Source organism: Acipenser ruthenus, chromosome 18 (genome assembly GCF_902713425.1).
Source record: "Acipenser ruthenus chromosome 18, fAciRut3.2 maternal haplotype, whole genome shotgun sequence".
Taxonomy (NCBI): domain Eukaryota; kingdom Metazoa; phylum Chordata; class Actinopteri; order Acipenseriformes; family Acipenseridae; genus Acipenser; species Acipenser ruthenus.
The window spans coordinates 20,215,749-20,485,704 of record NC_081206.1 but is presented as its reverse complement, the minus strand read 5'-3'; the positions used below and the strand labels follow the sequence as shown (position 1 = coordinate 20,485,704).

Below are 269,956 nucleotides of genomic sequence, written 5' to 3'. Positions count from 1 at the left end.
AGGTTGATGATGGAATATATACATTGGAATTGCACAAAACCTTTGTTTAATGTTACAGGTTTTATTTAGACTGCAGATGGAACTATTACAGTGCTGTTACAGGATACATTCATTTATCTCTAATGTAATCACAGTTTCACATATAGACTGCCCTGTTGTCAGTGTCCCAAATTCTGGGACACTTTGCTGTTCTGAATTCCGCTGAGTTTATGGGATGTTCTGCTCTTACAGATGACAGCCCAGTTTCTAGGTCATGCTCAGTTTACCATAAAATGTACACCAGAATGTGAATTTATTTAAGAGTAACCCTTAGTACATGAATCAAAGTTAATGTATTTCTTTACTCTCCACAATTTCTTTTAAGAAGAAACAGAAATCTAATTTAAATGTTTTAAAAAAAAGCTTATTTCTTTATTAAAATGAAGAAACTACACTGCACTGAAATATATAGATGAAAATGCAGGTGTTTTCCTTTATTAAAGGTTAATATTAAAACACATTTTTGAGAAGGACCATGATATTCCAAGAAACCTGTCACACGCAAAAACAACAACCACAACAACAACAACAACAACAATAATGCAATAAAGGCCTATATCAGCTCTTTCACTTGTGGGTTTTAAGGGACCAGTGCCCTTCAACAACTTAACATGAATATTATTGTATTGTGTTGGTCAAATAGTTGTTATCTATTCATAGTTTAAATGTGATGTTTAAACAGTTGGACTATGCAAATACAATGGAAAAAATAAATACATTGTACAATAGTAATGATTACATCTAGTGAGAGATTACAGACATTCTTGTGCAAAGTACAAGTAATATGTAAAAATGTGCCCCTTATCCACAAACTGTATCATCCTTCCCACTTGCAAACATCTACACTGGCCATAAAAGGGTTGACTGCAAGAGTGATAGAATGACACAAGTTAATTGTATCAACCTATATGACCTACGTAATGCCCTAGATTGACACTTTGTTGTAGTTGATACTTCTAACAACCCATATGCAGTCCAGATATTGATATAATGCCACAGGTTAAATGTATCAACGTGTGCCACCTAATAACTGTCTAGATTGATACTTTGTTACAATACATACTTCTTATAGTCCACAGATGGAAATGCCTGACATTCTAAACAGCTTGACATTATAAAGAGGCTTGGTAGTTTTTGATGTATATTCCTAACAATACTACTTGCCTTCAAATGTAATAATAAAAATAAAAAAATCAAATCGATTAATAGCAATATTGACTTAATCAGCCTTTCTTTTTTTCTCCAGCAAATGATGCACAGCACAAAAGGCGATGCGCTAATTGACTAGTTCGGCGCTCTAACAGGTTCATTGCTCCGTGTCACCAGATTTACATAGTGCCCTTTTTAATTCAAATATGTAATTTGTCCCCCATATTGTTCCTTTGTACATTTTTAAAACTAGCATGACCTAGAAACTGAGCTGTCATCTGTAAGAGCAGAACATTCCAAAAACTGAGCTGAACTCATAACACCAGACTGGCCCAGAATTCAGGACGTTATCTGAAAACCAGAGTGGCCCAGAATTTGGGATGTTATCTGAAAACCAATCTCCTATCTCCTAATATGGTCATCTACCGGAAATACACAAGTAGGACCTTGTTTTAAAGGTCTGAATTTCCTCTTTCCAATGACATACTGTCTCTCACAGTGCCTGAGTAAAAAGAGTTAAAGGGTCAGGTCGCTGGTGGGATATTTAACATTGGGCAGACCCTAAAAGGTTAAACAATTAACCCTTAATCAATTAAAAATGTGGCTGTGTTAAAACAGCCACAAAACACCTTCCACAGTGTGCAGGGCCTCTGCCCTGTCACAGTAGATGCTATAGACACCCTGCCAACACAGTCTGTGCTTTATTTTGCATCTCTCATAAGAGGAGGCTAAAAGAAATTAACTTGCTTCCTGAAAATATTCAGAAGAAAAGATATAAAAAAAAACATATTTCTGAGCTGGCATACACATTTATTTGAATGCAGGAGTCTTCAGCTGTCAAAATTCTCTCATCAGTTTTCCAGCTTTACAGCTAATAAAATAAATCTTACCTAATACTAATTGCTTTGTTTTTTCATATATACAGTAAAACATGCACACATTATAAAGGTGCATTCGACTTTTTAATGAAGCTTTTAGTGATTTATTGATTGTTCTTTGCTGATACGGCAATGCTATCACTTCCGGTCAACTTCAAAAGCTCACACGAATGAATATAGTAAGCACTGAAATATGTGTAGTGTTTTTTCAGCTGTGTTGTTGGGGATAGCATTTCCCTGTGTCTGATCAAGGGCCCCAGTACTTTTGGCACAAAAACTGTTCTGCAGTTCTACCTAGCGGAGGCCAATTAGCACTGAACTGACTTATCCCTGGTGGATTGTCCAATCATACAGTAGCTGTATCTTTCACCAGTCTTATAAGTAGACACTCCACCAGTATTGTAATTTTGTATGTATTTGTAGTTATTACAAGAGTAAACAAGTATGGGAATACAAAAGGAACAGCCACTTGCAATCTTCCCTAACCTAAAGGAAAATGTAAAGATCGAGGCACAGAATTGATAGCTGTAGCAAAAAATGTAATATGAAACGATTAGGCTGTTTGGACCAGTATCTCGTCTTCTAGTCCATCAGTCTTGAGTAATTATTATTATTATTATAAATGACCTGCTCTGTGCAGGAGGCCGGGGGTTTGCAGTTTGAACATACAGTAGACTTCAAATCGTAAGCTGCTGGTCCTACAGGAAGAAAACACCAATCTGGCGCATTTCCAATCTCATTCCAGGAGTTTTTAATTGTAAACATAACATCCATCCAGTGTTTTGTCTCCTAAGGAAATTTCAATTAATCAAATTGAAAGGATATATATCTCAGAGCTGCAATTACATTCATAATGTGTTGTGGCTACTGCTATCTTAACTTGGTTTTCTTGCCAGGACCTTGAGGAAACAAGGTTGCTTGTGGAATGTGTCATGTGAAAAAGCAATCATAAGGGTTTTTTACAATCCCATATTAACATGGTTTATAGCAATGTATGTCCATGTGCAGTTGTAATCAAAAGTTTACTACCCCAATGGAAATTTCTAAAGTGTTGAAAAAAAGAATTTTAGGAAAAATCTTTTGTAGCAAATGTTTTGCTTTTGTGGATGAGGAAAAGGTTAAAAGACATAGATGTCTACAATTATTTATTTCAGCAATTTATTTACAAAAATCCAAAAATGCTAATTCAAAAGTATTCATAACCTTTGATGCTATTATAGTATTGTCTACAAGGTGCTAGAAATTTCAATATGATAATGCAGAACCTAATTCTAGAAAAGTCTAGAAAATGCTGGATTGTAGGTGAACATTCTTAGAGAGTATAAATGGGTTAGGCATAGGGTGATTGCTGTCATTACCAATAAGTCAATATGAGAAAACCTGAAGACCTTAGGCAGAACATTATTTGTTGTCATAAAGCTGGAGAAGGATACAAGATTTCCAAGCATTTGAGTATCCCAATTTCAGCTACTGACTTGTGATACTGTAACAATGCTCCCTCGGTCTGGAAGAAAGAAGATTCTTTCTGGACGTTCCAACACGACAATGATCATCAAAATCTACATCAACATGGTTAAAGAAGAATAAAATCAATGTTCTGGAATGGCCTAGTCAAAGTCCTGATCTAAATCCGATAGAGAATCTTTGGTATGAGTCGATGAAGGAAGTGTACAAGAGAAGTCCTCGGAATTTGAATGAACTGGAACAATTTTGCATTGAAGAATGGTCAAAAATCACTAAAGAATCATGCCAAAAGCTCATTGACAAATATCCTAATCATTTAAAATAGGTTATTATTGCTAAAGATGCCTCAACCAGCTATTAATTTAATTTTCCTTGTCTATTTCTTGTAACTTTTTTTCCCTCATCCACAAAAGCAAAACTTTTGCTACAAAATATTTTTCCTATAATTATTTGTTTTTGAGAAATTTCTAGAAATTCTAAATTTCCATTGGGGTATGTAAACTTTTGACTACAACTGTATGCATGTCATACTTCAAATGTTTAAGTTATAGAGAATATTAGATCATGGGGATATATGGGGGTGTCTGTCTGTCCGTACATCTGTCCCTCTGTCTGTTGCACTTACATTTTTGCATATGTCTGTAGAACTACTTATTCAATTGTCATGAAACTTGGTATTGACATTATTTATGAAACGTTATTGAGAATATCAGATCATGGGCAATTATGTGGGTGTCTGTCTGTCTGTACATTCGTCCATCTGTACATCACACTTACATATTTGCATATATTTGAAGATTTGTTCGGCAATTGTCATGAAATTTGGCATTAACATTATTTAGCATACGTTATTGAGAGTATCATCCTGGGATATATAGATATATGCCTGTCTGTTCATCCATCCGACCAGGATTCAGACCAGTGAGCTGGTCTTTGCGGAGTCTTTTGTAACCTACAAAACCAACAAAAAGCCCAATTATTTATAGAACTTTTTTGTGTTGTGTTGCTAAAAAGTACAAAAAAAAAAAAATTAGAAACACATCCATATAATTTTCTTTTGGAAACAATTATACAGTTTGTCCTGGAAGCTACACAAGTTTAGGCATGCTGTGCTTGCTTGGTATGTTTTCTTAAACTTGAGGGCCTGTGAACTTACATTAGCGAGTTTATTTAAGGATTCCATTAGACAGCATCAGATTTTTCTCAGTCTACCCATGCCTACAGCAGGAAATCACTGTTGAGAATTGATATAATCTGCTACTTGTTATTATTTTATCTCTTTCTGGTTGCCATGGAGGGGAAAAACACAACAGACAAACACCAGCAGCTGGTTGTCATAGTAACAGACCTTGGACATTGTTGTATGACTATAGTTATAGAATGGCAACAGGATGTGGCTAAAGCCTTGTTTTTTTTTAAGCTTGTGAAAGCACCTATCTGAAATTTGCAAGATATGGTTTCACTGTACTAAACTGTCATTATGATCTTTTAACACATTTGTGGAGCATTTATTTCAAGTTTTTACTCCAGTCTCTTTAATTAACACTTATTTTTTGAAAGCCGAAATACAACTAAGTAATATCATTTAACTTTGCATTCTCAAATTGCTCAAAGACTGAAGAAAATGCTTGAAATTGTGAAAGGGTACTACTGTGTCTCAATTCCAAAGGCCAGTACTTTCTCTGACATAATCCTATTACACACACCATCCTCACAGAAGACCATGCTCCCAGTTTATTATAGTACCAACCCTCCCTATTAGAAAACTATTCAAAACTGACCTTTCTACACATGCTATGCAATGTTTTGGAGACAAGCCTAACTGTCTGCTTCATAGAAGATTAGTTAAATGCCTTCAGACTTGAAGTCTGCAAGCCTTAATGAACTTCTACTACTGGCACTGATTGACTAAATGTTTTGCATCACCTAGAAGTTTAGGATTGATACATAATAATAATTTAAAAAACTATATGAACATAATTTTCTTTTATTAAACATCATGTAATCAAAGAAACTACAAAATTATATACCGAAAGCCATAATAGTAGTACAGTATTTCATGTTAGATTTCGAAATCTCACATTTTTCATTTTTTGTCAGTTTTTCATTAAGTATATTGAAAACTACGGTATGTAATTCAATATGTTAATGTAACATTATTCAGCAAGTTTCATTCAACATTCAATGAAGCAAAATTAGTTAATTCTATAGTGTGATGTAAAACTTTCGGCCATAGCTGTACATCCTCTTCAACAGGAGCTAGGGTGCTGAGTATCTCTGGGCAGTTTCCACAGGGTTCTACAGTTGTCTTTTCTCCAGTAAGATTTTCAAATGTGTATGTACTAATTGGATCCCAATGGTAGTAAACAATGCAGACAGATGTGGAGGGCAGCAGTGTGGAGTAGTGGTTAAGGCTCTGGACTCTTGACCGGAGGGTCGTGGGTTCAATCCCAGGTGGGGGACACTGCTGCTGTACCCTTGAGCAAGGTACTTTATCTAAATTGCTCCAGTAAAAACCCAACTGTATAAATGGGTAATTGTATGTAAAAATAATGTGATATCTTGGAACAATTGTAAGGGCGTCTGTTAAGAAATTAATAACAGATAACATATTGCAGTATCATGTCAATACATGTGCACGACAGTAGCGGTGCATTTTCTCATGAATCAACTGTGTCGCCATTGATATTTTTCTAATGTTTCTTATTATGCTTCTTCAGAGTAATACACCGTTATTTAATGCTAGGTATATTTTAAAACTTTAAACTATGATCCAGTGGTTCTCAAACTTTGCTCAGGGGAAAATTCTGGAAATGTCTATTTTGTAAAACAAGGAAATGTGTTGCAGTGGGAGACGTGCCTTGTGATACTTACAGACAATATACTGTTTGTGATTGGTCTGTTTCTCGGTTTTCAGTTTCTGGTCCCTATTCAAAATGGTTTTCAAAAAGAGCCCCCCCCCCCCCCCCCCCAATAAATAAATAAATAAATAAATAAATAAATAAATAAATAGTTTGACCGCTGAAGAAAGGGAAGCAGCCGATTCAGAAACCTCCTCTACAAAATGATTGAAGCATTTCATTCTCCTGCCCCATAGGAGCCTGTGCTTATTACTAATTGCTGTTTTTATTCACCAGCAATTTAGTGTAATGTCCCTGAGCAAGGGGGTAGTGAATCACAAAATTCCAGCATTTATCAAATTGATGAAAACCAGCTTCAGCCATTTCCTTGTTCATAATGATGTTAGCTAATTGAGAATTTAAATCAAAAGGAATACAGATCCTTAGCTTATGACTTACAGAGCATGGTCAAGGAACATTTCCATTCTTGTGTTTTTTAAAGCTAAGAGCCAATACAGCCTCCCTCCTGTTCCTTACATGTGCATGTACTGTATCATACATACTGTAATTACTAGGTAACTACTAAGGTATTTCTATACAATACTATTACATTTGTACAGATATGATACTGACACCTCAAGGTTCTCAAAACAACAGGTTCTCCTCAATAAAGTGTGAGTTTATAACGCGCATTGACAAAAGACATGACTGAAAGATGTGTCTAATTTTAAAAGTAAAGTAGCTTCAGGTGTTATTTTTACACTCCCCTTACTATTTAATGATATATGCAATTATTCGGCATGGTTCTGTTGAAAAGTCATGATTTGAATGGAATGAGGAAGGCTGTTTAATCCTGTTACTTAGGATACTTCAGACAAGCTCAAGGCAGCTCAAAGTCAGGTAATGGCAGCTTTAGAAAAAAAATGAATTACTCAGTATGGGAGACCACCCTTATAAAGTTTACTATGGTAAATTTGCACAGTAATTTGGGAGTTTTCCTGTGCTTTTCCTGTGGTTATACTAGACATTTACCATATACATATGTGCTGTATCACATCGCTATGGGCTTTACAATACTTACATGTGCTTTACCGTGCTTTCACAATCCTTTATTACACTTTGCTGTGCTTTTACTACCACTCAGAATGATTGAAAACACAGTAAACAACAGGAAGGAAAAAAAAACTATTAAAATGACATTTGAAGCTATTTAATCTACACTTTTTTTTTATTTATCGCACAACTGAAATATTAAGTAATGGATGAACAATGTATGATATCACAATTCACTCACCAAGAACAAAGTTAATATGCAATAAATGTGTGGCTAATTTAAAGTAGTTTACCAAATTTGCATACTAATGAACTGTACACTACAGTAGTTTTATTGACAGAAAAGGGAAACGTGACATCTAAAGAAACAGTTTTGTAACATACCACTGAAGCTGCTTTGCACAGTGCTTCAACAATTTATATAACTTTCATATATGTTGTTTTTTTTGTTTTGTTTTCAGTTTGTGGTAACATTTCATCTGTGTTTAGAGAAATGCATTGTTTGATTGCTCTTGAAAGTTGGAAAGATTTTTTCTCCAAGGGCCTATTATATTAAAACACAGCCCTTGGTGGAAGCAGTTGCGATATAGAGAGGAAGAAATACAGTCAACATTTGTAATCTGTCACATTTATATCAACACTGGTGTCCTGGCAAATTCCCAAGAGTCCCCATTCCTCCAGCTCCATAAGTCATCTGTTTCCTGATGTACATGTGGACAGTACAATGCGTGCTCCTTTGCTGCAACATCTTACACATCTTCCAGTATATTTAAGAAGGATAGATCTACTGCCAGAGGTTTGAGATTTACCAGTAGTTTGACAAAATTTATAAGCTGTATTGTGATCAAGGTTAACAGCCCTGTGACTCTACATCTTATTCTAACAAACTTCTGGAGCATTGGTTGAGTGCCATTGTGAGCCATTTAAACTACTACCTGCACAAACTTGTTTTCCTTGGAAGACACCTCTCAAAAAGTCCCATGTATTGATCTGTACTGATACAGAGCCCTTTGTGTCCATAGCTTGTTTTGAATCTCCTCCAGAACATTGAGTTATTACCTCAGTTCTTCCACAACTGCTTTGCTGGGAGCCCTGACTGTTCAAGTATTAAATAATTTTCCCACTTCTGGTATTTAGGCCAAGGCCAGGGAGCGTAGCTAGGTTACCGGGAGGTATACATCAACATTCCAAATGCAGACATGCATCAGTCTGAATAATACCCTTTCATAGTGTCAAGGAACAAAATATATGAATTAATTCTCAACAATTTACTGTAGGTTTGGAAAATAGCTTTAAAGTAAAGGGGTGGATAGTGGCTGGATTGGCTGTGTTGGTTATTGAGCTTCCACCATAGGAAATTTGAAATGTGGGGACAATCTTGAGACACTCAGTCATTTTGAGGCCAGAAAATGAGGTACTCCAAGAATAAAAAGCTATGCAAATAAATGAATGTTTACCAGAGTCGGTTTTAATTGGAGACTTTGAAAATCAATATATATATATATATATGTGTGTGTATGTGTGTGTGTGTGTGTGTGTGTGTGTGTGTGTGTGTGTGTGTGTGTGTGTGTGTGTGTGTGTGTGTGTGTGTGTAATATTCTAATAGCAAATCCTGTTTAATGTTAATGGTTACTATTTATAAATGCATTAGTAACCATTTTGGTTGGCTAGTAGTACTTAGTAGTTATTGGAGCTAAGAAAATAGTTCCATAAAGTGTCTCTACCATACACACCCATTCATAATATAGGTCTCAAATGTGCAGTTTTGAAAAAAAAATTTTTGATTGCAAACACGTATTTTTAATTTTAAAACATAATATCTGGGGCTGCAGAAGGTTATAAAGAAAGCTCTGTTTATAAGCCATGCTTTTACATCGTCTTGCACTTCCTGGGTCATTTCTAGGTTCTTTCCAGCCAGTATCCAATCACCTGCTTCCCCTATGGACTGATGCTTTCAGCCAATATCACACTTTGATCCAGAAGACACTGCTAAGTGAAAATGGCCCAGAAAGCTGAAGTGCAAACAGATGACCCAAGAATAAAGCATAGAAACTGAGATCCTCCTTTAACCCAAAATACATGTGTACTATAAAGTGTTTCTTTCAAAACTGCACATGGGTAACATGTATAGAATTATTGTGTTAGCTACACAATCATTTTGATAGTTGATGAAACTGAGATGTGATGTGTTGAACTGGATGATGGCACATACATTGTAAAAAAGTATAATTAAATTGTGATGTAAGGCTATCTGGGGCTAAAAGTGTAACTATATGGTTATATTGACATCTACATTTACTTCCACAATCCTATAACTGAACGTTAAAAGTTACAGATACATTACAGTTATTGTGTCCAGAATTGTACAGTACAATTTATTGCAGAAGGTAATGGATGCATTATTTTGGCCTCTGGTGTGACTTGTTTTAACCTGCAAGAGACTGCTGTAAATCTTTCTTTAAATATATTTTATTGAATTTAGATTATAGGTACTTGACATAGCTAGGGTTACGATAACTTGATTTTCTGAAGTATTTCCAAAAACCTTTTTTTCAAATATGATTCAGAATGGTCTCAAAGCGCACTGCTTGCATCACAGGAATCAGTAACTTTGATCTATGAGGATTTAATGAAAAAACCCTCTGGATGTTATGAAGCAGGGGAAATAAACTGTTGGCCACATCTGGTTGGAAACCCATCTGGAAAAGCGTTCTTGACTTCTCAAAAAAACATCCATACCTGCTTTTTCATTATTCTTGGAGTACATGTCACCTCTATAGATAGTTCATCCAGAACTTCAGACAATCATTGGATCTTAAATAGTAAAATAACTAATAAATACTGATGTCATGTGATTGTTTTAGGCGGCTGAGACAAGCCCGGTCTTCAATTAACATTTGAGTTATGCCCTCCAACTTTAAGGCTGTGTGGTCCAGTAGGTAAAGACACAGGCTTGTAACCAGAAGGTCCCCGGGTCAAATCCCACCTCAGCCACTGACTCATTGTGTGACCCTGAGCAAGTCACTTAACCTCCTTGTGCTCTGTCTTTCAGGTGAGACGTAGTTGTAAGTGACTGCAGCTGATGCATAGTTCACACACCCTAGTCTCTGTAAGTCGCCTTGGATAAAGACATCTGCTAAATAAACAAATAATAATAAACTGTGTACTGTACTCATCTGTACATTTCATGCAATTTCCCCCTCTCCACCTCCTCAACCACAATCCATTCCATTCTCTTCCTCGGGACGGAAAGCTGGAACCTTCCCTCCAGCCAGTCACTCTGTACCTCAGTTCAATTCTCAGCAATGAAGAGGAGAGGCCAAGTCTCCTAGGGAAAGAGAATCTAGGCCAAGAAAGTATTCAGTATTTTGTATTCAATTGGTAAATTACAATTTAAAAAAAAACGGATCTCTTTACTTGTCTTTGTGCCCCTATGAAATAAATATTGGTAGAGAGCTCCCCCCTTTGTAGTGATTTAAAAGGGAGACACTTATAACTGGTTCCGTGGTATAAAGGGCCACCTTATAAAGGAGGAGCACTTTATTAGTCAAAGAGAGCCTTTATAACATTTACCTAAGGCACAGCAAATTAAAGCATGTGAAAGCATGATAAAGCATAGGCAAACATGGGTGATGAGGAAGAAGCATAATGTTACTATTGTCAGAAAAGACAACATGGGATTTACATCATTCTGGATGACCCTATTAGTTGAATTAGAGCATCTGTTGTGCCATGCGTCCTCTTTGTATTACATTTGTAAGAGTTGCAGTATGGTGTTGAGTTTGAAATGATTGACGGTCAAAGGTCAGTCACCAATGGGTGTTTCTGGGGTCATTCACTTGAGGATAGTTGTTTAAAAGAGTTTACCTCATAATTCAGGAAGTAATTAAATCACCACTCCCACATCAAAAGGTCCATGTTTGTTGCCATGGCAGCAGCAAAGCAAACAAACAGGTGGTTTAAAAACTGCAGGCCAGAACTGTTAATATAGTTATTAAGACTTACTTGAAGTGAACTTCAGCCAATACAAACACACACCCCACTCCTAGCTGGAGTAAGCATTGATTTTAATTGATTTCACCCCCATCTATGTTCTTGTGGTCATATAAACTAGTGGCATTTAGGAACTGAACTGTCAAAATAGGATTTGCCCCCTTTTATACCCATTTCCATTGTTAATTTTCATTGCTAATGCTTACAACAAAGTTTAGAACATGTTCATTCACACAAAAGTTTTATAATTCTGGTATTTTTATTTTATAATTTTTATGCACCAAAATTGATTGGAGGGTGCATCATGTTGCCATCAGTTAAGCACAAATACTACATTGCATGGTATTGAATAATATGTGGATTTTATAAGCGATGTAGACATTGAAAATGGCCCAAGTAGAAAAACCTCACTTATCAGCAGTTCCCATTAAAAAAATACTGTGGTTTTAAGTTTCTGTCCTTGGTATAATTTAAATTTGTGTATTCTCTTGTCAAAATGCAGCTATGCGGTGTGCGTGTGCCCCACCATGGCTTGGTGACAGTGGGCTCTATACTCAAACTGTTTTCCATAAATTCGGTGTTAGCCAAGCCCGGATTAACCAATGTACACTAGGTGCACTTGCACAGGGCACCCTGCTCAAAGGGGGCCCCGGCCACTGATAATGAAAAAAAACACAATATGCATTCAAGCACCTTTCCGTTTGTCCTTCCTGCCGTAGTTTAGTTATGCACGGGAAAATAAAAACGATGGCACTTATACAGTATATCAATATTTTATTCAGAACAAGCTGAAACAGGGGGCACCCTCCTAGAGACGTCTGAAACAAAATAGGTGTGCCTGATGCTGATGCACACAGCGCTCTTTTACAAAACTCGTCGTCAGATCCAGCGACATGGCAAGTAATGAATGAAAATGTCCGAAAGTACTGGATTGATAAGGGCCCTTCCCTCTGCCAGAACCACAACGTAGATTTAAAAGCATCTGAACGGCAGTACACACAGGGCGATCAGTCTTACAGTCGCTATGTGTCAAAAGATATTTTCAGTCGAAAGTTAATAAATGGAGAAACAGTTACACGAGAGTGGCTTTTTTATTCCCCTTCAACTGCTGCTGTGTTCTGTTTTGTGTGCAAACTTTTTTCAGACAAGAAGCATGCTTTTTGCGATGGATTCAGTGATTGGGCCCATTCTACTTCCAGGATTACAGAGCACGAGAATAGCATTCACCACCAATCTGCCATGATCACTTACGTTAATCGATGTCAAGTTAATCAGAGTATTGATACTCAACTGTCACTTCAGTTTCAAAGTGAGAAACAGTACTGGCGAGAGGTGCTAAAGCGAGCTGTGGAGGTAATTACATAAAGAGGGCCCACGTTTTGTGGTGATGATGAAATAATTGGATCTGTTCATAACAGGAATTTTTCGGGAACTTTGGAGCTGATTTCCAAATTCGTAACTTCCTCGCAAGTCATACTGAGAAGTTTGGTAATGGAGGGTGTGGCAATCCATCATATATTTCCTCCACTGTGTGCGACGAGTTGGATTGCCGTGGTCAGACCTATGACAATGCTGCCAATATGTCAGGAAAATATTCTGGTTTTCAGGCACGTATTAAACAGATTAATTCTTTAGCAGATTATATGCCTTCTGCCGCGCATTCTCTGAATCTCGTTGGCAACCACATTGCCCAGTGCTGCCTGCAAACGGTGAATTTTTTTGGCTTCCTCCAACGACTCTATGCCTTTTCTGCTGGCTCAACGTACCACTGGAAGATCCTTACAGAGGGACTTAATGAAAATTTAAATAATCGTATTTTGGTACTAAAATCTCTTTCTTGCACTCCTTGTTCCTGCCACTCTAAATCCACAAAAGTCCTCGGTTACAATTACAACAATATACGAGAAGCTCTGGATAAAGTCAGTGAAGACACCACTGAATATTGTGCGACACGAACAGAAGCTCAGTTCCTGCGAGCGAAAATGGACATTCTTGAAACTGCATTCATGGCAGAGCTATGGAATTGTATCCTTCAGCGATTTCAGTCAACAAGGACCTTGGTTCTGCTGTGCAGCTCCTGGAGTCACGGGTGGTTTTGTATCACAACTCAGGGATCAGTTTGATGAAATGGAAGCATGTGCAAAGTCCAAAGCAACAACTGTATCACATGCCTACTACAGTGAAACACATCGTGAGCCAAGACGTAAACAGCAGGCAAGTGAAACCAATACACCGAATGCAGATCTGCGGGGTCATCCATGGCTAGTAACCCAGGGCTACACAAAGGAATCCCAAAATGCTGCCAAGTCTTTGGTGTTCAAAGGAGTTCCTCTGCTATAATCTAAGACATGATAAGGCAATTGATGTCTCTGTTTTTTAAAAGTTTAGCCAATAGTCTTGAAAAGCAGATGGGGTGCTTACATTCCATGTTGATCCAGTCTGACAGAAGTACAGCTGACTATGAGATGTTTATAGAGAACATTAAAATCTTGCAACCAGCAAATTGGCCTCCAAGATGCAAAACCAGATATGGTGAAGAAAAAAATTCACCAGCTTGGTAATTTATTTCAGGTAAATACTACCCAAGCATGCATAAGTATGAGGGAATATATTGCAAATGTACAACAAATGGATAATAATGCACCTGGAATTCCAGACAAACTTAAACCTCTCCTAAAAGCAATAAATACACTTGTGGTGTCAACAGCAGACTGTGAAAGGGGATTCAGCCACATGAATATTATACACAGTGGAAATCGTGCTTCTATGGAATTGGAAAGCTTGTCAACCTTACAAAATGCAAAATATCAGTTCAGCTATAGTAGTATAGTTGAACTGATATTTTCAACAAAATTATTTTATTGTTACGCATTTATATAAACAACTTACTGCAATCTCAATTGTGTTTCTTTACAAATTCCTTCATGTACCGAGATGTACCGGTCTTCAAATCAGACTACTACTTCTACTACTGGTACCATGAAGAAAAAAATAATAATACTACGAGTACAACTGTACAATTACTACGAATATATGATAAGAATAAAACTGTTGGATATATAGGGATGTTCAATAACTCTGATCTATAGATTTTACAAGTCCAACCTTTATTTTACAACAGGAGGTCAGGATGGTAACTTTTTATCAAAACAAGACCTGTGTTGTAATGGGACAGCCCATCTCTAGTATGTCCAATAGGAATGCATGTATTTATTTCCAGTCTTTTGGATCGCTTCCAAGTCGCATCTGGTATGGAATGACATTCAGCCACTTCGCTCGCTTGCGTTGCTCGTGTCCAGTGTGGATGCAGTGGGTCTGTATTTTTTGGATCCTCTCAGGAAAAGGGCTGTTGCTTCTCTATTGGGCTGCCCTGAATCAAATACAAATAGTAAAGAGAAAATACTGTTCAAAACTGGAGAAACTAAGTTGAGTCTGTTTTTGTGTACAAGCTAATACCTTTTCAGCATACAGTTATATTAGGTTTGTTTATGGTACTTGTAACAGGGCGAGGAGCCCTGTACATGTGTTTTTTATTTATTTATAGAACGGGGTACCCCTCCGCCCCTGTGCAATTTATTATTTTGTATTTGTTTTGTGGTATTATTATTATTATTGTTATCGTTATTGTTATTATTTATTTATTTATTTATAAATATGACGGCAGAACCATGTTTTGTTAGTATTTTGTATTGCTTTGCAGCGTGGATGGGAAGCCCCATCCACATTAATAACCTCGTGCAGGTGACCATCTCCCGAGTTAATTAATTGTTAATTAATTGGGAGATGGTCACCTGTATGTAAGCCTGCAGTTCTCCGTGCTCTAGGTGGGTGTACAGAGGAGAACGGGAGAACGGGAGAACGGGAAGGATCATTGACAGCATTTGCCCAGCCTGAAGTGTTTGAGATTTTGTTTTGTTTAGAACTTTTATTTTCGCTCTGTGATTTTTTTTTTGTTAATTTTATTTATTTTGGTTTGTTAATAATAAACGGCGCTGCAGCGCCTTTGCACCGCAGTGTTTTTGAGTTTGTTTTTCTTCCTGCATTCTGGTCTTACGTCACCGCTTAGCCATCCTGTCACAGTACTGTGCAATCTGCTGCACCCCAATGATATCCCTTCATGCCAGTCTTTCTGATTACAGCATCCCTGCCCCTGGGGAATCATCTTGTACAGTCATGTTTAATACAGGGAACCAGCCCTTGCTGGAATGATCAAATATTTACTTCAAGCCAAAGCCCTTATGACGTCATAGTTTAATTACTACCTTAAAATGGTTTGGTTCTAGACAAAAGACAAGCGGATGAATTACTCAGTTCCCTTGTTCTACATCTGCATGCACGTCAGTAAAAGCTTGCCTCACCCTGTCTGCAGGCGTTTCTACAACAGAAGATAATAAAACATCAAAGGAGGCTTTATGTGTCTTTTTCAAGTGTATCTTGGAAAAAAAGTAAGCTCATTTGCTGGTTCAAACAAGATACTTGAAGCATCAGTGATGCTCTTTGAATTGAACAGTAAGTACTGCTTGCTTGGTGTTTTGCAAAGTGCGTGGCTGGAGGTGGTTTCATATTATATTGTATTATGCAGTATAATGGCAGAATGGAGGACAGTAAACCTTCCCTGCAGCTGCTGAGACAGGCCCTGCTCGAGTTTGGTTTTGAATTATTTTGGTCATTTTTACTGTATGTTGCAAAAAGTCTCAATATTTTAGTAATAATAATACACAGCGGTCCTGATATCACTGTCGTTCCTTTGAATGAAGGTTCTTGCGTTTCAATTGACTTAATAACTTAATTAATAAATAAATGTGGTAACCAAACAGAAGTTAATTTGTACCATTGCAGCAGCCCATGTCCACTGCCCTTGGTATATAATCATTGTAATGATGTTATAATACCACAGCTGTACTACTGAAGATTATTCACTAAAGGATCTTTTAGGCTTCTCTGGTTGTTCATTAGTTTCACATTTTTTAAATATGCAGTACTTTACAGAACACAGAAAAGTATTCAATCAATCAATCTTTATTTTATATAGTGCCTTTCATAGTGGACCACCATCACAAAGTACTTTACAAGATGCAGTAACAACAAGAAAATCCATAATACTTTAAATACAGAGAAATGCATAATACATGATATATAGTAAAGAACAATGCATAATACATGAAATACTGAAAAATGCATAATACATGATATAGAAGCATAATACATGAAATAGTAGCAACAACACAGCAGCTAATAGCAGATATCAGGCTTAAAGAGCATGGAAAGCAAGAGAGAACAGGTGGGTCTTGAGAGTTGATTTAAGCGAGCGACTGTGGGAGCTTGCACAGTTTGCATTCAACATTTTCTTTGGTCCCAAACAGCAGAGGGGTTTCGAGAAATTTCTTTCAATACAGCTTATGCTATACAACGCTTTGCTGTTGAGATGGTGAATAAAGAAATTTGCCTCTGGTTAACACAAGCTGGAGACGGGAGGGACGGACCGTGCTTAGTTTTTTTTTTAATTAAAATTTAGTGTTAGCGTATATTTTGTATGTTTCAAACATATTCTACCATAGCACTTCTCTTACACGGTCTTGTACACTAGGTATTCAGTACATATTTTACTGAAGCACTACAACTGCTATAGGGTCCCCCCCTCCCCAGTGCTTTGGATAATATACCCTGCTACAGAGTTGCTACGTATAACGATTTGGTTGGATTTTAATACAATAACTTTTGTTTAAGTAATATGCATTATACAAATAAAAAGATCGAATTGTGCATGTGAGTGATATTTAACGTATGCCTTATGGTATTCACACATTGTCAAACGATTTGACAACAGAAAAAAATAATAATAATAAATACATTGCGTGAATGGCGTCTGACGAATCTTTGAAGGTTTAAAACAATCTTCGAATTCCTGGCTACCGAACAAGCCTTCGTTCTGATCTGATGAGGAAACTGATCCTGCTCTGTTCCATTGTCCATAGGTCTTGCCAGCCATCTCATCCATTCTCCCTGCTTGGCCTGGGAAATGGCTTTTGCACACCTCATCCTATCCTCCTGCTTTTGCACCTCATTGACTACCAGCTTCCTCCTTTGAGCTGGGGTTGCCTTGTGCCATATAGGAGGAGCTGAACTGAGACCAAGACCCCCTCTTCCATGCTAAACTTGCTCCATAATATCACCGATTCGAAGGGCAGCCTTTGCATCTTCCATGGCTTTCTTTGCCAACAACTTTCTTCCAGTTTTCAACACAGGTGCTGCCTCCCTCCCTTATTAACTGATTAAAGCTTCCAGCTTCTCAGCTATTGTCAAAGAATCCTCGTACACAGTCAGTGGCCACAGCAGCCTTGGCAGTAGACCAAACCGAAAGCACCAGAGTTTCAGTTTGCCTGGTAAAGTGCTGCTGTCTATGCTGTCTATAGTTATCAAAGCGTTTCTTTGTTTGACTAACTAATCGCACGAATAAGGTTTATGGACCCCAATTACATAATTTGTATTCACTATTATTAGATACTATAGATCATCTTTATCAGTACTGATGTTTAAAATGGGCTGTCACTGGCTGTTTGTTTAATAACAGGGGGATTAATTAGAGGCTAAGGCACAGTTGGGTATTAGGCTTAATTGATAAATGTGCCTTGCATGCTACACTTCAGGTACTCTAGAATTGTGTTTTGTTTGGTTTTATAGGCATTCATTGCCAACTAGCCCTGCGGTGCATGTCTATGTTGTTTAATTGATGTGCATAGTAGGATTGGCAGAGCTCCAGGTTTGCTGGCTCTGGCTCAGGTAGCTCAGCTCCAGCTCCAGGCTGGCTCTACAGCTGAAAGAGACCCCCTGCTCCAGCTCCAGGCTGGCTCTACCGCTGAAAGAGACCCCCTGCTCCAGCTCCTCGCTGGCTCTACAGCTGAAAGAGACCCCCTGCTCCAGCTCCAGGCTGGCTCTACCGCTGAAAGAGACCCCCTGCTCCAGCTCCTCGCTGGCTCTACAGCTGAAAGAGACCCCCTGCTCCAGCTCCTGGCTGGCTCTACAGCTGAAAGAGACCCCCTGCTCCAGCTCCTCGCTGGCTCTACAGCTGAAAGAGACCCCCTGCTCCAGCTCCTGGCTGGCTCTACAGCTGAAAGAGACCCCCTGCTCCAGCTCCTCGCTGGCTCTACCGCTGAAAGAGACCCCCTGCTCCAGCTCCTCGCTGGCTCTACAGCTGAAAGAGACCCCCTGCTCCAGCTCCTGGCTGGCTCTACAGCTGAAAGAGACCCCCTGCTCCAGCTCCTCGCTGGCTCTACAGCTGAAAGAGACCCCCTGCTCCAGCTCCTGGCTGGCTCTACCGCTGAAAGAGACCCCCTGCTCCAGCTCCTGGCTGGCTCTACAGCTGAAAGAGACCCCCTGCTCCAGCTCCTGGCTGGCTCTACAGCTGAAAGAGACCCCCTGCTCCAGCTCCTCGCTGGCTCCAGCAACCCCTGCTCCGGCTCCGGAGCCCCTCAGCCAAAAAATAGTGCAAACAAGGATGGTATTATTATTTATAAAGTTTTTTTTTAATTGATGTTGCTTGGCTACAAATATTCCAAGATGATTAAATGTGTTTTTGAGTAAAAGAGATAAGAATATAGAACTCAGGTTTTAAAGCTTCAATGTTTTATTTCCTTGTGCAAGTTTTTTAGGTACCTGTTTGACGAAATCAACATATTTACAACATAAAAAACATCTGTTTAACCGTTCAAACATAAAGTAGAAAATAGTATAATACATAAAGAGAAACAAAAAACAGTGACATATATTTCTGTTAAAAGTTAGGGGTAAGTAAAATATTAAATATTAGCGAAAGGAACATATTTATATGAGATTATTAATTGGAAATATTAACACAACATATTAAACATAAACATTATTTACATTTAGTTTGACCTATTATTTTTGTACACTTGTGTGTTCAATTATGGTGCTTTCTAGCAGTTACTCCCTTTGTCTGACACTGAGTGACTTTTTCCAGTTTCCCCTTCCTCAGTCCTTACTCAAGGATAGGTTATGGTTTATAAGAATCATTTTTTCAACATTTGCAAAATTCGTAATTAGGTCCCCTGCTTTGGAGAACAGTCTTTCATTTTCCACTGACGTTGCAGGGACACAAAAGAAACAATGTGACAGCTGTGCCAACAAAGGCAGTGAATCTTTGCAATTATCCCAATAAGCCAAAGGGCAGCAGTCCAAAGGCTCCCTCTTCTTTGCTGCATACACAGCTTATTTTTGCTCATTGTCGAAGAGACCGTGGATCAAGGAGGGTTGATCTCTGACAAGGTCTTTCTCTAAGCTTGATAACCTTGTTGAGATTTGACTCAAAGATAGTCTTTCACTTTCAAGCCAGATTCAGATTTAGTTTCAAGCTTTCCAAGTTCTCTGCAAATTCCAACCACTGTAGGGACAATGAAAGATGCAGTTGGATACTTTGCTCCAGAGATAGTTGTGGTGGCTTCCTGGAATGGCTTGAGCATCTCACACACTTCTTCTAGGAGTGTCTTATGTTCAGCAGTAATGTTTAGTGCTGGTCTCTTCAGTTTCACAGCTGCAATCTCAAATTGTTCTGCTTGCTGGGCCACTTTTTCAATCATTGGCAAGCTTGAGTTCCATCTTGTAACACAGTCCCTTTAAATTTTCTGTGGTTCAGATCCAGTTTCAGTCAGATACACCTTAGCATAAGCATGCCAAGCACTTGGAGACATCTTAAAAAGGGTAGCTATGGACCGACATCTTCCAGTCAATGAAGATATTTTTTTCTTACTGAAACTTGCTTTCCTTCCCTAGGAAAAATAATTTGCTGTAAGCAGAGGTGTGAGCTGTGTGCCAAACAAGAGCGGCGTACAACACTGTCAGTGACAGCACATACCACTTGCTTTAAGTTAAAGGAGTCCAGCACATTCTGCACAGAGGAGGCAATTCCCAGTACGGGACTCAACAAAGTGGCATGTCATTGCAAGAAACTGCTTCTGATTTTTGGTAAAGGTCCAGAGATCAAAAGTAATGGCAGCATGTGATATAGACAACAGTTATGTTTTAAAATACCCACAATGCCTGAGTATGCATTGCTCAACAATGTTCCGGAAACTGTTTATCTTGAGGTATCCTGGACAAAGCAGTTCAGGACCTTTCTGAAAAGATTAAAGTTCCAGTCAAACACTTTCTACAAAATCTCTTATGCAAAATGAAAGTTAGAAAATTATCCTTTAAAAACAATGCTTCAATATGATACTTAGAATAGTTTTATGCAATATAACTATGCTTAACAATAACTGAATTACTATTGCAAAGCTTTGTAAATTTTATTTTAAAATGTTAAATGTGATGATAAAATATTCAATAACTGTCTAGTTCTATCCTTCTAAAGAAAACAAAAGAGATAGTAAACTTTTGAAAAATCTTAAGTAATATGTAACTTGTATCCTCTTTATATTGACAAACACAGTGTTGTGTTGTATTTTTCAGTTGGTTTACTTTTACTAATGAACAATGTTTAGAGTCAGATTTCATTCCTTTTAAAGATTTTTAAAATGTAATAAAAACTTGAATATGCTTTTATATTAAGTTTCTATACAGTATTGTGTGAAAAAAACAGTTACGTGCAGTTTTGCATAGCCTAACACAACTCAAAGTCACAGATGGGTGTCTGAGCTAAACGGCAAAAGACAGGAAATAAGCAGAGATAGTGTGAGATGGGGGAGGTAACTGAGACAAGATGGATGCGCCCTGCTAGGTACAACGTGGTATGCAACCCCACTTTCCCCTACAGAGGCAGCAGTGTGGAGTAGTGGTTAGGGCTCTTGACTGGAGGGTTGTGGGTTCAATCCCAGGTGGGGGACACTGCTACTGTACCCCTGAGCAAGGTACTTTACCTAGATTACTCCAGTAAAAACCCAACTGTATAAATGGGTAATTGTATGTAAAAAATAATGTGATATCTTGTATCAATTGTAAGTTGCCCTGGATACGGGTGTCTGCTAAGCAATAAATAATAATGCCCAATGATAGAGTGGAAACCCCTATCATTGGACAGAAGTAAGACAAATGGGAGTGGAGTGAACAATTGTTTACAAAGATACAAATATCAAACATCGTCATCTCTTTCGAATTGACTCAATGGAGTGCTTTCTAATACAAACATATTTACTGAGGCCTGGCCCAAAGTCAGTTTAAATCATGTGCTTATATGACTGTATGGTATACTTTTCTTGTATAGAAAGTGTTTTTGAATCAAAAAACATTTGTCAGCTTAATTTCTTTCACTACAGTTTTTGTTCTGATGACATTTTCAAACTCCCAAAAGGCATTCCAAAAATATATTTTAGCTGAAGTTGCAGTATCCAGCAGAAGTTGTACACAACGATGGAGGTAAGCTTTTCTGTATACCTGCAACGTTACTGTACATCACTACTACCGAGAATCATCTGTTTACATGCATTTAGATTAACGTATTCACCGAAAAAGAAAGGCAGAAATCCTGAGCAGTACTGTACTGCGACTGCTTTACTTGCAAAGAAACAAAAAACGACAACTTCCATGTTCCAAAAGTCCACTGAAAATCGTGGAGCACGAAACACGTTACATTTTGACCTGACAGAGGCGTTTGTTTGCGCAAATACCCCTATTGAAAAATTGGACAACCGAAAGTTACCTAAATTCTTCAGACTGAGTGTAGGAAGTGGTGGAGTGTTTCCTTCATCAGCCCAGCTGAGTGAGACATGAATACTTACCTAAAAGACGTTGCCAGTATCACAAGCAGCAGATTGTGGAATTGGTAAAACAGTCTGGTTGCTTGTCAGTGGTAGCTGACGAGTCGACTGATGCATAAAATCAGTATTGGTTACATATTGTATTTGTTTTGCAAGACCTAAATGGTGAACATACATCTGACATAAAACTTAAATCACTCCTTGCAGATACACTTTACCTACAGGCTGTTAATTACAAAACCGGGTGCGTTCACGGAGATTATTCTGCGCAGATTGACCAATTTATCAATAAAATCGGTCAGATTCTGCGCAGAATGATCTCCATGAACGCACCCACTGTTTCACAAGCTGTTGTAAAGTGCTTGAATAACTCTGATGATGCCAGTGCATTTATCTCTATATTTGATGTTTAAAAAAAAAATCTGTACACATAATTTAGCTATAAAATAGTTCCGTGCACATTCCGCTTAATACAATAGTAGTTTACCCGTTTTATAAAGAAAATGTCCGCGATCATCACAGGATCACATTAAACGTGGTTGAAAACTGCATATTATTATATTAAATTATGTATATGTATTGTGGGCTACAGTTTAATTCAGTGGAAAATGTGCAAATGCAAAACACGTTCTATCAGTTAATAAAGGCGTATTTACTTTTTTTTCCTTCTATACTAGATTTATAACTTTCTCTATAGTGCTATTGTGGATTTGGCACTGGATCAAAATCAGTAAAGATTATTTTTTTATTAAATTATTTTTATTTTATTTTATTCATATAAAACTTAATTCTTAATTCACCGTACTGATTCGCATTCAAGAAAGACACTGAAGTTTCAGTGGAATCTAATTGCAGATCATAGGGGCTGTGCAGGAGAGCTCTTTACTGACTCGCGGTTACTTTGACTTCCTTCCTCTGATTGAAATAAGAGGTTGGGTCATAATTTCTAAGCAAGTTTACACTGTTATTGGTATTTTCGGCTTCGTTTTTTACGGGGTCGTGTGCAGAATAAGCCTCTCCCTTGTTTCCTCTCGTGTGCAAAATACTTCTGTACTATAAATAAGAGAGAACTGGTCATTTGTAATTTACAGTTCGGCTTGTGAGGCGTGGCTTTTAAGACAGGTGACAGCATCATTGCTACTGTAGTGCTACAAAGAGGAATTACCTGCACACATACAAACAATTTGCAAATATGCCCAAGTGTCCAAAATGCGATAAGGAAGTCTATTTTGGTAAGACAAAGGTTTATTTTTTTTGTTTTCCTTTTAGCATTTAAACTAGTATTTAAAAATGATGAAGTATGTGTTGTGTAGTGTTTAGTAGCATGCTTATCTCAAGCACCGTTAAGTTAACCTTTAATATAAGATATACTCCACATATAACGAACTAATGTTTATACTTTTTTTATATCAATAAATATACATAATATAGGATATAAGCAGAACTCTACACACTATATAGTTAAATATTGTTTCTGAGTCGATTTATTGGAATTTGATTTTTTTTTATGTTTACCTCGTTATGTATTTCAAAATGTCTTTGTTTTTATGGCTTTATATTATCCTGCTATTCGTGGTTTTGTTTTCAATACAGGTAATTGGTGTACAGTATTTGTAAAACATGATGGGCTTTATACAGCATGCATAGGACTGTTGTTTATCATCAAAACTTCAAAGAATCTTTGCAACAGTACAGAGCACGTTTCTGGAATGTGCATTATGCATTTCATTAAACCACTGCTTCAGACTTCTGAAAATTATTTTGTCAGATTTTAAAAATAAGTAAGCTGTTCTTTATTTCATTGTGATTAAAATGACAAGCACAAGCTATTTGCTTTTGCATAAGTTCAAACACAAGTTAACATAAAACATGATGACCCTTGTACCTGCCATGAACTGGTTTAGATTTGTGTCCAGCTTGCTTATAATGTGTAGTGCAATCTCCGGCTGTACGAAATACATTTAGCCCATACTGTACTTTCCTAACCCTGATTTCCTCTTTTTTGTGCATTTGCGTTTGTACTTTTATTTATTTTTTTAACAGAAATTGAGTATTGGCTAATCTTTAAGTGCCAACGCCTTTTTTTGTGTACTTTGGATTTAAACTGCGTATGTTTATTTTACTGTTATTTATATTGCATTTCTATCGTAATAAGACAGTACAGGACAGGTAGAGCATGTATGCAGCTTGTTTTTGTGACAGAGTTATTTTTTCAAATTATTCAAGTTAGGTTTTTATGGCATGTTTTTTTTTTCTATTTTTCATTGAATCTTATTATTCAAAATACATTCCTATATTATGTTCATAGCTGAATAAAATCTGTTCCCCGTTACCAAAAACAAAAATAAAATCATTATGTTAACTCACATCCTTTAGCTGCAAACATTGCTGTGTGTGTGTGTGGTAGCACAGCAGGTTAAACAGGGACTGCAAAGTTCACAACATAGACAGCTCTGTTCTCCAGGGAATATAACTGAGAGGAAATGGGCTAATTTGAAAGATAAACAGAAGCTCTTGAGGATAATTGCTTGATAATCCTCCTAATATCCCCTCAAGATCCTTGTAGAATTCAGAACATTCTTGCTTTATTGGGCCACATACGTTTCAGTTTTCAGACAGTAGTTTTGCTTTTTTTATTTTTACTTTGAAGATAAAACATCTTAGTCATAATAAACCTAACTTTGTGATGATTAACCTGATCCTTATTTTGGTTTAAAAATTACTCTATATATTAAAGTGTAATTACATACTTATTGTTATTGTTTTGTAAATTGGTCCACTTAAAAGCATTAGCAATCAAGGCTGGATAAGATCTATTGAATGTTCAAAGCCCCAACTACATGTTTGCAGATGCTGACTATAGAGTGAGTGCCATGTTTTTTTTTTTTTTTTTTAATCAGGTAGACTTACAGCTTCAAACACCACAATGTTTATATTATCCTCCGCAATTTGATCCAACAGCAAAAAATTAAAATATAAACAATAGCAAAGCTTTCGGAATTACAAAAATGATAATTAATTATCATTGTTTTAATGTTAGCTGCTTCTGTCCTCAACTGAAGCGTTACGAGTCTACTATTTGTCAAATGTAAACTAGTGGGTTTTCTGTTGCTGTTTTGGAATTGTTTTTCATTTGCATAACTTGCGTTACTAGGGTGAACATTGTTGTTTAAATAACAGATGGACACCTACACGCTCCTAGTGCGCACTCAAAAAGGAGAAGTGGTCTTCAGAAGAGAACTTCTGGTTGAATCATTTTAAAATCCAGTAACTAAATAAGTCTATTTCATTTGTGGCAAGGTATTAAACCTATTCATCTGAAAATTAAGTTGTGTGTGACATCTGTGGGTCAAAAGTTGAAAACATTTGAGGCACCAATTATGACATCTGGCACTCACTCAGCCTGTGCTTAGAATGCTTTAATCATTCTCCTCAAGATGCTAATGAAACACGACTTCCTTTCAGTTTACTTTAAGCCATGAAACTAGGGCTCATGGAAGTGGATGTATTGCAAAGCATGGGTGATTGAAGCCTCATTAATGTAAAAGCACCATCATTCCACTGCCCTGACATTGACACTCCACCCAACCCCAAGGGAGAGTGAACTCTTTTGTAGGAATAAGGGAGTTCCATAGTTCATATACTGTATCTCTTTACTAAGGAGTTTTATCAATATGCAAGTGTATCTTATGATTTTTTTCTAACTTGATGTGCACACCTTACCCTAGCACTATAGACACAGAAACGGGTATGTAAAATCTTACCACACAGGCAGGAAGTGACAAAACAATAAATTAGTAACACATTGAAAACATGTTCAATAAACAGTGTAAAGAAAAGGTGAGCAACTGTTTAACTAGCAAATACAAAGTGACGCCCAAGGCAAAGTTTGAAGTAATTCTAAGTTTTGCTGCAGTCCTCACAAAAGCTGTACCCTGAAATTATCTTCATTAGAGGCCATTTTAAATAATATAAACAAACACAGTGGTTGAAGATTGATAGCACTCATATCTAGAAAGGGTGTGTGGCAATTCAGATTTCTTCCAAAGATACTGCAGATTGTTTTATGGATGTGTGTGCCTCATAATGGCATATGTCAAACCCCTACCTGTATACTACATTTATTTTGGAAAAACTTAGCCTTAGGATCCCCACACATTCCCCTTACTAAAGACCTTATCAAATTCCCAGCAAACCAGAGAAACCACTCCCTGTATCAAACCACCAAAGCAGACACCGTTATCACTTAAGATCAGTGGCTAGCTCCATATGCATTTATTTTTGAATTCTCAGACAATAATATGCATACACAAATTGCAATGAGCAAATATATGTCAGTAGAATACATCCTGTGATTTTAACAGTAGAGTTTAGAATTTTGTAATTGCCAACAGAAATGCTTTCCTGAGCCGATAAGTAGGTTTTTATAGCTGATTTTTTTTTTTGACATTATAATCTGCAAAGGGTTCTTGAGGGATAGTCCCTGGAACTCAATTCCAAAAGGTTTTGGGAATCGATTCTGTTAAATTTTTCAAAATTAGAACTTGAAGACTTATTTATATAGTTTGGCCTTTGCAATTGCCCAGGCCTCTATCTCTTAATTTTATTAGTGTAGTTTTTTTTACTCAATATCTACAGTGCTCTGAGGTGTATCTCACACAAGAAGAGCTTTATAAGTCTAGGTATTTTTTTTAAATTATTGTTGTTGCCAAGCTTCACAATAATTTAGATGATACTTTTCATTTGGAAAGCTAACTTTGGGGGTGGCATGAATAATCAAATGTGTGGGAGTGTTGCAGATAAAATATTGTGTATTTTATTTGTAATCTATATTTTTATTTTGTGTTTAATCGTACAGCTGAGAAAGTCACCTCCCTTGGCAAAGACTGGCACAGACCTTGTTTAAAATGTGAGAAATGCAACAAGACCCTGTCATCTGGCTCCCATGCAGAGGTAAGATTTGTACAGGTTTGTAAACTAACACTGGGGGTGATGTTTCAATGTCTCAGTGCATCAGATCATTTGATTAATCACTGATGGTCAGCCTGTGTACTCACACTAGCATGCACCCCACTCAAGGTCTTATCTGAAATGTTTTAGTGTGTGTAGTTTTGACAAGCAATATGAATAAAGACGCCTATTTACAAAGCTTTAACCAATGAGTATTCTTAAGTGTTTTTTTTCAAAGTCTACTTCTACAAATAAAATGATTTTCAGACCACCATTCACAAATGTTGTTGGCTTTTTGACAAAACTCTAGAACATTTTCATGAATGATAACTCATGTTAAAGCTTTGTGAATATGGTCCTTTGTTTCAGGAGATAATTGACCAAAATAAAGAACTGATTAGTAGTAAGGTGCAGTCTTCATGAAGCCTTGGATTAAGAAACAGTTTTCACACACCTATAAACATTTAACATCTGTGATAATGAATCTTGAGTTATGGTGTAGTTCACTGGTCAACTTCACTTTCCAGTTTTTGCTGATACTTTTTATTTCTGTAGAATATGCTAACGTGCAACCTGTTATCAATTCTACTGTATAGTTCTTATTGTAGACTTCTTGTTGAAACGTCTGTCAATGAATTGTATTTCTTTTAGTGTTGCTAAATCTAATCTACCACCATTGAGTGTTTCATAGTTATGGATGAAAGACATGCATAGTTGGCCAAAAATGTACTTTTGCCTTTGCAGCGAGAGGGAAAACCTTACTGTCACAGACCATGTTATGCTACCCTGTTTGGACCTAAAGGTTGGTTGTTTTTTATTCTCTTAAAATTATGGAAGGGAAGATATTAAACATTAAACCCAATGCAGTATCCATTGCAAGTGTCAGGTGTTTTGAGCCAAATGCTGCAACATTTTACTGAAACTTGCTGCCCTTAAAACATGCAGGATGGAAGTGTCTGGAAGTTATTTGCTTCTGATTATGGTTTGAATGGAAGGATTCCTGTAGTAATGTGGCAATAAGGCTAGGAAAGTGTGCCACCATTAATGAATCACCCTATGTGATACAAATGACCATGCAGTCATCCTTTTCCACTGTGTCACTAACTTCAGATTATAACCAGGACAGGTGGCAAGCTATATATAGACATGGTTTAATCTACTGCTGTCTGATCCTCTGTTATCACACATAGTGATAGTGATATGATGGGCCATGCTCTCATGCCACATACTGTAATCCTTTTCACACACAATATTCCTTAAGTTCGTAATTCATTATTCACATCTACATAATGCACACTTCTAGATAATAATGCTCCTTGTTGCCTTCAAAATAAGCACTACGTTTTAACCCTGTAAACCATTACTTTTTTTGTCAACTATTTTTTTATATATAAATAGCCTACCTTTTTTTCTAAATGTAGCCAATAAAATATTTAAGTTTAATTAAAAAAAAAAAAAAAAAAAAAAAACTAAAGGTATTTCAAATCAGCATTTGGTAGTTGCCTTCAAACTGACTGGACCATATGTCATCAGTTTATTTCTTATTTTAGTCACTGAATTTTCCCTTATAGGCATGTAGATCTCTGTCTGATATATAATATATACGTATCTTGTTGTGCTGCAATCTCAGAATGTATTGTCTAAACATGAAAGAAGCATCTAAATTCTCAATTTTCTTTTCTTCCTTTTCTTCATAGGGTTTGGACATGGAGGAACTGAAAGCCACACCTTCAAATAAATTAGAGTTAAGGTGAATGCTTTGTACCATTGGCAGTGATTTTAAGGGTGTACATTCTAAACCACAAATAAAAAACAAAACAAAAAGAACAATAGTGATTCATGCTAAAAATTACCAACAACAATTACTGTACAAGAATTATACAGTGCCTCAGGTTCTGATGCATGTTTGGAAATTGCGTAAGTTACGCTGTGTTTTCATAGGCTTATCTTTTACCAACATACTGTAACATAACATATGTAGAACAATATAAGAACACTAGTATTTTGCAACATAACCACAGTACTACAATGATCTGTTTCTTCATTTTAACCTACTTCAAGAATCCCTCTGCATTGGGCCACATATTAAATAAATTGTAAAATAAATAAATACAAATATACCAACACAGGCATTTCCAAGAATAAAAGGCATTCTTTTATAAATAAAGCAACTATGGCATAGATTATTAAATTACTTGGGTATAACTGGAAAGTGTTATCCTATGCACAGTATGAATCACATGTATTAAACAGTTGTACAGTATTTGTATGCCTACAATATATATATATATATATATATATATATATATATATATATATATATATATATATATATATATATATATATATATATTTCTTTCAGTGTATCAGTAATGTAGTTGTCATGTCATATACCAATCTAGCAACCATCTGGCACACATTTATACAGTGAAACTATTAAATCAATCCTTTAAAAGGAGGGATGAATGCATGCCGAAGGCTTGCATGCAGACGTGTTTATATTTGTATGCACGTTTCATGCACAGTTAAACCACAAATGTAGCAAACACCTTGCATAAATGTCATATGACTGATTAATTTGTTATGCAAATAGAATGACATGTATTGGGGAATGGAAAACTCACTATTCCTGTTGCAAATCAGTTTAAGTCATGATAGGCAATACAGCAGCCCATGGTGGCTGTATTACTTACTGAATCCTTGAAGTTCAACTGATAGAGGATATGTGTACAGTTCGCTATTAATTCTGTATTTGTCTTTCTTTTGTCTAGGTCATACACATAAACCAGCACTGGTAGAAAGAAGGCAACACGCAGCCATCATTTTATTTACTTCTTTAAATATGTTAGCTGCACAATTGGGTTGAAATGTTTGCATTAAAGGTTCTGTTTTTAAAAACTGCTCTATTTTCTTTTTAACCAGATATCAGTGTGCTAAAGGGAGGGAGAATGGTCCATACCAAGCACACAGCATCACTTACAAGTATTGACCACACATTTTGTCTGTAGGTCCAGTATGTTGTATGCTGATTTTAAAAAGCACCCGAAAACAAAACCAGACACATATGGAATACATTCCACCCTACAAAGACACCCACAGGCAGTGTTTGTGTGCATTGAAAGAACATACCGTACAATGATCACTTTATCAAACTTGTTTTGAAGCATGAAATATAAGTAAACTAAGCACCACAATCAGCATTTGTGCCAGAATAATTGTTTGTTTGTTTTTTTATTGTTTTGGAATACACACGCAATGCTTAAAAAGGGGATTTTTTTTTCCTGAATCACAAAATATAAGAGCTGCCCATTTGACCTAAGGGTGCGGTTTGTTTAGACAAAGACAACTTGCTCCAGACAGGTGCTAGCAGTTCTGTTTGGTATTGCGTGCAAAGAAAGGAAAACAAGTTCCAATGTGTTTTGCATTTGGCATAATGACTATAATTTAAGGCGCTCACAATGGAACCTTGTTTTTTAGTTAGAATCTTGCTTTTCCCACATTGTAATCAAAGGATCGTCAGGTTGGTCCATAACATAACAAAGGAATGTGTCCCTCTCCAACCTGGTAGTAAGATCAAATGATCAGCATTGAGTCTTGAATATGTTCACAGATCACAGGATAGGGCTGATTGTACCTTCCATATGATACATGTTTATAGCAGCCTTCAGGCATTCAAAAACACACTACAAACCATAAAGCTCATCACAACTAGTGGATAAAGGGGTTTTAGTCTGGCTTTTTTAAATGTCATGCTTCAAAATATAGGTTTCCAGTGCAGCAGTCGAACTAAAAACTCTTTAATTACCAACATCCACAAAACTGACTGGATATCTACTTTACTATTAGAGAATGTCCAAGTGTTGCAACTAAGGCCAGCCTATGACCAATGTGTCACCATTTCTGAATCCCAGACAATAATCCCATTAGAGGTAAAGGTCAGAAAACTGTGTTTTTTGGCCTCGCACCCTGAATAATTATCAGTGTTTAAAAACAACAAAGTGTCTAGTTAATAATGTTTTTTTTTATAACTATTTGTAAACATACAAAAAATGAGTCACACCTCACTCACTCAACATGCTCTCCAGGTGCATTTATAATATAGCAGGCCCAGTCACATCAATTAGACCTAACTGGATTAACCATTTGACTAGTGCAGGTAATAAGAAAAAGTGAATCAAACACTCAGGTTTCTCTGCAAAACAATGGAAACTGGAGGTCACTTTTTTATCCTGATTTCTTAAATAAATGCCTTTAACTGTTGTTATTATTTCTAAAATGATACACCAAAAATGGTTGCTAACATTTCCTATTTTTAGAAATACTAACATTCAATGTATTCAATCAATTCATTTTGCAGTTTAGATTAAACCACTAATAATGTTATTATGTTAAAAAAAACAACTAAAGACTGATTAAACTGTAAGAAGCTCTTTTGATAACTTCTCACAGTATAAATGACCCCGGTGACTGATGTCAGCACAGCTTTAAGTGCTAAACCTGACGACACAAACCGCAGAGTTTCAGTTTTTCTATAATTATTATTATTTGTTTAATGTAAACCCCTAAGCTCTGAGGGTTTCCATTTCTTTCTTTTGTTATTTTTTTAAAAACTGGAACAACCATAAATATAAAACTGTTCAGCAGCCTCTCCCTGCGGGAGTTCCAGACCTGCCATGGTGCTTTGGACGTCATGGTAACGGGCCACAACACAGGTCAACATATTGACAGCTGTCCTGCAACTGTGGCATACTACAAAGCTCTATTGTCTGCATGCATTTTTCACCTTCAGCAACCAAAAATATGAGAAGCTAGCCACTGAAGGGATAACTACAGTTTGCTTCAGATTGGAAATCCTTAAAATATCTGCCCATCCTGAAAATATGAGGCCTCGGTTTTTTCTTTTTTTCTGAATTCAGTGTGGTGTGAGCCTCTATATCACTGCCTCTTAACTATTTGCAGGAAATTTAAAATGCCACAATGTTGTATTGTGCACATTTAAGTTAGCGATAAATGGATGGCACACACGTAAAAGGGGGGCATTTAAAAATATGTGTGGTATGTAGAATTTATTTCTGCCTTCCACTTGTTTTAGGTGATAACATTTTAGATGGATTTGCCATTGACAAAGCCCCACAATGTAGTACTAAGTATTTTAGAATGCATGTTTCTGATGAAGCTTTAAGCAGAGAGGGTGTGAATAGAATATGTAGTTGCATATTTGCTGGCGTTGAAAGATCTTTAGAAACAACTGTGGCACTGCTTAGGAGGGGTGTGAAATTAAATCTCTGAGATTAAAACAGATTAATCAAATGATATGCCAAACATTAATGCGAGTCAGAGTTGCTTTATTAAAAACAAATGACGTGTTTCGAAAAAACATCTGATCCAAGAATTGGATTAACTTTAACTTCCTAGAGATTTTGATAAATTACTGTACTCCCTTATAGAGTAAGTCAAGAACACATTTTTGCATTGTGAAAAGGTCTAGTTTCCAGATTAGTTAGCCACCCTCCAGGAATTGACTTTAGCCATTTTAAAACTTAAATAGGGTATTAGAAGAAACCTTTAAATAAGTTAAACCTTTTCACTTTGCCAAACAATGCTCCAGTCAGATCACAACCACAACTTGGTACAGCCAGGACTCAAACCTTTGCTCCACTGACTGCATGACTCATCCTGCATTCTATATAGCAATGCCTTTACTAGGTGAGCCCTTGATTTTTGTGGGGCTCTACATCACAGATAAAGATAATTGGAACAGCTGTCATAGAAGTCATAATGCCCCAGGCAACTTACAACATAGTCTAGAAATTATAAAAACCAAGCAAGAGAACAGTAAAGCTATACTTTTTACACACATATTGCAGTTCAGGAGTTTTGAGGTCTAAAATACCATGGCCTGATATGGTTTTGTCTATAGAAATGTACACAGCTATTATAAATATGTGGAAATTGATTTACACTGACAAAGGGTTATTCAAATGAGTGGGGAATTGAATGAAAACAAGCCAGGAGTTCAATGATGATAGAATGCAAACCCTTTGCTGTTTGTGACCTTTGTCCATGTAACAACCGAGATGATGTTATTTTCACAAACAGGACAACCAGAGAGTGCAGTCAAACAAGTGTCATGCTTCTAAGCCCTAAATGCAAATGTCAGATTATGCAATTCAAATATATACATTTTTTTCAATTTATTTTTGCCTGTCAAAGTCGAGTGTTAAAATATCAATTCCTTGGTAATTTTACCTGGATTGTGAAATTGTTCCACCCTTTCAACACTAACTGTTATTACCCATCTAGCTGCTTATCTTATTGAGTGACGTGATTAGCAGTTTATAATATGCTTTCACATGTTTGTTTTAACATGATTTTCTGCATATGTTTGAACCAGGATACCAGGATGAATAAAGCCTGGTAATTATACCAGTTAGAAATGCTAGGGTGCTTGCTACACATAAGGAAACATAGTTTCAAAAACCCTGGTTAACACCCTGATTTGAATGGTGAGGTTTATAATGAAAGTACTGTGCTATGCAGTGTTATTTATAATAAAAGGGGCCACACACCAGCAAATACTTACAGCAGAATCCAAATTTCTTTCAAGCATTACCGTGTGTATGTTGGCTTGGCACGCAGTTTTGTAACTCTACAAAATACGTTTATCAGGAGACTGCTAAATTAGCCATAGCCCTCACAGACAGCGGGATGAGATGGGCAAATAATTCTGGCGCTAATGTTTTCAGTGCAACCTACCTAGTTGTTAGGTACTGAGTGATGGCAACAGGACCTGTGAGGAATCTCAACCACAATGCTGCACAACCAGCCAAGTAAAATACAGGTGGTCAATTTGCCTGGTGAGAAGGACTCTGACAATATAGAAGTACTCTGAGAATTTAGCATCTTCTGTTTAAATATTTCCCTAACCTAATCTTATGAATAGTTAAAATAATTAGCATTTCCTTTCTCTAAACTTAGGGACAACTAATATATAAATATTTCAATTTCTTCATCCTTGATGTAAATCATTTTCTAATAGAGATAGTGTCTACTGTGTGCCATGACCCTGACTTGTTAGCCCTTTCGTTTTTGTCTCGGGATAAATAATTCCTTTCGCAGTCAACTACCAGATGTTAGAGTCATCATTGATGGAAAATCATACTTAAAAATATAGATTTCATTAATACTGCAAAGTACAATGTTCCTTTTTTTTCGAAGATTTTCACTCACTTTATGAATTAATTTGTGTAGAGACACATAACAATGTTAACTGTCTGTTTGTACATGCACACTTTCAGGCTGTACATATTTATGACATGGCATCATGCTGGTTGCTTTAACCACAAGGCTACAAAGACTTTGCATGATCACTACAGTCTTTGTTATAATGCAGGGCAAACTTATATTGTACAGCTTAAATAAATAAAATGCAAATGATTAACCCTTAAGCATTTGTCACCTTGAATTATTGTATTGTTTTACATGTGTATAGTTTAACCCCCCCTCCCCCCAAATAAATAAATAAATAAATAAATAAAAAGCCTTTGAATATTCACCTTTTGTTGGAAAACTGTCACTTACTTAAAAGTTTTAAAGTCTTACCTTCTAAACACTTAGACACTCTCTCAGCCAATCAGGCTCTGAGTGCTTATTATGTTCTATAGTAGTTAACGACTGTTCTGAAAGGAAGTTGGCTGTAACTTGTCACATCTGGGCTGTCTTTGAGATGTAATTGTTTCAGTTAATGCTTGTGTGTTCAAGTATGAATTACCAATTAAGGATAGGCAGAATTTGTGCAATGATGTAAAATAGTTTCATTTATTTTGTATTGGTTGTCATGGTTTGTTTGGTTTTTTGACAGTTTTATTTTAGTCGTTTCTTAAAATGAGTAATGCAGGAAGTGAAACACAGTAAGCTTCAGGGTGCAGTATTGCAAAATTCAGCAAAGGGGAAAGCATTTCTTAAAAACAAAGAATGTTCCAGAGGAAACTGTGGCTTCTCCTTTAAGTTACGAACGCAACTCCTTCACACCAAACTTCCCCAAATTATCTTACAGAATTTTTTTTTTTTTAAATGTCATTGAAAACAATTTAAAATGCTAACTCATTTACCTCTTAAGCACTACTTTATGACTACCCCACCCTTCCCTTTGTGTTTATTTCTCAGCTTGTTTTTATGCTGATATTTCAATTACACCTCTCAGCACTTTCCTATGTTGTAGTACAAAAGTCATTCTACTAGTTTGGCTTGCAAGCAGACTATGTAACCTACAGCAAGGGTATCAGGATGTTGCAGTTTATCTGTAGCATTATAGATAGCATAATATTGGAAATATTATAAAGTATTGGTTATCACTCCTTTAATTTCCCTGAAGAAACAATAGCAGACCAGTGTGGTTCCGTTCTGCCATGAATCATACCATTGTAACAATCTTTGTTACTATCTTGGTACAGAATAATTACTTTGCCATTGTAATGCCACTACAGTGCTGATGAAGATCACTTGCAAAGGGTTACCAAAAAGTGACCCCCATCAAGTGGTGCTGGCTGCTGTCCGGTAAGAGCTTAAAAAAAAAAAAAAAAAAAAAAAACTCGTCCAGTTGTGATGTACTGCTGTATATACTAGAAGGTATACATTTTTATCTCCTAGCTCAAATCCTATCTCAAGAAGGTACTATACAACAGCTATATAACATATCCACATCCCCCTATATAAACAGAAGTAGCATTACAGGTACCTCCCATTTAGTTAGAGATGCATACAAAATGCACTAGAAAAACTGTTGAAGTAACAAAGCTAATGAACAACATACTGAATTCATTTAGCAGCCTAAATCTCTCAGTTTTGTTTAAGCGTTTAAAGAATTGCTAAACATTTAAAGTAGTAGTTAACTATACTGAAGGCTTAACACAGCCTTTGAAAGACCTTTGCAATGTACAGTACCATGGTAAAAGCATTTTCAAACCGCAGGAAATGTGCGGTGTGTTTTTCAGTGTTTACTGTAACCTGTGCTACAGTTGGTTTAGTCTCACTCCCTTTTTTGAAGTGAAGTGCAGCATACCTGCGTGTTTTCCTCAGCACATTTATCTTAACCTGCATGACTGTGTTGATGTTGGCAGAGGCTTGCTTGTTCCAGTGCCTGGTTTCATTGTAGCTCCCTTATCTCCGTAATGTTGCCAAGGACATTGTGTGTTTATATTTAAAGAAAAAAAAAATGGTATGTGAGTGAGGCCTCAATTAGAAATGAAATAAATGATTGGTATTATGCCTTTTACATTATGACTTTTATATTTCAATTAAAACTTTTTATACAAAATGATACACATTTTAACATGCAATTAATTCTGTCTTGAACCCCAAATTATTATTTTTATTATTTTTTTGAGAAAATGGAAGGGGGTTACCAAGAAAAAAAAAACAAAAACACAAAATGAGAACCAAATAACCAAATAAAGTAATAAAATCAGTGACTGTTGAGCACTTTTTTGTATTTCTCATTTTTGTCCCATTCACATGGAATTTTCTCTTTAAAAAAACAAAAAAGTTTTTTATACTACGGCTTGTCATCCTTATCAAACTAAGTAGCCATTTCCATAGTCCTAGTAATGTGAAGGAGCCTGTTTCCTGGTAACCTGTTCACAATACAGTTTGAACAGTTCTGTGTTTTTGGACAAAGCCAAGGGATACTGTGGAGGAGTAAATAATAACCCTTTTTATGAATAATAAATATACAGCAATAAATCTCAAGAATATTTCATTAAAACATGTGGAAAAAAATATTTCGGTGCCCAGGAATCTTGTGTTTCATCAGTATGATGACGAATGGCCGTGCATCCCAATATTTGGTCATAATAAGCCTCTGCCAACATATTCATGGCATAAAACTGTAACCACTCAATGCATAAAAGCTGCTTATAAAACAGCAAGACTAAGAGGAGCAATCTCATTGGCTAACAAGTGTTCCAATCTGTGTCACCATACCACCACAGCTTGGAACTTTCATAACCTCTATATCTGATTCATTTTACAACCAATCACAATGGGAGGGGTGGGTTAATAACACACTCCAGGGTCTTGAAATATGGTCCAAAGTCCACAGACCTAGACTGGTTCACTTGGCTTCACCTCATGTCGAACACCACCTGAGGCATGCCTGTTATGTGTTATTGCTTTTATATCCCTGCCACAAAGACAAGGCAGCAGTTATGGTACTACAGAAGAGGCAGCCCAATATTTAGACATTTTGATATTTGTCTATTTCTTTCTTTCTCTCCTTCAACCTGTAAAAGTTTATCACGCTTTTCCTACATGCTTGAACTATACCTTTACCATACTTCTCTATGGTTTATTGTGCATGTCTATGTGTTGCCATGGTTTCTCTATGTTTATTGCTGTGTTTACTACTTGCTTTGCTTTTACCATGGTATATTTTGATAGGGTGTTTTGCTTTCTTTCACAAGGGCTGATATTCTGATCAATGTTATGTTAGCTGTTACAGCACAAAAGCTAAAGCTTCTTGAGAGAAGGACATTCCACAAACCTGCCCCTCCTTTAAAAGCGTATCAAATTAGCACATGTCAGAAATGTTCGGAGCCATCAGTTCAGAAGCTTGCCGCGAGACATTTCCATTTGCTACCTACATCTCTGTATAAAAGATGACTTCAGATCCTGCCTAGGAAATTTCCATTTTAAAAGTACTCATTATTAGGAGTATGTATAAAAATGAACAGGTAGTTCAATGAAATGTTTTATGAAAGGGTATAAAAACACAAGTTAAGGTAGAATAAGTAAGGCCTACAAAATATTTCTCTCACCTAAATTCATGTCATTTGGTTTCCAAATGTTGTGTTTATTGTTTTGTTTTCTGTTTTTCATTACATCCCTAAATCTTTTGTTTTTTATTGAGCATGGATCATAGCAATATTTTCTCTACCAAAAACCATTAAAACATGCTTCTAGTTAGGAAAGGCATTCTGTTTCATAAATGTGAGGCTAAATGTAAGAGATTGAGACTGGTTGATTATTAGTCTCACCTTCAACACCTGTGAGAGCTTCCCTGTAATGAAAAAAAAGTAACCAGATGATAATCTGTTATGCAAACTGTTCCCTTTGTATTGACATAGTAGGTTGATAATAGAGCTTTGCATAAAACTTCCAGTGACATTAACACTGCTGGCCTACGACTGGTTTATGTCCAAGCAATTTCTTTTTGAATCATTTTAAAACCCTGTACAGAATCATGAATCACTCTCAAACTCTCAAATGCTATGTTTAAATGAGCTAGCCCTTAAAGCCACTTCTTTGTAGAACATTTGAGACCTGGTGGTGAATGTAATAGGTTTCTTTCAAACCCTTCCTGGCTTGTACTGTGCTCTATAATTGACTCTTCAGCCAGTTGGAGAATAAGTAACAGCATGTCCTGCAATAAAACCTAATACTGGCTCTTCTGAAATGGATATGTCTGATTATTCTAATATTTTTACAAGCAGTCGAGTCCCGGCCTGTCTGGCAGATTATAGACCCACTGAAGATGGTACATTAGCTTTGGGTGTAAACATGGTGCACAGGTGTGATAGTTATCATACCATTGTTATTTATTTCTTAGCTGATGCCCTTATCCAGGGCGACTTACAATTGTTACAAGATATCACATTATTTTTACATACAATTACCTATTTATACAGTTGAGTTTTAACTGGAGCAATCTAGGTAAATTACCTTGCTCAAGTGTACAGCAGCAGTGTCCCCCACCTGGGATTGAACCAACGGCCCTCCGGTCAAGAGTCCAGAGCCCCAACCACTACTCCACACTGCTGCCCTCACATTAATGTTACTTTACACTTCCACTAACAAAATTGCAGCACTTCCTTTCAAGCGTCTAATATTGCAATGACACTATGACACTGACATTTATGGTTTTTCATTCACTGCGCGAGCATTTCGGAGCAACCCACGGAACCTGTGAAATATAATTAGGGCTTAGAAGACAGTTACATCATTTGACCACCTGTTGGTAGTCCCAAACTTCATTAAAACAAACAGTAGTTATATTATTTGGACACCAATTGCGCTGAGTGCTATACAGACATGCCCAAATATATATTATATATTACAGACTATCAGTCATGGTAACCCCCTTCCATAATTACAACATAGTGTAGTGAACCTGTACTGATACGATACCATGATACTGTAATACATTTACCAGTTAGTCAACCCAGGAGAAAAAGCATTTCAGGAAAATATATACTCATGCATTACACAAAGTGGATGTAGATTTTTTATTGTGATACCTTAAAGATGATAAATCATAAGAAAAGCAAAAAAAAAAAAATTCTCCACATTCTTTCTGTCATACTGGTACAATAACAACATGCTATACAATAGGTGAAGGTGTGGTGCATTCCTATCTAAGTATCCAATAAATCTCAATCTGGCCCCTTGGCAACAATATGAATATGTTTTGGCGGATCAGGGTTCTGGCTGTCCTGTCATAGCCTGTTTCTGAAGCTATGTGTGATGTGATGTCTACATTGATTGAATCTGAGTTGGTACCAGAACCTAGTCGGTTTCTTCTAATCCATTGTTGATTAATTGGGCCTAAAAAATGCTAAAAAGTGCAACTGTGGAATTGTATCCCTCAGCATCCCACTCAAAGTGGGAACAGTCTCTCATCATCCAACATCATCCTAAAATATATTAATGGAGGCTACATAACACTGTATAGTGCATAATCCTTCATAATCCATTGATAAACAAAAGAATATGCATGTAAGTGCTCATAACATTGTATTACTGTACTATAAATATGCTCCAAATATGGTTCACATGTCAATCAATCAATGAATGTTTAATTAAAGTTAGAAAAATAAAAGCCAAGCAATCAATAATCAAATAATTAATAAATTGTTTAATCAATAGTGGCTTATTATAACACAGTAATAATAATAAAAAAGCTTTGTTTTAAGCATCATTAGAAAGGTATGGTTTTTGTATTTGAAAGTCCTTTTTAAGGGAGTCCAACTTTAAATGACATCATATCTTTGAATATCACCGTAGCTCATAAAGAAACAAAGATTTACAGTTTTGTCCTCAGAAAATATGTAATAACTTTAACCGCACTTGGACTAATGCTATTACTGTACTTGTAGGAAAAGGAATGGGTATCAAGAACGGCCTGGCAAAACTACCTACCAATATTTTCTCTTAATAATTTGTCCTGAAATAAAAGTTGGCATGTCTGTTTGATGCTTCTAAATCATAAGAGAATGTGCCAACCTACTGAATATAAAAAAAAAAAAAAAAATCATCTGGAATTCAATGTAATTTACCAGACACGTATGTACTTATCCACATGGAAACAAAGCTGTGAGAATGACATATCTCTTTATTCATTATTATTTATTTATATTTCATGCAGAGAGGTAGGCAGAGGATTTCTATGATGAATAACTGTTAGCTGCCTCTCGTGGTGACCACTTTTCCTTGCTTTTCCATTGCTGAACAATGTCTTGGAGCAGTCTACCAACATGACTGTCCTCACCACTGTGGCTCCTGCTTGAAGTGCACCCACTATCGCGCCTCTTTTTAATACTGTTAGCTCCCATAGCTGTAGGGATCATATACAGTATCACATTACATGATCAACCTAACTTGCATCTGTATTTCAAGACGAATTCAGTGAGGTAGACAGGACCTAAAAGAAGTGGCCAGACATACCAGGTATCTATAATATCTGTTACATATAAGCTGGAATTGTGTCACATACATTTAAATATGGTCACTTACAGTAAGAGGAAAAACTCAGCATGAATTAACAATTGATTTAAACCCCCCAAAAATGTAATTATAAAATGATAAATAATTACAAAAACGTGCTCCACCCCAATATAAGGCGTATGTCCTATTACTGTCTCTATGCGTTATCTTTAGACTGATGTCTTACATAGATTTTTTACTTTTCATTTGAAACAAAAAGTGGATCTGTATTTCATTTATGTAATTGAAAATCCATGGCACTTATTATTTATGGGTCCTAGTTTCTCACTCTACATTTGACAAGCACTAAGATTATTAAATACATCTGGATTATGTCTCGTATACACAGATGGCATGCATTTAAAAATAGTCCCATAACTGCAGATTGGGGGAACTGCAGTTCATATGGTAAAGAGCTTAGGTTTCTGAAGTTAAATCAAACTTTCCTCTAATGCTCGATAAAAGAGTAAGTAGCAAAAATATAACGTTATATGTCCCCACATGTTGCTACAACTGTTTAAATAACGTTCCTGTAATTTTTCTTTTCATTGTTAATATCCTGACAGCTTTTACACTTATAACTTTAAAGTCTGTTTCAAAGTTATTTTCAAAATGGCAGCTCTGTTGTTACTCTTTAAGCTATATGGTTTTAGAAAATATATTATTTTCTTTCATGAGTTATTTCACTCCGTATTTTGTTTAAATATCCACTAGGGGGGTATTTCAGACAGGGGGTTACAATACCACCTGCGGTTACAGACTGGGACTCCACTGTAAAAAACATTGGCTATCTGACTACTGCAACAGTAACTGTATGCTTCAACAAGGGCTTTAAAAACAACAGCTGCTGGTATTTTGTACCATGCTGCATAAAAAGAACATCATGTATTTCCTGTTAATGCCTGCTTGGGACACTTTAGCAGTCCTTTCTTTATGATTTCCGAAAGCTCCTCTACTTGATTGTTTAAAAAATGCAGTCCATGAATATTCCCATTCAAAGCCAATTCAGAAAATAAAACGCCAGCACTAGCAGCCATTTTTCTCAAGCAGAGTTTATGTAAACTGGATTTTATTTGTTATATTTGGCATAGTTATATTGGAGGGAACATTCATATCTGGCATATAAAGAAGTATAACTGAACAGAAACCCCCACCCACTTCCTTTAAAAACTGGCCAAGTCTAAACAGTTTCAATCAATAGCGAAAAGGAGGATTAAAAAACCATGAGCCTGTTGTTGTGAAATTAGAACTTTACTGGGTGAGCCAAAGCAGAAACTCTGTCAATTCTCTGTACCACGTTATTTGATTCGGATACCATGTAGCATTTATAACACTGTAAAAACATGTGCATAATCTTTCATACTTTAAAAACCCACATAAAATATAGGTATTAATACAAAAAATTGCCAAATGTTTTGTCATAACATTTTCTATTACAATGCTACAAAATTGTATTAATGAATAATAGTTTTCTGTAAATACAGTGTAAGTGTTAATGGTTGAGTCACAGACATACATTTGAAATGCTGAATTTTCAATGACACTGAATTTGGTTTGTAAAAAATGTTGTGTATTATGAAGCTTTATGAAGGTGTTATGAATGCTACATATTGTCTGATTCAAATAAATAACTGACAACTGCGAATGAAAAAATACAGTGAAAGTGCAGTAAATTGGTACAAACATCATTAGAGCAATGGAAGAGCAGTTTAAATAAACTGCACCTTTAGTGTGTTTTCCCTAAACTAGTGGTTGTCAACCTTTTCTGGGCTGTGGACACACTTGGTGTTCAGGACTTAATGTAGGACTTTCCCTATCAACCACTACCAGCAAGTAACCAGAAATCCATATTGATACCACAAACTATACAAGTATGGTGATCACCTGATAAAGAACCACACGATGTGCAGGGTGGGACATGCAGTCAGGGGAGCGAAAGTTTGCATCCTGGATATGCAAAGTGTTCACTAGCGATTCCAAAGGGAGCATTGGCTCTGACGGGTCAGGCAGGCATTCCGGTAGCCACCTCGCTGCGTTACAGCAGCCCCTAATGGCTTGACATCCGTTGAGCTCACCTGCAGGACTGACCTCAGTCTTTCAAGGACCGGGAGCTCACCACCATCCACTGTGAGGCTGCTGGGTATAAAGAGGTAATTGGCTTGGCGTGGAATCAGGGGACCCCCATTGACCAGCTCTGCTGAGGCTGTGAGGAGGGAACATAATTGGACATTCTTAATTGGGGAGAAAAAGGGAGGGGGGGAATTGGTCACCCGAAAAATGAAATGCTATTACTGGTGCCTTTGTTACGAATACAATATTTTATATGGTGTGGCCCCATCATTTTGGTACAATTGGGTTAAAATGACTAAATAAGTCATTTTGATAGATGTTGATGAACATGTGTTGTTTTAAATTGTATTATTATTTTTTTGGTATTGAATGATACATCATTTTTTTTATTAATCTTAGCAAAACTTTTCCTTGCTCATATTTTACTTTATATAAAGTAGCTTATCAGGTTTCTTCCAGATTTTTGGCAAAATATCCCTTCATTCTCAGCTTACTGGTGCACACCCACGATTTATGAAATATTGGCAGGGCATAATATTTTAGGGTTGTAAATTGATATTTGGAGGTTGTATCAATTTCTTCAGTTACAGAGTTTTTTTTTTATATTGCGACCATATGGTAAGAACCGATTAGTGTTTTTTAAAGTTAGTCAAAGCTTACAAAGGTTCAACCAATTCCATTATATATGGATTCTCCATTTTTGATTAAAGATAAATAACAAACTGCTTTCAGGCTGCAGGTTGTTTTATTAGATACTGTACGGAATGGTTAACGCAGGAAATGAGCTTCCACTTAGTATCCTTAAGTAATAAAAGCTGGAAACTGCCACAGCACAGTGTACAGTTATAATTCTATAGCATAATGGTATAATTCTAGAGCAGATCTGTGGAGAGTAAACCAGCCCTCCAAGCCCCGAGCCTTGTTAAATAAGTAATACCTGGACATGGGGCTGCGGTGATACTGGAGTGTTTCCAAAGTAATGTTCTCATTTGTCTTTGTCTTATAGCCATACCTCATCGTAGATCAAGATGAAATTCCACACTGCTGTCCCATATCTAGCACTGCCCACCTAAACTCACACTCTTTGAAGGTTGCACTGTGTTGTTGGCCAGCTTGTTAAAGTGATGGATGGATTCCCACTGAAGCATCCTTCTCTGAAAGCCAAGTTGATCTGCCCAGGCTCTCTTACCTAAGCCCTCTGTCTCACCGTATCTCTTGTTCTAGTGCTGTGATGAAAACCACTAGGTATGCCATTGGAATATCATAAGAAACCCTAACAGAACTACCGGATCAGAACCAGTAATGGCAACACGGTCTGCTAATGGTTCTATTTCTTCAGGGTAATACACTGGTATTATAATGGTATCCCAACCCAATGGTAGCTTTCTTGTATAGGGTTTATATTAGAACTGTTTTTGGTATAACTAACTGCCTCTGAACGAATAGTACCACAGCAGCAAAGTTTTCATATTTTGAGTGATAACACAATGGTAAGAACCAATACACATTGGTAATCTATTGCATGATCATGTAACAATTATCTCTATGGACATTTAAATACGCCACATCATTTGTAAAAAAAAAAAAAAGAAGAAGAATCAATATATCATAGGACCACTCATTGTTAGTGGTAATTGACCATGTTTAAAATCAACTAAAACACAGAGTGAACGAACTAGCCATCAAAGACAAACAACACATTACTCCAAAACAATAGAATCACTGTCAGTCCCTGCATTGTCTGATCCAGAGATGTATGTAAACTACTGGTCTTACTGTGATGTTTAGGAGAAACAAGAATTGTATTTGGAAATGGAAACTCATGGTAATGAACATTAGGCATATAACTATTGCATGTTCTGCTAAGTAAAACCAAATGATCCCATTTTGAAAACATAGTTGTGAATTAAGTGAATGGTAATGTTGAGCAGAATTTAGGCCCAGCGACAAAAAAAACCATTACAGTACAGTATATCAGGTGACATATAGATGGATATATTTCTGACAATATGAACCTTTAAAAAACATCGTATTCTTGTTTATTCTAGAGGAAGCAACACCCATGTAGACCTAGTCAGAGTTTAAAAGCATAATTTTACTGATACTTGTTTTGGCAACTCTGTTATATCTTCTTTCCAAGTACAACTGGGAGTTGTTCAGAGACACAGACTGTTCCAATTTGCTTTTAAAACCAGGGAGTGGATGTGTACAAATATATATTTCTAGGCCTGCATGAAAAAGGTGGGTGACTCCCTTGAAATGTGATAGAAATTATAGGCCTGCTAATTATACATGATTGAGATAAGATCTGGGCCTGCATAATATTATGCAGTGCTGTTGCTAAGGTTATAACCCTCTCTTGTGTTGAAGCATGGAAGTGCAAGCAATGCAGCCCTATTTACATCCCAGCTACTAGCTACAACAGCTCTGGAGCCAGGTCTGTTTCAAGACAAATAAATATAAGATGTTTAAGGCTTGCTGGCCTACCTAAATGAGAGCAGAGCAGTTTTTCTGGCTCAACCATTCTTCTTACCCCCAAACAAACACAGAAGGGTGACCTGGAAGACAGCAGCAGTGTACAGCTATGGCAAAAAAGTTTTGCATCACCTAGTATTTTAGGATTGAGACATACTTTAAAAAAACAAAAAAAAAACTATATTAACATAATTTAGATCTTTCATTTAACATCATGTAATCAAAGAACCTACAAAATGATATCGCAAAAGTCTACCAGAAGCCATAATAGTAGTACAGTATTTCATGTTAGATTCTGAAATGTCACATTTTTCAATGTTTGTTTTTTGTCAAGTGTATGGAAAACTACAAAGCGGTATGTAATTCAATAACTTAACGTAGCATTATTCAGCAGGTTTCATTAGATTTTATGAAGAAAAATGTGTTAATTCTATAGGGTGATGCAAAACCTTTGGCCATAGCTGTACATCCAGGCCTGGAGCTCACAAGTTTAAATTGGGGCCTAAATCATAGACAGAATGGCCTGTACAAATTCAGTTGTTTGTTATCCAAGATACCAGATGGTATCCATCTAAAAAGAGATATTTAAATCAAAGACAATGATCCTTACAGACATATCGTGCAACTATAATGGGTGGACATAAGGAGTGACATTTTTAGTTGCTGCACAAACCTAAATGGGCTATTAAAATTCAGTATAAAAAATCAAGCTTGCAGTTTATGGAACCGTTTTCAACTGTTTAGAGTGGGTTTATTAATGTTTAACCTAAGGAAAAAAAACCCTACCCCAGAAACAACACATTCACATCACCACAGAGATAAAATAAAATAAAACCATACACTTACATTTGCATTATTAAAACCGTCAGATAGTGAAGTACACTCAAACTCGGCCAAGAATTTAGATAAGACACAGCTCATTGCCAGTAGCATTTCAAACCTAGGTGAAACCTGCTTTAAATTTGTAATGCAGTAGCTCAGAAGGTAAGTCAGTTGTCTGCCAGAGACATCGTACAGAAAAAATGCATGCAATGCAAAGTTCTCTTCAACTTCACATAAATGCTTGCCCTGAACAGTCAGAAAGATTTGAAAAATGTTAGCATTATTTACTGTGCTTTCACAGTGTTCTTCAATAATATATCGCAATACATTTTGCTATGCAAAACATGAAAATGTAACAACTGTGGTACCACTCTATGACTGATACTGCTGTAGCTGCCCTTGCATAACCACTGCCCCTTAGTACAGAAGGCAATAGATTATTATTTATTATTATTATTATTAATATTATTATTACTATTTGTTTATTTAGCAGATGCCTTTATCCAAGGCGACTTACAGAATCTAGGGTTTGTGAACTGTGCATCAGCTGCAGTCACTTACAACAAAGTCTCACCCAAAAGACGGAGCACAAGGAGGTTAAGTGGCTGCACAGTCCTATTGACTTGTTTTCAGCTCTTAAACCGTTGCAGATTTCAACTTAACTCTAAAATGCTACAAATAACTTGAAATATGCAAATTTGTAAGAGCTGAAAACAATTAAAAATATCTAATTAAGCTAATTATTAGTTCAATTAAGGGATTAGTTAAGTAATTCAGAGTTCAGTTGGAATATAAACCAGAAGACACAGGGGTCCCAGAGGACCAGGGTTGAAAACCACAGCTCTATATATAGTTTTTTTTGGATCCCCTTTGCTGCTCAGAGCACTATTCACATTTAGTATGGGTTTCAGCCCTAAGTCTTTACCAAAAGCTCAATTGAACTGTGAACAAGTACCAGAAGTAAAAGGCAGCCAGACAGAAATATAGATACTTTATGAGACCAAAGTCCATGCTGAGCAATTCCTTAGGAAATACTGCCATCTTGTGGTTCTTACTTGAATTTGTTCTCAGGGCAAAATCATTTGAAGCATTTGACAACAGAGTTAATCAATTAGATGATCTGAACAGGGCATTTACATTACAAGATGTAGGCCAGACATATTAGCTTATGAATCAGGGATTTGCTTGAATAAACAGGTTATAGATGTAAGTTTTATAACCCACTAACTAAAACAAACTAATCAAGCACACACTTTGTGCTTGAATGCAAGCTCTTTTGATAAAATTGGATGATTAATACATACTTACATTTTTAAGTCAACTGTGAGTCCCTTCACAAGGCCACTGGGGTCAATACGTGAGCCGGTCTGACGCATGACTTAATTTATGCAAATAGAACCACCAAGTTGTATTCTGTAATATAAAAAACTCGGTTTCAAATACAAAATAGGTAATTGTTTGCCTTTGTCCTCCTTGTGGAATGCAGGGATATTACACCAGGCTTCTTGTGAAGGTTGTCCCACAAAGGACCAGCTTGTAGCCAATCACGTCTCCGCCTATGACCTATGCACCCAGCTGTTCATCTTGAATTATTAATGTTAGGAGATCTAAAAGTGCATTTCCAAAAGCATGAGGCAGAAATAAAATATTAGCAAAATGTACATGAACAAAGTATGCCTTTAATTCTTTATGAATAGAGGTCTTTGTTATTTGATTTACATACCAGATTGCAGGCCTTTCTGGTAGATGATGAACAAGTTGATGACCATGAATAAATATCAACAGCATGTACAGAATAGTATAGCTTAAGAACTTGCAATTAAATGTTAATTCACAACTTGAGAAGCAATTCTCCAGTATGTAAAAGCGTAACATACAGACTGATGGATGAACGGAAAGACACCTCCCTATATCCTCAGAATCTGCTATTATTAACTTATGCTAAATAATGTCAATGCCAAGTTTCATGACAAGTATAGAAGCAGCTCTCCAGATAGATGGAAGAAAGTGAAGTTGTTACATACAGCCGCCTCCCCTAAATCCCCATTGCAGGGATTTCCTTCCCAGAACGGGATATTAAAATACCAATATTTCATAATGTATCCTTAAATAGGTTTAGATTTAACAGCCTCTCCATTTTGGTGTTAATTGAGCTAAATCTGTCTCAGGAGCCCTTCATTAAACAGCTCTGTTTAGTAAAATATCGGTTTTACTTCCATAAGGAAACAAATAACTCCAAAACATTAAGCGGCTTTACAAGAGCTGTCAGAGACGGCTTACTGTCCATCTGGCATGTTTACAGTCAAAGAATTAACATGGAGCCAGAGTGTGGTGGACTTATTCTGCTTTAGACGTAGATGCGTATGTATGCGCCTCCGCTATCTCAGCTGTGCCAGCTTACAAAATGTGGTGCATAATGGTCATTTCCAGACACATTAACACATGAACAAATTGTACTTTAAAGTAATTCTGAGACATGGCTAGGGAAACAATCTATCATTCATTTTCAGGTAAAAGAAAAACCATTAGGAAAAGACAGGCAGATAAAATTTTTTGCTAATGCCTTCAACCAGTGTAAAACTATTTAAAAGAAAATATATGGCAGGTTCATCTGACATTGGTGGTTGAATAAACATCAAGAGCAATATATTTTCTGATTTTTAATAGAAAGTGTTTTTTGTTTAAAACACAAGTGAAACAAATCAAAAATATTGAAACAAATAAGTTACACTGTAATAAATGCACTGACAAATAACTTCCCCTCTTCTACGTCAACATTAGTGTATCTTTGCTTCTTATCAAAACAATATATAAAACGTGAATAATATAGATTTATATATAACTTTCTGTGTTCAAATCCCTCACAACTGTACAGGAAGCAAGCGCAAGCTTAGCGTTCATTATTATTATTTTTTGTGTGTATATATATATATATATTACAGCGTACAAAAATGTTGTCACAGCGCCATTTGGCGATCTGAAATGTTAAATCTTTAGTCGTTACAAATACAAAAACAGACAGTAAGGCAGTTTCTTTTTTTTTTTTTTTTTTTTTAAATGGCTCTGTGTTTCAATAAAGGGAGTTTGCAGGGGGGTGGTGCTGGGCATCTTTTCCAAAAGGCACCCATGGAGACAAACACACTGTGCATAGACATTAGGCAAGAACAGAAAATACTTTGTGCCGTTTCATTTGGCTCTGACCCTCGCCCACTGCAGCTGACCTAAATTCCGGGAATTATAAATAAATAGGGGATGATTTAAGGAAACTCCTGTTTAGGTTACTATAGAAATTAACCTATAATAGGCTAGTGGGGTTAGAGCTGTACAGTGGAGAGCCCTAGAAAACAGATCTATACTAGAAAGGCATGCTTTTATAAAAAGCTCTTATATTGGGTCATTAAATTTATAATTTATAATTTATTATTATATATATATATATATATATATATATATATATATATATATATATATATATATATAAATTATAAATCTGTCTGGCCTGCAACAATTCAGCTGTAGCATTACACATGGATTGCTAGAGATTTTTTTTTTTTAATTAACAAATATTTTCTATCTACTGTAAATGCAATATGAAAATCATAAAATGATTAGAAAATAGTTTCTTTACACATTTTTAATGTACAAAATGATGTGACCGCCTAGATGAATGTTTGGTTCATAATTATATGTGCACCTCTACAGATGTCCTATTCTGCATCATTCACAACCATTTTTTTCTGGGAGCAGGCATAGACAGAGGGGTAATAACGAGCAAATGTGGACTTTAAGCTGGGGTTCCTAACACGCAGTGGGGATAAAGGAATCCTTGTTACAAATACTAAACGTTTTGAACATATGCACATGAGATACGTGACCCTGTTACTGATACAAATCCAGGGAGACTTAAGAAGTGCTGCCAAATCATACAACAGCTACAGTGGTTAAAAGTAGGCCAATGAGGCTACAATGGGCCACACTTCATTGTCACCTACATAATTAAAATAAGTTTAAAATTTCTGATCAATGTTTGCATATTAAAGCCAAATAAATTCCACAGTATTTTATAATTAAGGCATATTACGTTGTTTTCAGTGGTAAGGAGAGGCCTTTATTAAGCTTCACTGGTCAGTGGGCCCGAAGCCTTACTAAATTAAGAAGGTACTTGGTAAAGCCAAAGTGAGCTTCCAGGATGTCTTGCCAACAATGTCTATATAATTAACCTTTTAGTACATAGTTGTGAATTTGTCTTTGTGTGTTGTCCTTGTTTGGGTTATTTTATTTTGTTCTGTGAAATTAGGCTACTCACTGTCCTTTATATTGCACAGCCTACCTTTCTCATTATACTCCCTGACCCATTTTTATAAAACAAACAAAAACAGCCATCTGTTAGAAAAATAGCCGCTTGCTTGATTTATACAATAATAATTATAACAATAATAACAACAATATTAATAATAATTAATAAGAACAGCAATAAAATTATTGATTATAAAACAACATTTAGAACTTGATTGTCTTATATAGAAAAAAGCATTAAAAACAGCCAAGGCATTGATAGTGGAAAAAAGGGAACAAACTGCACTTTGCAGTACTTAATCATTTTCTTTGTTTTGAAATCTGCAATGAAGTTTCTGATGAAAGCAAAAAACAAACAAAAAAAACTCTGCCCAGAAAAATTAGTTCTGCTCAGTCCGGTTTCTGAAACAAATGGGAAAAATAAAACACAGGGATGACACTGGCAAAGACTGACCAACACCTGAGGTGGCAATCCTCGAACCAGCACCCGCTCTTTCCGATGAAGGAGGCGATGTCTCCACGCCAAAGTCAGACCACTGTGCCAAGGACTGGACATCTGAGTGAAGTGGCACAGGAGGGGGTAATCCTTTCCTTGCTTGGAAATACATTTGTCTTTGATAGGGTTTGTGCATGTTACGAAGACAGACAGATGAAGCTGTAAATTTAAGGCTGAACTGCAAAGTCTGTGGTGTGCTTTCTGATATTAGTGACCAACTGTAAAATTTGAGAGAACAGGTTGAAAGAAGTAGTAGTGACTAAATTATTTACCCCCCCTCAAAACCTGGGCACAAATACTGTAAAAGTTTGGGATAGATAAATGAACAAAGAAAGTATCCAGCTGATAACCCCTAAAATGGGGGTGGGGGCGGGGAGTGTGCTTCCTTTGTGAGGAAACGAGAAAAATCACGTTAGGTCCAGTGTCTCTGTGTTTTTTTTTTTTCTCCCCCAAAAGGTTACGCTACACACTGCTATCCTTTTCTTGTCTGGTTTCCCAGGTTACAGGTGACACCTTCCCCCTCAGTGCCAGTCTTTATCGTCCTTATCCTCCCCCTCCTCCTCGGAATCCGCATTGCTGCTGCTGCTACTGCTGATGCTGCTGCTGCTGCTGCTGCTGCTATCATCCTCTTGTGCGCCGTTTCTTTGAGCTGCCTCTGCTCTGGCCACTGCTGCTTTCTCCTCCTCCTCTGCTATTTTCTGCCTCAACGCGGCCGCCTTCTTCTCCTGCTCCGAGTGGCTCTTCATGTGGGCGCTGCGGCTCTTCACCTTGTAGAACACCCTGGGAAATGAGAGCAATCGTTAATAACATTCCAGGCACTGAAGGCAAAACTCATCTACATAATATTTAGATAAGCTAGGCTATTGTTACAGCCACTAACTGCTTTTCAGCCTCCCACTAGAACTGACAAGCATGAAAGGGTATGGAGTTAGCCCTCTAGCCCCAGAAACACAGCACAGCAAGGAGTATTTAACTCCAGGACACCCACCTGCCACATTTTTTGCACGGAAAGATGCTGTCCTGGTCCTGCACTTGGTTGACGGCCCCTGTCTTTCTCTTGTCTGTGGGGGGCGGGTCTGCGCGTGGTTTGGGAAGTGGAGGTGGCAGCCTCGTTCTGGGGGGTGGTTCCTTTTTCTTCTCCATGCTCAGCACCTCCGGACTCCTCATGACCAGGACTTCACTAGCCTGAAGAAAATTAATGAAATGCTTTGAACTTATTCAGCACTGTAGACCATGTAGGTAATATCCACTCAGAAATGACAGTTCACTATTGCAGTACAGGACAGGTCTCTGGGTATATTCCTTTCGTTTTGTTACTTTAAGGTTTAATAACAATTCTTACTTCCTAAAAGCTTTTTTCCCCCAGACTATTTAGTTTTATGTTGTAACACAGTAGGTTCATTTTCTGCTGAACCCACCTGAGCCCTAAGCTCACATTCTATGTGGCACATTGAAAACTATGTGGGTAAAGCTTGGCTGAGTTGAAGTGAAAACAAAGACGAGTGGGATATTTCTTTTATAGTTACTATTTCTTTACAGTAGAGGGCAGTATTCACTAGGAAAGAAAAGAGCCAAGCTAATGGTTTTTACAAATACAGTCTTATAGCTCATACAGAGAGGTCTTATCTTTTTTTACTCACATTTTCATTAGCCGGTAGTGTATGCGTTACCCTTGCAAGGGTTGAGTCCTGCATACTGTTTGCTGGGTCCTCCCACTGCTTGCTGTTGACTTCCTCTTCCTGTCTAGGAGTTTCCCTCGAAGTGGGACCATATCGCTGGGAGCTCTGTGGGACAAACATGACAAGGTTTTTACTATTAATATTTAACTTTAGCTATATAGGCAACATACATATACCCCACCACAGATTTAAATAACACATTACAGGTAACAATTGGTCACTATAACTACATTCTGAGTATGTGGAATAGCTTCACATCAACGTCCTTGCAAATTCGACTTACATCCTTCAGTTAAAGTTTCATTCATTGGGTGTTTTGGACGCTTCCTTTCTATTCCTCCCTCAACAGGGATCCTGTTCTCTTTATTGAGAGATGGTATACAGTCTGTCTATTTCTAACAACTTGAACTAAGAAAACCAGTGAACACATACAGACTTTTTAAAAGTCTTTAAGGTGCTTTGATATGTTAGATCAACAAATATGTCTTTATATTAGTAAGCATCAGTGCCATCTAGCACACAGCAGTGTATTTATTCCCAGCAAAACTAAAGGAAGCTTGTTTGCTAATTGGTAGATCGCTAAAAGATGCTGGCTCTTACTTCAATAAAGAAACTTTGGCTGACCTAACCTAGATTATATATATATATCCTGAACTCAGGTGAAACACAGTATTTGAGGAATTACAACTAAAACTGCAAGCATCATAAACCGATAAGGGGAATGTAATAAAAAATAAAATCTGAAGCAACTTATCTGAAAGGCCTACAGGTTTGGAGTAGATTTGTGAACGTTCAAGACAGCTATCATGTTCACCATGTAGAGTGTGACAGAGACACTTTCAGTGCATAAGGGTCCACCATAAAAACAAAAACTGTCCAAAACGAACCTTCACATTGATTTCAGCATCATCCTGTGTGTCTCTTCCATCCAGGACATCCGAGTCCCCGAAAATGAGCGTCCCATTCCGGCCAATCTTCACCTGCTTCTTATAGGTGTAGTAAAACTCCACACACTGCACCACTGTCTTAGTCCTCACCTGGGCAACAAAGAATTGCCATTAAAAGTCTCGCATGTTGTTTGATAGCACAGTCTTGAGATTAAAAAAGACTGAGAGTCATCAGTATCACAAGTGTCCCTCTGTGTCCAAGTATGATGGAACAGGAATACTAGGTATTAACATGGGTCATAAAGAGAATCTGTATTTTTTGACTGACTCTACCCCTTAAAGGAATTATCCTAAACCACACTTACCAGCTTCTGCACCAGGAAGAAATCCTTCTTATAAGCCGAGATTCCATTATTGAAATTCCACTTCTCTGAAGATGTCCACTTGTCTGACCCTAACAAGAGGGGGATCACAATTAATCTAACTGGACTGTTCTGTGTAAGGACAACTGTCCTGAAGAGACAGTGTCAATCTATTATATTTGCAACTGCCTGCAATTATGCAAGGTGTCTTTAGTGCCAGCTCCTTAAAGGTGTTGTCATTGTATAGACTAAGGTGAGACTAACAATCTAATTATTCTTCTGTTAAGAATTAAACCTGTGTTGCCCTTCAAATACATTCAAATATAATTGTACTTTAATGTAGATTTAATAAGGTTGCATTCTATTTTTCTATGAATTTATTCAACATGTGGACAACAACTTCACTTTTTAGTTTAAACTAAACTCTGCTGTGGCACCAAATCAGAAACCTCTTAGGTAAACTTTCCCCTGTGATAGTCATCTCACAGCTTTCACAAAGCTTTCATCTATAGGCTGACTTTTATCCCAACCTTGGAACTACAGTGAACGAAAGTAATTTCAGTCTGTTATCTGTGAGGGGTCTAAGTCAAATTAGCTTTTGTGTCCTGGAGGACAGTAATCTATATCACAGAGCCACCAATAAGTTCCTGACAAGCCAATGGCTGCATTGGCACAGAAGCTAAACTAGCCTGTGATCCTTTTAAAGATTTGATTTATGCTAGACAGGGTCAAGGCATCCAGTGCGCTTGAGGATAAGATCACACTGCGTCTGCCTGAGCTGTGTGTGTCTGTAAATACACAAAGACCATCATGCCACTAATTAGGCATTTCTCCTCTGCACAAAATGTTCATTAAGTAATCATTTCAACGTATAGTACCTGCATAGTGATAGTCTGCAAGAGGGTGGTTCTTCTGGAAAATTGGCTTCTTTAGCAGCAGCAGCGCCAGGGCTCCCTAAACAACAACAAAATATTCATGATCGGGGCCTGGCGACACTGGGAAACTGCTTTCAAAGTCCCACAAGAGAAATATGAACCAAAACACACACAACTTCTTCAAAATAGACTTTTCTTTTTTGGTATTTTTCAAAAATCTTTTGACACCTGCTTGTGCAGAACACTAGCATTACAAATATGTCTTTGTAAACTAGACAGCACTCTCTCAAGAATAACCTGGAATGGATTACTATGACCTATTTTTCAGTTGAATAAAAAACTACTGGCCTTAGACTTCCCATGGAAACAATAGATGTCCACAGTTACGTCCAACACTAAGTGCTCTAGTCACAAGCTGACTGGCCGGTGTCGAAAGCCACAGCAAGGGACTTCTCCCTGGCACAATCCTGGTTGGCTAAAACAACTGTGATTCTAAAGGAGAGTTGTACACTATTTATCATGCATTTCAATTTAAAGCACCGAGAGAGGATGTGCATAGCTTAGTGGGGATGTGCTTTGCCTAATAAGGGCTTAACCCATATAGACTCAAGGAAACAGGCCACCAGGTTTGTAGACTATCACATAAAACAAAAACATGGGTAGATTTAATAAACCTTTTTGTCTGCTGCATTAAGTCGGTCTACAATCTGTAGGATAAAAAACAGATTATGGTAGATTTGTACTGGAAGTGGAAGTGTTGTAATAAAAAAATAAAAAGCGTGCTACTATAACATGGGGAAGCAGGCAGTAATATTTTAGAGCAGGCTGGACCCAAAACAGAACACTGCTTATCAATGTCTGTGTATGAATTATGAGGAGTTTTTTTTTTTTTCTTTTACTAGTTTTGTAACGAGTCTCCTCACACTGGCATTTAGTTCCCAGCATGCGCTTCACCCCTTCTGCATTCCAGTCAAAGTATGCACTTCTTCATACAAGGAGTGAGGAGTTTGAAAACATACAGACTTTTGCCAAACCAAACAGATTCTGACAGAGTGCCACTTGTTTAGAGGTTCATTAAAACAGTGTACAGCACATTCTGAGGTCAAAATACCATCAAGGAAATGCGAACGGTTTTTGCTACGAGGTTAGATACTTGATTACGCTACAATTTTAAAGGACAAAGAGTATTTAGGAAGCTATCCCATTTCACTGCACTATACAATTAGGTTTGTGTGTGTTTAAAATCAGCTAGTGCCTATGAGAATATCCTAATATGTTGAACTCTCAAGAACGGATTCATACTGGTACTGAAAAGTCAGTTGCTGGCGCACATTGCTCACCAGGATGTCCCCTTTAGCCTCGTGCAGACAGTGCAGAGCCAGCTCCTGATTGGTCCCGCCTCCACAAAGCGCACTGGAGCAGGCCAGGCTCATCAAGCTCCTCACTGTGAAGAGAGGAAAGAACACGGGCAGAACCGTCAGAGTATGCACACTGGAACACTGCGCTGCTTCTTTCAACATTCTGATTGGAAAATCTTTCATTTTTATAAGGATAAATAAAGTACTATATTGCAGTAAATAAATGGACTCTGTGCCCCACCCCAAGTACAAATATTTCCATACATTGCTGTTAATACATTACATATAAAAAACAAGTGACAAGGAAGCAACCTTCACAAGGATTTGCATCTTGTTTTGTCTTTTTAGCATTGAGTTTGTTCTGCTTGGTATTTTTTTGCAGGGTTTTTCCTTACTGGTGTCCTGGTGCGATTGCTTGGTCTCCAGCTCTTGCAGGGGTTTCCAGACCAAGTCTGCCTTGTGCTCATCCTGCTGTGCCTGCAACCGCTCCTTCAGCTCTGGGATGTCTGCCTGGTACCGATGGCCTATGTTTATCCGTCTGGGGACAAAAAATAAAATAAATAATTATAGAAGGCCAAGATCATGCATTATCCCCAAAGCCAAAGATATTTTTTAAGCAGTAGACAATGTAAAGTATCGGGATTAGATTTTCAAACAAAACATAAATGATGTACTCAAGCACTAAGTGCAAACAGGCTGAGTGAAATGGAGCTATTTATTTTGTAATAACGCTGGAATGAATGAGGGCAGCAGTGTGGAGTAGTGGTTAGGGCTTTGGACTAGACCGGAGGGTTGTGGATTCAATCTCAGGTGGAGGACACTGTTACCCTTGAGCAAGGTACTTTACCTAGATTGCTCCAGTAAAAACTCAACTGTATAAATGGGTAATTGTATGTAAAAATAATGTGGTATCTTGTAACAATTGTAAGTCGCCCTGGATAAGGGCATCTGCTAAGAAATAAATAATAATAATTATAATGAATAAACAGGGCAAGCAATAAACATGGCAAAGCCAGTGGAGTAGCAATAGAGTAACATTCAGAACATTGTCCCCCCAAAGAAATACCTGCTCCTTAAAGAGGAAGTCATTTTGAATTAAAAATGTTTTTACTGTTCTCTTACATTTTCATAATGTCATAATGTAGGCTAGTTAAGTGGCTTATATTAGTATACACCTACTCCACTGCCACAATAAAGCATAATAAAAGTGCTTTCTGGTTGTAGCCAGTGCATTCAGCCAGTTACTTTACAAATTAATTGAATCAATTACTGCTAGAAACACATATATTTTTTCAAATAATGAATAATGATTTTATTTCCATTACTCAAGCAATTATATATATTTTTTGTAAAAGCACTGATAATCTGTGCAAAAAACGTTGCAATTTAGTTTGTTCAATGAATAAAAGACACTTACGGCTCTATGCTGACGGGGGTGGCATCACCCATAAGAGGAAGGACAGGAGGAGTGATTTCGGAACTGTCTGTAAACATAAAACAACCACAGACTTAGGAGAGCCGTCAATGGCATTGCGCATAACCCAGGAGCACCAACGAACTCCAACACACTGTCCTGTAAAACTACATACTAAGAGGCTGTGGTACAAGTGTTGAAATACAACTCCGCTTCATGAACATATTCTGAAGTATAAAATACAAGCAAAACTTTCAAAGGAGGGCCAGTAGCAATAATACTAGTGCCAATAAGACATTTTATTTTTAAAACCTTGGTTAGCACTTCTTTAAATGCCTGCTGTTTGTATTGTACTGTGCACTGCGCAACACAGCAGTGCACCACTTGCAGAAATGTATGACATCTCATTTTGAGTTTCTTAGGGGAATAAACACATAAATAAAAATGGTGGATGGAGATGGAAACATGTTTCCAGTATTAAAAGTAGGGATGGATATGTAGAAATATTTAAAAGAAACTACTGTAGTACCATTTTTTGACTAACTATTGTTACAGATAAAACAAAAGTTTTCAAAATATTCAAAAAACTGTTTCAGTTCATTTGTCAATACTCGTCAAATAACTCATGAGTTAAAGCTATTTTGGAAATTACTATCAATGTATTGAACATCTTGTCTCTTCTAAGTACTCAAGAATGATCTATACACACTATCCTTCCAAATATTGGTCATATATCACAATGCTGTCCCAGTTTGAGATGGAGGGTAGTGTACAGAGCAGTTGGACACTTTACTCAGCAAACACACACACACTTCGAAGGTGGAGGTACCAGATAATGTGCAACCATAACGATTCATAAAGTGCTGTAGCCAAAAACTGCTTACAATTATAAAATGTATTGGAATCCTCATACCAACAGTGATGGACTTTATGTGGGATCAGGTGGACAGATACAGGACTTGCTAGAATACTGTTTTCTGCGAATGGATAAGTAACAGAAATGGAAGCACCGCAGTGGCCAACTGACGTTTTATAAATCGCATAATAAAGTAAACCCAAATAGGAGTAGGAGAAGGGCTGCTTACTGGATCTGAGCAGGCTGCGTGTGACAGACTTGGGGGTGGCAGGAGTGGGAGCTGGGAGGCTGTTGGAAGTGGCAGAGGAGCGGATGGTGCTGAAGTAGAGTCCGGAGCCCTCCCGCACAGGGCTGAGAATGGGCGGGGGAGTGTAAGGGGGCATGCTAAAGGGGTTGTCAGCCAGCCGCACAGGAGAGCGCAGGTGGCTCTGGTAGGGGGTGATGGTGGAGTAGACGGGCGGAGGTATGAAGGTGCCCGGCTTGGGAGGGGGGATGAAGAGGGGTTCCGGCCGAGGGCGTCGCTTTGACTTGACGCATGCTTTTGCTTCCTCCTCATTTGTTCCTTCTTCATCCTGGTAAAAAATGTAAAAAATAGTTTATCTAACTATATGTACAGTTTTTTTTTTTAGTTTTTTTATTAAAAGAATCATTTTGTAATATACTGTCCCAAGTCTGTAACTTAACTGTTGAACAGTTCTGGAACCCAATGGTAAAGGTCCTTCCAAGCCTGTAACTCATTGGTCCCATTGTGGAACGGACTGTGGAAACCATTGTGGAGGCAGGTAGAGAATGTAATCTTTCTTAGTACGCTTCGGGTACATTTTTTTTCAGTTTTTTTTATTTCTGTTATAAGAATAGTATGAAAGAATTTATAAATAAAAAGATAAATGTAGACAGCAACATTTCATGCCATAGTACATTGGTAAAACAAATGTTAAATTTACAAATCAAGAAGCTAAAGATCTCTGAAGCCACTATGAACAGCAGGCCTTGACTACCAAGATCCTCAGCTTTTGGACATACTCCAGTCATTTTCTAGCGCATGAACCCAACCTCACACATTCAGATCGAATGAATTGCCAGCGTTGTACGGGTGAAGGGCTGGTGTGAAGTAATATTTGTTATGTTATGCACGGCTGAGGTGTGGCTTTCATTTAGTTCTGAGAGAACAAAAGGTGTTGAAAAAGAAGAAATGCAAAGCCTTATTTTGGCTTTGAAACCAGGTTTAATCATCACAGATTTTAACACAGACAATATTAGGAATGCAACGTGACTAACTTTCCAGAAAATGTTATTGTGTAATTCCCAGATATAGGTACATTTCTCTTGTTGCTTTGAAACAGGGACACTAAGTGCAGCAACATTTTTCCAGAAAACTGGTTTCGCCTGGAGGAAATGGCTCACCTGGTTTGTGCTCTCTGAGAGAGAATTGCGAAGGGATCTCCGGCGGGTGACGATGACAGAGGCCTTCTGTTCGAGCGGCGCTCTATCCAGGGGCCCTGCTCTCTGGCTCCATCCCTCCCCCTCTGCCTGCTCCCTGCTGGGGGATAGTCGGTCCACTCGCCTCACAGGCACGGACACCGGTATCACCAGCGGGACCAGACCCTCCTCCCGCAGACGCTTGGCACTGACCGAGTCTCCCTCTGCTGGGGCCTTCTCCTCAGCCCCCTGCAAACAACAACAACAGAAAGATAAGGGATTGTGTCTTAAAGGGCCACTTGGTATGGGAATGAAACATCAAAGATATCTTAACTGATGTATTGTTGTTTAGTTTCACTCTGTATAGTTTTCCATTTCATTCATCACATCCTCAATATGGCTCTCAAAACAAACATGCAAGTGCATCAGGTACAATGGAGTTTAATAATTAATCTGTCAACCTACAACATTCTGCCCCTAGCACATGTAAGAAATAACATGGTATTGTGTTATGTCTTACATAGGGCCAGGTTATTGGGTTTACTCCAAGGGCTATTATTTGGAGTCTACCCAGTCAACAACAAAGCACACCCAGGGCATAATCGAAGGGGTAAGTCATAACAGAATGAATGGTTTTTAAACATAAAATTGATACGTGAAATAGATCTGTATCATCAAGGTTAAAACAATGTGGCAGTGAAAAGTTTCAATTCTACTAGGCACCACCTTTAATGGAACTTTATTGAGAAAAATCTGACAATACAGTAGTGTAGCAACTAACTATAAATACAAGTGTGTGGTCTGTGTCATTGATATACTGCAACCAGGGGTTAAAACGATGTGGCAGTGTAAGAGTTTACTGGACAATGCCAGTAATGGAACTTAATTAAGAAAGTCAATGAATACAGCTGGGTACCAAACAATACCTCAAAAGAGACTGCAGAAACTTAAAGTTACATGCCCTAAATATGGCTGCCACATTAGGTCAGAGGTCAATGTCTTGGTCAGCTATGACTTTATTAATGGTGCAAGACAGTTTTGATCTGTTCAGGATTGCTGATTTTTTCAGTTTCCAGTAAAACCGAATTGAAGGTTAACAAACCAATAAAACAGAATCCCTCAAAAGAACAGGAAATGCGATTGTATCATTCACAGAAATACAGAAGCAATAAAATATTAGATATTACACTGCACTAAGCATTACAGATTTTTCATGCATTGTCTAATCGCGGTCTGTTGTAAGTAGATTTTGCCCAAGGAGTTTTAAAGTTGCAAGATACTAGTACAGTAGCTGCAGTAGTGGCAGATTTGGAAATACATACAGATCCCCCCCCCCCCCCCCCCACTCACAGAGATGCTTGATGATAACATTGTGTAATAATTGAATGCTTAAACTACTATTATCTTTATCATAGTTGTTATTTTGGACTTCTGGACCCACTATGATAAGGAAGCACCTATGTACAAAGATAATACTAAAATATGTAATTGTGGCAGGGCCCTGCACATGTAAATAATGTATTGTTGTGTAGATGTATAGTTTAAAAAATATTGAAAGTAAGTGTGTACTAGATATGGCGGGTTTTGCAGTTGTAAAAAAAGTTGAAAAGTTTTTAATTTAAGTTTGGCAGGGACAGGGTTAAACCCATCTCTGCCAAATTCATGTGCGGAATGTGGCTGGAGCTTAATTGGCTAAGTGATGATCAATTAAGACCAGCCACATGGTATAAAAAAGGAGCTGGAAAGCCAGTTCTTCTGGTTCTAATTCCAGTAAGCGTGCAGCCTCACAACTGTGTGGAGAACCAGGGTGAGTGAACTGTGTAGGGATTCATTTAGGGGATTTAGATCCCACAACAGTTTATTTTAGTGTGTCAGAGCGCAGGTTCCGGAGCAGGACCGCCCTTTTAGTGGGAGCAGCGCTAAGCCAGTGGTTTGGCAAGCTTTTGTTTTTAGCTGTTTTCTCACTGTTTTGTTTTGCGTTTTTGGAGCTATTACTTTGATTACATTGTGTATGTCCTCCTACACTAGGGCTATCATTGCTGGTACCCTAGTGGCAGCCACCTGTCACTGCAATTCTGTGTATTTGAATAAAACCTGGACGCCTGAGTGGCGTTGTCAACTGCATCCCTCTGTCTCTCTCATCATTCTGCGACACCCACAATAGAAGTAGCAGGTACTAAGACCCCCTGTTAGTCATATACTGAAGAAAAAATAAAAAATAATCACAATGACCTACAACCTCAGAGTTTACATGTAACATGTGACCAAGTAGAAATGTATCCTGATTTGGTTAATTGTGCAATTGAATGTCCTTATCATTCTGAGAAACACATAGGAAGTTGCTGTGACTTGGTGAATGTGCAGTGTCTAAATTGCTTGTGTTTGTACATATCCTACAACATGAATGATTGGCCTGGGAAATTCCAAAGTAAGTTAATTTAGCTTTTGTTAAATGTTCACTTTTTTAATGAATGATTTTGCATGGCTATGTAAAAGGGCAGTAACATGAAGTGTTACTTACCTGTGTGCATTTTTAGTCTGTGGCACCAACTCCATTTCACAATATGACTCATCTATTCTTATACTGTTGGTTCTAAGCCAAGCTGTGATGATTTTCTGACTTTTCTTTTTTAAAGCAATTGTAGCTTCAACAAAATAATTCCTAATTTTTTCCACACCCCATGCATATGTTTTCTTCATATAGGTCTCAAATGGGAAGTTTTACAAAACATAAAACTAGCCATGATTTCAGATATGGTACTTTCATGTGCATTCACCTGAAGAGTGTAATTCTCATCCCCCTTCAAGGCCTTCTTTCCCTCGGTAACCAATCTAATAACTGAAATGCTTTTCAGCCAGTACAATACTTTGACCCTGAAGACACTGCTGAGGTGAAATGACCTAAGAAGTGCAAGTACAACTGTTTTCCTTGAAAGCACAGCAGAGAGCTGTCTTTAACCTAGTGTGTTACCAGATGTCATGTTTAAAAATGAAAATACATGTACTTTCATATGCAATTTCAGGCCTGTATAGTAACCGGAAGTTCACAACAGGAAGGATTTCTGAAATCATTTTGTTAGCTACAACTCCATTCTGAAATCAAATGAATAATCTCATTTACTATACATACTGTAAATGTACTGTATCACCAGTGCCTTGCTTGAATAGATATATTGACAGTGTAAAATATACCATGTCAAATTCATCTAGATTTCCAAAATTATATAAAACACACACTGGAATTTACATAAAATCCTGTTATACAATTTTGTATTGGTCCTACGTTTACTTGCTTGTTCGATGAACTCCCATTTAAAATGTGCTCAAATTAGCTCTTCATCATTGCAGCAAGCCTCTGCTACAACGGAGTTCAGAATGCTGCAAGCTTTTGATTGTAAGGATGCATACGCGTAGGAGTTGAAGTCTGTTTCTATAGAGTCATAACTGAAATTGGATAAGATTTGCAGAGTTTGAAGTTGCCTGCTTCTTTGGGTGCTCCACAAACCACTGCATTCCCTAGTTCATCTCAATTATGAGTTTCATAAAGAACAGTACATATTTTTACACTTGATAGCACTAATCTCCTTATTATCATCATATACTCTTGCACATTTCTGCAGGTGACAGAGGGTCTAGCTCCGCAGACACATTTTTCAAACAATTACGATAGTTGCAGAGAAGAGGGATGCAACGCTTACGATTTTCCCAATCCGAAATCAAACTGAAAAGGACATTTGCATAAAATTTCAAACCGAACGATACCGACAAAAGATAAAATCGAAGTGTTGGCAGGCTCAGCACTAAGCCGGCAGCACTTTCGGAAGCTCATCGCATACTTTGCTGCATATAGACGGTTAATACAGTAATCCACTGTGTGTCTGCAAGTCACAAACGGTTAGGGTGTATATCCGCCATGATCAAGCTCTTCAGCAACGTCACCCACATGTACAGAGCTAATGCAAAATGGCTACAGGAAAGCAAGAGCGAGTTGTGTGTACAATGTGTACGTAAACCTGTGCATTTTGCTACTGTGGAAATTACCTGACACTAATGTAAGAGTATACATCACTTTGGCAGGGCAGGAGCCCTGAGCATGAAGAGGGTTTTTTATGTAAATGTATATTGCAAATAGTGTGTATTTATTGTAATTAATTAATGAAGTACCTGACACTCCTGGGAGAGCCTGTCTGCTGTGTGTGATTAATCAGCAGGTAGGTGTGTTCCAGCGGGGCGTCAGGTATAAAAAGGTTCTATTTATTCACCTCAGGGCTGCTGCAAAGCCAGCTAAAGAAACTAAAATTCGCCAATGTGTGTGCGTGTGTTTGCAAGTTAGAGAGAGAGAACCAGAACCAGGGTTGAATACCAAAGAGTGAGTAAACAAGTCCAAACAGCCAATAGCCGGTTAGATCCCACCAAAGTTTTCGTACACTGTGTTGTATGTACTCTGTGCGCTACCATTGCTAGTAGTGTCACGTGAGCTGTTCAGTGTGTGGATATGTAAATAAATCCTGTTCACCTGCAGGGCACATCAACTTCAACCTCCGTCTCAATCTCCTACCTGTAACTCAGCAGCGAATGCACGCACTCACATGGCAGACGACTACTCTGTCATAAGCACTAATACCCTACATCTTTCTAAACAAGGGGTTTAGGAGAGCTCCCTAATAAAAGCTGAATCTCAAAACCATAATTGTGTAAATATAGTAATTGTTACAGTTCTGTATAATGGTATTTAAAACAGGATTCATTTATCCGACTTTTTACATATGCGCCCTTACTCTGATCCCACCGCAGTCAGATACGCTACGGACTACTGTATTACCATCCCTTAATAATTTGAACACAGTAACATTAAATCAAAAGTTGAGACATGACTTACCCGATTGATTCTGACAGCCCTCAGTAAGGATAACCGTGGCTTCATTCTTAGTCTGGGTGTTCAAATGTCTAAGGCCATTTTCTTTTCAGATTTCAAAAATTGTTTGTTAATGAAAGGTGCTGGTGCTAGTACTAGCAGTCCTACGTACTCTAACTTAAACCACTTGTTTAAAAAAAAAATGCATCCGAAGAAGTGAAAAGCTGAAGCTGAAAGTTTTTGAACTAACAAAAAAAAATTAAAGAAAATTATTGAGTCTATCACATCTGTTAAATTACTCTGTGTAGACCTAATAAATGTAATAATGATGCTAAACTAACTTAACAGCCAAATGCAAAAGTACTAAAAGAAAATAAACTGTTTGAGGTCCCAAACCACTGTGAAACTGGAATAAGCAGTAAACTAGGCGAAGCTACAAAACAAGTAAAAAAGTAGTCGCTCCGCCTCTTCTTCTAACTTGGCAGGACCTCTCGATAACCTGCTTATCCCTAGCGCCCCCTGTTTGTTAAACTGGTAACATTTTTCATGAAACACCATTAGAGCTAAGATTTAACACAAGATTTAAACTAAATGCAGGGGGTATTTTTTGATCCACCTAACATTGCTGCAGTGAAATGAGGTTCTTTGAAAATCAGGTGTATACATTTTAGAGTGAATGTACTAAAATCCACCCCCGTTTAGATAATTAATATAGGAATGAAAGACAATTCTTAAAACATGTGACAAAATATAAATAGGACACACCTTTACCAACAAATGGTTGGACAGACTGACGGTATTCGTCATTGCACTGACTTGCATTATTCTCTGGATGCGAGCCAAAAAGGCAGGCACACACAAGTTAGTTCCTATGTTGACACCCACCACTTGAGTACAGAAAGAACTAAAACGTGAAGCTTGTGAGAGACAAGTTCTGCCAGTTTTAGCAGGGCACTGGCACGGGGAGCCCTGGTAATCTGATACTTTTTTTTTTTCTGAAATGCTTTTAAAGCATTCACTCTGGTCTTAAATGCACAATATACTCCTGGTAAGGCATGCACTTTTAATAAAGGCATGATTGATAAAAACACAAACATTTTGCCAATTAAGTAGAAACTCTGTACACAGAACACAGGTGTCCGTTTCTTTGGTTTCTCACCCATTATTCTAGTGCAGGTGCTCCTGTAGATTACCTTTAACTCTTATAAAACTGCACACCTGTGAAACAGGCCTAATAAAGAAAAAGGGGAGTCTATTTAAAAACAGCAAGCACACCGGTAAACTAATCTAATATATAAATACGCATAGCAAAGCTCGTTTTCATTTTTCAGCACACGAAACAACTACCCAAGACTGGCAGTCTTTCTGTAAACTTACTAGATAGAAGTTGATACACCATGCATTCTGTCAACACTAACAACATTGGTGCTTTAACAGTGCTATGATGAACATGGATTCAAATGAATATTCACGTACTATTTCATTTTTAATGAGGAACTGGTATTTTTGTGAACAAAAACAAAGCATTCCTGAAGGTATGGGGCAGGGCGCCTCTGATATAATAGTTTGTAAAAAGGAACTAAAAAGGATAAACAAGCAGTGGTTATAAAATCATAGATGCACTGTACAGTGAACACAATCTCTTTACAAATGTGCATTGGAAACTTAAGTTCCGTATTACAGACTTCCTGCATTAAGAGAACAGCGAACCTTACCACAAGACAGAAGACAATTTATACTGCATTATTACTTTTGCAGTAAATAGTTGTGTTTATGTGTAGGCTACACTATAGTAACTTAGTGTATTAACTTGTATTAAAATGAATTGCAGAAAGCTAACTGAACTATGCCCTGAGGAAAGGTATGTGCAATCCTTGTTCTTTGGTTTAGGTACAATAGTGAGTACACTATATATGACTTCGTAAGAAACATGCTACTGTAAATAGGATGTGTTCATGCCTCTGAAGGCTCATGGACAGAACACACAGCTTTCTAGCACCATTTGTGGCACCAGCAATGGACTTGCCTTTTTAGTAACAGCATAAACAAATAGATTTATCATAAAAATCACCTGTTCTGCATTCCACATGCCCGATTATGTTTCAAACTATTCATTCTGTATTTTCCCCATACAATTCAGAGACCACGGAAATGAATCACTGTTACGTTTCTGATAATGCAGGAAGTATACACAAATGGGTTAATTTTTTAATGTGCAATAACTATAGCCAAACATGTAAAGTATACAGCAGTCAGATATCATGGGCTGGTTTAAAGCAGTGAACCTTGGAGAATGGGGATTGAATGCAAAGCTACAGGAAGCACTTGCACATATGCTGCACCTTAAGCAAATATAATACCATTTAAAAAAGTAAGTAAAAGTTATTTTAGTAAAGAAACTGAATTAAAGACAAACTTCATACTCTAAAGGCCTCAGAGCAAGCATTTAGTGTACTCCTGTAGGATTCCCTTACAATTAGCACTTTTTCAATAAATTGTATTCCTCACACACACACACACACACACACACACACACACACACACATCAGCTGTTGTTATGGCTGTGGCACAGCCAAGTGCCAACCAGGAGTTTACTTTCAATAGGATTTATAGAACTGTGAGAATCAATTTGTGGGTAGTATTTTATTTTAGTATAGATAGTACAGGTTAAGTGCCCTGTGATCTTACAGCACTTAAAAGCAGGTGTTCTGGAACTGTGCTTGTTGCCTCAACAGCTACTACGGTTTATTCTCCTAAAGGCATGGGATTAGATTGAGATCACAGGTGAAAATGTTAAATTTGTTTTTAAGAGCTTGGAACATTCAAAGAATTAAAGATGGGTTAACGTGTGAATTCACAATTTATCCAAAACAGAATACAAAACCGAATGTACCGGGCTCATATAATATGCGACAACATTTTAAGAAAAAAAAAAAAAACTATTCTCATATCTAGTAATAAAAAATAAAATAAAAAACATGAGACATTACGCACCTACAGTATATACCAAATATTACAGATCAAGAAATGGAAATTAATAGTTTAATGAAAACTGTATTAGGGGTAATTAAGACCTAGATATTATAAGTTAAGCAAATTAGGTCTTAGTATCATGGCAAAATATATTGTCAAGTTTAATCAAAATTGGACAAATGGTTTTACTGATATATGCAACAAATGTAAAGTGTGACGTGGGATTTAATTCCCATCTATTGGACTTTGGTGAACGTTTAAGGTATTGTCATGCCCATCACGGATTTGGTGTAATAGAAATGGTTTCAGCATAAATCCAGTAATGCTGTATCTATACTGTGCCCGTTTGTTCATTGATAACTAGGCAGTAACACAGGAGAACTACTCATGCCAGCAACCTCATACTGTATCTTACAATTTTTGTAAAACCTTTAACCAACAGCTGCTGTTTATGAAGTATTCTGTTTGTGCATATTTATGATCTACCCTATTCCTCTTGGTTTCAAAATGAAATTCCAAACATTTTCAAGTACAGATCTGTGCTTTAGTGCTTTATAAGGCCAGGAGACTGGACAAGAAACAACTGGTATGAGCTAACACAGTATAACAGGTAAACAGAAAGGTGGGACAGAAAAATAAACAAAAATAGCAAAGAAAGAAAGAAAAAATGTCACCTTTACTGCTGGAGGAGGAATGGACTCCATCTCAGAAGCTTTCTGGGCCAATGTGTGCAGATTAGCCTCCTGGGAAACCCTTCTCTTTCTCCTTGTACTCTGGATGACTCCCGTGAGAGCTCCTGTGGCGTCTTCTGTCTTGGGAGCCACTTTTGCCTCGAGAGCCCCATTTTGGGCAGCAGCAGCAGTACTGGAAGCCTGAGAACCGGGGGCTGGCTTGCTCCACGGGATCAGGAACAGATTCCCTGGCTGCTCTCCCTGGAAGGCTGCTGCTGGAGGGGCGCTCTCCTTGGAGAGCCGCCGAGACCTCCTGGGCTGAGGGTGGTGGTGGGCAGCTAGCTCTGTCTGCTGGGAGCCTCCTAGATACATCTGGATTTCAGGGTTTAAGCTGCTTTGTTGGAACTGGCCTGGGGGCCCTTGTTGGTGGGACTGAGATCCTAAAGACTGGGACGTTAGCTGCTGCTGCTGCTGAAGGTGATTCTGGTAGAAACTTTCCATTATTTGTTGATTCTGTTGTTGTTGCAATTGTTGTTGTTGCATTATTTGTTCTTGCTGTTGCTGTTGAAGCTGGTGTTGTGTTTTAGGCTGACCACCAAAGCCCATGTTGGAAACAGTTCTGTTAGGCTGGAAGACCTGAAAGTAACCAGGTGGCAGCTGTTGCTTCTGTTGCCCGAAAGCCAGCTGAAAAGGCTGCAGGACCACCGCTGGTTGTGGGGGTGCTGCCCCTTGCTTCTGCCCATGACGGAAGGCCTGAATCTGGGCTTGCTGCCTGGCCAAGGCCTGCTGCTGCTGCTGCTGCTCCCATTCCACATTCCTGTTTTGAGCAGTCTCCCGGTAGGCCTCAGCTGCAGGGTTTTGAGTCTGTTTCTCCTGCCCTCTTTTGGGCTGCTGTTGAGGTTCTTGGCCTAGTTTGGAGTAAACCTGACTGCCATAACCAGGGACGTTCATATCCAAGTTGTTGCCCACATAGACAGAATAGTTCTGTCCCCAAACTCCGGGGACACCCCCTTGAGGCCAGTTAGCGTTGCCTTGCTCCGGAATCCCCCATTTCATAGGGACCGTCTGCTGGTAGTGCCCCCGAGCCCGGTCCCCCTTTTCTGGGCTAAATATCACAGAGGAGAGGTACCTCGGGGCTTCCGAACCGGATAGGGTTTCTCCATCGCTTTGGGTTGGTTCTTGAACCTGAGTCCCCAGGCTGTAATAAGGCACCTCCAGGGGTTGTGGGGGCTGTGGGCCACTCTGCTCATTGAAGAATGAGATGCGCTTGCCTGTCCTCTTGGCTGTTGCTTTTTGTTGGGGCGTCAGGTTCATGGCGAGAAAACACACACTAACAAAAACTTAAATTTAAGTCCTCACAACAAAATCCTCAATATTTGTGACCAACAGTATAAAAATGGCCTGATAAATTAAGGAAATCCACAGGCTGTCCTCCCCACCCCAGGACCAAAGAAGGTAGGATCAAAAAAGAGGATGAAGTACAGATGGTAAAGGATTCAACAACCCCCTTTCAGACTTCTGTGGGGCTCCATAGCCACTTTGTGGTTGAGGGACTGAGACCTCTGGCGTCAGTCACGCCCTCCATTCATCAATTTGAACCTGAAAAAAAATAAAGCATGAAAAAGGAGGTTAATCTGCAGTTAAGATTACAGCAGTGGTGGTCTCCTGTCTTGCATTAATGTTACTGTATGGTTTGTATACTGTACTGAAATGTCAAATGGTTTGAGAAAATACATAATCAAATAATATTTAACAAAAAATCCTAATGTTACCAAATGATTTACAGTAACGCTTTAAGCTTGTATTACATCAAAACAAACAATACTGTTTCAGTTATTAAAATGCGAGTCAGTTCAATATATTCCTGATTCTGCTGGAATATAGAGCTGTCTGTTTTTTAATTCTCTCTCTGTTTATATGTGTTATATATGAAACAAACATATTACTTCGTCACTGTTCTTTTGTAATTTCTATACTGTAGATATGACACTCAATGTGCTACTGGAGGTCCTTAGCAAGTTTCATTACAATACAAAAAGCAGTTCTCCAAACGGACAAAACCCCTCCATTTACCCCGAGATTACGATACATTCAATACAGAAAGTTATTTGTAAGTCTTGTCGCAGAAATACGGTACTGCCAGCATAGGCATCCTCCGTACACGAAGTTCTCTAGAGGGCACATTACAGTACATACATACAGACTCCACCACTATATCACTAGGGATATGCATGCAGCTGGGGATATTAACTACTGAACCACAATTAATTTAAGCTCCTCCAGGAAAGAGCTGCTGTGTTCCTGATACAATTGGCTGAATGAAGATCAAAATGTAGAAACAAATAAACAGAAAACGTAATTCTCAGGTCGTAGCTGTAGTATTAGTTGTGGCACTCTAACAATAGTATATGTACAATACATCTTAACAATATACTGTTACCACTTGAGACTTTCATAATATTTACTGGTTTAGTAGTGGGCATTCCCCGTTTTCCCACCGCACTATACCCGTGCCATCGTACTTGTCTTATTTCACGTTCTATTGGCATTCTAATGCATACTGCTAGAGAAACAGTCACAGAAGGCTGACACAAAAAACACTGAAATCTGATTCCGGTTCTAATCAGTTGCTTTGCAAACCACAAACCATCCTCTTCTAGATCAGTCATATTCTACTTGCAAGGTCAGGCCAATTATGTATTGCAGTGTCACACAATAAAACCCTTAACGGGCATATGCACGCATTTAAATCACACATACATGCAGTACGTGCAGCAGAAACACGCATATAAAACAGATACACGCATGCATGCAGCTATAAACTTCTGTCGTGTTATGCATACTGTAGCCACACTTGACAGCTACATTTGTTTACCTGTACACAAACGCACGCAAGCAAGCTTGCACATACAAATCTCAAAATAGCTGGCCTCTAGTAGCCCTGTCGGATAATGCAAGCAATAAACACAAATGCTCGGCTGTCAGATTACATACATGTACAGTGATCTTTCGGCGTTGCATAAGACTACCCAGTCCAAATATTGAAGGAAAAATCGTGAGGTAGCTGACAGTGTTACGTCTTGTACAAGGGACTTTCCCAAATATGACTTATGTAAAAAGTACTATCCTGTACTTGTAACGGAATATGTTCCCCGCCTCACGGACAGAAAATACAAACAAAAAACGCTGCTAAAATTCAGAATTTAAATGCACCGTATTATTTAAAATAGTAGATTTGATCGTGCACTCAATCTCAGTGGTAAACCTCTTTGGATAAAAAAGGCCCAATTTTATAACTACTAATTAGGGAAGTTTGTTGCAACCCTGTGACACACAGGAGAGAATAATGTGGAATAATATACCATGTTGAATAGCAATCAATTTCAACCCTGATGATCTAATCTCGAATGAGTGTCAGCTTCTGATGAAAGAACAGGAGGCTGTAGCAATTAGCAAATTAACAAACAAGAGACATATGCATTATTTTATTAAATATTCCCCAGTTCCTATAACCAGTCAGCTCAGCGCTACTGTGAGATCCCTTTGTTGCAAAGGGATTATCTTGTTACAAAGTACTGTAATGTAAATCGCAAGACCCTGCAGCAACTGTGCAATGAAGCGCGTGGTGTGTGCAATCATGGCGTTTAGTTTACAGTTGCACTCTAGCGCTCCGTCCTTTAAAACACAGAAGCAACAGAAGTACAAAACATGCAAGACATTCGATAATCAAATTATGCTTGCAATGTACACAACTGACCTCCAGATCCTGTTACGTGGCAAATGTCAGGGGCAACGGTTCTTGCAACTTTGCTTCCACGTCTAACTGCTTTATCAAATGCTAAATAATAGCAAAGGGAAGGTTTGAAATCAATATGAGATCTTCATTATTTGTACGCCTCCCTTCTTCTGCCTCCCTGTGAACTGCACTAAAAAGCACTCCACGAATCCACTTTGTAATCCAAAGATGACTGCATACATTGCCAACGTTGACTCATGGTTTGGTGACGTCACACATTTTTTTTTAAAGATAAAAGATCCTTATGCGCCTTGCAAATCGGCAGCGAAAGAAAGAAGTAAAAAAAAAAGTAGGTTAGCTTGCTTCGGCGTTGCATGTTACTGCCTCTAGATTGCACAACGGTGAAACCAGCTCTGCAACTTCCCCTATGTACACACACACACACACTCTCTCTCTCTCTCTCTCTCTCTATCTCTCTCTCTCTCTCTCAAAGTCTTGTGATCCATCGCAGTCTGATCGCCACACCTACTTCCACAACCATATAAGGCGCATCCCATCCATGTGGACGCCTGTAAATTACAGTGTAGTATCCTTTCCGGGAAATTCCACAGTCCATGGTGCCACCGGTGGTGTTACGCTTTGAAAAAAGGTGCGGGGTTTGCATTTTTAAAGCGGTGCACACACCCTGTTTTGTAAGTTGAATTCCTCATCAAACATAAATACAGCACAATAATCCTACAGTAAATGACAATATATAGCTAAGTTTTATTTCTGAAAAAAAAATACAAGCTGGATACTATTCAAAACATGCGACATTAATTTACTGATAAGAGACTGTAATGCAATAACCTACTAAGAAACAGCTTACTTACCTATACTGGAATCCTCCAACATTCTCAGAACTTTTAGCTGTAGAGACACAAACTTTATCATTGTGCCACTCAGGGGTGAAATTCTGCCGGTACTCAGTACCGGGACTTATTTTGATGCCGGTACTGGGTACCAGGATTTATTTAATCTTCTTATAATCACTGCCTGTTGATTGGCCGAGCTTTCAGATTTCATTTTGGCATGAGTCACAAATCTCTACCCATTTCGCTTTGTGTCAGTGGCCTCTATACTCAAAAGTGTCGGTACCAAAATTTCTTAATAAGGGACGTTTAAGGAAGGTTTAAGGAATATTTGCAATACACAAATACCCCTTCCCACACTCCAACTATTTAAAAGACAAAAATACTGCAGGTTTTTGCAATACCGACTTTTGACAAAATTCTGACGGTTTTGCTTGTTATCGCCTCATTAACTGGTCATTTAGGAGTTTGAAGTGATACACAAACGTTTTAGTAATGTTTAAGGAGACTTCATTTTAGCCTAGAGGTGCGCATGACATGCGTGCCTCTATTCTATCTAAGATAAACAACATGTGGAATGAAATGACAACTCTTCCTCTGCTGACTTACAGATTGTGTGAATCGGTTTTTGTTTGCTTTTTCCTGGGAGGAACATCATCTGCCTGTTACTCCCTGTCAATTATACATTTTCTTTTCACTGATTGAATCCTAAATTGACTGATTGTACCGACGGATTTAAGATGAATGTGTGCTCACCGAATTCCCTTATTTTAGGGGATTTTGTTTGTGTATTGCTTCGATTTTCCGATAAAGTGCTAAAAAAAAATTGTTTGGTAAAATGTTTACCACAACACTGAAATACTGACACTTTTGAGTATAGAGGCCAGTGTTCATTCGTTGATCAATGAGAGAAGACCTTAGCAGTGCAACGTGAAAACAGCAGTATGGAGTCATTTTGATTATTATGAAGTCATAATTATTTTCTTTCGTGCGGCGGAAAAACTATATTAAATATTCAAAACGAACACTGCTGCACATGAATTTGAAGGCAAAAAGCCACATCAGTGTTCTCCATAAATTACACAGTTGATAAATATTAGAAATAATTATCATAACGCATTTTGCCTTGCACCGACTGACCACATTGCCAGAATTTGCATGAATGTTTCTAAAATGGCAAGTGATGTGTGGGACAGTAGGGATTAACATTAAATAAAACAGGATCAAAGTGCTGCTTCAGATTTTGGTAAGCGAGTCAGAATCGTGATACGGGATGTGCTTCACACTTTTCAAACACAGGCCCAGCTTGCAAGGTACATGTTAAGTATAGTGATCAATGTTTTATTTTGTTGTGATCCTGGTATTTTCTGTTATGAGGACTGTAATAAACAAAAACCAAAAACGGTGAGGTGTTTTTTTCTTTGTACAATACCCCCATTTCTTTATTTAAGTTAAACATGAGTTTTCACTTTTTTGAAAAAAAAGGAATAAGTAAACCACAGTAATGATATTACTTTATGAAAATGTCTCTTTTACCACTTTGTTTACTGTACAGAAACCATAATACCAGGGATACTTTTTTTTTTTTTTTTTTTAAAGTCTACTTTTATACTGTTTCTGCCTGGAAAATATTTTTATGGAATAGATCACAGTAATTAATCTATGCAGAAACACAACCGAGCAACACACAGAATATATTAAGTAAAAAAAATACATGAAAGAAACAGGCATATATGTTCTAATCCAAGACTATTATTGTAGCATGGCCAGGTCCTGTTGTAGGGGAGTACCCAGGGTCTGAAAAGCATAAAGATGATTGCTGAGAATACTATGGAGATTAAAATGGTCTAGTCAAGTACATCATTAGTAGTAGTATTGCCTGTTACATAAAAAATTTGAGGGGTATTTTAGTCCCGATTGTGCATTGTTTGACTTAGACCTTTTTGTATCATTTTTCCATAGCACAGTTGTTGTTTTTTTTATACCATTTTTTATAACATCCCTTTTTTAGGATATCTTGAAAAAACTCCCTCTCTACAGCAGTTACTGCATAGTGTAATATTTCTTAATGCTTGTCATTTAAGGTTTAACTGAAGTGTTATATTACAGTACATGACAGAGATACAATGGATAAAGAAGATACAATGCTTTCAGTATTTTCAGCTTCCTTGTTTATGGTGAATTGGTTAATTAATCAGTTATTTTTAAGGCTTATTTTGTATTCATAAATGTATCATGTACCGATATGTATACATTTTTAAAGTATTTATTAATTGGCACTCAAACTGTCTCCATTTTTCAAATGTTTACACCTGGCTGTGTATGAGTACCTGCACTTGTTTGTTGAGAATTTCACCCCTGGTGCCACTAAACCAATATAGGCATCCTCAAGCTAACAGCTGCTGGGGACTTTAAAAAATACCAAATTCAACAATTGACCAGAAAGCAAAACATAAAAACACACATTAAAACAGCAATTACCCATCAAATGGTATTTTGCCCTACTGATTTTAGAGGCTGGTGTTTTCAACCTGGGGTTCAAATATATACCTACTGCTTAAACGTTAATTAGTAGCCTTTTTGTTAATAAATACAACACAAAATACTTGCCTGTCTTGCTTGATGTGTTGTGTTATTTGCAACCTTCAAACCATTTAATCCACCACCAGAAAAAATAACCTTTAACAGATCATTCGCATGCTTCTCTTGCATAAAATGGTCAAGCTACACGAAATCCTAGTCAGCAGTTTATCTTAACCTACTGTGACATCTTTTGTGAGTGTTCACGCCAATTGGTAAGGCTATTTGCAAAACAATGGGGGAAGCTGTTTAGTGTTGTTTATAGGTAGGTTGCAGTGGTTCAGTGGTGTTGAGTACAGTGAATATTACTTGCAGCCGATAATGTAGGAGATATTCCAGTAGCTAGGTTGAACTGTGTAGTTTCAGTCAGGCCAATACTGGTCCAGGCCCTTGCAGCTTTTTTACAGTTGGAGCAGTGGACCTCGTGTCTCCACATTTTTTCCACAAAAAGCCACATTATGTTTATTTGTGTGTCTGCAAACAGACACTTCTCTATCTGCATGTAAATCATTGCTGTATATTTGAATTTATTATTATTATTAGTAGTAGTAGTCCTAGTCGTATGTATATCTTAGCTGACGCCCTTACCCAGGGCGACTTACAGTTGAATACAAAAAATACATATCAAGAATGACAGTACATTTAAAGAGCAAAATACAATTTTGTGAAAAAATGACGCTATGTATTTACTTGGTGCATCTCCTAAACTTGAATGTTCATATTAACGCAGTACGCATGGAAAAGTACAAGTCTGTTTCCTGTTTCCTTTTTTTTTTAGTATGATCTCCTACACTGGCTCTGACCGCACAGAAGTACCACAGTGCGAAATCCTCACCTCAGTTCTATTCAACAATATAAAAAGTCTTTCAAGTTACAATCTATGAGATTAATGATTTAAAACTGCACGGCGGTACGTTTTTGCAAGCATCCAATACCGCTTAAGCAAACTATCCAATTGATTCATAACCACTGTAACCTAGACTGCTTTCTGCTGCACAACGAACTTAAACAATTTTGCAAACACACAATACAGTACTGCTCACTGCTTAAAAAAAAAAAAAAAAATAGCGACGCCAAAACGGCCTTTAATTCAAATCAGCCGAACCTGCACGACACCACGTAAAAAATGACAGAACTCGGTCTAGGTCGATCGCTGGATGCATAGAAACGAAACCATGAGACAGACACAAGTAGTACTAGAACTGCATCTCCACCCTTGGCTCACGCATACATTGCTATTTCCTCTTTTCTCAATGTACACTCATGTTTGCAAACAATTGAACATACTCGACTGCACTCTGACACAGGGAGAGAACCACGAGGGACAGTTTTTTGTTGGCTGTGATATGTATTTCTTGTCTGTCGCTTGTTTTGCAAAGAAAGTAAAATCAGCTGCTCTTGTCAATTACGCAGTACACTAATCGAACCCCTCCACGTAACAAAAAGCAACACACTGCCCGAAAGATCACGCACAACATTTAACGTGAAATAAACATTGCATTGCAGTTTCCAACAGATATCTCGCTCAAGAATGTTAACACACTACCTTAATTTCCACCTCTGGTCGACGAAAAGTTTACTCCACGAAGTTTTCTACAAACAATAAAACTTTCTTTTTTTTCTGGAGTCGTCACTTCCTAGTGTGTCTGCCCATGCAATCCAGTGTGTGAATATTGAACTGTAAGTTAACCACACCTCTGACGTCAAGATTCAGGGGGATTTTCTTTCTTATTTGTCTTTGCTATCATTTTTTTCCCGCATTTCTAATTCTAACTTTACTGCGCGCACTGAATTTTCTTTATTTACTCCTGCCAGAAAATGCAAACAGCAGCTAGTGGACTTATATTTTTACTTGGCGTCATTTCTTTACACGAGCGTTTATATCCATTAAAAAACTGCTTGTAAAAACATAGCCACAGAGAAGATTTCCTCCTGTACAAATATATTCTGTCCTAAGTACTTTAATAAACTGCAGTATAGTGTGTTTTTGTTCTCAGAATGTTTGCGTGCATGTATAAATAATGCTCTATATATTATTTGTATACAGGGGGAAGTCAAATGGTCCTAATCTGGTTTCGGTTAGGTTTTAGGTAAATTTTATCTCGGTTTGGTGCAAATGGGAGTACAGCAGATATCATTTGCAAAATGTGTTGGGGGAGTACCTCCACGGGGATTATAATATGTGTTCGAAGTGGGTCCACAATGGGGGGTTTCCAATACATAGCGGAGGTTTTTTTTTTTTTCAAATGGATAGGCTATCTATCCTGAAAAAGGTGAGGGATGTTGCACTGTAAACTAACATTTTAAAGCAGCAGGATTTACGACATGGTATAGATGGACTTCTCCAAAGCAAAATGCTGCCTGCAACGAGCCTGCATCCAGTGTTTAGAAGCAGTCTTTGGAGACAAGCGGACGTGTGTCTAGGAAGGGCTGTAATTACATGCAAGTCCTGACCTGACTCTTAAATAGCTTTTTTTTATATAAGGCGGTAGCTGTTACACGATGTCCATTTACATATTTTTGTAAATGCTTTTTGTTTGTTTATTGTTTTTGTTACGCTTTTTTTTAAAAACACAATTATTTAATACAAATGATAATGAGGATGGTAATTGTACAACAATATTATCAAGAAACAGTCGGTCACTTTGTGCTGTAGTTGAGGCAAAACTGTTTACTGACACTGTCGAGTCAATAAACTTAGCAGGTGGAGGTGGCACCAAGTTATGGACAATGATTGTCACCATGGTTTGTAAAGGACACTGTAGCAGGAACCATAGCCACGTTTTATTGCAATAAAAAATATGGGCTGCATTACAAACATTAGAACACAACATGTAGCAGAAGGCAGCCTTTTCATTGGGCCAGGCTTGTTTTTTTTTTCTTCCAACGCAGCAATGGAGAATGACTAACTGACTTTATCATCCACATCAGGAAACAGTGAGAACGTGAATAGCATTAACGGCGTGGAATCAGCAGACTACGGGGAAGCTGAGAGAGAAAACCACTGTATGCAGGCAAGTCTCACGCATTCAGCGTGACTGGGACTAACACATTAGCATGTTATCTCATTCTCTCACGCATTCCTAAACTTATCTCACGCATTATGAGGTAAAAAAACAAAACAAAAAACAAACAAAAAAAATCTATCTATCTATCTATCTAAGTTTAGACCCTCAGGAATAAGAATGAAGAAGCCTGCTCTGCGGAGCTGCTGCAAAATATGAAGAAAAAAAAAAGAAATCACTATTTTAATGATGTCAACATTTTTGTAAAAAATATATATATATATATATATACTGAAAATCAATAAAAAAATAAGTCTTATTTTTGCGAGCAAATAAGTTTTCTTTGATTTCAACTTTGTTTTAAATCACAGATATACATGGTTTACAAGACGTGTCAATAAAAAAATAAAATTACATCAACTTGTATACTAACTAGAACACTTTTTAGGCCTTTTCCAATGTTTAGCCATTAGAGCTCTTCATAACTTCATAAATTCTTCTTTAAAACACTATAGATGTGCTTGTTTTGAATAGCAAGCATTTGTAAAGACATTTTTAACTAGAAATGGTAGCTTTTGTGAACAAAAACAAAGCATACCCGGTAGCATAATCCAAAGGTTGTTGCTGGTTTAAAAATGAAATATTTCACTGTTCATGCACCTAATTCAATTTACTTCTATTCTATATAGCTTTATAATGTAACTTAATATATTAAGTTATGAGCATTTATTTTTTATTGTATATCTCACATTGTGTGCAATTCTGAGTTCTGGTTGCTAAATATAATCAGAGATAACACTATCCCATATCATTGCAGTAGTTCCTTTCTATAAATTATTATAAATTAAAGATAATTCCCATTAATTTCTTTTAAAAATAAAGAGGCTTTATTTGTTACTTTGTTATTTTCATGCCTCAGTAGACAGGGACATATGTGTAGGTTATTTGAATCTGATTATTCAGTCACTATTGCTCTTGTACTGTAGATTGTGCTCCAATGAGATTCGACCACACATCTGAATTTCCTGCACATAAACATGCAACAGTGCATTTCATGTTGGCCTTCGCGCAATCACAGCTAGTAAGGCATTTGCTTACTAGACATAAACAGCTTTTTGGTTTGCATCCTTTGGCTTTGCATCTTTCAGCAACATGACAGGGGTTAGTTTTCCATTGATAATAGTTCGCCCATAAGATGTTGGATCAGAGTAATGAGGAAAAGGTTTGTGACCCTGTTTGCTTACAGCTATCCAATTAAGACTATGCAGCAGGTGTAATGAAAATCCTCTGTAGGTGTCAGATTTAAAACAAAGTTGAAATTAAATTTTGACATTATTATTATTATTATTATTATTATTATTATTATTATTATTATTATTATTATTATTATTATTATTATTTTGTAGTAGTTGTAGTAATTATTTGTATCATATTAATAACATGCATGTGAAAATATTATCACATTAAGTGTTTCCTATACAATATTAAGCAGTGTGCATTTTAAAATAAACTGGATCGATTAAAAACCTGGACCGCTGGGTGTCCCCAAGAGCCAGAAACGAGAGGCCCTGCCTTAAGCAATGACAGCACACCAGCTGGAAAGTCTCACTCTTTGGCCTGGAAATCTTTCTCAATGGGATAGTCAGCACTTGGCATCTCTGACGTGCATGCCACATGGGATTTAGCTTCTGTCTGGGGTATACGATGTCTAACCAATATATTATGCTTAAATATTTACTTATTTCTCGTATATGTCCTGTTTTTTTTAACGTGGTATTCAAGTAACAAAACATAGCTGTTGTGCGTTGCCACACTTCTGTATTAGATCACAACTGCAATACCTGTACAAACCACCCAGCTGACGCGCATATGACATTGTGGAATGCTGGCCTTGGTACAGCTGAAGAGCGCCCTAAAGCAGGCCTCTGACAGAGCTGGAAAAGCAGCACGCAGAAAACATTTCCGCGTCTTGCGAAAATGACACAGATTTGAAAAGTGGTATTGAATTCCCGTCCAGGTAGGAGGTTTTCACTTGCTTAGTTAGCTAAAGTCAAGTTTTGATTAAAATATGACGTACACAGTAGTATCTGCAGACGTACAATGTCGATATGGCATCAGTATTATTTATCCCAGCAGAAAAAACAAACAAACAAACAAAAAAATGTAAATATTACTAGATAAAAAAAAAAAAAAAAAAAATCCATTGAATTGTGAAGTGGCTTGTTTTCCCAAATTGAAGCAGTATTTGTATAACCTTTGTGGAGCACACGCGGTATATTTGCCTTCACCTATCGCGATTTAAAAAACAAACAAAAACAAAAAAAGAAACAAAACAACAGCATAACCAGTTCAATAAAAGTGCTTCTCCAGTCCCCGCCGGCTATAACTTGTCCCAGAGTGTATTGGTCGGTTATATATTAAAAAAAAAAAAAAATCCAATGTCACACTTTATGTATTGTTATTCATTCAGTGCAGTTTTTTTTTTTTTTTTTTTATCAATGTGTCTCAACATGTGTGTTTTTTTTAAAGGGAAAAATGGGGAACCTGTTCCAGAAAATTTCCGAGTTGAGGAGGCATGCTTGCCAGCTGACCTTAACCCAGGACATGTGCAGGTTAGAACGCTTTACCTCTCTGTGGATCCCTACATGGTCAGTATAGATAGTTTGCTTCAAATTACACTTAATTAATTTTACTGTTCCTTACCTTTTATGACATTTAAAATCATTCCAGATGGTTGTTTTACTGAAATACTGTGCTTTTTTTTGTGACAAGTTTGTGCATAACAGATGTGTTAACTGCCTGCTGTGGTTGTAGAAGCACCATCTAGTGTTCTTTTGTATTACTGGCATACATATCAGAGTACTAGGTGGTGCTGGCACTTACGAATATGAAGACGCTACGGCTGACCTAGCTATGTTACATACCCTATGTTTATGGTAGGCAAGTAGAAACGAGAAACGCAGTGCTGGTTAACACAAAAAAATATTAAAATGTATTTTAAATCTTTAAGCAAAGCTGCAGTTTCCAGTGGTGAAAACAATAGAGATCGGGTAGCAGCATTCAGCCCTGTTTCATATTCCATCTGTGGCCAGCTGTGTTAAAACAATTGTGTTGGCAGATGGTTTAAGCTGATATGAAGTAATCTTCTTATAGAAGCTGGTAACCCTCAGAACTATTCATTTGCAGTATAAGTGAACGGGGAAGGCATTTTCAACAAGCAAGGAGTCGACAAAGTGTCCAATAAACATTCACGACAGCAGTAAGAAACCGCTGGTTTTAGAAAAAATGTTGTTTAACAATTACACTGACTGGCTATTTGAATTGTAGGACCGTTCCATGACATTTTAAATATGTTACATTGGTTGAGTCATCAATATCAAACTACTGGCAAACCCAAGACTTTTTGATCTGCGACTGTATTATGATAGACTTTTATGTAGGGGCCCAGTATCTTAAAATGTAACATTTGTTTTGTAGCACAGGAAAATTCTACAGTAGTTGCAGGAAACAACAAACGTTCTGAACATTTCTGTAAACTAGTCATTATATATTTTGTATTAGATAATACTGCTATACATTCTCTCCAGCTGTTTGTGAAGTTGCGCTCTAGCTGGTTAGCGGTGAAGAGTATGCAGATTTAACGGTAAAGCTACATGCATCACACAATCATGTTCAATTTTACACTACATATAACTATTTAAAACTGTATACACTCCTTGTTGTCTTTTTATGCTTAGTCTGGACTTGTTGCAAGTAGGTGGTTATACATTCTTAAAACTTAGTTCACCTTAAAGGTAAATACCTTTTTAAATATGTAAAATAATGATCCCACTACAGACATAATTATGAAAGCACTTGTAGAAACAAGGAGGAGGAGAACATACTGTATAACCTGTAATAGCCAGAAAAACAACAACATTGTATTTGTTTCACAGCGCTGCCAAATGAATGAGGACACAGGAACTGACTACCTGTCACCATGGCAACTGTCTGAAGTTGTGGAAGGAGGAGGTGTTGGGATAGTGGAGGACAGCAGGCACGATTCATTCACAGAGGGAGACACTGTGGCCTCCTTTTCTTGGCTGTGGCAAACCCAGGCAGTTTTGGAGGGGAAACTACTACAGAAGGTTCAATAAAAGTTACCAGTTTTTAGAAGTCCATGGCAAAATTGATGTTTATCTGTGGTTGAATTGATTTAGCTAATTCCAATCCCCACTTCCTAACAAGTGAATGTTGAAAAAGACCTGAACATCCCCTTCCCTAGCCTGATGGGCTTCCCTATACATTCTGCTAAAACAATGTCTCTCCTTTATAATCTGCTTATGGTAGATACTGTGGCTAGGCACACTTGAGTACAGCCACCCCCAATAAGAGTGCAAAGCATATGGGCTGTTAAACAGATTATCTTATCTTAGATTTTACATAAATTACAACAGGATAACACCAAGCAACTGAAAGCAATAAAACTGTGGAAGACCACTTGAAGAAATTAACATGGTAATTAATAGATATCAGTAACATAGTAATAGATGCCAGTGTATGCTGGTTCAAACCATTGTAATATATCTGGATCTGTATGTCAAGCTATGAGAACGTTCCCACTGTGGTACAATGGTTCAGAACATTGTAGCTGCTAACTATTTAAATTTAATTTGGTAAGGGCATGAATATAGTGTGACTCAAACTGGTGATCCTTAGTTTTTATCGAAATGTGTTACTCATATAGACAGATTGAAAACACGGCCATGAGCAGCTTAGTATGAGTCTGAAAATTATTTTAGTTCATTTCAAGAGAAACTCTCTTTTATACTTCAACCTTTTTTCAAATAAAATACATCGATTTTTATTCCTGTTTAATTTTTTTTGTTGTTTGTTCGTGTTTACCTTCCTCTTTTGTAATGTTTATACTGTGAATAGCCTAATTAAAGAGAGCTTGTTAACTTAAAAATAAGAGATTTTTTAATGAATTTTTAAACAGTTTTCATACACTTTTCAGTGGTGTATAATTGAAATTTTCGTTGTATATGCCACAGAAAAAAAGGAAATGTCCTCATGTTTCAGCTGGACCCCCAGTTGGTAGATGGGCGCCACTCCTATTTTTTGGGTGCAGTGGGCATGCCTGGGCTTACAGCACTACTGGGAGTAAGAGAGAAAGGTCACGTGACTCCAGGAGCCAATCAGACCATGGTTGTCAGAGGTGCTGCTGGAGCCTGTGGTTCCCTGGCCGGTCAGGTAAAAAGGATTCCTTATTTATCTATTTTTAAATATACAGAGGACTGAGTGGTTTCCTGAAGAGTTAAAGGCATGTGCTAGGCAGATAAAATTGCACGTCTGAGTGAAGACCTATGGTAAATCTGGCCCTTTTAGTCTAACCCTTCTTCAATAAATGTTTGCTAGGGCCGTTTAATATTATTTACATTCTAAAGTACTTGCCACTTTACTTTTCTCCATTTCTTTGCTCCTCCTCTCAGATCGGCAGGTTGGATGGCTGCTCCAAGGTGGTGGGAATCTGTGGCTCTGATGAGAAGTGTCAGGTCCTGGTGTCAGACCTCGGGTTCAATAGCGCTATCAACTACAAACGGCAGGATGTGGCTGCCAGGCTTAGGGAGAGCTGTCCAACAGGAGTGGATGTTTACTTTGACAATATTGGTGGATCGATCAGCGACACTGTGATAGCACAGGTAAAAAGAAACTGCTTCATGGTAACAATTGTAAAAAAAAAAGAAAAAAAAAATATAAACACTTTGTCTCGCAGAGTCCCAATTCAAATCGGTTAGATTTCGTCCTACAGCTGATCGAAACAATTTTCAGGCTAAATGTTTATTCAGTATCACTATACTGTTGTACTACTAATACTACAGAAAACCATTTGGTAACTTACAGCGACCTCAGAAAGACTGCTTCGGATTACACCGTCTAAATTACTTGTGTAACAGCTGAAGGATATTACAAGCCGTCTTTGTGGGCTGCTTTATAAAGCTGCAGTTTGTCATAAGGTCGGACTCTTGGCATCACAAAGAGCTTTTATAGTATTACGGGAGTACACATTTAAATAAGTGCTTCCCAAATGTGCTGACTGGAGTGTGTTTGATTGACTGCCCTGAAGAGTTATTCCGTGCTGTTCTCTAGATGACTGAAGGTGGTCATGTGATCCTATGCGGTCAGATCTCTCAGTACAACAAGGACGTGCCCTACCCCCCTCCATTGCCCGCCAGCACACAGGAAGTGCTTCACACCGAGCACATCACCAGGTACATCATACAACCCTACGATACAGTAGCCTGGTACCTTTAGAACACAGACTGGGTTGTCCGTCATTGCAGTGAGATGCAGTAGTATACAGGTTGGTTCAAAATGTGTTCTTTGCTTGTGCTTTATAGGTCGGTTTGTAATATGTAAATACATCCTTGTACGAAACCACTTCCTTTGCTGTAGCACAGTTTTACTTTAATGGTCTAGCTGCATTCAGGCTGAAATGAAGGTTGAATATTTTTTTAACACAGTAAAAAGCAGCCTTTATTTATCCTTTTTTTCTACAGGGAGAGGTTTACAGTGTTGAATTACACAGAGAAACATGAAGCAGGGCTGCTACAGCTGAGCCAGTGGGTCAGAGAAGGGAAGCTGAAGGTACGAAATGTTGGACCACAACATGTCTGCATTGAACCACACTCATCTTAGCGCACTAATGTGTTAATTCAACACACTGCATAGGCCTAAAGAAGTCTGCTGTTATCATTTCTTTAGGTCTTGGAGACTGTGGTGAAAGGGTTGGATAACATGGGTGGTAAGTAAGGGTTTTGAGCTCTGAACGTAGTTAGATAAATACTTCTACTTTATTAGTCTTCCCTTTTGGGCTTCTAATTTAAATGGACAATTCAATGTGCCAGGGCAGGCCTCTCTTACCTCTAGTCTATTTCTTCTTTAGTTATCTGGGGATATTTGTGTCAATCTATGTATTTAGTTGACTCAAGTTCATTCAAAACAATGCAAATGAAACTGCACTAAACGCAATTTTAAAGTACCATTTATTTTGTGTAAAAAGTAAAAAGAATATATATTAGTCAATGAAAAACAAACTGAGCTTTAATTGGGTATACCATCAATGGTAGCAAGAATTGTAGAAGAAAGACCATTTATCATTCTCATTCATTTAATTCTGTTTCTTTGCAGTGGCTTTCCACTCCATGATGAAAGGGGGTAATGTGGGGAAGCAGATAGTGCAGGTGTCTGAGTAATGCGGCAGCACCCCCTTGTGGTGATGTGGAGACGGTTCATCTGACCAATGTGATTATCATGATCCCTAGTATGGTCCAGATTTGTGAATCTTTTCTGCAAAATACAGAGCCCCAGTGCCTTTCAGGTGGATGGTATTATTATCTGAATAATGCCAATTTGTTTCCTATACTCTCTGTCATTGTCACTTCCAATTTGCTTTATCTGCCTGGTAGTCTCACTTCCTATCCCTTTTTGCATTTAGCGTCAGTCTCATCTAATCAAGATGCTTTTTATTGTCTCTTCGTTTTCACTCCTACTCCCTCCACTCTCACCGGACTAAAATTTCATTTTTAATATATTTTGGCCTAAAAACATTTAAATCATCTATACATGAATACTTAATAAACGAAACAGTACTGCAGTACAAGTTTATAATATATTTTATTTAGCAAATGACACACTGCTTCTGACTCTAACACATTAAATATTAATCCGAAAAAACAGAAACATGCTTGTGTACTAGTTTGGATCACCTTTTTAATTCTCCTAAATTAATGCCTGTTTATTGTATTAGCACTATGGATGAGGGCATAAGAGGGTTGCTAAATGCTCTGTGCTATAATGGCACCAGTCTGAAAAATTGGCTTGCATTTGCTGTTGGCTTCCCCTGAAGTCTAATCATCTGGCCCTGTTTCCGCTAGTTGAAGGATTATATATAGATCATGGTTACTGTACCTGTAATTGTTGATACTGTTCTCACACTAGTTAATTCATAATAATTAACATAACATTCTAACACACAATTTAAAAAACAACCTGTACCAAGCTTTTAAAATTTCTTACCTGTTAATCACTTATCCCTTGTATTTCATAGATGCAGACATTTATTTCAAAGACAGTACCTGCTACTTCCTGGTACCTATCACTTCATTTGCTGTGGTTGAAGATCACTCCAGTGGTCTCACTGCAGTCAGACCATGTGACCCATTGCAAGGTATCAGGATGCAGCAGTTTATCAAGTGTTGTATATTAGCATTGTCTGAATTAGTCCAAATAAATAAATTATGTGACGATCCAAATCTGGGTTGGTTAAGTAGATACAACTTGCACTTTGCTATTTCTGAAACCAATCCATATTCTAATAACAAATCATTATTTATATAAAAAAATGAGTATTTTATCAGTTTTGTTGGTGGCAAGTGTAAACCATGATGAGTTAACATTGTCAAACTGAATGCATTATTAAAACCTGTGACCAGTAACCAACTCCCACTGTGAATGATGCCGATAGGCTTGTTGCCAATAAGCTACAGCCACACCAGCACTGCATTACCAGCCTATGACACAACATTAAATACAAGTTTATGGTGCTGCCACATGTCCTTTGTAATGGGTATGGCAGTGACAGTTTTTTTTTTTTTATTGAATTCAAGCCCATGTAATATCGTGATAGACCAATGAGGAAACATGTCTAAAACACTAAACCATTTGGTTGGGTCCATGGCTTGTCTTTAATGCATTGAAAGTTTGTAACACTAAATATGACAATATGAATATTCTGCTTGAAAAGGAATGCATTTCAAAACACCACCGAACACAAATTAAAAAAAAAAAATGTTTTAATTAAATTCAGATTCACAGCACTGCATAACCTCACAGTTTAAAATACACACAGTGCAGAGTATTAATTAAAAAGAAAACATTCCTTTAACATCCTTATCAGTGAGGGGACCATGCCTTTAGTATAACAGCTGGGCTGAGCCAAGGCACTAGAAGCAAGAGTACCAGACATTACCTAGCAGCATCTGGTTACTCAAGCCCTTCCTAACCAAGTTATTATTTATATTATCTACAGCAGCAGAAAGAAGAATACATAGAAGAGAGGTGCAACATGACACTCAGAGGGGAAATAGTAGGGACAGTGAAATTGTTTAAACATACATGTGTACCAATATACAGGAGGCAGAGACAGTAAATGGCGAGCGAGCATTATAAGTCAGTAGATGTTTGCTTATAGTTGGATTACCTTATTGTTATATACGTTGAATCATTCTTTTCATTTTGAAATTTATATATTTTTATATATATATATATATATATGTAATATTATATTCACTTTCAGTAAATACCCACAGTTGTCTTTAATGTTGGGGAGGAAATTCCTTTTTTAGGGTCCAATGCACACTTTGTGGTAAACATCAGCATTCGGGTATAATCCTGCAATTTGCTGTATTTTCACTCTCTAAAAGTACAGTAATGCCTGTTCAGAAGGCTTGGCACCAAAGATATCCCACTGAACAGTTTACTGCTGGGGCAAACATTGTTATTTAAAACAATTCTCCCTATAAGACTATTTGTCAAAGTAATTATGCAATAATATACAAAATACATTTTTATCTGGTTATTTAATATAACACATTCTACTGTATGGCAGTGTTTTTCTTGATAGCAGTACACTGCTATAATGTACAGCTATGGCCAAACGTTTTGCATCACTTAGAATTTTAGGATTGAGAAAAAAAAAGAAAAAAAATCTATCTATATATATCCAATACTTTCTGTTGTTGTTTTGCGTGCTACAAACTCTGAAAAAGGGATTTAAATGACTGCTAGTAAACTATAATGCAACCACGTTAAAGTAAACTCTTATTTGGTATTTACGATGAATAAGGGTATGATTGTCACGGAGGTCACGAAAATCGTGAATTTGAACAAGTCAGTGAAATCTTGGAAATTGATGTAAAAACACATTTGGTTAGGCACTGCATTTATTTCCTTTAAAATACAAATATGCGAGTGGCGTGTATTGTTTGGTTCTGTATGCACACAACATTTACGTGTAGCTCTGTATGTCAACGAATGAGATTTGTATTAGCTGAGCGAGCATGTAGATGAACAGATCGTATGTTACTGTAAACTCTCGGTTGTGATCTTCACATAGATAAACCGCTTGTTAATTTATTATTTTAAACAAAGTGGGCTTGCATCTTTAAAAAATATTAATGAAATTCCTTGAAACTTTTTTCATACAATGTAGCTAGTGTACCCAAGTAGTCAGTTGACAATAAACACTTGCTTTCTCTAAAACTAAACATTGCTAGAACAAAATACTTCAGATTGCCGTTGAAGATCTTTTTTTATTTCCTGCAAACTGTAGATAAAAACGAGAGGTTTATCTGTTTCTGGACTTTTTTCAGATCTTTGTGATGCCCCGTTTCTTGCTGCCTGTGTGATTTGGCCGGTAAAATGTCTGTGTGGCCAGTGGACTTTTCGATCCACTAGCCATGGTGGCTAGTGCATGGAAAAGTTAGTTTCAAGTCCTGTAACATTATTCAGCAGGTTTCATTCAACTTTATGAAGCAAAATTAGTTAATTCTATAAGGTGATGCAAAACTTTTGGCCATAGCTGTATATTGTTTTTCGGACAAAGATTGATATTCAAACATTGAAAAATCAGGTTCGTTTCAGCACTAGTTATAGTTCTTGTTGTGCAAGGCCAGAAGAAAAGTGAAACTGAAAACCAGAGTGATTTGGCAAGTTATAGGTATGCAGCACTTTTAAATACAATTATAATTAAATATAAAAAAGTTCATTTATATTGTACAGTCCTTCACTTTCCAGATTTCATTAAATCATAGCAGCTCCTACATATGCAGTTTCATTGTAAGGGTACGCTGTGCTAGTAGCAGAAACAGGTCAGGTCACCTTGCCATGTTACGCCAAGTCCTGATATCTATACCTTTCCACCAGTTTCTCACCAGTCCTCACCTCTAACCACCAAGTCCAAAATGCCTCCCAGTCCTCTTAACTGCAGTCTACTTTCCTGTCCTCCACGCTAAACACAAAATGACTGCATTGCCACCAGGCCCCATATTTAGCTGGCCAGTCTTCAAGTCATCTAATTAAATCCACAATTATGCATAGGGTTTCTGATTTTAGGGTTAAACCCGATGTTACCCCAAAATTGTTAATATAAAAAAAAAAATCCCCACAATTTAATAATACCTTATATCCTCAAATTAATCCACCCTTGAATAAACGCTGCACTCCGTTATCAGTTTTGTAATAGACACCACCCTCGAATAAACGGTCCACTCAACAAAAAACAAATAGAGGAAACAGATTTGCAAAAGGTTGTGACCCTCAAACCGTGCTACTTCCAATAAACGCCACCGCTGAAAAGAAGGTCGCCATCCTTGACCCGTGCTACTTCCAAACCGTGTAACTCCATAAATATGTAAAGCCTTTTATTATGCGTTTTTCACAAAAAAAAAAAAAAAAAGTTTTGGCACAAATATCAAATTCCACTAACAATAAATACTTTGTATATTGCAACAGGTTGCCAACATTTGTAGAGCAAAATAGGTTTTATGGGTGTGATTCGCCAAATATTTTGGTCGCAAATATTTATGGCTTTACAGCAAGTGCCAACCTTGAATAAAAGCAGCAGCTGTTTTAGGCAGTTTTACACAGATGAGTTTATTTTAATTTGAAGAGATACGGTAAGTGTAAAATAAAAGTTTGGTGTTTTATTTGCTAACAGTTTGTTTTTTTTTAATTGATACAAACTCAAATTCTTGTGTGTGATTAAAAAAGCCTGATTTAAGCCCATTTTTAAAAAGAAACTTAATGTGTAAAATTGTCGTAAATATGCAGTACGACACACAACCACCACAAAGTAGCATACTGTTGTGCTTACAGGCACATTTGGTCTCAAACATATCACCTGTTGGGCCTCAAAGATTTCACAATTCCCAGATCAGCATGATTCCCTGTAAATCACATAATTCCACATGTGCTACAAATTCTCATATATAAAACACAATAAAAAACAGGGTCTTCTTTATCATTCCTGTAGAGTCAGGAGTCCAGCGAACACAAATCCAGAAAAAGTGGCTCTTCCATTACAAATTGAAATATGTGCGTCTTGTAAGATTGAGAATTAAATTGACAGACAAAATCTATCAAGATGGCTGGCTGCGCTTGATGAATTGCTGGAGACGTGGAGGGTGGCAGGTCCAGGCATATCGGATCAGCAGGAGCCCCAAAACAAGGGCCCATGTGCGCAGGGGGGACAGCAGGCAGGCGGTGGTTCCGTAGGTCTCCAGCAGAAAGTTGCAGGAGTATGCCTGCCAGAGTAAGAGTGCCAACATGACCACGTTCACCATCAACGTCCGCACCCTACCCGCCCTCCGGAAATGAGTTCGGAAACAGTTCCCCTGGCAACGCAGATACATGCTCCAGCAGAGGTAGCAGGTCAGAGGGATGTTAAAGAAGACTAACTAGGATGGAAAACAAACTCACTTTTAGATTAGTTTGTTCACCATACTAGATTGTTATTTTTTTTGCAATCAGGGTGAAACCAGTGAGCCAGATTCAAATCATACGTCTGCTACCGACTGTTGCCTGGTTACCTACTTACAGTACAGTTAGAAAAAGACTCAAAATCTCTTCCTGGACAATGCAGTGGAATAAGCAAGCAATAGGGCTTTATAGTTCATACAAAAAACATTTAAAGAAAACTGACTTAAAACCATACAAATATAACACTTACTGGAATATTGTTTTATGCTACTCATAAGGAATGACTTTCTTTGGAAGTTATTTTGTCATTCCTCATTATTTGTTTCATAAAACAGATAACTTCTACTTAAAACAAAACAAACAAAAAAAACCTAAAAGTACAGTTTTATACGGTAATCACAACTGATTTCCTGGTGACTGCATTACTGGACTGCCATGCGTACATTTGATCAGAAAACATTTTGTTGATTGCCTAGCACTTTAAACACCAGGTTCTAATTGATTTACACTGACTGCATCACAGTATTTAACCTTGGACCCCTTAACTTACTCACCTGTAGTACACCCACTACAAACGTAAAGCTTCCTTCAAGCAAGTGTCCTTCAATAAACACCCCGAAAGCAAAACAGGCCCCACTGTGGCCGTCAATCATCTCTCCAATGAACCAGGGACCTGAAATGGAAGAACATTCAATCCCAGCCAAGTTGTTTATTTATACAATTACACAATAAGCAGTACATGCCAAAGGTGTTTCTTCATTTAAAAAACCAGCAATGACATTATTAAACAGCTATAGCCATAACCCATATTATCCTAGTATAAATCATCATACCTTTATTAAATATAGTGCTTTCATAATACAAACATAAATTATAACAACAAATGAAAACATTTCTAACTTATTTTAAAGAACTGCAAAACAATATACAATATATAACTTTTGATACTATTTCCTGGTCAGCCCTTTTCACTTTCTATTAAGTCTTTCTTTGGTTTCCGCCCAAAATGAAAATACATTTGCCAGTTAGACCTTGATGTTAAAATGATAGTCTATTATGAATGAACTACTGTACTTACACATGTGAACACTATCAACAAAACGTGTTACACTACAATTTTTTTTTTTCTAATATCAGAAGTTTAAGAAAACTAAATCTTTGTAATGAGGTGAAGGAGATCCAGCTTGTGCATGGTTGTCTAACACTCTTATCACAGCTATTTTATAATGGGGAGATGCAAGGGTAAAATAAAGAAGCATGTGCACTGATGTTCTGATTCACTTCAGCAATCTCCCTGCCATTGAATTCCAAGGTTATAGAGTTGTATTTAATCTCACCAAAGGCAGTGCAGAGAGTGAAGAGCAGGCTGGAGTAGTACAATGTGTTGGTTTTACAAAAAAGGTGTAGAGACAGCCTTGCCTGGGAGACAAACCCTGAGGAATCTAAAAAACAAACAAAAACAACACAAGATAGGAATTCATTCAGGAGATAGGATATAATGTACAAGGAAAAATACTCTGATAGAACAATGTAGATTTATCCATAAATTTAAAACACTAATGCTAGAACTTAAGGCAAACAATTGTTTTGACAAGAACTGAGAATTGTCTTCAGTAGTTTGAATTGAAAATGCATTTTTGTTATTTGGTAGTTGAAGTTTTGACATGCTACGTAAGACAGTAAAAGTTTAAGCATTTAACAGTAAACAAAAATAAAACCCTAAATGGCACAGTATTTATCCAAAATGATACTGAAATGTTTTGAGCGAGTCTTTCATTGATTTTTAATACATTGTAATTGAATACTGTATGTATAACTTTACATATTCACAACAGGGTCAGGCTAAAGAGTTTCCAAATCACATTCATCTCATTGCAAACATAAGCATGACATGTGTTTGTGGTGTTATGTGCAAAATGCTGCTAGTGGTTTGAGTTCAGCTGAAGATTGAGGAAACGAGCATTTGGAAAACTATGTTCCATATTTCCATACATTTCTGTCACGTTTCATTTTTCATTTGTTGCAATATGGCATAGCAAAAGCAGAAAACACAACAGTTACACTGCAAAGTTAAATGTGAAATGTAACCAGCACAGCTACTTGCGTTGCGCTTTTCAATGTGTAGTCCGGAAACTATTAACAACTTACTCAGAACAACAACATGGCAGTATTAAAAAAATGACTGTTCCTCTTAAAACTGTTGTGTACCTTAATGTCATTTCTTTTAGTATTCCTATAAAGGGGGGCTTTTTCACAAACACACAGCACACTATGTAGCCAGGTTATCCATAAACACAGAGTAAGGACCCCACTCCTGTACAGAGAGCTGAGAGAGAACCTGTCCTTACCTTTTAGTGCAGGTGGTCCCAGGTAACGAAAGGTAACAATCAAACCTAGGTTAACCAGTACCAGGAACACAAAGGTGACTCTAGCCTAAATACAAACAGAAGCATAACATAAATTCTATGGCACAGGGATTACTTATTACAGGATGGATATCTTGCTCATTTAGTCCTGTAAAACTAAAGCAGGACTGAAAGAGAACTTCAGACCCTGTGTCAATATGTCTTCGCAACAAGTAAGGTTTATCTGCTCTTGGGTTTACACTACAGTGCTTATTTCAGACAGAAAGACAGACTCTGCCTCTGGCTTCTCTTGACTGACTCATCTATTTTTTAAAAGAATACAAGACCGTTTTACCAAGGTCTTTTACTTAATGAGGTTTGCAAAATTTTTGTGAAAGAAAAAAATGAAATCAATAAAAATCATTACTCACACTTCATAGTTATGTGACTTTGCCCACTCACCTAAAATAGTTAATAATCTGGACATTTTACATGGTAAGTTACTGTGGTAAAAGACAGAGAGGCTCTTACCAGGATGTAGTGGTCAGTCAGGAGGATGAAGGACTGCAGGAACCCAAAGCCCAGAGACACATCCTTTTCCAGGGTGAATTCATGGTGTCTCACTGTTGACCTGCCAGCAGCATCCTAGGAAAGAGGGAGGATAGGGGGCACGACAAAGACTGTTCTGGAAATCCTAGAAAGCAGGGCAGGGGATACTTTATTGTATAATTTTATTTACATTACTGCACCATTACAAGCAACTTGGATCCTTCAGTCTTACATTTCCAGACGTGAAGGAGGTTTTTACAATCTTGCCCCGACTTGCATTAAACTGTGTTTACCTCAACTTTGACCTCAATGTTGTGAAGTCCTTTCGTATATCTCATAGGGTTCCATTTAAGGGTGAAAAGAGGTCCTTTCACAGGCCGTGCTTCCCCCAAGAGCTTCCCATCAATATGCACATAGACAGCAGTGATCTGGGCTACCGAGAAGGCTAGAATCCTGCCAGGTTTAAAGTTACAGAAAGTGTCACATACATGTGATGAAGTTACACACAGAACGAACTTTCAGGAAAATGTAAAATTACAGGTACCCGCTGGGAGATAATCAAATGTAAATTATATTATAGCTAGTAGTGCTGCACGAACAAATTTTTCTGATTGATCTCTCCACAGAAACCAGGTGCTGATAATCAGGTGAGGGCAACTGATGTTGATTAGGCTGAGTTACCATTCCAAGTGAAGAAACTTTTGCTGCTTTTCTTGAGACTGTGGAGAACAGCAACCAAAGCTGTTTCTTAATTTGTTTTACTTGGAATGGTAAATTAGCTCAATCAACAGCGATCACCTTATTGTGAGAACCTGATTTAAGTGGAATAATCAAATAATTGGTTTGTGCAGCTCTAATAGCTAGCTAGCGGACTAAACTAATTTGATTCCGATACATGCTGTAAACATCAAGTTTTACACCTCAAGTTAAGTAGTTCTCTCTCTTATATGTTCGTAAAACTGTAAATGTGACAATTCTGTGTGTAACATATGGCAGGAACCTCCCCATATCCACATATTCTTTAAGTAAGTTTCACACTTGAATCAGCCATGTTCTGGATGTGAGGCTGCTTTTTAAACAGCAGGTACCTGATGTGCGTGGAGCTCTGGATCCTTCCTAGGGGCTCGACCGCTGGGTTGGTATATTTTGCTGCCTTGGGATTGGTGATCAGGACAGCCGGCCACTCTTCAAAACTCAGGTCTGAGAAGCTCAGGAGGTCATGATCAAACGCCAGGACACGAAATCTATGAGCATCAACACAATCATGCTCCATTGACATTTACATTGAGGATGAAATGAATCACATTGTCCGATAAATCTGATAGTTTTATGATAAGCTCCCATGTATTAAAGGAGTAATAACCAAGGCTTTAAAACAATCTCACCTTTAACTATAACAACTTTCTTGCCTAAAAAATGTTCTGCAAAATCTGGGAAGTACATTTTCATTGAAATGGGTGGTCCATTTATCCTGTCCACAGCATTGCAGGTTCACTCCCTGTGCAGCATTATTTAATGTTACCCCCACCCCCCTCAAGTTTTAATGAATAAAATGTACTGATCATTTGTGCTGCACTTCTGTCGCATTGCGCTTCAATAGGTCACATGAAGAACAGCAGCGGCACTGAAAACATGCGAGTCACAGAGAAAGCAAATGATTATTTAGGCTGCTACAGTACAAGACCTACAGACGTGCTCAAATTTGTTGGTACCCCTCCACAAAAAACAAAGAATGCACAATTTTCTCTGAAATAACTTGAAACTGACAAAAGTAATTGGCATCCACCATTGTTTATTCCATATTTAATAGAAATCAGACTTTGCTTTTGATTTTTTATTCAACATAATATTGTAAATAAGAAAACAAATGAAAATGGCATGGACAAAAATGATGGGACCCTTAACCTAATATTTTGTTGCACAACCTTTAGAGGCAATAACTGCAATCAAACGTTTTCTGTAGCTCTCAATGAGACTTCTGCACCTGTTAACAAGTAGTTTGGCCCACTCTTCCTGAGCAAACTGCTCCAGCTGTCTCAGGTTTGATGGGTGCCTTCTCCAGACTGCAAGTTTCAGCTCTTTCCATAGATGTTCAATAGGATTCAGATCAGGACTCATAGAAGGCCACTTCAGAATAGTCCAATGTTTTGTTCTTATCCATTCTTGGGTGCTTTTAGCTGTGTGTTTTGGGTCATTATCCTGTTGGAGGACCCATGACCTGCGACTGAGACAGAGCTTTCTGACACTGGGCAGTACGTTTCGCTCCAGAATGCCTTGATAGTCTTGAGATTTCATTGTGCCCTGCACAGATTCAAGGCACCCTGTGCCAGGCGCAGCAAAGCAGCCCCAAAACATAACCGAGCCTCCTCCATGTTTCACTGTAGATATGGTGTTCTTTTCTTTGAAAGCTTCATTTTTTCGTCTGTGAACATAGAGCTGATGTGACTTGCCAAAAAGCTCCAGTTTTGACTCATCTTCTCCAAAGGACATTCTCCCAGAAGGATTGTGGCTTGTCAATATGCATTTTAACAAATTCCAGTCTGGCTTTATGTTTTTCTTTCAGTGGAGTCCTCCTGGGTCTTCTTCCATGGAGCCCACTTTCGCTCAAAAAGTGATGGATGGTGCGATCAGAAACTGACGTACCTTCACCTTGGAGTTCAGCTTGTATCTCTTTGGCAGTTATCCTTTTTTTCTTTTTCTACCATTCGCACTATCCTTCTGTTCAATCTGGGGTCGATTTTCCTCTTGCGGCCGCGCCCAGGGAGGTTGGCTACAGTTCCACGGACCTTAAACTTCTTAATAATATTTGCAACTGTTGTCACAGGAACATCAAGCTGCTTGGAGATGGTCTTGTAGCCTTTACCTTTACCATGCTTGTCTATTATTTTCTTTCTGATCTCCTCAGACAACTCTCTCCTTTGCTTTCTCTGGTCCATGTTCAGTGTGGTGCACACAATGATACCAAACAGCACAGCGACTACTTTTCTCCATTTAAATAGGCTGAATGACTGATTACAAAATTGGAGACATGTGTGATACTAATTAAAGAAACTAATTAGTTTGAAATATCACTATAATCCAATTATTTATTATCTTTTCTAAGGGGTACCAACAAATGTGTCCAGGCCATTTTAGAATGTCTTTGTAGAATAAGCAATAATTCATCTCTTTTCACAGCTTCTTTGCTTTATTCTATGACATACCAAAGGCATGCAAGTATACATGATAAAATAGCTTTTAATTTAATCACTTTTCAGGAGGAATGAAGCATTATTTCAATGTGCTGTAAGGGTACCAACAAATCTGAGCACGTCTGTATGTGCAGCTAAACAAGTTTCATGTTTCTGGTGGGGTCCTAATATCTGTTACACAGAGGAAATTGGTCTCACCTTCTGCTGTCCTTCCAATCAGCGAGCTCTAGCTCCAGAGTACCCTGTGGATGGCGGCTGTGCAGCACTGGCATCAGCCCTCCAAGAGTGTGCAGGTGCCCACACAGGTAAGCCACTGCTGAGATGGGAGGGCAATACGAGAAGGTGTTAAGTCTGAGGAGACTTACTTTGATACACCACCACCAAGATTACGGCACAGAATTATTCTACTGCATTGCCCAATTGATGAATGACTTAAAACCATGTGAAGAATATTTAAAACAGTGATTGTGCTGAAAAAGGCGCATGTCCTGCTTGGTAGCGCCTGCAGTTCCACCAGTTGAGAGTTGGGGACTCTATAGTGTTTCTTTTTTTTTTCCAATTCAAGAGTGGGTGAAATCATAAAATGTGCTCATAATATCTTAATTTTTACAGTTATAAAAACATTTTAATGTTTGTGTACATAGGGTGAGAAAATGTTTCTATAGTTTGAAGTGGACCTAATTAAGCTGACAGAAAAACCTGGAATGCTGCTATGCAATCTTCAGGTATTGAGAGGCTGAAACTGATTTGATTGCAAAAGCCTGTGCATGCTATGATAAATGCTGTGATAAATGCAAGGTTACACCAAATTTTAATAAAGTGCGTCAGTACTTATAATCTAGGCTTTTCTTTAATAAACAGATTTTTATATCAGACTAATAGTTAAAAAATATTAATTGTCATTGAAAGTATTAATTTGACTAGTAGCAGTACATTCAGACATTTAAATTATAAATAGTGTATCTTAACCCATAACGTGTTCTACTGGGCTCTACTGTATCTGGGGATAGGTAGGTTGAAAGTGTGTATAGAAATGTGTGTGTGTGTGAACACACTGTATGCTTACCTCATTATTTGCCGTATCCCTGGGAACAGGGAGATAATGGTGGATGTTGTATAATGGCCAAACCAAATAGACTGGTTACTATTAAGGCTCTTGGACTCTAGAATTGACAGCTCGTCGTTTCGAGTCTGAAACAGAACAAAAACCCTTCATTGTTTTATAAAATCACAACTTGCTGCTTAATTTTGGACAGAAAATGAGTAGACAAATCAGTCCTGACCTGAATGTGTGATGGGAATTCACCTTCGATTTACGATTTATTTATAAAAAATATGAAAAAATACAACTCTGAACAACACAGGATAAAGCACATGTATTGTTTGTTGTAGAGACTGCAGGGTGTTCTGTAACACTTTCAATCCTAACTATATAAAGCCTGATTAAAAACAGCTTCTACCTGGTCTAAAATGCCAAAGAAATTAAACGGTCTCTTGGGTCCAGGGGTGGGGGTGGCATCAACACAGATGAAAGAGTAACTCCCAAAGGGAGTTTGATGAATGTAGTGGAAGGAGCCCTCTTTCTTGGTGGCTGAATATTTCCTGCAAATCCAATACAGACAGACATACTGCAGGTATTCAACACAGCAGACCAGGTAACCAAGCCCTGTCATGGGTAATCAACAAATCATTTTTATATGATTTATTTCCATGAAACTATTTAATTAGGTATAGTATGGTTTAATTTGTTCATTTTTAGTGCAAACAGTTCAGATCACCTCGGCTAGGATCAAATTTATGCATTAAAAATATTTATTATTTTGTGTATTTCAGCCCCACGGTAAGCATATATTTAAAAGTTATCTGGTTGTACTATAATACAGTATATTAAAAAAAACTAAATGTCAGTGTATACAGTAAGTTTTACTTCTGTGATTAGGCGAACTAAAAAAATGCTTTACCTGTAATAATTGTTGACACTTTCAAGAGATATTATATTGAAGGCATCTAAAAAATGACAAAACATGTTACATTGGTATTGAAGTAAGGAATAAACCGAGTACAGTTCAGGGAAGCATTGTTTATAGAACTCCATACCAAGCAAGGTTAATAAGCTTAAGGAACACATCTTCAAATTATTCACATTAACCATATCTGGGGGGCAGGGGTGTTACAAAAACAACAAACACAAAAACTGCAACTTCAACACTCTGCTTCTCTGACATGGAGTTGAGAGAGAGCCGTGTGATGGCTAGTTTTTAATTTGTAGGTGGCCTAAAAGTAGCAATCCAATATGAAATCATTGGCTGTGCTGAGATTTAAACCTGACTGTCAGACCATAACTTAAACCAACAGACCACTGCTCCAAACTGAGGAGAGTGATATTTGTAACAGAAACAACCTTTGGGGACACAAGGCAATACCACGATTACCCAAATATTTCAAATGACACAGGCCTTCCTATTTCCCTGTTACAAAAAAGCATTGATTATTGAGTCAACACTTAATCAGTCATGTAGGTCACAAAGGTTTACAGGTTAGGAAACTTCCCCCTGAATGCATTACGTTTTCACTGGCCGCCATTTTGGATCAACGTGCACTGCCCTTGAGGCACTGGGGTTAGGAGAGAGGTGTAGCCTGCATTACCGTGGTTCCCCCTTATGTCTATCCACTTGGTTCTTTCCAGCACCCTCGACCTCTTCAGGATGTTGTGGTAGGCCTGCCATTCCACCTCATACTGCTGGGATCCAATCTTTCTTGACGTCTTTGCGTCTGTCAGGTCCCCTGATGAGGAAAAAAACAGAGAGCCATAAAAGCAAAAAAACAAACAAACAAACTGCTTCAGTATTTTTGTGCTTATTAATACATTTATACACTCACACAATTTGTTTTTGCATTTTGGCTTGCCATACTGTGGAGCTCCATGAGATGTGGCTCAAGAGCTATTAGTTGGAAAGCACTCACCAAGCTTGTTTAAAGGGATCTCTGACATCATTGACACATGGGTTCGAGAAAACCCCCTTGGTTTACATTCTTTCAGGCTACCCCGAATTTGCCTTATGAGCAACAGTGTGGAGTAGTGGTTAGGGCTCTGGACTCCAGACCGGAGGGTCATGGGTTCAATCCCCAGTGGGGGACACTGCTGTTGTACCCTTGAGCAAGGTACTTTACCTAAAATTGCTCCAGTAAAAACCCAACTGTATAAATGGGTAATTGTATGTAAAAAAAATAAATAATGTGATATCTTGTAACAATTGTAAGTCGCCCTGGATAAGGGCGTCTGCTAAGAAATAAATAATAATAATAATAATAATAATAATAATAATAATAATAATAATTATTATGAGGTGGTAGCCACTATCTACAAGACAAACATTAACGGCTGGTTTCACAGACCCTGATTAGCTCTAATCTTGAGCCCCTTTCACACTGGCATGCTCTACCTGGTCCGGACCCTAACTGGGTCGCGTCCCAGTGTCATGCGGGTTGGCTACGTGATTTCACACCGCTTTTTGAAGAAACAGGGTCGACCTGGGTGATACAAGCAAGTACACAATGCGCGTACGCAATGCCCCAGAAGCAGCAACGTTCACAGGACCACCTTTTTATCTGTTCAGTTTCTCTGGATTGAATCATCGGCCCAAATGTAGATTAGAGCATATATTTCTTCATCTCTGCTGCAATCTGGCTCATGGTGTATCTCAATTAACAGAAATATGGCTAAACAGAATAAACAGAAACGTTCCTTGCGGAAGTGAAACCTTCACGCAGGCGTGGCTGTTTGTTATTTCGTCCACTTAAGAACGCCCATCATGCATTTTATCTCGCTAGACCCGGGTCCGACCTAGGTATGTTGTTTCACACTACGCAGGATTGTGACCCGGGTAGCCAGAACCCAGGTCAGGAGCACCATGCGAAAGAGGCTTTGGACTACTCTGTGTTAATTTAGGTAAGATAATCCCAGATTACAATAATCAGGGTTTGTGAAACTATCCTTAAGACTCCCACTGCATAGCAGTTTGAGTTTAAGAAACACATGAGAATGTTTCTTACATACATATAAAAGGAGGAGCTGGGCAACAACTCGTCAGCTCATTATGTCAGAGCAGTACTTTGTGCTTTTAGTGTTGGTAGTCTCATTGTGACACCAACAGCTTGGCTTTTTATTTATTGCATCTGTTTAATTGACAATCTATTTTTAATAAACTATCCAGGTGAATGAAAGCATTTGCAACACTAACAGAGTAAGACTTGTAAACAGGGGTGCCTTGAATCTAGTCCAAGTATAGTACCAGATATCATGTTTTAAAATGAAAACATGCTACTTTAAAAAGTGCACATTTAAGACCTATATAGTGAATGGAAGTGCGTAACGGGTAAGATTTATATAGTTAGCTACTACTAACACACCTTACAACGCACCTGTTACCAGAACAAGGGCTGGTTTAATGACATCTATAGTTTCCGAGCAAAATTCCTCAAAGTCGGTAATTCTCCTGGGGTCTTGAAAGCGGCTGATGTGTATGTCTGACACCTGTTTAAAAAGAAACAGAATAGGTACGATTCACACATTCATTGTGATTAGCACCACTAAAGTGGCTGCCACAGCTGTGCGTGGAGAATCCACCCTGTGCCATCGCAAAAAGCTTTTAGCAGCACAGGAATCAATCAATCAATATTTATTTTATAAAGCGCCTTTCATAGCAGACCACCATCACAAAGCGCTTTACAAGATAGTGAGGAACAATGCATAATACTAATACATTAAATACAGTGAAATACAGGGCATAGTACATTAAATACAACAGTAAAATAAACAATGCAAATACGATAAATATAGGCATAACACATTAAATAAAAGGCTACGACGTTAATTCTAAATATTGGGGATGCGTGTGTCAAGCAGAATTATACGAATAAATGGAGTGAAAGCCCTGAAATAGCAATTTTGACAACAGATAATAAGAGTTATCAGACTTAGCAAGCATTAAAAGCAAGAGAGAACAAGTGGGTCTTGAGAGTTTATTTGAAGCGAGCGATTGTGGGAGCTGCACACACTAAAGCTGGGAGAGAGTTCCAGAGAGTTGGGGCCATGAAGCTAAAGAGCGCGCTCCAAGTGTGGTGCACTTTTGCTTGGGTATAACAATCAGACTGCATGACATTTTTTGCACTTCATGGATATGGGACAAACGTCCATTGGTATTTTTACAAAATTAATAATGTACTAGTTGTACCCGGAAATGACGAGGGCAGGCGTGTATGGGTGCGTTGTTAAATTCATCTGTGCTCTGCATCGCTGAGTCGGAAGTGATCACTTGGTGTTCATCGGTGTGGGGAATTTAACAGTTTGGTGAATCAACATAGCTGATAATAATAATAGAAAGGTTGCTGCTGCGGCATGCAAGGCTGTGGTTGACCTGTGCGAGCTGAAAGCTTATTGGGACTAAGGTTTAGTTATCTTTAACCGACTAATTAGGAGCTAGCTTGTTGTTACATTAAAATGTAGAAAGCAGCTAGCCTGCAACTGTACATATTTATAAATATGAATATATTAATGGATACACTTTCAAATACAGTTCGCCCACTTTTAGCAACTTTCTGTTCTCTCTCATATCAAATTCTTGTACGTCACCAGCTCAGTCGGCTACTCTGGATAAGTTGGCAAATGTGATATTGTTGATCAATATGTTTATTAATGTTATTATATACTTATTAAAAATACACAACTGCATACCCATTTTGAAAAGATTTGGGCGTCTCTGAATCTACAATTACATAATAATATCTCGACCGTACAAGACAAACTTCCACAGTGGGAGCGGTCATTTTGGTTTTGCTGCAGTTCACCGACTCTCCCCGGTGAACCTGCAGCTTCAGCTGTGACACACCGGTGAATTTAACATCAGTTCGTTGAACAATTCCTGGTGAATTTAACAACGTGAATCTGCTTTACATCGGTGCATGCAGCGGTGAATTTAACAACGCACCCTATACTGTGCCACAAGCACAGCCCTAACCCCCACAAACTCACGAGTAAAAATCGCTTCGCCACATTGCTCTCGTTTTATCCAATAATAAACAGAATGCATTCATATCGACCACTGTACAATGTTGCATACTATCTTAGGTGTGTATTTCAATAGATATCAATATTTGTCAATCCTTTCAACTTGAAAAAAAAAACCCCCCAAAAAACAGGGTAAATCTATACAAGATCTTATATGTAGATTTACCTGCACAAACCAAAATATGTTATCCATCTCCGCACCAGGATATGGGTGGGTGTTGTAAAAGATATCCCCATGATGATTCCTATCATTGGAATTGCTGTTAATGCTTCTTTTGGGGTGCTTTGCGGTGTTGTAGTTTTCCAGAACCAAGGCGATCACCAAACCTGCGACCACCAACCCAATGAAGATCTTGAGCATTTTGACTGACAGACAGGAGAGGGCGCGAAAAGGGTGAACCACAGGTAACTTGAAGCCTAGAAAACGTTTCAATTAATTGGGCATTCCCGTTTCCCTGAACAAATCAAGCATAACAAAAAGAATAGGACAGACTCCCATAATTCTGTGGGAATTTTAAATCACAGGCGCCATTATTGGAGCCCATTAGTGTGTAGATGTCACACGGAAAATATATGATAAAATGCAAATATATAATTATATATATTTGTAGGCTATATTATATGATATATTATCGTGCATATATTTGTAAATTAATACTAAAAATCATAATCCTACACAACTCGAATGTTTCTCTACTTACTAAAAAAAAAAAAGAAAAAAAGATGTCTACTTCTTCAAGACACTTCAACGACTGTTTAATCTTGCCACACTGCCGCAAAACGTCGCAAAGTGTCTCCCTTACTGCAGTCAGTAGTAATCGTTTGGTAGCGCAAAGTACGGTAGTGCGAAAGATGGCGGAAGGTGAAGAAACAGCTGTTCGGCTGCTGAGGATGGTAAGTGAAGCTGGTTTTGCATTTTTTTTTAAATGTACAAACTAGTTTCATCTGCATCGTTTTCACTACGAGAACTTAATAGTCGTGTAACGGTGTGGTGTTATTTTGTGGTACGCGTTAGAAAGTGGTACACACTCTGATCATCCCAATGTGATTGTTTATTTATGTACGGAGGGGTTTTGTCAAACTTGCCGTGTGTGATCAATTATGAAATGATTTATTAAATGACTTATTGAAGTTTCCTTTTTATTTATACAAGTAAACATTACTTGTTCAACCCTCTTTAGCTGTCAAATAAGTAATAGCTATAGCTTCTAATATTAATACTGTATACTATAAATGTTTTTGACCAAGTTCGTATATTCTGCAAAATAGATAAACCTTTCTGTTTTTCACGCCAAACAATTTTTCTTTTCATATGAAAAACATTACACTGCCTTGTTTTTCAACCCTTTTGAGAGGTTTTTTTTTTCTTTTTCTTTAATGTTTTATGATTCTGCTTCAATCCTGTCGACTGACATTGGTTGTCAATAAAATTGAAATAGCTGTGGTACTACGGTGGGGGACAGTATCAGTAATAATTAAGAAAATGTCATATATATTACATTTAAATGTTTTATATTTGTGTCTCGTTCTAAGTCGTATTGTAATTTATCAATTAATCGTTGTTCAGTAAAACAGTTAGCACAGTTTTAATCGCTGAAGAGCTTCCAATTCAAATGGAAACGATTGTGTTTCTCTGTGTTTATACGATGCTGAAGTTGGGTTCTTATTCGCATTCCAGCTTCTTATTCGCGTCCCGCAAATGTAACACACATTGAATAAGTAACTGGGGTATTTCAGGGGTTAAATCGCTTTGGGCCACTTACTGCAAAGTTGATTCTCTGAGGGGACGTGATCCATATGTATTCTTCCCTGTCTAACAATTTGTTTTCCTTTTTTTTAATCTTGTCTGATAATCCATTTTTAAGAAATGCAACCTATTTCAACCAACTGAGTTCAATGCCTTTCCCATTTAAGAATACTGCTGTGCAAAAGTCTTAGATATGTTGCATTTTTCTACTCTGATGCGTTATGAGCATCACCAATTTACTCGAAGCCTCCACTAGTGTTTTCTAGGAGAAACATTGAGTGAAATAGCTCACATCACTCGATTTTCAAGGTGTTGTATCTGAAGCATAATCAACAAGTACAGAAAATCTGTAATTGACAAACCCAGGACTGGAAGACCCAAAAAGCTGTCTAACAAGGATGAGCAATACTTTAAGATAATATTTTAATCAAAACTTTACATGACTTTGCATAGCACTTAGATTTGCATTACCTTTAGTGAATACAACTATATTGTCATTTTTCCAAACAGTATATTATAGGTAGCTTACCCTTTCCCTTTCGACAGCGACAACTCCAGCTGATAATTGTGTTGAATATATATATATATAATATCTCTTTCATACATGTATGTGGATTTATTATTAATTGACTTGCTGCCCTCATCGCAACCACGATATGTAGAATATCTCTTTCATACATGTATAGGCCTAATCAATCTACCTACCATGTCAGAACCAAAAATGCGTCGCATACTGGAGTGCTCAGAGAAGCGTTTCACCCACGTGTATTTGCTTACACTTATATAGTACATTACTAAGGCCCTACCCATTTCATGGACGTGAAAAACGTGACACGGACCGTGAAATTCTTTCTTCACCGTGAAAATTGTCTAATTTTGTGTACTTTTACCCAGCGCTTCAAAAAGCAACATTACAGAATGACTACACTAGGATAACTTCTGATAAAGCTCAAAGCTGGTTATTTTCAGATTTTTCTTCCCATTACTGCAGTACCTCTACTAATGATTTCCATTACACGAGAGTAGCTGTTAAACTTCATGCTGATTTGAACTCGGCTCTTGCCAAGATAAGCACCAACTAAGACATAGCTTTACAGTAAACTAATGTGATCCATCTGTGTCTCCATCCAGACCTGCCGATTTAGTTACAATGCTCCAAACAATTTAAGAGATATTCTGAGATTTAATAAAGGATCCCTCAATCCTACAAGTATCTAGTCTGTAGTAGAGAATGTGGGGCAGGTGAGTAATTAATAAGAAATGGTGGTGCTGTCTCAGTACAGGGCATTGTGGGATTGCCATGTTCATATAATCTTCATGACAAATGTTTTCATGGAATGGCCCACCTGGTCCCAGTGGATTAATAAATTAATGTAGTTGAACCTGTCGCCTTTCAGCAGTGGCAGGACTCTCCGGTCTGTGGTCCTGAGCTGTACCGCTACCTAGCGGAGCAGGTGCCCCGGATCTACTGCACGAGTGAGAAGACGGGACTATCCGAGGAGGAGGAGGAGATGGTGGGGACCACCTTGCTGCGGCCCCTGGAGTGGTATCTGTTTGGAGAGGACCCCCAGCTCGGCCTGGAGAAGCTGCAACAGGGCAGCGGCTCCTCTCAGCTCTGTGGCAGAGTCTTCAAGGAGGGAGAGACCACTTACACTTGCAGGTGAGTCACCCTGGGGATCTGTTAAATTGAAGTATAGGGTAGTTCAAGTGGGGAAGGTGTTGATACATAAACCAAATGTGATGGACAAAAGGGTTCCAGAGTATCATGTGTGAAAAAAAGAGCTCTTGCCCACGTGATGAGCATAAACATCATTGACATAAGGGGTTGATCACCTTCCCTTGGTCTACTTGACAGGAATGACTGTAAAAGGGTGCTGTACTCTTCAAGAAGTGTTTAGACTATGAGCATTCTAGCTTATTAAATCCATCTCGGGTGTTGACAGTAAGTGTCACATTGCAGTCTAATCCAACACCTCTACATAATGGCATTCTGTATAATTCTGCATCATTTTTGGGTCCAGACCAAATCCTTATTGAATTGAATGGTTTCATACCCTCTAAAATCTGGAACCTTTCCATTCTGGCAAGATTTTTAAGTCTCTTCTACTTAAAATCAGTGTAAATCTGACTACTTCATGTAATTTTTCTTTTCTATGTTTAAAACTAGTATAAAAAACTAAATCAAAAGCAAGGTGTTGCATATATACTTGCATGTCCCACAGGCGCCATTCTCAATTTTGCAGTTGTTAAATAACTGCAAATAAATGTGTAAATGTCCACACTACAAGCTATCTCTTGAAAGAAAATAGGCAGGTTATCAAAAAAGCTGAATGTTTACCAAAATCAACACAAAAAGAGGTACTGTAAGTGAAAAATTCAAAAACGCAAGGCAAACCGCCTACCGCCTACTTAAAAGCAAAACTGAAAACCTGAATGCCAGCAGAAAGTGCTTGAATCCATTATGCAGGTACAGTACGAACAGGTGAACATCTTTCTGTGGGAATGGTTTAAACAGGCTTCTTCTAATAACAGGTAAAGATTTTGCTGAGGCATTATATTGTTTTATTATACTGTGTATGTACGGTAATAAAGTTGTTTTTGTAAAGCGTTGAAATAATTTTGTCATTTGACCTCTTTTATATACAGTATTAAGTTTTTTACAGTAACTCTGTAATCCAGCACACTGTCTAATCCGGCACAATTTCAGTCCCTAGCGACATCGGATTGTGCAGGTTTTACTGCATAAGGAGTTTGCGATATCGTACAACAATTGTTTGATAATTCCTTGTCATCCTTCCAATTGGATATGCAGTCTTATTTAACATTAATTTATATGTCCTGGATGAAAGCCATTCAAGTTTTAATCGGTCTGTATCATCGTGTACATTCTAATATATGTAAAAACTAGATGGTTTTCTGGTTTTCCATTGCTGCATGTGCAGTGTGTATTTAAAGCTTGGTGCAATTCCCCATAGTCACTTCAACAAACAGAAGCAGCTGGTAAAGAAGCTTAGAGAAGCCACTTTTTTAACATTACCTGGTGTCATTAATAAGCTTGTGTCCTGTTTATTGTCTTTTAAATTAGACATTTCATCTAATATTTTCTTAGGACAAAGCATTTGGCTGTCCTCTAAATAAGAGACTGATGACTAGTATTACAGTTTGTTACACTTATTGACTAATGACAAGCCCATGATATTTTTGATTATAGAACTAATACACTACAACAGTTTGGTCATCAAAATGGACTTGATAGTAGTTGATATTAACTACATGTTTATGAATAACCCTTTTGTTTTTGGACACTGGGGAAATATTTGTGAGTAAACAGTTCTAACTGCACTCTCCTGTCTTATATTACAGGGACTGTGCTATTGATCCCACATGTGTGCTTTGCATGGACTGTTTTCAAAACAGTGTTCATAGGAACCATCGCTACAAGGTAAGATTGCTGTCCATGGTGCGGCCAATTCTTCTTGTGGCTTTAATTGGTATTAAATATATAGCAAAATAAACATGTCTGTGTTACTGTAAATATTTTGTCTGTTATACTCCAGGAATGATTTTTACTCTTTATTCGTTCTGTATTCAGCCTGGTCCTCTAATGGAGTACATATGCTTAGTGAAATCTTTGCTTTTAAATGGCGTCATTCCAAAACACTAACTGTACCTAGTCTCTCCCTGGATTTTCTCATTTCCTGCACTCATGACTCAGGTCAGTCATCGCTGCTACTACAACTATTAATACCTCATAAACCATTTTGGCTTGCAACTTAATGTTTGGGTCACAGATGTGCTCATTGGTGCACAGTTACATTACTGGTGTTGTCCAGCAAAAATATAACCTTTTCACTGTCACATTATTTAAATCAGTGGACACCCTAATCCTATCAATGATATAGATCTATTTCATATATCCATTTTACAAACCATTGGCTCTGATATGACAATACACTTGGATTATGCCCCCAGGGATTTTGTTCCCAAACACGCCCTTCAGTTAATTTTGTTTCTAATTAATTTTCTTGTATTGTAGTGTTGCTTTGTTTTAGATTTTTACTTTTTTTCATCTTCAATAATTGGATATACTTTTTATTTAGTTTGTGTTTTAAGCTGTGGCACAGGAATGGTTCTGCTCACTATCATCGTATTGAATAATTAAATATGCTAAATAAAAATAATTGATAAAAAAAAAGAAACTTGACGGAGTAGAGAACTACTAAAGAACCAATTGAATGGAAAGGGTTAAAGCCTGGCACATTGTAATCATTTATGCATTCAATGTTGTCTAATGAATCCTAAAAACTCTTTGGATCCCCCCTTGTGATTGACTCCCTCACTAAAAGCACTTGTGTTTTATTTCCTCCCCTAGATGCATTCGTCTTCTGGGGGCGGTTTCTGTGACTGTGGTGATATGGAGGCCTGGAAAACAGGGCCGTCATGTAAGAAACACGAACCTGGAGCAGAAGGAGATACGGACATGGTGAGAGAGTAGAGGAAATGGGGGACGTGTGTGAGTACATATATATGCAAACATATTCTCCAACCCCGGGCTTCAGCTGTATTTTTCTCTTGGGTAAACATATGAGACCCGTTGCTCTCTTTTATACTTCAAGGGAACAGACTATTTATTCTCTGGGAAAATGCTGACACGTAAACAACATCTGAAAGTGATTGAGATCCAGAAAGCTGTGGAAGAAAAAAGGCCAAGAAAAACTGGGCTGTGAGTAAGTCCAGCCAACTTTTGGTTGTGGCGTCAAATTAACTGGTTAGTGACCCATGTAGGTAGCTTCCCGGTAAGACATGATAACTAGGAATCATTACTGTGTAATCACAGAAATGAACGCATGTGCGTATACTTGAGTATACACTGTTTTCTGGGGAGCATGTTCTTGCTCCTTTGGTTTCTTGTATTAGCCAGTGCCCCCATAGCTGAAAATAAGTGCAAGACGTGATCAAATTAGGTGATTTTCTGATAGATATTCACTTTTTTCTTTTTCACACAATTTTCTAAAATGAGTACATGTGCTTTAGTTGCAGAGTTATCAGCATAACAACATACGTTCTTATTTGCTTAATTATAAGGTATAATCCAGTATTTCTCCTCGGGTCTGTCCAGAATATACTATTATACCAGGTTGCAGCTGCTTTCATAAAATTGTCTGGGCTTTCAGAGTCACTACAACAGGACCTCAGTTTTACATCTCATCCGAAGGACCCCTATACCAAACATCCTTACCTACTGAGAATGCACTTCACCAGCTGCTGCCCTTTGTGCTTTTCCTCTTACTAAATACATCAGTCAGCCACTCAAGATATGATCTCCAGAGCGCCCATTTAGCAAACATCTAACCTGTTTACCCCAGAGAGAGGGAAGCTTGTCTATGTGCCTTCTTTCCATAAACTGCAGGTGTCTCTTTTGAATTGAACCAGACTGCTCTCCATCTCTCACTAATCTCATTGCCACGCTAAGGTCAGAGCGCTAATAAGCACTAATAAGTATTGAAAGGGTCACGCAATAAGACAGGCAAAGCTTTTAATGTATTTATCTTTGTTTTCTTGTGTTAAAATATGTTTGTGTGTATAATGTATCTAAACACAAGTACACAAATTGTATATGCTTCCAGATTTGTTTAACCTTTTTCAGAAACTTATAGCTAATTAGCTTTAATTGACTTAATCCTACTAGGATCATCAAGCGGTAATGCCTAGTGGTTAAAGAAAATATTAGTAATAATACATTAGATCGAGTTTTAAACATACTGGTAGACTTCAGCATTTGAAGGCACACTTAATGTCTTGACTGAAATGGGACTCTCTGTTCACTTTTCCTGGTCAACAGTAAAAACAGTATTCTGACTCTAGGGATGCAATGAATGTATCTTCCTCTTCCCAGTGGTGTTTGGGGGATGCGTGCTTGGAGAAAGTACATGTACAGCCTCTCCCATTTCTTATCTGTGTATACTACCAGGTCATGGCTCAAAGACAGAACATAATACCTACATGTAGACTCAAATCACCTGTTGACCATGTGGTAGCCTTGCATGCCAGTAATGCTTATCTCAAATATATTTGTATACAGAACAGAAACTGAACTGCACTTTGTTTTACCCCAAGCTCTCTGACACAGAACACACAGGGAAATAGTTTTCCTGGAAGTAGAGAGGAAGTGTGATAAAATGGTTATTACTACATTCTTGGGATTTCTTTGGCATCCTGCCAAGAGAACTAGTATATACACTGGTATGAAAACCAGATGTTTTTTTTTTCCATTGAAAACTTTTTTTGAAAGTTATTTTTGTCTTGATATTACTTGTAGGTATCCATGCAAAACATACAACAGGATTATAATAACATAATTTCTTTTGCTCTTGTAAGTAGGAATTGATGGAAACTCACAACCATTTTGTAATCAATACTGTATATAAAAATTAGAAGTAAAAGGCATTAAAAAAATTATGGGGAAAAAATGTGGTTGAAGATGCCATGCAGTTTATCAAATAGTAATAAACAAAACTGTGAAGTCACGGTTTTTGTCATTGGCAATAATCTACAGTTAAAACTAGGGCTGTAACAAAGGGTACATTTTGGCCTTAGAAGGTTCAGAACACATTACTGAACAAAGGTTCGAACCTTTGATGGTACTCATTTTGCATAATTTACTGGTGGCGTCACCATAGCTACTAGTTTTATATTTGATTGAAAATCCTAATATCTTAAAGGTAATCTATATAAATGGAATAAAACATTCATATATATATATATATATATATATATATATATATATATATATATATATATATATATATATAGAACAGTAATCATGTTTTTATAATTAATTTAAAAAAAATACACGTTTATGTAATCGATGCTGCTTGTGATATATACAGTAAGCTTGCATTGCAGCAGCACCTTATTGCAGCCAATTAAAAGAACTGCAGTTGACTTATGCAAAACAAAGCTTTATTTAAGTCACTTTTTTCCCATTATCTGGTACAGTTTGCTCCACAGCCATGGAACTTCTCAAGCAACACTTATTTGGCACTACTTCCATGTAAGGCTGCAAAAATATGTTTTAATAGTTTAGACATTTACACAGTGCTGTTCTCGTACAATGGTGCTCCCTTGTAGGTTGTGATGGGTTGTGTTTGTCTGCGGTGCAGGGAGCAGAGAGCCAGCTGGAGGACGGCCTGATGGAGAGAGCACGAATGCTGTTCCAGGTGCTGTTCAAATATACTGTTGACATGCTGGTGTGGGAGGAGGGACAGGAGCTGCCTGCCGAGCTGCAGCCCAGGTACACTGAAACATGCTTCATCCCGCAACCTGTTTTATTAGTATTATTACTGGATCCCCTTTATTGTGTTAAAAAGTCCTTTGGTTCTTAATGTGCTGTTGCTTGACCATTGGAGTGAGGTTCAACTGCACATTTGAAGTGATTAAGTATCAGGAAGCAGAAGCACTTTTTCTTTTGAAATATCTGCAAATCGAAGTATACAAAATCTATAGGGTTCCCATTTTATTTTATTTTTTTAAACGCAATTTGAAATTGAACACATACAACACTGCAAAATATAGGCATGACCACTAGCATTTAAAATTCAGAGGAGGTGTTTAATTCTTTTTCTCTATTTAGGCATATTAAGCTTTAAGACCGCAAGACATACAGGTTGTAACCCACATTTTAACAAATAACATTTAAAAGTAAACACCGACAAGTGGGGCACTGCGGTACGGTATTTGGTAGTGTCAAAACACTTCTGAACGTTGCGTTTTGTTCATTGCAGTTTAACATTTTCGTAGATCTCAGAACGACCTCTTGGAAGACTACATTTTGTAAAAACTGAAACAAAGTGACTGTGTACAAACACAGGTAAACAGATTAATTTTTTTCCCCCAATGCTGGATGTCCAGAGAGTTTTATTTTGTGTTTCTCATTCTGCCGTGTAGTGTGAAAGAAGACACTTATTACTGTGTGCTGTACAATGATGAACACCATTCCTATGACCATGTGATCTACACCCTCCAGAGGTCAGTTCAGTGTGACCTGGGGGAGGCACAGACCCATACCAACCTCATAGACAAAGAGGTGAGTGAGCAAGCAGAGGGGTGACACAGCAAGCTGTGCAGGACCTCTGTGCTAGCAAAACAAGGCTTGGTTTGTAGAGCTACTGTGATTAGAAAGTGCATGTGTTAGTAAAAACCTCCAGAATCTTGAAACTCATTTTAAAAAAAACAACTTCAATTTCAAGCAGTCTAATGCAACCTAGTTCAAAATATTTTACAACAGTTTTGTCAATGTATCATACCATAAGTATCCACAGCAGCGGTCATTACTTGTAGATAATAATTGATCTTGTCTTTCGTGAAGTGCTCTTGACTTCAGATCTGGTCAGTTTTCTAGCATGTCATGACAGTAATGCTTAATGTGGCCCTTACAGGTTTAACAACATTCTAGCAGGGAGTGTATGGAGGTTTTATTGCTGTGCTCTTATTCATGTGAGCAGACCCCAGAGCATGCAAAATTCCACTCAAGCCACACTTCAATAAATACATATTACCTTTCCTCCAGGGTCGCAGAGCTGTGAAAAGGGGGACTTTGCAGGCCTGTCAGGAGGCAAAACAAGCCATCCAGGTGAGTAAAAATATAAATTAAAAACTTTGATCTTACTGAACCTGTTTTTGTCTGTATGATCTCAATTATAATTTGTGTTGTATAGTTCAATAGCATCGAAAAGACTGTTAAATGTCTGTTTATCCCTGATTTACTTGGGCTGTTCTGATGCTTTTCGGGTGGGAATTGCAGCTGCCTCTAGAGTAAGATTCAGGACTTGTCATGTGGTGCAGAGAATATGAACACCTGGTTTCTGCCCTTTTCTTTACAGTCCAATTCAGAACACATCTCCCTGCAGCCTCTGCGAGTGGAGATTCTGCACTCCGCTGTCATGGCTCACCAGAGCTTTGCCCTGCGTCTTGGGACCTGGTTCCAGCAAGTTGTCAACTATTCAGGTCTGCTCTGTTTTGAAGATGAATTTGTCTATTTATAACCAAGTTATTTTTTTTTCCTATATTGGTGAAGTCCCATTGTAATCTAAAATCTCTAAGTAATCCCTCCAGTGATTGTATAAGAATATGCGTACTTCATAGTCCCTTGAATAAAAATATTGCATCATTTGATTTTATTCTTTAGGATAATCTTGGAGGGTTCTGAGTAATGCACAGAGGGTTTTTTATGGATTCAAAATACATAACTGTACAAGTGGTCTTCAAATGCACTACTAAGGCCTTATTCCAGCTCCTGCAGTAGGATATAGCAAAACATGAAGTTCTCCCTCCGATTAACGCTTCATCAAATAAACTTTTTCAAAAAACATCCCTATTATAACTAATTAAATAATTTCAGTGTCTAATACAGAAGAAAAGTAATTTGAACAAGCAGCCTGCCATGTTGAGTGGATTTCTGTTTCCTAGATCACTTTACTGATCTACAATGTTTAGGTCTTTCACTTTGATTTTCTATCTGTCTATCTATCTATCTGTCTATCTATCTGTCTATATGTCTATCTATCTATATTCTGTTTGTCAGTATTTCAACTCTTCTCTCTCTTATACTTGAACTTGTTCTGTGATTTTATGTCTATATATCTATTACCACCTTGTCAGAATGAAATGTTTCTTTCCTCTCTGGTTCCCAGTTGGCTTTCGGCAGGTGTTCTGTCAAGTGTCCCTGCAGGCAGCACTGGACCCTGAGCTGCACTGTCTGATCAGCAGGCTCATGCTGTGTGATGCTAAACTATATAAAGGTTAGTATTAATTGGGTCTTTTAACTCAGGTTAAATCCTGAATCAAATAATGGACAACACTATGAGGTTACATAGGGGTCCCAAATGACAGCAGCAAAGGGGAAAGTTACCACGAAGGGCCGATGGAAAAGGGTCTCTTAACGAGGCGTGACAACCAAGGATTTAAAATCTGTATTAGCATAGCATGGGAAAACGTAGCCTCCCTTTGTGATGACATTCATTTGCTTCTTTACTAGTTTTTTTTTTTTTTTCTTAATTAGGGATGCGTATTTTTGAAGTCCTGTGCTACAGATAATATTGTACTTTGCAATACCTATGCACTTCCTGTGTTGTAGGTCACATGGTCTGATTGCATTGTCTCAAGAAAGTATGATTAGAACGGTTTTATAACTTGGAGATTTATTCCTGCAGGAGCACGAAAGATTGTTCACGACTTGATTGTCTGCAGTTTGCTGATGGAAACTGAATATAAGCGTCTGTTTGCTATTGAGTTTGCCAAGGTGAGTGGGACCCTTCAAATATAAATGCTACATATTTAAGTTCTTGATTTTAACACTATTAACCTATTTTCCTAAACAGGATCCCACAAGCACCTACTTCATAGTATACATGAGGTGGAACTTTTGTTTGTACTGTGAGTTATAAAATCCCTCATTTCATATTTCCACAGAACTACAAGCAGCTCCAGGAAGACTTTATAAATGACGACCATGAGAGAAGTATTTCGGTGACAGCTCTGTCTGTCCAGATCTTTACCGTCCCCACGCTGGTAGGAGTGATAGTATTTCAGTCTATTTCTATGTACCCCTATATCTTTTTAATTAATTACCCCTGTATTGTGACCTTTCTCAACAACCTCAAACCTTTGTGTGTGTTTTCTGGAAATTAACTAGCTTCATTTACAATAATGTTCTGCAATGTCACATTTAGAGCTGTACAATACACCACAATATCAAGGTGCCACCCATTTCTCCCACGATACGATGTAACTTCATTTTGGTTAGTTTCATCCTCCCTGTGACAAGGTACTCGTTTCACGTGTGTGGGTAACCGCCGATATGCAAGACAGAGACATGGGGGTTGGTGTTGAAACGCCGCTCATGCTCAGGATTTATTAACACAAAGGAACAGAAAGTAAACAAACGGGTCATGTGACGCTACCAACAATGGTAATGCACAGAGGACACATACAGTAGACTAGAAAAGGCAAATTAAAACACAGTACAAAAACTACAAATAAAAGGTTCCACACAGGGCGAGCGGTAGCCTTATTGAACGAGGCGTCCCGCTCCAGGAACCTGCTACACTATGTAACCCTCGCTATACATTACTTGGGATCAATATCCCCTAAACTAACTAACTTATGAATTGGTATTAATACGACGACTCCTGCTTCTTCATACGGCCTTGGCTGGGCATTGCCTTCACAAGTACCGTGTTGCAGTTTCAGGGTTGCGTAGCTGTAGTTCCTCATGTGCAGAGCAATCGCCCTGCTACACTCCCCCATGCACTTTCATTTTCTAAATCTGTCATCTCCCTGTATCTCTTACTTTTGCTCATTTTGTCTCTGTGCCATTGTCTCTCTTTGCTTTCCCATTGACATTGCCCTCCTTCTCTGCAGGCCAGGCAGCTGATTGAGGAGGGGAACGTGGTCAAGGTGATTATTGACACTGTGATGGAGATGCTGTCTGAGCACCTGGATGACAATAACCGCTTCCACTTTCAGGGGTACAACTCTGAGAGGTTTTTCAGGATACAGGTGGTCTTCCACGATCTGAAGTAAGTGGACTTCTTTTAGAAGAGAACAAAGAAAACAGTACAAGCTTCTAAAAGGTTTCCATTTAAAGAACTACAAAGAACAATGATTGTTCAGATTTTTTGTTATTAAACTGAAAAAAAAAATACATTGTGTAGAACAGCTTCATATATCGGCAGCTTGTCCCATATTGTGTCTACCTTGCTTCTAGTGTCTGGAATCATGGGAGAATCAGAATTGCTCAGCAAGCTGTTGTTGTGTCTCCTTAGGTACATTCTGATGAGTAAGCCAACCATCTGGACTGAGAGACTCCGGCAACAGTTCCTGGAAGGTTTGAGAGCGTTTCTGGGAATGCTAAAATGCATGCAGGTAGGGACCTTCCTCCCAGTCTCCAAATTGCTTTTACTTTGATTTAAATGTTATTTACAGAGGATCTCAGCATGTTAACCTATTGTTATTAGTTTGGAGAGAGTGAGTCTCATGGCATTTACCAACAAAGTTGTTATAAACCAGGAAAGGGAAGTTCTTTCAGGGATTATTCTATTAGGAAACCCTAATTAATGACAGCCCCGGGTATTTTTAAACTGCAAGTAGCTTGAAATATCCTTACCTGGCATTGAACTTGACTTTGGAGAACTACCTAGCACTGAACAAACTTGCTCATTCTATTCAAACCCTGCCACAATGTGACCTTTCAACTCTATGGACCCAACCTACTCTATATAGGCAGGACCAGCCAAGTTTGTCACATGATTTGAATAGAATGAGGAGGTCTGTTCAGTAATAAGCAATTAGAATTTCTGACAAGCTCACAGACAGGGTAAAGACAGATATTAAATAAAATACTAAACTCAATATTGGATCAGCAGAAGCTAAAACCAATCCCAAACATCATAAAAGTCAAGGGAGGTGAGGACCTTTGCTGCTTGAGTACTGTACAGTTGCCTGTGAACTCTTATAGCATTGCTACAACAGCACCCAAGAAAGACACAAACCTGTTTCTGCTTTACAGAACTAGGACAGATGCCATTTTTGAACATCTTATTTTGGGTTAGAAAAGATCTGACCTAGGGGTTCCATGTGTTTCAGGGGATGGAAGAAGTAAAGAGGCAGTTTGGGCAGCACATAGAGGTGGAGCCGGAATGGGAAGCAGGCTTTTCCATTCAGATCCAGCTGAGACACACCCTCTCCATGTTCCAGGACTGGTGCACAGCTGACGTGAGTAACCACCAGTGCCACCAAACATGCATATCCACCCCATTCATACCCCGCTGTTTGCTGAATTTACTCTTACTCAGAGAACAGCACAATTTATGTCAATATCTTGCTTTCTCTGATAAGATAAAAGTAGCTCATTTTGCATTTAATTGCTTGACAATACAGGGTATTGAAAACTACATATTGATATCTAAGGGAAATCCTAGAACAACCATTATCATTAACCATTATCCTGTGTTTGTTCAGTAGTTACAAATAAGATGTAACTACTGAACAAACACAGCTTCCCTTTTAAAATAAAACTAGAATGATTCAAGGCAGACTTTTAAACTGGTCACTGTGACAGACACTAAATTGCTGTTTTGTTAGAGCTAGATATTGTAGCGTTTTGTGTAATTGAGAAAGCATATTGAGATCTCCAGCTAAAAGTGAATTAAATCTGGACTTTTGGTTGCAGATTCGTCACGTATCCCTCCAGAAAAGTTTAAACACATTGAAGACTTGATCTATATCGAGAACAAATCCATCTATACTGTTCTAACTGTATAATACTTGTCTAACTATTTCTGCAGGAAGAGCTGCTGTTGCAGGGCTACAAGGAATGCTACAACACTTTGATGTCCTGTACTAATCAGCCATTCAAGAGTGAAGAAATAGACACCCACATGTGTAACCATGTTCTGCGCTGCAAACCATACAAAGTGTCCCAGGATCCTGTTAGCATCCACCTCCCAATCTCCAGGCTTCTGGCTGGTGAGTGCCACCTGTAACACTCAATTCCAGATTTACAGGAACTACACGATAAATCAGCGTTAATTTTTTTTTTTAGTAGACCTCAATATTCTGGTATTTTGTATGACCTGTATTGGGTTGTTTGGCTTACCCTCTTGCCAAGGACACTGCTGGATCAGTATACTTCTACATCACATTCAATGTATTAAAATAGAATCTCTTGTATAGTGATATATTTATATTATGAGGACTTAAGCTGTCCACACACCGGACATGATGTGTTTTGTCCTGCGATAACATGGTACTTTCGCTGCTGCACTACATTTCACTCCACTGGTGACAGGCGCGTGCGTTATGCAGCTAATAAAAATGTAGAATACATAATGCTAATCAAAATACTTATTTCAGTAAAGATACATTTAATCATACACACCAGCTATATCCAGTTCCCTGGAAATGGACTGCTAGATGTTCTTTATAGTTTTTGTGTCCTTTTATTGTACAGCTCCGGTTATTTCTTCTGCCATTGTTTACTAAAGGCGCGCAAGAGAAGCTGTTCTTCATTGGTCAGTTGCCTAGCTGCGACGCTAGAATATCGCAATTTACGACATTCACTTGTCACACGGTATCCGGTGTGTAGAGGCCTTTACTCTACAACTTTAAAGGAAGCATATAATAAACACAAGGTCATGCATCAAAACCAGAATATACAGCAGAATATATTGGTCTATATACAATATGTTTATCCATGCCTTTCATGTTGGTGTTTTGTATATTTATGTATCTTATTGAAATTAGTGTGCATGTGTTAAGATACTCTGTAAGTAACATTGAAATCAAACTGAAAGGTATTCAGTGTCTGGGGGTTCCAGGTTTGATCATATATTCTGCTGTTGTTTGCAGGTCTATATGTCCATCTTTGCAGAAGCGGTGCCATCAATAGATTGCATGAGTACCTGCCTGCGGTGAGTACCCTGTTAGGTGTTTAAGTTGCTACCAAGACAGACTCTGCTGATCTTCATTAATGCCAGCCACAGCCTGTGCAGTATACCGATGATGATTTCCATCTTCCCTTTCTTCACACTGTATCTCACAGACTTAGATGGAGGTAATTGTCAAACTTAACACCTGGAAGTGGGGCATGCAAATTGAGATCTTTCTTGAAACTAGTATGGTACCATAAATCGTTTTAAACAAATAAAAACATGAAAAACATATTCGCAAAAACATATGCTTCTTACCAGTTCTTCGTGGACAAACTGCCCTCTTCTCCCAGAAGGTCGTTTTATATCCGTGTGTAATGACACCAATCCCACACGATAGTATAAAGGGAAATGACGCGGAAGGGTCAGATGTCCTGTATTTTTACTTGTTTCGTAAGGCTAGGAATCGTGGACATAGTAGTAGTTATGTTTATTATTGCAATATTCTTTTTTTTCTAAATCGAATTTCCTGCTGAAAGTATACCCACTTGCATTCTGTGGTGGTCCGTCTAAGCATTTGGGGTGCAGAAGAGACAATGGCCATTTATTTGCTGTGCAAGCCCTCATATTATCTATTGGAGGAGAATCTTTTGCCAGCGGTTTTCTGCTTTTGCACACTGCTATATTTACCCAGAGAGTATAGCTGTACTCCATGGAAACCCCCATACTTCCAGTTAGCAGCATGGCTGCTGAAAGGCACAAATTCTCAGAATCAGGCATTGCCGAAACAGTAACTGAAGTTCTACTGGCAGCAAAGAAGAAACCTACCCACGAATGCTATTCTACAAAATGGTCAGAATTTGTGACTTTCTATATCTTTCTGTTTCTATATTGCTGCTGGGATTTCTGGAATTCCTGAGACACCTGATTCTGGGCACTATTGATCTACATCTCTAGGACCAAATCCCTTCGGAATAGTGGTCAGCTGTTCATCTCATTTGCCCCTCTCCTTAAAGGCAGACCAGTGACAAAACAGCCGATAGCAGCATGGCTTAAGGACTGTATCAAGCTCTGTTACGAACTTGAAGGAAGCCTGCTAGTGAAGCACATTAAGGCTCATTCTCTCGGGTGTGGCTACTTCCTGGGCAAATATTAGGACTGTTCCTATTGCCGAAACGCTAACTTGGATGTTTCCATCTCTCACCAGTTTGCTCACACGGTTTTATCCACTGTAGGGGATAAATGTTAAACAGCATTCACATTTCTCCTTTTCACCTCCCTTTCTTTTTATTCTTTGGTATACGGGGGGTTCCATTGTTTTATGAAGTCCACAAAGAACTGGTAAGAAGACAGAAATTACCTGTAAATGGGTTTCTTCCAGTTCAGAGTGGACTCCAAACCTGTCTTCCCACCCACCTTCACCCGTGGGTTTTGGTGTATAGATAAAATACAGGACATCTGACCCTTCTGCGTCATTTCCCTTTATACTATCGGGTGGGATTGGTGTCATGACGCATGGATATAAAAGACCTCCTGGGAGAAGAGTGCGGTTTGTCCATGTGTTTCCTAGCCCGACAGCAGAAAGGTTTCATTTTTGTGTGTAGTCTACCCCAAACTGGAAGAAACCCAATTACAGGTAAATTCCGTCCTTTTTTTTGTGGGAAGTCTACATTGTGAATGGAAATATGGAATTTCTAATTAGCTGTACAATATATAAACGTTTGCCGAGATTGTTAATGTAATAAATAATGAACAATGTGTTTGATTTTCAGGGCTGTGACATTGCCTACATGGTGGAGTACCCACTGCGCTGTTTGGTGCTGGCAGCACAGGTAGCAGCTGAGATGTGGCGGCGAAATGGACTGTCTCTTGTTAGCCAGGTAGGATACAAAGGGACTGATAAACAGTCATAAAATACATTGCAAACCTGAGCATTTATTATAACATTCTATTTGTACTACTGTGAATAGTGGCCTTAAGGATTACTATTTTTATACCATTAAGACTAAACCTACCATGATTTTGGTAGTTTGTGAGAATAATGTACATATATACAACTTTGAAATCTTTGCCTTTCAGGTGTACTACTACCAGGATGTAAAGTGCAGAGATGAAATGTTCGATAAGGACATCATTATGCTACAGGTATATTTTATATTTAAATGGATTCCAAAGTGACTTGACCAGTTCAGGGATTTGCAATGGGGAAAAAGTATGTGGCATAAAGCAAATAAAACTTGGGGTCATATTCAACAGCAAGCTCCTCCACAAGCAGCCAACAGTTAAATGTGTTTATTACTGTCCACAGATTGCTGCTTCTAAAATGGACCCCAACCATTTTATGATACTAATTCTACAGCGGTTTGAGCTGTTTGAGTTTTTCAACCGGAGTACTGTCAGCAGAGATAAGGTGAGTATTAGAGCCAAGTGAAGTGCTTTACATTTTACTAACTTCAGCATATGTTTGGTAATAATTTATGTGTATAGGCTAATTTTTTAACATTCAATGGGCTACTTTTTTACTGACAGACTTCACATACACACACATACAACCCACACGGCGAGATAATCATGTGGTCTGCGTATTTGAGTGAGAAAGTGGTATGTGAAGTGCATTTCTCTTCATCCTAAAGTGCATTTTCCCTTCTCATGTAGGAACTTGTCAAGCAGTTAAACCGGTTGACAGAGGAAATGCTCCATCTTCTAATCATTATTTTAGGTAAGCCCAATATCTGTTTAATTCCATGTCTTCGAATTCATGTATTAAAAAAAAATATATATATATATATATATATATATATATATATATATATATATATATATATATATATATTACTCCCGTTTGTACTCATTGTGAGATGTTGTATTGAAATATTACCAACTCAAAACCTAAATTCCGTGAATCAACAGCATCTAGAGCAAATTTAACTTCAAAACCAATGATGATACTGGCAAAGGCTCAGTTAAAACAGAATTTACAATTGAGTGTTTAAGCCTATGGATGAATCACCTTCTGCTCTTTACTGCCCCCTGTTGTAGGTGAAAGATACATCCCTGGGATCAGCAATGTGACAAAGGAGGATGTGACAATGAGAGAAGTGATCCATCTGCTCTGCATTGAGTCCATGGCACACAGTGGCCTGGTCAAAGCCTTGCCTGACAATGTGAGACCCTTGTGTTTTATCCCTACTTCTTTTGAACCTATTTATTAGCAAGGACCACAATTTCAAGTTGTGTGGTTCAGAGGAAACCACACAGTTTATTTGTTTTATAAATAGAATATCACACCCTACTGAGCTTTAATATAGAAAAAAATGCAAATTCTGAATGGTCTGCCATAATCTGTTATGCACTTGTTCTGGTTTAGTTATTTTTCCATGACAACTTCAATAGGGTTGCTATCCTCTACTTAATAGTGGAACAAAAGCTTAGTAATTTATTTTTATATTGTAATAATTAATTACATGGCTAATTTAAAATTGAGAAGGCTTTTTAAATGAAATGAAAATGTACTCACTGTGTTATGTTCTCATGGAAATAACAGCAGGTTGCACTATTCTCTTTCCCATAACAGGAAAACAATGAAACTGGCCTGGAAAATGTCATCCAGAAAGTAGCAACATTTAAGTAAGGATTTTTAGTTTCCATTGCAAATCAACTTATTTTGTTTTGAGATATTTGTTACACAATATATAGATTATATTAACATTCCTTGTAGAGTCTTTACTAATATTCTTATTCACCCTGCATACCTCCTATGTAAAGCAAAATAAATGCTCCCTTTCATCTTGTACCTGTCTGTTTGTCAGACCATGCATTCAGGGTGTGATCATTAATTTGATTTCTTGTCTAGGAAACCTGGTGTCTCTGGGCATGGTGTATATGAACTGAAGAAGGAATGTTTAAAGGAGTTTAACCCTTTCTTCTACCACTACTCCAAATCCCAGCACAGCAAGGTAACTTTAAAATCATCAATTGACAGACAGGCCAGTATGCAGAATTTCCTCTAATAATACTGGGCATGGTCAGTAACCAGTTAAAGTAGCTGTTATAGGGATCCTTGCACCAAAATGAATAGTATTCTGAACAAGAAGCTTATAGGAATTTTAATCCATATTTGTATATATTTTTGCACTAACATCACCCCTGAGATCCCTCTTAAAAAAAGCATTGATTTGTTATTGTTATTTTTATTTTTGAATGCAACACAATAGATTCAAAGTTGCAGCCTCTTCCTGGTATCATAGGTCACTTTTACTCTATTGGTAAGAAAAGAACCAAAAGATCCTCAGTACTACATACTACAATGTTAAAATTGCTAATGCTACTACCGGTAAGAATAGATAATTGTGTTTTAAACCCTTACTCGATCGACACCCCCTTAAAATAACTAAAAGCCAATACATTCTTATTGTAAATCTTACATTGAAATGCAAATCTGTATTTTATTTTTGAGGAACTGTTTTTAGCTTTTATAATGCTTTGCCTTCGATTTTCCTGGTTGCTGGAATTATGGGCCAGTCATATAGTTATGAGTGTGGAAGGGTGTTCTAATGGTCTTGCAACTAGGTTACAAGCAAGAGCATTATGCTGCTCTTTAATGAATGCACTGGTGGGGTGTTTTGCCACTTGTTGGCCGCATGGTTAGTGTCCTTTGTCGTGCTGTGGCCCCTGTAGGGTTTTACTGAGTATGCACAGTTGTCTCCCTCCTTTGTCTAAATTGGAATAGAGGTTAATATGCTTTTTTAAATTCAATTCCAGGCAGAAGATGCACAAAAGAAGAGAAGAAAGCTGGAGAACAGTGGCAAAGGTATGAAATAAAAAGTTGTCCCAAGTTCAAGCTCCCTATTATGTGGGATGTAATTGGATAAAATGATCATTGAGGATGACTATTTTATTAATAGACAAAAGTCACATTCAAGATCCATGACTGTAGGGAGCTGTGCTTACCGATAAATCTCAATATTTAACCATAGAGATGTATTGTTTCAGTTTGCAAATACACGGGGAATCAATTCAACTGTATCACAGGGAGATGTTTCCAGCCTTTTGCATTTTTCATATTCAGACTAGTGACACTCAGTTGCATAGGGAATTAGTAGCCTGTTAGGAAAAAAACTTCTGCTTGTGGTGTCCCTTTTTTTCCTCCCTTATTTATTTTATTTATTTATTTATTTATTTATTTCTCCAGCTCTACCTCCTCCAGAACCACCCGAATTCTTTCCTGCCTTTGCGAACATTGTGAATGTGTTGAACTGTGACGTTTTGATCCATGTGCTCCGAACAGTGCTGCGGAGAGCAGTGGAAACCTCAGGGAAGCTGTGGACTGAAGCCATGATTCAGAGGGTATGAAACGACTTTGAGGTGCTTTGCTAGATGTGCACATGCAAGAAATGTAGTTTCAAACTCCCTAAGGTTACCCCTCTAACGTCAGTGCCATTCCATTAAAATGGTATGTTAGGATTTTTGAGGTGAATTGGGGTCTATTGTTATACACAGAAGTCTGATCATGAAAATGTCTTGCCCGTAGTGTGATATTGATGACTTATCAAATGTATCAAACCATACATGGTTGTGTGAAGAATATAGACCTTTACTATTGCAGGCGTTAATACATTTAGTTATTATATTTGACATGTGTCTTCTCATTCCATTTGGTTTATTCTAGAGCACTTAATATACATTGCCTGGCCACTTTATTTGGACCCTTCCCTAAAGATCGTTTTGGGCCACCATTTGTTCTAATCACAGCCTTAACATGACTTGGTAGACCCCACAAGATGCTGAAAGGTGTCTCGAGGGATGATCATCCATTCAATCATTAATATTTCATGCAATCGAGAGAGAGGCAAAGGATTGTGATGGAGAATGCATTGTACAAGTTCATTACAAACATGCACAATTAGATTGAGATCTGGAATTGTGGTACCCATGAAAGATGCCTGAATCTTATCTCATTGAAAGAAGCCATTTTGTTTTCTCCCACTTTAACAGGTGCTCCATCTGATTGGTCAAGGGTTGCTAGAGGAAAAGCAACAGTTGGAGGCAAACAGGGAAGAAGTAGCCTTTGACTTCAGCCTCAAAGCAAGAAGTATGTTGTTTTTTTTGGGGGTTTTTTTGTGCCAGTTCATTCACTTTGGAAATAATTTTTTGTTTTCAAAGAGCAGTCTTGTGTGAAAACCTTTGCAGTGTGTAATTTGTGCAAGATTAGAGTTGTTTGTTTTGTTTCTAGGAATTGAACACGGCAAGTCTCTCCTGACTTTCTTAGAAAAGCTGAAATTAGTCCCTCCTTTGGAGGCGCAGAAGGACATGATCACCTGGACGTTGCAGGTAGAAGCCAGAGCCCATTTCTTATTCTAACTGGCTGCCCGTTAACCCTATTTATGTTCATAGGCCTTATTCAGTGTTTATTTTTTAGGTTTTTATATATATATATACAGTACTGTGTAAAAGTTTTAGGCAGGTGTGAAAAAATGCTGTAAAGTAAGAATGCTTTCAAAAATAGACATGTTAATAGATTATATTTATCAATTAACTAAATGCAAAGTGAGGGTACAGAAGAAAAATCTAAATCAAATCCATATTTGGTGTGACCACCCTTTGCCTTCAAAACAGCATCAATTCTTCTAGGTTCACTTGCATAAGTCAGGGATTTTGTAGGCATATAGTCAGGTGTATGATTAAACAATTATACCAAACAGGTGCTAATGATCATCAATTCAATACGTAGTTTGAAACACAATCATTAACAGAAACAGCTGTGTAGGAGGAATAAAACTGGGTGAGGAACAGCCAAACTCCGCTAACAAGGTGAGGTTGCTGAAGACAGTTTACTGTCAAAAGTCATACACCATGGCAAGACTGAGCACAGCAACAAGACACAAGGTAGTTATACTGCATCAGCAAGGTCTCTCCCAGGCAGAAATTTCAAGGCAGACAGGGGTTTCCAGATGTGCTGTCCAAGCTCTTTTGAAGAAGCACAAAGAAACGGGCAACGTTGAGGACCGTAGACGCAGTGGTCGGCCAAGGAAACTTACTGCAGCAGATGAAAGACACATCATGCTACTTCCCTTTGCAATCGGAAGATGTCCAGCAGTGCCATCAGCTCAGAATTGGCAGAAAACAGTGGGACCCTGGTACACCCATCTTCTGTCCGGAGAAGTGTGGTCAGAAGTGGCCTTCATGGAAGATTTGCGGCCAAAAAGCCATACCTCTGACGTGGAAACAAGGCCAAGCGACTCAACTATGCACGAAAACACAGGAACTGGGGTGCAGAAAAATGGCAGCAGGTGCTCTGGACTGATGAGTCAAAATTTGAAATATTTGGCTGTAGCAGAAGGCAGTTTGTTCGCCGAAGGGCTGGAGAGCAGTACACGAATGAGTGTCTGCAGGCAACAGTGAAGCATGGTGGAGGTTCCTTGCAAGTTTGGGGCTGCATTTCTGCAAATGAAGTTGGGGATTTGGTCAGAATTAATGGTCTCCTCAATGCTGAGAAGTACAGGCAGATACTTATCCATCATGCAATACCATCAGGGAGGCATCTGATTGGTCCCAAATTTATTCTGCAGCATGACAACGACCCCAAACATACAGCAAAAGTCATTAAGAACTATCTTCAGCGTAAAGAACAAGGATTCCTGGAAGTGATGGTATGGCCCCCACAGAGCCCTGATCTCAACATCATCGAGGTCTGTCTGGGATTACATGAAGAGAGAGAAGCAACTGAGGCTGCCTAAATCCACAGAAGAACTGTGGTTAGTTCTCCAAGATGTTTGGGCCAACCTACCTGCCGAGTTCCTTCAAAAACCATGTGCAAGTGTACCTAGAAGAATTGATGCTGTTTTGAAGGCAAAGGGTGGTCACACCAAATATTGATTTGATGTAGATTTTTCTTCTGTTCACTCACTTTGCATTTTGTTAATTGATAAATATAAACTATTAACATGTCTATTTTTGAAAGCATTCTTACTTGATAGCATTTTTTCAAACCTGCCTAAAACTTTTGCACAGTACTGTTTACATACCCCAATAGAAATTTATAATTTCTAGAAATTTTTCAAAACAAAATTATGTGAAAAATCTTTTTGTAGCTTTTGTGTTTTGCTTTTGTGGATGAGAAAAAAAGTTACAAGAAATATTTATTTCAGCATTTTTTTTTTTTGCAGAAATGCTAATTCAAAAGTATTCATACCTTGACAAGGAAAATGAAATTAATAGCTAGTTGAGGCACATTTAGCAATAATAACCTCTTTTGAACAATTAGGATATTTGTCAATGAGCTTTTGGCATGATTCTTTAGTGATTTTTGACCAATTTTCAACGCAAAATTGTTCCAGTTCATTCAAATTCCAGCCTTCTTCGGCTCATACCAAAGATTCTCAATCGGATTTAGATCAGGACTTTGACTAGGCCATTCCAGATACTTGATTTTATTCTTCTTTAACCATTCTAAAGTAGATTTTGATGTGTGCGTTGGATTGTTGTCGTGTTGGAATGTCCAGTTGCGCTTTAAACCAAGTTTTGTAGTGGAGGGTTTCAGGTGACTGGACAATATCTTTTAGTATGCTATGGAATCCATTTTATCATGTGTTGGAACTAAATTTTCTGTGCCAGTAGAGGAAGAACAGCCCCATAGGAGGATATTGCCACCTCCATGCTTGACAGTAGGTATGGTGTTCTTTTCTTTGTACGCCTCAACAGAGTTTCTCCAAATGTAACGACTGTCAGCGTGACCAAATAGCTCGATTTTTGTTTCATCACTCCACAAAACCTTTGACCGAACTCATATCCATCATTCAAATGCTGTTTTGCAAACTTTTAAGCGATTGTCCTTGTGACATTTTCCTTGGACTGCGACCATTGAGACCTTCACCATCCAACACTCGACCTCTGGTTGAAATGGAAACCCCAGCCCCACTTGCAGCCAAGTCACTTTGAATATCTTTGGCAGTCATTCTCAGATTGTTACTAACCTTCCTCACAATTCTACTTGTTCTTGGTGCTTCTTGGAACCTTCTTTCTTCCAAACCGAGGGAGCATTGTGACACTACTGTGAGTCTTGTACTTCTTGATAATAGAAACAATAGTTGAAATTGGGATACGCAAATGCTTGGAAACCTTTTGTATCCTTCTCCAGCTCTGACAATAAATCAGGTCTTCAGGTAGCTCTTTACATTTTCCCATATTGACTTATTGGTAATGACAGAAGTCATTCTATGCCTAACCCTTTTATACTCCCTAAGAGTGTTCACCTACAATCCAGCATTTTCTCGACTTTTCTAGAATTTGGTTCTGCAATTTGGTTATGTTGAAATTTATAGCACCTTGTAGACAATAATATCATAGCATCAAAGGGTATGAATACTTTTGAAATTAGCATTTTTGCCAAAGGATTGCTGAAATAAATAATTGTAGACATCTATTTCTTGTAACTTTTTTTTCCTCATCCACAAAAGCAAAACTTTTGCTACAATAGATTTTTCCAAAAATTATTTTGAGACATTTTCGAGAAACTCTAAATTTCCATTGGGGTATGTAAACTTTTGACTACAACTATGTGTGAGATTTATATATATATATATATATATATATATATATATATATATATATATATATATATATATATATATATATATATATATATATATATATACACATTTGAGTGGCAATGAATGAATGATGATGATTGCAGTTGAAGATGATTTGTGAACTGTGAAGGGCGCTCAGGGCCTGATGACTGTGGTGGGCACTCAGGGCCCGAGTGAAAGATAAATTTAGCCAGCCTCGTCCGTGGGTGCCCGATGGCTACCTGCGCGAGGCCGGCTGGAAATACAGGAACAGTTACATGCATCCCAGTGCTGCATATAGAAAGTGGCTATGGGCCACCTCCCCCCAGGACGAGGGACGCTGCCAGGTGGTGGCTGGGGAGGATGGAGGCCGAAACAAAAAGAAGTGACATGAAAGAATAACAGACAGAGCTTTTATGCGCTTGCTGATGACGTATTGGTTAGGGGCGGATTCTCATTTGCAGAAAAGCAACCAAGTTTACAATTCTTTTTCTTTTGTAGATGTTTGAAATAGTGAAGTGTCTCCGGGAGAAATCAAGCCCAACTGCAACTGCAGCAATGAGTATTGAAACCACCGACCCAGGGGAGGTAATTTATATATATAGTCGAGATACCACACCCAGGGGATTGAAATAGACATGTGAATTAAGGAAGGATCCTTTATGGTTCAAGCCCAGTAATGCCAAAATGACATTTTAGTTTTATTCATAGATCCTGAAAAAGCTTGATTTTGAAATGTCAGAAAAATATATATGCATGTCTACAGAAAAACTCTTTACAGTACATCCCAGAATTTCCTATATTAAAGAGAGAATTTTCCACAGCCTGTGTGGTTTACACCACTGCCCCTGTTGCTTTCAGAAAGAACCTTGGGTAAAACACTGATTTGTCATGGTTTTTTTTTTCTTTGCTGCAGAGCATTCAGGACAAGGAGAAAGCAGAAAGGAAGAGGAAGGCAGAAGCTGCTAAGCGGCATCGACAGAAAATCATGGCCCAGATGTCTGCCATGCAAAAAAACTTCATAGAGTCTCACAAGATGCTGTATGAGAGCACACCCCAGGCCCAGGGGCCAGGAGAGCCTTTTGTACCTGAGGACAGGTGAGAGCCCTGCAGAAACTGACTGTAGTGCTGACCAACATACAGGACTGTCATCCACCAGGAGAAACTAACAAAGACCTATGTCTTGGAAGAGTATACTAAACCATTGCAGTTTATTGAAACAAATGGTTATGATATTTCAGCAGTCTTTTAGTCCGTGCAGTTGTTTCGCAGTGTCCCTTACTTTATCTTTTGCCATTGTATGAAGTGAATGCTGCTTCTAAAATGTACAGTGAAGTATTACAACTGAAGATAACTCAATGTAGCCTCGGCATCTACAGGGTGTAAGTCAAGCATCATAGACATCATTTTAAAATATTAGTTGTCTCTTTTTTGTTTCTTGTGAAATTTCTTTAAGCAAAGAGGAATGACTTCAGATCATTTTGATGTGGGGCAAATAGTCAACTGTTAATAAAACAGAGAACATTGGCATAAAATATGATATTGCCTGTGATAACTGACTAATGGAGCATGCTGTATATTGTACCCACTCTTGCACAGTAGTTTTCACCATGCTGTGTTGTTTACAATGCATTCAGCTTGTTTGAACACACTTTGACACGCTGTACCACAGAAAACCTTATGACGGGAAACTTGTTTTTGTGTCCCTGGCAGCTCTGCAATGATCCTGGGAGAATCCAGAGTGGCTCTGGGCCCGAAACGTGGTTCTGGAGTTGTGGAAAGAGAAGCTCTGACCTGCATCCTGTGCCAGGAAGAACAGGAGGTCCGAGCAGACAGCACGGCCATGGTTCTGACTGCCTGTGTACAGAGATCTGCTGTACTGACCCAGTGCAGGGGCAAAGTTTTACCCAACACAGGTCAGGAGTGGAAGATTACACTGAAAACAAAAACACGCTAAATTCTTTTATTTATGAGAATGAGTGAGGGACACGTATACAAATTACACTAGAGCTGTTTACATAAAAATAGTTGATTTATAACACTGATTTAACTGAGTTATTCAGTCCACATATTGGCAGCAATAATAGTTAACACACATTGGAATATTTATATTAAATAAGGAATACAAGATAAAATCAACATTCAAATCTCAGCTTCAATTTTCTCCTAATATGGTCTGGATTTAGTTCCATCATTTTAATAGTTACTAAATTGACCTCAAAGTTATTGCATGGTGAGTGAGTACATGCTGTGCTTTTTGCGATATCATTTAAAATGGAGCAACGTTTCTGGCACTATTCTTTTCCATTGTAGACTTGCATTCATGCCCAGTATGGGCATTTTGAAAAAACGTGAATGCATATTATAGGGCTGTTACACATGAGGATCACAAATGAAGCCTAAAGTAAACAACAGAGTTGAAGGTAACAGTACAGAATCTTTGAGTACCAAAAAGTTTCAATTTTAAAAATGTTACCTTTGAGAAAACAACAAAATCTTTACATTCTGCATTGAAATTACAAGGATTCCAATTTTTTTTTTGTGCGTGTTTTTTGTGTTATATATTTTTTAGAAACCTTCGAACCTCTGTTTATGCACCCGGATCTGGCCTGTGGTACACACACAGGAAGCTGTGGACATGTCATGCATGCCCCCTGCTGGCAAAAGTAAGTCCTACATGAACTTGTTAAAAATAAGCACTTTTACCTTTCAGACAGTGGATATAACTGGATATAAGGTTTGCTCATGAAAGTCATCAATTATTCACACATTAACTTTTAGTTCATTCTAAGACTGAGATGTTAACTTTTAGTTCATTCTAAGACTGAGATGTTCTGAAATATTCTCTTTTTATTTGCCACATTAATTCTTCTTTCTACATTATAGACATAACCCTTTCATGCACACAGCTGTTTAAATGTCTTTACAGCACCATATGAGAACATGTGCATGGAAGGGTTAAATATACTTGTGTACTGAGACCACAGAAACCAGTACTACTTGGCATAATTCCTACGCTAGTGTACCTTGAGTCCAAGGGCTCTGTATATAATATGTAATATTCTGCAATTTCACATTACATTGTATTACTTGTATATAAAGAAAACTGAAAGTGCTTTATTATACCAGTAAATATTCATTTTAAAAAGGTAATTAAGTAAAGGAAGATATTTAAAGACATTTTGAAAAGGTTTAGTTTTTTAATTTATTGTTTTTTTACACGTTTTGATTGGTGGATATGGAATGTCACTTGATGACCGAGACTTCTTCCATGGCCACTACAATACCTGGTAGCTCACTGCAGCCGAGCATGTTTGGGATGAAAAATGGCTGGATGGCGGATAGGGAATAATTGTGAAACCTATAAAAAGACTTCTTGTTTCTGCACTGGCTTAAGATATGGTTCACATTCTACCTGTGTCTATTGGAGAGTGGTATGATATCTCTTTGTATGTCTCCTTGTGGCAAAGTGGTAAGTGGTAGCAAGTGTATAGCAGGTGCAGTGTGGATACCGTAATTCCAAGAATCACACAGACAACAAAGTACGGGTGAAAATGTTTTAATGGTTTATAATCCAATGGTCTGATTACCTGCCAGTAAATAATAAAGAGCTGGCAATACACAACAATGTGTATTGCGCAGTATTGAAACAAAGGGTTGCAGTCCCGCAAATGAAAAACACGGTACAGAACACACACAATTAGACACACACGATCACTGTTCCAAAGTGAGTGCTCTCAGTGCTTGTGGTGAAGTACTATATAATACGTGCTTTTAGTGAAACGTGCTGATAACAATGTTTATTCGTGACGGTAGTGTGTGATCCGGTTTCGTGCTGGCCCTTGGCGACAGCTCCGGATTTGTGTTTAGCCGTCTGGTGATAACAAACACAGACAATTACTAAACAGACAAACAAACAAAACACTCACGAATTCTTTTCTTTTAATTATTTTGGGCAATCTCCCGGTCCTTCCAGTTTCCTCGTCAAAACCCAAGCGAAGGAAAAGATTTACAATTCTCCAGCCCCTTTTATGCGATTATGCATGACCCCTTGGTAAACGATTACAGCTGACTCTATTGCCTGCAGCTGCTACCTCGTTTACCTTCCAGGTCAATACATTCTCGCACTGGAGTCTCGTCTTTTTCCAGGCTGATTGACTTCCCGACCCAGGGAATGAACTGTCAGGACAACCTGCCCAAAGCCTTTCCCTTTCGCTACTTTGTATCCTCACAGGTCGAGAGGGAGACTTATGACCAGAACTCGTTATATTTCCGTCACACTCCTCCATGTTAAATCCTGTGTTGTCTTGTTTCCAGGTATTTTGAGGCAGTTCAGAACACCACCAGGAACCGCCTTCATGCAGAGCTGATCTTTGACTTGGAGAATGGAGAGTACCTGTGTCCCCTCTGCAAATCCCTTTGCAACACAGTCATCCCTCTCATTCCCCTGCAGCCACTCAAACTCAACTAGTAGGTACTCTGGCGATGTGCATGCAAACACATGATTGTTCTAGTGGGGGGAGAGATTCTACTTAAACGGAGAGGTTTTACTGTGTTCCGGCTTATAACAAGAATGCAAGGGCAACTCTGGCTCTTCCAGACCAACCTTAACTTATCTATGCATGTCACATGTTAGCATCTTATTTTATCTAGAAAAACGCTTATCCAGTTATAATGGTTAGGACATCTGAATCTGGTGATTATAAGGTGATTATCTGCCGGTCTTTACATACACGTGGTATTTACAGCTGTGGTCGGGGATGTACTGTACTTTTTGTTCACGTTCTTGTTTTCCTTTTACAGCGATAATGCAGAGTTAGTGGGACAGCTTCTGACATTCCCCCGATGGCTGGAGATTGTCTTGGCCAGGATAAAAGGGCTAAAGGCCACATCACAAGCCAACGGTCAGTTTACACCAAAATGAGTGGAGCACCCCTGATGACTAACCTACATTGAAAGGGTTAAAAACTGGGAATACAACACAGAAAATACACATTGTGTTTCTTTTAGCCACCTTCATTTTGCTTGCTGTTAGAACAGTTAATTGTTGGATAGTAATGAGTAGAACAGCTGTGAATATCACCTACGTCCCCTTTCAAGCTTTGCTCTGCACTGATCCTTGTTAAGATATATTCATATTTTTACATTCAGGGTATTTGTAGTGAAAGTTATAGACTTAAGATTTTGGTATGTGTGAATTATTTCTTCTGGTTATATAACACACTTGGAAAAATAACTCTACTACACTAAGTGATGTAAAATCCATTCCATAAGAATTCCGAATTCTGCTACTGACACCGTACTGTGATGTGCCTGTACGGTTTGAAAAAGTTTCTAAATGTATCTGACTAGACAATGGAGGAACAAACCGTCCTTTAAAATAATAAATATACTGTAAGTATCAATATAAAACTTATTGTAGAAATAGGTTACTGGCTGGAAATTTGTGTTGACCTTTTATAACTTCTCTTCTGTGTGCTCTTGTATAGTAATTCCTCATATTTCTAGACAGTAACCTCCATTTAAGTATTTTATTTAATACCTGATGCATTTAAAAAGTGTGTTCATATTTAAAAAGCACAGTAAATCCAATAAAAAAAAAAACCCTAGTTCAATAACTCTGTTTCAATTCTTTTAATTTGTAGACGACAGTCATGAAATGGCAGAAAATCCATTTTTTATGGAAAGTCCTGCAGATTTTAGATCTATCCTGAGTTTTGGAGTCCAAGCAACGTAAGTACCAATTGTAGGAGGTGGGTAAGGATTCTGTTTCCCTGGACATTTTTCATCAGTCTGTCTGGAGCCAGTTTTGATTAAATACTGGCAATTGGAATGTTAGTAAGTTTCATGAATTCTCATCAAGATGATCAGATTTTATAATTGCACTGATGAAAGCACTAGTTTGATTCATAAGTTGTACTTCAGAATTAATGAATAAGCTTTTGAATTTAGATAATGTCAAATTTACATAAGAAATATACGAATGAGAGAAGGCCATTCGGCCCATTTAAGCTTGTCTGGTTCCTAGTAGGCTGATTGATCTCCATACTTTGTCAAGTTAGGTCTTAAAGGATCCAAGTGATTCTGCCTCAACAGCATGACTAGGTAGCCCACTCCATGCAACTACCCGTTGCTTTGGAACTTGTAACAAAATTCTAATCATGTTCCTGTTAGTTTAAATTAGGGTGTCTAGAAATTTTTTTAATATACCTTGGCATCTAAAATACTCCAACAAATCTACACAAGTATAACTCTTAGCAGCGCCCAACACTTAAACTAATGCCAACACACAAAACTTTCCATAGCCACAAACATTTCAGGGTATCTTGGTTTTATCTTCAGTCAACCACAGTTGTAAAGGTTTTAATAACTGGAAGTACAGGTCATCTTCCTGGCAGTGAAAGTGATTAAATGAATCCCTGTGTCAGTGCAGTTCAGTGCTCATTGGTGCTAAACAGAGAAGCTGGTGTCTGAGTCACTGACATCCAAAGTCATTCTGGGCACCTCACCAGGACATCACCGGTGTGTCATCATACAAGTCTTGCTGCATTGTTTTAGATTCGTCATTGACTTTAATCAAACTTTTCTCCTTTAGAGCACGATACTCGGAGAGCATCAATGAGATGCTTGTTGTGTGTGCTACAGCTGCCTACAGGGTGGGGTTAAAGGTCGATCCAAACGAGACAGACCCCAGAGTCCCACTCATGTCATGGAACACATGTGCCTTCACTATCCAGGCAATAGGTGAGACATCCATGTTTTTTTAATCTTCCAGTAGATATTACCTTATTTTATTTTTCCTTACTTGAATAAAAAAATGCCTAAATAACTCCCCCCCCAAACAGAAAATATGCTTGAAGAGGAGGGGAAACCTCTATTTGGATCTCTGCAGAATAGACAGGTAATGTGAACTCTTGACCTATAAGAAATACTCTTATATGCAAGGCTGTAGGTTGTGCTGCTTTTCTAGTCCAGTAAACTGTCATCAACATTTCTTGTCAAGGCTGTAAATACAAAACTAGAGCTGTCAGTATCATGAAAAAGTTGACCATAGACGCATGTAAAATGCATACAGACAGACGAACATATTCATGTTCCCTCTGAGTCTGATACATTCATTTGAATTGTTCTAAAGAAAGTATTTATCTGAGTTTCATCACAATTGAAAAAGCTGTTCTATAGATGTCTGTTAATGAAACTGACATACAGATGGACCGACACATAGCCTCAGTATATACTGCCAGAATCAGATACTATCAATTTCCAGGAGAAAAAACAATATTCATTCATACATACATACATACGTGCAGAGGATAATAATAATGTAAACCCACTCCTGATGACCTACTCAATATAAAGACCAGCTCACTGTTATTTCCTGTATTTCCTGTCAGTAACTTTAATTGGAAACAAATCTCTATTTATTCTCTAGTTTGCTCCCTTTTGATGCCTGTAATTAAGGGATTTCACTGTTGTATATAATTCATTAATTGTGTTCAGGTTTTCCAAGACATTTTAGTCAAATGTAAGAAACACTTGTAGAACTGTACCAATGAATAACTCTTATTATTACTTTCCTATTTAATTGCAGCATGCTGGACTGAAGGCACTGGTGCAGTTTGCTGCAGCTCAGAGACTTACCTCCTCACAAGCTGTAGTTCAGAAGCACTTCACTCATCTACTCTCAGGTGCTGTACTGTATTGCCGTTTAGCCATTCAAGCAGTTTTTGTTTTTTAAAAAATGACCGTCTTGAGCCCAGATTTCCTTTAGAAATAAAACTAGCATCAGATCTCCAAGGTATCTAGTCACTTGACATGAGGTATTTTATTTATGGTACACACAGAGCTTTAAACCAGTCAACTATGTACAATTTAAATTCAAGCACAAAGTTTAATATTCAGAAACAGCAACACCACTGCTGAGTATTTGGTATACACAGCAGTAAGCATATTTATGTATATGATATTAGAAAGGTTCAGTTTTGTACTACAGTGTTATCTGATGGACGCTTTTAAGGGTGACGATTCCTGGATAGATTATGTAAATTCCCGCCTGCCTCATTTGTCCCATTAAACCTGAACAAGTGAAGCTAGGTTAAGTAGACAAATATTTTGTCTAGCTTAATAATTGTATAGGGATGTTCCTTTCATCAAGATTAGTATCCTTTCTGTAATTACATTGATGTGAATAGGATGCAGTTGATTTTAATAGGGAAAAACATTTGTGCCTTAATACAAGAATTAAATTAAGTGGCTTAAATGGACGACATGTGGTATTATGATGGCTCAGGCTCAGTAACTTACAGAATGATGTTGTAGTCTGGTGACGGTCACCTTTTTTCTGAGAGAATTAAGCTGCTGGAAGCAGTCCTGCATACAGCATTAAACATGATGTCATCTTAAAAGTCCCAATGAAGTAATCAGTGCATTAAAGTTCAATCAATTATGTTCACGCCCGATGAAGCTTTTCAGCGTGGATATGTGCAATCTGATTATTTAACTTTAAGATTTATAGGATAGCTTATTAGCCCTGTTTAAACATGTGTAATTTCCCCCTCCCCAGGTTTGATACCTGATTTAAATGTTGATGGGACATCTTCAATCCTAGATATTGATCTGTTTCATCTTTTGGCAAGTATTATTATTTAATTTATTATTTTAAGTCTTTTTTACAGGCTACTACTATATATGCTGTTTCTTCTAACCTAGGAAACTGGAATGGGTAAAAAACAAAAGCACTTCTCTTGCATAAAGCTTTTGGGGATTCTTTGTTCTATTAGTTAATAAGTTGTGTGTAGAGTGTATTATTGCATACTCTTGCAGTGTAACATTTTGAACCAAAGAGGGATGCTCAATAGTGGCGTATCTTCAAAGCGGAACTAAATAAAACAGTATTTCAAATCCTTTGTTACTACACTTTTTAACTCCATTTTCATACCAAGAATCAAAACAGGTTTGAGATTTACATGCTAGTTTTTACTGTCTGGTAAAATCTGAATTGGTTATTTAAAATTTAAATAAATAATTCACAACCTTTCTGATAGTGATAGAAATAAGCCTGGGTGTGTTTAACAAGGTAGCACTTGTATTCACGCTGTATTGAAAAGCATCTTTGGTTATACTTCCTATCCCAGAGCCATTGTGAGATTTTTACCTGCATGGGAATCTATGTAACTAGCTGTCTCACAGCTGTCCATCCAAACCATGCATCATGCAGTCTGTGTACTATCTGGTCTTATTACTACGCATTGTGGCTTTGTTGAACCAAAGTCGTCCCTATCATCTACTCCACAGTCTACTATCTAAGGCCTATTCTTTATCTCTCTACCTGTCCACTCTAATTTATATATCCTATTAAATCTATCAGTCATGTAATGTATTAGTTTACCCAGGTATGCTGTAGGTGACTGTCTGCCCCTTTTATCTCTCTACTCCTCTTTTTTTATTTATTTTTTTAAATCTGAAGAGGAATGGCACAAACTCATTTGCACCCTGTTTTTGTGTATGTGTCTCAGGTGGGCCTGGTGCTTGCGATTCCAGCACTCTACCAGGAGGAGGCGGTGGACCTGCAGCCTTCTCCCATCAGCTCAGCCTACAACCACCTCTACATCGTCCAGCTGGTCACCATGGCACACGTGGTACAGATCCTCCTCTCTTCTGATGGTAAGTTTTAAAATCGAATGAGTTGCTGATACAGTCCTGAGCACTCCATCAGGCTCGCTAAAATCTAAATACCTCCTTTGATACATTTCATTCTAGCCCGACTTAGTCTTTCCTGTTCATTTGAAACCTCAGTTTTACACCTTGTTCTTGGCTGATAGAGGTCACTGTCACTTTTTTAGGATTTTAGGCATCAGCTGTATGCATGTGTGTAATTTTTCTATTATGTTTTTTTTTTAATGATTTATAGATCCCCCAGGGATGCTGGGAGAAGAAGAGGGGGAGGAATACAGATCAGCAACAGAGCTGTACCAGACCCTAGTACAGTGTACAGAGGGGTGAGTGTAAATAGAAAGGATGGTTCATTTGGGCAGGGTGGCATTGTAGACTTAATATATCAGGATGTAAAACTATAAAACGCAAACTACAGTAAGTGCAGAAGTATATAGCAGTCGTTGTAAATGATGTCTCCTGATTTTGTTTGTGCAGGCTCAGTGGTGATGTTCCAGGCTGGTGTCTGACAGACAGAGTAAGGAGAGGGGTGGCCCAATTCCTCCGCTGTGCCGGCCTTTTCTTCAGCTGCCTTACTGGAGTTCCCCCACCCGAGGTGCTATCAAGTAATGAAGGTACAGCAACTCCTATCTTTCTAAGACTATTACTAGTCTTCAGTACTGAAGTTGGCCCCCCTAATAGTCCCAGGCTATTTTGTTTCACAGCGTATTATGGAAAGAGCTGAATAGACTTGTTTCCACTAAGAACCAAAACAGATAGGAGGATTAACAGCTGTCTTACAATGTTTAGTCTGACAGAAGGACTTAGTTATGCACCTCATGTTTAATATTGGCTTTACGGATTATAAAATCTATGTGCTGATTGAAGTGCAAATGAAGATCTGACTAAATCCAATTTCATTTAACCTTTTTCTTGATATTGTGACCTTTTAGGCGAGTTTAGAAAGGTTCACAGTCAGTTTGTGTGAACAGCAATGTAATACCCCTCCTTTTTGTTATCTGCCTTTTAAAATTTGGTTTGAATAGAGATAACAGTTGCTAGTAAACCAATTAAGGAAAAAATGGCTCTAAAATTGGCCCAAGAGACGAATTAACCAGTGTATGTGCAGAGTGAATGTTTTTCAAAAGCGAATGGTTTGCATGGTATATCTCTATGTATGAACATATAGTATGTGGGTGTGGACATCTGAGCATAATTATTTGGCATGTTGCTGATGATGTGCCATGTCCCTGTGTTGCAGTTTCTCTCGAAGGACAGTTGGAGGCGCTGTGCAGTTACTTGGCTCTGCCCACTAACCTCTTCCAGCTCTTCCAAGACCACAAGGACACTGTAATTCCATTATTGCACAGGTACCATGTTATGCCTCTACTCTTCCCAGTGTTGCTGGGAAGTGCAGTGTCTTTACTATATGTCTTTATCATATTTATCGCACACAAAAGTTCATAGTTTTTGTTCATTCTGAATTTGCTACCGTGTTTCCAGGTGGTGTGGCAATCCAGCAGTTTCAACAGCTCTAAATGATACAAGTTCAGTGATCCGGTGAGTGAAGATCTATCATACCCTACCCAGTGAAAAAACAATATATATTAAGAGATATCCTCTTGGATGCATTTCATTTAATTGTATTATTTTTATTGCTATTTTAATATGTTCCATAGCACATGTAGACAAAATAATAAAGTTAAACACTGCTATTAAGTCATATAGAATCTTAAGTTATTTAAACATACTATTCTGTTGACGTACCGTTTTGGGGAGGTGGTGGCAACACAAAACCAGGTCAGACGTTGCAAAATTGGCTTGCTTATTTTAGTTTAACCAGACCAGGAAAATTATGCTTGTAAAGGAACTTAGCCAGGCCAAAGGGTGTAATGTCTCGTCTGTTTTCCAAGCAATCTCATGAGATATTTATTGTAAATAATAAAATCTAATTGTAAATGTGCCAAATACATATTTTACATCGCAAGCAAAATAACTTTTAATTAAGACAGACTATGGATTTGGTGAATAAGAAAAAAACAGCTTCTTTCTATTCAGGTATCCAAGGAAACGGAACAAGTTGGTAGAACTTCCAGAGGATTACAGCTGCCTTCTCAACCAGGCCTGTCACTTCAAGTAAGTGTCTGTCCTGATCTGGTAGCAGGTAGTGAGGGCTGGTAGCTGCATAGCTGGTACATAGGGCAGTAGTGTGTATTTATATAACACAGTAATAGTTGGATGTCAGTGGTTGGAATGTACATTTATAGGGTAGAATGTAGTGAGCTGACATTCAGTTGTAGTGCAGAACATTATGGGGTCCATTTTAATAAGATAAACAGTAGTGGATCTAAATACTTTTGATTGCATTTCAACATAGATCACTTTCCACTTCCACTAAGTGATGAATATAGAGAGGTCAGTGCAGGGATGGAAAAAAACACCTATTGCATATCAGTTTGATTCATTCGTGGTTTCACTATGAGTTTTTAATAAGACACACCTGAGCTTGTTACCTATACACTGGGGCTAATCAAGCACATATTAAAACCTGGAATGGAGTCTTATTTCCATCCTTGTTAATATAGAACCCCTGGGGAAAAACAGAAGCAGGTTTATTAGTTAAAATATCTGCTTCTGTTTAGATCAGTACATCAGGTCAATAGGTTTGAGCATACTGGACAATTGTATAAAAAGGTATTATTAAATACTGAAGACCAAGACCTCTAAAACAAATAGCCTTAATAGTGATTCAATACCAACATATAGTACGTTAATTTCAGACCTGTGTACAGGTAAATGAAGGATAATTCTACCCAAAACAGAAGACCAGTGAACTAATACTAAAACAACAAAATATATACAGTACATTTTAGTATATCTACTCCTCTTCCATTATTCAGGATCATTGAAATTGTGACTCTCATGTACTCTGTGTTGTGCAGGTGCCCCAGGTCAGCAGATGACGAAAGGAAGCACCCCACCCTGTGCCTGTTCTGTGGGGCCATGCTGTGCTCCAATAGCATATGCTGCCAGGAGACTGTGGATAGGGAGGTGGTGGGAGCCTGCGCGGCACACTCAGTCAACTGTGGAGCTGGCGTGGGAATGTTCCTCAGGTAGGCATGGAGCAAGCTAGAGTGGTTCTTTCTTATTGCAATTACTCAAATATTGTGTGTTCATTGTTTATTAACATGCTTTGACTACGAGGTCAGAAGATGCTCTTCGGTTCTAGTTGTCAGTTATATAGGTTAGATTAGGCAAAGTGTCTTTTAATATTAGAAAGCACCAGCACCCGCTAATACACACTAGGCTGTTGCCAGCAAAACAAAAGGAAACTTGATACAAAATTGCAGATAAGGAGATTTTACTACCTTGGCTTATATTTAAAGCACCTTAGCACAGACTCAACAAAAAAATGTAAAAAAGCATTTGCAATAAGAACCACTCTAGCAAACATCATAAAAAGGTGACTGAAAAGTAATGACATTTAAAGCTACTCACTTTTTATTTAATTTATGTAAACTCAAGAGATAGTGAACTCTAAATTAATTCAATATTTTATTTATATTCTGTTAATTAACTGTTTATTTGAGGACATTCTGTATTCCTTACTAAATGGGGATCAGCAGTGTAGTTTAATTACATGATTTCTGAATGTTGCTTTTCATTTTTCATTGATTGAGCTGGACCCTAGATTGTGCTTGAGAATTTCTGTTTAATTTAACAGATCGACATAGCAGCCCTAACTTTGTGAATCCTACAGTGCAGTCTAACCTTGAGCACCCATTCACATCTATACCAGAAATGGCTTCCTAGCTTATCTACTCTTAAAATATTACTGTCTGTTGTGCTTTTACAGAAATAATATTCTGTAACACTTTATGAACAGCAGATCATTTGACAATGTATAATCTGCTTATGTTACAACAGTGACTAGTAAAGCTTGAGGCACATTTATTTTGTAGCTAATGACTCAAGCCTGTTGATTATTTAACCATCCTTTTATCAGCAGTATTTGCATGTTGCAGCATTCAATGGTAATCCAGCATATCAGATAACAATTGGCTTCGAATAGTAGCCTTTCTCCTTTGGATTCCAGACTTTATAACCAAATTGTAAAACCCTGGCTGTTGCTAATATACAGTGTATGATTTATACTCTTGATTTCCCTCCGCAGAATCCGGGAGTGTGAGGTGGTACTAATGGGCAGTAAGACCAGAGGCTGCATGTACCCAGCGCCTTACCTTGATGACTATGGTGAAACAGACCCTCAACTAAGGTACGAGTAATTGGGTATTAGTTTAGTTTCAGTATTGATCTAATTTCTTATTTATGAGATCTCCTACAAATGAGATTGCGAATGAAGATTCAAGCTGAATGACTTATACCCTTTTTGGGATTAATACAGTAATGAAAGCTAACTAAAACTACACTCAGTAGGCTTCCTACAGTCAGAACGAGTTCAGATGAGCACTGCAAAGCAGTATCTTCATTGCACACACTTGTTGTTAATACTTCTGTGAACATACAGCCCAAGGCACTTAGTTTCTGGTACTTATACTGATCCTGTACCTGGTTTTGAGTTGCTTTTGAGCTTGTCTAGATAACCTTAGGTTCTGAGACTGAACAGCTGCCTTCCTTCCTGCCAGCCCCACAGACAGAAGGTGGGGCTGGGAAGAGTTAAAAGGTCACATTGTCACATGATTTGATTGGAATATTCAGTCTTGACCCTTAGAATACTCCAGACAAGGTTAAAGCAAGTTCAAATCCAGGTAAAGGCAGATTTAGCAAAAAAAGTATGATTCCTAACACCATAAAATAGTAAGAGAAATTGAAAAAATCAATTACAATGAAATTTGCTCTCATTACCTGAATTGTTTGTGAATGAATCGTGCTTACAGTGGCAGACACTTTGCAATTTGCACAATAGTACATTGCGTATTGGTAACAGAGCTCTGTATTTGTTTTACAGGCGAGGTAACCCCCTACATCTTTCTCCTGAGCGGTACAAGAAACTTTACCAACTTTGGCAGCAGCATTGCATCATGGAAGAAATCGCTCGCAGCCTGGAAGTAGTCAACGTCATGTTTGCTTTTGACTGGCAGATGCTCTAAGGAGAAATGCCAATTTGGCAGTGCTGAAGACCCCTTAAGCTTCACCCTTCCACACATTAAAATCAATTTTAGGAATGTTGGCTACTGGTTGCAGCCTTCAGGACGAACCGGCTGTCAAAAGGCTGTGGCTGCCAAGGGAGAGAAGGAAAGTACAAAAACCCAGGCTGCTTTTTTGTCAGTTTGCGTAAATTGAATTAGTTTGGAGGCTTCAATCAGGGGAAGTGGGGACGAGTGGCAGCAGTTTCACTGAAAGCTGAAATGTCATGGTTAAAAAATAGTGTGTGTCTCTGTGTGTGTGTGTGTGTGTGTGTGTATATATATATATGTATATATTAAGGTTGATTAGAAACTATGTTTACCACATTACCACACCATATCATTGATGTGGTAAACTTGCTTTCTAATCACCCTGAATATATTTACCTGCTTTTCAATTGAAATACTTCACTTCTCCCCAAGGGTTGCACAAAAATGACTGTACAAACATACAGAATGACTGAATGATGCTGTTGCACAATGTGAACCCTTACAAAACTGTTGCAGCAAAGAGATATTTCCCCTGTAAGTGTTCACAGGCATAATTATTAGTCCATTCGGAACTTTTTCATTCTGATGTTTAAAGACGTACCATAGTAAAATCTTTGTACTGCAGTGCTTCCAACTGTCTTAGCACTTGCAAAATGTAGTCAAAAACATGCAGGAAAGTGCTTGCTAACAAAAATCTGTTGTGTGCTGTCTGTATATATCAGAATACACTTTTCTATCTATCTTTTAAAATGGATCCTCTTCACAGAAATAATGTACTGAAGTCTTTAACTTCCATAGATCTTGCACAAAGTATGGTTACCATGGTATCTGTATTAATTCACTAAATTAGTAATACAATCATACAGGTCTAAGGGAACTTGAATGATAATTTAAGAGAAATCTCAATGCATATAGATATGTAGTGATAGAATTGATAGAAATATGTTTTAATTGCATTCACTCTTAAAGGACTAACTGCAGTTCTTTGCATTTAACACTGACTTCAAGGTGCCTTGAATATGTGTTCACAATTAAAGTTAAGGTGTTTGCAATAAATAAACAAATGCCTCCTTTGAGATCTCCTTCATAAGACAATTCCACCCTCCACACTGTTCAGTACATACCTAAAATGGGAATTGGGAATGAGTAGCCCTGGTGAGTGTTCATGATACTTTCAGCTTTTAATGTACCATACATTTTATTTCTCATTTATTGTGTTTTTTTTTTCTTTAGTTTTCCTTTGTGTTTTAATTTTTATTTTATCCGTAATGTTCAGATACTCAGGAAATGTGTACAATATGGTAATCTTTCTTGAATAAAGTACTGTTTGCTGCAAATTATACTTTTAGAGAAAGGAGAAAGAAGGATCTTAAAATGTGCATTTTGTTTTTGCTTAGAGCCCAACGGCTACATTCTGTTTTAATCAAACAATCACCACTTGGCATTTATTGGTTATGTAATGTTTTAATGAAATCAGTGGTTCTCAGCCTTTTGTTAGTACTGACTATACAAATTGCAATACGTTTAGGGGAACTCTGCCCCCTTACACACACAAGGTAGTGCATAGCACACATTTACAGACTTCAAAATAACATTTTACTTAGTTTGCTTTAAACATTTAAAATATGCTGGGAACAGAGCAACACGTATATTAATTTTGAAACTGGGCATCTGCAAACTGCTTGGGAACGTGGTGACCTGTTTTTTCCTATGGTGGGTTTTTGAAATACCCTATGTAATCATTCTTATAACTATATATGCTTAATTTGTATTGATCTGCTGTTAAAATACACCATTCTTGTTTGAATAATTAAAAAATAGCCTTTGATCACTTGCACTTTCCACTTTTGATTTACATGTGCTTCTTTCTCATTGCTGATTGCTCATTTATTAAGCACTCCTTTAAGACACAAATAATAGAAAAAATTAACATGCAACAGACTGGGAACCGCTGATACAAATGACATATAAAATAAAGACTTTATCTTGTATAAAAAGTGTCTGTTTTATTGACATAGTTCAAAGGTGTAGTTCTAGGTCTTGCCATTCATAAATACCACCACACTTTAACTGTAAATTAATCATTCCCCCTGGACACGGGGGTGGGGGGTGGTAAGGAGTCTCCAAAATATTAGATTTCGGTTCTATGTGGGTGTTAAAGTATAAAAGGTGAAGTCTCTTGTTGGTCATGTTTATCTTTCCTGTATTCTGCTCCACTGGTTAATTACCTTTTTTTATATCTTGGTACTTCCCTTTACATTTTCTGTTTACACATTTGTACAGCGAAGAGTAGGTTTCTTCTCTTTCCCAGAATCCTACTGGAAAATGACAAAGGGCCCACCTCTAAATATGTCTGTAATTAAATATGTATCCCAAACCGGGACCAACCACCGCACAAATTTGAGACGTGGAAGTTAAAGTAGTCGATTTAACTTCTGTTTTTATGGCATAGCATCGTAAAACATGATTGAGAAGGTTGTTTGAGCTCCACAGTGCTTGTTTGAGGTGGTTCAAATGTTTCTGCAGCAGTTTGACTTACTTTTCCTCTATAATAATTTTATCTAATAAACCAATGGTTTAATCTTTAACAAGATAATGCTGCTAGGCATTTAACGCTATATGCAAACAAAAGTACATTAACATTATAATGAAGATTTTTGTTTTTGTTTTAATGCAATGTGGACGTTTGTAAATTTCTTTACTGCCTTGTAATCGGATGTTCGCTGTAAGACAGATTGGAAGTGATGTATGCAGTGAAAATCACGTTTAAGTCCGGATTAGTTGCCACTGTGCCTTTCGCCAGGAGATTCTAGTGCTTTTATGCCCTGTGTATCTCTCTCAATTAATGGCAAGGTAACTAGAAGCATTATCCCAATCCATTAGGAAATGAAAGTGGACTGACGAAGGAGCACCAATCATAATTGCTTGAGTGCTCTCGTATAGAGGAAGTTGCGCCTGTCATTCAGTCTGCTGTATGAGGAGTCTCATGCTAGGCTTGCGCTCCACCAGTAAAACACATTTCTTACAGCTTCAAACATTGTGATTTTCAGTTAAAGGTAAATAAACACATTTAAATATATTTTAGTAACAGATATCAGCAATAGACTCTATTACCACCTTTTTTTCACCTTACAGTATTTATACCGGTAGATTCCAGTTATTCAAAGGATCTCTGATATTTACAGCAAATACAAAATACATGTAGAGTGTTTACCAATACCATATATGGGAAGATCCAGCTGTTTTTACAATTGTTTTTACAGTGGATGTTATAAAAATACAACAGCTGGAATACATCAACATCATTCCTTAGTTTCAGATAAATTTTCAAACATGGGTTGGATTTTAGCACAGCTCAAACTGTATATATTCAACAGTACAAAGCTTTTTCTTAGCCATATTAGATGGAGTGTGTGATACACTTGAAAGTTTTATCAAGCTGAAAATATCTCAACAGCAGTTCAGAAATACAGAATATTTTCAGACTGAAATCACAATTTGCTTTACCAGTCTCCATTCTGTTGAACAATGTCCAACATTGTGTTTTAGCTTGGTGTAAGGGACAATGGTGCCAGACAATTAATAAGAAATCTACATTATAAGATATTAAAGAGTTGGAGCAGACTATATCAATTAATATATCCTAAAAAATATGCCAAGGTCTCAAGGTTTTAATTTTACTATAGGGGTGTTAGTTTATATTGTTAAACTAAAATATTGGGAATGTTTGGAGCCAATCAGGAAAAAAAAAAAACTCATAAGAAGCCTAGCAACATGTATTTGTTTATAAAACAGTTTGCATACAGCATGTAATATTATATAGAAAAGACTGGAAAAATAATGAATGTGAAATAAATTGACCTACCCTGTACACTAGGCTAACACTGTATTTAAAATGGTTAGAATACATTCTAAATGTTTCACACTTGACTAACCTTCAAAAGTCTATTAACACCCCACCACTAATTACAATGCCACACAGCAGAGCTGTAGACAAGTAGACTCTTTTCTATGAAGGGCATGCTGTCAACTAGCAATTGACATACATATTTAGTTTTACAGATACTGTAATATTCAAGCCCAGAAAAGGCTTTATTTACTCTCCCCCTTTAATTGCCTCTTCAATTAAAAAAAAAAAAAAAATCCTGCATGGTCCTGTTGTTTGCAACATGATCTACTGATAAGGTGTAGAGAGTGTATATGCTTTTAACAAGAATACGCATTATAACATCAAATACCTGAAAACATTATTAAACGATGTGCTGCTCGGGATGTGTTCGGTTTGGTGGAACTACTGCAGTGAAAATCACCAGCGAGAATAAAGCATTAGAGACCCAATGAAGAGAACCCTGCTGAGCTGCCAAAAAGTAGGCTAGCTTGTGCTATACAAACACAAAAAAGTTTGTGTAATGAAACTAATGAAATCTGTGTTAGGATTTCTATGCAATTTGTATTTATATCTTCTATGGTGATTATATGCTTTCCAATTGAGTTCGCTTTTAACCATAGTTACAGCTGGGACAGGGTATAGCTGAGGCACAAGGAGATCAAGTTGTGTCACGCACTGTACTCTGAACCCCATCTCCTGGGTCAACCTCTGCTAGACCAAACTCTCTAAAAAACCTGAATACCGTACATTGAATACAAAAAACACAGGGTAGTGATAAAGTTATTATGCAAACTTTTTACAGCTGTCCAATGAAGCCTGACAGGTGAAGGTCACTCCTGAGGTTATCCAATAATGTTGCTTGATCATTTCATTGATGAAATGCTTTGGATATTAAAGTTTCTGAAGAAGGAGCTTTTGTAACAAAACTAAGAAATCCAGTCCAAATTGAAAAGCAGCGTGGCAGCATTTCCTAAAGGGGAAAAGGACTAATTATGGTCAAGTAACACTCTGTTGGGCCTGTGTGTCCCAAACACTGGAAGGAAGACCTGGAGGACCCTTAGGGCTCAATTTTGGTGAAGGCAAAAAAAAGGCAATGTGCAAACTCAAGAGCGTCTGTGTTGCGTCCTGCCATATCCCTCATATTATAATTTTGAACAGAGCAAAGCACGATTTGGTTAGCGCCTGTCAATCTATGGAAAGTGGGAAGCAGAAATGGTTAACAAATCAAAAGAAACTGACTTTGCCTTTAATGTGGAATACTTCTTACTACATGTTTTCTGTGATTTTTTTGATAATAAAATAAGCATGAATTATTTCCATTATTAACACTTTCCAATAAAACTTTTTAATTTTATTTCCTATGCCACATTGCTAATCGGTAAAAACCTTGCCAAACTAGTTTCTTAATTTCTTAATGTATTGCCTGTTCAGTAGCTTCCCTGCAATAGTGTTTGCTCTTTGAAAAGACTTGATTAAGAAACCTTTGCCCAGTTCAAAAATGAGGCCACTCCTCAAATGTTTGTCCGATGCCTGGCAGTAGCACAGGCGTAGAAAACCGCTCGTTTGCACCCACCAAGCGCCCATAATCAGGTGCTAATGACCTGTGATCAAAATTGGGCCCTTAGTGTTCATACAGAACCTTCAACTCTGGGGTTGGCTGGCAGTGGGGATTTGTTTAGGAGGCACATTGTCAGGCCCATAGTCTGCAGTTGGAACGTCCATGTTGGGGTCCTCGTTCCCTGAGATGGCGTTGATCTGGTTGGACTTTCCCAGGTTCTTGATGATGTTTAAGTTGGACCGGGCTGTCTCCACAAAGCTGTTCTCCAGCAGCCAGCCGTCTGATTCAGAGTCAGGGTCTCCCTGTCGCAGCACGTTCTCCATGGCCGTCTGGAGGTACCGCACCCCTGTCAGGACCGAGAGCTGTGAGGAGACAAATGGGGGGCTAGTGAGGGACAGCCCAATAGGATATTATTGAGGGATGCCCACAGGGCGGCAAAATGGGGGAAAGGTGAAACAAAATGAGGTTTACATCTATATCAAACATATATTCAAACTGTTAAGAGCTTGCAAAAACATTTTGATGACATTCAATTTTGTTGTTCTGAAGCATCCAATGCCATGGTGAAGTGGTGATATTTTCAAATAATAGCTTTTCTAGAAACCACATTGACCTTTTGAAATGTTCCCACTGAATATTGCTGCATATAAACTGTGGGGGCCAACAGGGGACAAATAGGGGTTAACGCAGATAGAGCTGAGAAGAGATAAACTGTGTTCGTGACAGGAGAGGAGAGAAGAGAAGGATTTAACTGAGGATTATAGATTATAGAGAGTGCATGAATAAATACACTAATTAGGAGAGTGGAGAAGAAGTACTGTCTGTAGTACTCATACACATACACTCATATCTGTGGTATACCTATTTAGATTATACAACAATTTTGATTGAAACAATACATTAAACTGTGCTTGTAGCAATGCTTTCTGACCTGGAGGGGGAAATTGTCACCATCCCTTCAATGGCTTATTTTCTGTCATAAGCCAACCAACTGCTTTCCCTATTGATTGACATGCTTTCAGTCAGTAAGTTGCTTTGACCCAGAAGACACTGTTGAGGAGAAATGACCCAGGAAGAGCAAGTGTAACAGATCTCACTAGAGTACAACATTATGAAATGCAAATATCACAGTTTCACATTCAAAATGGATTTGAAATAGATAGCGACATAAATCTTTTGACTACCAAGTATATGCAAATAACTTATGAAATGCAAATAATTCATCACCTCACTGAAACAAAGTATATTTTAATCAAATATTTTGCTAAATAATACATTTTTGACACTAAAATGAATCCAGAAATCACTATGAATTGCGTCATGAACAGGAAAAACAGCATCCATGTTTGTTGTGGGCACTTTTATATCTCATCTGAAAGAAGACTGAACTTCAACATGGTACGCTGGAGCTCTGATAGCTGGAGTGTGTTCTTGTAACCCCACAGGTTGATAAGAAAGTGTGACCTTTTTGCCTCAGAGTCAGTGAGCTACCATTACTTCTGAACCACTAACCCAGCTGTGGTATGATTCAGTGGTGTTGTATTACTGCTTCTACTTCATTCCATTCTGTAGCCAACTAAATATTTTTCAACATAAATAATATTACCTACAGCCTGTTGTACCAGTGTTTCATAGTTTTGGTCCCTGAATCTATACCATTGCCTCTGGTCTACAAATAGACTTATATCTACAACATTCAATGCATCCTATTTGTGGTATAGGAATAACCTTCCTAACTTAAAACACTCAATCTGAGATAAAACTAACAAAAAACAAATCTACATCAGTGTTCCAGTGTGATCACACTTAGAGTTTACTTTTGTTATTGTGCAGAACCATTGCATTCCCTCTGTATAGACACAGAAGTAATCAGAACCTACCTCGAAGAGCCATATGATGAGGACGGTAAAACCGATGGACTGCATGATCTGAGTGTAGTACTCGAGCAGGGCCTTCCGACAGCCCTTCCGCCACACGTTGAGCTCCTCGCTCTGGAAGTCGTAGTTGAAGTGTGCTGAGTTGTTGGTGAGCTGGTTTTGGATACAGGGCCGTGGGGAGTTGATGTTACAGCAGCTGAATGGAACACCGTCCATCAGGTACTTTCCATCAACGTTGCTCTTCAGTCGGCTGAGAACAAGGTGAAAGCAATGACAATCTACTGAACAGGCTTTTGTTTGAGCACAGATGCTACGTAGGCCTCAAGAAGAAAACAAAAGCCTTATCAACACTTAAAAATGAATTAATTAGAGTGCCAATTGTTTTATCCCAGTTTTTCTTCGTAATTTTGAATTCTTTTTTAATTAAATGTATTTTAGGCAGAAGTACAAACCATAAATTTGAATATCTAGACACCCAAACTGAACACATTATTGAATACAAAGCATTATGCTAGAGAACAGTACAGACAGTTACTTGGCTTCTACGTATGTAAGGATCTTATAAACAGGACAATTGTGTTGGCTGGTAAATGTCTGCAGGGTTCCTACCCCATGTAAGCTTACACAGGAAGGATTCTCTAGTTGGATATTAAACAGTGGTAACACGACCTGAACTGAATTTCCCGACCAGCTAATCCATTTGATACAAGGGCCATAAGCTTATCACAGTGCTTTCTATGCTAATTTGAAGAAACCAAATAATAAATCAACTAAGTACAGGTAGAGTCTTTGGTAATGTTTTAATACAAATACATTTTAATACAGGGAGGAATTCAGGCCACAATCATAGCAGAAGATTAACAAGAAGTATACTCACTCTTGGACCTCCTTGTTGGACATATCCAGGTACCTTATACTGATCCACTGGATCTCAAACCAGTCTCGGAAGCCATTATTCCCACAGCACTGAAACTCAATCTGCAGCATATCGATGGTCCTCTTCAGGAAGCACCTTCCAGGAGTGTCTGTGTCTTTGTAGAACTTGAGGGCTTCCTTCAAGCCTAGGTACAGGGACTCCTCCAACTCATTCCTCATGGTGTAGCACATCAGAGCCCCCACCAGGATGCAAAACGTGAAAAAGAAGGTGCAGATGATATAGGGCAGCATGAACAGTTTCCAGCGGTGGAACTTGTTGGTGTCCGAGCAGTCATAGCAGATCTTGCCACCCAGGAAGTTAATCCCACAGGCGATGACCCCCACTGCAATCAGCATGTTGGGGACCGAATGGACCTCCTGGTTGGCCATCAGTTCATTTAGTTTCCGGATCTCGATCTTCAGGAACAGACCCAGGCTGAAGAGGATGATTCCCGTGACAACAGAAATCCAGTTAAGTATCCATAATACCTGGGCTAGCTTGTCCCGCTTGTTCTTTGTGAATTTGACTTTTAGGACGGCCATTTTCTTCAATGGGAACAAGGAAAGGGAGGGGTGGGGGGCAGTAGTGAGCCAGGGGGAGGGGGGAGGGGATATGATCTATTTTCTAGAGCGCATCATAAGAAGCTTATGAGGTATTTTTATATATCCAGAACAACTGTAACCTTGGTTTCAAATGGAGTCCTATTGAACAGAAAAACAGAATATGTAATGTATTAAAAAAGGTACAGTGGGTCAATTAACTTATCTTCGTTTCCTATCTTCCTACCTGAATCTGTCTACCTAGGATGATTTTCATATATTTGTATAGTGGTGGTTACATCTCACCCCATCTTTCTAAGCTGCAATGGTATTTATTTTCAATATCATTTTGAATAAAATAGTCCCACTGCTATCATTACAAAAAATTACAACACATTCAGCAGTTAAAGATATTTTTTCATGAAGAAACTGCTCCAAAAAGTTTCTTATTAACTTTGGTATGCTAGAGAAAAACACAACAAACTTCAGCAAGCCTTTTAATAAGACCAACCCTGAAGATAAATATAAGTAAATACATTACCTTTATTTTTGAATGATGGCCATGGTCAACCAAAGCTCAGATTCTGGAATATTTCCTTGTGGATAGAGGTATATTTTACTGATAATCATCCTTTAAAATGCCAGTGGAGCAGGACTTGAATCTTTAGGGTGTCAGAGAGCGAGAGAGAGACAATGGGTGCTTGGAAATGGTGCCCATGCCCCTACTGCAACCCCTCCAGCTAATCCCCTTACCATTAATCAGCACTAATGGATTTAAATAAATGCCTTCTACTGTAGCTAAATCCCAGAGCAACAGACAGTCCTCAGTGACAGGATAGTAATACAGGTAATTCTGTGTCGGTTATATATTATAAGTACTGTATCTCATAACAACTATTGTAAATATAGGTAGTTGAGGCAGTCACAGAAAATTAGTGAGTCAGGAACAATGAGAATTAAGCATGCCCAACAATGTTGCCTCTTGAGAAAAATATCTTTGGAGGAAGTTAGAAGCTGCTTTCTAAGGTTCTGTCTATAACGAGGCTTACAGAGATTGAGATGAACTCGTGAATGCAGCTGTTTTTTTTCCCCCATGTTTCTTAATTGAATGTTTAGTTACCGCCATGGCCACTAGGGGTCCTCTGTCAGAAAATGGCATGGAACCCAATCTGTATAACTTTCCCTGTGGGTGGGATACCACAGTGCTTCATTACTGACATCTAGTGTCTGTTGTAAAATACAAAAAAGAAATGGTGCATGGCAGATGCACCTTCAGGTTTTACAATTGGTATGGTACTTTATTGAAATACGGGGTAACACATGCACACTTGTACCCAGAGCTTGACATGAATAAAAAGTAAAATGTTTTTTTTTGGTCAGGTTTTAGTCTAATTCTTGGACATAGTGCTTTAGATTGCTTGGCCTGAGTGACCAATGTAGATGTTGCTACTCCTCACGTACTTGTGGTCATGGTGGTAACTAAATATTTCATTTAAAAATATTTGAAAATTAATATAGATTCTACAGAGTTTAAACAAATATAAAGCTTTAGTTAATCTCAATATCTACTATTACGCTGAGTTTGATGAAGATCTGTTTTCATTGTCTATGTTTTGCTTCTTAAACAAGTATGACAATAACATACACATCTCGCCACAGATGTAAATTCAAAACTAGAACTACCAGTATGATGAAAAATGTGATGATCATGACATATCAAATTCGGATTAAACATTACATTGGAGAGACACCTCATATCCACAGACTCTGATACTCTCAATAATTTAAGTTAAATAACGTTAATATCAAGTTTCATGACAATTGTTTCAGCAGTTCTCTAGCTATATACACTAATATAATTGTGACATGCAGATGGACGAATGTATAGACAGACGGACATGGCCCTGAGAATAGTTTAATCTATACTCTATTCCTGAATGGTCTATACTATCCCTCTACAGCACAAGTACATGTCCACATCACAGCCAGATTACTGGATTATGAGAATCCAAAGAAGATTTTCTCCATTGTAACACACAGCTTCGACATGCCTGAATCCAGCCAGCAAATCCTACTGTGAAAGGCCTCTGTGTGACCTCCAGAAAACATTTTTGAACAAACCTCCAAACCCCTTTACACTTTTAATGACTGTTTTACAAGGATTTAGGATGTGATGACTATTGGATTTAACTATAATGATTTGCCAAGAAACATGTTAAAGATTTAAGCACCAAAGACTTCTAAACTGTAGGCTAAGGTAAGTTAATTTATTACAGTACTTTGGAGTTAGTAGTGTACGTTTAGCATAAATTAAATGTGTGTTAGCAATAACGAAAGGGAAACTCCAGCAAATCTTGGCAAAGTTATCAAAGCTAACTGTCAGTTAGTACAAGTGGTCTTGTGATGTGTTATTGCCAGTGGCCATCGGATAGAAAAGAACTAATCTGAAGTAACACTTATTCAACAGATTGTCTACCAGGCTACCAGTATTGTGTATTGAGGTAGGGGTGAAGTCATGGGAATATACAGGTGAACTGTGCTGCTATTGCTCTTGCAGTATATGGCTCTAGTGTATTACAGATATTATTAGTACACCAGAATATGCTGGATTTCAGTAGAAGGTTTAAAGAGGATCTAAAGAGGGATGTCCTTTTACTTTTTAATCCTACGAGATTCAGATGGTCCTTCAACTTTTTCTAGTTTCCAGAAAATTGACCAGTGCGTTGACTGAATTACTTTTTATGTGGGTTCTACAGTAGAACTTACTGGTGCTTACTGGGGAATGACACTGGCCTCTGTTCATGCCGACTTGTGATTGATGCAGCTCCTGGACCTAGCAAAAAAAAAAAAAAAAAAAAAAGTGATGTAATAAATTCAGGCTTCACACAGAAGTCTCCATTTGTCTACACCACAATCTGCCTTGAATGGCATTGCAGCAGGGACATTATGATACATGTCAGTGTAAAATAAAAGAATAAACTGTGCTGGTTAGGAATAAGAATTGGAGACAAATGTTCTTCATCCAGAAAATATAACCACACAGTGCATTAATCCATTTTCCATTTCCAGTTACTGTAGGCAATTATTAAATGGTGAATTTTTCCAGCATCCCACAATGGTAACACTTAAGAGAGGAATGTTATGCAAATTATGTATTTACTGTACATAGTTAATAGAGTATTAATACATGTATGAGTACAACCACACTGTTTCGTTTATAATTGACTTCTAATTGCTTTGTATACCCGCTGTGGAAACACTAAGTGACTGGTACAAGGGAATTGCAAAACTGACTAATAACAAGAGTCACGTAACAATTACTAGTAATTATGAGTGTCTGTAAAATTGTATTGCAGCTGTAATTAAGTACTACATTACCAGCTGATCCATTTGAAGCAAACAAATGGCTGAGCATGTATTTGTAAAATGATTACCTTCATTATATCATTTGATTTAAAGATTTACCACAAATGCCTTAGACAGCAGTACAGGTAAAACCACTCATCACCTGACAGCTGCTTAGTTGCATAACAGCTTTGAGGCTTTAGAAATTGAAATTGCAGGTTGCTGCATTACAACAATAGTGTTTCTGGATCATTGATTTTACTTTTGTCACAGTGTGCTTACCAATGCTGTAAAATCCATATTCTTTATTAACTTTATTCATGTGATACACATGTTTTTGTTGTTTCTAATTTGTATATTTGAATTGATATTATTATTATTATTATTATTATTATTATTATTATTATTATTATTATTATTATTAATAAATTAATCTTATTTTACAATATATACCGTAATAGTCTGTGACATGGCCTGGAATGAAAGTGTCTTCAGAAATATCTGTTAATTGACTATAGAAATATTTGAGGCACAATGTTTGATACAACAGAGGCTAATTTAACTGCATGTGTACAACACAGGCTTACAATTGACAGTTAAACATTTCAGAGACTCAATTATTTAATTGTTGTTCTTTCATTACAAGATGTTGCCTTCCACGAAGGCCATTACACACCAACCCTTTTCTGAAGGCATATTCCATGGCTATCCAAGGAGCAAACCACAAGTCAAGGGGACATTTTCAAAAGGTAATAAATGTGCTTTCTACTTCAATTGTATATGCTTTGTCAAATTACTTGTCAAGGTGATAGTCTGGCCATTCTATTAGGAACTGAGCTCCTTGATTACTATGAAGAGCGAAAAAATGCCATAGTTTATTAGTCTGCACTTGCACCCTACTTTCAAGACAATAATGCACTTGTCCAGCATGCCACAATTGCTACATATAAAATATAAAATATTAATAACTGATTGGACAGGGAGATAGTAGTTACTGTGCAAAAAGTTGCACTTAATAATATAAATAATCTTAGATTATCTTTGCTGATTAGGCAGCTTTACATTCTGTCTTGTCAGTTTATGTTTTTACAAATGTTTAGTCTTTTCTCAACTGGTCCTGCTTCCTGAAACACATTGCCCTGTTTGTTAACTGTACGTTTTCTTCTCTCTGTGTAAATACAACAGTGTTTCCATTTGCAAGCTGGGTGACCAGCGGGGCCATGCTGGAAGTCATAAGTTTGTTAACTGGGAAGTGCCTTTCACGGCACCACTTTGGAGATGATAAGATAGTCGGTCAGGTCAAAGATTTTATGTGGGAGAAGCGCTGGTGTCTGCTAGTTGAGCTGCAGGATTCGTCTGGATTTTTCTATCTGTGCTGCTACTGTCTGGGCACATCAAGAGTCGTGAGAGCCATCTCCCTTCCCTCAAAGGTAAGAACAACAAATTACTAATGACACAGTCCTCTTCTCTCTACTTAAGGTAATCTGTTTCTGCTTGAATTGTCTACAACTCATTTCAGATCTCCTGAGCTCTTCTTACTGCTTAGCTCCCCACCTCTGCTGTTGCCTCTGCCTTCTGTACTTTCACACACAGTCCATGTAGCCTGAGGCAGTACACAAGATTAGGCCACAACTTTCTGTTTATTCTTTTTCACTCGGTTTGATTTCCCCCATTGGAACTGAGACTATACTCTATATGTAAAAATTATATACCCTTGAAGGGTTTAGTATACTGGAATTTGATACTACAGACTGTATCTGTTTAGTGCTTTCATTTGCATTTTCCATTAGAAATACTAAATCTGCGGAGGGGGAGGTGTTGCCACCAAAACAAAATGGGGGACTCCACATGCTAGCCTATTTCTTTCCCATTATCTTAGGTGAAATGTATGGAAGTAATGGGTGACAAATGGTTCAAAGATACTGGACATCTTCACACAACCTTGACATGCTTTGCTGGTGTTGCAGTACTGGGAACAGACCAAGGGGACATTCTGCTGCTGGATTTAGCTTTAGCTGATAAAAAACACTACAGGACTGAGAAGGAAGCTGCTGGTAAGATTCATAGTACAATGTTATTGTCAGGTAGTCAAGTTTAGGGTTCTAAAATGAATTGAGCATTTCAGGGGTGTTGAACGCCCCTTTCTGCTCTATTAAACGTTTTATGAACACATACTGTAAACCCTACTTGAGAAGCATCATTGCAGTGCCAAAAAGATAAATCCATAACACTTCTATGGTAGTTGTTGGCTAGAGCGTCCTCTATGAATTGTGGTGGTAGTGTTAGAAACATGCCATCCATCACCTGCCAAGTTTCACTACTGTCTGCAGTGAATTGTTTTCTGACCAAATCTGCAGGTGTTGACTGTATATCTGAAATGTTATTTATTCCATTTATTTCTCACTATTAATAATTATCTACTTGCTGTTACTATGTTCATCAACTGTATTTAATTTCTAATGCTGTATATCAATTTACAGAGTACAAGCTGCTGGCTGGTTTTGATACAGGCTATGAAGCTGAACTGAAAGAAGCACAGCTACAGGAGATACATGTGTTCGGCTGCACATCCAAGCAGGGGCTTGGGCCACGTCTCAAGCCTTTATCACACATACTAACCAATTAGTAGTTGGCTACTCAACGGGGATCCTGCAGTTTTGGAACCTGCTGCACCTCCACATGGAGTAGGTGTCCATTTAGTGTTTTGGTGGCTCTGACAATGGCTGGGTAGCTTCCAGGCAGAAGGTCATGTAGGCTCAAATATGTCCAGAGGATAGCTTGGAAATGCAGCCTTTGCCAGCTCCAGTTAATTGCAGTTTGAGACCAAGTACTCATGCAAACCATGTATATGGTTAACTTCTTTGATCTTTCCTTAATAATTCTGTGATTTAAATGAATAATGTGGATTTATCTAAGAAACCAGCATACATTTCAAGTAGACTAAGCAATCCAGCCCAAAATAAAACCCCAAAACACATTTAAAAATGACTTCATACACAAAACCATTTGTTCGGTTTATAATATTAATATTATTCGTAGTGTTTTCTACTTGTAGATAATTGTGCTTGTCTTTTACCGACTGTCACTTAGCAGGTAATAACTGGCAAATCATTTAATTATGCTTAATCATTTTATTAATAGTAGGATAATACATTTAAAAGGGATAGATCTACAACAAGCTGCTTCCAAAGATATCCTTCCCTTTTTTCAATGAATTGAAACCTTGCTAGACTATCCAGGGGGACATTTAGCAAGGAACATTTTGTTGTAGCACTAATGGAATGAATCCATGACAACAGGGTTAACACCCTGAGGAAAATATGTAGTTCAGAGTTCAAATCATATTTGCAGATCTTAAAAACCCGAGAACAGAATGACACCCATGCTACATTTTGATGTCAGCAGACTGTTAAAAAAAGATGTAGATGTAGATGTATAGTGTTGAATGTGTTGGGTTTCAAGATGTATACCTTTCTTATTTAGCAAATGTCATCTGTTTTTTAGTCTTATGAGCATTTAGCTTGGGGTGAGAGGAAGACAATGAAATATAACTTAAAACTGTATTATATTCTCTGGCACAGGTTCCAAATTCAAATGCAATCAGAACTGTCTCCAATAGACGCTTTGCAGTTTCAAGAATCTTCAAGCTCTAACATACCTCGATGCTTTCTTTGGGTGATTTCATCCCAGCCATGCAGGTACATTTTATTACATGCATTGTCTGGCTGCTGTGGTACAGCTTGGCTTGGCATGTTTTTGTGAAGGGACAGCTATTCTGTGTATTTTTGGCCTCACAGATACCTCTGTTATCACTCTGTTTGCCATGCGGTAATAATGGGGACATTTAAAAAAAATGCAATTACAAGAAAGAGGGTTGGGGAAACGTACAGTTCATTTTCAGTACTGTTAAAGTCATTAGTGCAGGTACCTGCTTTTTAGAGGTATCTTGTCTTTAGGTTTAGTTGCTTAAAAGGTAGGTCTAGAACTGAAGTTTTTATGATAGCTAATCAGAGAAATAACTTATAAACTAATTTCCGCCATTAACTTTCTTTAGTATTTTAAATCCTGTTAACATGGGAAAACCGGACATAGTACAGTTTCAATAAATACTGTCACAAAGACTCCCATTCGCACACAGCAAAGCCTCCTGTGGGAAAGAAATGTAACACTTATTTATGCTTTGTGTATCTCCAGAGAAGGAGCCACAATCAAGATTAACCTTCTAGAGCTGTTATTTCGTGAGTACAGTGCTTCGGCTCAGGTCCATTATCACGTAAGTTTAATCAAAATATCACTTTTTTTAATAATAACAAGTAGAATCCCCTGCCATGCCTGTAAATTCAGAATTAGGGCTCTCAGAATAATGAAAAGCTTGATGACCATGACGTGTATCAACAGAATGTACAGAATAATATACAATAAGAATTAGCAATGATATGTTTAATAACAATTATGCTAAATAATGTTTGTGATTAATGCCACTCTTCCCCACATGCACATGAAATTCACAACTTATTTTGTGATAAACTTTGTTTGGGTGAATCTGAAACGTCTAGTTATCAGATTGACTAATGATCAAATACAGGTCTTCAGTTCACTGACTGGAAGTATGAATATACTTCCAGTTCCAACTATCTGATTAAATAAAGGATTTAAAACCCACATACATGTACTATACTGTATATTTCACACCGGCTGACTGAAAACGTGTTTGTTATAACCTGTTGTAATGCATTATCACCACAAGATGGCAGGCTTTTACCACTGCCCCAGTCTCATTTCATTAGCTCTTCCAGTAACTGGTGTAATACATTTTCCTAGGATTTTCTCAGCTGTCAAGTGTATCACACACAGCAGTTGTGCGATGGAGTCGAACCCAATCCCTCGGCATCCTACTGTCGCCTTCTCAGCTGCCACACCATCAGGGCTTGTCAACCAAACCATTTATCAAGCTCTCTGTTACAACACAGAGGTAAACCACTTCATTATTTAAACATCCTGAGAGTCTAAATACAACAAACAAACAAGAAGCTTACAACAAGAGGCTGAACACATTCAGCACAGAATAATGTATTAATTAGAATTTTTGGATTAAAGTAAATATTAACCAGCAGTGATATTAAGCTCTCCTATACAGTACAACCCCCTATTTGAAACCTTCTGTTGGGGTGTCAATACAATACAATACAATACAATACAATACAATACAAGTTAGACTTGTATGACGCCTTCATGTAATGAAACTCCCCAAGGCGCTACACAAAACATTATTACAGTTAAATAATACAAATGAAAAACAAAACAGGTTGACAACAAACAAATGAACATTAAGCTAAAGTGAAGCCACCTCTGAGGTAGAACATAACAGCCAATGTCAAAAAATTATTGATATAGTAAATTAAAACCCCACATATTTTGGTGTATCATTTTTTTAGGTATTGCACGTTGTCTGGACCTGGGTAACCTTGCTGTTTTTACATGGGAAGTAAAAAAGGTGGAGCTGGCAACCTTCATAGCTGTGTTTAATCTTAGCCAGTTACAGGAGGACAGACCAGAACCACTACGGTAAGGGATCATTCATTCATTAACATTGTGATGAATGTGATTCTTGATTTTAAATGTATATGTACCAGTTTTTTATTTTAGCCGTCTTAGCATACTTTCAGTAATGATGTAAACATTCGCAATATTATTTCACAGTGTAAGTGGAACATTACTGATATTCCAATATTGTCTTTCAGGTCAAACAGTGAGCTGGAAAACTGCCAGCATTTGAAAGTCTGGAGTTCTGGGAACAGAGACACTCCAGTACTGGATATCGTTGTCTATAAAAACTTCCTTTGTCACATATTTACATAGCCGGATGCAGACATGAACATTGGGAACCAACTTGGTCTCCTTGTATTAAGTTAGTTACTTTTAGATTTCTTATTTCTATATTTTTGTTTTGCTTCAGAATGTTCCCTAACTCATGATCTCTAGTGCTGCTGTTAGTTTTGGCCAGAACCAAACTTTATTAGCACACTTGTATGTTTTAGTAACAACTCTTCCCACATATTCTATCACAGAAACCATTTAAACTACAGACGTCCCCTCCACAGGGTTTATGAAATAGAAACTCATTGCCAGTGACCATAACAGCGGACCCAGGTAGACGAGGATTAGTTGCTGGTAATAATAAGACTTCAAAGAAAGAATATGCCTTGACATCCAAGTCATGTTCAATTCTGGGTACCACGTAACTCCACAACAGTAATTTTATAACGATTCTACCAAACTGACAACAACATTTAAGATACATACTTCATATTTGCAGGGTGATATTTAGACTATGTGTGAGACTTAATCAATTATTACTCAAGTTTACCTATCAGTCTGTGAAAATAATGGATGTCGTCGACAGTGGTGAACACCTTTGAGGTTCAACTGAGTCCACTTTACAGGACCCAAGCACATAAAACCTTTCCATTGTCTCTGAAATTAACATAGTATGCCACTGAGGTGAACCAAAATGCACATATCTGTTTAGAGTTGGCAAAGAGAACCTGGTATCAGTATTAAACAGTTCTTCATAAAACAAGCTTCTTTTTACAGATGCAGCCACCTTGTTTGTGCACGGATTTGAAATTCACGGGCTCCCAGCATACCACTCAGAGGTTAGTATTTTATTCTTATTATTACATTTTTACAATATGTTTGCCGTTTTAATTTAGGGCCTATGTAATAGGGCTAAGGCTGTGCGTGAACCAGACATCTTTTACAAAGATTTATAAGTCTTGAGTTGCTTGTTTTTTATAATCCTAAAACAGTGTTGAACATTTTCATGAATAATAAAGTATATTTCATTCAGAAAAACACAATTTTGTACAATGTCAGCCCATAGATGGTGATCTTTAATATAGTCTCTGGGACTTCTCTGTGGTTTCAGCCCCTTACTATAAAGGGTTTTAGCATGGAAGGATCGCTGGGATATCTGAGTAAGCTCATTGAATACTCTGAGAATCAAGCCACAGTGCATGTGTGTCCACAGGTGAGCATTCTCAAGCTAATGAAACAGGCCAAGACTAATCTGTGTCTAGCTATTACTTAGAGATAGGTTTGCGCTTCCTAGATCATTTGACCTGCAGAGTGATATTCCCCCTTCTTCTTCAACATCTTCTTTCCTGTCATTAACCAACCAGCTGCTTCCAATATTGATGGACATGCTTAGCAGACATTGCCATGCTTTGACCCTTAAGACAGTGCTTAGGTGAAATGACCTAGGAAGTGCTAGTGTAACAGCCTACCTAAAAGTAAAGCATGCAAATTGATATCTTTGTTTAATCTGGTATAGTATCTATATATAGTTTTTTTTTTTTTAATAAATATATTTTATTTTTGCATAACAAATAAGAGACATTGTGAGAAATTTCAACAGGAATAAAAAGCTATGTTTTTGTTTTTATCTTTAACAAAAAATGTCCTTAATTTTGAGAAGGCAAATAATATCTAACCATATTGTACTGATAATTTAAGCGTACGCTTCATTAATGAGTTTGTAGTTGCAGTTATTCAAATACTGTGGATTTTCTAAGTCGGACTTAAGTTGCCTATGATTTCAAGATTCTATATATATATATATATATATATATATATATATATATATATATATATATATAGCTAATTTGAAACAAGTTTCCTTTAGTTCTGCAGACAATAAACGACTGTGCAGGACATGTTACTGGCACTATAAAGACACTTCAGCTTATCTGGCCTATATTATAATGTCTATGGCACACAATTGTATCAGCACTTACATCATCTTGTACTTGCACTTAACTGCTCCACACTTTGCTGTACTTCTCTGTAATGTGATGTTTTGCAATAACTGTAAGTCACTTTGATTAAGGGCATCTGCTAAGAAATAAATAATAATAATATGACAGGCAACTATAACTAAAGAGAAGTTGCTTAACCCCTTATCAAAGCGCCTTAATACACACACACATACACACACACACACACACACACACGCACACACGCACACACGCACACACACACTAAGAATGATTTCAACCATCATGAAAAGGAACAGAATAAATTAAATGTAATTTAAGCAAATTGCTGTTTAAGATTCATTGTGAACCATCACGTGTTGGACCATGCATGCAAGTATCTGACACATTGATTTGCAGGATGACGTACTGGAGTATCTGCTGACACAAGCACTGACAAATAACAACATTAGGATCATTATTAGATGGATGAGGAAGCTCTCGACAGAAGGCAAGTGAACTGCTCTGAAAACACTCAGTACGGGTTCTTCAGGGGCACACATTACACATCACTGATATGTAGGAAGAAGTCTTTACTTCTATTGCTAAGGCCAATTTTGAAGACAATTAAATAAATACTTAAATTGAATTTACACAACACTTGGAGAATTTAAAAGTACTTGAAATGAATACCATTCCTACAGTTTAGATAGCATACCTGAACAGGAGTGAATCCGTCATGCTACTAATATGTTTTAGAGGTGTGGTATATGATGGTGTGTCCAATAAAAAAACTATAGTAGACAGACTGTAACAAGAAAGCAATATATTGTAACAGTATCCCTTCATTTTGCAGCTTTTCCAAGCTTTTCCCATGGTTTTACTATGCATTTGTATAATTTATTATGGTTTGCAAGGTTTTTAATATGCTTTACCATACCTCTCTGGGCTTTACAATGTAATGCTTAACCATGCTTTCACTATGCTTTATTACACTTGGTATGGGAACATTTAAGAGGGATGTAGTTTGAAATGTTATTTATTCTTTCACCTTTCCTTAGCCTTTTTATGTTGTTTGTAATTACGTTGAGTGTTTCTTGGGCTTGTTCATCTAATATTTAGTTATTATCATTTTTCTCTCTTCCTGTCTTTACCTGTCTGTTTGCGGTTTGAAAATGTCTAACTGCCCAGAACTCAATCCAGTCAAATACTGGGCACAGTGGCTTGTCCCACATATCAAATAAAATCAAATCAAAATTTATTTATACAGTGCCCTTCATACAGATGTATCTCAAAGCACTTTACAGGACAAAAACAGTCACATTTATAAAAAAACAAAACAAACAAACATGTCTGATTGAAAAAAGTTTAAGAAATATAAAATGTAAACACCAGTGACTAAATTAAAATATATATATATATATAATTCAGATAAAATACAAACAGATACAGCAATAAATACTAATCATCATATAATCACTTCCTCTCTAGTAGAGTTGGTTGGTGTGTCAGAGTTGAAAGGTCACATTGTCACTCTGATTGAATGGAACGAGGAAATCTGTTCACTGCTACCCAGTTTGAAATAGACAACCTCAAGGCTGAAAATGGAATAACTAACTGAATATGAAGAATAGCCTGGAGAATATTGATGCATTTGTCATTTAAATTACCTTTAAAAAAATGTATATTATGTTTTAGTTCAAATCAAATCTGTGTTTGAATTTCTTAGACTGCACTGTACGCACTGTACTCTCCTGGGTTCAGAAGATAGTAGACAATGGCAAGAAACAGCTTCTTACACTATTTAAGTATCAAGTTCAGAAAATATATAAAATATATACAGAATATTTAATGTACTACCTGTTTAATATCCTTGTATGGTGTTCGGTATGCTTCTCTATTACTGTTCAATATTGTTATTTATCAAGTTTACAGTCATTTTTCAACCTACTTCTATAAAAGACCAAAAGCAACATTTTCTGAATATAGGTCATTTTAGAAATGACCACTAGGGATGTGCAACTGTAATTTCTTCCCTCGTCTACAACTGTGATTGTGGTAAAACGTTCCCTTAAGCTATTGATAGTTAAAAGTTTGACTCGTTTCTGTAGACCATTAATATTTTCTCTAGGCAGTTTTGTGTTCAGCTACTACTACTACACATTGGCTATAGTAGAGTAACATAATCCAAGCAGCAGTTCAACACTTTGCATTGTAAGACGTGAAGGACAATCTCACATATACCTGCTTGTTTCAGGCTTTAATTCCTGCCAAGGACACTGGATGTACATGGATGAAAAGTCCTTGGATCTAATGGGTCACGTTCTGCAGGTTCTGAGAAACATTGTGATAATAATTGGGGTACTGAGGCATCAACCACAGTGCACGAGTCAACAAGGTAAAGTGATAAAACACAAATTCCAGCAATATTTAAAAGAGAAGCTTAATGTCCTCCCAGAATAAGCAACATCTCTGACCAGAGTCCGTCGCATTGACTTTTGGCCAGCTCTCTGCTCAATGAGAAGTAGGAGATTATTGACCAGTCGGCTAAATACATTTTCTGTGTAATTTAAAAAAGAAAATAGCTAATTGATCCCCGATCCACATCCAAGGATCCAAATAAATCAGCAGCAACAACTTGGTTTGGAAGCCCCACCATTCTCTGTGTAAAAAAAAACACCTTCTACTCTATGCCCTGAACCTCCACCTAACTTCCAATTTTGTCTTCTGGTCCTGATTTTATCTGAATAGATTCAGTTCAGTTGAGTCAAACTGCCTTTCAATAAACTCTCCTCGAGGCTGTGACTTATTTTTAGTCATTTTGAAGCTTCCCCTTTACCTTTGTATATTTTATGTGTGTTTATACTCAAAACCATAGATAAGGGAAGCATCGATTGCAGCAAAAACAATGTAGTCCTGATCTTTTAAATATAGTTCATATTTAATTGTGGTTGACATGTTCCCCTTGGCTTCAATTTTAGATCAAGTACATTTGGACCAGGAATATAGAGTGATTAAACAACATATACTGTTTGCACGTGTGGTACACTGGTGCTACCTCACTGTCCTTCTTCCAGAATCATCTGGTAATTATCCTGGTTTCTTTTTTGTTGTTGTTGTTATGCTGATATTGCTATACAGATAGTTAGGTAACATAAAAGACATTGAGTGACCCCATTGTTGTATGGTTGGGTCACTGCAGGCAAATCGAGTGTTTAAATACAATTGTGAGTTGTTTATTTTCAGACCTATGTGAAACCGTTAGAATATCTCAGCTGTGGAGTGAGATGCAGCAATCCTACACCGAGGATCAACAGAAGTTGCCATGGTAGCTAAGTCATTATTATTTTTCTGGTTTGTGCATAATGTAAATCTATGTCTGTTCCAATTCTAAGGCGGTGAATTGGTATAACTTTATTTTATACCAGATACAGAAATGCTTTTAAAATCTCAAACAAGTCAATACCAGTGGCAGATAGGAACAAGGCAATGTTTTTTAAAAGGTACCTAAAGCTAGAATTCTTGCAGTGGTTTGACCAACATCCTTTTATTTCAAAAGCCTAGTGCACGTTGTATTTTATATATTTTCAGTTATTTATGGCTAATGCTAATCACATATTTAGGAACACTTGGAAAGATACTGGTTTGCTGATCCATGGTATTGTGTCTCATATCAACGGGCAGTATGGCAACATCTGGAGTCAACATGACAGGCAATATGACTGATATCCACCACCAAGCTTTCAGGTACAGCTGTACAACAGTATCTGTTCCTCTCAATGCAAATTACAGGTATCATAATAAAGGAGGCTCATAAATTCAGTCTGGTTCAGGTTTTTACTTTGTGCACACCCTACTGTAAAATTGACTTGTCTGGTGATGATCAGCATTTCTGGCTTCTTTTTCTGTCAGCATGTGAATCAAAACCACATAAATCCTGGTTCTTGCAGAACATATACAGAAAGCTGAATAGCTAAAAACAAGCAAGACCATTTCACATGCTGTACAATATTGATATTGATAAAAAAAGATGGTTGTCTAAAAGAACACAAATATCTTCATAGATGTTTTCTACTGTTTTATTCACAGGCTGTCTTGAAGCTATTCCTGATTCCTCGTGTAGACACATGAATCTCTTGTATCCTTTTTATTGAAAACAAGGAGTGCTCACCATCAAACCTGAGGTCATAAAAGGCCCAAGTTTAGGCCCAAAATGTAACATGTAAATGTTTCTTTTCAAATTATTACTGATCCCACTTCCATTGTGCTAAGAATCTTTTTGTTTTTCTTTTATTTTAATTGAGGATATGCATATTCTTCAAAACAAAGCTCAAGATAAACTGTTGCATCCTGGCTAGAGGCTGCTAGGTCTGGTTATTTGTTACCAGGACGCAGCAGCAACTTTTTCTCTCCAGTGCTGTCTTTGAAAAATACGTTGAAGTATATTGAAGTATAGATATGAGCAAAGAGACTTTCAACAGAAAAAAGGGGGGCAGGTGATAATATTGCTTGTGCTAATAAGAGGTAGGAAATACATATTAAAGCATGAATAACACTCTGATAATGTATTTTATGTTAAGGCAACTTTGAAGTGCGAAAGGAGTGAATGGAAGTCAGAAGCACTTAAAAGCTGTAAAGCTAATGGGATTTATAGCTAGTGTCGCAAATGTTATATTCCTTATGAGCCTTTGACAGTTTCTTTATTTTCTGCTGGATGTAACACATTTTCTCCCTCTTGAGAGAGATTTTGAAGTCATTTTCAGTAGCCTTTAATGTGCCACCCAGCTTTTGTCAATGTATCAAAGGATTCTGGCTCCTGGATCACAAAAACATTACAGTAAGATTCCACTTTTATTTGGTCGCAAATATTTATGTCTTTACATGTCTAAAAAGAGAAAATGTTGATGTATTTAACTTACCAACCAAAACTGCTCTCTGCTAAAATTGTAACAGAGGGTTTGAGACGATAAGTTTGAAGGCAGCACAGCTGTAAAAATAATGCTCAGACTTATGAAAAAGGAAAATATACCGCTAATAATATTAAAATTAAAGTTTTTTTAAACCAACATTATATAAGTCGTCCTCGTGTCCACCCCTCTGATGTTATGAGTCCTCCAGTTTGAAAACCACAATCCTGTTGCAATACATTACCTTCTGGTTCACCTTGTTCAACCCACCTACCAAGCAGGAGAACATCATTCTTGTTGTTAAGCCAATTGCTTTCACTCCTCAAACCTAATTAACGGACATTACCAAGCTATTGAACTTTGGAGGTGAGGCCCAGTCTGGACAGTTTTTGCCTGAGCCTCACCAGTAGGGGTCACAAAGCAAAGTGAGGTGAACAATTCTTATATGATTTTCCTTTCTATACCAGGGGAAGCGCAAAAGCTAATACAGCACTTCCTGCGGTCTCCCAGCCCAGATCGGCGACTAACCCTAGACTCCAACAGTACTGTTATTAGCCGAGGATCCCTAACTGTTATGTTTGTAATCAAAACCTCACATGCAGAAAACAACACTCATCACTTCCCTAACATTAACAGAATGTTTCATAAAAACATAGAACATAAGAAAGTTTACAAACGAGAGAAGGCCATTTGGCCCATCTTGCTCTTTTGGTTCTTAGTAGCTGATTGATCCCAGAATCTCATCAAGCAGCTTCTTGAAGGATCCCAGGGTGTCAGCTTCAGCAACATTACTGGGGAGTTGGTTCCACAATTCTCTGTGTAAAAAAGTGCCTCCTATTTTCATGAATGATGCAGTTTGCAGTGGATTTGCTTCTGCACCCAGGGACCATGAGACCCTGGCTGATTTAGCAGCATACCTGGATTATCAAAGCTTTGCTTAGGGATGGAGATCCTTGTGCTGCACTTCAATACATTAACTGGAAGAAACCAGCCATTGAGAAACCAGAGGACCTCAAATTATATATAACTGTATTTCTCCACAACAGGTAAATTAATTGCCAGATTTTGCTTAACCCTGGGTTAAAGAACAGTGGTGTATAATGCTAGAAGCACAACTAAGAGTGTTAGAGCTTAGTAAAATATATACAGTACGGTAGAACACAAGCATGCATGGGAAATCCCGTGTAAGAACCTTTAGCACAGACATGCTCTATTACTCTACTTTGATATTCTGCTGCTGTTTTCTTTACTGTTACTTTAATAGTTTTTTTTGTCATAATAATATCTTATTTGTTTTTAATTGGTAATTTGTCAGGATGTTATCAAAAGAAAATGTGTATACTGTACATATATAGTAAAATGTATAATATAGTGTTCCAAAAACACCTGGTGTCGACTCAAAACAACAACGTTCCCCTAAAAAGTAAGTGATGTTGTTTCACGCATTTGTGAAAATAGCTCTACAAAGTTCAAGCCCTCATATTATAAAATGATTTATTTATAATTAGCTTACAAAGAACTGCATTCCTTACCTTATTGTACATTCTTACATTGGTTCACCTTGCTTTAGATGTGTGACAGAAGCTTGGAAACTACTGATACAAGAATCAAGCGAAGAGTTGAGAGACGGCCTAGTCCAGCTCTTCCTTCAAAGCTGTGTTGAGTTGGGACTCTTAAAGGAGCTGCTGGCTTTCACCCTAACACTGGACCAGGTTTTTATGGTTTTTAAGGTTTTTTTTTAATCTTGTTTAATGATCACATGTCCCTACATTCTCTCTAAATTAATGGAATAAAAATAAATACAAGTAAAGCCACCATTTTATATTCACTGTTAAAAATGCCTCATATAGAAATGTTTTTAAAAAGTTTTACCTGGGGACTTGTCCATTTTACTGCAATTTTAACAGTGTAATTATACCTGAATAAAAAACCCTTTTAAATGTCCATATTTTAAGGAAACAAAGCAGCAATATGCAGTAGAAATTACCAGAATGAAGGAAATGTGTACTGTCACTCCAGAAATGCCTTCTCCAGAAATCTGTATTCAGAAGCTACTGTGCCCCAGAGGTAAGCCTTAGAATTATTATTTGGAGGTCAATTATTTCTTTTAAATGAAAAGAAACCATCAGATGCCCCAATCACACCTGCAAATACATTGTCTATGCAAACAAAGTGACTTTCTCATTATTAGGATTAGTACTCTCTCTGTCTCACCCATCTGTCTGCGTGTCCTACTTACATTTTATCCAATTTTCATTAAACTACACATTTTCCTTTCTTATTCTGTACTATTCTGTATGTACTGCTGGTATACATCATTGTCATAAATGTTTTCGTCATACTGACGGCTCTAATTGTGAATTTACAGCCATTAATGACTGACAATGCATTTCTTTCCATCCAGGGCACAAACCAAGGCCTTTTTCCGCCTGTCTGTACAGTGCTAGTTCCAGTTCCAGTGAAGCACTTTCTCTTGAAGGATTTCTTGCTTTGCTAACTGAATCAGTGGTAGATCTACAGCAGACACCCTCTTGTAGCAGGTACCACTTATATGCTTTTATAATAACAGTACATTGATGAAAAAGCCAACACCAGGTCATTTACTGGGTGATAATGGAACAGACCTGAAATAATGCAGCAAAGAACAGTATCATGTGTTGCTATATATTTTAAGGTCCGTTATCAAACTGCATGAATGCATTTTTTAGAAAACGGCTGTAAATCTGAATTAAATAGAAAGTGCCTTTTTGGTGTTGCTCAACTACCACTGCATACATAGACCCATTTGGTTACATTGGTATATAATTCTGAAAATGTAAAATAAGAAAAATGGAAATATTCTTAAAATAATTCATGAATCTGAATAGGTCCGATATCTGAATTTTGTCTGAAAATTAACTTGTTATTCAAATGACAAGCTTTCCTTATACTGGTACTTAAAATATATGCTATCTCCTTTCAGGCAGACAAGGAATGCAGTGTGGCCAGATCTTGTGGAAAGGCAAGAGGATGAAACCCAAATGCAGTGCCTGTCTCTCTCTACCCAAGCACTGAGACAAATCACTCCAAGTCCAACAGCGACAGACCTTAGCAGCAGGTTTAATTCAGAAACAAGTGAACAGGAGGAAGCTACTGATGAAACACACCCTACAGAGGTAAATAGAAACTGATACACCATTCCTTAAGTAGTAAATAAACAAGGAACATATTTAAAGACAAAGTAGCTTCATATGTTTTGTTAAGTCTGTCTTCAGGTGATATTCTAGTTCTAGTTTCCTGCCATAGACATATTTAATAAAGGCTAGATCAACAAAATTGTTAATAAGCAACAGCACCTTCTGGTTAAAAACAAACAAACAAACAAACAAAAAAAACACAATACTTTAGTAATTGTAATAACAATTGCATATATCATAAAAGATTAAAATAAAGGTACAAAAATTATTTAATTCTGAAGCTATTTACTATTTTAAATGGTTGTAGCAGACACAATAATTGAATTAATCTTACATTTAAAGCACTTGTATTTGTTATATATGTCTGAAATGTTATAGCAAACACACATTTTTCTATTAAATGTACTATACTGGAAGAATTTGTTTCTGGTAGTCTTCCTTTGTACTTTATTTCCATCCAGCTGTTTTGTCTTTTTACTACCTTGAAATAAAACAAGCTAACATAGCTTTCAGGAGACACTTCAACACATATTGTTATCAGTGAATAGTGGGCAACGGATAGTAGTAAATCCTACACTGTTTATACCTGCTCCAAGCATATTTATTGTATTGATAAATCAATGTGTTGGTTCTTCCTTTCTTTCTTCCTCTGCATACTTGTACATAGCGGCTGTCTGCCAGTGGCGTGGAGACCCCTCTCTGAGGCATACATACCTCTTGTATGGTTGATTTGCCAAATGTTTGACCTCCGCTAGGTTGGTAAGTTGTTCTTCCAAAGTAGTGACCTGACTCCTGAGCTCCTGAGGTGTAAAATATAAAAACATTTGGTGCATGTGGATTCTCCTTTCGAGGGCTCGTTCAGGTTGATCCATATTTTGCAAGCTATGCATTTCACCAGTATTGGTTCCAATTATTATAATAAAAACAAATTGCAAGTTGTGTTTCTGTGGTGATTCCCTTTGATGGAGTCCCCCAGACTGATTCCATTTAATCTTACTGCCCTTCAGTCGTAGCGACCGCCAGTCATCATATCATATAACAATCATATACAAATTGTAACAGATATGTAATTACAGTGCAGTAAACATATCTGTGTTTTAGAAATTGAGCTCTGTGAAAGAATATGAGCTGCTTAGCCAATTGGGAACAATTCTTTTCTTTGTCTCATTCTAAAAATGCTTTATCAGTTAGAACTGGAAACTGAACATTATGGTCTGGAGTGTATTTCAGTGAGAATTGTCACCATAAACCCACCATTGCACCTTCCTTAATGACGTTTGCTCTTAGCTTGTAAGATCTCCTTAGTACTTTCCAGGAGATCGGCTGATATTTCATGATTATTCTTGAAAACTCCATGGACATTCATAACTGAAAGAACATGTGCACCAAGTAGATCATGACATTTTAATTGTTCTAGTGTTCACATTAGGGAGCTTGCTAAGTTCATGCTTTTTCTTTTGCAGAAAGGACAGGATAAGGGGCCCTACTGCATAACACCTTCCATTTCCAAAGAAAGCCCTGAAGTAAGCAATGGAGTTTGCAGCTTGCAGGTTTCTTTGGAGAGCTCTGACTCAGTGCTGGACAGTGACTCCATCTTCACGAGTGAGTGTATACCTGAAATTGAACCAGGTGATGATCTGGAGAGTGTGAATGAAATAGCAGAAGATTACCAGAAGCTCTTGGGATGCCCTGACCTGCTTTTAACCATTGACTGCACTACAAGTTCAAGTGTCTTGAACAGCCTCGATAAGGACACCCAACAAGAAATGATCTGTAAGTAAGCATGGAAAGATACAGTAGGAAACTGCTTAAAGAGTAATGATACTCACTGTCATTCTGAATTGTGATATTTGCAACTACTCAAATACAGTGCTGTGTTTAAAGAAAAAAAAATTATAATGTCTGTGTTAGGTGCTTTAAAGCAGATCTAGTTGACCTTACAGGTTTCAGTGTCAGGCAACTAGAACTCATAGTCAAAGCACCTTAACCCAGTATTTGAATAATTGCAATAAGAATGAAAGCAAACATCTAAAAAGGTTAAGGGGGCTATTAGTTGGGGATTTTATATGAATATGTATGAACTCTGTATACTGCTGCACAGTAGCAGTTTAAAAGAAGTTCACAAAAACAGGAAGCTCAATATAAAAGGTTATGTTTTTTTCAGAAATATATTGTCTATACGTGCATGCAGTCCTGGTCTCAAACAGATGAATACATCAACAATAAATACAGTATACAATCAATTCACGCTCATTCTAATACACCAGAAGCTGTTTCACTACCGTAACCTTGGAAAAGCATCATTTGTGACATTTCATTATTATTTTTGAATGTATTTTACTAGGGAGTGCTCTTGAGCAGACTTGAGATGGACTCTGAGCAGACTTGCACAATAGTCTGCAATCAGCTGGCAACAGGAGGGGGAGCTACAGACTTGGCTATGGATATGACTTAGATGGGGAAAGGTAAGACTGAGATTGGATTTTATGCACAGCCCCAAATTACATTCTCCTGAGAGGAGCTGTGCCCCATATGATATGAAAAAAAAAAACGTTTTAGAAAGCTTTAACACATTATTTAGCTTTGGAGAATACAAAAACACCAAAAAGGTGTAAGTGGCCAGAAAGCTTCCAAGAGATTTCAAAATCTAACATGAAATACTGAACTAATGTTATGGCTTCTGGTAGTTTTGCAATATAATTTTCTAATTTCTTTGATTAATTGATGTTAAATAAAATACTGAAATTATGTTCATATAGTTTTTTTTTTTTTTTTGTAATTATTATTTCTCAATCCTAAAATTCTAGATGATGCAAAATATGTGGCCATAGCTGTATGTTGCATACTCTTATAAGCTTTATCTTAACAATATATTTATCTTGAGACCTCTTGTCATGTCTCATACATAGATATATGACCGTCACAAGCACTGGTGTGTTTCTTTTCTAGGTGGTTGAACGTAATGAACTTGCATCCTCAGTTTTATAGCAATGAAGATAACCAGAGAACATTTCTTACCTGCGATAGCCCAGTGGATAATGGCATCTTTCTTTCCTCAGCAAAAGGTATTTACATGCAAAGTATACCTTTTATATTTGGAAAGTACTTTATAATTACACTGATTTAAAGGTGGAACAGACCCTTAGCTACATGGTAAGTGAATTCCTAGTCATTCACCTAACAGTCCTATCCAATCACCAATGTGCTAATGCATTGTGGAATCTTTCGAAGTGTAAATTAACACATAAAGTGTACATGGTTTCAAATGCCATAGTCTCACAGTGAAGTAGTGGTAGTAATGCTAAAGCTAATGCTAATGTTAATAATATACATTGATGTACACACAGTTAATAAGTTCAAATGTTGTGTGTTCTTCTTAATATCTGAAGTGCAAATGGATTACAAGTCTGCACATGGAGGGAATACGAGAGTGATTGGGGAAGGGTCAGAGGATCCTATGGACACTGTTGCATTAGAGGAGAAAACTGAGAATGTTTCGTTTTCCCAAGATACGCTTTCAAGCTGCAGCTGCTCTTCACAGTCATTTCTTGAGCTGGAGCCTCTGCAGGTAAACCAGGGAACATTGCTGTCCTTCAAGAAGCTGCAGACAGGTGGCAGCTGCTGGGGTGTATGCCATTCTGTGCACTGTTGCTATGCCATTTCCTTAAGTATATGTTTTTTTATACTGTAGTCATACTCAATTTAATACTACATCTGAAAAGATAACTTTTAAGTTTAATTAGACACATTTTTTTTGGCTTATGTTATCGTATGGTTTTCATCCATAAAATGAACCACAACAATCCCTCTATAAATACATTTCCATTTTTTGTTGTTCAGTTCTCATGCCCTCTACATACATACTATATTTAAAATAATTGATATGGTTTGTTTGCTAAAGATGCAATCTTTTTTTATTTCATTGTGCTAAATAGAGAGCAAAAGATTTCACAAGTCAAGAAGACATCACAGAGGGGCACAGGAAGGAGATCCCTGAAGTAGTTGACCAACCAGAAATCCTCACTTACTGTGCGTTCACTGAAAACATGCTGAGGTACTTTTCAGATTGCCTGGAAAGGAAAAACCAGGAAGATAATAAAGATGAAAACATACCAGAATTAAAAGAAAGAGAAGGTCTTCTTTCATTAAGTGGTGAACATTTCCAAAAGGAAAAGGAGCCTAAACAGAAAGGCTCAGCATGGTACAAAACAACTTTTACATCACAGAATACTTCCCTCTGTATTCCTCCACACAAAACTGCTCGACCAAAGAACCCACAACTTGCAAAAGGAAACCCTCCCCGAGTACCTCAACACATTCCCTCCAAAGCAGTGATGGGCAGTGAAGGTGGAAAGCCACAGAAAAAAGAACCAATATGCTTCAAGACAACGTCAGGCAGACTGGGCCCCTGGAAGTTGGGTAGTTGGTGGAAACAAGCATTAGAAACTAGACGAGCATCAACGGGTCTCCTTCCAGATATTGAAATGGTTTCTAGTGCACCATACGGTAATAATATTTCACTCTACCCTTCCTGTCATCATGCTAGCTTCACTAACATTTGCAAGTAGATTATGTTGAACTGTATGAATTTTACAAGTGCTTGCTTTTCAGATTTAAGCATTGTTAATTTTAAACCAGGACCCTCAATTCCCTCCTAACTTATCCAGAATACATTTTTCTCTTGTTTTTTAAAGAGACATCTTGCGTGTGATTGTAGTGGATAATATTAATGAAAGTGGTTGAAGTTAGCAAAATAATTCCATAAATCTTACCTGCCAGACATTCTCTGTATAGTTTTCAAATGTGCAGTTTTGAAGAAACACATGTTATAGCAACCATGCATTTTATTTAAAAATATACATATATAGATCTGAAGCTTTTTTGTACTATCAGGTAGTCTTGCATTTCCTCTTCAAGAAATGCTTTCATGTCATTAACCATCCAGCCCCTATAGACTGACATGCTTTGGATCCAGTATCATGCTTTGACCCTGAGGTGAAATTACCTGTACAAAAACTGAAAAGCAAACACAGTTTTCCTAACTTGTTACTTTATGGTACAACACTTATGGTACAACACAGATGTAAACAAACTGGAAAAGCAACAAGGTGTGCTTTCTGATGAAGCCAGAAGGCTAGACGAGACCCAAATTGTTCCAAATTACACTACTAAGAAAATGACAAACTTGATCTAAGGAAAGTAATTCCGGATTTAATTTTAGGTTAAAACATACACATTTTGTCATAGATTGTACTTATTACATAAAAATAATGAACATTCATGCAGTTCATAGAGTATATTGTAGCATGCAGTTAAATATTCATGGAGACTGAGACTCTTCCATGAGAACTGTGTGTTGTTCAGTTCCATTCCGTTTCTGCGCAGGTATTACTGCTACACATTTTCTTGGCACTTGCAAATGCCTGTTAGACACTTTAAAGTTGTGTTGCTGAAGGCACAATTTGATATGAAGTGTTAATTATATTTAACAATTCAGTTACTATTGCATTAAATACTGTAGGTATGGTAGTCTATACATTGCATGTAACCTTATCAGAAACAATTTTAGTTAGTCCTTCCTTTATTCTTTTTTTTTTAAACATGTACAACCTTTATTCTTTTCCTAATTAAATCTAATTGCATTCCATGCCTGGGAACCAACAGAAAGGGTATCATTATTGAAATATCTCGTTTAAACAACATCTGTACTCATAGGCCTGAAGGAAACATTTTTCGCAATTATCCCAACATTTGTAAGGGTAAACAGCTTTGCAGGCAGTTTCTATAAAACAGATTAGAGTTTATGCCACAGGTATAGATCAGTATGCGAAACCTATTTCTGAAAAGGTTAAAGTCCTCAATGCAATGTTATATTATTGTTTCTATTAATATTGAACATGGTGTTTTGTTATTGAAAACTAGGGCTGCACAAAATTAGAAAAATACAAATACCAAATACAATCTGTTTTTATTGCTGGATGTGAAATGTGGCTAATATTTTTTATATTTAATTATTTATGTTTTTCAACTTCTATTAGACTCCTGGGTATTTTTAAATGAGCTCTTGCACCCATCATATTAATTTGGTCTTAAAGTAAAATTATGTTTATTTCCAGTGAGGTATATAGTTCACAGACAACAGTAAATTACCAATGAGTTTAATGAAGTGTTTTGACAGTAAAATGTTAGAGAGAGAGATAACTTGGCAATAAAGAAGATTTCTCATCTTCCATTTTGAATCTAATTTACCCCATCACATAACAAAAGAAACCAGCATGAATATTATTAAGGTATTCACAAATAAAACATTTAGAAAACAATACTGTATAAAATATTGACCTCATCTCTCACTAGATGGCATTATCAAGTACAATGGCTCTGAAACAAGTTCTCAAATGTTTTTGCTCAAAAGCCTCTTTCAAAGGAGATTCAGTCTCCAACTGAACACTATGAAAATCACCCAAACACTGTACTGTGTAAACAATACAATGGGGTGGGGGAGATGTCTGTCACTACACAGTCACTAAATATAATTTTCTGTAGATACCTGTGTTCTCAGACCCCAATTTGTGTATCAGTACTCTAGAAAGTGAGTTCTCAGTACACTCATTTCTCACCCCTATTACCTGTAAAATTGAATTAAGCTGTTTTTATTTTCACTTTCAGTGTAAATGGGCCCTGACTGCCATATAACATCAGTTTGCTGTAATAGATTTCAGAGCAATTTAGGGACAATGAAATAATTCTTCCTTTCTGGGCAAGGCAAACTCAAACTACACATATTCCCCTTTAGAAGATGAATGGCCACCATTACCTCTGGAGACCATATCAACTTCTTGAGTCCATGCCAAAGCTGTCATTGCTGCAGAATGGGGGCCAGCTTGCCACTTGTGATAATGGGAATTAATGAGGATTACATACAGGTTTGGCATTATTACAAACTGTCGATGTACCACTATTGGTCCAAACTAATCAAGTTAATTAAATCCTAAATGCTGTAGATAACCAAGTTAAACTTAGCAGAGGGCTGGACAAGAGCTGTGCAAAAAAAAAACAGATGGTAGGAGGCACCTTTTTTCCGTTTTTTTCCACTACCATCTCTGGAGACATTGCAAGACTGAGATCCTGTCCTTACATCCAGAACTGATTACTACAATGCTCTGCGTGCAGGTATTCCAGCTGATACAATATATTATGTATATAATAAGTTTTCACAAAAACAAAATCAGATCAGCAGATTTCCATCTTGGCCTCTCTTCATTGGCTGCCAGTGCATTATAGAATTCATTTTATGATTATTTACATGACCTAGAAGGGTTCAAATGCAATGGCACCACCCCAATTAAATCATTTTTGCTGCCTTACAGCACTCTCCGTGCCAGTTCTGTCAGTTGACTTTTGATTATCCTGGTTGGACGGTTATGATAGCAGTCACTGATACTTATATAGTGTGAGAACTTCGGATGAAAGTTGCGATATCAATGGAAACTTATTGTAATAAATGCTTAGTTTACCAGGAAAGGTTTTACGGGCTAATTATTAGATTATTGTGGTCCTCAGTGGGTCACCTGGTAAAAACATGCCACTAGGAGGCCAGGTGAAGACTTCCCAGGCTGGCATCTACCTCCAGGTTACAGTAACCTCACCACAGCGAGTGATTGGGAATTGTGTTGCAGTGGTAAGTCAATAATTGAATTGTGCATCTCAAATTGGGTACAAAAATGTATCAAAAAATGTATAATTTAAAAGATACTGCCCTATAGCTAGTGTGTGCAGGCAAGGGATGTGTCACAATGATCGAGATGGTCTCTTCTCATTCCCAACAACTCTTACAGTACGCTCTTATTCCGATTCAAGACCCAAGGCAGACATCAAACTTTCAACTGCAGGGGTACAAATCAAAACATTAACGTTTGATGTCTTGGATTTAAAGAAAAAAAAAACAGTGGAGTAGAGGGTGTGTAGATCCAATTTGCATTTGTGTCAAAGTGCTGCAGGAATAATTCAGATAACTGTCACCAGACCTTATGAGGAACTTTGAGCTTCTCTGTATTACAGAGTTGCCTTTCCCAGTTATGGACATGTACTGCAGTTGGAAGTAGGAAGGTCTGCGGTTTATAAAATGTGATACTTTTGAGTTACCCATAATCTCTCAATCTAAGACTCAGTGGAGGTTTGAGGGGTTATACAGTTCATTGGATAACTGGCCATTAATGGCCTTAAAGAAACCAACACTTTTTTAATAGTTTGCTTATAACAAAATAAATAGATAGATAACTCTAAGGATATTTTCTTAAACCCAAACTGTACTGCTGGCCTTTTCTTCTTTATAATAACTCTCCCAGGAGGTAAGGTTCATTGTAGCTGCCAGTTTCATGTATATTGATGAAGTGTCTTATTAAGCAAGGCTGTATTAATATGGATGAAGAAACGTACTAGCCACTAGGAATGCTAATCACATTGGTTACTGGAAGCAATAATTGCATGGCGTTCATACAACTCTGCATTCCATAGCTAAGGTGGGCTCAATTACAGCCCATTGTGCAATAATGTGATGGAGCTGAAAGAGATGGTCATATAGCTGAATTTTGATGACATTATTGTACTTGAAAATAGCTCATACTGATATGTTGAAGGGCATGGGAACAGTGATGCTTAAAGCTCCCAGATGAAGTGGATATATGATTAGAGAGCTTACAAATAAATGGTAAAGACAACTTTACATGTCATTGTGTGGAACTGCTTTATCCATCTTGAATGTGTTATATTATATTTAGAGCTTCTGATTTTCAGTTTTAACTGATAAAAAAACGATACAACACCCCCGATACAAAAAAAAGGAATCAGTGTATAGTCAATAAACACTGGAAAATACTAGAAAAACAGTGGAAATGGTTACTCAGTTTACTTTGACCACCCCTTTCCCATTAAAAACAAACCAAAGAAAAACTACCTTTCCCAGTGCAGTTGGGCAATGTCTCTCCTTATTGACTATCATTGATTCGTTCGGAATACTCCCACACCAACTACTGAGTGGCAGCACATTCTTACATTTCTATTGGAGACTCTGCTTGCAAGATTTTAAATTAGATTATAATTAGGAATGGAGGTTTGTTCACAGGATTTAATGCTGTGTTACAGTTAAGATACAGAGGATTTAAAACAGAATTGAAAATTGTGGTGAAATATAAAAAGAAATGCCTACACACAAAAACCCCTGAAGAATGTGCCCGTGACCATAGGGATTTCATTGTGGAAGACAGCAAAGGAAAGAAGGTATAACTTAAGTGTCCATGTGCTATCGAGTTACTACTATACATATTTTGACACGAAAAAACACCCAAGCATTTTGGAAAGTAACCGAAAACAATAATTTCATGCAGTATATAAAAAGCAAAAAACCCGAAAAAAAAAAAAACGAAATATATGAAACTCGAAAAAAGTTAAAAAAAAAAAAAAAAGCACCGACAAATGAAATTAATAAAAACTGAAAAACAGAAGCCTGAATTATATTTAATATTTAATATGATTTTTTTCATTTAATGCAGCGAAGTCAGATAGACCTTTTTTTTTTTTTTACATTCCAATACTTTTCTCAAGGATATACAATTAAATTGCAGGATGTTAAAGTTGCTTATTTATATGCTGGCTTAAGAGAAGCAAACCTCCACGATTTAAAGGTTTGGTAGCTAACAAAATAATTCCACAAACCCTTCCTGTCATGTACTAATATTATTTTCATTTTAAAATACGACACTGCTGAGGTGACAAATGACTTAGGAAGTGAAACAGTAACAGACTTCCTAAAAATAAGTTAAGCTAAACGAGAACATCCTTAGTGTAGTACCAGATTTCATGTTTAAAAATGTAAAATGTATGTTTGCTATAAAGTGTTTCTTTCATAATTGGACATTTGAGACCTATAGCCCAGAGAGCATAATTATGGTAAATTAGTAACCGGTACAACTACTATATTTACATTTTGAGTGAAAATGTAAATATGCATCAGGCTTTGCGCAGCAGCTGCTCAGCAGCTCAGCTTGGCATCCAGCATATGTCACACTTGTTTAATTCTGTAAACCTGCAGTGACCGCTTCCTTGACTTCCTGGCATCTGTTACCTGGAGAGTTTGGAAGCCTTGTACTGACACTTCTCTTAGTCACCAATGGCTGAAGATATATTGCATTATTTATACCCAGATCAATTTAAACTTGGGGTGTCCAATCACAGTCCTGGAGGGCCACCACTCAAGGTTTAACAGGTAAAATTAGACAAGGCACTACTTCACAGTCTGGATGGTGGTTTAATTGGTTCAATTAAACAATTTAGATCTGGGTTAGAACAAGACCAGGACTAGACTGGAAAGGCCAACTTTGGCCACCCCTAATTTAAACAGACCAATACATTTTTAATAAGCTAACTGCAGCAATTATATTTCTTCACACACAGCTTCCTCAACCACTTGCAAGGTATCTTACAAAGCTATAGGAAACCACAAGATCCTTATACACATTATCTGCACAATAATCTAAAGAAGTTGGAACAAAACTACATTAGGGAATAAAATGTTTATCTGCTTGTATAAAACTAGCAAAAAAACTACTGAGAACAAACATTTAGGTGCTTATCCTGAGTTTGATAGTTTTAAAATGTTACCATATATATTTTTTATTTTATTACTCTCAGAAAAAATATTCTTTGCACTGCAGAACAGTGTGTTTAAAATGATGGGTAAGGTTGTACGGTCAACAAGCTGTCCAGCATTATTAAAGTCTTTGGACAGCAAAAGTGCATAATAAAAAGCCATCTGGATGACAGCCAGCCTGTTGCTGTCATCTCAATAACGCAGCTGTATGTCAAATGTGAGTCAGGTGCAGAGCCCAGCCTCCAGGTGCGTTGAGTCTCATCTGCTTCAGGAAGGGGCATTTATCAGGTTCTGTCATATTCCATAACTAATGAGGAGGCCCTCTTTTTTTATTATAGTTTAATGGGACCACTGGTATAGTCTCAGCAGATGTCATGCAATTTAAAATGCAAATCACAAATGAGTTTCCTCTTGATTTTGATAGTAGAAACACTATTTTTTATTAGCAAATATATTTCATAATCTCTTAACTCACCAAATTGTTGCTGTAGATTTATTTTATATATCAACAAATAGTAGGGTCAAGACAGAAAAATAATTATGGTCAGACCTTGCAGGAATTGGAAACTTCCAGGTTCAGACATTTTAATAGGTTTCTGTAGGTAAAAATAGGTAAAGCATCCTGCTTTCTTTCATCTCTTGTCTGTGGTTCATTAAAGGGGTACTTTTATATAATTTATATTTCCCTACTATTTAGTGTCTTACCTGTTTAAAATCCTAATATGTATGTTCTTGATGAAGCTCTATTGTTTTCTGTTTAAGATATTATTTGACATGCTTACTAACTATTCCAGCAAAAAATTCATCCAGTAAAAACCAAAATGTTTAGGCTTCTACCTTCATCAGTACAGTATGTTTCCGAATTGTGCCTTCATCAGTGTACTAAGATGACACAACTATAGAGAATCATACAGACCACTCATACTAGGATATTAAACAGATAAGAAATGGAATAATAGGACAATGTATATAAATTATCCCTTTAAGCAAGAGGAGACCCAGCTAGTTAGAGATATGAGACATAACCAACCAGGAAGTTTCACCTGTTTTAGATAACGGGGATAAGATGATGAAGAGACGATCCTAGACTTTTTGCCTCCCTTACCCCTGACTCGGTGACTCACCCTGCACACCACACCTCTGTGCCTTTACAAGGTGAGCCTCTCAGTAGTCCAAAATGAGACATTCATTGATCTAGGTGGTGACATTTGGAAGGTGGTATACTAAGGAACCCCGTAACTAGCTGAAGGCGCCAATAGCAAAAACGTTTTCTATGCATGTTCTTGGAAAAAATGACACAAATCTATTTCATTTTGCAATATAAGGAACTGCAAATTCAGCAACTTTTCCAAATTAGTTCAAATACAATCAAGAGTTGTTCTTGCGCAGCTAATAAAAGATCATCAGCGCTGAAAATTAAAAATATGAAACAATTGCTGCAGGATGCATTACAAATAGGTTTAGTGGGGCTGTAATTTTCAAACAATATCCTAATTTAACTAAAGCAAGCCATTATACCTCTACTAAACCAAAAATCTGATAATATTTTCAGATCATTTAATTAACATTGTATGTCTTTTAATACAACCTTGCTTTATGGCCATCCCAGTGTAAAGACCATTTCTCAATTAGGACTTTTTTTTATGATTTACTATTGACGTAGAAGTAACCTTCAATATTAGGTCACCCTTGTATTCAATATTAAGGCCACCATCTGCAGTCTAAAAATGATCAAACATCTGTTAAATTTGCATTTTAGACATATATTTAATTTGAAAATGTTAATGTAACAAGAAGTTACTCATTTTATTTGTATATACTAAAAACAGTCAATTTTGTTTGCATATAAGATATAAAATAAAAACAATCTAGAATGGTATTTAATCAATAAAGTGTTAAATACATTGTCTAAACTAAGAATTTGTAAATAATCCAGTTACATGAATTTGTTACAAAAAAATCTATGTCCCTTAGTACCAGGTCCACCCCCCTTCTAAGGCCACATTCACAGGGAGTGAATCTACAGTGATGTGCAGGATAAATGGGGTTCACACAATTCAGAATGAACATAAAAAAATAAAGTTGTTACGGTAATGAGAGTATGGTTATTACCTTTGATATTTAAATTTGTAATACTGCAAATGAGTCCTGTTTTACACTCTGGAGTGCTTTAAGGACCTTTAATGATTCAGTGAGGTGAACCCTTCCTGTGACTTCAAGCAGGCGGTATTTCTCTTCTGCCCATTAAGTAGCCCTTAAATCCATTTCGACCTCTATAGCCTTTCATAGAACAGTGCTTTTTATAATGCTCAGTGAGCACGTCATCCTCCATCTGAACGTACAACGTGTTTAGGTTTGTACTGTCAGTGGAAGAATTACATTTTTTTTAAATGTATGTAATGAACTGCCTTGGAGAAGTCCCCATATTGCCCTTCTAGCAGGTCTCAAGCCTGCCTTTTAGAGCAAGCGAGGGAGCAGTTCCATCTCCCTGCCCGTCCGATCCCTAACATCTCTCTTTGAAGCTGCCTTCAAAACCGCAAAGGTGCGCTATGTCGATATTGCCAACACTGTCAATAAACACATTTCATTTGTGAACTAAACTTGGTTCAAGCCCAGGCTTCCAGAAAAGGACTTGCACGCACCTGCTTTTCTGAGCATCAGGATCTAAAAAACAAATAGTGAAAGCAGCAGTCAAATGATTGATTGCGTCACAATAATAATCACTGTATGATCATCCTGCTGTTTAACAGCTGTGTAACTGTTAAGTGTCTACATGTGTAATAGCTGATCGTTTATCTTCTCTGAAAAGAGCTTGGAGGTAGGGGAGCTCTGTACAAACCCTTCATTATAATTATAGCATTAATATTAAACGGTATTTTCTCTTCTTTTTAGCCAAAAAGATTCCCCATGCTACAGGAAGACAGCACCCCCACCATCATGGAATTTTCTCCCAGTCTGCTCCGAAACAAAGAGCCGAAAAGAGTGAAGGGAGGCAGGTAATGACAAGACCGTCATCATTTCATTCATATGATATATAAATCTTTTTTAAAACTAAACTGGTTGTGCCGCCATTTTAAAGTTGGTTTGAAGCATGTATCATTTGGTACTGCACATTAAATACAGCTTTCATACACAGGTCCTCTTTCTTATAAAGTACTGTATTAAGAAATAAAGTAGGCATATCAGAAGGTAGTGCTGTGCAAATAAGCTGAATATTCAACTCTGCAGTATTGAACACCTAAAACAACTAGCTGCTAGTTAATGTTTGCTGGAGCAAAGACATATCAGTTTGAGATGGACACAATTGTCTACTATGCAGAAAAGACTGAGGATAGAGTGAAGAGCTGTATTTTAATTTTAAAGTTACATGATCATAATTGGACAAAAGTCAATGTACTGCAAAACAGATACAGTACTTTGTGACAATCCTGAAATAAGTCTTCAAATACAACTTCTGACAAAGGCAATATTAATTTTTTTTTTTTTTTGTGTTATACCAAAACTGTATTGGTATATTTCATAGGCTGTCACTCCATATGCAAAGTACAGCCCTTTGTATAGAATCTATTAAAATGCAGGACAACTATTATTAAAGTGTGTTCATTGTGCAAACCAGCAGGAGGCTCAGGCACTGCCGTAGGTAATGCAAACAGTAATTAATCAAACAGGACTGGAAGTAATTATGAACAGGGCATATCTGTTAATAAATAAGTCCCAAACCATGTGTTATTGAAAATGAAGGTTGCTAGGTTGAGATATGAACATTTTAACTTTCATGATATGAATACTGAGTGTGTTTATACTGAATTTTATATACAACGCAGGTAGTGTAATATATAATTATGCAAACATCAGTATCTGTGGGATTAAAATGAGTTTTTAAAATGGCATTGAACACTTTTTTTTTTTTTTAAAGCTTATAAATTAAACATATCGCCGCTGATGTAGTCTGGTGTAGCATTACCCTGTGGATATTTCCTTTTGTAAAGTAAAGCTCTAGGGATCTAATATCCTGATTATATTTTGCATCTTTTAATATTAACCATTCAAGGTGTAGTGTCCTGTATGGTTTGGAAAATAGTTTGTTACACTAGGATTTCATATTGAAATATAATTTCCTGTAAAATGTAAAAGTATATCAAACACCATTTTGAAAACAATGTTGAAAGTGGTAGCACAAGTTGCCTATTGGCAGCACACGTTATGTAAGTGCAAGCAGGTGGTGGGATGGAGGAATATTGTATCCTTACAGATAAAACTAACTTGGGGAATGCAATCAAACAAATATTACCTATTAACCTCTAAACTGGTTAACCACTGCCAAATGCCTACAGTAGGTTGTAACAGCTTCTTATAAAAGTACCATATCAATGTGGCTGTCTCTGGGGCCTTAAGGACCTTAAGGATTAAACAAAAAAAAAAAAAACAGGCATTGAAAAATTTAAATAAATAAATAAATAAATAGGCAAAAGTGTATTGTCTGTATATTGTAGAATTCAGGCTTGTACCATCAGATGGCAGCATTGTCCAATGGATGACAAATATTGACAAACCTTTTATGGCTTTTTCTCACAAACAATGTGCATGTGCAATGGGCTGTTAACTTGGCAGTTGACAGACACGATACCCTTTACTTACTAAAATTGTATACATCATGTGTGTAAATCAACAGAAGTATCCAGCATCATCCAGTATAGTAGATGGACTCTGGCATAGAATAAACCATGTTCAAATTCAACTATTACCAAAGATAATAAAGAAGATATGGTCCCTTAACATTCTTTACCCCTCTTCTCTATTCAGATTTTCTATACATATCTATTATCGTATTTTGTTTCTTCTTTTTGTCTGATGAAGATCATTTCATATGTCATCTGAATTCCCACATCAGACTCAATGGAATGTTAGTAACAACTTATCAAATAACTTGAGAGACTGATTATGGTGTCTTATAAAACTTTTAATTCTACCATATGATAACAAGAACAATAACTATACATACAACTTCGAAGTCTTTGCCACTTCTTTCCAATCAGCTACTCACTAAACATTGGCCTCAGTAAATCAGAATACCACAGACAATTAATATCGATCTCTAACACAAGCTTAACTCATCCAGTCGTTGCAGTAATAACCATAAGAGGCTCACACTGCCCTGTTCATGTGTTATTGGACCTGCTTGCATATGTACTTATATAGACAATGGAAGACTCTTCCACACACAATGGAAGACTTATTTTTATTGACAATTCCATTATAGAACTCAAAGTTGCAGTCAAAAATGTTAGCTAAAGCTTCCCCTGTAGGCTTTATGATGCTGCCTGCAGAATTATTCATAATTGAGTTTTAACCTTAATACAAAGCTTTGCTTAGTCAATGAAAATGGCTTTATATACAAACAATATTGTAAATGTATTCATATTGTCTTTACAGCTAAAATGATCATTTGTGTAGCTGTTGTTGCTATGGGTATTTGTGTGGAGCTATGATGCCTACTTTAGACCAGACTTAATAGAAGCTTATTGAACCTTGGAAGGCTACTCAGATTGTGTGCAAACAAGTGCCACAAATACACTTGGGGCATTTAATTTCAGATTTTTCATTATGTCAAAGTAGAAAAAGAAATGAGGTATTTTATTTTGTTTGGAGTCTGTGTGCTGGCTCTTTGAGCAACATGGGATAAATATATATAATTAAAATATCAATAGAAACAGATGAAAGCAGTTCATCTGACCTGGATGTATATAGATATTTTGTTGGGACATGCTTTTGAGATGACAGGAGAAATTAATGACAACTATTAGAGCCATTTAATCAATGACATTTCCCAAGATGCCTCTTTCCCAGGCCCCACAAGCAAGATTAATTGCACAGGATATTTCAATCCCCAAATAATATCAAAACAATGAATTATGTGTCTGGGTCTGTCTCTGTGTGTGCTCTTTTTCAAATGGGTAAAGAAGAACTGGTTCTTAAGAAAGGATATTGTAAAGTCTATATCCACAAGACCGGAAAGTACCACGGTTGCCATGGTTTCTCACAGGGCAAGAGTGGGGCCAAAGCGAAAAGACCATGAAGTCATAGAAAGGACTATCAAAACTTGTCTCTTTATAAAACAATTAATTGAAAGACTATGTGAGAGCGTCTTGGTTTACTGGATGGACATTGAGTTTGAATCCACAAAGTTATTTTATTTTAACCCAAATTACTACCCAATTAAATTTATTTTAATGTAGTACGATTGAAATGTTGCTCTAAATTAAGATTACATTGAACATAGAGAGTTTTGTGGTAAAATACTTTAAAACAAACTTGAAAAATAACAAAATAATTATTGAATTATCACGTCTGTTAATAATGGGTAGGTGTTAAATAAAACTGTCTTAGTTAGCTAAGACTAATGGTCTTTGTCAGCACTCTGAGAGGCTGTTTCAGGGGTGAAGAACTCTGGTCTCCCCACGGGGCAGACCCTTCAGAGTGGATGCTCATTGGTAGGTCAAGCGTGAGGAAGTTCACAACATTGCAGCTGCGTGTGCCTTCCCATCTCCATCGCAAACAGATGACTTCAGGCCAGCCCTCAAACATGAGTAGGCATGTTTTTTACCCTGTCCTCACTACCTGTATAAATGCACAAGCAGCACACGTTGAAACCACGTGATTGCCATTCACAGTTATGTTTTGGTTTCACATTATGGTTACATGTTATTTAGGTGATATGAATAGGGCATTAGTGTAATATATTAAAATATATTGATAATTATTGACTGCTGAGGATCTTTCAGCCAATCAATCGGTTTCCTCTGCTGTATTCCACGACACATCAACCGTACCGTTAAGTGTGGCAAAACTAACTAGGAAAAATGACACAACACACACAGTTAGAATATATTGTATGGCTATAAATTAGAATATATTTTTTTTATCCCTCAGTATTGTAAAAATGCTTCTGCAAAATATACTATTCTCATTGAAAATACCATCATTGCCGAAGGTTCAAAGTTTACAATGTAACATTGTTTTTGTGTGAACTGTTAATATTTTTGAATTCTTGTTCTACAGTATTTAGATATTAAATTTGATCTTTAATGTATTCATTTTATTTATACATTGGCACTTTTGGCAGTATTGTATTCCATTAGTCTTTAATAAAGATAGTAGAGTTTACGGAGTGTCTAAATGTGTTATTTTACAACCTGCTAGTCAGTTCTTGGTTGATTCTAAAAAAAAAACAACAATTTGAATTTCATTTGAGCTGCTCAAGTCCTGTTTTTAAAATGTGCATTGCCATTCAGTGATATTATTTTACATTTGTATTCCACAATTCAAATTTTCCATGATTACATTTTCTAACCCATAATCCAATTTCAGTGCAAAATAATTTGATTAAATTAAAACAAATGCATAAGAGGACTGAGTTTGTATGCAACTTTTATATGTGCTTATATAACTTTTTACTTATATATACTTATATATACCAAGTGTGAATGGGTCCTAAGCTTTACATTTTCTGTACCACTCTTATACTGTTCAGATTCCCATTTACTCCCTCAGAAGTTCATAGTGAGTCACTGAACTGCCAAACTGTATACATTCCCCATGCCTTAATATACCACATAAAAAGTGTCTCATTCATATTTAACACCCCTGAGTAATTATTTATGACTGTTAAATATTTAAAAAGCAGAAACTCCTCTCACATTTTAAAATAAGGGTGTGAAAATATTCTTATTGCTCAGCTTACTTTCTTATTTACATTTTTTAAATTAATATATTTTTTGCTTTGTATAACGGTTGATGTTTTTTAACACAGTCTATTTTGTTAGCCATAAACTAGCGCATAAAATATTAAGGTCCCATCAATACAGGACACTTCTGCCCTTCTCCGCTTCCCAGTCAGCATTCATTGACTGCCAAGGGAGTATATTACATTTTCTTTTTATTTGAGCTGAATAACTTGACACACTTTTTCATTTGGCATACTTTTTTGCTCCCAAAGAGCTCCCTTAGGATCCCCAGTACACAGACCACATCAACATTATTTGAAGGTAGAAACAGTTTAAAACTTCGGTCAGCACTGCAGCCCAACATGCCAAATGCAGACAGCATTAAAGTTGCTGTTAGGGTACGTCCTTTTAACCAGGTAAGAACACATTATCTTTATTTTCACTTTTTTTTTTTTGCTGCAGGTTACTGTCTGTCAGCCTGTATATAGATAGGTTTCTGCAGAATCCTTCCCCCTGTTTTTGTAGTATTCTCAGCTCATGGGTTTTCGTGTTGTACAGTATTCTTTTATCAAAAAAAATTCACTGTATAGACACTATTAACAATCTGAACTCAGAAGAACTGAACTGAGTTGGTCCATTTCTCTGGAGAAGTAAAGATTCTAGACAATAGGCTAAATGGATGTTCCAGTACTGTGTATCAAATGCAGGCATAAGAAAACGTAATAATAATAATGACTTGAATCTCTGTTGATCAATTGTCTCTGACAAAGACAGCTGGGTTTCTAAGTAAGTGTGGCAGTTTAACATTTTTCACACGGCTATTTTAGTATTGGTATGCATTTGTCCTGACTTATATAAATAATGTGCAGTACCAATTGTTTGAATTCCGATCAATCCCGCAGGCATATAGATCAAACTGAGCAATCCACTATATTTTAGATTAGATATTTAGGGCTCATTATATTAATTGGTCTGTTACACAGGTTGGACACCAAAACTGCTAGATAATGGTTAGGCAAAATATCTGCTGGTGTTCACATTACGTTCACATTACGACACATTTGTTTTTACCTGGGGGTACATTGGATGAAGAAAGAGGGTTGGTGAAACTGTTTGTAAAGTACTGTAACGCATTGAAGTCCAGTTAACAGGACGTACCTAATGGCATTGAGTCTGTCGTTTGTAATAGCTGCTGTCAGAAGCTGCCTGCTATTAGCAACTTGAAATAATGGAAACCAGTAAAAGAGCTGCCTTTGCAAAAAGGTGCTGACAAGCAGCATTTATCAAATTACCAGCCTCCCTCTCATCTTTAACAAAACCGTTTGAAAGAACATCAGCTAAACAATGACTTCTTACATATAAGTTAGATAGAATTTATCTTTAAAGTATCTTTTAAAGCTGTGTCTTCTTCATTGCATGATATGGGCTAATTTCGCTTGTAGCAATGGATGTATATGTGTATGCCTTTAGATTTGAACTTACACTCTAATAAAAAAACAGAGAAAGACAAGACAGCTGTTTCAGTAAAAGTCTTACTTTTAAACAGTTTTTGATTTTTTTATTGAAAGACTCACTGTCAGTAACTGATACTTTCTTTCTATTACACCGTGACACTGTGCTGGACTGGCATTTTCACTCTTAAAAAAGCATGCCACATTATTTCCACAACATATTTTTAATTGCATGCTGCACAGTGCTACTGTATGTCAGCAATGTGTATTGTCAGCCTCCTTTGGTAGCTGATTCTGACATGGCAGAGTAGTGTAAGTGTGCCAGGGCAACATCAAAATAAAATATTTTCCACAGTAAAGTATAAAACATATGCTGAGAAAATCAACATAAGAAAAACAAGACCAGTGACAATAAGAAAAATAAGAGATGTAACAAAATGGATTTGAATCTTGAGTTTACATTCTACTAAGCTACCATATGCACAGTATACTTGAAACTGCCACCTGTTTCCAGATTGTCTACCTGCTCTCACCTCTATTCTAAACTAATACTGTACTGCCGTTGATTTCTCTTGTATGCTATGCAAGAGGGAGAAAGTTCTGCAATGCAAGTGCATTGTCTCCATGCTGGGCAGCAGTACTCAGGTCACAGACCCCAAAAACCTCAACAGCAGGAAGAGTTTTCATTTTGACCATTGCTATTGGTCCCATGATGAGTATACCGAGAATGAACAAGGAGTCCACATTTCTGATGGTCATCACAGCAGATATGCTGATCAGGTTAGTGAATGCACCCAGACAGTCCAGCTTTATAATCAAAGTCAATGTTTAATTGAGGACTACACATTGTACAATGGTATTTAAAAATGAGCAAGATGATGTACCGGTGTACTGTAATAATGGTCAACCAACCAGGCGTCTTGTCCATACCTTGTAATTATTCCACGAAAAGTACTTACAATGGTTGGTAAAACAAATTACAAAATAAAAAAAGATTAGCTTTGGTGCATTGACACTTTTTTTTGTTCTGTTGGGATCCATTTACATTCCCCAAAGGCTGTCACTTCATTATGCAAGTCATCACTTTTGATATTGGTAATTTATGCAAAGTTAGATGCAGAAACACCAGTAGTCTGTAAGGTGTTGGATATTGTGACTAAAATATTTTGCAACTGGGAGATGCAGATTTTATATATTACAGAATACACCTCTGAGAGGGATAAAAAAACATAAGAAACACCTGTGATTTATAGTAGGCACTACACAGAATGATATATTATAACCTACTATTTCCTCATATTATATGTTGCTGTTTCTGTTAATCCTCCCAGGCTAAGGTCTTCAATGACCTTGGCAGAACCATTCTGGAGAATGTGTGGAGAGGATTCAATGCCACCCTGTTTGCTTATGGGCAGACTGGATCTGGAAAAAGCTACACCATGACAGGCTATGGGCAAAACAAGGGCCTGGTGTCCATGATTTGTGAGGAGCTGTTCAGGGGGATCAGAGAGAAGCAGAGCCCTGAGAGACAGTTTCACGTGAGTGTCTCTCACCCCTTCACATTGTCTTGCCAGTAGGCCTCTGAGGTCATGGACATTAGTATTCCTTTTTACTCTGTGTACAGAACCACAAAGTGATGCTTTATATCCTTTTATCCATCTATAACTTCAAAAGATACAAACCTATTAAGAAATTACAGGTTGGTTTGAATTAATCTCTGTACAGCCACAAACAGATGGTTGATGCAATCCAGGGTGATTTCCCAGTGCTGTAAAAATGCATCCCCAAAGTCAAGTAAACAAGCACGTCAGCTAGTACCATCAATGGTATACTCTATCCGAGATGCTTGTTTAACAGTCGTTAAAGTTTATTATAAGTTTAGCCTCATATCCCATTACATGTGTGCTCCATCATTCTGTTGATGTTTCTGATTAGATCATTATTTACTAGATACAGTGTATTCTTTAACAAGGAAAAAACAAAGCACTTTTTATATGAATACCTACAGAATTAGAGGATGCATACAGTGTACTTATTGATAACAGCTCCCCCACCCCCAATATAGTTTGATGCACGCTGTAGTTATTGCATGATAATTGGTGAATGGTTGTTTTTTTATTTTAAACATGACTGACTTTTTCTTCCCTTCCTTTTTAGGTCTATTTCAGCATGTTTGAGATTTATAATGAGCAGGTACTGTGTGCACAGTAAAATGTTCTCATCTTCACTTCCAGACACAATTCACAAAATACATCAGCTTGTAAATAATTCTGTTTATAAAATACTGTGCTGTATGTAATACAGTACATAATGACCCCTGATTCCCTATGTTGGCTACTTCGTACAATATCTTTTTAATGATGGTAGTATTCAAGCAGCCTTTGTTCCATTGCTTACTAACTCCCTCGTTTGACTGCCAGCTCATGAGTTCTCACTACCAGCTGTCATGTGAATTCAGTGCTGGGATTTTAAACTCCACAAGCTTTCTGTCATATACTAAGCATTATGATTTGGAAACCAGTACATTTTAGAAAACATATTTAGAAAAATCATAATGTTTTTTGTGTGGTGTATGACATCTCTGAAGCACTTGTTTATTATTCTCCTATTACAAACCCCATCCTATTTTTCTACTGTACATAAGACACCATTTCTTGATTATGGAATGAATCTTCATTTTAATTAATTCCAATAATATATATATTTTTTATATAATATATATAAAGTTGAAGGGTCTTATTTTTTAAAGTGTTTCCTCCAATCTTTAATTAACTTTTTTGACAGGAGAAAAAATAATGTTGGGATTATAAAATGAAAATGAAAAACAAAACACCATCAGAGTGCTTAAGAACTTGGATTATATTACTTAATTGTTTTGTTCTAGTTTTGTAAAATTACGTTTGACCTCTTTAAAAAACATAACAGTTAATTAAAAACTGGAGTAAATGCACTGAAAAGCAACTATGTAGTTTCAAACAACATTTATCGTTCGCCCATCCCACTCTCCCCTTACATTTAATTGAGCTTTTCCCAGATAGTGCTGGCTCTTTCTAAGTTGTCATTTGAAGCTATGTACTGCTTACTCTGGTGTGCAGCCTTCAATGAGAGTGCACTTGCTTTGAAGGTTCAAGACCTGTTATCTAAAGTTCGAAAGCCTGGTGGTCTGCGGGTTCGAGAAGGCAGGAAAGGATTTTACGTTGAATGCCTCAAAGCAGTGTCTTGTGACAGCTATGAGAAACTGGAGGCCCTGTTGCGGGAAGGCATACGAAACAGAAGCACGGCTGCTACCAATATGAATGCAACAAGCAGCAGGTCCCATATGGTGATCAATCTGCGCTTTAAACAGGTAAGGCAGCTATCTGTACATTTTGATACAGGGATAGCCCTTGAACATTCAATTTCCAAAGAGGACATGTTCATATGCCAAGAAAGTGAGATTACTGTTAATAAGGGTTTAGCTGTCGGCTACAGCACGGGATGAATGCCATTGGTCAGTGTAAAAATTTACGTCGTTAACACTGTGAAAATGTGTTATTTTAATGCGAGGCCTGACCTAAATGTAAGGGAGTGAAAATCCATGTGCAGAATGTGGTCAGGTTAAATTGGTTAATTGATTGCCTATTTAACCTTGCCTGTTTCTACTCTGAGTGTTCTTTTATATATGTGATTAAATCAGCAAACAATTAACCTATTTTTATTCCACTCTAATAAGGTCAGGCCTCCCATTCAAACAACACATTTTCACATGTTTTACTACATTTATGACGTGCAGGGCCTTGGCCTATGACCAAGGCATGTCACAATACAGTATTTCCACTAGCTTTTGTAATAGTTAGTGTTCTCAGTGCATAAGGGTCCACCATTAGTTTACTGATCTCAATATGCCTGTTGGCTGTTTCATCAACATACATCTTACACAGCAGAATTTATTTTTTACGTTTGCATTTCATTTGATTAATGACAATTTGTTCACACTTCCTTACTGCATTGAATCTAATGGATATATATCATAAGAAACTGTCAAGTAGACAGAGGTTTCTGCTAGTGCCTTCTTCACAGTACTGATTTAAGAACTGTTTAATAAGTACACTTCTTATTAATCATCATCCAATGATTTATCAAGAGAGCATTGCTATGGTTTCTACAGTACATGCATGTGGCATTGAGCCAAACAAATTTCATTAATGGCGCCAACATCAAAGAACAACATTCAAAAAGTAAACATTTTAATTTCTTTGGCTGCAGAATTTCAACATGAATAAGAAGGACGGTAAGAGAATGTTAAAGATAATTAATTAAAATGCCATTTGAAGCTACATACAGTACCTACTAATGTCCATAAAACAGATATGAATAACATTATATTCACAAAGCTTGGAAGTTAATCAATAAAGTATTAGACGTTCAGTTCTATTTCTGGTAAGATTTAAACATGTTCTAATTGCTATCCATTCTTATACACATTCACAAGGAAGCTAACAGAGAGAGCTATTATATCTGTGGCGTGCCCTTTGTAAAGTCAAAATCCATTTTATGACTTCATGCACAATTGCTAAGATCAATCTATGTGCTGATAAAAATCATGCCAAAGCGCTGTGTCGACACAACAAAACTAGGAATAAATCATTCCCTGGACAAAAGACTCTTTGGTTTACAAAATGTGATGGTTACAAATGGTGCCCCATAGTTTGTAAACTACAGTTATAATTACTTGTCTCGAGCCTTAACAAAACTCTATCTATAACTATAATATATAACTGCAAGTCTATGAGCATTTCTGTAATGCAAGACAGCAAGGAGAAATGCCTCTGACCTTGCTAATAGTTTTTTTTTCTTCTTTTGCCTTTGGTTCAATAATTAAGGCTGGTTTTGTGTTTATCCACTCATGAGTCCTCCTATACTCCGTCCATAAAGTTAATGCTTTATTGTTTATTGCCACTACCCTTATAGTGCATTGTAGCATTCGCATTCTTTTGACTCTATTCTAGAAGTGTTATTTTCAGTTCTGGGCTTTATTACATGTTAACATGAGTGTTCAGTGCTTGTATTTCTGTATCTGGAAGATTGATTGAATAGTGTCATAAAATACGGAGATAATGTTTGTTATAAAGTGGTGCTGTATTTTTTAAATCTATATTGCACCTTTACTGTTTCTTATCCTTAAAACAAAACTACCAAGATAAAAAACTATAAAGTTAAAATATGTTTGATGGATATTTAATAGCTGAAGCAGATGCTAAATTGTATCAAACTTCAGAGAAAGAAAAATAATAAAGCAAACAGACTCAAACTCAAAAATCACCTTACTACAATGTCTAAACAACTACTTCCTGTCGCAGGGGCATTATGGGTACCCAAGTGTAAAAAGCTAAACTAAAAGTAAGTATATATTTTTAAAACTATAAATGGTGTACTCTATTGCTCCAGTGAGTTGCCCAGTGTTTGCTATTTCTGTTCAGGAAATATTACTGCAGACAAGAGGTAACATTACATTAAAAAAAGGTTAAGTAGATTCAATAGCAAATTGGCTTGACACAGTTATCTGTGCTTTTAAAATATGAAGGATCAACTGTGCTTCCCCATTGTCTATTTTTAAGCTAAGGCAATGGCTGGTCCAACTTGGCTGAAGCCTGGGTAATAATCTCATAGATATACAATCATTAAATGACATTTCCAGTTAAAAGCTTGGACATTTCTAGCATTCAACCTATTCAAACACAGGAACTGAAGAACATAACATTGATTTGCTTATTACTTTACTGTCTGTCCCCTGCCTGCTCTCCATACAAATATCAAATCAAAGAACATATCCTATGAACTTTTGGGGAAGCCATGCAACACACTGCTGTTGTAGATTCTGACCCATGTGAGATGTGGCTCTATAATTGTTCGTAAGGAGCCCAAAGATTTTTAGAATGTTTGATCATTGGTTTGCTCCCAGCCTCCCCACCTGTTACATTTTGTGCCAAAGTAAATTGCAGTGAGGCTATTAGCTTGCCTTTTGATGCTTGTTAGCTGTATCACATGTTTTCAGTTTAGCAGTGGACAGAAATGACCGTGCCCCTAAAAAGATAACAAGACTATGATTGTTGGACGATGGTCAGTCAGGTAAAAACAGAAGTCACATAATAAAGCAGTTGCCAGGCTAATTTGGCAATTGATTATCCAGTTTAACCTGACCCCATTTTCACATGTTTTTTGGCCTAGGGATAAGGACTTTAAATACCGTTGCTACTGTACCTCTACTGAAGTCCTGCACTGGCAATACGTCCTCTATATCTCATGTCACACCCCCTGTCATGCTTTAATAATTAATTATTCTATGAGCTTAGCCAATACTTGGTGTGTTAAAGGGTTAACTACAGGTATAAGAGATTAAACTTCCACCACAATAGACTAGGTAAGCTCTTAGAGAAGTGTGGAAGTCATAACATTTCAGAAGTGAGTTAGCACAGATTTTCCATTTAAATAGGTGGAACGCTTCCTATAAAATGACTCCAGTGAAAAGCTTTGCACAAAGTGGATGATTGATTATCACTGCAGCTCTGCATGCCTAATCTCTCACCCAGGTTTTAACCAAAGAGCATTGCCTGAAACAGTCTGAGATTGATCTAGTGGATTTGGCTGGCAGTGAGAAACAGAGGAGTTCAGGAAGCACATCAGACAGATTCAACGAAGCAAGAGCAATCAACCTTAGCCTCACCACACTGGGAAATGTGATCAGGTAACATGGGGCCATGCTGCCTTAATGCAGTATAGAAAACAAATAACATTTACATTTTCCCCCACTTAGTAGCTGCAACTGTCAAAAGTAGTAAATGTGGATGAGAATTATACAGTTTATCAGCCGTTTATTTTACATACCATTGACCCTACTAATAATGCTCTACTATTCTTTCACTCTACTTTATCATCCATAGCTTCAACAAGGTAAAACTTTATGAAACTACACTGATGAAGGCATAGCTGAAATGTTTTGTCTATTAATCAACGTGACCTGTGGTAGTTTCTTAATGTTTTATTTCTCTCTTAATGGTTCTGCAAAGTGTATTTATTTTGTTATATAGTTAAGCTTATAATACATAAGTCATGAGTTTTTACTATTTGTCTAAAGCTACAGTCAAACCTACTACTATTTATCTGTTTATCCATGGGCTCCAGGAGTATCTACCCATAAACCTTATACTGTATGACTTTGCTCATAGCTACTCTTTAGTTGCTCTTGTCTTTGAGCATCTCGTGGAATGTCCTGGGTTTGCACTGTGTAGGATTGGGGATATATATAATTAAGCTATATTTTTTTTTTTTTTTTTTAAAGCAACAAAAAATTTAAGTTACTTTTTAAATTATTTTCTTTTTGAGAAAAAACTAAGTTTACAATGTAGCTGAGATATTGAAATATTTTTTTTATTTTATAGATGAAATTGGTAGTTATAGAATAAATAGGGTGTACAAAAATAAATCATGATCTCATCCCATGCACAGTATTTGGTTTCCAGTTCTTATTTTGTTAATGTGTCCGTTGTAAAAGTCTGGGAATTGTTTAAAGTAACCGTGACTCTTATATACATTTTGCTTCCAGGCATGCATTGCCTAAGAAAAGAAAACCATTTAGTAGATTTGTTTTCATTAGTTGTTTGTGTTATTTCCATGATTTTAAGTTACAGCATCACTCTATTCTCTTTAGTGCTTTGTCAGACAAGGCTGTGGGCAAAAAGATCCATCACATCCCATACAGGAACTCAACTCTCACCAGGCTACTCCGCACAGCGCTGGGGGGAAACAGCAAAACCGTGATGGTGAGGAAATACAAGCAGATGTGTTTGATACCCTACAGTGTCCTGAAGTAACATAAACAGTAGAATGCTTTACCACTTGCCTTCCGAGAGGTTACATTTTTTTTTTTTAAATGCATTGATTTGCCAGAGAAAAAGTCATAAAGCAGTGAAAATGTTCTTGCAATAGTTGACCATGAGATATGGTTGGAGCCTTTTGATGTCAATAGTATATCTACTGGTGCTCCACAACAGGTGTGACATACTGTATACCATTCTCTTTCTCTGTTATCTACTGTTGCTACTTGGTAAGTTCAATTGATTTATTTTAAAGTTTAAACTTTGGGTGCAATCAGCAACCAATGATTGTTATCAATTATTACAATAATGAATGCATTGAGAATAGGTCCCTGTTTTCCCTTGATCGAAAGCAAGAGGTATAAAAATGTGGGGCTCCAAATAGGGCAACAGGGCGAAATGAATGTTAGTCATTTACATACAATACAAAAAAAATCTTCACACAGCCAAAAAGCTGCCTTGCAACGCACTCTACTGACAAGAATCTAAAATGGGGCAGAAGACGATTTTTGCTTTGTTCAGCACAAAAAAGTATATCTGTACATATATTAATTCTGAAACTTGTGACGACTATTATGCTTCATGTTTAATTAGCATTCATCTGTAGCTTTTAAGTGCAAATAAGTGAAGACAGTGCCTAGAAAAGTTTCCATCTACTGCTTTCATTATCTCATTTTGTTAGACAAAAAAAGTCTTCAGAATAGAATGTCTACTTCCATAGAATCCTAAGTGATTAAAAAAAAAAAGGAAAAACTGACAGTTGCTGTGGGGTAAAATGTTTTAGGTTAGTGTAAGAAAAATACACTATACACTCAAGAGCTTGGTCGAATGTAGACTAATCCCTCCTGGTTTGGAGAAAATGTTCTGAAACTTGCAGGAGCTGATCTGTGTCATTCAAGATTAGAGATTAGATATCCCCAATTTACTAAACCCACTCTACCTCTGTATACAAAATGCTGCTGATTACTACTGTTATAGGCTAAGAATTGCTGGTAAACTAATGTAAACTTGTATTTTTTTCTAGATTGCTACAGTAAGCCCTGCACATATCAATTATGAAGAGACTTTGTCAGCTTTACGTTATGCAGAAAGGTATATTGTGTGGGTGTGCATATTTACTTGTACAGTTTATTTATTATGTTTTTATCTAAATAGAAACCAAGACTAAGGATGTATTAGAGTACTGCAAATACTAAGGATATAAACAGCTATAGTATAATGACAGTACTGGAGGGACAGCCTAAATGCCATCAGCTTCAGAATTCTTTGTGTAACATCCTGAGGTGGGTGGTTTGGCTGGTGTGGAGTGTTCTTCCATTCAGTTAAAATAAAAAGCAGTGAGAAAAATGAGTTTTAAACCTGATTTCCTTGTTCAATCCTCTTTGAAACATAATTACAAAACAAGCAACTTTAATAAAAATATAACTGTTGTGTTTTGTGTGTGTGTGTGTGTGTGTGTGTGTGTGTGTGTGTGTGTGTGTGTGTTTGCATTAAGTAACTGTAGTTATTATTTTTTGTTATTTAGTTATTTTAAAAACAGTGGCCCCAGGTGGGGGAAGGATTTAACCATTTATGTAGGACAATGTAAATAATACTATCTAATTAGAATTCATTCTTTGCAGGAATCAAAAACATTACCTTATAAACCAAATAATTCAGCTAAATACAGTTTTGTATGGTCTGTTTTTCAGCTAGGTCTCTAGTCTGTGATTTATCTGCGACATACTGGTAATCCATCATACTGTATCAACCAACTTGTAAAAAAAGTCCCATTATATTGGAATAAATGCTTTTTGGCTCACCCTTGCAGCATTTGTTTAGTGGTACCGGATATTACAGGCCTCTAAAGATTCCATTACAGTGAAGCAGGAGTCAATCTTTCTAATGCCGGCCATCTGGCTACATGCAGCAATGAGTTCTAAAAATTTTTGCTACAGGTTGTGCAGAAGTTGTATACACCAGCCTTAGCAATATATGTATTCTGTTTATACTACTATATAAAAAAATGCTTCTTTCCTTTCAAATCCCATTTCATTAATCTGTAGGCTACATAAAAATATGCCATCTGTCTAAGTCAATCCTGCAATAGTTTCTCTGAAGAAAAAGTTTTTTTTCAAGCATAGATAGCAGCAGAAGAATTTATGAAGAAATAAGGGGTGTTTTATGCAAGCCATACAGATTCCATAAACATTGTTGCTATACAGTATTTATCACGTTGCACTGTACAGTATATACACAGACTGGTCCTAAAAATAGAGATGCTACACAAGATGACAGTCAAGAATAATTATGGGAGCTAAATCCAGCTTTGTTGTGCCAGCTCCCATTGTGACCCGTCAGCCTTTTGTACAGAGTTTCTGTGGGGTAAAATGCTTTGAGTGTCTTTGAGAATGAAAACAACCCAGAACAAAGCAAGCCACAGGGATTCACTTAGCATGCCCCCACCCCCACATTCAACAAAACTCTCTTGCTGGCCAGGGATTCCTCCAAGGTCCATGCCAGAAACTTGTTCCTAAATTACGGGGACAAGCATGACTGGTCGCCCCTAAAATGAGTCAAGTAGTTGTGGTGGGGAGCATTTAATCTGTATTAGTCACATAGGCAGGGAAGAGAAAATGTAGAATTAGTCAAGTTAGAAAACAGGATTAAGAAGTCGGTGAGTATAATGTGTTAAATGTTAACTGTACTTGAGGTGTGTATTTGTGATGATTTCTTTAAGTGGGAATTATTTTCTGGTGCAGTGCTGTTTTTTTTTTTTTATCAGTGTTATCTTTAATTTTAATAATGCTGTTCTTTGGCATTACAAACCGTATCCTCAGAGAACGCACAAAACAGCACTCTTAAAATGACCCAAAGATGTATAAAAAAAAAGCTGCACATTTTTTTTTCAGAGCAAAGAGCATTATGAACAAAGCTGTAATAAATGTGAGTGCTACAGAGAGGCTTCTCAGAGATCTTAAAGAAGAGAATAGCAGGCTGCAGGCAAGAATCACAGACATTGAAACAGCAGGAGCAGTTGAAGAGAGAGGTTGGTGCAGAGGACAGTGCGTTTCAAAAAAGTTCAAATCAATTCTAGTAACTTCTGTGACAGATTTGAAGGCCTTAGGCACATCTATTGTACAAAATACTTATAAACTATACTGGAGAAATAAAACAACGTTATTATTAATAATAATAATAATAATAATAATAATAATAATAATAATAATAATAATAATAATAATAATCTGGAACATTTGATTGTTTAATTCAGAGACTCTAAGGAGGCTGATTTTGGAGAATGAAATCCAGTTAAGAGAGATACAGAAGTCCTGGCAGCAGAAACTGGAGGACGCAAAGAGGGAGTGGGAGCAGCAGTACAGCACCCTGGCATTGGTAACAGTTACTGTAAGGGTATTTAAAATTCTAATAGTCTTTACAGTTTGAACAAAGCAAATGCACACAAGACATGCTGTATATGTAGTTTTTAAACTTTATAAAGGAGTGATAACCAAGGCTTTTTTGCACACACATTTTTACTACAGTGTACATTTTGTTATGGACCAGTGCAATACAATAGACTCAGCATTCTGTCGCTTCCTGATACTGAATCCCTTCCTGTGTTGTAGGTCACTCCAATGATCTAACTGCAATCAGGCTACAGGAAGTGATTAAGAACTATAAACAAATAGTGCTGTATCTAAATCTACACCCAGCAAAGAATTAAAAGATTTTAACAGGAGGTCATTGATGGTAATGTTAATAAAATACAATTTGAACATCAGGGGCGGTGGACAAGTGCAGTGGATGTAAAGGTGTTTATGCATTTCAGGAAGAAGAGCTAAAGGCTACCCTCCCTTATTTGGTCAATGTCAGTGAAGATCCCCAGCTGTCTGGAGTTCTGCGGAAATTCATTAAAACTGGTAAGGGACAGAGTAGGATGAAGTCTCTCATTGCGGGTTTAGGTTATCAGATTACTTGGCTATTTCTTAATTTATAAATGTGTTGTGTTGAATTGGATACAACTCAATGTATCCTTAAGAGAAAGTATCACAAGCAATAGCAAAGTGAGCTTCCCTACATTTCCTACAAACATGACTCAAGAATATCCTGAAGGGACCAGCCTCTTTATGAAGCAATGCAGTCTTTATGCCCATCCAATCCCTTTTTGAGTCTGCCAAACCCTCCACTTGTGCCTAATTGTTGTCATTTTGTGGACAGCGGCCTGTTGTCCACTGAGAGTTAAACTGAGACCGCCCAGTAGATTTTTCTGGTGGCCTGAGCTGGAAGGAACATTTAAAAATGTAATAAGACAGTCCCAAGTGGCTCACCAGATAAAGGCACAACAGTGCAGTGTGCGAAACTGCCAGGGACTGTTTCTACTCACTGCACGACAGTGGAGCCTACTTACTAGGCGCCTGGCAAGTTCAAGTAGAAACCTTCAGGATCTTCCAGGGGCTGGTAGCTTGCTCACGAGATTCTAGGTGCAAAGAGGCAACTGACTTGGGATAGGAAGAAGCCCACTGACCTTCCGTTGTCCTGAACTGTTGTGGGGGGTTGCTACGATGAGTGAACATAATTGAACATACTAAATTGGGGGAAATAATTGGGTTAAGTTAAATTTAAAAAATAACATATACACAGAGTTCTTTAATTACTTTCACAGTTCAATTAATATACATTACAGAAGTATAGAAGAAGAAAGAGGGAGATGATATTTAAAGGGTTTTCTGTGATGATATCAGAGAGCCTGCAGTGATCTGTGTGCCATTTCATTTTCTTTCCATTGCCATTTCACACCTCATAATAGGCTATTCATGAAAATGTCATATTTCTTACCTTCACAAATGCTTTGATTTATAAATGAACATAAAGGCAGCTGTTCAAGGAATGTCTGAATCGGGAAACCCATATTAAATAGTTTCCATATCTGTACAGCAGAGTACAGTACAGAGTGACTAAAACTGTATGCTTTGATTTCATTAACAACATATCTATTGAATTCTATTGATCAGAGCTATGGACTGTGCATTGCTCATTGTTTCAGTGAAAGGGAAATACAACTGGAAATAAAAGTTATTTCTTACCAGAGTAGTCGCTGGTATGTTCACAAAAAATAATTGCAAAGGTCTTTCAAAATAGTCTTGAAATGATGTGAAAATTAATTAGCATTGTGTAGTCCTCGACAGAGGTTTACTGTGGAACTGGATTCAGAAAAGAATATGCAGCAGTGCAATTATATAATAGGGACACATTTACTGTAAAAAGCAGATTACAGAATTTGCAGAACAAATTGTTACACTGCTCAGTTTTACAGAATTTTTGTAAAGAGTTCTCAGTTGTCTTTAATACTTTTCACATTTGATAAACTTGTTTTATTTACTTGAAAAAGATCAAACTCCATGTATTTTATTTCAGTTGAAATGGCCTGCTTGCTTTTCAGAAAACTGAAAACCTCAGACATACCAGAGGAACATCATAGTAATAATATAAAGCATTGTGAATCCATGATCAAATGTGGCAATGGCAAAGCATGGCAAAAGCAAGGTGCATAGTTTTAAAATAGCATGCCAAACACATCTGTAAGAGTACACCAGGTAGTGTCCTCAAGGTACTCACTCAGTAAGCAATAAACTGAGCCCCCATTCCTCGGTTTTAACCAGGATTGTACACTGCCTATAGTACAATGATTGCATTGCAATGACACATAGACTTCAGCGAAGAATAAAACCTACTGCCTTGAATACATGCGCATTTTACTTCCAAAGCATTTCAAACTATCTGTCTTCATTATTGTTTTCCACATTCCATTTGTCTGACACTGTCAAAGGCAGATCCCGCAGCTGGAAGTTGGCAGGTTAAGAGGTACGTCAAAGAGGAAAATAGACTAACATTTGTGATGTTGAAAAGCACATCATCATTTTTCCTTGTTTGTATTATAGGCATTACGTCTGTAGGAAGGATAGCCAGCTCTGAGGAGGATATTGTGATGAAAGGCCTAGGGTAAGTAAAAAATTCAAGAGCCTGACAGGGAGTTCTCAATCTTGTCTGGTTACGCTATACATAAGATTAGAACTAAAATAAAAAAGAATGACAATGTTAAAAAAAAAAAAAAAACATTATGCATTTCTGCCATTTCTTTCCTTTTGCAAGAACTCTATCTCCCAGAGGCCACTGCAACGTCGCTGTACTTTGACTCTAGCAGCAGTGTGGAGTAGTGGTTAGGGGCTCTGGGCTCTTGACCGGAGGGTCGTGGGTTCAATCCCCAGTGGGGGCAACACTGCTGTAGTACCCTTGAGCAAGGTACTTTACCTAGATTGCTCCAGTAAAAACCCAACTGTATAAATGGGTAATTGTATGTAAAAATAATGTAATATCTGTATGATGTATAATGTGATATCTTGTAACAATTGTAAGTCGCCCTGGATAAGGGCGTCTGCTAAGAAATAAATAATAATAATAATAACCAATCACTGCTTTTCCTATCAGTTACGTTTGTTAGTTATTTTACAGTGGAAAAGCTGGCAAGTAGATTAAATATATGCAAGGAGCACTTACCAATTGCTACAAAAAACATGCTTATAAGAAATCAGAAGAATGTTTACCATAATGTTTAAGTCTTTCATTGAGGAAAATACAAATCCCATAAAATTATATTTTGTGGAATTATTTTGTTTGCAGTATGGCCCTATAGTTTTTTTAAAAAAAATCTTATTATGATGTTTGCAGTCATTCTTATTGTTCAAATACTTTATTTGTTAAGATTTACCATCTGATTAATGTGTACTGTTTCCATTACAGTATTCTAGATAAACACGCAGTGCTAATGAACTGTGATGATAAAGTAACTATGGAACCCCAGAAGGGTGCAAGGATTCTGGTAAACGGAGTGCCGCTACTGACCAGGTCTCAGCTAAAGCATCTAGTAAGTGTCCCAGATATCTTCCCTTCAGGATGGTACTAAGGGTTTTTCCCAATGGCACAATCTTACAAAAGCTGAGCAGGAAAAGCTGAATAGCCAGTATGCTGCAGAAATATTCCATTGGGACTGTTAGTGACCAGAACGTCATTTCAACTTCATTGTTCATGTAGAATTTTGCAGAAGTTCTCATTATGTGTTGCAAAATATATTTTACTTTACAGGAATAATGTAAGAGGTCATTTATACAATTGATGTTACAAAACTTTAAATAATTTATATATGTTCATGTAAAACTGTATGTGTGAATATTGTAACCCAGTATTATCCATCTATAAATTATTATTTGTTTATTTAGCAGACGCCTTTATCCAAGGCGACTTACAGAGACTTGGGTGTGTGAACTGTGCATCAGCTGCAGAGTCACTTACAACTATGTCTCACCAGAAAGACGGAGCACAAGGAGGTTAAGTGACTTGCTCAGGGTCACACAATGAGTCAGTGGCTGAGGTGGGATTTGAACCAGGGACCTCCTGGTTACAAGCCCTTTTCTTTAACCACTGGATCACACAGCCTCCTCCCTATAAATATATGCAAAGTGTGATATACATACAGGCACCCACTGTAATGCACCCTCAGCTGGTCATAGTAATACAATGAATAACTGTACAACAGACTTGGAGTCCCATAATCCATAGTTGTCTTGCGCAACAAACCCTCTACACTCATGCAAAATCATAATGTATTGGAAGAACTCAGTCTTGAGCCATTAGCTGTCAAATAATTTTTTAAAAAATTGAAAAGAAAGACAAAAAAAAGAATCCTGTGGTTGTAGAGTTACCCCATGGACACAATCAACTGGTCCATAAAGGGTTAATTCCAACTTCAGCTGTGGTAGCACATTGACTGATGACATCATTAGGGTGAAGTACATGATAATGGATCAATTTGAAAAAGCTACAATGAGGCGCAAATCAGACAAGTTCACTTACAGACCTTCCAGCAGCTAGAATTGATTATATGCCAGCATGATCACATCGATGAGGACAAATAGGTCAAATCAGTCCCTTTAATGCAGAGACAGACACACACAGACATACACACACACAGAGAACACTCCAACACAGCATTTGTTTGTAGGGTTTAAGTGCTTATAGTACACCCATAAAGTACCACTGATGCCTACAATCTGAAATTTAAAGTAATCAGTATCTTGCATCCTTAAAATACAAGCCATCAAGAGGGTGATTTTTTGACAATAATTTTACATCTAATTGGTTTTAGGATTATAATCAGTGTTTGTGACCAAATCCCTTCAATTAGATTAATGGCAATGTAGTGGATGTGTACTATGGGCAAGGGTAGGGCAACTAAAGTAGTATCAGCCATTGATAGAATGGTACCGCAACATTTTCATATATAGGCATACCAATGGTATTAGAATGGTATGAACCAATGCACGCTGATAAGGCCTTATCAGGACTGTGCAATATTTGTTAAAAATCCATTGCGTTGCTAATGCTTGTTATGCTACAGTCAGCTAAGGGTTCGGCCGGGACACCTTTGTAAACGAGATGGCATCTTCTCAAAGGGACTAGCCGAGTAAAATAATTTACACTATAGATCTATTAAAAGTCATTGTGTGGGTTTTTTGGGTGTTTTAGAGGAATGGTTTGGAAAAAAAATTCTTAAACATAATAAATAATCTGCAATGGGCACAGTAAACGTTTACCTGTGAAAAAAAGTATTTTAGGAAAATATAAATTCATAACATAACATAAAAAAATCTATTCTTTCTGTTTAACATTTTATTTTCAGTATCCAGTTATTTTCTCCTGTTTTCTAATTATGTTCCCTCCCCGAAGTTACTCCCCATCTCAGAACTGAAGGTCAGTGGGCCAATCACATCTTCAAACCCAGGTGCTCGACAGCCGATGTCAGATCACAGGGGCATCTAGCCCGTAGGGGCTACCGTAGAGCAGCAAGGCAAATTTACAAAACTGTGTTTCTTGTTGTTCTCCAACAAACAGGACAGAATTATATTTGGATCCTGTGTGTTCTATCTATACGTGGGTTTTCCTCAAGAACGCAGCGAAAAAGATAAAATCCACAAGTATGGAAAGGATTTTTTCCTGTCAGAAATTGCCTCAGACAGAGAATTTGCTCAGCTACATCTAGGTAAGTAAAGTACCATTTGTTGTTCTGATTTCATTAACATGCATTTAAAACTACAAATCGTAACCACTGAATCAAAATTCACACGTCTTAAAGAAGCACTAACCAAGATTTTAAAATACATTTTCCTGCCTGCACCAAAAATAACGGATCCCTCTTTATTTCTGTTGAGGATCTTTTGGTTACGCTTCAGAATGTAGATATCTGAAAGACAATGCAGTCATTGAAAAGTTGTTTCTGTTTTCTGGATTCCACTCACTTCATGTTAGCGTCACTGTAAACTACTCTAATCAGTGCAGCTTGCTCACAATGATTACTGGGTTACTGTACACACTGAGTGAGACTTTTCAAATATCACCTTCTGCAGCCATTATCATGTCCTATCTGACTTCTGTTTTTATTCCGACCACAGAGGTTCTCAAACTGGTGTCTTCAAAGGCTGCCGAGGGTGTCCCCAAGACTTCTATTTTGTTATATATAATTTATAATATATTGTACAGAAAAATAATGTTATATTCTTTCATCTACAAAAAAAACACTGCTACAGTACAGTTTCTTTCTAGTTTGTGGCTTGTCTTTTCCTCAGTTTTCAGTTTGGTTTCCTTATTCAATTTGAGTTTTTAAAGAACAAAATAACAACTCAAGCGTGCTTAAGACACCTTAAATTATTACTACAGTACTTTGTTGTTCTTGTTTTGTAAAATTAATTGGTGTTTTCTCCATTGGAAGTAAATGCTTCGAGCAAATATACCTTGGTTACTGGTCGGGCAGCCCCCTATCAGATCTACAAACTGCAATAAACCTTTGCTTCTCTCCATTTTACGGTCAACTACTTTGCATAATGTGTCTACTTTTTTCTCCATAAAGTCTTCAAAAGCCTGGTGAACGCCATCAATTCATTCCCTTACTTTTTATATTGCTCTCTATAAACTGCTTTTTATATTTTTTATTTATAGAAGAGTCATCCCAGTATATTGTTGAGGGATTTTTAAAACAGACCATTCTATGTGCATTGTCTGATAACCCTTACTGCGTTATGCCATTATATGTATAATGATGAACAACCAGTATATCTAATGGACATATGCCAGGGTTACTATGACACTTTTATCCCATTGAAATGCAGGGTTTTATCACAGATTAAGAGCTTGAATTTTAAAAGTGATGTGCTTTCTTGATGTACACCAACATTAACCACAATAAATCTGTCCCACTCATAAACCTGCCTGTTTGGACAGATGCCATGTCTAGTTTCTCTATAAATGTTAAACATGCTGACATTTTGCAGGCATTTCTGACAAGCAGAAAGAAAACATAGACCCAAACCTGACAAGAGTGTTCCATGACTTCACCGCCCTGGTGCCTGTGGTCATGCAAGCTAACCAAATAAGCCAAGAACTTGGAAAAGTAAGATGAAAGACAAAAAACACAGATAACATAGCATGAAAAATGGATAAACAATGTTGGAAAAAACTGTAAACCTGAGTAAAGATCAGTATCAGAAGTTTAAAGAACACAACTGGCCAGGAATAATCTTTTAATTTAAATGGTAAACGTCAGCTCCTGTGAAAATATATAATTTGCTTTGTAAAACTTTTTTTTTTTATTTGAGGTTTATTTGACGTCTCTAAACTTTATTTTCTTCCTGAATGCACAAATGTCATGGGCAATGGTGCTGTACTGGGCAGTGGTAACACAATTTGTAGAATGGTAGCACAGTCTTAAAATATTTTGGCATAGCGATAATATCAAAATGGTATGGGCCAACAATATATTCTACAAGTAATCTATTGCAGTACCATCAGTACCAGTGTGTTGCTGTAGGGGGCAGCAAATTGGTAACTCCTATGAAAAGTAAATGCATGTCAACGGATTGGCTTGAGAGTTGTTTGTTCTGATTGCCCACTACTACAGTCCTCAGTGAAACATAACTCAGTGATTGTTGTGTTACAAGATGTTATACAGGTAACACAGAACATATTGCCCTTTGCTAAAAGAGCAACTTTAATGGTTCTTTCTATCTTAAAATGTCTGTCTGTTTCAGAATATTTCCTTTGAGCTGGAAATAAAGCACCTGGCTTTTATGGATGCCAGTGGAGGAGAGCTAGATAAGGAAGTGATTGTGAGGGTGAGAAACACCAATAATCAGGTAATTCTGCTATCAGCAAATTAAACCCTGATGAACCACTGTAAATGGTTCCTGAATGATCAAAAAATGTAATTTAGAAGTTCCCTCAATCTTATTTAAGTTTAGTTTTATAATAGTACCCTGTGGATGGATAGCGTTGCAGTCAAGGCTGGTTACCAGCAGCAATAGCAAACGCAAGAGTCAGCAGAGGCAGCTATGCGCTGTGGAGCACACTTATTTTACAAAGCAAAAATATGAAACAAAGAAATCACCCGAGAACAAGCTGTCACAGTGATTGACGCAACCTGCTGCTCTTGCATGCTGAAATGCTGTTTCCCAGCTCCGTTTTAATATGTGCTCAAGCTAAATTGGCAATTAAATAACCAACTAAGACTGACCACATTCTCACATGTCTCAAGTTCCCCTCCAATTAGGTCAGACTAAACAGTCCAGCCACCTTCCCACATGGCTAACTTGTCAGTCTTTTGTTGAGTTAACTGGACACTGCAGGGAAATCCTTGTCTAAACCCCTGTGGTATTTTTCAAACTATGTAGGGTCATAAATAAAGGGACAATGAATGTCAAAGTCTTAATCATGATGAAAACAGTACCTCCCATTCATGAAGTGTAATCTACATATTAAGATATTGGTCATATTGTAACTTTAGTAGATTATTACATCCCTAAAAAGGATTTAAAAATGCTGTGCCTAACAGACCACACAGCTGAGTCATACTGCATGTCATTCTAGATGACATAAAAGCAGTGAGGTTGACTTTGATAGACGTTTTACGCAATACCTACCCCAAGGACAACACTGTAAAATAATTGCTTCAACAATAAGAAAATCACAGTTATCAAATCCATTGGCAACCCTCTTTGTCAGCTGATTAGTGGAGGAGTCAGGTAATTGGGCCTACACTCAAGAAATGTGTCATTATTTCATAGGACCAAGGCAACAATGTCTTTTAAAAAAAGTCAAAAATCAATATGTAGTTCTTTGAAAGAAATATGGGTTTTCTTTTTAAAGGTATGGGTTTGGTCAAAGGAGAGGTTTGCTGAATGCATGCTTTTAATGGAAGATATGTATAAAAGAGACTCTCAAGAGAACTTACAGCATGATTTCTTCAAGGACCCAGTAGAGAACATCCACCTGGGGAGGTAAGACAAGCTTTCTTACTTCCAGCAGATCAGTAGCATGAAGAAATTGAAAACTTGACCGAATAGCACCATAAAACAGGAAGATGATACAGGTTATAAAGTGGTGCTATATGTTTGATCGAATTTACCCCCCAAGAACCTGTTAACTGCTCTATAAACACAAGCTGTCAAATTTCTCGGTTTCAAAAAAGAGGGGCTTCAAATACTGGCTACTTCCCTAAGGGAGATAGCCAGTAAAATATAAACTTTTAAATGAATACCACAGAATGTATTTAAAACAAATTCATTTGCAGTAGATAATATTATGACACATGGTTACTCTTAACCATAACATATGGTATTTCATATAGAAAACAAAATAAATACACAAATAAATCATTTGTACCTAGTACAACAGGGCATGTTATAAGAAAAGAAAAGCGAGTTTATCTTACCAGATTTTCTGAAGAACAGAAAGTATTCTAAAGAAAGGGTGATTCTTACCCAGTTGTAATGTTGCAATGTCAATCGGAAATATCTCTGAGCTGGTAATGTTAATGTCAGCTCCTTGCAGAACTGCACAAGCATATGCAGTAATTCTGCATTTGGTTAAAAAACTAAAAACCTTGATTATCATACATTACATAATGGCTTTAAAAGAAATAAACTAACAAAGGTACAGAACAAAAACCTCCTGCTTTGGCTTCTTGAACTTTTACCTTTAGATTTTTAAAGCTACTAACTAAACTTTGGCATGTGTTTTGCATGCAGAACTAATAAAGAAACTACCCGTTGCATTAAAAACAACCCTAGCCAGTGCAATTACCTGTTAAAGTAAAGCACACCTGAGAATTCAGCATGGCATGATTTTCTTCTTTGTTTTTTAGTGCTCAAGTGTGGCTTGAATCCTTGGCCTACTGTATGAGGTATGAAGAGCAAGTCGATGCCAGCAATTCTCAGGGTGATGAAGAGGCGATTGTCCATGTTAAACTACTGCCCTGTAATGCTGATGGAGTGTAAGCTTGTTTTTTTTTTTTTAACTTATCAGTGTTTCTTAGTCAATCATATACCCAATTCTTAATATGTTATACTATATATATATATATAAGCAAACATTCATATTAGTATTCATATTGGCTGTTTTCTATAAAAGAGCTGCTGCAATGCAGTGTAGCCATTATATATAGAAAGTATTCTATTTTATGACACTACGACTATGGTTTGTGCAGGCTTGTTGCCAAAAGAGTATAAAACTAGATTAATAGTTACATTAACTGTATGTTGCATGCCGAATAAAAAAAAAAAACCTGTCTGACAAGAATAATATATTCTCATGAAAATAATTCAAGCACATCTTATTATCAGCACATTAAACACGTGTTCTGAAATAAAGTAATATCCTCTTAATTACTGCATTCTGAGGTATGATTCCACTCCAATCACAATGGAAAACTATATGCCTCAAAACAGTAAATGAAAAGTTTTGAAAATGTCTTGAAAGCAAGGAAAGATAACACCGTCCGTGCCCAATTTTTCACAGTGAGAAAATTACCCATGTCATACATTTGCCCACTGTGGAAAATATTTACTCTAAAGGAGGAAATAAAAAAAAAAATAGCATATATACATCTGCTTTTAGCATTAACACAGACAGACCTGCCCATTGCAAAATGAAGATCAAAGTCGAACTTGCTCCTATCAATACAAATTCCCTGGTACAATGTTTTGTGCATGAATGGTTTGTGCCTAATGGAAGTTCCATATTCAGTTTATTTCATACAAACCAAATGGTCTGGATTTGCATAATGTCTTTGCACTGGAGGTTTTGACCTAGTGTGTGCTGTTGTGTAGTGATCATGTGTTCATTGCTTAGGTAAATCATGTTTGTATGGATATGGAGGTCAGGATGTAGACAGGTGCATCTAGTATTAGGGGTCCACTGAATACTGGAGTAAGAGATGCTATGATGTGATTTTATACACAATATACATTAAACTGCCACTCATGATTTGTGTTCGTCTTGCTTTATTTAGAAACTAGGTCTGTACCACAGCTTTCATCCTTTAGTCTGACATACTGTATATGGTACAGCTATTACATTTAATGATGAAACATCCAGTCAAATATTTTAAAAGCCATGATGTAAACAAAAAGGTCATCAGGTTTCGACTTTGTTTATTCTGTGTTGTTTTTTAACGTTAGGACATTTGGTTGTAGGATGTCCAAAATGTTTAGTTTAAATCAAATGGTAAAGGCCATGTGTTAGCATGATAAATCATACGCCGAAACAGAGACACAAAGATATCTTGGTATTAGGATTGCCAAAACTCTCCATCATCTATATTTTAATTAAACGCAGTTTATAATTTATTTAGATTGCTTATAACATGATACATCTTATTAAAACACATAGCAGTATGGAGTGATTGGCCAAAAAACTGTAGATCTTCTAGTATACACTGTATGCATGTGGTCACATTACGTGTCATGTCATGATCCACTAGACTTATAAAAGCTGTGTGAGAGTTGTGCGAAGCTAATCTGCAACAATCACGGGAAAGCAGAATGATCTCTGTCACTACACACATGATAGTGCAGCCAACTCGTCCATTAATGTAGTGGCTGCATTATTGACCAACGTGCCTATCAAGACAGTCCCCCTTGTGTTCCAGGAATGTTTGTTGAAAACTAAAAAAGGCCAGCATTGGAACAATATTTTTTCTAATAAACAATAAGTGCTCTTCAGCCATTCTTGGCTTTGTGGCCCGCGGATCCTCCTGCATGTCTGTTTCATGTCTCCTCAGCCCGCTGGGGGAGGAAGCCGCTGTTGTTGATCTGGAGGATCTCCTGGGTAGACGGATGGACTTTCAGGTGCAGATTAGTCAGTGTTTGGGAGTGAAATGGATTAAAGAACAAAACAGCAGGGGCATTCAGATCGGGTGAGGATTTACTTTTATCTGTAAACCAACGAGGATATCATAAAGAGCCTGGGGCATCTGAGGCAATGGGCCAATTAGTTCAGATATGAAGAACATATTGTTTTGATGTTTGTCATCAGGCATTACCTAATCTATGACATAGAGGGCTTAAAATCCCTTTAAATCCTGGTTTCTTGAGAAATGTAAAGAAACTAGGACTTCAAAACGGTATTGTATTAAGCGGCAAGCATTAAAGATTTGATTTTTAAGGATTTACTTTTCTTTTTGTTTCAAGTATAAAATGTATAAAATAGCAACACCAAACATAAAGGCCAGAGCTTTCTGCACATCAAGGTCAGAAGTCAGAGAAATGTTATGATAAAATGTCTTGACACACCAGTCTCACTCATTGTATTTTGGGGGGTTTATTTATCATGACTTTCTCCCTGTCAAAGAAATGTTGATATCGGAATGTCATTATTTTTTAGTCCTATATCTGCATGGATATATAGTTGTAATAAAACTCTCTGCCGGGCACTGATTCATGACAAAACTGTCTTGCTCTGGCAGCATGAAGAAAATCACTCCAGATAGGCTCTTTATTACTCTGCCACAATCTATAAATTATTGGAGAAGTGAAGAACATGGGAAAAAAAACCTGTGATACTCTACCCAGAACCAAGAAATTAAAGGGATTTAGAAATTAAGCAAAATGGTGGTTCAGGCAGGGAACTCACTTTTAATCGTAGAACAAACTGTGTAAACAATACTTCCAACTATCGGCAGTGAAGAGATTTAAATCTTACCGCAATCCATTACATCCCTCCTGTGTGCCACAGTTCGTCTCCTCCTGCTCCCCAGCCTCCCCTTGCTGTTTGGCTTTGTCTAACGGAGAAGGCAGCTATCCTGCCCCCCTGCCCATGGCTTTCCTATGGTCAGCCTCTCCACTTATCTGTAAGCTCATTTATGGACAGGTGTACCTCAAAAGGCCAAAGAATGTAGTGTACAAATATTGTAATAGTGTTGTCTAGTCTAAGCTTTAATAAATAATCAGAGAAATTAGATTTCTGAATGAACTGGACTAAAAAGTGAAATTTAATAATTGTGTTACATGGAGGTAATAAATATCATAATAAAGGGGGGTACAAAACTAAAACAGGTCCACCACGAGAAACATCTTGGCGTTTTAGTAGACAAGAGTTGCGTCGCACAGTGAAGAACTTATCTGAAGCAGCAGAGAGGAGCAGCAACTGGCTGTGGTTGAGACGGAAAGATTCTGGCTGGGGACAGGTAAGTAAGCTGGGCTGAGTTGAGTGGGGGACGGAGGGGGGTGATGCTGGGACGCCAGAATCACCGTCGAGCCCTCTTGAGGTGTCGTGGGCTAGTCGACGAAACACTGAGGATGGAAGGTGCCCACTTGAAAACCCCAGAGATGTACCCTACTTAGCTCAATCCAGACGGTTGTCATGCTGATGCGCTGGGGAGGCCGCACTTTGGTTGATCCCCGGAGCCAGCATCGCAGCCGTTGTGTGTGCTGATGCGCCAGGGAGGCAAAATAAGCTGATCCCTGGAGCCAGCATTACACTTCAGCCATTAACACCAGACAGAAGGATATCTACATCATCATATGGAAGGAAACGTAAATGGATGGAGACGCATATGGATCACATTAGTTTACTGTAAAGCTACGTCTTAGTTGGTGCTTATCTTGGCGAGAGCCGAGTTCAAATCAGCATGAAGTTTTAACATCTACTCTCGTGTAATGGAAATCGTAGACTAGTCACCATCAACAACCAGACAATGTAGGGAGGCAATGAAAAAGGCAAACAGAATGCTGAGTTACGTAGGTAGGTTGAGGGTTAAAAGGTATGAGTTATAAAAATAGGTTGAGAGAACTGGCTTAATTTAGAACCAAAAAATGGTTAAGGAAGACTGTCAAGGAGTTAAGGTTAACCTTCGTAAATATTTTAACAGCAGCACAGAGACCATGGCCAGAAGACACACTTGGAAATTGAGCAGAGGCAGACTTAGAACAGAGGGTAGGAGACACTTTTTGCACAGAGAGCGATGAGTGTATGGAATGTGTTACCAAGCCACGTTGTTGCTGCCTAGAACTGACTAGACAAAGTTCTGGGATCAATCAACTGCTAGGAACCGGATGGACTAAATGTCCTTTTCTCATCCGTAACTTTTATTATGTTATGTAAAAGTAGAAAGTTCATTAATGTATGGTACATTTCCGTTGTTAAAATTGGACACCAGCAATGTCACAGTTTGTTGGCACAATTCCTAAACATCATAGGTTCCTAGTTTGAACAACCAGCTCACATTACATTTTTGTTATTTTGTAATCTGCAGATTTCAGATATATGAGCTCCCTATTGTGTTTTACACAAACAGCAGCTGGGGAAATATTAACCCGACATTAGCCTACTCTGTGCACGTCACCATCCAGCATGTCACCATGGACTTTCTAAACTACTTGAAAACTCATGCCATCATACTGGAGCTCTTTGGACTCCAAGGTCAGTGTACTTTTTTATATATATTTCTGAGGAGCTATGCAAGCACTGTGTTTTAAACATGCCTGTGTGAAATTATATCCTATTAGACTATACACTATCTATAGTGCTCAGTGTATTTTAAATGTATAAATCATTGCGTTGAAATAACACTAATGTGTTTTGGATAGGCTACACATTACATTATTAACAAAAATATAAATCTGTACAGTAAGCGTATACAGTATACAGTAGTAAAATCTTAGCCTATAGGCTACCGGTATGGTAACACAAAATAAATCATGATGCTAAAATAAAATATTATTTTAAATTGAAACTAAATGATTTTAGCGTTTGTATTATTATTATTATTATTATTATTATTATTATTATTATTATTATTATTATTAACATGGCAGCCTAGACACAAAGTAGATCATGGTACCACATTGACAAGTTATGATACTTACAGGAGGACAGTCAATTCTTGTTAATATGAATTATAAAGGACCAGCAACACATTTTGCATTATACCACTAATTCGTATTATCATTAATAGCCTATAAGCCAAATATATACTGTCTGTTTTTATTTCAGTTAGTCAGTGGTGCAGTGCTAAATTGTGCACAATTACAAACCACCTGCACATTAATAGAATAGGTGTGTTTCCTATTCCTATACAGATGCTCAGAATGAGCTGGCAGGGTTAGTGGCACATGTGTGCAGTCTATTGCTCCCAACATGTTGGGGAAACCAGAAATGTCATAAAAATTTGTTTTCAAGGCTTGTAAGTACACCCTGCATTGAGCACAACTGGCAACGCACGAGAAAAAAGCGTACTGGGAAATGCCAGCAACAATTGCGACTGTTTAAAACATGCTGCGACTGTTTAAAATATGTTAACAAACTGATGCAATAGTCGCAATTGCCTGCAGCTTTCATACATCTCGTTGTAGTATTTGAGAACCCTCATTTGCACTATCATCACCCCTTTTTGCGAATTTATGCAGGAACACCCATAATTACATAGTCATCAAAGGTTGAACCACAAAGAAAAACTGCTGCCGCAAAGCATTCCCTAAAAAGTCGCAAATAACACTGTGCTTGTCTAGCGAATTTCATCCAAGACTTCCAACTTGTTTGAGATGATTTTGTGACACTTTAATAAACCTACCCCTATGTCTTACCTTTCTACTATTCTTTTAAGGTGAAATAATTTTGATTTCACTAAATTCCTTAGAAATGCGTCATCTCTGCTGTGAATTGTAGAATTGTAGTCATGGGCAAGATGTGATCTTTCATTAAACCTGACAAAGAAAATACATTTCCCAGTTTGCACAGTGATAGTTTAAAACCAATGATATCTGATACTATAATAGGTTAAATAATGTTCAAAATTTCACCCCAGCAGTGTCTTCAGGATAAATGCACTGCTAAAAGCATGTCACACTGAAACAACTGACATAACCTGAAGAGCAGGCTTTAGATATGGCATCATCCACTCATCCTGATACTAAAGCACATCTAAAACCAAAAGAACAAGAAAGACATGAAAGAATATTGATGAAAAAACACCCCAAACAAGTAAATTAGCACAGTTCTAGAGCTGTCAAAATGTCATTGTTGTTTGATATTACTTTTTACACTGCATGTTTTCAATTTTCTGTTGTTGCTTATGCTGTTTTTGTTGACACAGAGGGCTGTCCTGAAATGGAGACTTCATATGCTGACATCCAGCTTTCTAATGAGGGGACTGTTTTGCTGGACATGTGCTACCAGGACTCCCAGCAATCATGCACATCAACGGTATATAGTTGCTCTTTGCTTTTTGTTATTTGGTGTTTCTGACAATGATAAATCGCATTTTTGAGATTGTAAGAGCCTGGAAAAGCACAGTGAAGCATTGCAAAAAGAAGTTAAGGTATGCATGTTTCCACTAATAATTTATTAAATTTAGATTGTTTGGCTTATCCCTTGTCTATTAATACACAGATTTACCATAGAGTGCGTCAGTAATTTATTTGGATAATCTACTACTATACCTACTCAGTTCTAGACCACCCATTTATTTTCTTAGGATGGTAGGGGCATCCCCGTGGCAAGGTGGTGGTCTTTGGTGTATGTCAGAAAAAATGTTTTTGTTCCTTCATACATTTTAGGATTCTGGCAATGACTTCTCAGAACTTCATGAAAGACTCTTACACTTGGAATTAGAATGCGACAAGTTGAGAGAAGAAAACCGGGTCTTGAAGACTGAAAACTTTGAAATGAGAGGGGAAATGGAAGAGCGAGCTAGACAGGGTCCAATTCCAGGTAGGTTTAGTGGTCAAAACAAGGAATCAGCCAAGAGCAATCCTAGGAGTTGTATGCTTTCAAGTACATTTGTTTATCAATGTTTTATGTATTATTTTATAAAGTGGAATGATTATAGTGTTTTCCCATGTATTTGGGTGTAGTTTGCTCTGAAGACTTGTATCACGGTTCCTATGCCATGTGTCTTTAAAGCTTTAGGCCATGGGCACATATGTATATTTTTAAGGTTGAGGGCATGATCATTTTCTATCTTTTAATAAGCTTCTTATTCCAAAATGCAGAATAAAATGACGTTAAAATACAGATATAAGAAATAGCACAAAAGCAGAGATCGAGTGAGGATTGTATTGGATAGCGGGGCACAAAATTATTATTTGATTATTCAGATTGAACTCTCCACTGAAACCAGGTTCTGACCACCAGGTGAGGGTCATTGTTGTTGATTGATCTAATTTACCATTCAAAATGAAACAAGTGAAGAAACAGCTGCTTGGATTTGTGATGATTGCTGTACACAGGAAATCCAAGCAGCTGTTTCTTCACTTGTTTCATTTTCTGTGAAGGATAGCAATCATCACAACTCCAAACAGCTGTCTCTTCAGTTGTTTTACTTGGAATGGTAAATTAGTCCAATTAACATGAATTACCCTCACCTGTGGGCAGCTTATACGAATAATCGGTTTGTGCAGCTCGAGTATTTGATTTACTTCCCCTACCAATACATCAGCATTGTAGAATCACAGAATATGTTAGCTGCCAAGGCACAGCTTTGAGGACCATATACTGTACCCTTTTTTGCAGTACTTTAGTATAAAGGAATAGCTTTATTAATCTTCACACAACTCCATCTGTTTCTTTGCCACAGATACTACCTCTATCTCAGAGAAATTATCTAACGACAGACTGAGCGGACGATCTGCCTTTCCAAATTTTGATGCCGAGTTCGCCAAAGCACTAAAGAGGTTTTATTTTGGAATGAACGGAGTAAAAGGAAAACTAAATCATCTGAAGGAGATACGACCTTTGGTAATTTCAAACAGATTTTCTCTTCCCTTAGTCCTGATGTTATGTGATAAAGCAGAAGAAAAAAAATGCAATAACAATCTAGTGATGTATTTTTTAAACACACATATCCTGGGGCCAGAAAAACCTTGACATGCAGTTGTCTACAGAAAATACGTTGACATGCAGCATCTGGAGTACAACATGCAGCCGTCTCTCTTAGCAGATATCCCTATAAGGCAGAGGAGTTTGTCAATGTTAAGCATTATATTATAGAGGATATACACTACCCTTCTACGTGTTGGAAGGGACTGATGCATAAATGGTTTTTGGTGGAGAATTTGTTTTACTAATACTTGCTTAATAAATATCGTGATATCCCTAATCAGAAAATAGTATTCAAGACTTTAATGAACATGTTGTCTCACAAGTACAATGGCAATTCAAATTTAAAATGACTGGGAGAGATATTGTTTTGGTCTCCCATTGTTTTCTATGAAGGTAACCGGCATTACAACCTTCTTTAGGGAAAAGGTTGAAGTAATGGTACTATTTTAATTGGTTTATTTTACTTTCTGTCCCCAGGATGAATATAACATTCGTTCCTTGCAGTATTTTGTTGATGAGAGAATTGAGCTGATTAAGGAGTTTGGGGGAGACCTTGAGGGTTGTGTTGGGAAAATGAAAAGTGACGTGGAGAAGATAATCCAGAAAAAGAAAGAGATTCACCTCGCACTTTCAGCAAAATAGATTTTACATGCTAGATTGGGCAAGCAAATACTGTAGATCAGAGATCTACTGGAGAGCTACGGGGTCTGATTTTTGTTTCAACAGAGCTTTCAATTACTTAATTAAACCAATTATTGATTTACTTAGTTAAGATTAACATGTGTTCCAGATCTTTAGCCACTGATGATGTAAAGACACCTATAACGTGCCTCACAGCACACCAGGGCGTGCGGTAAGAACTGTCTTACCAGGCACCCTGTCGTGGGTTATTTCTTACTAGAATAATGCATGAATTCTGTAAAAAGTACTATAACGTAATGTAATAAGTATATTGATCTGTAGCAGAATTTGTATATATTTAGCATAACATACTTTTTTAATGCGAAGTGATATTAACTGTAATATGTATATGTAGAACTGCTGGTGTGATATTAATATATCCAATTTGATTAATATATCAATGCATTTTTTTCTGTGCTTGAACTCATGGTAATGGTGGTAGGGATGATGATGATTATTATGATGATGATTATTGTTATTATTATCATTGATGAAGAAACATATGAGTTAGCAGAGTGCGTTATTTTATGAAGAAGACATTAGCCGAAATATTTGTCAACTGTACTTAACTTTCTTTCTAGTTTTTAATTGAGAAACAATTCCCTTACAAGCTCTAAAATTGATGCTGGACTACAGCCATGTATTTCTAGGTCTTTTTTTTTTTTTTAAATCTTTGTTCTGCTTTAAACAAAATGGAATACAACCACACATGTCCAGATCTCATTCTTGAATAGATTGTATTGCTTGTGTGACACTGGCCAAAAAAGGTGACCTGCTATTGGGCTGTAACTTACTGAATAGTTGAGAATGCTTAAACTCTCTAATTTTCTCAGCCAGTCATGTATAAAAATACTATAGAGCAAGTACAGCCAACAGAGTTAAAAACAAGTGACTTACTATGAAGATATTTAAAATGACAGATTGGGTTATGGATTACTCTACATTAACTTGAAGGAAGAACTATATACCATAAATTACTTTTTTCATCCTTGTTAGTGATTCACATTCCATAATAAGCCTTTCATGGCTGACTGAATTCATTGGGTTGACAAGGTAAGTAAATCTGACAGAGCCAGTCATGTTTTTGTATCCAGCTTATTCGTATGAGCCGCTTTTCATAGTAATATTAGAAATAATTCCATGCATCATTTTCCCTTAAAATGATTCCCCTAATATTAGTATACACTATTATGTAGTAGTTGCAATCAGAGCATGTTAAACAGTATATTAATTTTTAAACCTGATCAAATAAGTGTAGCCCATAAGATTACAATATCCAGTATCCAGCCCTCAAATACCTGCACTTAGGACTACATTTAAAAGCATAGGGATTTCTAAATGGAAAGGGATTCTATTCAGCAAAGAAATCACACTAATAAGTGGTGGAGTTAAAGTGTTATTGGTGCTAATAAAGGTTACATAGTAAAAAGAAGTTTTATTAACACACATTTTTCCTACAGTTTTTTTTAAACATGTTTAAAATGTGTCCTGCTTAGGTCTTTGTGTGTTTAGAAAAATGTTTTTATTAGTTTGATACCACCAATAATTAAATATGTTTTGAGAATAGGAGCTGTTCCACACTAAATTGACACTTATCTTATTGGTCTGGATAATTAAATAGTATTGATTTGAAGTTTCAAACTCAGAGCCACTCCATTTGTAAACCTATTTTCTATGAATAGGATACACATCTTATCAACATTTGTAGCTATGTTTCAATATTACCTCATCCTGCAAAATCCATCTCTAGTTTTGTTTTAATTAATATATTTCATTTTATTTGTATACATTTTTGTATACTTTATCTGTAGATTACAGTTATTGGAAAGGACTAGGCTTGAAATATAATGAAGAGGCTGTGATATGATACTATATTTTATGATTAAGTTTTTATGATTAAGTTAAGTTTAGATGTATATGGTTGATAAAGCATTTAGAAACGCAAAACATGCAATAAGGTAATTGGTCATTTTTGTATATGAAAGTCAGATAGGAAAACAGTTGCTGTTGACTGGAAAAATGAAAACATAAATTAACCTGCATTCATCTACAAATAGAAAAAGCGTGGCGCTGTCCAAGGTGCTGAAATGGCACCACTGCTTGAAGTTTGTATGCAACATACGGCTGCAACATAAATGATAATTCAAGTCAGGTTTTAATTGCATTATATATATATATATATATATATATATATATATATATATATATATATATATATATATATATATATATATATACTGTATATATATATATATATATATATATATATATATAGAGAGAGAGAGAGAGAGAGAGAGAGAGAGAGAGAGAGAGAGAGAGAGAGAGAGAGAGAATTATGTTTACATTATGTATTTAATACTTGTTGTAAACGTCTTTGTGGAAGAATGCACACGTTTTTGGAAAGGTTAAGTGAGTATATCTGGTAATGTAATATTCAAACTCAATATATTTACTTATGCTGTGGTTATAAACAGTATTCAGATTTATAATGAAACATACAAAATAGTGCTTATAATATTAGCACGAAACAAAAGTCATATATAAAAAATAGACTATATTTAATGCACTTAACAGAATAAATAATACTGATTGAAATACACCCGTGATACAGTTGCACATGTCATTACTGCTAGTCATCACATAGTTCTACATTACCAGTTACTTTCTGTATGGTTTACTTTATGCGTCAGTGTGTCAGTGCACACTGCGCAACTGCCGTTTCTCTAGGCACTGAAAAAGAGAACAAAAATGGCTCTCGATAATTTTCTCTTTGCCCAGTGTATACTTTATTTTTTGGCTTTTCTCTTTGGGTTTATCGCCGTAGTTCCGTTATCTGAAAACGGTGATGATTTCCAAGGGAAATGTCTGCTATTTACTCGGGGGATGTGGCAGAACGAGAACATCACAGTGGAGAAACAGAGGTTTATTGTAGAGGAATGGGGGCCAGAATCTGCTTGTCGTTTCAGCACTTTCGTTGGGATAGTGTCCCTCATTGTATCTGCAGTACAGGCGTGGAGAATACTATTCTACCTCTGCAAGGGTCACGATGAGTGAGTTTTTACTGGGTTTATATCACACTTTTGTTTTTTTCTATCAATGGTGTGTAATTAATGTAATTAGAGAAACAATTGTGTGTCGTTGCGTGCATTGTAAAAATCACTATAAAAAACGCATTTCCCAACAAAATATACATTTTTTAAAAATAATAATTTTACTATTCCTGACGCAAATCAATGTTTAGATATATTTATTAGATTTCCAAGATTGTATGTGAAATACTACGTGTATATTTAATACATTTAAAAATAAATAAATACATAAATAAATAACAGTGTTTTTCTTTCCACACTTAGATATTTTAAGTTGGGCATATAGGAGCACATTTTATTCATTTTGCGTGTCTAAGGGACAAAAACCAACATAATCACAGTTTATGTAACTGCTCCACCCAGAATCAACGCCCTGAGTGGGTTCTGATGAATATCTAACCAGCAAATTGGTAGACATTAAATATACATGCATACGTTTCAGAAACGATTAATGGATGTAATTTATAAAGACTTGATGAACAGGGAGACATTTTAGCTTTGGCTTTCAAAAGACAGATTTCGTCTCAATTAATCATGCGTGTTGTACTGTAGAGAAATCAAAACACAACGAGGGCCTTGACAGATTTCACTATGAGTAGTCATTCATACTATTATAACAAAATGTGATATTTGGGAATATAGTACAATTAAATAGATGAATCTGAAAAGTGCAATATGACCTATTGCTCAGATACATAGGTTTTGCTAAGGTACATTAACTTCTAATACTATGTTATTCCTTATTGTATCCATGGATTTCAGGGTTCTCTATTCTCTGAATGGTTGTCCAAATAGAAAATGAAGGAGGGAGGGATGTGGTGGGCAGCTATCTTTCATTAGCATCGTCATCACAGTAGCTGCAAGTGTAGCTGAATTGAATCAGGTCTGTGGGAAAGGTCATGGTACTTCTGCTGTACACTTCCGTTATCTGTATAGATATAACCCTTTTAATGCAAAACTATATATTTAGGGATGTTTAATATACATCCTGTACCAGAACACATCTTAAATAATTTGAAATTGAATAAGGTTCTTATCTTATCAACAATGTTTACTTAGTTTTGCTAAGATTTTAGTCTTGAGTCTTCAAGTCATGAATGCTATTTAATTAACCTAAAAAAGTAGGAGCATGTAGACTTACCTCACAGTGTTAAATTTGCAAGCAGGTTTCAGTGGGGAAGGAGTCCAACTATTTTTGACGAATACAAACAAAGTGGTCTGTAAACTGAAATGAAATGAAGATGAATATTATTCCTTACAGTACATTAGTCAAATTATCCTTGGGTGTGTCAATTATACTGCTTCTGTAATTGTAGTAAAGGTCACAAAAGGCTCATTCACTTTTCAGATCAACCTAAAAATATATTTTTTTAATCGGTACACCAAGCACCCACCAAACGCATGTATGGAGGGTTCACATAATCTCACATCACAAGAATCATTACATTAAATATAGATTAAATAAAGACATGCTCAGTAGGATCCACGATGTATGACATGATTGTGCTCTGCATGCAATCCAAAGGGTCTGTTTGTGGCTAGAGGTCGATAAGTTTGGAAAAGTTAAATTCAAAGTTAAATTCAAGGCACTTGTTCACCATGTACAGACATACAAATGGTCCACACTGAATGAGAAATATAAAAACCTGAATCTTAGTGGTTATAAAATTACATTCCTCCCACACAGCTCACACAGCTTTGAAACACATGCAATTTCTAATCGACTTAGTAAGAAAGCCAAAGGAGATGTTCTGGTTCTCTGATTTGTGAAATAGGCATGTTGGTGACCATTGCTCTGACAGATCTGCTTGACAGTGCAGTTAATTATGTTGGTCCCTTGCTCTTCTGTGCAGTGTCAAGTCTTTTACATCTGCCCAAAGAAGAATAATTACTGATACAGCTGTTGTTGTGCTTTTCAATGAGTCTAACCTCTAATCTTTCTGTAATTACAGCTCCTTCTTTTATGCCTTCGTAAATCTGCTGGCGAGTTCCTTTGTGGTTTTTGTCATCTTTGTTGCCAGCACAATTGTCAGCGTGGGATTTAACATGTGGTGCGATGCCATCACTGAAAATGGAAGCATGCCAAACAGGTCTGTAGCTTTTCTTCACTTTGCTGGTGTCAATCTCATTAAAGATTCAATGCAGTGACTATACTTTGAGGTCCCATGACAAGTAATTTGTTGGACCCAATACGTAGCTGAAATGCCCTACCTGCTGCTGTCAAAACAAATGGTTTTAGTTTTATTAAAAAAATTGCCAATATACTTGCTTGACCTGGTTGAAAATATGTATTGATTTGTTATTGTGTTAGCTGAGATCATGTGTGCATGCAGATTGCAGCTATTCAGCCAAAATTAAATGGGGACCAGTGATAACATTACTAGTGCTAATAATGACATTAACAATACAATCTTGGTTCACTTGTTTAATGATAACCAAAACATGATTTAATCATATCATTTTTCTCAGTGATGGTACATTATTGAATTGCAATCACAGATCTGATAGCCATGGGCAGATTATGACTTTAGGAGAAATTGTGGAAACAGGATCACTTCTCTCAGTGAGATTCCCTATCAATGTTAGGATGTCCTCAATTTAGATTTTGTTCATGATGAGTAATATTCACTGGAGGATCCAGATTTTGAGTCACAATAAAGATTATAAAGTACATTATAATTGAAAGATTATAAAGTACATTATAAGTAAAGCATTATAAAGTACAATATAAACAGAAACCTCATGTGACCAAATGGCAGAACTGACACAGGCATGTAAAACATGCAGAAACCCAATCATTTTAAAGAGTAACCTGGTATGGTCATGAAATATAGCTTTCAGAAGGATGCCTTTAAATGTGTCTTTAAATTGTCACTCACACCTGAAATGAGACGTCTGAGGTCTTGAAACCTAGTGATTTTATATGTGGGCTACCATGTTTAGCTACATTCAAAAAGTGCTGCATTAATATGGTCATTTTTAACAACACTATAGAGTTCATAATTCTCACAACATTGTTGAAAACCGGAGAAAATGGAGGTTAGACTGGTTTCCATTGAGCTTGGATTTGTGCTTCTATCAAGGTGCTTGTTAGCAAAAGCGTTAGCTGTTAGCTCCCTGTTACTTCTATTTTTAGCCATACAGCAAAATTAGTTAATTCTTAACACATGCCCTTCTGCTGTGAGTACTGAGTAACTGTAGGCATCTAGCCTCTTTATACCTGAACAGCCTCTTGGTGGCAAACAGTGCATCACAGAGTGTCTCTCTCATAGACATCTTTCCTTTACATACCATCCTCCACAGTTTTAACAATGCTCTGCCAATGCTGCATGAATTATTAATCACTCTGTGTGTGTGTGTGTGTGTGTGTGTGTGTGTGTCTATATATATATATATATATATATATATATATATATATATATATATATATATATATATATATATATATAAAGTTAGAACAGTGAGTTATCACTTTTCATGGCAATTCCAGGTCCATAATTGACTCATAATACAAACTTGATCTAATGTTTATGATTCCATAAGTTAGTGTTCTAAAACACGTCATGTGCTGTAGGGCAGTTTCACTGCAATGGTATAACTACAACCAGACCATATGACCTATTGCACAGGAAGTGATTAGGCACCAGGAAGCAGCAGTACTGTAACAAAGTCAACAAAGAACTAGTTAACAAAGCTTACCATCCACAACTTCAAACAGAATGAACACTAGAAGATGTGGTTGAATGTCATCTTAGAACAGGGAAATCACTCGGATGCTGTATTTTTGATTGTATTTGAAGGTGTGATGGAGTGAAGAGGCTCCATCGATGTGTAGTCCTGCCTCCTGATTTTAGACGCTAGCCTAGCTGATGGAGAACATGCTCTTCTATCATAAGAGGGACGGCAGCGGCCATCTTGGTGAAGGGTGACCCAGCACTTCCTGAAGCTCTCTAGGCAGCTCTCTTTAAGAGTGGCAGATTTGAACTGAATTAGTTTAGACTGCTGCTGCCCCAATTTGATACAGCTAAACTGGAGGCAGGTCTATAGGAAGATCATTGGCCTTTGTTCTCCAGTTTTATTTATTTTTTTTGTTTAGAGGAAACCTGGACTGTGCTAGAAGAGGGCTAACACCTGGGTTTTGTACCTTGGACATCTGTCTCTGAATACTTTGCACACACTCCAGGTTGTCCGTAGGTCACTCTTCCACAGAAGGGTCTATGGATGATAGTTGATAACTCGTTTATAATATTTCCCTCTTTGTTACAGCTGTGAGGAGCTGCAGGATACTGATTTGGAACTACATTTGGACAACTCCTCCTTTTATGACCAGTTTGCCATTGCACAGGTTGGTTGGCTGTACTAAACAATTGTATACACTGTCAGATAACAGGGTAGCATGAAAACTCTTGCTTTTTTATATTCAATGCACAAACTGTCTTGTGTTACTGCTTAAATGCATTCCACTCCAATTCCAGTACCAGCTAGAAAATCAATTACTGATTTAGTGCGAAAATTTACAAAATGGTACTCCTAGTCCCAGTCTTCTTATAATGAAAAATGGGTTTAAAAACAATACCTTAGCAAATTAGTAAAATCTTAGTATCTAACTTGTCCTAAAATTTTAACTCCTTACCAGCTCGCTGTAAAGAGCTTCTGATATATTTGCCCATAATGACAACTTACTGCTGAACCTATTAAGCACAATATCACCATTTCATATACATATGTCTCGTCTGTGTTCAGTGTACTGATCAGCCACTTCATAACCATATTGTATTAGAACTATTTTTGCATTTTTCATACTGTGTTTGGAGATCAATAGCCTCAATTCGCTTGTAGTAGGCCTACATGCACAAGTACAGTATTACTTTTTGATTATAGTACCCTATTAGTTTGTCATTTAAGTTACCTTTTCGGTGTCTTTATATTCAGTGTGGACAATTACATCAGGACTGTACCTGTAGTGTTCTTTGTTTAGTCTGTTGGTTGCTGTTTGGTTTGACTTGAGAGGGTCTACTGAATTCTGTCAAGGTATCCTCAAACACTTTTGAACGTATATCAGACAACAAATCAAAATGTGAGATTTTCATCAGCTATGATCCAATAATTATTCAGTAGTTCAGGACAAACCTCACAACACAGACATTTGAGTTTAAAGAAAAATGTTATTGATGATTATGTGATGTATGAAAGAAACAATTTGGCATCAAACCTGCTTGGTTTGAGGGTCCACCACCTGGCTGTCTGGACAAGGCAGGTGACCCCCATAATAGATTGTACCTAGAAAAGCTACTGAGGTGGAGATGGGGAGGCAGATGGATACAAAATTAATCTAAGAGAGGGGGGGAGTTACATGGGTATTTATATGTTTTTGATAGGTTACATTGAGATGATGAAATGTGTAGTGGCCGTCCCACCTCCTGAACTTTAGTTAACTTCATATCATTAAGTTTATTGTGACCTGTTAGTTTATGTGGCTGTACAGTATGTCTGATGCAGTCTGTAACACATTAGTCCCTGATTCTGAAATCATACATTTAAAAGCTTATCATCTTCATTTTTTCTGAGTTCCAAGTTCACTCACTGCATCACTTATTATGTTTTTTAACCTTTTTTTAAGTTTGGACTGTGGGCTGCCTGGCTGACGTGGCTGGGAATCACTATCCTTTCTTTCCTAAAAGTCTACCACAATTACCGACAGGAAGACCTGCTGGACAGCCTGATCCATGAGAAGGAGCTTCTGCTGGGGAGGTCTTCCAGACGGGGATCAGATCTGGATGACAAGAGTGGCATGATCTAATGTCCACCTCTTTGGAGTTCCATGTTATTTGCATACTTCCTTTGAATTGCCTGTGGTTCTCCCTGCCATAGTTACTTAGATATTTGAGCACAATTAGGTCTATTCCAGGCTGGTTTTGGGTGTAATCTGATCCTTGTGGGGTATATCTATAACACTATAATACCATTGAACCTCAGCAGAACCATTAGCTGGCCACATAATTGCCAACAATGGCAAGAGATTGGGAGAACGTTGATAATGATAAGGTACTATGGTACCACACTGATTACAATTGTCTACTCGTTCATACCATTTGGATGTATGTCAGTATGGATACTATGTTACCATTACCCCTTAGTACAAAACCATTGCATTGCCATTGTAGATCATTTTGTAAGGAAGTGCATTTTTAGAGACAGAAAATACTGTCTTATTTGAGCATGGCTCTGCAGTGAGAGCAGCTTTCAGTCTCCATCACACCTTTGTTGCTCCGAGACAAATGTCGCTGAAAGTACCATGCTAAGAACTCAGTTTTCACATGGGAATGGATGGAAGTCATTCATCACTAAACAAATTATTAGAAAAAAAAAGTTTTAATGCCTGCGCATGGTTTCACAGACGCTGATTAACACTGATCTTGGACAACCCAATTTAACCTTTACTCACTTATCCCATGACTGACTCGGTCATTGAGGATTCAGTTTTTCATTTACCTCCACTTCAGGTGGTCTTTAGTAGCTTGGAGAAGCTCTTACTGCGATTTCCCTATATAGGTGCTCTGGTCACATGGCAAACCACTTCAGCTTCCGCCTCTTTACTGCTGCTAGTAGATGCCTGTGGGATCTAATTATTGTAGTTACTTCTTTAATAGAGCTGTTAGTTTTATGTGCAGAATATGCTATCAGTAGGAAGCTTCTGATACATCTGAAGTCAAAGGCTTCAGTTCTTAATTCTCTTCTTGCTGTTAGAGTCCAGGTTTTTCATCCGTGCAGGTCTGTTGAGAACACAATCGTTCTAAGAAGTTTTATCTTGGATGTACTTGAGATGTTCTTGTCTTTCCAGATTCTGTCAAGTTTTGCAAGTGCTGCTTACAGTCATAAACAAAAATACATTTCAAGAATCACAGTACAAGTAATAATACAATTAAGAGCAAGATAAAAATACAATGACTTTGGTTTTAGCAAGTACAAGAATATGACAAAATACGATTCAATAACAGAGCAGATAACAGTGTCAGTGATAGTTACATCAGTATATAATTAAATACAAAATACTACAGATTAAATAACACTTGTGACAGATTACAGTACTCTAAAGTACATGATTAAATGCAGTAAAATAGGGGGCAGATAAGAGCAAGTAAAGTACATTTAGGAAGAGTGATAAGTGTCCAGAGGGAAAAAAGAGGAGTTCTACATGTGCTGTCTGAAGAGGTGAGTCTTGAGGAGGCGTCGGAAGGTGGTCAGGGACTGGGCAGTCCTGACATCTGTAGGAAGGTCATTCCACCACTACGGAGCGAGGGTGGAGAAGGAGTGGGCTCTGGAGGCAATAATATAATATAATTAAGGAAAAGGTTGAACAGGCATGGCAACAGGAGACATCCATGTCTTACCTCTTGTTTTGCAGAACCAGTTACTCAGTGTGTCACCAGCAAGATATTCACTCTGCATTGTTGTAGATGGCTCCAATGGTTGTTATTATTCTTTTGCTAATGTTAAGCTTCTTCATCACCATCGATAGTGCGTCTTGCCATACATGATCACATGCTTTATTGAAATCTATGAAGTTGTGATGTAGTTCCTGTTGGTGTTATATGTGTTTTTCATTCAGTATTCTCAAGTTGAAGATTGCTTCTTCTAGTTCTGAAAGCTGCTTTTTCTTCTGCAAGTAATGCTTCTAAATGAGGCTTAGCAGAACTTTGCTTGGGTGACTGATCAGCTGATAGTGCGGTGGCTTTTGTACTGGTGAAGGTTCCCTTTCTTGGACATTGGAATCACAGTAGATCGTGCCTATAGGGTTAGCCACCTCCCTGACTTCCAGGTAGTGTTTCATATTTTGTGAAGTATGTCAATGGTGACATCTCCCCCATTTTTCAGCAGTTCTGCAGGTATGCTGTCTATTCATGCTGATTCACCAATTTTCGTACTGCTTCTTCAACTTTTTCTCTGAGTATGGACAAATCCTTAGGTAAGTTCATAATCATTGCTAATCTGGGTCTGTGAAACCAGACCTTAATATAAAAAGTGGTACAGTTTAAAAGGTGTACATAAATGATAGCTAGGGTATGGGAGTGCATTATATACTCTGGATATCCAAACAATTTGAAACAGTTGACCATTGAACTTAATGCCAGCGAAGGCAATGGAAATGGAAGTTTGTAAACAACAAAACTCTATAAAAAGGCATCATAGTTGGCTGGACCTTACGTGCAATACATGCCATCCTTTCTGTGTTACATTCTTTAGTTGCCAAACATTTTGCATGCTGTGTGCTTTAATGGAAGCAATGTTATATATATACAAATTTGAGAGTGGAGTGTGTTCATGCCTACTTCCATTAGCATTGCACGCACTCATTGTTAATTAGTTTTGTCTCATGTATTGCATAGATTTGAGCAGTTTAGAAACCTAATGCTTTGCTTTGATAGATTATTGTTATGGATTTCAGCCTGCTTCGCTAATGCTATCACCTTAAACCTGTGTTTTCCTACTAGGTGATGTCCTATAACATTCTTAAAAAAATCTAGATAAGTGTGGCTTACTTAAAACAGTGTTATAGGAGGCTGTGTGGTCCAGTGGTTAAAGAAAAGGGCTTATAACCAGAAGGTCTCCGGTTCAAATCCCACCTCAGCCACTGACTCATCGTGTGACTCTGAGCAAGTCACTTGACCTCCTTGTGCTCCGTCTTTCGGGTGAGATGTATTTGTAAGTGACTCTGCAGCTGATGCATAGTTCACACACCCTAGTCTCTGTAAGTCGCCTTGGATAAAGGTGTCTGCTAAATAAACAAATAATAATAATAAAGTGTTACTCACTTGTAATATATAAATATTTTAACAGTCTCTTCTAATTGCTTTAATATTAGTGTAGTCAGCCAAATGATTAGGATTGTTTCACAAAAAAGGAAACTCATCTTGAATCTGGCTTTCCTAGCATGTTGACGTCCAAGTGGCTTTCAAAGCACGTTCGTCAGATGCTTCCACTGCCTTCTTGTGCATACTAACAATGGAGACATGCCAGCAATCCTTGAATTATTACGTTTCAGTCACCAGTTTTATTTTGTGGTATTTTTTTTTATTAGACATCGTACATCTAACCCAACTTTCCATAAGCCTCAATGCTCTTTCCTTAACTCAAGGCACCAAGTCTTTAGCCTATTATTATTAATTTCTTAGCAGGCACCCTTATCCAGGGTGACTTACAATTGTATCGCATTATTTTTTATATACAATTACCCATTTATACAGTTTTTACTGGAGCAATCTAGGTAAAGTACCTTGCTCAAGGGTACAGCAGCAGTGTCCTCCACCTAGGATTGAACCCACAACCCTGTGGTCAAGAACCACTACTCCACACTGCTGCAGGCTACATTCCAAAAAGAATCCATCAAAGGATTCACACTTCTCTACTAGTGGAAAGAGACCATTATGTACTGCATGAATGATGTTTTCCTGAGATTTCTTGAATCACTTCAGAGCTCAATTTACTGTTGACTCAGGAGTTATTCAGACTCTTCAGACACCATTAGCCTTTCTCTAACCCTATCTTTTAAAATAAGAATAAAAAAAAAAAATGTAAAGGCACTTCTATTAAAAGTGACAATTGTGTACATTGTAATAACATGCACAAGTATGCACTTTAAAAGACCAATAGACCTTGTTAAACTTGCTGCGGATTTTGTGTTTCTAACTGTTGAGCACAAGTGTAGGTACTGAAGTGTTCTTTCAATGTGTGTACTGTACTTTTATCCATGGGAACAGCTGTTGCATTGTATTGCTTAAACCTATTTAAAGCAAGGCTTCCAAATATTGTGCTGTTAACAGTATTAATTGCAACACAGTATGGAAAGGTAATTTGTAATGGATGATTAAAAGTGTTTTGTGTCTTCTTATTGCTCTCTAATTAAAAGCATAGATATGAATTTCTATTGTTGTTGGCATAATATGTCAGTGTTCTGGTTCAGACCTTACTGTCTCCCCAGGTCTACCACACACATACTATTATGGGGGCTGTACTGGGAAGCAGTCTGTTATTTCAAGGCTCATCAGTAAAAATGTTTTAATTGTTTATTATTAACATGGGACCAAATATTCAAATGTCTTGCGTGTGTCGCAAGGGGAGTTAAATAAAATGTTGTTCCTGTTATTAAGCAGTAGTATAATAGGAAGCAGTGGTATTTAAAAATAACAGAAGCCAGTTTTCACTTCAGTGAAGTAGGCTACAATATTTGTTTTCATTAAAAACTTGTTGAAGCTTGTTGCGTTCTACTCATTTAATCAAACCAAGTAGTGTAAGAATTTGCTTGTATCATTCAAGACGTTTTTCAAATCAAGTAAGCTTATTTCATTTATTTAATGTATAAAAAACTACAGTACAGTCACAGTCCTTCTTTCACAACCTTTATGGCACCTAAATGGTAAAGTAATTAAATGTCCCTGGCAGTGGACTGTCTCTGTTTAGCACACGCAAGAACTTGCAGAATAGATAAAATTGTGTTGAGAATTGTAAGAAAACACATTTGAGAGCAAAACATTTAATGACATTTTTAACTTGCATAGCTGAAGAGGTGCTGGGGCTATGCCTTGTCAAGTTTTATACCTTGATGGTTATATACCTCGAGAGAGTTGCGGTTGATTTCCTGTGTTAATTTATGTTAATTTATTAATTTCCGCAGTGCTGTGATAATTGCAGTTTCTTCACAACTATTTTAGATTTCACTCACTTGCAATTTTACGCAAAACATTCGCAACGCAAGCAGAGTTGCGAGAAAGATGCGAAAATTTGCAAGACCTTTGACTGTGTGCCCCATGAACTTTCTACATTAGAAAACATGGGAATCTAAATTAACCAGCTACATCGTTACTGACATTTTTTAATTATTGAATGACATTTACCTTAAGGGTACCTCAGAGTTAGAAAGGTGTATTTACCTAACCTAACAGTAATTATAAATTATAAAAAAATAAAAAAAAAAACTCCTGCAATTCCTAATAAACAAAAAAGTTTGTTAAAACAATTAATCACTTTTGACAGATGAACATTTATGAGCAAGAGATATAACCTGGATACAAAAAAGTGGTTTAAAAACAGATAACTGATAAATTAACAGATACATTGAAGATATATATATATATATATATATATATATATATATATATATATATATATATATATATATATATATATATATATATATATCAAATATAAGTAGTAAGAATGCATTTCAACAGAATCTGAAACTCAGAAGCAGACTAGATCTTATTTTCTGACATTTTTCATTCTAAATCATAATTTTATGCAGATGCAAATCCATTATTTGTTTATAGTATACAAAGACAAATAAAACAATTACATTTGGTTGTTTAATAGTGTAAAAGCCTCTCAAGCTTATACAATTTGGTGGTAGTGTCTTACAAACATAATTCCACAAATCTTACCAGTCACTATAGGTGCAGTTTTGAAAGAAACACATGTTATAGTAAATACATTTTTTTTTATAACAGGTACTACAGCTATGGTCAAAAGTTTTGCATCACCCTATAGAATGAACTAATTTTGCTTCATAAAATCAATGGAAACCTGCTGAATAACGTTACGTTAACATATTGAATTACATATTGCTTTGTAGTTTTCCATATTCTTAATGAAAAACAATGAAAAAATGTGACTGCCACAAGGATGGCTGTAGTGGTGACGTCAGACCCGGAACAGAAACATGCAGAGTGAATATGAGGTGAAGCCGAGTCGCAATGGCTGCGCTCAGAATTTATTAAAGAATAAACGGACAGTGAAACAAATAAACAGACTTTTAACAAAACACAAAACAAAAGGGCACAAGGGCCAAAACAAATAGACAAACAAAAGGTGGACGAACACTAAACAAACAAGTATCGTGCTGGTCTTCAAGCACGCAATTGTTTATTTCTATTTTAGATTTTACCTCCTCTGTCTCACTCTCGTTCTCCACTCACGAACACCCAACCCCATGTGTGTGAAAACTGGCTCTATATATACAGCTGTGCTGGGATTCAATTACTAAGCACGTGAACTAATTTGCACTCCCCGTGCTCACATACTATTACATACTTTATCTGCAGGTGAAGTGATTGCGCAATCCCTGTGCCTAAATACAGCTATATATTTGAAATCACTCGTACTACACAGCCCCATTATATCCCATGCACCAATACATACACACCAACAATAAAACACCACATAAAACATAAAATAACTCACAGGGTAGAGGCACCCCGCCACAGTGACATTTCAAAATGTAACATGAAATACTGTACTACTATTATGGCTTCCGGTAGACTTTTGCGATACAGTTTTGTAGTTTCTTTGAGTACATGATTTTAAATAACAGATTATTATGTTCTGTAGCAATGTGGCCACGCCCTTGTGCGTAATTTGTTTATATGTTACATGTGGTGTGTTAATGTTGGTGTATAGTCATCGGTACATGGGATATAAATGGGTGTGTGCAGCACGACTATTTAAATTGTAGATTTGTATTTAGGCACGAGGATGGCGCAAATCACTTCACGTGCTGGTTAAAATGTAATGTGTGGTCACGGGAGTACACAATTAATTCACGTACAGTTGTATCGAGATTCCAATTGAATGATTGACTAGCAATCGAGTCTCGGTACAACTGCATAAAAGCAGCATGTTTTCACTCACTCGGGGTTGGGTGTGTTCGGTGAGTGGAGAACGGGTGTGGAGAGAAGGAAAGTATAGTTGTTTAAACTCACCGTGTTTGTCTGTATAGTCCGTTTTGTTTGTCTCTTTATTTTGGCGTAAGTGCCGTGTCCTGTTTTGTGTTACAACCTTTTTATTTTCTGTTCTGTCTGTTAATTATTAAATGCTGAGCGCGATCACAGGCTCAGCTTCACCAAAACCCCAAGTCTCTGTTGTTTATTTCCTGTTTCTGGTCTGTCGTCACCCACTACAGCCGTCTTTGTGACAGTTCAATAACTTAAGTTATGTCTCAATCCTAAAATTCTAGGTGATGCAAAACTTGTTTCGGCTTCACCTCCTATGTTATATCACCTTAACTCAGTGTCAAAGCATGTTACTGGCTGCAAAGCAGAAGAAACTGGTTGGTTAATGACTGGAAAGAAGGCATTGAAGTAGTAGAGACAATTTCACTCTCCAGATCAAATGACCAAGGAGGTATGCACAACGACACAAGTAACACAGAGATTTCATTAACCTAGTGTAGCACTAGATGTCTTAAAATAAAACAAAACTGTTTCTTTAAAAACCACACCTCTTGAGACTGACTGATAACAGATATTTAGTGCATGGAAGTCTATAACAGGTAAGATTTATGGATTTGAATAGAATCAGCAATCAGGTGCTCACTCTATGATCTCACACCAGGTTCACACCTTCTTCAAATTGGTTGGTGAGCAAATACTGAAGATGAGCCTTCTACCTAAAGCCTTCTCTACTGCAGTCTGCACCCACTGACCATGAGGTCCTTCTGCTCAGCTGATAAAGACAATCAATAACTGAATGCTAGAAAACAAGTTTGGATGCCTTTCTCACTGGAAAAACAAACATAATAAATCACCAAAAATATTTACATTGCCATGGTTACCACATTATGATTCTAGTACCATTTACACTGTGTATTATACTAGTGAAAATTAAGAAATGCTTTTTTTTTGACCAGATTTCTGAAACAGCAGAAGAATTTCAAAATGTCCTGAAACATAAATTAAGTTGTTTCCTTCCTGAAGCCTGGCTTTATTTGAAAAGCCAGAGACAAGCAGCGTGGAAAGTCTCACATTTCATTTTTTCACGCTCTTGCTGTCATTGCCTTGTGAGCCACATCCAACAACTCCAGAGGATTTGCTTCATCTGAAGAAAAGAGACAATTAACATTGACTCCAATTCTTCGCACACTTTCAAATGTCTCCTCTTGTCAGTGCAGTACAGTAAGACTCCCAGCACAGACAGTAAAACGAAGATGCAAGCCAGCAGGGCAAAGTGCGTTCTATTGGTCGATTGGTCATAAGCTGAAAGGAAATGAATGCCAATAAATAAGCAAGAATAATACTATTAACATCAGAAGCTTATACAGTGTTCCCCCAGTACTCCATGTCTGGGAAACAGTTGTGGCTAATGGAAGTAATCGCTATCACTATTATATAGTCTAAATAGCACATCAATTACATTGGGTATGCATCTGTTAGAAAACACCAAATCAGCCCACTCCATGAAGGGTCGTGTTGGAAGAAACAGGGCTTGAAATACAGCATAGCAGTCTTAAGTGCAGCTTTCTTAATTATCATTGTCATTGAAAAGAACAATACTTTTCAAGAAGCTCCTTCTATTTTGTTGCCAAAACAACAAGAGCTCCCAGCAATATGTTTACATAAACCCCACAGGTAAAAGTATAAAAAAACAAAGTCAAATAGACACATATTTCAGCTAGTGCCTTCCTCAGTGTAATAATTAGGAACTGTATGTGGTTATATTTTGATGTCAGTTAGGGAGTGTTGGCTGATCCTTGTGAGAGCTATATGTAAACAGCACCAACATTGTGATTAGTCTGCTAATGGTGGGTGATCAGGAGAGGGTAAGAGGTGTGAGGTATGTGGAAAAAACATACAGAATCTTACAAAAGGAACTTTAGGAAAGAAAAGACAACTCCTAAAAATACATACAGTTATAAAACAGTACAATGAAGAAGGCACTGGCTGAAACATGTGTCTACTTGACTCATTCTGATTGAGTGTTGTGAAGTTATGAATGAAGAACAACACACTCCAGTTAACTCTGTGAGACTAATCACTGTGGACTACAAATGCACACAAGACATGATGTAGCCAAAGCAAAAGAAAAAAAGAGCTGAAAAAGATACTTGTAATGGGGTACAAATAACCAACAGACAAAAACAGCTCAAATGCAGAAAATATAAGATTCATTCCTCCCTGGAGAATGAGCAACGAATGAAAATCTAAAACAAACCAATTGTCAAGGGAGTGCTGGAATTCAAAACACAAAACATAAACTTGTTTTTTATGAGATGCACATTGTCAGGGTGGGTTTAATAAAGCGTGTCCTGTTTTTATTAGATATCTGAGGTGTTGGCTATTACGACTTTCAATTGAACAGCTTTACATTAGTCAGTTTTAGTGTTTGTATAATGAGCTAATCAAAGGGGTAAATAATAGAGTGACATATCACATTTAAGGCCTTAAAAAAACAGCACAGCAGGGAATGGTTATTTCAAGTCTTCTTGCCACTTGTGAGCCAGAGAGGGATGCAACAGATTCTCTTACATACGTGAATAGTTGAATTGTGCTCTTCAAGCTCTTCTGTAGCAAGGTTTAAGGGAGGTTAGGAAACTTGTGTGACCGAGTAATTGTTTCACAAGCTTCCAGCCGAACCAAAAAGGTGGCCACAAAACCCTGCCTTGAGCTTGCATGACATTCCTATAACCCTTTTGTTAGCCTCAGAAAGCAAAATAGAATGTTCTCTTTGACATAAAGAGATTATTTGTAATATATTAAAAATACATTTGTATTCTTAATAATGCCACTTGTTAAGTTTTCTTTTGAAGCACATCTTGAGAAGCAGACTGTTTTGGGGCATTTAGCTAACTTAAGATGAGATGGTTTGCTTGGTAAAGCATGCTGGCATACTTGTACTATACAAGTGAATGTGTACATATTGTGCTTGTATAGTATGCTAAAAATGACATAACGGTTAGTGGTGAGATAAATTAGTACTGTAATGCTACTCTACATATTTAGACTATCAATTCCACTTACCTAGTAAACAATCATAGTAAGGAATGTCTGAAATTAAGATAAATAAAGGAATTTTAACACTTGCAAGCATCCATAGAATGCATTTCATGCATCTTCAAAATATGAATGCATGTTTAATATTTCAAGACAAACAGACATATTTTCATGACTGTGCAAAGCTGGTTGTTAGTACATTCTGACAGTACAATAATAAGTGCATATTCAAAAACTGAAAATACTTTGTAATAAATGACTTCCACTAATCAAAAGGTACTGCTATTATTCTGTAGAAGAGAGACCAAATTCTCCCACTCAGAAAACATAAAAAATGACCTGGCAGTTTAATAAAAGCTAAGTTTTTAAATCTTCCCACAATGTTTTTAGGCAAGTGAGAAAAATCTACAGTATATTGTTGAATGTTGAACATATACAGTACAGTATGGTACCGTACTAAGCATAATAGACTACAGTGCTCTCTCTTTAAATACTCTAGTTGGGAGCCATACGGTAAATAAAATAATGTTCTATTTGCATTCCGTCTGGTAACGAGAATGCAAGTGCAAGCTAAATGGCATTATGGAGACAATGGGAGCTTTGACAATACCACTTCACCATTAGTTTTGGTGCTATAAAGGGTGCTCTGTTGCGTGGAGCTACTGTATTGTAATTGGAACAGAAATATTAAAACAGAAGAAAACAAATTAAGTACAAGGCTAATTTAGTTGATTAATAAGCATCCTCTTAAAAACACCAACTCTACTCAATACACACTTTTAACACTGACTGTACAAGCTGTGTTCTACTTTGTAGGTTAAAATAATGAAAGCAAAGGTATTTTCAACATGTGAATACTTTGAACAAGTTATTTAACTAAGAAATGTGACTGAAGACTACACACAGCTCTTAACACTTCAAATGCCAAGACCTCTGGTGAACACACTCATCGCAACTCTTAACACTTCAAATGCTAAGACCTCTGGTGAACACACTCATCGCAACTCTTAACACTTCAAATGCTAAGACCTCTGGTGAACACACTCATACATACCATGTACAATGACCTCAGGCTCCCTGAACCGGACTCTTCGGTCTGACTTCTTTCTGTGCGTGAACTTGTTCTCAGAGCAGCTGAAGCTTGACCTCTTCCGCAGTATAGAGGTAAGACACTTACATGTTGTGACCTGCTAAAGGATGGACAATCAGTTCCTACTTACTATTGAGCTTTATACATGGCTTACCTCAGCAAGAAACTACAGAAAGATGTCCTAGGATAATTAATACAATAGTTTCAGTGTCTTTTACTGAGAAATAAATAAAATGGGTATATAGTAATTATTAGTATATTAGATAAGTTTACTGGTCTGCTTTTATGAGTGGTGTTATCTTTGTGTACTTCTAGGGCATCATGCAGTTCTGAGTTCAGTGATCTTCCCTATAACTGTCTACAGGTCAGCAGTGTTTGCAATAACACCTTTTATTTAAAAGCATCAGAAACAAACATTCTTATTTAAAAACAGACTACTATATAACGTACACATATACTGTACATAGACAGTAGTTTAAATCTTTATTTTTTAATTTTTATTTAGAATGTTTCCTAACCGTAAGAATTCCCTACACAGCTCAGGAGAACTGAAGGTTCAGTGGGCGTCCTCCGATCCCATGACTGAGCCTACTTCCTCTTTTACACCCAGAAATTAATAGCAGATGTCGGCAAGCTACCGGCGGACAAAGGTCAAACCTGTAGCTGTCCGCCTGAGCTCACAAGGTGCCTGGCCAGTCAGGTCCCCAGCAACGTGATGAGGAGAAACAGTCCCTGTGGGTTTTGCCTGCCTAACCCACAGAAGCGTCAGAGCCAATGCGAAAAGTGGAGACCTTGCACAGCTGAGACATAAACCTGTGCCCCCCTGACTGTGTGACTTACCCTGCACACCAGTTGAGAGACTCTGGAACCCCCAGTAGCTTAAATCTTAGTGTAAGATACCTTCTCTTTACTGTTTGTTGGGGAAAGCAGCAGATCCTTCTTATGCAGTCTCCTCCCGTCTGGGCAGACCTCTGTCTTTGCTAAAGGCACCCCATTTAAAACTTCACTGAATGAGTCGGCAGGTGAGAAAGTCTTCGACAGCGCAGAGGTGTACTGTCCTATTGTATCTGAGGAAGCAAAGGATATCATCAATCTACAGTAAACTTTTATTTTGAAAACTGTAATCAAGATGAAACCAAGAATGAGAATGGCTGCATTAGCATATTGCATTAGCAATGGGTCATAATTTAGATGAATGTAAGATAGATAGAATTTTTTATATATAGGAGCAGGCTGAAAAGGGACTTCAAGTCAGTCCTGTTTGGTTCCAATGGCAACAGACCAAGATCAAATCAGTTTGAATGGAGACCAAGTTATGTCCAAATTGTTCCAATGGTGGTGGTTGAAAAACCAAGGACAGCTGTCAATTAAACATGCTATCGTGATAATAGCAAAAGTAGGAATGATACCAGAAAACATACTAGTCGATCTTTGACCTTTGTGTAACTGTTTGGACCATAGACTTCAAATGGGACTGGTGGCAGCCCGTTTGATATTATGTTTTTTTCTCCTCACCGCAGTGGGTCCCCACACAGCACAGACATTGTGAGGGTGTGTGAGTGTCCTCCGATCTCACAAGCCTAAAGCCAGAATCACTTTTACGCTGAGCAATCCAGAGCAGAGGCGGGCAGGCTAGCAATCCCGGAGAACACAGATCAGCCCTGCTTGGTGTCTGGCCAGTAGGATTTCTGTTGAGCGATGAGAAAAAAGAGTCCCTACTCCCCCACCCTGGGAGCGTCAGAGTCAATGTGATACCCCCTTTGGAGTCCTCAGCAAAGTTTGGCCTCTTTGCACAACCCAGACGTGAGCCGGTGCCATCCAAGCTGTGTGACTCAGTCTGCACTTTAACTGGATGAGCCACTCGGGGACCCTGTCCCCTGATCTTACATCTTCTTTTTCAATACTCAGCCTGCCCTCGATAACAGCTGCCTCTACAGCCAGCAGAACATGTACAGTCTTTCTATTATTAACACAAGGTGTGAACACCACAGGAAAACATGTAGCTTTCCGCTTTATTTCCCCTAGCGCATGCTATACATAGAATGAGCTGAGAGAAGTGGATAGACATTAGACACCTTTGACGACAGTGTTCTGAGTCAAACATAGCAGCTGACCCCACTGATAAGCTTCCTGTGCCAGGTCTGATGAGCATAAACAGTGCCTTCTATAATTTAACCAAGCCTGAAAACAAACTACATTTAGTGGTTATAATGATAAGAATATGGAATAATATTTATAAATTTGACATTCTGTGTAAAGTCTGTCACACATTTAAACGTAATACGAGATTCATTATATGTGTGATTTTGTTTCAAAGGTTGTGAGGATCTGGTTCAAGCCTGGTTTTAGTTTTTATTTTTAAAGAAACAATACAATACAAACACATTTCTTACCCGAATATTCTGTCTTTCCTATTTCTGCATAGACAGAGGCCAGGAGCTCCAGACTCCTTGCAGTAATGGGATGGTCATTGCCAAAAGCCTTCTGTCGAATTTTAGTTGCCTAAGTCATAAAAAACAAATGATGATGTTCAGTTAATGAAAACTTACCATGTTTTATTCACCATTCATCAAAGTGTGTCTGACAACAACAAAAAAACATAATATGTATGTATCTACCTGTTCACTCTCTATAGCTATAAGAAGGGCAGTGACAGTAGTATAGAACATCCTCACCCTTTAAACCCTAAAAAGGGTTTACCACAGTAAACCAACACGTCAACTTTGCAGTTTTCCCATGGTTAAACTATGACTTTACCATAGTTTACCATGGTTTGCTTTTTAATATGTTTTACCAGATCTCTGGGCTTTACAATGCTTAATTTTGCTTTACCATTCTTCCACTGTGCTTTATATTTTTCTACTATGCTTTTACTATGGGAAATGTTTACAAGGTAAAGAGGGGCAATTATATTATGAAGAAATGGAGATGAATGGATACCCACCTTTCCACTGTATTCTAAAGCAAGATGAGGTCTGGAAACAGAAATAAAAAATCTTAGTTTCTTCGGGCACTGATCTGACAAACATCATCATACATGATCCACTTTCTCCTCATTCAAGTCACATTGCACCTTCAATACGTGATTATGTTTACATCGTCAAAAGATTAGTATTTTGGGGGTGATACTGTATATCAAACCAGTTAAATACCTTCTCTAAAAGACCAACGTTTTTTGGTTAAGCTGTTAACCAGTTAAACGAATTGCCTAAACTAATGACTTTTTAAATAATCAGAATCCTGAGTTGTTACAAGAAATGATATGGCCCTTCAGTAAAGGCAGCTATTATTATTATTATTATTATTATTATTATTATTATTATTATTATTATTATTATTATTATTTGTTTATTTAGCAGACGCCTTTATCCAAGGCGACTTACAGAGACTAGGGTGTGTGAACTATGCATCAGCTGCAGAGTCAGAAAAAATATAGCATTACACGTCCATATGTGTTACTACAACTGTTTAAATAATGTACCTGTAATTTTTCTTTTCATTGTTAACATCCTGACAACTTTTTAAACTTATAACTTTAAAGTCTGTTTCAAAGCTTGTTTAAAAATGGCCACTCTACTGCACATGGGTTTGACATCTATCCTCTAAATCACTGCAGGATTTAAAAACAAACAAAAAAAAAAAACATAACAACAAGTGCTCTGGCTTATCTGTTCCTTACCACATCATGGATCCAATAACCCATACAGAACTAAAACACACACCTTGGCTATCATTGGGCATGTGTGTCAGGTCAGAGCATAGAAAAGGAATGTTTGTTTCCAACACATGCTCTGAGCTTGACAGTTTCTGTTGGCATGTGAACAATGCCTGCAGGACAATTAACATCCTCAAAGCAGATGGGCACATAGTGCAGTGTCTAATTCCTCTCTCATCCAAGTATGACTAATAGTCAAAAACAACTTAATTTCTACCAAGATTTAACTTAATTCAAAAGGTTCCCAAGTTATATGTTAATTAATGTTAACAATATACACTGTCCTACCAAATTTACCATGGTAAATTATGGTGCTTAAGTGGTGTGACATTTGTTGTCCAGACCACCTGCTTACTAAATATTGTAATAACCTCTTCAAAAATATGCACAATATTTTAACAAGCTTATATACACTGCCAGGCCACTTTTACCTATTATTGGGGGGGGGCAACTTTCTATGATCACAGCCATGACACAGAGCATCATAGACTCCACAAGGTGCTGGAAGGTGTCTTGGAGCATGATAATCCATTCAGTCATTGATATTTCACATAGGTAGAGGATAGTGAAGACGAATGTGCAGTTAAAGTTCATCCCAAACATCCTCAGTTGGACTGAAATCTGGGGATTGTGGTGGCCATGTAGGAAGCCAGAAGTTCTGCTTTTCAAACCACTTCCCACAATTCTGTCACGGTGGATGGGGGAATTATCATCTTAAAATAGCTTTGACCATCAGGATACAAATGAAGCATTGTTTGGTGAACTCGGTCCGCAACAATGCTTAAGTAAACTACAACAACTTTATCATGGCATACGGATCACATGTCATGATCAACCTAATTTGCATCTCTATCACGGTGATGCCAAATCCATTCAGATAGAAAGCTCCTAACTGGTGTATGTTCCAATGTTTTGACAACTGTATGTAACAAATCTGACTCAGCTACATAGTGGTACCTTTGCTTTCTGTGGAGACAGGTATCAGAACACAAAATAAAAGGAATGGAAAAACTGGGGTGCCGTGACCTGGCAGACACTGAGTTTCATTAATGAGCCAAAGAGGGGTGTCAGGTGTTGCTGCGGCCCTGCTCTGCACTTCACCAAAGCTGCATTGTGCAGTGTTTGTGTGTGCATTAAAATGACAGCCTGCATCACAAGGTCACCCCTCACCCCAATGTGTACTTAAAAATGTAGAGCAAGCTGTATTTAGTGCTACAGATCTAACCGCTACTGTTACAAAGAATTGGATGTCCTGTTCAGAGTACACACAGGTATCTGATCTAGTCTCATTCTAATATGTTGACGTGCCGATGAATGATTTAAGTCAGAAAACCTGTTGTATAACCAAGCTAGAAAAGACACAGTTGGTGTCATTTGTATACATCAGGTTTCAAAATTATTATTTAGAAATTGCATTAGAGAGTCTGTCAATCATATGCTCTCCTACTAAATGGTGAATTAAAAGTGCATAACAATGGTTGGGGTTAGGCCTTTATATTACAATATGGTAAAAGTTTAATTGATATAATGAGGTTAAACTTATAGGAAACTCAAGTCAAGTAGACAAATCCTGCTGCTAATGCCTTCATCAGTGTTCTTTGTTTCTTAAAAGTTTAACCTCAGAATATATAATTGAGTGTTTGAAGCAAATAATGTATATCGTGACATGAATATAGGTCCTAAAGCAGTAAGCAGCAGGACAAGAGAAGTAAACGATCTACATTATAAAACCAGATAATTAATTAAATTACTTATTTTGCATGCAGCCAATAACACAATTATAGGGACTTGCTTTACTGTAGTGCAAAATGGCTTTCAGTGGCACAGACAATCAACTTTAAGTCCATACTATATAGACTTCTTTGGGCATTTTAAGGGTTGATTAAGGGACCTTTTTTTAAACAGCTAAATTGGAAGTTTACATTAACCCACTTTCTATTTAATGCAAGTAGTGCCCTCATATCACATGTTGCTAAGGCTAAAAGTCACATTGAAAACTCTTACAGTAAATGAATGCTTTGTTTAAAAAATCTAAATCCCACAGTCTGACTGTAGATAATTCTTTAATAACACTCAATAATATAATATGAATAAACCATAAATAAAGTTTTAAGTGCAGTAGACAAATGCTTATGACCTGCAGTCAGAAAAGCAGGCTACGCTGAGATGTTTTTCAACTAGACATATCTGTTTTATAACTGAAGATAAGCAGAATAAATGGAAACATTAGGCTGACATACTGTACTTCACTGAAAACCCTAATGAAAGTTAAGGGATACAACTTTACAAAATCATAGACAGGCAATTTGTCTAGGAGCTGCTTAAATAAATACAGGTAACGTTTGAAAAAACAAGTTAAAAGAGAAAAAGAAAAAGATGCTGGTCTCCAATCAAATTCTGGTTCCTGACACATTATTTAACATGTTTTAAAACCACAGTTAAAAGATGCATGTGTGTGTAACAGTAGTCTGCAGTCTTCAATAGAGGAAAGAACATATATACTATTTTTTCACACATAGAAAACAGTTATTTATGTGACAATAAAAAAATGTGATCAGTGAAAATATTGCTTATCTTATCCTTCCCTGAGTACTTAACAACTCAGTCTTACATGTTTCAATATTTCCAGGCATCACAATTGCACCAGCTGATAGCACTGCATGTAGTATTAAACACATTTGGCTAATCAGACCTCCAAGTAATATCCTTCTTGCAACTTGCTGACAGTTGCCCATCAGCAACTGCATGGGCTTAAAGTGATACAACTTAAGCCACTTGCCATCTGATCTCAGTTACAGCATACACAAAGAAAGTGTGGCACAGCATCAGTTTAACCACTGACTTGCACGCCAACAAATAACAGTTAAAAAAAAATATGAAATTACAGCCAAACGTTGCGTACTCTTTGGGCTCCGGTTTTATTTATGAATACATTTTGAAGAGCGTTTACTTGCTATAAAGAAACAGACTTGACATTAACAGTGCTCATACACATGAAGAACTGACCACTACTCAATTAAAAAAAAAAAAAAAAACAGGGCCTACCTTTTACTCATGATGCAAACTTGAGCTAGCTTCTCATAGTCCCCGGCTTGACAGGCCTGCTCTGACACATCCTCTTCGGAGAGCCATCCTCCTGTGCCCTGCTGCATTACTTCAGGAGGAGCTGTCAGGCATACTGTAAACAGAATCAGTCATCAAGAAGCAATCCTTTCCGAGGGACAGGAAACTAGATCCTAAACATGGGCATCTGGCCACCTTAACACAAACGCATAATACAGGGGGGAAAAAAGGTTCCACTAAGAATAGAGACATTCAGAGTTTTACATCCAATGCAGAGCTGAATCTACTGTAGTCTATGCGATCCCCTTTCATAACACACTGAATGAGTCACCTTGGGGAAAGAACATGCACTGTTGTTTATCAGGCAGAAGTGCTGATTCAGAGGGCCCTGGTTTCTATGGCGCTTTGCGCTTCTCAGTTAGATAATGCAGTCCAAGGATATTTCCAACCGGCCCTTAAAAGTCGATTCTGTGAAGACGCAATCAGCTGTGTCAGCAGCTTTTGTGGACGACGAACAGCAAAGACTGTGGTTATTTCTCATACTTTTAAATGTGCTGGTGTACAAAAATAACTTTCATCTCCTGAAAAGGGGATTTTATTTATCACAAAGAAAACCTTCAACCTCTGGGTGGCAGTGGAAAAAGTGGAAAATAACAATGGCAATAAAGAAGTTACTATAGTAATCAACTAAACAGAAGACTATGATAATCTGACACAAAGGAATTACAGTATGTTGTGAAATTGCACTGTGGAAGTCTACACTTTTACAATAATAATAATAATAATAATAATAATAATAATAATAATAATAATAATAATAATAATAATAATACATTAACAGACCCCAAGTTTGTACTTTGTGCTTTAAATTTATATTTCCAGTATCAATCTATTAGGGCAAAACCTCAAACACATACCTCAGAATTAAGAGACACAAGTATAATGTTCTATATTTGGGGGAATAATGACTGACTTTCATGTAACCAATATAGCATCTGAGATCCTTTTTTAACATATGACTCATCTTTCAGCATTTGAGCGTTCGTATTGTACAGATGCATACCTGTGAGTCAAAGGCCTTTTGGGAACTAGTCCCAAGTATAAAAAACAGTTTATTTTAGAAATGATTAGCAAACCCAGAGTCTATCCTGACCATGAATCATTTTACTAAAAGGAGAATCACCTCACAACACAAGCACTACTTAACCAGTGTATCCAGGATTTCCTACAGTTAGCAGCCATACATATGCACATATTCATGGTACACAGTGCTCCCTCACTATAACGCGGGTCTTGGGGGACACACAATATGAACGTTCTAACCGAACAGCGTTATAAATGAGGGAGGAGGTGGGGGGCGCCGCGGAACACATAACAACATACATCTGATTAAAATACAAAATAACATAATTCCCCCTCTATAATGCACATATAGTGAAGCAAAACTGTAACTTTCCATGAATTAATCATGCATAAAGCAAAATGTAATCAACGCCATATTTTTTACATACACAAAAAAAGATAACATTCCAACTCGTGGATTATTTTAATTAGCTGTTTTTAAACTATAAATAGCCTGCCTAAATGACAGTCGGGAGTTTAGTTGGAAGCAACCGACAAGCAAACCAAGTGAGAGGAGAGCTGGTCGGGAGAGGGGAAGAAGGAATGGGAATGAACAGTCGGTACTGTATTTACTGTGAAATACTGCATGAATCACTGGTATAGGGAATTGGGGGACATGCTGTAGGAGCGTTATATCCGAGGTGCGTTATAACTGAGAGACTTACAGCGAGGGAGCACTGTATATATACTAATAATGATGAATCCTAAAATTCTAAAAACTGAGTTAAATTAAATAAAATACAAATTTAAAAACAAGTTGTGCTATATACTTGTTAATACCTTTTGCATTTATGTAAAAATACATGTGGCTGAACCTCATTAGCTCCCATTAACAACGTAAAGTTTCATACAGATTTAGACCATGTGGAAATAGGGAGTTATTTTTATTTTAAGATGTATTCCCCTTGTTAACTATTAAATTTCCTAATTTCTATTCAACTTTCTTTGCAGCAGTATAGGCTCTATTTTGAAGCAAAGGCAAATGTTTGAGAGAAATAAAATAGACAAATGTATAAAACTAGAAAGAATAAAATTAGTTGCTGGAATAGGCAGCGGTTTCTTGATAGGTTTATACAGTCTGAAAATGTGCTTCTGCACTTGTTTCAAAACAGTTCCCTGTATGTCCGTATATATCATTCACCAGAGAAATAATGAGCTGCTAAACAATTAATACATTAAATAGCTCCAAACAGTAAAATTACATGTCTAATAAGGCATACATTTACAAACCCCTTTTAGAGTTCACATAAATTAAACAGCCCTAATGTATCCAAGGTAAACTCTATGAAAACAAGAATTTAAATTATGATAATCCACATTTTAAATATAGTTCCACATGTGCGATTCAAGTGGTAAGATTCATAACAATAATACAATAACACAGACATTATAGATACACTTCTCTGATATACAGTATATGCAATTACAGTAAGCACAGTGGACTTGCCTGAGCTCCCCTGAAGAGCAGCGAGGTCTGCTAAAGCTACTTCATAGAACATCTTCTCCGCTTGAATGAACCGAAGGGCTTTCACATCTGTTTATATTGGATAAGGATCAACCATGGTGTCCATTATACTGAATGGGAAAAAAACCCCACAAAGCCAACAAAGCCAACAGTTCTGATGGGTCAACAGTAATGTTTACAACTAGGCAATCTAAAAGTACATACCTACATATGTCAAAATAATATTAACAATATTAAGGAAACTAATGTGTGCTACACAGTTATGCTTCTTTACTAATCCTCATGGGCATTGTTTGAACACCTTAATCAGTACGGTATCCATATACAGAACATATACTGTGTGTGCCAGAGTTAATTCTGATCTAAGACATCACGTACTGAAAATAGAACAGAATGCCTTTAAAAAGTAACCCTAAAACTGGACTCACTCCAGGCCTGATTGCTGGGCTAAAAACAGAAAGGATAATGTGAATAACATAAACATGGATTGTGGAAGACAAGGCTACACAAAAAGCACTCAAGTGTTCATGCTCTGTGTGAGGTGATATAGATTTTTTTTAAAGAAATACAAAAACTAAAAAGACGCACACATGCAACTCAATTGAGTTTCTATGTAGAGAGGCTGATGTTACTGATGCTAAGGAACTTGGTGGATAGGAGTGTAAAGTCAAGATGAACATGTAATGTTCTATGTAATGTGTGTGTAGGAATGAGTCTGCAAGGTACACTGGTAGACTGGAGAAAAGGGATTGGAGAGTTTCCTATTGTAAAGAGCTCGAAGGAGTCCCTTGCTCAATGGAGAAAGGAAATGCTCACATTCTTTTCCAGGGTCTCAAAGGTTCCTTTGCTGAGTGGAGAAAAGGGAATACATATTGTAAAGGTCTCTTCTATGGAAAGTACTGTTTCTTGCATAAGTTGAAACAGATGTGCATATATTCTTGAGGGAATTTAGGTTGTGCATGTTCAGAGCCAAATGAATGGTACTTTATAAGAGTAAATAAGAAAACAATCTGATGGGTTGCTTGGGTTTGGGATCAAAGGAATATGACTATCATTACTATTCTGACTGTAAGCTAAGAGGCTACCATAATTTTGTCTAGAGAAATTGTGTTGCAATAATTGTGATATTTCTGTATCTTGAATAACCTATGAATGTAAACAAATGTAAGCATGTATTGATCAACTGTTAAGAATAATCTTTTATTAATCAATAAACTGCGTAATTGAATATGCTAGTAGAATTATCTGATTCATTATAAGAAATATTCAAAGATCAGAACTCAGCATTGTAAGATGTAAAGTGTACTGTGGGATGATTGAATGTTTGGCCCAGGATCTCGCCTTCTGGACCGATAGGAGCCGCCCTCGTTTGAGGTGGGACCTCCGACGTCGGTCAGAGGTCACCAAGGCCGGATGATGGAGGACCACCGACCCCCAGAAGGGAGATACAGTTGCAAAGGAGTAATTTAATTTATTTTAATCTTACGTTTACATGAACCAGCTCAGTATATTGGTGAAAGTAGAACATTTAGATTACTATAACATAGCTATAATCGCAAGCACCTGGACTATAGTCCCACTCCAGTCTCAATGGACTTTAATCAACACAACCAGTCCTATATGCTACCAAAACGCGACAAAAAAGAAACACAAGGGAACAATAATCAATAGCACAATTGGACCACATTCACAGCATGTGAATCAAAAGCCATTTGAACATTAAATAAAATTGAAAAATACTAGTTTGCCACTAAATTTATGAAGTTTCTTTTAGCATTTCCAAAATTAGCACAATTGAGTGTTTAATAGCTATGGGTGAACCAGCCAAACAGACAGAAACAATTCTACTGTAGCTAATAACGTTTATTTGACATTGTTTTGTGTGAAACATTATAGTGTAAGATCTGAGAGTCACAGAGCTGTCCAAATAGAATACTACAATACTGTAGTTACAATGGCTACTCTTATTGGAAAAACATAATTTATTGGTGCACTAAATCAATGCCCTTTTGGTGAGAAATTTACCCTGTATATTCCAAGAACAATGAGGTCTGAATGGGTAGAACAAATGCAACAAAGATCAGGCCAAACTAACCATACCTGACAGCAATTGTAATGAGTGATGAAGAGAAATCTTTAGCATACATATACACACCAGCCTTAGCTGCAGGTAAAACGTGGTTAATACATTTACCAAAAGACCTATCTTGATTAAAAGTATACCTTACACAGAACACACAAGCCATGGTGACATTTTTAGAACCTAGACTGTTACAAATAACAACACCATCATGCAATATGTCATGTCAAACCTGGTAGCTGTGAAGTCTAGATTTAAGAGGAGGTCTGGTTATTTTTAGCCTTCTGACTATAAACGTTCTGTGAAATGGTTATAAACAGCGTGCCCTAATTTACTGTTTACAAATAGTGTTCACAGTACTGCTTATAGAAGGGCCTTTCTCTGTAGTTGAAGGACATCCTTACAGCAGTGAAATCTACCATTCCAACCTGCTCTTGTCTGGACATACTCCACAGATCTGATTTTTAATATATTTAAACCATTCAGTACTCTGATTATAACTAGGAGCTTCCAGGCTGATACCTTAGTTTCCATCACTTGTGCCCACCAAGTTATAAGTTCTTACATTACTGTGAACAGTACAAGCAGATAAGATACAAAGATGCTAGCAGCAGCAATCTTTCTGCAATCAATATTACTTATTTTTTTTAAATAAAAAGACCACCACCCAACACTCTGTTTGAGTTGAATGCTATTTAAATCTTCTAAGCGTCATATTGAAACATGTTTTTTCTCTTTCGTTTAAACACAAATGCATGAAGCATGACATTCAAAAAATGAAATGGAGATGTTCACTGAGTACAGTGAAGAGTATTTACAATTTTAAATTGTTAGAGTATAATTTACATTCTAAATGGTTTAATATCCTTTTATGCCTGATTTTTTTTTTTTATATAATTCTCTACTGCTGTTTCTGCTTAAATAATCATTAATCAGACTTAATAATACCCTCTGATTTTCTCAAGAGTAGCGGTTTTAAAAATGACCGGGGCATCCATACAAAAATCACACTTACAGAGGAAGTGGGGAGAAAATGACAGCTCATCAGAGAGGAGCAATTAAATGGTTGTTTTAAGTTGACTTACTAGTTTTATTAAATTAAAAAAAAAAATTGTATTGCTTGGTACTAGTAGTAGGGCCCCAAAGGAGCCATTCAAAGGTAGCTTGGGAAAAATGACAGGTCATATCATTCACTGCACACTGCACCAATCTCACAATCCATTAGTCTTGCTGACCTTCAGAGTAGTGAAAATAAAGAGTGAACTGTTCCACATGGTGCAGTGCATGTTCTCTTTCACGTGACTGGAAGACTCACACAACATAGAAATGCTTTGATTTTAGTTTGAGTGGAGTTGGCTATTTCTTAAAAACCACTAACTCTGTTAGCATTAGAATTTTTGTGCACACAGTTTTAAAGCATCATTCCATTTAAGGTCACACCACATGGATGGCAACCCTGTCACGGACCCTTTTCACTTATTTGTATGTTGTTATTATTTTTTTTTTAACAAATGTATTAACATCATGCACTTACAGCTATTGGTGTTATGATTTGGTAAATAAGAAGCCAGCATTAATTACATATACTGTGCTCACTAGTTTGTGAATGTGAAGGTTAAATAACTATAAAAATGAAGGTAAAATACATTTTTAATTTTAATGTTACATCACTGTAAAAATGACGGAATACGACCATTAAACAACACTTTACAAAATGTCCATAAAGAAGGGTAAATAACCAAAAAAAGCTTTAGGTAATATATATATATATATATATATATATATATAATTATAATTGCAAATATTTGAATTATAATGTCTAAAAAGAAAAAAAAATACAGTATGGTAAAAGCAGCAACGATAAATACTGAAGGTAAAAAAACCAAAAAAACAACAAACGTTATTTTAAATGACAGCTACTTTTTGCTGCTGAGCTCAACAAAAGTTACCAGTAACCCAAATACTAACCCCTTGTCTGTGGAGGAGAATGACAGCTCTTTCCTATTTTGAATAGTGATGACATTATTAGCTTTTCTTTGCATCTTCTGTTCAGTGGCATTTATTGGTTATTATTAACAATTAATAAAACGTATCTAATAAAACATATTTATTTAGAGCGATGCACTAACCAGTGCTGGGGAGGTTACTTTTAAAAAATGAATCAATAACAGTTACAAGTTACTTAAACAAAATTGTAACGAGTTAAAGTAACTTGTTACTTTGAAAAAATGTAACTAGTTAGTAACAGCTACAAATAGTTACTATTCAGACACAGTGTACATTTTACAGAGATATTTTTTTGGTCAGGCTGCAGTTGTATTTGAAGATCCAGCTATCGAACCCACTTGTTCTCTCTTTTGACTCTATTTTCAAGCTATGAAAAGCACGTTCATGTGAAATTTAAGGTTTGACTTACACTGTTGAAGCCCTTTCTGATTTCCATGTTATGCATTAACCATATTTATTTTATTTATTTTTTTACATAAAATGTAATGAATTTCCACATTTTGTTACCTGTCTGACAAAGGAACAATTAAAGATACAAGTTACAGAAAATTGTAATCAGATTACAGTCATGAGTTACATGCATGTAACTAACTACTGTAGAGTAGAGTTACATGCATGTAATGTGTTACTCCCCAACACTGGCACCAACATAGACCCATTCTGAGAGTGTCTAATCATTTCCAATTTCTAGAAACATGTAGAGTCTGTGTTGTCTGAATAACTGGGTCATAAATTGATGAAAAAAGCTGTATTTTTCTGTTGAACAACGATTCAAAACATAAAGAATATTTTACAGGATCACTTCAGGCTTGCTGTTGGTTGCTTATGGTTAAATAGACAAAAATACATTTAAGACTCTCTCACTGTTAGAGATATAGGTTTTAAAGATTTAGACGATGGCGATATTCTCCACCACTGAGATCAATTGAATAGACCCTATTGTATATCTAGAAAGGACCACGGCCAAGCTAAATCAAGCTCATGAAGCAACGGTTGAGGCACGGATGAAAGTCTTTGCTGTCCTGTCTGAATTTATTGTAGCCTGTTAAAAAAATTAAATAATGAATCAATAAAACAGGCATTTAGAAATTCTCAGTTTAGGCCAAATGTGAGAAAAGTCTGAGGAATCAAAGTGGACTCAAAAGTGTGTCACCTACTGAGACAACCTTCTAAACTAAAAGGATACATTTCTTTTCGTGGTTGAACACTTCGGCAATCTGTTAAGAAACAGAAACAACTTCAGATAACATTTCAGAGAGCAACCAAGGGAGTTAGGGTGCTTCATCAAGAAATAATGTTCATTAAATCCAAATAAGTAATTACGATACAGCACTTAGCTAGGAGGATCAAAAAATGGTGCGTCCATTCTTTGGTTTAAAACAAGTATAACACATACATATTTTACGTCACACATGCAGGGGTCGTATTGATAATTATGTAGCCATTATACAGGTGTAAGATAACTGGGCAATTACAAAGCCAAAGTTTTAAAAAAGAACAACATAGAAATCTACAGGATTCTACTCAGCAATAATTGGTTCTGCTTACATGCCACAATATTAAACACTGACTGTCATATTCAAAGCACAGTTATTTATAAACACAATTCACCCTCACAGCCACTGTAAGAATGCTTTTGAAGAATCTTCTTGCAACATCAATTTAAGATTACATACTTTATTACCAGACCCTCGTCTCAAACTTTTAAAGTTGTTAACAGGAATAAAAACATGTTACCACCTGCAATTTGTAGTCGAGATCAGACTTCAACTGAATCTGTCCAACTCAAGATGTTGGTGGAAGTTTGTGATCGTCCAATGTGAAGGTCTCAAGAGGTGGGTTTTAAATCTAGGACTGTATGCTGAATTTGAAGGCTGTTAGTATATTATATTGGTATCCACAGAGAACAATACCTGGGCAACTTAATTTCTAGTTAGATCTGATAGACTTTAAATGAATTTAGGCAAATATATATATATATATATATATATATATATATATATATATATATATATATATATATATATGCCTTTTCCCTTGAGATCTATTATAATATTCCCTGCTTTGGCAGCCTTTTTACTATTAAAAACTATGATTGGTTACTTAACAATTGATCTGTAGTTGGGTTTTTGGGTACCCTTACATACCTATCCTCTTTGAGAACTGTTTTTTAAATGTAATATTTAGAGATTTAAAAAAAAAAAAAAATCATAGGCAGTCCGAGAAGTTGCCCTGTTAAGAGTTTGAAAAAACATATATGCATAAAAAGTATAGAATAGATAGTAAACATAGTACAATTATACATGCAGTGACCAATATAATAAAATAAATGTATGTCTTTTTTAAGTAAGGTAATAATTGTGGGGAGTTTCACTGGCAATGTGTTAAGAGTGGGGAGAATGAAAAAAAGAAGCTACTTTGACAGCAGCTGCCTTCCTCTCACCTGGTGAAGACAGTCAGGCAGAGACTGAAAGCTGTGCACATGTGTCAGGCCTTGCAGACAAGTCAGGAAGCATTTGAGAGCAGCCTCCGGCTCCCCCTGCTGCTGGAACTGCTTCCCTTGCACATAGAGAGCCTCCCTGTCATCACTCAGCATCCCTGCTCTGCTCATGAAGCCTGCTCCTGCAGCTGGCCTTCTCATCTCATCTGCAAACGAGGACCACATAGAAGCAAGCACAGTACTTTTTCTAAAGCAATATTTCATCCATAATATAAAACAATCAATTGTTAGACAGTCAGCCCTGCTAAAAATATCACTCCTTTGCTTATTATTACCAGATCGAAATGTCCCAGACAGAATATTATGGGGGTCAATTGGGACAAGCTCCTGATAATATCAATTTGGTTATTATTACATTCCAGTTGTTATTATTGCATTTATCAGCCATACAACTGATTTCCACCCCATCTACCGTAATATATTTTTTGGGAAATAAAGACATAAATTAGAAGGTTTACATGTAAACAAGTTTGCTGTAGAGTGTTGAGATGTTCTGAATATAAGTATGGTAGCCCAATATAGAATACAGAACACTGTATTATTACAATGTGTTGGATATGTATAGTTAGAACAGTACTGAGTGAAAATCCATTTTATTAATGAACGCTGTTGTAATCCAGGCTATGCTGTTACCTGTACTAAGTTCCAAAGCAAAGTAGGCATCATTGTTGTCTGTTTTTTAATGCTTGTTTTGCCAGGTTATTGGTGAACTGTTAAAGTCCACTCCCCTTTTTGTCACCCTTTTTCCCCATTCCCTGTGAAGTGATATGAAAAGGTCTGTACAGTATATGTAAAAACACCAAAGGAAAATAGGAAGTCTTTATTTTTGATGACATTGATAAAGACGTGTTGTCGAAACGCTTGTCAAAGAATTGTAATTTCTTTTAGTGTTTCCACAATGTAGGTCAATATTTCAATATTTAAAATGTAAAATAAATACTACCCTGGGATAAGCAACACTGCCATAATTGTCGATAAATATGTTAGGCGACACGACAATGTGCAATATGATGAAACAGGATAAAAAAACGAGACACAGGTTCTTACATTTCCACTCGGTGTGGTTTGTGATGAGACAAAGAAAACTGTGCAGATGTACTCTGGTTTTATTAAATTGGGGAGTAGTTTGTTTTGTAACATCAACAGATGTATTTTCCTTTCCCCAAGACATTGTGCAAAATGCACTGTGGAGTAAATACCTTGATTAATCTGGTCCATTGTGTGTTATGGCTTCCACAGATAATGGCTATTTAATATTATACTACAAGAATGGCCTCTCTCTGATAGACCATGGGAAAGCTGACCGTCTGCAGGAGATAAGGTACCTGGAAACAGCAGTTTAAAATATATACATCTATAGTCTGAACTTGAAAATTAAAAAGCACTAAATACAAGGCCCAAGGACAAGGGGACAAATTATATTGTTGCCTGTAAATTTTAATGCCTTCAGCTAAATAAGATATTTTATAATAATATTGCATTTTTAAAACCTCATGACATGAGCACGTTTTTTTTTCCCCAGAACAATATCAATTTTCCATACATTTATAAGCAAGGTGAAAAATAAACAATTTGTGTTTTGTAGTGTGTCATCAAGGTGAATAAATATGACCACTTAGAGAGCTAATTAAATATGCATGCAGCTTCCAAAGGGCACACACTGCTGACACTTCCCATAATGCTTTAAACAAGCCGCTTAAAATTATCTTTTTAATACACAACATAGAGGGATAGAGGGGAGATAAACAGTCCCAGTCAATTTCCCTTAAATGCCTATCACATAATTGCATATTTTAGTTGTTAGCAACCTTCACTTCTATAGTATTTCCACATTAAATTTGCATGGATTGATCCGTTAAGGGAGTCTCTGAGTTAATTTCCGCAGCTTTCAGATTTTCGCATGTTCCAGTTAATTGCATCAAAAAAGCATACGACAAAAGTGTATTATATAAATAAGAGGAAAGCAGAATCTTTACTAATGGAAAGTGAGACTGATATTGTGGTCCAGATCTGTGTGGGATATTATATGTTCATGAATAATGATAACTATATATTTGATTCAGTGACTAACTGGGGCCCCTTTTCTAAGCTAAAGGGTTTTAGCTCATCAATTGGTTTAACATGTATTTTATTCAGTATAGATGTTTCTGGTATACACTAACTGGAATAAAATATTATTAAAATATTGTACACAACTGGCAAAGTATAATATTATTGTTTATTAGAAGGAGTGGTGATAGTAGTAGTCGTAGTAGTAAACATAGTAGCTTTAGTCGGAATAATCCTATTTGAATGTTGATATGAGAAACCACACCAGCTGTTAAAAGACAGCTTTAAAAAATCCAATTTAGCAACCTCAGACAGAGTTGTAAAAAGAACGATCTGGTGCAAAACTGACCCTATCAATGGACCATACTAATACAATTGATACATGAACATCCTTACAAGATGGCGGCATGACGCTTCATGGCTCCCTCTAGTGGACTCAAGAGAACTTGCATTTGCTAAAAAGTGTACACGTGCCTGGTACTTCCTTTCACGTATGCTGTTGTTATTTTCTCAATCAGTAAGAATCAGAGATTGTACACAAACAAATGACCGAAAACAAAAATAATCAACAGTGAAAATGATGTAACTCATTTTTGTTGTAAAATATAACCAACATCTCATCTTTGATCATGTGATCATGGTTGCAAAAATACTACGGGGATTGAAGGCTACATTTTATCAAATAAATAAAAGCACTCCACTAGAAACCACTTACACACACCTACAGATCACTGTCAATGGACCATAACAGCATCTCATTTTTATTGCTTTGTGCAGTCCTAGAGAGAGGCATCTGTCACATCTGTGGTCATTTATGACTGAAACAAATTTGTAAAATAATATTTTATATGTTACAGAATAAATCTGCATTACAAAATGATCAGACTTTTTACAAAAATTGTCACCCTCTATACCAGCAATGGTCAGTTCCACCAAATTACTTGAAATCTCCTTATCAGGGTGTGATTTATCGCATGGTGGTTCACCAGGTAGACCTTTATTAGTCAACTAATGTTACTGATATTATGGGGTTCATTTTAATACATCAGGTATTCTGCTTAGATACATGTGAAAAGACCACAAGCATTTTAGCTAAGATTTCTAACACCAAAATGCACTGTAGTTGTTGTGGAGCAAACACTACATACCTACAGTAGCCAGGTGGATTTTAAGTCTTATAAAAACAAACCCTAATCTAATTCAAAACCAATCAAAACTGCAAAACCAGCAAATTATTAATAGAACAAACATTAGCGGTAGTGGAAATATGGTGACGGAAGCCAAACGGACAGAGCTTCGACACTTACTGCTTCCTGAATTCTAACCTACGGTTTTATCGCTCACTAAAATTAATTAATAAATGCAACACTTACTGTAACCTCAAAAATCAGATTATTTTCTTTTCTATGACAAGTAGTGGTAAAGTAGTCCCCAGTTGCATTTTTTTTTTTATTACACCATTTCCTTTAGTGCTGATTGAATTGAATATGATTCCCCTGACAAGCTCTTACCATCCAAACCCATCCAAACTCTTTATTCCCTTGCTTAAAAGATAAATGCCTTCATAAAAAAAAACAAGAAAATAACTTTTGAAGACTGCTGGTTTTTCATAACGTTCACTCCCAGTGTGACACTAAAAGCAGCATTACTGAAAAGGCTGGTCTCTGCTGCAACAAATGTGGTAACCTAAAGTAACAGATGCACTCAAACACCAATATGGATGAATTAAAAGAGAATTGGTTCCATCTGTGACTGTATAATTCTACGTATAATATGTTTGCGTAATAGTGTCTTGGTCTGTTATATTCGCTCAATTCTTTTTTATAAATTATTCAGCCTTCATAATGTGCTTGGCAAAGTATAACTCATACTTTCTTGTAACACCATGATAATTAGATATTTCCATATTGTTCTTCAGAATTCAAGTCTAAAATTACATTACAAAGTATATTTTACAATAGTATTGCTGTTTACACATCATTTTGCTATAGGAGTCATACACCAACATCTTTTTGTTTTCCAGACTAGATTTGAACTTTGACTCAAATAGTCAACATTTCCTACCTTACAACTCACTAGGTTTACAGGAAGATAAGCATTACATTTAGAAAATTGTAAAGCCTAAATTCACTATAACTACAGGCAGAATGCAATTATAGTAGCAGTAAAATTATATGCACATGCTTAAAAGCAATACTTATACTATATACATATCTATCAAAACAGACAGATGAACTTACTTTTCACTTTGGTCCTACTGGAAGTGTATGCTGAAACAAATGTATCCCTTGAGTTTTATTTCCACAAAGAACTGTGCTTCAATGGATGTGTCATGAAGTGCTTTCTCATTTGACAAAAACAAGTTTGACTTCTCTATTTGACTATCAAATTACCTGCAAATGCAAAAACTCTCACCATGCTTTTAAAATTTGCGTAGCTCAATTCTGATTCCAAGTTTCTTAGAATTGTATCTGTGGCTATTAATAACTTAGAGAAAATGTTTTGAAAAGTGTGACAGGGCCAGCTGTCCTTTACCATAGTTGTTTTTGTTAGAACTTGTTAAGAGGTCTTTCTACAGATTGAGAGGTAGTGTGTAGCTCAGCCACTGATATCAACCATTTCATTTTCTTAAACGACAGTTTGTGAATATTGTGGGTGATTTGATAAACATCAGTAGAGGGTATACGTCTGTCAAAAGCAAAGGTCGAAGCTTGAGTGGACATAGGCATTACACCAGTCAGACAGTTTGCACTGTGAGTACTTCCTGTAATGTGGATAATTATATGATATATTTTCTACCCTAAATTCATCCCCACATTCATTTCAACATAAAAGAAAAAACAATTATATACTATGGTTCATTCTCTCTCTGTTTGACCGCCTCAATTCTGTAACATTGCAGCCTCATACTAAACACCTACAGGCTATTTGCTTGTTGGCAGGCTTCCTACCTACTGAAGGCTCTCTGACTTTTAGTAGCTAACCCTGACATTCACTACCCTAGTGAAAGGATTTTATTATCTTCATGTAATCAGCAGTAAAATCAACCCATCTGTTTCTTTTCAGCCATTTAGCTGACCTAAGAAGTTTTCTTGATAAATATTTAAGAGAGATATGATTAATATTTTTACCATTTACAGTTCCCCATTAGTTAGTCATCTCCAAGGTCAGTAGGCTGCCTTTGACATTTGGTTGCACATTCTATTCATATGCAAGGACATGTAGGAGGTGCAAGGACCACACAACAGCCCTATACAGTTGTAACTAATAGTTCATGTTTTATGTGTAAAAAAAGTAATGAATAAAGCAATTACATGCTTATACTTCCCATGGTATTGTAATCTACAGTAGTATGGTGGTATTGTAAACTGATTGATATAATTGAGTCCCCCCTGTATTGGCTCTGCAATGGTTATAATTTATTGGACTATAATTAACAGACTGCATTCTCTTTGCCTGTTAATTGGCCTGTGATAAAGTTTAGGTCTGACTGATCTGTATTGCCCACAGAATGTGAAAGTCACTTGTACTGTATGTGTAAGTTGCTCTCACAGAATGTATTTATGTATGTCTTTATTTATATATTTGTGTATTCTGCATAGAAGAAATTCTTTATGCCCTCTGAATGTGTATAAAAGTACATTTTTTATATATTATACTCCCATGATATGTGTTCTTGTTCATCGTTTATCAGTGTCTCTGCACTCCTGGATATTTTGAATGTTTATTAAAGTCACCAGCATATTTCACCTTTAGGACTAAGTGAGGTGGTATTTGTGTAAATGTAAAAAATGACCACTAGCGTAGCATTAAGAGTTGCAGAGAGGTCATTTCTTCCCCCCTAAAATATTGAGTTGAATTTTTCACATTGCAAATCTCTAACAAACACATTCTGGGGGGCAAAAAAATGACCAATGTGTCCCTCAAGTGGGCTTGGTCATTTTTATATTGGCCTCATTACAGACATTCTACCTTGCTCAGGCTTGCTCAGAGAGCCCCACAAGTAAAATATGCTGATGACTATATTTGCAGAAACAAAAATAAATAATGTTTAAGAACTGATCAAGGGAAAACAAACAGCAAACAGAAAGTAAATAGGATACAACTTCAATGCGATGTAACCAGAGAGTACCACATTACATGTAACGCATTACTGTAATCTGATTACAATTTTCAGTAACCGGTTGTGACGGTGCCTTTTTCATACAGGTAATGGCAATGGACTACAGCTAGTGCAGTACGTGGAAATCAGAAAGCTCTTTAGCAGTGCAAGCCAGACCTTATATGTCACATGAGTGCTCTTTTCATATCATCTTACTAGAAAATGGCATCAGAGAAGCATACAAGAGGGTTCCAGAGATGGATATTCAAAGAATATTTTGAGCTGCAGCCTGACCAAACCAAAAAAATAAATCATCTCTATAAAAAATAACTATTTGTAACTGTAACTTGTTAATTTTTTTTTTCAGAAGTAATAAGTTACTTTAACTAGATACGTATGTGTTCAATTAACTTTTTACAAGTAACTTCCCCAACACAGGATTTAACATCTGATTTGGAAATGTTCCCTATAGGGCAACAGGAATTATGGATGGACAACGACACCTGTGCCTTCTGCCAGTTCTGTTGTCAATTCAACGCTTGTCTTCTTTCTATTGCTTAAGGATATTATCTTCAAGTATTTCTCATCCTTGTCAGACAGCTTTTTTGGGTCTTCCAGTCCTGGGTTTGTCAATTATTACAGATGATGTTTCTCTGTACTTGTTGATTATGCTTCGGATACCACACCATGAAAATTGAGTGATGCAAGCTATTTCACTCAATGTTTTTCCCTCTTTATGCAAGTCAAGGTTGTTATATTAGTAGAAAACACTAGTGGAGGCTTTGAGTAAATTGTTGATGCTCATAATGCATCAGAGTAGAAAAATGCAACATGTCTAAGGCTTTCGCACAGCAGTGTACATATATATATATATATATATATATACTGTATATATATATATATATATATATATATATATATATATATATATAACAGAAAGAATTATAATTGATTTTGGTCAATTTGCTGCAAAGTGCTCTTAAATGTAAACCAGGCCTATATTTCATTTGGGGTACTTTGAATCACATATTTACTAATAAAACATTTGAAAGTAGACATAATTTAGTTTTATTCCTTGCCGGCACACAGATTGCATTTTATTTAACAGGATTATGCATAGAATGCATGAGGTCATTTCAATCTTGAATTGAATACGATTTGATTCGTCTATATTTTAAAACTAAAATGATTAGATTATACTGAAACAAAACCGGTGCTGTGTCCTCAGTGCAGTCGCCTTCTAGCTATTCTATCATCTGTATCATATCAATAAGGCTATAAGTTCTTATCCTGGAGTGACAGTTTAACTGGACTATGATGCAACCCTTACCTAATGAATGGCTGTGGCCCTGTACATATGCAATGGTTCTGGGCTAAGGGACAATGGTTACACAAGGGCACCTACAGAGGTGCACAGGTAATTCAATTCAGTAACATGGTCGCATACAAGTATCACAAAAGTATTATTTTGATATGGAAATGTTCGCAGTATATCAGAGTGTTTCTACATTGCTACTCTTAAGACTAAAATGTTATGGGTTCCCAACTGGGTCTTGTACTGTAATTAAGGCACTACCACGTGGCAGTGCATGGTGAGTCACTTCATTGCTGGTTCAAATCTTGATATCGTGGCTGGGGATAAGCAGACTTGTTTAGGAACATTTAGCCTGCTATGTATTTACTACTAGTTCTGTGAAAGGTAACAGCTCAATTTAATGTTGTTTCACAGATGAGGGTCATCATCATACAGTTTGGAAGCAAGCATTAAAGCTACAAGCCTGGTACATCATGCTGCCATATCATTTTACTCATTCTTTGTGACAGCAGGATCCTTTAAACCATAGTTTCGCTAATCGTCGCTTAGTGAAAAGGCAAACTTACAACTATAGCTTGTTTGCTTCTAATTGGGCCACAGTGCATACTGAAGTGAACAGCCATTTGCCGCCCACTGTGGACTTAATCAGCATTACAGAATGCATCCGTGAAAGGCTGATCTGATTGCCCCACATCTTAGTTCAAGTAAGCAACCATCGCCTACAAATGCACCATTGACCTGCTTAAATTACAGCCAAGACAGCATCACCACAGGTGTCCTTTTGCAGGGTATTTGGAAGGACATAATCAAGCAATTAAATAAACCATTCAGACAAAGCAAATGCAGGCAAGAAATGGGGTGTTCGTTTGTTGTCTGTCCTTTGGCCTGACTGCAGCATCAGACCCATTCACTACCCCCACACATTTACATTCATGGCAAAATGAGGAATTAGTGGACATCTGTGGCTTTTGTTTTCTAAAGTTGTTTTCATTAGTACTGGTCAATATTCAAATCTTCCTCTAGGTCACATTTTAACAGATTGCTGCCTTTTAATTGACTTTTTCTCGATGACATTGTTATACGGTCCTCTATAACACGCTGTAACAGGGGTGTTCTGTTACTGTGTGGGTATCCGCTGAGAAACCCAACAAAAACATATTATTTACAGGGGCAGGCCTCAGCCCTGCCACACACACTACCTGCTTGGCTTCTAATGATGCTAACAGGTTTTACATGGTTATTAATATTTCCCATTTGGCCCAATGATACAGTTATGGGTTGGTTTCTCAAATCATAACAAGTACAATTTTCTGACAAGAAATTTCAGGGCTGGGACTAATAAAGGATGAGTGCCAAAAGTGTACTGGAAACTTAGCTTGGCAACCTGCCTAATTTGGTTGTATGAGAAAAACTATGAGATTTGAAGATCTCAGGATGCCTCGACTATACAGAAAAAGACGGTCAATTTCAATTTAACTTTTTGAATGGCACTGTATGTAAAATGAAAGCTCACTCTATAAAAAAAAAAACAACAAAAAAAAACAACCTAATAACGTTCTACAAAGAAAACAAAATGGGATATAAATGAAAGGGGAATAAACAAGAACAAACAGAAGCCTCAATGTATGGCTCAAGTGTTCTTATCTTGGTAAGATAACATTTCTAAATAATACTGTAAATAAAATAGTCAGCTGATTATTGAAAAGAGCAACCAGAAGAGATTGCAATTTAGTTCATAAACTATCAGAATTATTTACCTAGATGGAAACTGTATCTTGTTCTTCACTTTATAATATGTACTTATTCTATTTTCCAATCCCTATCTCTGCCTTTCCCCTTACCTAGTTTTGTATATATATATATATATAGTTTATATATATATATATATATATATATATATATATATATATATATATATATACCGCAACAAACAAAGGACTGTTCTGTCATTACAGTCTTATAATAAATTAAAGAAAGCTCATTAGTTTACCATACCATACCATGCCATACCATACCATACCATACCCATATAATATAAATTTAATTTACATAGCATCATTCATTTGCAAGCATCCCAGGACGCTTTACAAAAATAAACAGGAAGACAAAAGAGCTCCAAACTCTTTGTTAGTGAAAGAAATATGTTCTGAGCTCAAATTTAAAATTACCGACAGACTCAGCTCTGGTAAAATTTAGAAGCTCTTGGAATTACTCCCAGATTCTTTGCATTGAGGCAGGAACCGAAAGACTACAATCGAAAGGAATAGCAAGGATCAAAAAGTAAAACTTCAGTTTTGCTTGGATTTAATTAAAGATAATTCTGAGGCATCCAAAGACAACGAGACAGCACAGAGAGCGGTACATCTGCGTTGGCTGGGAGTGCAAGCTACATCTGAGTGTCATAAGGGGCAACATATAGAGACAGAAGAGCACGGGACCCAAAATGTAGCCCTGGGTCACACCACAGCGCACATCCATACAACTGGGGGAGACCCATAGTTACTAACTTGTGAGGACTCGTACTGGAATGCACAGAGTGTGGGTTGCTGTAAGTATTGGGTCAGTAAGGGTAACAGAGGGCATCTCAACCATGATAGTCAACAATTTTGCTTGTAAAAAGTCAAGGAACTGCTCACATAGAGCTTCCGAAAGAGCTTAACAGTGGCTATCAGCTGGCTCAGGAGTTAAAATACTGTATTGTATGAAAAAGAGTTGCAGGTCTGTCCTTGCCAGCAGAAATAACATGTGGGCTGCACGACAATGAGCCCAGTGTTGTTTCCAGGTGATATAGTGAACACTGAGTCGAGATGCCCTCCAACCTCGTTTTCAGTGTGCACCCTTCCACTTTCATGGTTCTCAGTTCAATTGTATACCATGTCAATCTGCAGGCGGGGGTAAAAATTAGATTTGATATTTTAGATTCGGTGTATAAAAGCTCTTTGCACCTCATGGTAATGCATCCCCAAATAAGGCATGAAGTAGATTTTAATGTAAAGCCTTTTCCTTGTAAATGTAATTGTAACAGTCAGCTGGAGGGATCATGCGGAGAATAACCCTGAGCATGAGCCTATTGACTGACACTTTCTCTATTGCCTCCACATAATGCTGAATTGGCTTTGATAATTGATGTCAACCCATTTGTACTCAGCCTAGTTTCTCATGTTTGTTCTGAAGCAGTGGTGCTGAATCCCCATTATACAGAGTGTGGGACTGTCGTGTTTAATCTGTGCTTAACAACATCCTGATTCATTGGAGAAGTGCGAGTGGAACCCCTCTCTCTCAGGCTGCCACTGCCAGCCAACAAATTAACAAGTTGCACCTGCAGCCCAAATCAGTGTAACACCATCATCTTTCAAACAGTATATCTTCATTTTCTCAGCCAACGGTGGCTGCATGTGCGTCATTTAGCAGTTGGGTTCTCTTTGAAGTACGCATTTCATGATTTCCAAGTTAGTTTGGCCATCTGGAAAAATAATGAAGAATTCAGGAGGCTCTTTGTCACTCGTGGGATGCAAGGTTGCTGTGTGACGTAGCGCCTTGTTCCAGAATGCAACAGACACGTGGTCACACCGGGCCTATCAGGCAGCTTTTTAAATACGTGCTCAGGGTCATGTGACACGAGGGTCATTTCCCATCTCGTAATGGTTGACATTTCGAGAGTGAAAGGGAACTTGCCATTGTATAATCATACTTAGAGAGTACTGAAGTTATAACACGAATGAAGCCAAATAACCAACAAGCCCACATAGTGTTTGAGTAGTTGTTTACAGCTATCCTTAAGAATGAAATAAACACGGCGCTCCATGTAGGTTCATAGAGCATACTGTCTATTAAACAAGTACAATGTATGTAAGAGAAAACATTGTTTCAACCAAAATTATCAGCAGAATTTGTGGAATTACTTTATTTATATCACACTCTCAATCTGTTTGAAAACACAGCGCAATCTGGTACAAATTCTGTCATTATTTTTAAATGACTGTGATCAGGTAAAAAAAAACGAAAAGATAAAAACAAAAAAACAATGGCAAATATGAAAAAATACATAACATTTTATTGTATAGTGTTATAGCAGCACTAAGAAATGTTAATTTAAAACATAACCTGAGATTATTCAAGCCTGCCAGCAAAAAATGATTTTCCAGAAAAGAGTGATCTAAAGTTACCCACCTGCTGTGAAAACCAATACAAGATGCACGGTTAGCAATGATCTTTATCACAGTGGAAGTCAATTCATAAATATTCTATGTAACGATGTACACATAAAAAACGGGGCTACGACAAGCAATGGTAACAGCAGTGCACGAAACGTTTTCAACATTTTTCTTTTACGACAGATAGCACAGAACAATGATTAGGGTGTTCAAGCTGAGCAAACCATTTGGTATAGGAGCAGGGGTGACCAGCAATAGGAGATGACAGAAAGATGAATTAAGGTCTCTGCATGGGAACTCAACAACATTCCCTGATGTACAAACAACAAGCTTTTAGACAACAGCTAATTTCTGGCATGAGCAGGAGAAAGTAAATAATAGGTCTACCTTCATGACATTGATAGGGGTTGCAGCTTCTTTGCCTCTTCCTTTATACAAGGCACAAAACATTCAGAATTGGATATCAATTCCAGCTATACCTTCCTTCCAATATAGCGTGATATGGTGTCAGCTCCTATGGGGAATTGCATTGTCTTGTAGTGTGAGACTTACATTCCTAATGGAGCTGCTGTCCTGCATTAAACGTTGAGTCCCAGTTCTGCTGTTGCCGATGGCGTATCATGCTAGAAGGAGGAGGTAAATGATTTAATGAAGAAGTCTCTCTACACCCCTCAATTAGCCCGGTCCCAGAAGATGCAGTTCCATTTATGCCCTCAGAATAGCAGACTTGACTTTCATTTCCAGTTATATATTTCCTCTTTTGTTTTCCCTTAGCATGTCTGTGTCTGCTTTGTTTTTGTTGTCTGTTTACAGAGTTTAACTTGCCGTGTGTGTTTGTATTAAATTCTTGCTTTTTGTTTTTTTTCTGGAATCAGTAGTTTTACAAGCAAGCACAACAATGGATGAATGTTAAATGATAACTAAGATTAAAAATGCATGTTTATTTACTAATCTAAATCTACAACACTGATAGTGTTTTCTTTTCTGATTCTATCTGAGGTTTGTATTATAAAGTTAACTTAATAACACAACAATTGGCTTCTAACGCAGAAGACTACTTCCTACAATATTGACTTCAGTTATGAACAAAACATAACAAAAAATGATTTAAAAAAACAATATTCAAATATGACCCTTGTTTTGCTTTGCACAAATTAAAAAAAAAAAAAAAAACCTGAAAAACATGTCCTTTAAGACGCCTAAGACACCCCTTCAATCTCCCTGAAGCAGCCAA

At 37.1% G+C, this 269,956-nt stretch overlaps 10 protein-coding genes across 31 annotated transcripts; 6 read left to right on the top strand and 4 right to left on the bottom strand.

The window, feature by feature from the left end:
* Positions 1 to 23,198: 23,198 nt before the first annotated feature.
* On the top strand, positions 23,199 to 29,973 carry LOC117435354 (cysteine-rich protein 1-like). Its single transcript, XM_034058478.3, has 5 exons — positions 23,199 to 23,357; positions 26,984 to 27,078; positions 27,820 to 27,877; positions 28,773 to 28,825; positions 29,847 to 29,973. Exons 1-4 carry the CDS (start codon positions 23,318 to 23,320, stop codon positions 28,811 to 28,813), a joined length of 234 nt encoding a protein of 77 aa, XP_033914369.1. The 5' UTR covers positions 23,199 to 23,317; the 3' UTR covers positions 28,814 to 28,825; positions 29,847 to 29,973.
* A 19,257-nt stretch (positions 29,974 to 49,230) lies between these two features.
* Positions 49,231 to 73,010, bottom strand: LOC117422236 (mitotic deacetylase-associated SANT domain protein-like). The gene is made up of 14 exons (XM_058992177.1): positions 72,950 to 73,010; positions 72,099 to 72,179; positions 68,345 to 69,681; positions 59,828 to 60,091; positions 58,653 to 58,995; positions 57,571 to 57,637; positions 56,549 to 56,691; positions 56,136 to 56,239; positions 54,799 to 54,874; positions 53,924 to 54,012; positions 53,559 to 53,708; positions 52,633 to 52,776; positions 51,981 to 52,177; positions 49,231 to 51,772 (listed from the first exon to the last, which is right to left on the bottom strand). Exons 1-14 carry the CDS (start codon positions 73,008 to 73,010, stop codon positions 51,514 to 51,516), a joined length of 3,315 nt encoding a protein of 1,104 aa, XP_058848160.1. The 3' UTR covers positions 49,231 to 51,513.
* Positions 73,011 to 80,117: 7,107 nt separating this feature from the next.
* Positions 80,118 to 87,178, top strand: LOC117973896 (prostaglandin reductase 2). Of its 3 annotated transcripts, none has more exons than XM_034927438.2 (9): positions 80,121 to 80,530; positions 81,043 to 81,161; positions 82,449 to 82,640; positions 83,575 to 83,745; positions 83,985 to 84,194; positions 84,643 to 84,764; positions 85,053 to 85,140; positions 85,258 to 85,297; positions 85,684 to 87,178. In XM_034927438.2, the coding sequence occupies exons 2-9, from the start codon at positions 81,159 to 81,161 to the stop codon at positions 85,746 to 85,748; spliced, it is 891 nt and encodes a 296-aa protein (XP_034783329.2). In that variant the 5' UTR covers positions 80,121 to 80,530; positions 81,043 to 81,158; the 3' UTR covers positions 85,749 to 87,178. The 3 variants fall into 3 exon arrangements, with proteins under 3 accessions (XP_058847462.1, XP_034783329.2, XP_034783330.2); XM_034927439.2 differs by having other exon boundaries at positions 81,043 to 81,125; positions 85,684 to 86,301; XM_058991479.1 differs by lacking the exons at positions 85,258 to 85,297; positions 85,684 to 87,178 and having other exon boundaries at positions 80,118 to 80,530; positions 84,643 to 84,856.
* A 2,830-nt stretch (positions 87,179 to 90,008) lies between these two features.
* LOC131698652 (transmembrane protein 62-like) lies at positions 90,009 to 103,927 on the bottom strand. The gene is made up of 14 exons (XM_058991480.1): positions 103,351 to 103,927; positions 101,540 to 101,651; positions 99,764 to 99,901; positions 99,079 to 99,124; positions 98,578 to 98,719; positions 98,184 to 98,308; positions 97,316 to 97,438; positions 95,015 to 95,170; positions 94,220 to 94,379; positions 93,909 to 94,022; positions 93,381 to 93,465; positions 92,370 to 92,474; positions 91,587 to 91,705; positions 90,009 to 91,010 (listed from the first exon to the last, which is right to left on the bottom strand). The coding sequence occupies exons 1-14, from the start codon at positions 103,543 to 103,545 to the stop codon at positions 90,693 to 90,695; spliced, it is 1,938 nt and encodes a 645-aa protein (XP_058847463.1). The 5' UTR covers positions 103,546 to 103,927; the 3' UTR covers positions 90,009 to 90,692.
* A 40-nt stretch (positions 103,928 to 103,967) lies between these two features.
* On the top strand, positions 103,968 to 145,203 carry LOC131698650 (E3 ubiquitin-protein ligase UBR1-like). Its single transcript, XM_058991475.1, has 47 exons — positions 103,968 to 104,078; positions 106,329 to 106,591; positions 108,295 to 108,373; positions 109,304 to 109,414; positions 112,095 to 112,225; positions 112,879 to 113,017; positions 113,501 to 113,563; positions 113,814 to 113,937; positions 114,624 to 114,731; positions 115,143 to 115,231; positions 115,402 to 115,500; positions 116,353 to 116,510; positions 116,757 to 116,856; positions 117,577 to 117,705; positions 118,278 to 118,458; positions 119,341 to 119,402; positions 121,133 to 121,240; positions 121,440 to 121,505; positions 121,669 to 121,770; positions 122,016 to 122,079; positions 122,400 to 122,524; positions 122,935 to 122,987; positions 123,214 to 123,316; positions 124,122 to 124,170; positions 124,552 to 124,706; positions 125,355 to 125,451; positions 125,593 to 125,690; positions 129,428 to 129,514; positions 129,843 to 130,024; positions 130,640 to 130,842; positions 131,499 to 131,592; positions 133,244 to 133,396; positions 133,730 to 133,830; positions 134,572 to 134,659; positions 135,522 to 135,670; positions 135,772 to 135,827; positions 136,518 to 136,614; positions 137,490 to 137,557; positions 138,442 to 138,589; positions 138,837 to 138,924; positions 139,076 to 139,212; positions 139,839 to 139,947; positions 140,081 to 140,137; positions 140,636 to 140,713; positions 141,520 to 141,690; positions 142,752 to 142,853; positions 143,547 to 145,203. Exons 1-47 carry the CDS (start codon positions 104,037 to 104,039, stop codon positions 143,686 to 143,688), a joined length of 5,208 nt encoding a protein of 1,735 aa, XP_058847458.1. The 5' UTR covers positions 103,968 to 104,036; the 3' UTR covers positions 143,689 to 145,203.
* Positions 144,931 to 153,226, bottom strand: LOC131698651 (photoreceptor outer segment membrane glycoprotein 2-like). Of its 3 annotated transcripts, XM_058991478.1 has the most exons (5): positions 153,036 to 153,226; positions 151,917 to 152,656; positions 151,043 to 151,289; positions 150,094 to 150,212; positions 149,395 to 149,524 (listed from the first exon to the last, which is right to left on the bottom strand). In XM_058991478.1, exons 2-4 carry the CDS (start codon positions 152,495 to 152,497, stop codon positions 150,129 to 150,131), a joined length of 912 nt encoding a protein of 303 aa, XP_058847461.1. In that variant the 5' UTR covers positions 152,498 to 152,656; positions 153,036 to 153,226; the 3' UTR covers positions 149,395 to 149,524; positions 150,094 to 150,128. The 3 variants fall into 3 exon arrangements, with proteins under 3 accessions (XP_058847459.1, XP_058847460.1, XP_058847461.1); XM_058991476.1 differs by lacking the exon at positions 150,094 to 150,212 and having other exon boundaries at positions 144,931 to 149,524; positions 153,036 to 153,221; XM_058991477.1 differs by lacking the exon at positions 150,094 to 150,212 and having other exon boundaries at positions 149,313 to 149,546; positions 153,036 to 153,225.
* Positions 153,227 to 154,550: 1,324 nt separating this feature from the next.
* LOC131698536 (uncharacterized) lies at positions 154,551 to 167,720 on the top strand. 4 transcript variants are annotated; one of them, XR_009307621.1, is made up of 12 exons: positions 154,551 to 154,751; positions 156,486 to 156,588; positions 157,025 to 157,269; positions 157,719 to 157,893; positions 158,320 to 158,523; positions 159,421 to 159,537; positions 160,034 to 160,112; positions 160,661 to 160,811; positions 161,275 to 161,404; positions 161,581 to 161,747; positions 162,434 to 162,495; positions 162,768 to 162,837. XR_009307621.1 is itself a non-coding variant. In XM_058990623.1 (8 exons), exons 1-8 carry the CDS (start codon positions 161,711 to 161,713, stop codon positions 167,690 to 167,692), a joined length of 630 nt encoding a protein of 209 aa, XP_058846606.1. In that variant the 5' UTR covers positions 161,586 to 161,710; the 3' UTR covers positions 167,693 to 167,720. The 4 variants fall into 4 exon arrangements, 2 of the variants coding, with proteins under 2 accessions (XP_058846606.1, XP_058846607.1); XM_058990623.1 differs by lacking the exons at positions 154,551 to 154,751; positions 156,486 to 156,588; positions 157,025 to 157,269; ... (4 more) ...; positions 160,661 to 160,811; positions 161,275 to 161,404 and adding exons at positions 164,014 to 164,104; positions 165,851 to 165,991; positions 166,575 to 166,679; positions 166,840 to 166,921; positions 167,683 to 167,720 and having other exon boundaries at positions 161,586 to 161,747; positions 162,768 to 162,869; XR_009307620.1 differs by lacking the exons at positions 160,661 to 160,811; positions 161,275 to 161,404; positions 161,581 to 161,747; positions 162,434 to 162,495; positions 162,768 to 162,837 and having other exon boundaries at positions 160,034 to 160,049.
* A 39-nt stretch (positions 167,721 to 167,759) lies between these two features.
* On the top strand, positions 167,760 to 223,360 carry LOC117963949 (kinesin-like protein KIF28). Of its 12 annotated transcripts, none has more exons than XM_058991464.1 (35): positions 167,764 to 168,430; positions 170,071 to 170,567; positions 170,905 to 171,040; positions 171,463 to 171,655; positions 172,344 to 172,435; positions 173,140 to 173,449; positions 174,021 to 174,141; positions 174,626 to 174,741; positions 175,066 to 175,244; positions 175,612 to 176,182; positions 185,214 to 185,317; positions 190,318 to 190,461; positions 192,085 to 192,276; positions 192,828 to 193,034; positions 193,654 to 193,689; positions 194,621 to 194,842; positions 198,066 to 198,220; positions 199,184 to 199,295; positions 200,374 to 200,441; positions 202,241 to 202,377; positions 202,603 to 202,736; positions 203,161 to 203,251; positions 205,271 to 205,331; positions 206,130 to 206,253; positions 208,278 to 208,425; positions 209,711 to 209,829; positions 210,467 to 210,571; positions 211,581 to 211,711; positions 212,578 to 212,706; positions 214,495 to 214,629; positions 216,967 to 217,133; positions 218,806 to 218,915; positions 219,269 to 219,422; positions 220,288 to 220,448; positions 221,010 to 223,360. In XM_058991464.1, the coding sequence occupies exons 8-35, from the start codon at positions 174,639 to 174,641 to the stop codon at positions 221,172 to 221,174; spliced, it is 4,164 nt and encodes a 1,387-aa protein (XP_058847447.1). In that variant the 5' UTR covers positions 167,764 to 168,430; positions 170,071 to 170,567; positions 170,905 to 171,040; positions 171,463 to 171,655; positions 172,344 to 172,435; positions 173,140 to 173,449; positions 174,021 to 174,141; positions 174,626 to 174,638; the 3' UTR covers positions 221,175 to 223,360. The 12 variants fall into 12 exon arrangements, with proteins under 12 accessions (XP_058847454.1, XP_058847452.1, XP_058847453.1 ...); XM_058991463.1 differs by having other exon boundaries at positions 167,764 to 169,546; XM_058991462.1 differs by having other exon boundaries at positions 167,764 to 170,212; positions 170,456 to 170,567.
* A 251-nt stretch (positions 223,361 to 223,611) lies between these two features.
* Positions 223,612 to 234,188, top strand: LOC131698649 (transmembrane protein 179-like). The gene is made up of 4 exons (XM_058991473.1): positions 223,612 to 224,263; positions 226,255 to 226,392; positions 228,569 to 228,647; positions 229,923 to 234,188. The coding sequence occupies exons 1-4, from the start codon at positions 223,962 to 223,964 to the stop codon at positions 230,100 to 230,102; spliced, it is 699 nt and encodes a 232-aa protein (XP_058847456.1). The 5' UTR covers positions 223,612 to 223,961; the 3' UTR covers positions 230,103 to 234,188.
* A 1,330-nt stretch (positions 234,189 to 235,518) lies between these two features.
* LOC117428946 (uncharacterized) lies at positions 235,519 to 261,483 on the bottom strand. Of its 4 annotated transcripts, XM_058991460.1 has the most exons (9): positions 261,392 to 261,483; positions 257,046 to 257,248; positions 247,911 to 248,043; positions 244,095 to 244,125; positions 243,544 to 243,652; positions 242,051 to 242,217; positions 241,115 to 241,250; positions 240,088 to 240,114; positions 235,519 to 238,326 (listed from the first exon to the last, which is right to left on the bottom strand). In XM_058991460.1, the coding sequence occupies exons 3-9, from the start codon at positions 248,015 to 248,017 to the stop codon at positions 238,121 to 238,123; spliced, it is 783 nt and encodes a 260-aa protein (XP_058847443.1). In that variant the 5' UTR covers positions 248,018 to 248,043; positions 257,046 to 257,248; positions 261,392 to 261,483; the 3' UTR covers positions 235,519 to 238,120. The 4 variants fall into 4 exon arrangements, with proteins under 4 accessions (XP_058847443.1, XP_058847440.1, XP_058847439.1 ...); XM_058991457.1 differs by lacking the exons at positions 257,046 to 257,248; positions 261,392 to 261,483 and adding an exon at positions 248,260 to 248,417 and having other exon boundaries at positions 241,115 to 241,247; XM_058991456.1 differs by lacking the exons at positions 257,046 to 257,248; positions 261,392 to 261,483 and adding an exon at positions 248,260 to 248,415.
* Positions 261,484 to 269,956: the final 8,473 nt, after the last annotated feature.

What these genes read in the sequence shown, in the direction of transcription:
- LOC131698651 (XM_058991476.1), bottom strand. Translation starts at nt 152,497, where the DNA reads ATGGCCGTCCTAAAAGTCAAATTCACAAAGAACAAGCGGGACAAGCTA. An exon ending in TCCAACAAGGAGGTCCAAGA is followed by an intron (nt 151,290 to 151,916) that starts GTGAGTATACTT and finishes CCTTGTTCTCAG; the next exon opens with CCGACTGAAGAGCAACGTTG. An exon ending in TCATCATATGGCTCTTCGAG is followed by an intron (nt 149,525 to 151,042) that starts GTAGGTTCTGAT and finishes GTCTCCTCACAG; the next exon opens with CTCTCGGTCCTGACAGGGGT.
- LOC131698650 (XM_058991475.1), top strand. Translation starts at nt 104,037, where the DNA reads ATGGCGGAAGGTGAAGAAACAGCTGTTCGGCTGCTGAGGATG. An exon ending in CCTGCCGAGCTGCAGCCCAG is followed by an intron (nt 112,226 to 112,878) that starts GTACACTGAAAC and finishes TCTGCCGTGTAG; the next exon opens with TGTGAAAGAAGACACTTATT. An exon ending in GTAATTCCATTATTGCACAG is followed by an intron (nt 139,948 to 140,080) that starts GTACCATGTTAT and finishes CCGTGTTTCCAG; the next exon opens with GTGGTGTGGCAATCCAGCAG.
- LOC131698649 (XM_058991473.1), top strand. Translation starts at nt 223,962, where the DNA reads ATGGCTCTCGATAATTTTCTCTTTGCCCAGTGTATACTTTATTTTTTG. An exon ending in CTCTGCAAGGGTCACGATGA is followed by an intron (nt 224,264 to 226,254) that starts GTGAGTTTTTAC and finishes CTGTAATTACAG; the next exon opens with CTCCTTCTTTTATGCCTTCG. An exon ending in AATGGAAGCATGCCAAACAG is followed by an intron (nt 226,393 to 228,568) that starts GTCTGTAGCTTT and finishes TCTTTGTTACAG; the next exon opens with CTGTGAGGAGCTGCAGGATA.
- LOC131698536 (XM_058990623.1), top strand. Translation starts at nt 161,711, where the DNA reads ATGAACATTGGGAACCAACTTGGTCTCCTTGTATTAA. An exon ending in ACTTGGTCTCCTTGTATTAA is followed by an intron (nt 161,748 to 162,433) that starts GTTAGTTACTTT and finishes TTCTTTTTACAG; the next exon opens with ATGCAGCCACCTTGTTTGTG. An exon ending in GAGGAAGCTCTCGACAGAAG is followed by an intron (nt 164,105 to 165,850) that starts GCAAGTGAACTG and finishes TGCTTGTTTCAG; the next exon opens with GCTTTAATTCCTGCCAAGGA.
- LOC117963949 (XM_058991464.1), top strand. Translation starts at nt 174,639, where the DNA reads ATGAACTTGCATCCTCAGTTTTATAGCAATGAAGATAACCAGAGAACA. An exon ending in TCAATCTGCGCTTTAAACAG is followed by an intron (nt 194,843 to 198,065) that starts GTAAGGCAGCTA and finishes TCTCTCACCCAG; the next exon opens with GTTTTAACCAAAGAGCATTG. An exon ending in GCGGAAATTCATTAAAACTG is followed by an intron (nt 203,252 to 205,270) that starts GTAAGGGACAGA and finishes TTTGTATTATAG; the next exon opens with GCATTACGTCTGTAGGAAGG.
- LOC117435354 (XM_034058478.3), top strand. Translation starts at nt 23,318, where the DNA reads ATGCCCAAGTGTCCAAAATGCGATAAGGAAGTCTATTTTG. An exon ending in CATCTGGCTCCCATGCAGAG is followed by an intron (nt 27,079 to 27,819) that starts GTAAGATTTGTA and finishes TTGCCTTTGCAG; the next exon opens with CGAGAGGGAAAACCTTACTG. An exon ending in TACCCTGTTTGGACCTAAAG is followed by an intron (nt 27,878 to 28,772) that starts GTTGGTTGTTTT and finishes TTTTCTTCATAG; the next exon opens with GGTTTGGACATGGAGGAACT.
- LOC117973896 (XM_034927438.2), top strand. An exon ending in GTGGTTCCCTGGCCGGTCAG is followed by an intron (nt 83,746 to 83,984) that starts GTAAAAAGGATT and finishes TCCTCCTCTCAG; the next exon opens with ATCGGCAGGTTGGATGGCTG. An exon ending in TCAGAGAAGGGAAGCTGAAG is followed by an intron (nt 85,141 to 85,257) that starts GTACGAAATGTT and finishes TCATTTCTTTAG; the next exon opens with GTCTTGGAGACTGTGGTGAA.
- LOC117428946 (XM_058991456.1), bottom strand. An exon ending in AGGAAAGACAGAATATTCGG is followed by an intron (nt 242,218 to 243,543) that starts GTAAGAAATGTG and finishes TTGCTTCCTCAG; the next exon opens with ATACAATAGGACAGTACACC. An exon ending in TTACTATGATTGTTTACTAG is followed by an intron (nt 238,327 to 240,087) that starts GTAAGTGGAATT and finishes ATTTCCTTTCAG; the next exon opens with CTTATGACCAATCGACCAAT.
- LOC117422236 (XM_058992177.1), bottom strand. Translation starts at nt 73,010, where the DNA reads ATGATAAAGTTTGTGTCTCTACAGCTAAAAGTTCTGAGAATGTTGGAG. An exon ending in GTTGGAGGATTCCAGTATAG is followed by an intron (nt 72,180 to 72,949) that starts GTAAGTAAGCTG and finishes GCTATTATTTAG; the next exon opens with CATTTGATAAAGCAGTTAGA. An exon ending in CCACGTAACAGGATCTGGAG is followed by an intron (nt 69,682 to 72,098) that starts GTCAGTTGTGTA and finishes CTTAAATTTAAG; the next exon opens with TTTTTGTTAGTGTGTGTTTT.
- LOC131698652 (XM_058991480.1), bottom strand. Translation starts at nt 103,545, where the DNA reads ATGCTCAAGATCTTCATTGGGTTGGTGGTCGCAGGTTTGGTGATCGCC. An exon ending in AGACATAAGGGGGAACCACG is followed by an intron (nt 99,125 to 99,763) that starts GTAATGCAGGCT and finishes GTCATTTTTTAG; the next exon opens with ATGCCTTCAATATAATATCT. An exon ending in CAGAGCTCCACGCACATCAG is followed by an intron (nt 94,380 to 95,014) that starts GTACCTGCTGTT and finishes TAAACCTGGCAG; the next exon opens with GATTCTAGCCTTCTCGGTAG.